This window comes from Rhinolophus sinicus, linkage group LG01 (assembly GCF_036562045.2).
Source record: "Rhinolophus sinicus isolate RSC01 linkage group LG01, ASM3656204v1, whole genome shotgun sequence".
NCBI classification, from domain to species: domain Eukaryota; kingdom Metazoa; phylum Chordata; class Mammalia; order Chiroptera; family Rhinolophidae; genus Rhinolophus; species Rhinolophus sinicus.
This window is the reverse complement of record NC_133751.1, coordinates 72,542,917-72,831,274: the sequence shown is the minus strand read 5'-3', so window position 1 is coordinate 72,831,274 and position 288,358 is coordinate 72,542,917. Positions and strand designations below refer to the sequence as shown.

Sequence of the window (288,358 nt, the reverse complement as noted above, 5' to 3'; positions counted from 1 at the left end):
ATTCAAGAGAATCTATAGACAAGCTCTTAAGGCAGCTCAGTAACTTTCGTATAAGAGATCCAAACTAAAGAAAAGTTCCTTACTGGTTGGAAGAATCAACATAGTTAAAATGGCCATATCACCCATAGCAATACACAGATTTAATGCAATCCCCATCAAAATCCCAATGGCATTTTTTTTTCAAGAAATAGAACAAAAATCATCAGATTTGTATGGAATCACAAAAAGACTTCCAATAGCCAAAGCAATCCTAAAGAAAAAAAAGTGATAGATATTAAGAAAGAGATTCAACAGAACTTAGTAATGGGCACCATGAAATGTTCTCTGGGGCACTGATGGCACCACAAAGATGTTCCACATTGGGGTGAGAAAGCTGGCCTTTATCCCCTGTCTCACTGGGTCACTGGCTGGTGACTAGCTCAGGCATCTCTGAGTGAGGTGGCTTCTGTTAGCCAAGGGTAGTTTCCTGGAGATGAATGTAGCTGTGAACACTGAGCGGCCAGTACTCCTACTGTTTCCCCGAAAATAAGACCTAGATGGACAGTCAGCTCTAATGCGTCTTTTGGAGCAAAAATTAATATAAGACCCGGTCTTATTTTAATGTAATATAAGACTGGGTCTTTATAATAATTATATAACATAATATAATATAATATAATATAATATAATATAATATAATATAATGTAATATAATACCAGGTCTTATATTAATTTTTGCTCCAAAAGATGCATTAGGGTTGATTGTCCGGCTAAGTCTTATTTTTGGGAAAACACAGGTAGCAACTTGGGAATTGGTGCATCAACCTGGGTAGGTACTGGCAGCTTTTGCTGCAATATTTAACATTAAAGTGCAACACTTTAAATTTCTCTATGTGAGATATGTTCTGAAGTGATGAAGATGGTCCAGTTAGCAATGTCTGGAGACCTTTTTGTTTGTTACAACTATGAATGGGTGCTACTGGTGTCTAGTGGGTAGAGGCCAGGGATGCTGTTAAACATCCTATAATACACAGAACAGCCCCTAACAACAAAAAATTATCCAACCAAAAATGTCAATAGTACTAAAGCCAAGAAACCTTCACCTACAAGAACACATCTAAAACCCTCCACCATGGCACAGAGGTCTTACAATGACTTATTACCTTTATGTATCCTGGAGACTAATCCATTGACATTATATGGGTCACAGATATCTTCTTTCTTCATTGTTTCTAGAATCCTCTTTTGTATCTAAATTCTTAATTTTGATGAGTTTCTCTTTTCTTTAAAGTTTGTTCTGTATTTCCTTCAAGAAACCCTTCTCTACATTGAGGTTCAGGATGGTCTATTTGTTTCCTTCTAAACATCCCACAAGTATTTCACATTTCTGTCTTCAATACATCTGAAATTTATCTACTGAAATTCAGAGATGTAATTTGGTTTTCATACGGATAACCCATAGTTTAAACAGCATTTATTGAATAGTTCTTTATATATTTTGGATATCAGCCCTTTATTGGAGGTGTTGTTTTCAAACATCTTCTCCCATTCAGTTGCTTGCCTCTTTGTTCTGCTAATGGTTCCTTTTGCTGTGCAGCAGCTTTTTTTTTTTTTTTTTTTTTTTTAGTTTGATATAGTCCTATTCATTTCGTTTTGCTTTTACTTCCCTTGTCTTTGAGGTAAAATTCATAAAATCCTCTGAACCCAAGGTCCATAAGTTTAGTACCTATGCTGTCTTCTATGTAATTTATTGTTTCAGGTCTCATATTTAGGTGTTTGATCCATTTTGAGTTAATTTTTGTATATGGTGACAGCAGTCTAATTTCATTTTTTTGCACTTGGCTTTCCAATTTTCCCAGCACCATTCATTCAAGAGATTTTCTTTTCTCCATTGTATTTTTGGGCTCCTTTGTCAAAAATTATCTGCCCACATACAGGTGGGTTTATTTCTGAGTTCTCAATTCCATTCCGTTGGTCTGTGTGTCTGTTTTTCTGCCGATACCATGCTGTTTTGATTATTATCGTTTCATAGTATAAATTGAAATCAGGGAGTATGATATCTCTGGCCTTGTTTTTATTTTTTAAGGGCTAGATTAAGAAGATTCAGTTTATTTTACAGTCTGGGATGGCAGTTTTCCACCAGGGAAAAATTAAATTCAAGACAAAGAGTAAACAATATATGCCACTAGAAAAAGTTTTCTTAATTGGGCTTCTAAGAGCCTAATAAAAGCAAAATCTGCTAGATGCTACACTTCCAAGCTACCACTCTGCATTTCAGTGCACAGTATGCCAAGCTTTCTGATGGCCTGTTTCGCAAATGGTTATTGGACCTTGTCTTGAGGCTTTGGAACCTGTTGCCCAAACTACTAGATGATAATAAAACATTAAATTCAAATGCCCCATTTTAATTCCTAGCTATTTAGTGAAGATGATTTCCTACCCCATACCTACATATTTCACTTCATGAATAGAATAAGTAATCCATTCTGCCTTTGCATCTAATGAGATTTTGAATGAGAACACTTTTTTTCTTTCTTTTTTCCTGAAGGTGTGAATGTGAAAGCCCAAACTGATAGATCCAGCGATCAGTGCTTTCCTTTTGACAACCACAGAGAGTATGTCCTGGATTTTTTTTTTTTGCACAGCAAATATTGAGTATATTTAATGTGATTGGGGATGGTGATACAAAGACTTAGTAGCCTGTGTCCGTGCTGAAATATCTCATACTCTAGTGCAAGATACACATGTAAACTGGCAAGTGCAACCTAGGGTACAGAGAAGTAGAGTGTTGTTTTGGAAGAAGACTCTCCAGACTTCTTCTATCCTACCCCTCCACAAGACAGTTGGTTGTGCCTCTTCTCTACTCCCATAGCCTATGATACTTTGTCTCTCTGGAGTCCCATTTTTCTCCTAAGCTCTGAAGGGTCGGGAAGAATTAGTAAGGGGAAATTAGTAGGAGAACCAATATGACTGAGAGAGACCTCTTGCCTAGAGAACAAACTTCAGGGCAAAGGTGTCTAATGTGGGGGCAGAGGCTCTTTAGCCTCTTGCTTAAGTGTGCAGGGGCATGAGCTAACTCACTTTGCCTGGGAATTTTAGCAAGGGGTTTGTCACATATAGTTAGTCAGGTATTTTCAGAATCTGGAGAAGATATGCATCTATGGCTCATCCACTAATAATTTGAATTAGAATGTGTTTAATTTCATTCTAAAGAACTCACCCCAAAAGTAGCCCAAAATCGAGCATAAACTAAAACCTCTTTTTATGACTTTCTAACAAATTATTATTTTTGATAAGTCTTTGTGCTTGATCCACAAGCCAAGTATAGATTTTTCTTTTTTTAATTATAGCTGCAGAATTCAGAGAAATACTCACATACTCTGTGTAAAACTTTTCTCCCTTCTCCGCAATACCCCCAGGCAGGGTGTGGATTTGTCATAGTAACTTTCAGAGGAAGAGTAGACAATTGATGTTAAATAATGTGGTTTAAACCCCCAGGAAGAAGGAAGACCTTTCCTGTTGTTCCTCCAGAGAGTAGGAATTAATGGCTGCCCTTTCACCTTATGGTGCTGTGATAAAATGACTAACCACATACCAGCTCATTTGTCCCTATCAATGTGAAATGTTTGCACTTATTTGGTCCATTTCCAGACTTCAGACTTTGAACAGATTTCTCTTGGCTAATTCTCATGCCTATAAAACTGTTTTTGTTTGTGCAGCTTTAACATAAGATTTACTCTCTGATAGAACAACCCGCCTCTCTAAGTCTCTCAGTCTTGATTATCATATGTTTGTTCTTGAAGATGAACTCTAAATTTATTTAATGTTAAAATATGTACTCTTAGAGTACTTTTTATACTATGGAGTTTACCATTCAGGGATATAGCATATACTCTACTTGAATCTCTTGTTGGTTTAAAAAGCTTTCTGAAAAAAACTGTTCTATTTTTGATTTTCAATCTGACAGTCAATTTTTAAAGAAATTCTTGCTATTTTTCCTATGCCAGTAAGTTAGCATTGTTGAGTATGAAAACTCCCTACTTCACTTTCTGAAGAAAAGGACAGATGGTTACATTGTAAAAGATTTGAATCTCCTGGGATTCTTGGAGGAAGAATAATATTTCTGAAATAGGAGGCAGGAAACTTTTATAAAAATTAAAAATGCCCCAGAAGATCTTGCTCTTTCAAAGGAAGCAGAAGTCCTTTTATGAAATAAAAAGAAACCGGTCTTTATTCTTGCTAGGAATACAATGACAGTTTCCTTCTAGTTTTCTCTGCAGATCTGGTCCTCTTTCATGCCATTGTCTTCATTGTTCCCAGAGTAATCTTTCTAAAATGCAAATATGGACATGTCACTGGCCTACCTGACATCGATACATAGATCCTACCTTTGGGAAAACTTCCAAATTTTTTATCCTGCTATACAAGCTAGAGACAGATTCAGACTTTATGGGACCCGAATATTATGCAATTGGGGATGGGGGTCCTTTTAAATAAAAAGAAATATAAAATTTTGAATTCAAAATCAGCTGCAGGGCCTTCAAAGGGCAACACAAGTGAGGCTTCCTGGAACATAAATTTCACTAATTTCTTGGTGAAGGGAATTGCCTCTACTAAGGGAATTGTTTTATCATTGCAAATGAGATGAGGTTCTTGGGTCAGTAAATAATGACCAAGGTAAAGTATCCTACCAGTTGAAGTTAAAAAGAAAAACCACTTTTTCCCTCTACCCTTCTAGATTGGCTCAGGCCCTGCAAATTAGACTGACAAAAGAGAGATTAACAAGAGAAAAACAAACAGAGTTTATTAACATGTGCAGCAAGATTATATGTGTGGAAAACTCAGTGATAAGTAGTAACTCAAAGGGGTGGTTAGAATTTGGGCTAATACAGCATGGCATCTTAACAAAGAAAAATAAATTTAGAGAGAGTGATAAGACAAAGGAAAAGGGTGTTAGGCTTCCAAAATAAATATATGGGAGAAACTCATGGAAGACAAGTGTTGTTTTGGTAAGGCATGTTATGTGGATTCCTCTCCGTGTTATGCCTGGGCTGATAAGAATCTCTGGTAACTAAGAGCCAATGTTTAATTGTAGGCAAATGTAGGGGAGGGCAGACATATTTGCGGGGAGAGGGGTGTTTGCTATTTCTCAGTTGTCTTCGGCTCAATATAATCCTTATGCTGCCAAAGTGGCATATTTTGGTGTGTTGTAGTCTGACCCCCTATACCTCGAGATCTCTGACTAAAACGCAAAAATCAATTGGCTACCTTATGGCCAGGATGGTTCTTCCTAACATGAGACAGATATGCTGAGCCTTTTTTGTAGTCACTACAATAAAGAGAATATTAAGCCCACAGTTGTCAGACTAGGTTGGTTTCAAATAGGTTCCAGTTTGACGCTTAAATTACTGAATTAAAGAAAGTTAGTTAAATTACTTCCCTGTGATTTGAGATTGCAACTCTACCTGGTAGTAACTAACTTCTTTCACTAAACTTTCACTACCTGGTTGAATTATTTAACAGTCTTCCTGTCTGGCTGAAACCGCAGTGGTTCTGGTTTCTCCTCAGTTGAGACTGGAGAGGGTGGGATGGTGAGAACTGCTACATATACGCTCTTATTTTTTCCATATAACCATCTTCTTCTCACTCTGTAAATTCAGTTCCTCCCTTTTGTTTCCTCTAGACCCTCTTTTTAAAGATGGTACTGACTTCCTTATTATTTAGGTGATTTTTCTCCAGAGGCCAAAATGGGATTAGACATGCAAGAATTTTATTAGGCTATATGCCTAAGATGGAAAATGGGAAGGCAGCTGGCAAAGGCTGGGTCAGCAATCAGAGCTTGGTGCAAAACTGACCCCAAGGGAAGAATAAAGAGAAGGAAGAGTTCATGCCACACTGCTGTGCAGTCTAAGCGTCCCACTCAAAGCTGGCAGCTTTCTGTATCACCCAGTATGTGGGTGGGATGAATATTCCCAGGTTTGTAGTACGCGGCCTCCAGATGCCGAAGAGGCTTTCCAAGTGCTTTGCTTTCCTTCTATGTATAGGGAATGCAAGATACAGTAATTTGTCTTTTACTTTGGAACATGTCCCAGGACGCTCTGATCAGTGAGTTCTCAAAACTTGGCTGAAGGGACTGGCACCAGAATTTTTGATCTCTCAACCTCTAGAGTAGCATGCATCTTACTGAAGCCTCCAGCACAGAAACCACCTCTTGCTTCTGCTCAGTCACCATTATGACATGGATGTAATGGATGATGTCGTGTTCTGTGGGATGTCCTGAAGGTGTAGATCTCTTTGGACTATGACAGAAGGCAGAAGCATTAACACAGCCCTGAGGAGAAAATGTAAATGGATATTGTTGTCCATCCAGGTGAATGCAAACTGTTTTTGATCTTTCCTGATTGAATAAAATGGTTGAATAAAATATGTTCACTGGATTAATGGCTGTATATTGTGTACCTGACGCTATATTAATTTGCTCTATCCACCATATCCTGCCTCGTATAGTCTACAATCTAGGATACATCTTGGCTGACATTTTAATAGTCTATTCTTCAGGATCTTCCTGGCTTTTGAAAGAGCCAGAGTATCAAATTAAATGGGGATATGGTAGGAGCCACCATTGCTGCCTCCTTCAGGTACTTAATGCTGGTACTCATCTTTGTCACACCCCTCCATGGGTTATGATACTGTTTTTGAGTTACTCTCTTGGTGGGGACAGTTTCAGAGATTCCCATTCGACTGTTCCCATTATAATACCTCTTACTCCAGAGGCCAGGGACATAATGTGGGGATGGCTCCACCTGCCAAGTGTATCCGTTTGAATCACGCACACAGATGCTATATTGTCATGACATATACTTGCCATGGTGGCAGAGTCCTTCCTCCTAGGGCCCCAACCCCTTCTTTAGTTAGTTGGTTACAGATGTGGAAATATGTTCTGGTCTGGGAACTAAGCAAATGATTGTGACTGTTGTTCAACCACTCTCAGCAGCTTGCTCCTCCATTCTTGTCTTTCTTTGGTTGCAAGGCGAAGCAGCACCCTTGTTAGCTGTCCATCTGTTTTGCCCCTAGAGACACCATTGTCTATTAACCATCTGTGACTATGGTTAATCTGTGAGTCAAGCAGCCTTAGCTGCCCTATGGCCTTGCCAGTCATTATGGTAAGTACAGCCTCCTGGCTTCTGACAGACAAGAGCTGCCATCTGGCCTCTATGACTCCAAGGCCCCATCATCTCCATGGGTATTAACCAACCTAGCTCTGTGACTGCTTCTAGTATCAACACCCCTGGCCCGTAGAGGAAAGCAATCACAGGATTTCTTAGTGGCGCTGGTGCCCTGCTCTCCAGTGCATTCCCTATAGCCTTGAGGAACAGTGCTTTCCAGGCCCTTCTGTGGCATGTCATCTGGTGGGGCTTCTGGCCGTGTGTTATACCGTGTTTCCCCGAAAATAAGACCTAGCCGGACAATCAGCTCTAATGCGTCTTTTGGAGCAAAAATTAATATAAGACCCAGCCTTATATTATATTATATTAGACCCAGTCTTATATAAGACCCAGTATTACATTATATTATATATTATGTTATATTATATTATACCCAGTCTTATATATTATATAAGACCCGGTCTTATAGTAAAATAAGACTGAATCTTATATTAATTTTTGCTCCAAAAGACGCATTAGAGCTGATTGTCCGGCTAGGTCTCATTTTTGGGGAAACAGAGTATGTCCATACCACATCCCACTTCCCTCAGCTATTTAATTACTTCCTCAACCTTCTGCGAGGGCAATTTGGATATTTCTGCCTGACTGAGAGTTAGCCAGGCTTCTAAGAGCTACACTAGCTGTGAGTTTACCTATCCTCTGTGGTCCTTGCTTAGGGTGTTAAATCCTGGGGCTCCATAAAGTGTCCCCAAGTCAATGAATTCTGGCTTATTCAGTTGTACATTCTGTCCCCATTGATCAAGCACTACTGGAAATGGCATTTCCTGACTCCTGCTGGTATATGTCAGCTCATTTGTATAATTCTTTGTGTATAGTCCCTTTCCTCCTTTTTGAGGCTCAGCACATCTCCAGCTGGGATAAACTGGGATTTAACCCTACTTATTGTCCTGGCAGTCAGGAGAGGTAGGAGGGGGGAAGCCTGTGTGGCTATCATGTGGTGACCTTGTCAAGGTGAAACTTCTGTTGTGCTGGGAGATGGTACAGAAATGCTACTTCTTATGGGGAGAGATTTGCTACTTCTGTGATCCCAGAGGGTCTGGAAGGTTATGATACCCTGAGGACATCCAGTCAGATGTCCCTATCCTGTTTTGGGGTCCAGGTTTTCCCCACCCACCAGGTCCGCACAAGTGACCTTCCATGGCTGAGAATTATTAAAATGTCTCTGGAGCTCTGGGACTTTGACAATCAAGTCATCTGCCTGCTGCTCAACTGTGTCTGGCCTCCTAGCTGATGGGCCTCTTTGTAAGCTACCACCTAGGCTCTCTGGTCTCATATTTAGCTTCTAATTGCTTGTTTCCAGCCCTCATCTCCCGTTACCCCTCTGCAGGGTGTTAATACAACTTCGCAGTAACCAGCCAACTCCCCTACCTTTGTAAGCATTGTTCCCCCCATAGTTTTGAAATGCTAGCATTCACCTCCACTGGAATGTTTTCCAGAAAGCACACCATTCACCAAGGCCACCAAGAACACACAGGTGGGAGGTTACTGAAATCTAATAATTTAGTTACTACCTTTTGCCAGAAACTTTGTGTGCTCCACCTACCAAGCAGGACAGTGCCCTCTGTCTGCCTGGTAGTGGGTGAGCCTGTACCAACCCCCCATCTTGCTGCCTGTGTTTTGGACCACTCCTGATACCACTGGTGTTTGTTTGGGTCCTATTGTAATAAGAAACCAAGACTGGGTTCCATATAAAAGGATTTTATTAGAGAAGATGCCTGTGTGAGAAAAAATGATGAGGTAGATGCAAAAAGCTGGCAGAGCTGACAGATCACGGGCAAGTCTGTCCTGGGTAAGGAAGAGATAGAAGAAAGGTCGAGTGGAAGCATGTCGTTACAATCTAGGGGAGGCTTAGCAAGGCTGCCAAGGAAGTCCTCAAACCAAGACCAACCATCCGAGGAGTCCCATGTCTCCATAGCACTCAGCCACCGCCTCTGCACTAACAGGGCGATGGTTTTTCATATGGCAGCAATGAGGGCCTCTGGTCTATTCTAGTCATTCTCGTGGCCAGCACAGCTTACTTAGTGTTCTAGTTACTATTAACGCATCACAACATGCACCCAAGCTTAGCAACTAGACACCATTCTATTACATTTGTGTTGTTAAAGAAAAAACAAATTAGAGACCACAGTTTGTATACACCCCAGACCAAACACTCATAGTCCTGTAACCAAAATTCAAACTGTCCTGATTTCCCTGAAATGCTGTTTATGATGTTAAACCAAACTTAAGCTTTCTTCATGTCACTGTGGCCTTACGGCCTCCTAGCCAACAGCTATAAATAAGTAAGCTTGTATAGTGTTACTACCCTAAAAGGATGCAAGTTTCTAGTAACCAATCACAATAGATGACAATGTACTTTCTCATTCAGGCTTTGTAAACTAAGCTCTTACTGCTGAGACCTGAGCTTCATACTGATTTTGGTTTTGAAATCACCCTGTTTGCAACAGTTTGTTTCTTGCTCAATAAAATATATCAAGTAAAGCTCGCTGAATTTTCTTTGGACAGTAGATTCCATGGGTCAAGAACTCAAATAGAGCATACAAGTATCAAGCATGGCTCGTCTTTGCTCTGTTGTGCTTAGGGCCTCAGCTAGGAAGACGAAGGCTGGATTGGGGCTGGACTCCTCTGAAGGGTTATTTATTCCTAAGAGGCACCTGGGCTGTGATGGGGTAAGGGTTAGGGCTTCCTACAGTGCCTGCACATGGCCTCTCCGTGTGGCCTGGCTTCCTCACAACATGACTGTCTCAAGGTAGTCAGACTTCTCATGGGGTGGAATTGGGCTCCAAGTGTAAGAGTTCTAGTGAACAAGGAACACCTTTTATGATCCAGCCACTACTGTACGGTATTGGTCAAAGCAGTCACAAGCCAGCCCAGTTTCATGGGGCGGGGGCAGCCCTCCACACATTTTGATGGGATGAGTGACATAATTTTGTATCCTTTTTTTTTTTTAAACCACCACAACAGGTTTCTGTAAGGAAGGCTGTAGAAAACCTGCAGTTTTTTATGTAGTTGCCACTGCAGGCTTCCATCATAACACTCTTCAAATTTAATTGTAATTGCCTGTTTACTTCTGTTTCAGTCTTCCTCGTGCCCTGCATATGGCACCCAGGTGCTTAACAGGCATTCAATGAACTGTTCCTTCCTGAAATCTGCTTTGGGAGCAAAACTAACATATACAATAGTGTACAATGTAGGCCAATAAAATTACAAGTTCATGTGGTTCAAGTTGTACCATGAAAGTTATGTTTTCTTTGATCCTTCATCTGAATTAAATCCAAGTTGATGAAAACCAGGAATTATCCAAATAGCAAACTATAGAGAGCTATTTCAGGAGTCTTTCTGTTTCTGAGGTGGTTGATAAGTATTTCAACTACAGTCTGACATATAATTCTGAAATAATGAAATCCTAACTTGCCTCCTGAAATGGCCTTTTGAAACTGGGAATTTGGGAGATGAGTTCTTATCCAAAGGCAATTAAATAACCTTAATAAGTAATTAATGACTTCTTAAGTGTGTCTTCAGTCTATTCAAGGGCCATGTGTTTACCACTATAAGAAAACTATAAAAGAACTGGGGAGAATGACAGCATTTTGTCCTGAAGGACATTCAGAACAATTCTTTAACCTTTCCCTACTCATATATCCTTTTAAAAATGTTACCAAAAAATAAATGAAAACTATTAATATTAGATAATAAAATGAATCAAAGTATTTAAACTCTATCCGCACAATGGTTAAAATGTACAACAGCAGAAAAGGCAGGAGGGAAATGAACGAGACCAAACTGAAATACAGCTATGGCTGTGTGTCAAATTACCCTTGAGTTTGTTAATCTCTATGTGATTTTATATATGAAGAGCCAGCTATTCTATGATATTGTTTGGAGAACTCAGAGGTGTCAGAGTGAAGGCAGTTTTTCCAGACTAAAATGAATTGGGAAGATAAGAAAATCTACCATTTAAAATAAATTGGCTCAGGGACTAAGTAAAACTCAGTATAAAGCTATATTACGAATGAAATCCTTATTGGAAACTTAGCTTTGACCTATCAGTAAATATAAAATTCCTATTTCAGTGTGGTGCAGCAATTAGATATCATTTATTTATAATTTTGATTTTGCCTGTGAAAATTTGCATAGCTTGATAACTTAAGAAATTTACAGAATTTTAAGGAGAAAACAAAAATCCATTGAAATTAGAAAAACAGTTTTTTTTAACAACCCATGCTTTTCATCATTGATCTGATAAAAGAGTAGGTTTACTTTGAATTCCATAGAATCTGATTATTGGACTTGGGTTTCTTTCTTGAAGATTGGTGGGATTACACCTTTATCTTTCTTGTATCCTCCTTGGTTTTTGTAGTCAGACAGGTGAGTATGATGTGGAGATGAGTGATAGCTCTTGAACTTCATTTTAGCATAAACTCTACTGAGTTGAAAGCTAAAAATAATAGTGAAAACTATAGAATGAGTCCAGAAAGATATGGTTGGGTAGGTATATCCTGATTAGAAACCAATTCTAGGAGTTAAGAAAAGAGGGCAAGTGAGGCACCTATATTGGACATCAATTAAGGCTACAAAACTAAAGAGAAGATTCTTTAGTTTGAGAAATTAATTGAACTTACTGGAGTCTTAAGAGAACATAATTATTCCATATACATCAATAATATACGTATTTTGTGATACTTACTTGTCATTGGTAGTTTCCACCTATAAAATCAAGGTAATTAACTGAGGATTAATCCTTTTAGATACCAAAACTAACATTTGATGGGAATCTTTTAAAATGTGTGATGTATGTGATCCTGATATACTAAAAACTAGTTCACTGAACAGCAGTTAGCAGTTATGCAGCTGCTCTGAAGATGCTGTCCCCCACCAACAAGGATGTTTGACTTACTGCAATTTGATGGAGTTTGTACACCTATTTGTTTGAAATCTCCACAGTTGAACCTGAAATGCAGAAAGTAGTTATGTCATCCTCCCAGGGAAGTTACTGCTTCTATTTTGCATCAGGTTGCTACAGATAAAAATTCAGAACTACCTTCTTTCTTTATCATGAAATACTGCTTCTCTGATTAACTACACTACCCTATGACATTTTGCAATGTGAATTTTCCTTCCTTAGTTATTACTTCACTCTATCCATCTTGGGCTTCAACTTCCTATTAATACTGTTCAACCTCACAGTAAAGATTTTTCTCCTTTATGAAGAAATAAAACCAAAATTAAGCAGTTTTGCATCCTTTCACTAGATGATATATATATATATATTTTTTACTCATATTCTTCAGGCTCTGAGGTCTATCCAGTCTTTATTGCTTTCTTCTTTTGCAAATCTAATTTCGACTTCTTGATGCAATCGTTACTGTTTTGGGTTATATGCCTGTCCCCTGAAACTATAATATGAGTTGTTGAATTTATGTACATCCTTCCCTTTTCTTTCCTCTCTTATCTCCCAAATGATTCAGAGTTTAGTTTGAGCCTCCCATCAGGCCTGAACTGTTATTCACAATAACTGTCTGGCATTTGAATGCTTCTAAATGCTTTGAAATAAACCTTTCTAATAATATCTGGCATGCCGTTCACCATGTGCTTGATGCCCTTTTCTTTGGTTGTAATAGATTCTGAGGTGTTTTCACTTTCTCCCAAAGTTTCTATTACTTTTACTTTGAAAAGCTTTAATTTATGTTGGTTAGAGTGAAATTAATTCAAGGGAAGCAAATACTTTCTTCCAGAAAAGCCCCTTCTTAAATATCCTGCTTTATCCTTTCAGAAGGATTTGTCAGGCAAATCAAGAATTTTAGAGTATATTTTTCTCAATACCCACTCTATAGGAGGCATTCCTATACCAATAGTATAGGACCTCAAAATTTTATGTAAATAGAATTTTTCTATTAGTTTCTACAATAGGGAAAAAAAGGAATCAACTAACATGTCTAGTGGTACATAGTTAATATTCCATTGTATATATGGGCTCTAATTTGGGCAACATAAAAAAAAAACATGTTCTAAGATATTTAATGACATGGAAAAATACTCATGCAATCAAAAAGTAGGTTTGCAAAATTGCATATAAACAGCACAATATCAGTATTCTAAAAATATATGCATATAAAAATAAGATTAACCATCATATTAACAAAAAATATTTTGTAATGATTTCATTATCTGTTCTGTTTTTAATTTTCCAAAGTCTCTGTAATGCTATACTACTGTAAAAATAAGGAAAAGTTATTGGACCATTTTTTATCATACATGTATGCTTGTTAATGGATGCCTGCCTTGTTGGGGTTTTCTATCACTTTCACATCTTGTTTTAGAATCTGTTTAATAATCACTTATCAAGTGCAATACAGGGACAGAGGACAGAGTTGTTTGATGAAGAAAGTTCTGATTTCTTTCTCCTTTATGATAGCTAGCATTTGAGTACTTACTGTGTGCTAGGCACAGTGCCAGGGGTGGGATGTACACAGTGTTTTATGTATCTAATTTAGGCACTACCTCACTTAAGCCTCACGAGAGATCTGGTGTTTTATATACGAGGACACTGAAGCTCCAACTGTCCAAGGTCACACAAGTGATAATCGGCACGCTATATTTGACTAAAACTAATAATCTTTCCATTATAAAGTAAACATTACCAGGCTTCCACATAATCTTTCCACAGTACTTGGATAATATAGCAGCCCCTAACAGAATTATTTATATATACAATAAAACTTCTCCATTACCCAGCTCCTCAGTTAGATGATTTTATTAAATTAAACTTTTTATTTTGAGATAATTGTGGATTCGCATGCAATTGTAAGAAATGATACAGAGAGGTCCTATGTACCCTTTACGTAGTATACCCCAATGGTAACATCTTGTAAAACTATGGGACAGTATCACCATCAGGATATTGACATTGATACAGTCAAGAAACATCACACAAGGATCCCTCATGTTGACCTTCTGTGGTCACACCCATCTTCCTCTCTACCCACTGAACCCCTGACAGCCACTGAACTGTTCTCTGTGTAAGCTGTCATTTCAAGAATACTATATAAATAGAATCAAACAGTATATAACCTTTTGGGATTGGCTTTGTACACTCAGCACAGTTCTCTGGAGAGTCATCCATGTCGTTGTATGGATGAATAGTTCCTTTTTATTGCTGAGTAGTATTCTATGGAATACGTATACCACAGGTTGTTTAACCATTTACCTTTTGAAACATATCTGGTTGTTTCCATTTTTTGACAATTACATATAAAGCTGCTGTAAACATTACTGTTCATGTTTTTTAAAATTAATTTTTTTTTTCAATTACAGTTGACATTTAATATTATATTAGTTTCAGGTGGACAGCATAGTGGTTAGACGATTACATAACTTACGAAGTGATCACTCCAATAAGTCTTGTAGCCACTTGACATTATACATAGTTATTACAATATTATTGACTGTATTCCCTATGCTGTATTTTACATCTCTGTGACTATTTTGTAACTGCCAATTTATGCTTCTTAATCCCTTTACCTTTTTCACTGTGCCCCTCAACCCACTCCCATCTGGCAACCATCAGTTTTTTCTCTGTATCTATGAGTTTGTTTCTGTTTTGTTTGTTTATTTTGGTTTTTAGATTCCATATATAAGTGAAATCACATGTCATTTGTCTTTCTCTGACTTATTTCACTTCGCATAATACCCTCTAGGTCCATCCATGTTGTAAATGGTAAGATTTCATTCTTTTTTACATTGAGTAATATTCCATTGTATATAAGTACCACCTCTTCTTTATCCATTTGTCTTTTGATTGGAACATTAGCTCAATTTACATTTAAAGTAATTATTGACAAGTATGTCATTATTGCTAGTTTATTAGTTGTTTTCTGATTGTTTTTGTACTTCTCTGTTCCTTTCTTACTCTCTTGCTCTCTTCTCTTATATGTTGATGGCTTTCTGTAGTGTTGTGTTTAGATTCCTTTCTCTTTATTTCTTGTATAGCTCTTGCAGATTTTTGATTTGTGGTTACCATGTGCTTCATATATACCAAGCTGTGTTTATAGCAGTCTATTATGAGTTGATGGTCGCTAAAGTTCAAACATATTCTAAAATCATTACCATTTTTACTCACCTCCTCCACATTTATGCTTTTGTCATTTGTTACTTCTTTTGTGTATGTGTTTCAGTGTATCCCTTAATTTACTGTTGTAATTACACATTACTTTCTTACTTTTGCCTTTTAACCTTTGTACTATTTATAGTGTTGGTTAATCCACAGCTTTTATTATGTGTTTGCCTTTGCAGTGAGAATTTTTTCTTTTTATTTTCCTCCTCCTCCTCCTCCTCCTCCTCCTCCTCCTCCTCCTCCTCCTCTTCTTCTTCCTCCTTTAACATTTTTGGTAATACTGGTTCAGTGGTGAGGGACTCTTTCAGCTTCATCTTGTCTGGGAACTACTGTTCAGGGTTTTGTGCAAACCTAAGTTTTCATTCTCTGGGATAAATGTGTGGGCATGCAATTGCTGAGTCATATGGTAGTTGCATGTTTAGTTTTTAAAGAAACTGCCAAACTAGTATTTTCCAAACTGGCTCTACCATTTCATGTCCCATTAGCAAATTATGAGTGACTCATTCCTCCACATGTTCACCAGTGTTTGGTATTCTCCTTATTTTTTTTACATTTTCGTTGTCATTATTTTTAAATTTTATTTATTTTATTTTAAATTTTCTTTATATTTTATTGTGATAGCTGGTAATGCTTATCTCATTGTAGTTTTAATTTGGCTTTCCCTAATGTCTAATCATGTTGAACATCTTTTCATGTACTTATTTGCTATCTATAGAAACTCTTGGATGCAATGTTTCTTCATGTTTTTTGTCTATTTTCTCATGAATTCTTTGCTTTTTTAAAAGATTTTATTGGGGAAGGGAACAGGACTTTTTTTTTTTTGTTGAGGAACAATGTGTACTTCCAGGACTTTTTTCCAAGTCAAGTTGTTGTCCTTTCAGTCTTAGTTGTGGAGGGTGCAGCTCAGCTCCAGGTCCAGTTGCAGTTGCCGTTGCTAGTTGCAGGGGGCACAGCCCACCATCCCTTGCGGGATTCGAGAAATTGAACTGGCAACCTTGTGGTTGAGAGCCCACTGACCTATGTGGGAATCAAACCAGCAGCCTTCCGAGTTAGGAGCACAGAGCTCCAACTGCCTGAGCCACCGGGCCAGTCCCTTCTTTGCTTTTTTATTGTTGAGCTTTGAAAGTGCTGTATGTATTCTAGATACAACTCCTTTGCCAGAGATGTGACTTACAAATATTTTCTCTCAGTCTGAGCTCGTCTTTTCATTCTCTTAAAAGGGTCTTTTGTAACACAGAAGTTTAACATTTTGATGAAGTCAAGTTTATAAATTTTTTCCTTTTATGAATTATACTTTTAGTGTCAAATCTCAGAACTTTTTGCCTAGCCCTAGTTCCTGAAAATTTTCTCTTATATATTTTTCTGAAAGTTTTACAGTTTTACATTTTATATATACATCTAGGCTCGTTTCCTGCTTCAATCCTGAAATCAACCATTCTAAGATATTTCCTGCCTCAGTCCTAGAATCAACCATTTCTCCAAAGAGCCCTGGTTCCTTTTATTGGAGAATGGTATTAGAAACCAAGATCTAGGTACTAGGTGTACTTGTTACTGGAATGTCATTGATTTTAGGTCCTTTCAGATTACAGAGCAAGGAAATATGTGTTACACTAATCCGTGTACTAAAATTTTCATGTACATATCTATAAGTGTTTTTATATGTAATCATCTGTATCTGTATTAAGCTAAACCTGAGTTCATGTTGATGTCTCCAACTCTAATCCATTCACATATGAGTTATTCTAGTATCCTTCCTTTGCTTATATCTGTAAATTCCCAACAGTGAGAACCTGGAATCCATTATCAGGCATCTATTTATTTAATTGTTCAGTTTCAGTATACATTCATAGTAATGTCAGAATTGTTCATCTGTACCCGAGTGGGAAACAACTTTAACAACTAGAGTACAATTCTTATGCACAGTTTCTCTTGCTTTAGTGTTAGAGACTCTCTACTCATTTCCAGAGTTACTTGAATCAGCACCCTTTTCCCACCCCTCTCTTCAGTGTAGTTGTTTAATAATACATTTGTAGTATGATTATATTGTTTTGTCACAGTTTGCATTCCAGCCTGGAATCCTTGGATCTTCTAAATTATTTTGTTTTTAATTTGCACAGATTAAGGTTCACTCTTTGTGCTATGAAGCTCTATGGGTTTTGACAGATGTTTGACTTTATGTATTCACAATTAGATTATAATACATAATGCGTGCCTTAAAAATATTCCCTGTACTTCACCTATTCTACCTTCCCTCTTCTCCGTCCTCTGTTGCAACCACTGATGTCTCTATGAACTCTATGTCTTTTCCAGAATGCCATGTGATTGGAATCACGTACTGGCTCCTTTCACTTTGTAATATGCATTTAAGATTAATCCATGTCCATTCAGCCATCCTTTGTCTTTTGACTAGAACATTTAATCCATTTACATTTAAAATAATTGTTGATAGATATGTAGTTATTGGATAAGAAAACAAGACCCTTACATATACTGCCTACAAGAGACTCACTTCAGATCAAAATATATACACAGACTGAAAGTAAAGGGATGGAAAAAGTTATCTTATGAAAATGGAAATACAAAGAAAAAAGCTGAGGTACTAATACTTATACCAGACAAAATGGACTTTAACACAAAGGCTATCACAAGAGACAAAGAAGGACCCAGTAATTCTACTTCTGGGTATATATCCAAAGAAACTCAAAACACTAATTAAAAAAGACATATGCATCTATATGTTCATTGCAGCTTTATTCACAATAACCAAGATATGGAAGTAACCTAATTGTCCACCGATAGATGAATGGATAAAGAAGTGGTACATATATGCAATGGAACATTACTCAGCAATAAAAAAGAGGTATTGCCGTCTGCAACAACATGAGTAGACCTAGAGGGTATTGTGCTGAGTGAAATAAGTCAGACATAAAAAGACAAATACCATATGATTTTACTCATATGTGGAATCTAAAAAATAATAGTAATAAATGAATGAACAAAACAGAAACAAACTCATAGATACGGAGAACATTTTTATAGTAGCCAGATGAGAAGGGAAGTTGGGGGCTAGGAGAAGAAGGGGAATAGATTAAGAAGTACAGTTGATAGTTACAAAATAGTCACAAGGCTGTAAAGTGCAGCATAAGTAATATAGTCAGTAATATTGTAATAACTATGTGTGGTGTCAGATAGGCACTAGATTTATCACTTTGTAGGTTATATAAATGTCTAACCACTAAGGTATGCACCTGAAACTAATATATTAGGTTGTATTATATTGTATGTCAACAGTAATTGAAAAATTAAAAACAAACAAACAAACAAACAAAATATATATATATATATTAAAAAAAGGATTAATCCATGTCTTTACTTGGTTTGATTGTTTCCTTTTTTTAAAGCTGAATAATATTGCACTGTATGGTTGTACCACAGCTTGTTTATCCATTCACTTATTTAGGGCCATCTTGGTTGTTTTCAGTTTATTTTTTGTTTTTGTTTTTATTTTTTTGTGACTGAATAAAACTGCAATATGCATTCATGTGCAGATTTTTGTGTGGACATACATTTTCAAATCAATCGAGTAAATATCTAGATGTATGCTGCTTGCTGGATTATATGGTAAGACTATGTTTAGCTTTGTAAGAACTTTCAAACTGTCTTCTAAACCTTTTTGCATTCCCATCAGCAATGAATGAGGGTTCCTGTTGCTCTGTATCTTCACCAGCAATTAGTAGTGTCAGTTTAAAAAAAAAAATTGTATCTATTATAATAGATGTGTAATAGTCAATTATATTTTTATTCTTAAAAAACATTCTGGAAAACAGGGCGTTTTGCAATACAGAAGAGTTAATTGAAAGCAGTGATATTGTTCACAGACACCAATAACCACTGGCTCTGCCTCCTCCTCACAAAATGAGGAGTGGCCTTATTGCTAAGGAATTTCCTTCAAGACGCAGGAGAGCCCCTGTTTGTAAACATTCCCTTAAATCCATGGTTCTTAACCCCATCAGACCCAATGAATTTTTGCAACAAATGTTTGCAATGCCTTCTTTTCTACTTAAAAATGAAATTGATCAGCAATATAACCTAACTACATAGTTTTTTTAAAAAAATAAATATAATGCCCTGTTACATAAAGGAGAAATTTTTAAACTTTAAAATAGATTATATATTACAGCATCTAAATGTTCAGTCATAAGTACATTAAAAGACAATGAAGTAGTAAGGTATTAGTACCTTCTTCTTGAATAAGTAAGTGAGAAGATCAGAAGCCTTTTCATGCAAGGCATGTAGGCAAATTAAAGCAGTGGTATGGGTGGATAGTAGAATACATTCTAGTATTACTCTTGTGTATAAGAGAAATAGAGCTTATTTGTATATATTAAGAGGGAACAACCCCAGTTGAAGCAGGAATAACCTGCCAAGATAAAGTACAGACTGTTGTGATTCTTACAAATGAGCTCAGCATTATAAGTATGGTATTAAAATTCCTTATATTACGACATAGGATGTCATAGTGACAAAGTGTCACATCTCCTCCTATTTTGAAATCCCATTACATGTTAGACCATATGTTCAGTCTCAGCTAAAAAGGCCTGTGAGGCTATATTCTCCAATAAGCAATGGGGACTGTAGGAAGGATTGCAAACTATAAAATGAGAGGCTACAGAGAAATTATGTGATGAACCATTAGGGACAATATTGTAGTAAGAGCTGAGAACAGGCAAACTCATTATGCTATTTTCACAATGTAAGTTTTTATCCTTGCACTATAAAAATAATATATGATGGTAAGAATGTGAAATTTTAAAAACATTTTTATAATGAAATGTAGTAAGGTTCCCATATGTTCTGCTAATATAATAATATTTGGCATCAAGTATCTTAAAAGGAGTCCCAAAGCTATTATATAGTTGCAATCTGCCTTGTTGTTTTTGCAGTACTGTAATTGCACTTCTGCACTGAAATCCTGTTTAACTAATATGCACTTGAAAATACTATACAACATTGATAGAAAGTAGAGAGAAAGTGATAGAAAGTAGAGAGAAAGTAAATCATTCACTGGTTTTAAAATAGTCTTTATCTACTTAAGCTTTTCTCTCTATAACATGCTTCTCTTAAATTATGTTGACTTTTTATATGAACATGTAAAATCTTTTCAGTATCTGGTCTACTCAAGTATCATTAATTTATACTCACAGTGGGTCTAGCATCCTGGGATATTAAAAAAAGTTGTTCAAGAAGATACTTTTTCAAGAAGATACTTTTTGTTCAAGAAGATACTTTTTGTGTGGGATTGTTTTATGTGTTTTAGAATGTTTAACATCTCTGGACATTAACCACTAAATGACTCAGACTCCATGTGTCTGTCCCCAGTCCTCAGACAAGCAAAAACGCTTCGGTGTTTCCAAGATGTACCCTTAGGCTATAGTACCGGCCTTGTTGAGAACCTCAGCTAAGTGGTTTCTGCCCTTTTATGAGGAGTATTATAAATTTCAGCTATTTGAGCCTGGAGAGTGAAGTATGAACAAACAGGTTCTGTAATGATTTCCTGGTGACCGGAGAGGCCATCATGTGTTTCCTGGAATGGGAGTTGTGAAGCTGAGCTGAAATGATGAATGTCAGATATTGCAAATATGGGTGTGAAATTGCCCTTGAGGAGAACGTCGACTATTAGCAAAGAAGAGAGCTAGGTCAGAAGCTGATTTTGCTCCCAGGTTGTTGTTGTTGTTGTTTATTAGCCCATACAACTGGGTTAGGGAACCAAGAAGGAAAGGAAACTAATATACCAGCATGTACCATGTGCGAAGACCACTATTGATACTTCCAAATCTAATCTTCTTAAAAACTCTGAGGAAGTTGTTCTGTTCTCATTTAATCCTCACTTAATTATAGAGGAAACTGAGAGTCTGAGAAATTATGTAACTTTCCCTACCTCTGTTTAAAAATAGAATCTGCCAAAAAGAGAAACAAGGAGGAAATCGGATGTTGGAAATAGAACGTATTGGAATAATCATGCTGTTGAACAGGCATGTAGGCTTATTAGGTGAAAGATGTCAATGGGAAGAAACAGAAAGCCTTTGTAAACCGGTAGGTCCAGGCACTCTGTACCTTCTAACCTGATATACCCTAGGGGTGGGAACAAAATGCACCACCCAAGGTTTAGGCTTTTTGATTCTGGTGTAGCTGTGGCCAAGACCCCATTAAATACTGGGGTCTGTGTTTGTGTGATATTTAAACATTTCAAACTCAAAGATGGTAGAAGTTCCCCTTGGCTCAGATTACAGATTCAATGAAATGAGTTACTTTTGAGAGATTACAGACAGAAAACTTTTAAGTGTTTCTTTTATGTACCACCCTTGCTTGGCACGATCTCTATTTAAAATCAGTGGGTCTTGTGCTTTAGTTCTGAAGTCTCCAAGGCAGGGCACTGGAACATGGCTCATTAGGACCAATTGTTACATTTTTCAGGAGTTTTGCCAACTGTTTATGAAATCCTTGATAGTTTGAAATGAGCCGCAATGGGGATATTTACATCACAGAAATCAGCAAACCCTGCAAGTCAAACTCCTACGCCCCCATCCTAGAATCAAGTGTTCAACATTGGTCAGTATACAGCATACAGCAGTTTAAAGGTTATAAAATTGTCCCGCTGTGGTCATTGGCACTTATTGGTGCTCCAGGGATTTTGAATTTCTCACGGTATCTTTTTAAGGCTTAAAATCATTGGTCCATTTGGCCACTACTGAAAAAATTATTTGCTCCTTTGCCATAACCCACTTTCAACTGGGATGAAGAAGTAACAAAGTTACTTATTTGGGGAAAGATCTTTAGTGCAGATGGTGATGTAAATCAGTTTGTGGCTCATTAAGGCTTTTATTATTTCCATTTATCCTCATCCTATATTGCCATTGCCCTCTGCTGACATTGGCATTCTAATCAATAAAATGTTTATACTTATGTGTATGTTCTTCTAAAATGCATGCTGTTCTGCATACATATATTAACTTTCAGAAATGGTTTATCTCACTCTATTCTATTCTGTTTCATACCTTTTATACCCAGAATTAGATTTATGGACTCTTAAGTTGACTATGTTGTAACCAGTTGTCCTCTGGAAAGACTTCATTAGTCACTTTCCATCAACCATACTTTTGGATTCCCATATTCTCACATTCCTACCAATACTTGATAATTAGCGCCAGCTTTCTACTTCCAGGCTAATAGGTGTAAAGTCATATCTTTCCTTAATATACCTTTCTTTGATTACTAAAGAGCATCTTGTTATATATACTTGTCAGCATTTTGGATTGTCTTTTCCATAAACAGCCTGTGGATACACGTTGCACAACTTTATCTCCATGAAGTTTCTGTCTCTTAGTATCTAAAACTAATATGTTGAATATCTCTGCCCCACCCACCCACCCCTGCTACAGTTGTAGCAATTTTGAAGATATGCTTCATATGATTTACCTTCTTGCCTGACCCTTTAGATATTATTTTTTTGTGAATTTCAAATCCTGCCAGTTTCTTTCGAGGAACAAATTTAAGTACTTAATATCCAGGCCCTAAAACTAGAGGCTCATAATTCCATATTTTTTGGTGATGGTGTGCCAAGAATAAAAGTGTGCTCGCCCATTACTTTGTTCTCCACTCGCCCTATTGTTTAAGATAGATTAGATTATGTTGCAGTCCTAAACACCCCCTATATCTTTGTGGCTTAAAAACAGGCAGCTTGCCTAAGTGAGAAATTAATGTCAACTGTGGATCAGCAGAGGGGTTCTGCTTGTCACAATCACTCAGGGACTTATTGATCAGCCACCACATTAAGTCCTGCCGGTTGCTAAGTGTGGGGGCGGAGGCCCAGAAAGAAGTTTCCAGGCTCTCGGCCTCACATAGAAAGGTGTTGGCTCAGGTAGTAAATGGCCAACTGTGATTGCATGGCCATCAGCTGTGGCTAGTTGGCCGTCAGCTGTAACCAGTGAGCCATTGGCCACAATATAACTGCTGTGGCTATGCTAGGAGAGAGAGAAGAAAGATGGCGGTTAGAGGAAGAGAAAGAGAAGAAGGATGGGGCTAGCAAGAAGATGGCGGCTGGGCTGGCAAGCGTGGATGGCGGTTTGCGGACAGTGTGTATCCAGCCTCCAGTGAGAGTATAGTGCCGCCAGCGAGAATAAAGTGGTATGACTCCCCTACCTATGGCTCCGTGGGTGTTCCTTTTTGGCCTCACCATATCCTGCGTTCTTGTATGGGGAGCGGAAGCAGAGACCCCGCAGGCCTCCCCGCACGACAAATGGCGCAGCGAGCAGGGTCCCCAGCATGACACATGGCGTAGTCGGCAGGATATGGTGCCGGCCAAAGCTCTCCAAAGGACGGTGGAGCAGTTTGTGTGTATGAACACTCAGTCTGAGGAAGACCAGGAGGAGCAGCTGCCGGAGAGCTGGACCCCCGTGGAGGGGTGGGAGGATGTGGACGTTTCTCCCACCAGCACAGGAAAAGCCATGCAGCTGCTGGAGAGATGGAGCCCCGTGGAGAGGTGGAAAGATGTGGACGGTTCCCCAACCAGCACAGGCCGGAGAAAGCGGTCGTTGCAGCCCTGTGGGCCGGGAAGTTCCTGCTCAGGCAGCCCGGATGCAGGACTTATAGTCCCAGGAGGTAACGCTTGCTGAGTCCTCCGTGGGAGATGAGGGTGAGGTCAAGGTCATCCTCACCCCAGGACAGCCCTGGTGAATGACTATGGACTATGGGGAATTGCCTTCCATCCCTAATTTAATGGACCGCTTGACTGTTTGTTTGGGAACTGTTGTTAGTGGAACTGGGGGATATTTGCTTTTGTCTCTTGACTGGCCGCCATTGAGAATATGTAAGCACCTTGATTGTGAGTCGCTGTTGCTCCAGCAGGGTACCCTGAGAACTGGCAGTGCGGTGAGTGGTCTGGCTGGGCCCTGAAGATACCCTGGCTGTGCCCAGGAAGTCGGGCTGTTCCCAGAGAGAGTAGTAGAGCCCTGAAGGTACCCTGGCTGTGCCCAGGAAGTCGGGCTGTTCCCAGAGAGTGGCAGTGCCCTGAGAGCCCTGGCTGAGTCCAGGAAGTTTGGCTGAGCCCTGAAGGTACCCTGGCTGTGCCCAGGAAGTCGGGCTATTCCCAGAGAGAGTGGCAGTGCCCTGAGAGCCCTGGCTGAGTCCAGGAAGTCTGGCTGTGCCCAGGAGTACTGGTGGTGCCCTGAGAAACCCTGGCTGTGTCCGGGAAGACAGATGGTACCCTAAGAAGTCCAGGAAGTCTGGCTGTGCCCAGGAGTACTGGTGGTGCCCTGAGAAACCCTGGCTGTGTCCGGGAAGACAGGTGGTACCCTAAGAAGTCCAGGAAGTCTGGCTGTGCCCAGGAGTACTGGTGGTGCCCTGAGAAACCCTGGCTGTGTCCGGGAAGACAGGTGGTACCCTAAGAAGTCCAGGAAGTCTGGCAGTGCCCAGGAGTACTGGTGGTGCCCTGAGAAACCCTGGCTGTGTCCGGGAAGACAGGTGGTACCCTGCAGAGTCCAGGAAGTCTGGCTGTGCCCAGGAGTACTGGTGGTGCCCTGAGAAACCCTGGCTGTGTCCGGGAAGACAGGTGGTACCCTAAGAAGTCCAGGAAGTCTGGCAGTGCCCAGGAGTACTGGTGGTGCCCTGAGAAACCCTGGCTGTGTCCGGGAAGACAGGTGGTACCCTAAGAAGTCCAGGAAGTCTGGCTGCCCAGGAGTACTGGTGGTGCCCTGAGAAACCCTGGCTGTGTCCGGGAAGACAGGTGGTACCCTAAGAAGTCCAGGAAGTCTGGCTGTGCCCAGGAGTACTGGTGGTGCCCTGAGAAACCCTGGCTGTGTCCGGGAAGACAGGTGGTACCCTAAGAAGTCCAGGAAGTCTGGCAGTGCCCAGGAGTACTGGTGGTGCCCTGAGAAACCCTGGCTGTGTCCGGGAAGACAGGTGGTACCCTAAGAAGTCCAGGAAGTCTGGCCGTGCCCAGAAGCACTGGTGGTGCCCTGAGAAACCCTGGCTGTGCCCAGAGAGCCTGGCTGTGTCCAGGATATTGCATTCACCCCCAGGCTCCTCGCACAGGTCCCCTCGCGGAAGACGCTTGTCGCGTAGATTGTGAGGCGAGAGCCTGTAGGGGTGGAGTGTGGGGGCGGAGCCCCAGAAAGAAGTTTCCAGGCTCTCGGCCTCACATAGAAAGGTGTTGGCTCAGGTAGTAAATGGCCAACTGTGATTGCATGGCCATCAGCTGTGGCTAGTTGGCCGTCAGCTGTAACCAGTGAGCCATTGGCCACAATATAACTGCTGTGGCTATGCTAGGAGAGAGAGAAGAAAGATGGCGGTTAGAGGAAGAGAAAGAGAAGAAGGATGGGGCTAGCAAGAAGATGGCGGCTGGGCTGGCAAGCGTGGATGGCGGTTTGCGGACAGTGTGTATCCAGCCTCCAGTGAGAGTATAGTGCCGCCAGCGAGAATAAAGTGGTATGACTCCCCTACCTATGGCTCCGTGGGTGTTCCTTTTTGGCCTCACCATATCCTGCGTTCTTGTATGGGGAGCGGAAGCAGAGACCCCGCAGGCCTCCCCGCACGACAAATGGCGCAGCGAGCAGGGTCCCCAGCATGACACTAAGACAAAAGGAAAGAGAGAATTCTGGAGGTCTAGCACGAGCAATTGAATGCTTGGGCGTGACCCTTGTTGTCCACAACTCATTGGTCAGGAGTGGTCATGTGACCGATCCATTTCCAAGAGGGGCAGGAAGTACAATCCTGTCATTTTACAAGAAAGATAGAGATGCAGACAGCAAAAATCATTGATAGATGCCCTTTTGGCCACCAAATATGCCGGTCGCCACTTACTCTCCTGCAGCCCAAACACTTGACTTTTCTTGAGAGATACAACCCAAAAGTCATTTCCAATAAATGCATCAAATTCTAACCCCAGCATCTCTCAGTGATACATAGAATTCTTTATGTCAGGTCCAGGTGTGATTCTTTATTATCTGATAACTAATGAATTAAGATGACAAGTCATTAACTTCTCACACACCTAATATACATTGGTCGAATAAGGAAAGGATAACTGAGACGAACAATGTCATTTAGACTGGGAAAGAGTGGGACACTTGGGAGTCAATAGAGATTTTAAAATCACCCTGGGCATGTGTTGTGAGGGTCCTTTATACTGTGGGTGGGGGATGTTTCTAATTAGGGCTCAATTCTGCTACCTGGGAGGGACTTCCAAGTCCATGTTTTCTGAGGTGCATAGCTTCAGCCTTGGGGTGCTTCTCCTTCCTCCACTGTCTTCCTTGGCTACATTTGAGGAGGGCTTTGGAGAATATATATCCTCCACAGAGCTTGAGATGCTTTCTCAGCTTGTTCTGTAGGGCTCCTGGGTCATTTTAAGTTTCAAATAGTCACCAAATTTTGGTCTTGTCTTGTGGTTCTTTGGACTATAATTACAAATATAATAACAAATATACATCTGTTTCATTCTAATCAGTAGCAAGTGTCAAAAGAATCCACCATTATTTTCAAGACTGAGCTAAGGCCAGTTAGGTGCCCAGCTTGAACCCGCAAGATCTGGTGGGAAAATCATAGCCTTTGTCTCTTTTCACTGAGCAATTTGGTTCTCTTAACATGATGTAGTGGGTAGTATAACCTTCACTAGATCTGTGCTCTGAGATAACTGAAACCATTCAGAAGTTTTAAGTTACAGCCATGCCTTTGATTTGTTTCTTGCCATAAGGCTGAATTCTAATAAGCCTTTTTTGCCCAAGAGCCTTCTCATTTTTATCTTTTACAAGTTGGGAATAAGAAGCAGAGCCTGCCCCAACCTTGTAAGTCTTAGATTTTCTGAACCCTTTCTGTTCTCTTTCACTCTTGCTTCTAAACCAGCCAATTCTTTCCTGAGTTAATCCAGATTTTGTTTGTTGATAAATATAGCCAATGGTAACTGAAATTCTCTTTTCCATGCTCCTACCGCAGAGATGCAAGTTTATTAAACATATACACATGCATACCTTCCAAAGTGTGACAGGTTACAATTTTACCAAGTGTTTAACCACTGTATAACATAAATTGTTGTTTTTCCAGCCCTCAGAATTTATTTTTCTTGCTACCTAGCCCCCAAGCCAAATAATTTGAGATTTTTGTTATGGTGACACCTACTTTTCTAAGTACTTATTTGTTATGGTGACACCTACTTTTCTAAGTAATGATCTAAATATTCTGCTCTCCAAGGTGTGTGATTAACGTAACAGGTAACTGTGAAGTCCTGCTGCTTACTGGACTATCTTCTCCTGTGTTACTGAGTTAAGACAAGACAATTAATTGGTTCATTTTCTTGTAAGGTCCAATATCGGAGGTGCGAAAAAAATGTATACAAGTGGACACTTTGGTCAGCGTTGCTCAAGCAGTAGCTCCCCGTAATCAGAAGTGTTTGGACGCTGATGGTAACCACTTTGAGCACCTCTTGTAATTGCAGAAGTCAAATATGACTTGTATTCATCTTTTGTTATCGGTATATATTGAGTATTACAATTTTAATACAGTTTTCCTTTCTTAGAATGTGTATACGTTTTTTTGGCACTCTCTGTATTTCTAAGTTGGTTACCAAATATAGCATGTTAAAGTACCATTAAATGAATACAAAATCTAAAGCATCAGTATCTAAAACTAATATATTGACTCTTTCCCCCCTTGCTACAATTATAACAATTTTGAAGCTTTGATTCATATGGTTTGCCTTCTTGCCTGACATTTTCACACTCGTATAAAGAATAAATGAGTTGGTAATACCTGCCTTTTGTCAAAAAATGTTTGCATGATCAGAAAGTTTCAAGGAATTGCATTGAGGCTACTCAATCTCCAGCTTTGTGGGTTTGTTCTTTCAAGGGATCCTTGAGTAATTTTAAACATTAATGTATTGGAGTACAGATTTGGGGAAGGTAAAAAAATGAATGATACTCCTCTACCCTGGGGGTTGGGGTGGGAACAGATTTTCCCATAAGGATTGAGGGAGCTGATGTCAGTTTCATATTTACAGTTTGTTCAGCAGTAGGTCTCAGATCCATCCATCATTTCCAGGCATCAGAGGTGGTTGGAGATGACAGTCATCTCGATAGGTTAGGGAGGGTCAAGATAACCCCATATTAACCACACCCACACCACCAAATTCAGCATCAGGAAGCATCAATCTCCCCATGAACCCAGGTGGTTAACAACTGATCACTGGGCACCAGAGTACCAACGCCAGAGGATTGGCAGGTGGGGGGAAGTGACAGCATCAAAGAGAAATGTAGGCCAACTCATGAAATCCGTATTAGAAGAGGTTGGTAAAAATTTCCTCTAAAGGGCCAGACAGTAAATATTTTTAGGCTTTGCAGACCAAATGTGATCTCTGTCACATGTTCTTTTTCACCTTTTCCTCGCCTCCACCTCCCTCCTCCTTCTTTTAGTTCTCCTTCTCTTCTTCCTCCTCCTTCTTCTACAGTTCTTTAAAAATGTAAAACCATTCTTACTTCCTGGATCATACAGTATCAAGCTGCAGACTGCATTTGGCCCAAGGACTGTAGTTTGCCAGTCCCTGGTGTAGAGGAATTTGGCCAAATTTCTGTAGGACCACAAGGATAGTGAGGGGACATCTGCAGGAAAAACTCATGCCATATGATGGAGTCCTTATTAGTCATTGTCTGTGGTAAAATACTAAATTCCTCAGCACCAGCAGTTATGCATGGAAAGATGTGGACATGCCCTTTCTCCCCACAGCTGAGTGGATATAACGCCTGAGCAAGGACGAAGAGGAAGCCCCAAAAGAATCTGTAAGCAGGAATGTAGCTAAATGATTTTGGAAATAATTAATTGAATTAGACCACTTTTCTACTGCTGAGCAGAAGTGGGGCTCCAGAGCTAAGATGAAATTTGTTATAGTGATAGAGTTTTAATTATGTTTTTTTCAATTTGACTTTTCAAGTCTATATCTAGTTTACAAAGATGTTGGAACAACCAGCAGTGAATATTAGAGGCAATCAACATACGTCTCTCTGCCATTGTCACTTTGAGCTGTCAGGTTTGCACACTGCACATTCTAGACCTCTTTAAGTCTGTGAATACAGCATTTATGCTCCTTTTTATGTATATCCAAACCTCTGATAACAGCTATAATTATTTATCTTGGAATCCTCAATTATTTTTAAACATTTTATTCAAAGGTGGTAAGATGCAATATTTTTTATTTTTGTGGTAAAATTGGTACAAAACATTTTATTAGTTTCAAGTGTACAACATAATAATTTGATATTTGTCTATAGTAAAAGTGATCACCATAATAAGTCTAGTTACTATCTGTCACCATACAATTGACTCCCTTCACCAGTTTCACGCCCCCAAACCCTTCTCCTATGATAACCACCAATCTTTTCTCTGTATCAGTGAGTTATGTTTTGTTTTTTAGATTCCACATGTAAGTGAAATCTTGTAGTATTTGTCTTTCTCTGTCTTATTTCACTCAGCATAATGCCCTCAAGCTCTATCATGTTGTCACAAATGGCAAGATTTCTTTATTTTTTATGGCTGAGTAGTCTTCCATTGTGTGTGTGTGTGTGTGTGTGACATCTTCTTTATCCATTCATCCATTGATGAATACTTACGTTGTTTCCATCTCTTGCCTATTATAAATAATGCTACAATGAACATAAGGGAGCACATATATTTTTAAATTAGTGTTTATGTCTTTCTCGAATGCATACCCAGAAGTAGAATAGCTGGAGTATATGGTAGTTCTATTTTTAAGTTTTTGAGGAACCTCCATACTGTTTTCCATAGTGGCTGCTTCAATTTACATTCTCACCAACAATGTACGAGGGTTCCCTTTTCTCTACATCCCCACCAATACTTGTTATTTTTTTTGTGTGTGTCTTTTTGATAATAGCCATTCTAACGGGTGTGAGGAAGATATAATTTTTAAATAGTTTATTTCTTAGAAAAATTTTCCAGACTTTGAAAATTGGGTACTTTTCAAACCAATTCTGACAATACCAAATCCACGGAAAGATGCAATCAAAATTTACTTGATTAGAAAAGAAAATCAACACTAGGCTATCAGAAAAATGGGAAAATTAGTTCTGATTATTGGAAAGATTCAGGTTTTAAAATATGTTAAAAGTTCAATTGTAAAAATAAATTTCAAAATGACCCTCATGCTTGCTCTTTGTGATTTCTGATTGGAAGATCATACAAAGAATTCCTCAAGTCTGGAGCCGATATTTAGAAAGGGCGTTTTGAATGCCTTGGATGTTTTGGCCTAAGAAATAGTAGTAATCATGTCCACCTGTGGGGCAGTTAAACACTTTTAATCACAGCTCTTGCGCAATAATTCTCCTTTGGTTTTCAGAAGTCCTGGTACATATGCCTTTGGTCTTTACATCTCTCATTTTGAAGGTCTTACTGAGGTTTTGCCTGGTACCTTTTCATTCTGCTTGAAGGAATGTGTCAGCAGGATTGGACAGGGTTTGAGCCAGTCTGGTACGTGGTGGTATAAACCTGGTTGACCCTCAGGACCCTTCGGGGCCAAGACACACAGGAACCTCAGGGCTGGTGTATGGCTGTAGAGACAGTGTGTTTACATGAATTTCCTGATGGTTGCTGCTGTCATTCATTCTGAGGCAGCCCAGGTCCTCTTGCCCCTGCCTTTGGAGTACCTTAAAAATTGGACATAAGGAGACTTAAAATTGGACTTGGATTTTATCTCTTGACCCAGTGTCCAGCAATACTATATTTTTGGGATGACCTGGGAGTCTTCAGAAAGACTTGAACCAGCCATTTCTCAGAGAAGAGTTATTGTCATAGCAATCTTCTCCCCATGGGATAGGCAAGAACTCTGTCAAGGGTCTGTCGTAGGTGCATCTGGAAACGATTCTGTCCTGGTAGGTCCCTAGTCTATCCAGTTATCCTTTGTTTGCCCTATCCCTGGGCAATGGAGAATATGGTAATTAATGCTTCTGAGTATCTCGTTTGGATGATTTAGGGCAGAAATGTCTACTCTACTCAGTTGTCTGCTTCCTCTGGGGGTCTTGAGTCAGCAGTTGACTTACAGTTGAATGCCATTTTAAGGTCTCTAATGGCTGTAACTTTCTAAATCTGTTAAGCATCTTTCCACTTTTCCAGAGGATGGGGAATTAATAGGACAGTGAAGTTTCTGAGTAAAGAACAAAGCCTTTCATTAAACATGAATGATCGTCCCAGTAAAATGTCTTTCCCTATCAATGAATAGGATAGGTATGTTAGGGTGGCCTAGGTGGAAATCATGGAGTCTTAGAGTCTCTCTTTTTTAAATTATGCCACTGTGATTGCTATGGTTTCAACCCATCCAGAAAACACATGTTCTATTACTACTCCATACCCACCTATGGAGGCAGACAGTTTTATAAAATTTATTTGGTAGTGCTTAACCAATCCTGTCATTGGTGGTTTTAGTCTGTTATATCCATTACGATTTTTTCAGCATTATTTTAATTACAGATGAGGCATGAACTGTTTATATCTTTTTTTTAATCTTGAAAAGTCCCATTAATATTTAATATCAGAGGCAATTTGTTCCAATTGTAATGAATCGTATCATGGTGGATTTCAAGGTCCATTGAAATTATCTGATGACACTTCTGGATTCAAGATATCTTATCTTCATGAATTTTAAACTTCATGATTTTCATTTTTGCCCAGTATTCAGGGTATAATTCTATGCTTCTATTATGGACTCCTTGAACTCCTCTGTGGATTTTTCCTTTTGGTTATGTAAGAACGTATTTGTATTAGAAATTTAGTCAAAGCAATACGTTTAATATCGTGATCTACTTTTGCTACCTCTTTTACTTTAGGCTTCTGTCTTGATGACAGAAACGTTTTTGGGTAAAAACCTTTGTGTTCTATAGCATTTCAAAGTCATGAACTATTGAACTACTCCGAAAACATATCAGTGATATGTGTGTATGTATCATTATTGGCAATTTACCATGTCCTTTGTGAGACTGTAAGTTCAACCACTTGAGCTGGTTTGGCTTCTGGTAAGGGATTGGGTTCTACAAGAGAATCTAGAGTGATTATTGCATGTCCATCCTGATATTATTACTTTTTGCTTTTAAGGTAAAACCCATCAGTAAGAAAAGTCAGAATCTGGTACGGGAATGCCCAAAATATCTGTTCTAGGATGGACACTCCTCAAAGTATAGAAAAAGAACCAGGAGATTCTCTTTCAATAGGTAAGAGTAATCATGTTGCTGGGTTAAGAATATTAAATCGGTGGGTAGGAATATGAAGAGGAGAAAATAACAATATCTCAAAGTATTTCAGACTCAACAGAAAAATGCTAAATATTTTCAGTTAGCAATAGGAACTGTACTAGATGTGATACCATCCAACATATGATGATCGTGTTAATTCAGGATCTCTGGAAAAACAAATGTCAAAAACAAGTTAGACTTGCAAGAGTTTTATTGGAAGCAACAATGTGCGAAATCTAAATGTGAGAGGGAAAGAGGAGTGGTCAGGTAAAGTCCTTGGACTGTGATGCAGGGCTGATACTTGTGAAAGAAGACAAGAAAGGAAAACTGAGAATGAAGCACCTCAAACTGAAGTAAATGTCAGAGAAAGTCATTTGGTCAACTCCTTAGAGAGCTCCAGAGCAAAGATTGTCTTTTAAAGAAGTTCCATGTTGGGACAAATGGCCAAGACTTTATACCAGAGTGACTGAGCGCAATCTGCTGGGGAGATTGTGTTCTTGGCTCAAACACTGTTACACATCTCAAAAGCACAGCCCTTGGAGCGTGTCAGCTAACTGCACTCCTTATGTCAGGTTTTCTCTTCATAGGAGATCCTAATGGAACATAACATTGCTGTCACAGTCCACTCTTGCACTATCCATTTACCCACACAAGCTCAGGAAGCAAATCCCATGGCTCCACTCTTCTTGAGTGGGGACTTAGAGTGGGAGGTTGGCAGGAATGACCATAGCTTTGCCATCGTAATTGGTCTTGGGGCTGTAACTGATATGATGAGTACAAGCTGACAGTCCAGATCTCTCTGGACGATATTATGACAGAGGACCAGAGAATTAACTGTCCACAAGGCAGAATTGTAAAGGATTTTTGCCTGTTCCCTGTGAATGCAAGTTTTCTGATTCTCATTCATGATTGGAACAGAAAACAAAACACTTGTTAAATCCATGGTTGCATACCATAGACCTGAGGCCTTATTAATCAGCTCTGACAATACTACTACATGCAGCACCGCACCTGTGACAGAGGCTGCCGGTTGGTTGAGGTTGCAGTGGTCTACAGTCATTCTCCAGGAATCTCCCAGTTTCTCTAGGGCCAGAGTGGCAAATTAAATGGCGATATGATAGGGACCACCACCCTTGTATCCTATTTGGAATGCGATATTGTTTTATATGCACTATCATATCTGGGATGGGGATATTTCAGAGACTTCCACTTGGCCTTCCTCACTCTGATAGCTCCCACTGATAACAGAAAGACCCAATGTGAGGGTTATGCCAACTGACAAGGATGTCAATTCTAATTATACATTTGAGGACTAGGGAAATAATGACTGAGTGATTCTGCAGACCAAGTGGATATACTGTAAATCAGTGGAATCCAGTTATTACCTGGTCTTTGCATGTCCCACTCTAACAGGGGCGCCTTGTTAGAGTGAGACATGCAAAGACCAGGTAATAACTGGATTCCACTGATTTATGGATTCCACTGATTATTCTGTTCCATGGGCATCCATGTCAATAAAGAACTTACGTCCAAAAGTCCTTGAACTGTCTGGGTATTCCCATTTCCACTATGTTTGAGTAAATAGCCATCCATTTCTTTGGGAAAAGACTAGTGAAATCATTACAGTAGATACCTCCCATGGTTTTGCATAGTACTCCCTCCTGAGCACCCAACCACCTCTTTGGTCATTGAGTTCCAGGTCTTAAAACTGCTCAAGTCCAGGGACTAAACAAAATATGTGACTCCTAAATGAAATGACCACCTTCGACCTCCTGCTCTTCCATTCTTGCCTTGTTTTGTATGTATTGAGCAGTACACTCATTAACTGTTTTGTCTCTAGAGATGAGGTTTGATAATTAAGTTCGCAAACTTGTTGCAACGATGTTGCTAACCTTTTTTGATATCAGAGGGATTATTCATTATGAATTCGTACCAACTGGACAAACAGTTAACCAAGTTTACTATTTGGAAGTGCTGAAAAGGCTGCGTGAAAAAGTTAGACAACCTAAACTTTTTGTCAACAATTCATGGCTCTTGCATCACGACAATGCACCAGCTCACACAGCACTGTCTGTGAGGGAGTTTTTAGGCAGCAAACAAATAACTGTATTGGAACACCCTCCCTACTCACCTGATCTGGCCCCCAATGACTTCTTTCTTTACCTGCAGATAAAGGAAACATTGAAAGGAAGACATTTGATGACATTCAGGACATCAAGGGTAATACGAGGACAGCTCTGATGGCCATTCCAGAAAAAGAATTCCAAAATTGCTTTGAAGGGTGGACTAGGAGCTGGCATTGGTGCATAGCTTCCCAAGGGGAGTACTTCGAAGGTGACCATAGTGATATTCAGCAATGAGGTATTTAGCATGTTTTCTAGGGTGAGTTTACGCACCTACTTGTCAACCTCGTACACTGCAACTCCCTGCAGGCTAAGCCCCCTTTGCTGCCCCTCCAACCTCGCTGGTTGTTAAGGTAGTTTTGGTTCTCTGGTTTGTTACATTTTAGCATTGCTACATGCCCCTATTATTCCCCATTAATCTCATTACTATTAATGGGCCAAACTCAGATACACCTTGTCTATTCTTAGCTCTGGTCTGAAGAGGAGAACAAATACTGAGAAACCTTCTCTCCAGCACATTCTTAATGGCTGTGTTGAATGGTGCATTTTCTGGGCCCTCTAGTAGATGCTAATCCTCTTCCAGGTATTCTAGCCTCACATAATGTATCCATTCCAGCAAGCCCACTTCTCTTTTAATCCCTTTCTCCACTGTCTGTCTCAGCAACTCAGGCATTTATTTTTACTTTGCACAGTGTAAGCCAGCATTTCCCTAGGGTTCTAAGAACCATTCTAGTAGCATATTCGCTTCAGCCCTAGGATCCTTGCCATCTCCCATTAAGTGCCCCCCGCTGAAGTCAATAACCTTCATTTATCCAGCCTGGCACACTTGCGCAAACACCCTCATCATCTATTATGATGGGTACTCCCCTTGTTCCTGCCAGGACGAGCTAGCTAATTCTTGCAGTTCCTTTGGGATCTAAACTCTATCCTCTCATAACAAGCCTGGCAAAACCCCAGCTGGCGTATGCTGAGATCTAATTCTAGTCAAATAAGCCTTAAAGCCAGGAGACAAAATGGAAGCATTTCTTGATGTGGGCATCTGATGCCTTGTGAAGAAGAGCCCTTCAAAGTGTTCTCCTGTCTGAGGTCAATGTTAGCCTTTAATGAGGAGGGTTCGGCCACCTTCCAAGGCTCTGGTTCAGGATGTCCACAGAGCCACAGTCTTCATGGACACCCATGCAGACACCCTCCTGCCATGTTTTTCCAAGCAAGACCCTGTCCTTGGCATAGCAGACCCTGTCTTGAACCTTCCCAACTGAAACTATCAGATTGGAGTTTGTTCCTTAGTTGTACCTCCTCTCCTTCCGCGGAACATAGGGCCTCTTTATAAGCTACTGAACAGACCCTCTGGTTCTCACACCTTGTTGTGAACTTTCAACTATCCTACAGTGTCTCATTTCCCCTCTGCAGTTCATTAATGAATTAGCAATAACCAGCTAATTCTACCTTCCTTGTAAGTATGATTTCCCTTATTATTTTTTAAATGCCTGAATTGTCTCACTGGCAAGAATATACCTCCATTAAAATGTTTTTCTTGCCCTAACAAGTGAAATTTTCAGCAATTGGGCCTTCACCTTTTACCAGGGAGTAGCTTTGCCTCACCTACCACTTAGGATGGAGTCTTTCTTACCACCCATCCGGTGACCGAACCAGTCCCTAAACCCTTCTTGCCACCTGCTTTCTTGGACCACTCCAGGTATCAATTGTGTTCAGTTGTGTCTTTCAGGAAACAGTCAGCAGGACAGAGATAGAAAAACACAAGTTTTATTGCTGGTCATGGCTGTGAAACATAAAGGGGAAAGTAAGCAGGAATAATGAAAGCCTTTCAGGCTGTGATGCAGGTCTGACACTTACGAAATAAGGCAGGTAAGGAAGGGCGGGTTGTATAGGAAAGAGCATGAGGCTGACGTGCAGCTTAGAGAGTCTTGGTGAGCCTGACAGAGAGCTCCAGAGCAAAGATTGCCTATTCCAGGAGGCTTGCATTGGCCAGAAATAACCACACCCTAGTATCGCTGTTTTCCTGTCATTGGCTGGGAGCAGTTTGGGGAGAGTTGTGCTTAGTTCAAACATAGCAACAGATCCTGAAGATGATATAACTAGAGGCTGTCAGAAGACTCTACTCCTCATTACAGGTTGTCCCTTGAAGGGGAGAACTTTTGTGCTTTTATGCTGCCAAATTAGGTATGGGCTGGAGGCTGGCATTATGTTTTCATTTCAGCCCTTTATCTGGGATCATTTCCTTTCTGTTTCAATAACATTCATTAGAATTTACTTAGTGAAGTTATTCCTGTTGTAAAAAATAATAATAATAAATAAAATCAATGCCCCTTCTTTTAAGAATGTCTCTAGGTCTAGAATGTTATCTTTTCCCCCACCTTAAATATATCATTTCACTGTCTTCTACCTTCCATGATACCCTTAAGAGTTCGACCCTCATTCTAATTGCTATCTTTCTTCAATATTTATAATGTGTCAATGTGTGGTTTTATTTTTACTTTTATTGCTTTGGATTTCCTGGGAGTCTTGGCTTTTTAATAATTATACAAAAATAATATCAGCCACTATCTGTCTCTTCCTTAGGCTCTCAAATCCTCCTGGAACTCCAGTTAGGCATATTTAGGCTTTTCATTCTACTCTCCATGTCTCTTGACTTCTTCTTTATTTATATAGCAATCCTTCTGGGATGCATTTTGGAAATTTTCTTCAAATTATACTTCCAGTGTAGACAGAGCAAAATAAAATTAATCAGTTTTTAAATTCATACTCTGAAGTTTACATTTTATGCACTGTATTCTTTTTGTCTACATCTTCTATTTGGTTATATTTTAAAGCTTTTTGTTCTTATTTTTAAAAATATCTTGTTCCCAGCTCATTCTCAAGGATCTCATTTCTTGAAAAATATTTGTTTTTTTCTTCTGATTGATCATTCTAATATTTGAAATGTTTGTGGATCTACTCCTACCAGTTCTTTCTCATATGTTTTCATTATTATTTTGTGATTTGTATTTTGGTATATGTATGGAGATGCTCAATTTCCTAGGAGTTTTATCTGTGGGAATTCTTAGCGTGCTGGGTTGTTGTTTTGTTTCTCAGAGAGGATTGATGTTTCTTTTCTCAGTATCCTGGAGGTATGATTAATCCAGGACAACTTGTAAATTAAATTCTGTGCTTGGGGTTTCTGTGGACCTCACAGGTAATTGAATGTAGACAGTAAACTTTAGGACTAGTTTATGTTTGTGTGTTTTCGGGGAATAATTTATTTTCTTTTCTCTTCATTTAGCACCAAGTTGGAGAAGGCATGTTTCATTGTCATATTTTTTGGCACTCTCCTTCTGCTTCTTCTCCTCCTCCTCTGTCTTCTTTTCCTCTCCCTCCCCCTCCGAGCCCCTTCCTTCTCCTCCTCATTCTTCTTCATCTTCTTCCTTTGCTTCTGCTTTTATTTGGAAGGAGTCAGAATTTTATGTAGCAATATCCTATTAGATTCCCTAACTGATAAGCCAAAGGATTTAATTTTCCTTCCTCATATTAGCTCACAAAGAAGCCGCTCAGGAATCTCCAGGGTTCAGCAGACACTGACAGGTCAGGAGACTGATTTGGTGCCTGCCTTATCATCCAGAATTCCTGGCTTTAAATAATTTGGGGAATTTTTCATATTCTTTAAGTTTGTACCAGCCTATTGACTCTTTATAAAAGATACTTTTATATTTCTATTCATTCTCTAAAATTCAGTTGGAAGGGGTTGTTTAGGATATTTAATCCACCATACTTCTGAAAATATAAATACTCATAGCTCTTTATGTGTTATGTTTTTCATGGAAAAACGTAATTTCCCCTCCCCCCCAACTGTTTCTTAGTGGAAAGTAAAATTGCATATTTTGGTAATTGCATATTTTAAATAAAACCAATTTTCAATAAAAATCTAACTTACCCAAAGATACTCCCTGCTGAGGAGAAGGAAAAAAGTTAACATAGTCCAAGAAGAAGAACCTGTTTTGTCACCAAAAGGTACTTTTTAAAGACAACTTGCTTACCTTTATCACCTAATACAATCTTGATGGTAACAAAATATTTTACCCCCTTCTGGTTTACTGAGACTTTCATTCTACTTGTAGAGCCTCCATCTTCTCTCCTCCGCTCCTTTCCATTCCACCTAGAGTTAAAATTCCAGGTTCTGTTTTTAATGCTCTTGTGTTTGGGCAGCATTCAATCCATTAGATAGTAGAACATGCATTTCTATATTTATATTCCTGTGAAAGATGCTGAACGACTACAGATTTTCCACTGATCCCTGCAAGACCTTAGTCCCAAATGTTCACCTCTCTCACTAAACCCAGTGGTCTACCAATCGCTGCCCAGTCAGGACCCCAATCTTGTTGTCCCTGCGTCTTGTCCTGTGATGAACACGACCGCAGTTTCCCCATACCTTTCAAGAATTTGAACAGTGAAATTTGATCTTCCTTAATATAGCCTATAAAATCTTTAAGTGTCTTACTCCCCCTAGAACATTCAACTTGACCACTCATCCTGTTGCAACCTTGAGCTAATGCTGGAGCTAACTCCTTTTGTTTGTTTGTTTTTCTCTTTTCATATCCTTTTCATTCAATAACTGCTTATTAGTTACCAGGAAATGAGTAGCCTGGGTGTTAGGGTGACAAAGGTGAACAAATATAAACCCTGTCTTCAAGGAGGCCGTTAGAGAAGTAAGTGGTTCTCTTATGATTTGAGACATTCTTCAGATTCCCTGGTAACTGAAAAAATATAATTTAAGTTTGGGTAAACTTGGCCTCTACAGATGAAGAGGAGAAAAGAATACAAGGATGCATTTGACTCATGTGGAGATGGCAACCTATGTTTTGGGGAATGAAAGTTCCTTCTATAACAGGTAGAGACAAAATACTTTCCCACAGAGGAAAATATCTGGTCTTCACATAAAATAGGCTGCTCTTAAGGAATCTTATCCTTTGACTCCCTTCCAAAATAGGAAAGGAGATTCTGGCAAATTTATATTTATGGAAGGATAAAGAAAAATGTGTATGCAGAAGTTAGATGGAATCATTTATTGTGTTTCAGGAAATTTAAATATTTGAAACAGACCACTGACATGGCAATCAAATCACCATATCGGAGGTTCCTCAAAACACATGAAAGAATCTTCACCTTCAGTTTACTTGACTTGTTAGAATATACCGGGGATGCCAAAAAAATGTATACACATGGCTTGTATTCATCTTTTGTGATCGGTATATATTGAGTATTACAATGCTAATACGGTTTTTTCCTTTCTTAAAATGTGTATACATTTTTTTGGCACCCTCTGTAGAAGCTGAACCAACTAACCTCAGAATCATTACTGTATACCTTATAATTGTCTCCATCTCTAAAACTTTGAACTATTTAATAACTTAAAGAATCTATCACTGGGGCGGCTGGATGGCTCAGTTAGTTAGAGCACAAGCTCTGAACAACAGGGTTGCCGGTTTGATTCCCACATGGGCCAGTGAGCTGTGCCCTCCACAACTAGATTGAAGGACAACGACTTGGAGCTGATGGGCCCTGGAGAAACACACTGTCCTCCAATATTCCCTAATGGAAAAAAAAAAAAAAAAAAAGAATATCATTATGTACTCTGTTGTTATAGAGGTCTAAAATTAATGAAAAGTTAGTGTTCTTCACCCAATAAGTTATATGCTTTTGGAATTTTAGTGTTTAGAGTTGCTCATGCATAGCTCTCACCCAAGAATTTAACATAGGAGAAATAAGACTCTGTATCTGTACATTATACTAATTATGTACCTATATTGCTATTTTATAGTAAAGTACAGCCAGATCTGTGACTACTGAAATGGAGTCCTGAGTTTTTCTCTGTTGGCAACTGTTTCCACCTCTGTTCCGCTGTCCTCACTATAATTCTCCTTCATTCTGCTATAAAACAATGGGAAACTGGGAATAAAGAGGGGTAAGACTGGTGGTGATGATGGTGGAATGGTATTGCGTTATTGCAGCAGTATGTCCCCTTTTTGTTGTTGTTAAAGGTGAGGGTATCATTCAAAAGATACCATTTACATATGTAACAACTTTGTTCCTATGAGCTAGATGTCAGGTTTCATCCCCATTTGTTACTGAGAAAATGGCCATGTTGCTGAGACATGTTGTCAAATCACAATAGCTTAGGAAGAACTTGCGTTTGAGTAGACATTTAAGTGTCTACTATGTGGTAGGGGCTTGTTAAAGAAATAACATTCCTAAATCACCAGTCAAGTCAAGTCAAGAATAGTTCTAATGGTATTGAGAGGATAGGAGGGTCCGGCAGAGGTTGAGCCTCCCTGGACCTAGACGAGTGACAGAAAGTCTTGTAATATGCAGTTGAAAGATCAGTTGATTGGTTACATAGTTTCATTTCAAACAGAAGCCATCTAATGTTTCCTTATCTCCAATGAGTGAAGCACCTTACATATGTACTTGTTTAATCTTCTATACCACCCTATGAGGTAGATGTTTTCCATATTTCACAGATAAAATCTGCTGTATAAAGATCAAATAGCTAAAGTGACAATGAAGGACTTCTTCCAGGAATACCAAGTAAAAGTACTTACCTCTTTTCCTCTGACTGTACAGTGAAAAACTTAGACATAACATATTAAATAAATGTAAGCCTCTGAAAGGTAGAGAGAAGAAAGCCAACAGACTCGGAACCCCAGGACCCAAGGAGTGATACTGTGGAAAGTTCCCTGTGTGTTCTTTTAGCTTCATATATCCCAGACTTGGAGATAAAGAGCCTGGCAACCTGAAAATGCCAACAGTCATAGACCAAAAAGGCCCCACCAAAAAGTTTTCCCTCCTTACTAGAGAGACCAGGAAGGGGGAACCTAGCAAGACAGTAACCTCTCTACTCATGCCAAACATCACAGAAAAACTATGGTGGCGAGGTTAGACGTCCATCTTCCATCTGGTAAGAAAGTGCCACCCCCTCCCACTGGGATGCTGTCACACAAGGCTACGTAGGAAACTGGGACTTTCATTCCTCCTAGGCCATGAGGAGAAACTTGACTCTCAGGGTGACAGTGAAGACTATGTGGGGAGCCTGGACTAGCACCCCCGTCTGTAGTGCTGTGATGGCACCTCTGCGTTCCTTGCTGGAGCTGAATCCGAAAGAGCCAACTCAAATGCAATGTAGAAATATAACCCATAGTGTCAGCAATTCAAAATTTTTGTTCTGTAAAAGTCTCTGTTAAGAGGATGAAAAGACAAACCATGGACTGAGAGAAAGCATTTCAAACCTCAGATCTGACAAAAGACTTGCATCTAGAATATATAAAGTACTCTCAAAACTCAAAAATCCAATTAGAAAGTAAACAAAAACATGAACAGACATTTCTCCCAAAATGACATACCTCCCAAAAAATGTATACGCATTTTAAGAAAACTGTATTAAAATCACCGCTTTGAGCATCTCTTGTAACTGCAGAAGTCAAACATGACTTGTATTTATCTTTTGCTATCGGTACATGCTGAGTATTACAATTTTAATACAGTTTTTTCCTTTCTTAAAATGTGTATATATTTTTTTGGTACCGTCTGTGTGTGTTTGTGTGTGTGTGTGTGTGTGTGTGTGTGTGTGTATTTGGTAAATAAGCACAAGAAAAAGATATTCAATGTTATTAGACATTAGGGAAATGCAAAGTCGAGAACCATATGACTTCTCTCATATGTGAGATACAAAACTGAAGGCAGCAAACAAACAAGACAAACAAAGAAACAAAAACTCATAGACACAGACAACAGTTTAGTGGTTACCAGAGGGTGGGGGGGAGAGGGGTAGAAGAGGGTCAAGGGTCAAATATATATTGAGGAAGAAGAACTGATTCTGGGTGGTGAACACACTGCAATATATAGATGTCGAACTATAGAACTATATGCTTGAAACCTATGTAATTTTACCAACCAATGTCACCCCAACAAATGTAATTAAATTAAATCACAAGATATCACTATACATGTATCAGAATGGCAAAATAGTGACAGCACCAAAATGCTGGTAAAATAATAGTTATAAGACCAAATACTGGTGAGGATTTAGAAAACCTGAATCACTCATATAGCTCTCATATAGTGAATGACTCATATTGCTGGAGGGACTATAAATGGCGCAGTTAGGCAACTTCTTAAAAAAAACGAAACGTCTAGCAATTGCACTCCTGGGTATTTATCTCAGAGCAATGAACACCTCTGTTCACTCAGAAACCTGCATGTAGATATTTATGGAGGCTTTATTCATCACAGCCAAAAACTGAAGCTAGCCCTGATGTCCTCCAACCACTAGATGCTGAAACAAATTGTAATATACCCATACCATGGCATAGTACTCAGCAATAAGAAGGAATGAACTATTGATATAAGCAACAATCTGGATGACTCTCAAGAGCATTATGCTGAGTTAAAAACGCTAAGCCCAATAGGTTATATACTGTCTGATACCACTTATAAGGCACTCTTAAAATGACAAAATTAGAGATGGAATAAAGGTTGGTGAAGGCAGGGGTTAATTGGGGTGAGAGGAGGAAGGTGAATGTGGCTATAAGAGGTCAATATCAGGGATCCTGATGGTGATGGAAATGTTTTATATCTTGACTGTCTCAATATTAATATTCTAGTTCTTATGGACTGAATTGTGCCCCCCACATACACCAATTCATATACATGTCTTAACTTCCAGGACCTCAGAATGTGACTATATTTGGAGATAGGGTCTTTAAAGTGGGAAGTAAGTGAAAATAGGACATTAGGGTGGGCCATAATCCAGCATGACTGGTTTCCTTATAAGAGAAAATTTAGACACAGACACATACAGAGGGAAGATGCTGTGAAGACACAGAAAGAAGATAACCATCTACTAACCAACAGAAACCAACCCTGCCAACACCTTGACGTGTTCATTTCCTCTGAACTTCAGCTTCTGAGGCCAAGAGGCCTCGAAAAAAAACAACCATAACAACACCTTGATATTAGAATTCCAGCCTCCAGAATTATGAGGAAATACATTTCTCTTCTTCAAGCCATGTAGCTTATGGTAGCCATGGCTGCCCTTGGTTATGGCTATACACTGGTTATAACATTGCACTACAGTTTTACGAGATGTTACCTTTCAAGGACACTGGGTGAAGGGTACATGAAATCTCCTTGTATTATTTCTTACAACTTCATGTGAATCCACAATTGTCTCAAAATTAAAAGTTTTAAAAAAAGTGATTCTGATGTTCAAATGAAGGTCTCTCTGTGCTAATGGTGAAAATTGACCCAAATTTTTGAATCAGTGCCATGTCAGAGGAGGTTGAGTCAAAATTCAGATTTATGTGATTGGCATGGGTGCTGATGTAGTGCCTTCGTAGTCACAGCTCAAAACGTAGCATTTTATTATGGGGTTTTCTGATTTTCTTTCTTGTGGATCAGTACTTTATTCCACATAGAAATAACCCTATCTCACAGACTCAGAGCCTAGAGTAAGGAGTCACCTCAAATGCAGTTGCAGTCTTACAGGTAATTGACACCACACAGTGTTATGTGACTTTCCAAAAGTCATACTGCGTAATTTTGCAAATCTCTCTTTTTTTTTTTAATTAAAGTTTATTGGGGTGACAATGGTTAGCAACATTACATAGATTTCAGGTGTACAATTCTGTAATACACCATCTATATATCACATTGTGTGCTCACCACCCAGAGTTGGTTCTCCTTACATCACCATATATGTGATCCCATTTACCCTCATCTACCACCTCCCTCCCTGCTTACCCTCTGGTAACCACTATACTATTATCTATGTCTATCAGTTTTTGTTTCTTTGTTTGTTTGTCTTAGTCCTTTGTTGCTTTCAGTTTTATATCCTACATATCAGTGAAATCATATACAACTATTATTTCATAGTGATTAAGAACATATTGCTTTTAAATAGATATTTTTGGTACCACATAGCCCCTATGCAAGCCAGCTATGTTGGGCTCTCAAATGAAAAGCAGTAATCTGAACTAAAGAAATAGTTGTCTGTTTCCATGCCTAAAAAACAAAAATGCAAAAGACACGAACTGATGAGCTTGGGATGCTTCTGTCTGTTTCTTATGTGGTAAGAGATTTTCATAAGGAATTTTCAGAGGTAATTTTGACTTTGTGAGTGTTTTGCTTTATATGCTGACTTTCGAAATTAACCTCCTCATAAAATCCAATCCCACTTTGCTATTTTGACACTTCTTTTGTCTGAAAGTATTCATTAACATTTCGCATAATTGCCCCATTTCCAGAGCAAGTATATAATTTCCTACAGAGTGAATATTTCATAATGCATAACCAATAAAGTCCATCCTGTCTGCTACTAGTTGATGCCTTAGTGTTCCCAAGGGCTTAAAAAAGATTTTTCTGCTGTTGGTCCTGTTGGATATTATTCAATCTTATTGCCCGCCTGCACCATTAAAAGGTGACAACCCATTGTGGCCATATCTGATGTCTAGTATTCTGCAGTCATTGTTATTTTTTATGAATTCCTGGCTCTTTTCTGAATATATCCTGCTAATATTTATTGCCATGTCAACATATAAGATTTTAAGCAGAATTAATTAGAATACTTTCATAACTTTGTTTTTACCGGTAGTCACGTAAATATGAATCTAATTTAGACAATAATATTGGGGAATAGGGAAACCTACAGTAATGTACCCACAAGAATTTATATTCTAGTGAAATAGAATATCAAATAATAGGCTTATTGAAACAAAGGTATTTCACTTCCTGACTAAAGAGTAAATCTCACAGAGCTTTAAGAAGAATTTTTTTAAATCAAGTATATGCATTTTTTTTCCTTGAGGAATTAAGAGCAATTATGGAAACAGATTTCACTTCATTATTTTTTCAACTGAAATGACCTATTATTATTATTTATCTTCAAACAAACTACAATTTAAATTTTCTTTGATAATTTTATTAAGTTATTAATCATATGGATAATTCTGGTGTTCGGACCTTAAAATAATAACTGATCAACTTTTTACAGGTGTCTCTACTTTATGCTTTCAGAGAAGTGGATTCCTTGGCCAATCTATATATGTTCCTTAGGAGAGGCATGGAAAAAACTCAATTGTTCCACGGTGATGGATGTTTCAACCAATAGGAGATCCAGAAGGTGGGTCTTAGTTTCTTTTCTTCATATTTATAACTTAACATACTGCATCTCAATCTTTAGTGACAGGAAATCACAGCAATGCTTATATTCAGACTGCTTGATTTCTGATCTCTGTCAAATATTATAAAATGATCTTTGTTGGCTCTTAAATCAGAAGCAGTGTGGCCAAGTCATCTGACAGTCTGCACAAGCTGAGTAGAATTGTTCTTTTTGTACTGTTATTTTTTGTACTTGGATTTGTTCTTTCTAAATCAAGAATAGTCTGACATTAGCAGTTGTTTTCTTAATCTTGTGCTTCTATGTGATGATGACAGAAGTATGGTACTTCATTCAAGACATTTCATTTATTTTTTGTACCAGAAACAAACAAATATGAATGGCCATATTCCACCTTTATAAAATTCATGAAAGGCAAACCTCCATTAATACATATATGTATGTATCATTACAATGGGTGAGTATTGATATTGTTGCTATTATAAAAACCTCAAAGCTATAAAGATATCATCCTGTTTTCTTCATTCAGTGAGACTGTTTAAAGAAAGCCATCAATACAGTATGTCTAAAATAAAAAGCCATAAAAATAAAAATTTTACTTTTTATTAGACAACATAGGATGAAAAGGATCCAGCCAGGAAGCTTTACAGATGTGGAGCCTTTATAGACTGATTCCAGAAGTGCTATTGAGTAAAGAGAGCTACTTCCAGCTCTCTGAAGTTGTTTGTAGAAGGGCAACTTATGTATTTTTCTTCATGTTTACATAGGCTTCATTCTTCTTAAGCAATCTCAACCTTAAAGGTAACCCAAATTTTCCACATTAAGCTCTGAATGTGTGCAAGGCTCCACAGAGCTTAAAGAGGTGATTATAAAGGGGTGGGGGGTGGGGTGGGAAGATGAGTATTGAATTTCAGGCCTGGTGACATATAGGGTAATAAGAATAAACCAGAAAATCGAAAGAATGTGTGTAACTTAGGTTCCTCCAAGAAGCAGAGCCTTAAGTAAGTCTTTTTTGCAAGTGGTTGATTTGGGGAAGTAAACTCAGGGAATAAGGAGGAGACCCTGAGGAGAATGAAACGGAGAAGGACGGAGAGCTAACACAAGGGTGTGTTGTTGAGTCGTCTATCCCTCTGGGTAATTGGGGCTTAGTCCTGGTGGGGATGCTTTAAGGAACCAGGTAGAAGATGCTTCAGAACTGTCAAACGGAGCTGCAGAAGAGAGGAGCAACCTGTACCCCAGAGACTAAAATTAACACTGGAGGGCATTAATTTTCTCTCCTTCCGGATTCTCACTAGAAAGAAGAGAAGCCCAGGAAGACAGACATACAATATAGCTGAGATGAGGCATCACCAAGAACACCTGTGCACAGCTTATGCTTGACTCAGCAATGGCCAGAGACAAAATGTGGGCTATTGGATATGCGAGGGGAATGGCAGATGTCTAATGTGATGCCTACCTTTGACACTTATTCATTAGTTGCATCACTGTTGACTCTTAGCACCTGTTTCCACATCTCAAAAGAGGCAGGTGGTAACCTACCCTGCCTGTTCCCCAGAGTGATTGTTACGGTTGTATAAAAGCACTTGGAAGCAATTTTAAGGATAACTCACTACAAAACTGAAAGTGGTTGAGAATATTCTAGACCTGAGACATATAGAAATACAGGGAAAATAGAAAACCAAGAGGAGGTCACAGAAAGAATCTAGAAGGCCATCATAAGCCCTTGCATATTATGTGACAGCTTTGTAGCGACAATGGACCAGGAAAGGAAGACATTCACAAATGAAGACAAATATCATATTTAGCATGTTCGAAAATAAATGTGTGAATTTCACAGATCAAAATATCTACCCGCTTGGAATTTAGGAGATTGTTTCTTGTTAGAAATAAACATTGAATTGATTTAGCAAATGCCTGTTATATGAAGACTGTCATGTCTGCTCTGCCTCTCAGACCCATTTAATCTCCACGTTAGTCCTGTCTACCCCTCAGTTTTAGAGCTCAAAGTCACTTTCTTTAGCAGTGTTTTGACACTTGAAAGACTTCAGTTGGATTATTAATTTCGGCCCTATTTCATCTCTGAGGATTCAGCCAGTAGCTACTCACTCTCTCATCCTCAAGCACATGACAGATACTTTTATTTCTTGAGAACTTTTGCAAATTTAGTAAGTGTTAAATGCCAACATTACTCTAGATTCTCCTCTGAGCCTTAGTGTAGGTGCATATGCATTATACATATAACCAAGGTTAACAATATTCCATATGCCATCTCTCCTCCCAGCAGCTTGAAGACACTGTGAAGGAGCTTTGTGGAGGAGAGCCCAAACTGGTCTTTGAAGTGCTAGCAGATCTCAAAGCCCAACAGCTGAACCTCTGCAAGCAGTGAAGGAAACACCCTATGGGCTTCCCTAACCTAGGGTCCTAATGGCTCATCCTACTTCCTTTCAGGTACCCCTTCTGGGAGAGGTCATGACAACATTGCAAGGAAAATGTCCATAACCTAAAACTGTTGCTCTAGCCTTTAATAGTGGTATAAATGTTGTAGTAACTTTCTCTGTGACATAAACTTCAGAGCATCCCTTATCTCTCAGCCATTGATATTTTTGAAAAGCTCAATTCTATTTTTACTTCAGCTTGAGCAATCTTTTTGTGTATATATGGCATTTCATCCTACAACATCAAAAAATATTCAAAGAAAATCTAGGTCTTCTATTTTGAGATTCCGTGAAAGTTTGTTCTCCCCATGGAGAACATGCGTTAAGACCTTAGCTATTTCCTTAAACTAACATTAGAGTGGCTGTGATGTACAAGGAACTACATGGCCCTAGGGATTCAGAAGTAAAAGCTGGGACTGCCTGCATATTTAAAGGAAGCCCCAGTTTTATCTTATTTCATAATGGATCTTATTCAATAATAATAAAAGTTGGCATGGGTGAGTTTGGGGATCCTGGGAGGGGGCAGGAACCTCAGTTTCCAGTGGGTGTAAAAGGTTCACCAAAGATTACTCCTGAGTAGGAGAAGGAGGGTAAGAAAGAGAGGGGAAAGAAGAGAGAGGAGTCCCCCAAAGGGACCCTGCCCCCTCTTCCAAGTGTCCGCACGTAGCAGGAGGAGAGAGTAATGCAGGAAGGCTAGAAAGCTAGGCAGAGCCGGATAATCAGGGGCTTTGTGTGCCCTGTTAAGGAGTTGGGGATATCATTTGATCCAGACTGAAGGGTCCCGTAGGAGTCCTGTTGAAGAGTCCGTTGTCCTCATGAAATATCTTTTTGTTTAACTTTTGTTTCTGTGCATTCAACAAGCAAATATTGACCACCTGCTTTGTGCTAATATGTAGTAGGTACAATGCTAGTTGTTGGGGATACAAGAGTGAGTACAGCATGGTTCCTAGTACCTACCTTACATGTGTACATGTGTGACACAGAGAGAGAGAGAGAGAGAGAGAGAGAAGAAACACCTAATAATTGTAATAACAGTGTGTAATATGATAACATAAAAGAGAGGTATTGCTACGCTCTTCCCCACGGAGTGCAGGGAAGTCTTTACAAAGAAGGCTTTTCTCTGAGGCTGAGTTTGTTAAGCTTGAGTATTCTAGCAACCAGAATTGCAATGGGAATTGTAGGTGTGGATAAACTCTGACTTTGTAAAAGGTTGTGGTCCTTTTTCACAGCCATCTCAGCTCCCACAGCATCTAGGAGCACACTTTTTTTTTTTTACTACTCTGCCGCAAACTAGAGAGGTTTGCTCTGGACATAAAGGTCATGGAGCAGTTCTGCCCCAGGAACTTGTATCTTTTCCCCTGAGCCTTAGTTTCCTAATCTGTAAAATGGAGTAGGTTTGTTGTGAAGATTAAATAAATGTATTAAAGTGCTTAGCAACATGCCTGGTATGTAGAAAGTGTTTAATAAATATTGATTATTATTATTTCAGAATACAGATGTAAAAGACAAATAATTTCCTACTTATATTATATTATGCTACCTATAATGATAATAATGACTGTCCTGAAAGTTGGTGGTTCTCAAAGGAAACAAAAGTTCGTGGATGAAGGATGTGCCCAGTTTCAGCATGTGGCCAGCCTAACAGCGTGCTCTGTCAGTCGGCCTGTGCAGGGGAAGGGACTGATCCTGGATTTAGCTTTCCTCCAGACACTTAGAGGAGATCACAGCTGTAGGAATATTTTTATCAATAACTGGGGGTCCTTGGCGGCTCCTCCTTGCTGTGGTCAGTGACCAGGTATACATTGTACAGTAAGGCGTTACAGGTGTTTTCCCTCTGGTGGCTGTCAATCAACTCGAAATTCCCAAAACCTACCAAGGAATGGAAACTGTTAGAACAGGACCTTCTTCTTTAAGACTTTGCATGAATTATCTGTAACTGACTTCTAACCGTAGACATGTAAACATTTCCCCCCACCTCGTGGGAATGAATATCTCTTCTCTCAGAGGCTCCCCAACAGCTGTCCAGGGGCTACCAAAGAACCCAGTTACTTCCTGATTTATTTTAAGCTCTGGGAAGATCAAATTGCCTACTCAGCAGTCTTTCTCAACTTCTTCCAGCTGAAAGCTGCCCTGGGTACACTCTCCAGGACTCTGACCTGTCTTCCAGAGATTACTGAGGTCCAAGTTCATTTCCACTTCATTGGAGCTAAAAACATATGTCATTCTAAAAATCATGCGATTCTGGTTTTGTTTAACTTTGGGTTCTCCTTTCCAACACAATACTCTCTTTCTGACCTAGGCACATCTTTCATTGGTATTCGGTTGTGGTATTTATGTATTAAAAATCCCTCTGATTTGGCCCAAATTGAAGCTCCCAATACATGTCGTAGGTCCTTTTACTCGACGATCTTTACAAATATGTGTATGTCTTTCTTTTGAGATAGACCTTACCCTTGAAGGCTTTCTTCACTCTGGATGTTCATTCCCCGCAGGTCTCTGTGGTAACTCACTCCATTGCATCCCTCTCCATTGAAGAGTAAGATGTGGCTGTCCGGTGTAGCTTCTTATCATCTCTTTCAGAATTTTTCTCTGTAAAAACTGTTAAATATCTCTTCAGAGGCTTACTTTTAAATTCTGAGTAATGGGGGGTTGTCTTCCTTTGCTCTTGATCTTAGAATCCAGTAGTATTTACTTGTACATCACTCCTTATCCGTCATTTAAACTGCTAATCCCCGACCAACAAGATATTAAGATACAAACTGAAGCTATGCAAATGTATGCTTATAGCTGTATTACTTTAATACTTTCTGCTCCATGTGGGATAGCTTTTCCAGGGCCACCCACGTTTTGTCCTACACTCTGTCTTTGACAAATGGGGTCCTTTCTTATCTAATTTAATCTAGATAGAGGCATTCAGAATGCCTTCTGCAGAGAATAAACCTTGTCTTTTCTTTCTGTCCCGTCCTCTAGCTCCCTTCGCTGTAATCACTAGAATGTCCCATCAACTATATAACATCGATGTTACTAAGACTGACTTTGGTAATGTTTCTATCTATAGGATAGCAAGATTTATGAATAACATCATTTCAAATCAGAGAACTAAGTATTCCTTTTCTTGGAAAATACCACTGTCTTATACAAAATCCAGTATTTTGTACATTCTATTCCTAGTTACACATTTAAAATTTTACTCATTGTTTTGGGACTACCTCAGGCATATTATTTCTTCTTTTAAATTGATTGGGGTTAAACTGGGCCTTCCCTTCCATGTAGCCCCAGTCCACCCAATCCCCACCTCAGTCTGCATTTAAGGTATTTTTATAAAAATTTCCCCATAGTTAAATAGTCTTCCTTCATTTATGTAGTCTTTGAACCGCTTCATTTAATTATCTGACTCTCTAAAGAATTGGTTATACCTTTTAATAGCTGTGCTATATTTTTTAAAAACCTAAAACATTTAACAATCATTTACTTATAATTATGTAAGCAACTTTTATTTAAACTTTAATATAATTGCAACCCCCCCCCACCCACTCCCTTAGGCTGTTTCTAAGGAACATAGGCAACAAGATAAAATATTTAGTAAAGCTGTCTCATTTGTTTAAAAAATTATAAAGGCAAATTAATACAAGATAAAGATGCCCCTTTTATTAGCAAAATATGTAAAATAATGCTGGTGATCCTGAGGGATGACAAGACTTCCAAATATGGCTAGTAGTAGTGTATATTTAAAAACCTTTTTTGAAAGCAAAATCTCAGTAAATATAGAACATGTGTAATTCTACAGTCAATTTCAAATTTGTAAAATGCTGAGACATAATATAGAAAGTACCCTATTTTTAGACTTACTAGGTTACTGGAAAGACTATCACCTGCTGGGTGTAATGCAATAAAGTCTTAAGGGCTAAGATGCTATTGGTTAAGTTTTTTCATCTGAGACACATTATTTGCCTGTGGGACCTGCAGACAATAAAAATATGAACTTTTTTTATTCCCAAGCCTTTTACCCCTTTTGGTTACAAGGCAAAAAGCTTCTGGCAACTTCTAAAACTCCATCTGGTAATTATTGGTAAGAGGGCCTCCTTTATTAGTAAGAGGTTCCAAAGCTTTTATAATAATTAAAATTTATTGTATATGTACTATATGCCAGACATTGTTCTACGTGTGAATTTGTTTAATCCTCCAAACCACCCAAAGGGTTTTATCCCCATTTCTTTCCAGAGCACAGACATAAGAGCCAGGATCTGTATCCCAATAGTCATTCTTTATTGGTCTTTCTCAACCAGATCAATTATGGTATGCTTATATTCCTTTCGGCCCAGATGTTGTCAAATATAGATAGCTATGGTCTATACTATACTCTCTTAGTTGCTGTAATTATTCATTTAAATGCTAGGATTAGCTTTCATCTACACAGTCATGGATTTAATATTTGTCCATGAGTGAAAGTATATTCAAAATAGTTATCAACTCGTAGGGCTGGGGCACTAGCCAGCCTTTGGAGACACCACTCAATCAGAATGCACCCAGCATTAAAAACCCAGTAAGATCACATGGATATAAAGTGACTGAGTATCAATCCACTCCATAACTAACTTATCCAGGGATGTCTGTGTGACTCGAGAAAATTAGCAGCTAAATTTATTGCTAGCAAGGTACATTATGTATAAAGGTTGACTATGGGAGTAACCTTGAGGAATTTGACAAGATCGCCATAATTATGATTACAAAGCAAGTTCTTTTTACACCTTGTATTATTTCATCTAGGCCCAGGAATTAAAAATCCTCACTCTACTTGGGCTTTCAGTTTACACTAAGACATTTTTGGTTCTATCACTTTCACCTTAAAGAACCATTTTTTAACAATAGGAAGATGCAAACAAAATAAGAATTCTACTGTCTGTTAACTGTTAAACAGATACTAAGCAGTAGAGCCCATCCTTCCTCCAGTACAAGCTCCAAATGTGGCTTTGCAGAGTCCTCTCTCATTCTTAACTCTTCTCACTAGCCTTACCTCAAAGTGGAATTTGTCTTTTCTGATATTTTAATTAAAGCCTGCGACTATTCTAATTTTGGATTCATCCTTGATAATACCTTTCTAACTTTGGCTATTCTCTTTTTAGAATCTGAGTTTAGGGAAACTTTTTCAGTCACAAAGTTTCCTTGGCTTTTCTATCCTTTGTTGGTGGGACAGAGGATTATTCGTGATACTATTATTTGTATTGAGTTTGAGTGACTTAAATCACTGTGTGATTTTTCACTTTAGGGAGTTTCATCATGAAATCATAGATAAATCTTTGGAAATGTTTAGAAGTCAGTTTTTTCTAAAGTCTACAACAGCAACTATCTGTGTTCAATAGGATGTCTTGCAAACAATGTGATTATCTTTTTTATAAGTCTCTCCAGTGAACAGGCCGTTTTGTTCTTTCTCTTTGCAGCAGAATGGTATTATACTGTGCAGTACGGTATTATACTGTGCTTAATTCAAAGACTGGTGGCATGTGTACTATGTGAAGTAGTATTTGAACATTAGTCTTACGCCTTGTCAAGCAAGGATTCTAACTTCTATCTGAACTTACAGGGCTTCTGTAGAGTAGGGCCTTTTACTGTTTGTGTCCATATTCTCTACACCATTTGTCATGAATAGTGTGAGGTACCTGGAATGGATAGCTCCCTTTTGATAGTAAACATTCAGAAATGTGTCTTTTCTAGAACTCGCTCTGGTTATAAATTTCTGGCAAAAAGACCGTTTAATTCTTTTGAATTATAAACCAAAGTGTTTGTAACTATATATATATGGCTTTTACATTTGACATGAGTAAAGATTTTGTACATCTTTGGGGATGGCTATCCCTTTTATTACATCTGTGTATCCTAAAATGTAATTCACACTTTGCATACTTACTGTTTTAGTTATCTATTATTGTGCAGCAAATTAACCCAAAATGCAGTACCTTAGAAAAAAAAAAGCAGTTTACTCATAATTTCTGTAGGTCAGGAACATGTATACAACTTAGCTGAGTGCCCGGGCTCAAGGCCTTTCAAGAGATTGCAGTGAGTGTATCAGCAAGGGTGCAGTCTCATCTGAAGGCATGATAGCAGCAGGATTTACTTCGAGTTCACACAGATGGGGTTTAGAAGGACTAGCTTCATTGTGGGCTGTTGGTCTTGAGCACCTAAGTTCATTGCTGGTATGGGCAAGAGGCCTCCCTCAGTTCTGTGCATGTGGACCTCTGCATAAGGCAGCTCAGAGCATGGCAGCTGGCTCCCTCAGAACACGAGAGCAAATGAGCATGTAAGATGGAAATCAATCTTTTTGTAACTTAAGCCTGGAAGAGGTATCTCACTTCTGCTCTATTCTATATTTGTTAGAAGTGAGCCACTAGGTCTGGCTTAGATTCAAGGGGGATGGAATTACATAAGGGTGTGAATTCTAGGAGGCAGATCACTGGAGTCATCTTACATGTTGCCTGTCACACCTACTAGGTGGAGCATGCATGAATGCATGTAAGTGTGTGTGTAAAGAAGAGACTCTCAGTTAGCTGTGGGCTTAATCTAATAACTTATAAGAAGCCAGGCATGATAAATGTCACAATAAAAGAGATGACATTGCTATGGGAGTATAAAGGAAAGTGGATTGGAGGAGGATCTCAGAAAACTTTATGGAAGACATGGAGCTTATGTGTGGAAAGATAGAAAGGGCTTTGACAGGCAGATGTTGACATAAAGGACATCCAGTTGAAGGAAGAAGCATGGGCTGAGCATGGGGCACGGTAAAGAGACAGGCATGTGACTATGACCAGAATCCTGGGTTGTATGAAGACTAGGGATGCACGGTACAACTTGTATGTATGTATGTATGCATGTATGTATGTATGTATTTATTTATTTTATTGGTTTTTTTTTACACTTTATTTATTTTGACATTCAATATTATTTTATACTAATTTCAGGTGTACAGCATAGCGGTTAGGCATTCATAGAATTTAAGAAGCGATCCCCCTGACTAGTCTAGTACTCAGCTGGCACTTTACATAGTTATGACCATATTATTAACTATATTTCCTATGCTTTAGTTTACATCCCCATGACTATTTTGTAACTACCAATGTGTACTTCTTTATTCCTTCATCTTTTTCACCCAGCACCCCCAACCCTTTCCCATCTATCACTCCAACAAATATAGTACCCATCTGACACCATGCATACTTATTACAATATTATTCACTATGTTCCTTATGTTATAGCCTACATCCCCATGATTACTCTGTAAAAACCAATTTGTATTTCTTAATCCCTTCCCATTTTTCACTCGCACCCAACCCTCCTCTCATCTGGCAACCGTTAAAATGTTCTCTATATCTATGAGTTTGTTTCTGTTTTGTTTGTTTGTTTTGTTCTTTAGATTCTACATATAAGCAAAATCACATTGCATCTGTCTTTTTGTGTTTGACATACTCCACTCTGGGGTAGCTCCACAAAAAGCTAGGACATTCTGAGGCCTGCTGCCACCTACTGGCTTCTGTAAGGTTCAGCTGCTGATAAAGCCTGTGGTTGGCAAGTTGGGTGAGGCAGGGTCTCAGTGAGTCAGCAGAGTGGACTGGCAGAGCTCACTGGGTCAATCAGATTCAGATTTGGCCTGTGGGGGCGGGCTCAACACAGGAAAGATGGTGTCCACCTGCCAGTTGCACAGGAAGAGAGCCCCACACAGGGGAAATGGGGACTATCCCTCCAGTCCTCACCCTGAAATTGCACAACTCAGTCTCTTCCTATATGTCTCCGATGACCCCAGAGTCACTGACCCTCCACCGGAACCCAGGTGAGTGCCTGCGCCGGCCATTTAAGAGGATGTCTGGGTTTTCTGGAGCCTTCCGTCCCACCTGGACAGTCAGAATCCCCGCTGTTTTTCACAGAAGTTGTGTGGGCTTGTCTTCTCAGCACCAGTACTCTGGGCTGGGGAGCCTGATATGGGGGTCTGGGGTGCCTCACTCCTTCGTGGGGAACCTCTGTGGTTGAGATATCTCTCCCAATTTTCAACTGCCACACATGGGTGTGGGACCAGACCGTTTTGTATCTCCACCCCTCCTACCAGTCTTGATTTGGCTTTTTCTTTTTATCCTTAGTTGTAAAACTCCTGTTCAACTAGACTTCCGATGGTTCTCCAGGTTGATTGTTCTGTAATTTAGTTGTAATTTTGATGTGTTCATGGGATGAGGCAATCACAGCGTTTATCTACTCCACCATCTTGGATCTCCTCTGAAACTACTTAAGTCATCTTGTGGGCAGCAAAAAAACGAGAGAGAGTTCTAAGATCGATTTTTGGTTGTTGACTTTATTTACTTTATACTCCTGGGTCTAGTGACCACTTTGAAGGCAAGACTATCTAGAAACCACATCTCACCTAAGATGTGTGACTGAAATGGTCACACCTGGACATGCCCAAAAGATAATTGGCTCCTCAGCCTCTTGATGCTGTACACAGTAGCATCAAATAGAAGTAGAAGGGGGATGGGCTTTGGAATGGGACTCAAGTCCACTGCTTAAGTATCTTTGTGACTTTGAGCAATTTACTTACTCTCTAAACCTCTATTTTCCCATTTGAATGGAGTTCAAACAGGAACTTAAGTAGAGACTATTATAGCTCATAATTAATTATCCAACCTTTTAACATTTTTCAAAGCACACCTCTGTAGAGAAGACTGTTTTAACTCCTCATTTTTTTGAGGCTCTCACTGTAGGTGTTTTAACTGAAATTTTTTTTTTTCCTTTTCTGTAGTTTATACCCCATTAGCCCTGCAAACTAAAGAGGAGAAAGGGATTTCTGGGATGGAGAAATTTTTCTTACTCTTCCATAGATTTTCCTAAAGAGAGAAAATGATGTGTAATTGATGAATTTATTATAATCATATTTTTGAATCCTGCCTACTTAGCATCTTATTTCTTCTTTCACTGTTCACCCTTTGGTCAATATAATGAAATAACCTTAACCTCTACCTTCCTCCCTAAACTGAGTTGGCAGTATTGTTTTAAATCCAAAACTACATGTTCCTCTGCACCTGTTCTTATCGTTTTATACCTAACCTCTTCATCTTAGGATGACTATCAGGATTGTATTTCTATTCCCTAGCCAATTTAAAATCAGTATCTGTGGAGGACAGCAACGACCTAGCATATGGTATATATAGAGCATATAAAATATTACACATTTCTCTAGAATAGGGGCCTGGTGGAAAAAATATGACAGTTTGGCTCAAGGAATAGATAAGAATTATGCCTCTGAAGATGTACATGGACGAATTGTCCAGTTTGCCGGGGAATAATGTGTTGTCCATGTACTAGGGCTTGTGGTACTGTTGAAGGCAGGGGACAGATCAATGGCTTCTACAGAATCAGTTCAAAGCAGTTGTCAAGAGCTTCTTGCTCCACACAGGTAGTTCTGAGAATTCTTGTTTCTTTCTTTTTGAACACAGAAATGCTTTCCTGGGAATTGCTATTAACCAGAAGTAATCCCTGCCTCACTCAATACTTTCCTCCAGCTTTTCTCAGTTTCCCTAGGAATTGTGGGTTCACACTCACTATGCAAATCTTTGAGCTCCTGGAAAGCCATTGAGAACTTTGACTAGTTTCCCAGCCTCAGAAAGGTACTTTAACTTTAACAAGTAATAGGTAGTTGTTTCCAGAACTGATTTTATGCCATGAATGTGTTGTGTGGTTTAGGAATGCTGACTATGGAAATGAGACCAGTCTGCTCTCTTTGACTTCAGGACTATGTAGCCCATTCAAACAAAAACATCCTAGAATTTCTTGGAGAAAGGACTGGACAGATGGTATCAATAGGAGCCCACTTGTTTCAGTTGCTCAAGTGTTTAAATGCCAGTGAGAACTGGATTGATCTTCAATTCCAAATGTACGGGAAAGAAAGTAAGTGGGTGTTGGGAGGGGGTGTGGGGAGCTTTCTTTCCTCCACTTTTTTAAAGAGGATATGAACTTAATGTTCTTAATTGAAAGGACTTCTTTTGAATCTCCTCATAGAATTTTAAATAATAAATACTAATGTTAATTGTAAGATAAATATTTTTAGGGATGTTGGTTTACCATTCATTTCATCTGTGGTTGTATTACGTGCTAATTGGGAATTGTGGGCCTTTCTACCACATTTTTATCTTTTGGGGAAAGAGAAAACCCAATGCCTTACTGAAATCAAAGAATAGTGTACCTAATGTTTTTTCTTGTCCTCATGACTGGTCTTACTGTGAGAATCTAAATTTCTTCTAAAGTAACCACATCAATTGCTAAACATTGCTCTTAGAGATTTGCAAATCGACAAATTATATTACTCATCTAATTATATGTAAGCTAAGCTAGCAGCTCTGTAGCTATCAAAATCAGCTTGACAACGTGGAAAAAAAAAACTATTTGTTTAGTCTTTTTTTTTTTTAAACAAGTTAAATTGTTGAATAAGTCTTAGGAAGTATATAATAACCTAAGTGAAAATGGGAACAATTGATGGAGTCAGGGCTTGGAAATTTTAAGACTTAATTTTGTGGGAAGGAAAAAGGAGGTGAGTGTTAGAATGATAGTTGTATCAGGGTAGGCTATTCTTTTTCAAATGATATAATCTTTTTAAATTAACATTTTTGTTTTTATTGAGTTATAAATTTACATATAACATCATGTTAGTTTCAGGTGTACAACACAATGATTCAATATTTGTATATATTGCAAATGATCACCTCAATGAGTCCTGTTAATATCCATCACCATACATAGTTACAAAAATTTTCTTCTTGTGATAATTTTAAGGGGTAGGATATTCTGAGTTTGAGATTTCAGGAATGAGACAGTTCTGGGCGATAAGGGCAGGGATCCATCCACAGAAGTGATAGGTTAAGTGGAGAAACGCCGAATTTTGGAGTTCTTAATTTTTTTTCCTCAAGAGTTTTGGGTTTATCAGCACATGGGCATCAAAATCACCAGAATATCGTTAACACTGGGGACAGAGAGGGAGACTGATGCTAGTTTTCAAAATCTATGGGACCTGATCAGGATTTGGTAGATAATAAATGAGGGAGGGGCATAGGACAGCCAAGACAGATGACACCACACCACAAGCATTCGTTCAAACATTTCATACCTATAAAAGATGTAAAGTATACTGTAACCTAACCATATATACCCCATCCAGCTTAAATAGAGTTAACACTCCCTCGGTACCCTCCTGTGTAGGGCCAAAGCACTTCCGAAGAAATTCAGATTCTCACAGTGAGATCAAGATGTCCTAAAGATATAGAAGTGATGGTTTGGAAAGGACGTTGTTGTGCAAGGAGATTGCCAGCTTTATTTCCAGATTCCAGTGTGAGAAAAGATAGGAAGATGAGTCACACTTTCTTAAGAAAAAGGAGAAGAAAGGGAAATAGACTGGCAAATGGCAGAAATGTAAGCAGATTATGGGTAAAGGGTAGTTTATCGTGGAATGATGTTTACAGAGGGCGCATAGAAGAGATGTGAGTTATAGAAGTAGGAGGCTGGGTCAGAAGAGAAGCAGCACAGACCTGGGAAAGGGGGTATGTGAGAAGATGAGTGTCTTGTTCACAGCGTGAAAAGCCAACCTTTGCAGAGATGTGAGGGTGGAAAGGAACAGCTCAGGGCTTTCAAGGATAACTCGCCAGGGGGTTTCAGTGCCTTCATTTGTGTCCCAGGGAAGATTCTACTACAAGCAGATGCTTAGCCAAAGATTTAGGTGCAAATGATTTATTAAAATCGTGCTCCCAGGAGAAACCAGTGAGGGAGTAGGCAAGCCAGTGTGATGGGTGAGATGAGAACATAACCCAGCTGAGCCACTAACATGCAAACAGTTGTTTGCTTGGGCTTCTGGGAAACAAACTTTTCATCAAAAGGCGCTGGCTTGAACTGCTTTTCATCGGGGTTTGGTGGTGTGAAGCTGTCAGGCCTAACACTTTCGCAGCCACTTTGTTACCGTAAGTGGAGCCAGATTGTATATCGAGCAGACACAGAGAAGCCGAAGCAGAGACATGGGACCTGGTAAGATGAGTCTTGGATCAAATTGGCTTGAGGCTCCCAGAATTTTCAGTTATGTTTCTCAGTAAATTTCCTTTGCCGTCTAAGCCAATTTGTTTCAGGATTTTGTTGATTTTGTTGTTACTGCTTGCAACAGAATTGGAAATTCTCAAACACTTTATTTTTAAGAATCGTATCATATTTACCTAAATGGGCTTTAATCTAGGGAGTGAGAGTAATCAAAAATGAGTAATGACATTAAATATTTCAGTTGAGCTGAATTTTTTTCACAGTATTATAATTAAATGAAAGCAAATGTCATTTCCCATTGGAAAAGAAAAAGGAGATTATACATTTATGAATTATCTCTTCTAATTTATGTCTTCTGGTCTTGGAGTTGGTCCTTTTAAAATTTGAGAGGGAAGAGACCTAGGCCCTCTAAACCCATCTTCCCCATTGAATTCAGCTTTTTATTTTATATGCAAAACAATTTTATATCCTACATGTGCTTCATAGATTACATTTCTAATTCTCGTACATTGTTGTTCTTTTAATGTTGCATGCTCTGATATAGTTTTGCAAGTTGTCTCTGAAGGGCTTTTTACCATCCTTTTGTCTTTCCCATGAATTCCAGAGATGTGACAGCTGAGGTAGATGATTAAATTCCAAGTCTACGGTTGCTCTATTTTCTCACTTTTATTCATTTCCTTTTTCTGAAGATTCCAAACACATCTGTTGTTTTCTGAGGCATTTGCTTTCTTCTACAGTTATCTTCTTGCAGTCTTTTTTTCTTAAGGTACTTCCTATTCAACTCAAAATTCTTTCCCCATATTTTTCTCCCACTACAACTGAGGTCAACTGTATTTCCCACCCTGTCCCCAGTTATCTCAAGTGAGCACACATTTGGTGACCAGAGTAGTAAAGAAGACACACAAGAGGTGAACTATAGGTTTTTAAAAAGCATATGTATGGTCATTGGCTTTCAGTAGTATCTCTTCTGTACTTAGCTAGCTAGCTCTATATTATTTGTTCTTTGTAGAAATTTTAATGTATGTTTTGTTTCCTTAGATCTGCAATCCCATTTTCATCTTATTCTTTTATTTATTTTGTTTTTATATATTATATTTTTTATTTTGGTTGTAATTACTTTTTTTTGTTATCTTGGAATAGAGTTCAGAACAGTTGCCAGAATATTACAGAGAGTTCCTGTTTACTTTTACCCAGCTTTCCTTATGTTAACATCTTACATAACCGTGGTTCATTTGTCAAAACTGAGAAATCAGCAATGGTAATATACTATTAACTAAATTGCAGATTTTATTTGCATTTCACCAGTTTATCCACTAATTTCTATTTTCTGTTTCACCCAACCCAGAATACCACATCACATTTAATAGTTATGTCTCCTTAGTCTTTTCTTATCTGCAACAATTTCTCAGTCTTTCCTTGGTTTTGGTGACTTTGACAGTTTTGAGGGGTAATTGTCAAATATTTTGTAGACCATCTCTCAAGTTGGCTTTGTTGTTTCTCTCCTGATGAGATTGGGGTGGTGGGTTTTGTTGAAAACACTACACAAGTGAAGTACTCTTCTCATCATATTGGGGGTACATGATAGCAACATGACTTATTGATTACGTTAACTGTGGTCACTTGGTTAAGGTAATTTCTGCCTGGTTTTTCTATTGTAACATTACTATTTTCCCACTTTTCACAGTCTATTTTCTGGAAGCGAGTGACAAAGTCCAGCTCACTCTCAGGGGAAGGGGGATTAAGCTCTGTCTCCTAGAGTGGGTGGTATGTATGATATACACATATATTCTTTGGTAAAGAAAATGTTGCTTATTCAACCGTTTATATCAGTATGGACTCATGGGTTTTTAAAAATTATTTGTGTTATAATTCAATATTATAATCAAATGTTGTCATTTATTTTGTTGATTAAAGTTTCCAGCTTTGGCCATTAGGCACTCTTTGAGGCTAATGCCTGCGTACTGTAGACGTCCCCAACTTTGTTTTTTAAATTGTCACTTTATTTCCCTCCTCGATCACTCCCCAAATTTGTATTCCCATACCACTCATATTTACCCAGACTAAAGCAAATATATTTTTCTAGAGAGAAATTCTAGGCTAAAATAATAACTATTATTTTCTCTCCAATTTTTTATATTTATTTATAGGAAAATAAGTCTTACATGGAAATAAAGCACTTACATATTTTATATATTGCTTTCAGGAGAAAAATTTCCGAAAAATACAAAATTCCTTAGAAATGTCAGTTAATACAGTTGTGTTATTCTCATCAGTCATATTCTGTTGGAGTTAATGGCATATTGTTCTCTTCTTAACAGTTGGGGGAAAAAATCAGCTGTCTTAATTGTTCCTTTTTTTAAAAAATTTCTTGGCAAGTCAGAGTAATTCATTTGAATTATCAAGAGAAATTTTATAGTATGATGGTCTGAATCCTGATCCTCAAAGTTGTTAATCACTGAAAATTAACTGCATCCCACATCCATATTGGCAGTTGGAATGAATTTGCTTGTGTGTTATGATTATGGATTTGATTTCTCATCTCAGCAAATATAGAACTGAATATCGTTCTGTGCTTCTCAAGACTGATTTGAAAGCTTGAGAGACCGTTTAAAATTCGGATTTAGTAAAGATGTGAATATTTGGTATATTATAAATATTTGACTATGTCATTTACCCCAGTATATAAGTTCTTTGAAGGCAGAAACTTTTTTTGAATTCAACATTTAGCAAGCATATTCAGTCATATTTTTTTCTTTTTAAGAAACGAAACATTGGCAACTGTGTACTAATATACCCACACATAAATACGATTTCTTGCATTAGATTTTTAGATTTTATCACTCACCAAAATGTACTATGGAGTTAGTAGAAGGTTATAACTCACAAGTCTTCTAAGTTGTTTTAAAGAAATATGGCATTGAGAACACTTATAGAATTCTATTATTTATTTTCCTCTGCTAACTAAATGGAAACCAGTCTGTATGTCTGCATGTAGTGTATATACTTGAAAAATTATTCCATTCCTAGCCAACCTGTTTTTTTTTTTTCCTTTCCAGCTTTTTGATTTGGAAGTGGTAGAGAACAGTACTTGGGAGGCCTGTCTCTCTGTGTTTCCTAATAAGCCTGTAATCACTTGTTAAGCCCCTCGGGGCAGCCATTGTATAAACTGTCTCTTAAGGAGTCCCAAGTACTGACATACATCAAATAATTAAAGACACATGAAAATGTGTCCACTAAATTTAGATCTATGGTTAATGCTTAATTACATTATTTAGTGAGTGGTGAAACATTTCAGGTGATGACTAACATTTTGAAAATATCAAATATTAAGTATTATTTACCCAGATATCTGAAGGAAAAAATGGAAATTCAAGCAAAGGGCAGGTCCCGCCAAGTCAGCCTGTGCCAAAATTATTAATAGAATGGAACTCAATTCTTTTTTTTTTAAATTAAAGGTTATTGGGGTGACAATTGTTAGTAAAGTTACATAGATTTTAGGTGTACAATTCTGCAATACATCATCTATATATCACATTGTGCGTTCACCACCCAGAGTAAGTTCTCCTTCCATCACCATATATTTGATCCCCCTTACCCTCATCTCCCACCCCTCTCCCCCACTAACCATCTGGAAACCACTAAACTATTGACCGTGTCTATGAGTTTTTGTTTCTTTGTTTGTCTTGTTCTTTTGTTGTTTTCAGTTTCATATACCACATATCAGTGAAATCATATGGTTCTCTGCTTTTTCTCTCTGACTTGTTTTCGCTTAGCATAATAATCTTAAGAAATAGAATTCAATTGTTAATGTTACCTTAAACATCCTCCACCTTTTTCTTATCTCTTTGCCTAGATTAAATTTGGGTTAGGGATGGCCACAAAGAGGAGTGTAGCTTCCACTGTTGGTCTCTACCACAGTTTGAAAACTAGGGACTGAGCATAAAAAACAACACATGGTATATATACATCTCATTGAGTTAACTAAGACCTGCCATAAATTTGATAACTTCTGTTTTAATCTAAAGAGTTACCTATGTCCCCCCACTCCCAGGTTTCCCCGAAAATAAGACCTAGCCGGACCATCAGCTCTAATGCATCTTTTGGAGCAAACATTAATATAATGTAATATCATATAATATAACACTATAATGTAATGTAATTATATTATACCCGGTCTTATATTATAGTAAAATAAGATCGGGTCTTATATTAATTTTTGCTCCAAAAGGCGCATTAGAGCTGATGGTCCGGCTAGGTCTTATTTTCGGGAAAACATAGTAACTTATTCTGTATAATGGAGAAAATGACACACAGCTGTTTTGGTAACCACAGCTCTCACCTAGTGTGAACACGAGAGTACAGATGTGCTATAGCGACTGTGTCAGTCACCTGCCTATTGGCTCTTGTACTTTTTCTGCCTTTTCCTTACTCTGCTGTGCATCACAAGGAGCTATATCTACCTGGTCCCATCCTTCTGGCTTCTATGTAGGTTTAGCCAATGGGAGGCACAGGCAGAAGGCTGGAGGGGAGAGGGCAGCCAGGTTATTTTTCCCTCCTTTCTTCCTGAGGTGTCTCATCTGCACGCACCCAGGGATTCTAGCTCCTTTTAGACAGCCCTGACTGCTACCACCACCTTCTTCCTGCCCTCCAGCCTGAGGAGCTATATAATAGCAACTTCTTGTTACTATTAATCACTGGCTTGCCTCACTCACCCCTGTTGCTTCCTATCACCCATGTAGCCAATTTCCCATAATTAGTTTATCTATAAAAGATCTATGGTTGTCGCTGTTTCCTGGCTGGACCTTACAGTCTACCAGCTGTGTGGATGGATACATGTCAGTATGAGCAGTAGCCTCTATTTATGTCCTGCCGAGATCCTGTTTGCTGGGCAGGTGCACCCAACCTCTAGGTGCTGAATGTTGGCGCTAATGGCTGAGTGTTCACATGCTAATGGCACTCTTCTCCAGAGAACTGTCCTTGCCCAGAGATGCTTGGGAGGCAGTGTGTCCTATCGGACTGGCTCATGGCTAACGACTGATTGACTTGAGGATAGAAAACTTAACCCCTTACCTCAAGGAAGAACAAGGCTAGAGTGCCATTCATGTTCCGGTGCTCTCTCTGTGCCATCAGTCAGAGACCAGATTTCAATCAAGCTCATCCTTGCTTCTTTTCCTTCTCTGTCCTACTTCCCTCACTTCCTTATGACTTTCTCTTGAAAGTGCAGCCTCAGAAAATCAGGTGTGTGAGAATCCCCATCCGCGGCTCTGCTTCTAGGGAACCTGACCTAAGAATGTATATTTTATAGAAGAAATGGAGAGAATTGGTTCCTCTGGTGATATGGTTAAATGGAAATTGTGAACAGAGCTTCAATTACAGATCCCAACAGTGAGGGTGGTAATGGTGAGAATGAAAAAAGCAACAGCTTAACATCTTTGAGAAATCGACAGTTTTTGGAGCACTCAACGTTTCACTATCTAGAAAAATAGCACCCTATAAAATGAAGACGTTTAGAAAGGCTAGATGTCATGGCAAAAAGATGGTATTGTGCTTCTTAACTGAGTCTGAAGCCCCCAACCTTTTCAAGAGTGAAATTACCTGGGGGTGATTAGAAATGCAAGTATGACCTAAGACTAGAATTATAAACTCTGTTAGACAATTATATAAGGCAGTTTTTCTTAGACTCGAATAATACATAATTCATTTTTAGAAAAAATATTATCTTGTATCCCCAGCATTGATGTAAATAATTTTTAGTACAAATGTACTTTTGGTTTTTTCTGAGCCACTGGTGTTGCCTTCCAGGTGGTATACCATTTGGCCTTCAGTTGATGAAAAATATTTTGTTTACATAAGTCTGCCCCTGTCCTTATTAACACGGAAAAAAATCGTACAACTTAATGCTAAACAAAGGCAACACTGAAATTGTGTGGCAGCTTTTTAAAGTGGTCATCCAGGAAACCCGGAATATGGGTCATTTTATCACAGAAATGAAAATGAAATTCCTAAGTGACTTATAGACCATGGAGAACACATCCTTATACCAGGAGGGGTGGGAGAATGATGTAGGCCAAACAAGGTGGAAGGACGAAATCTTGAGAGTGACTGTCTCAGGCTCTGCTTTCGGGGCAACAAAGGATAGTGCAGGAAGCAGGACCGTAGTTCAGGGGGAGTAAAACCAGGCACCAAAGAAGGTCAACCCAGTAGTGCATTACTGATTAGGTCACCACCTGCAATGATTGTGTTCAATCCTTTGGGACCTTCTGAGAAACATTAGGAAATGTGTTTGAGAACCAGTATCACTTACCCATCCTCTCCTGTCCTCCTGTGGACATTACTTATATGTCTAGATTGTGTGTGTGAGTGCAGAAACATAATGAGAGAAATCCTGTGATTCTCTCACGTCCCATTTCCAAATGTTTATGCAATGGTTAGGTCTCAAGGCAAGGTGCCCAGGCTACATGTGCAGTCAGCTGGTTGAAGCCTCTGCAGAACTGGTTGCTGCAACATGGCCAGAGTAAGAGGTTTACAAGTAGATTAAAGTGTCCATACAGGCTGCTACGTGTAGGATGAGGGACAGCCACAGAGCAGCGAAAAGACTTGATCTGGGGTAAGATCTGGCTCTTTGCCACCTGAAATTAATCTCTGTGACCGTGGTCAGGTCAGTCCTAATTTACTAGTGCAGAAATTGCAGCTGAGGGTGTTTAGAAAATGACCTCCCATCATACTCCTTGTAGGGTTAAAATGATTGCATGAGAGCCCTCCCTTTTCTCCCCAGCCCCCAACTAAATCCTCCTTAATTTGCAAGGCACAATCCAAATATTATCTTTGAGGGAATGTGAATGGCTTCACAGAGGAGCTATCATTACCTTCTCTTCTGAGTATCCATTGTTCCTAGCAGAGGAGCTTTCTCTGGCCCCAGATGCCCTAGGGACAGGCCTGCCTATACCCATAGCTCCTTTCTCCATGTCTCCTCTCAGAAGAAAAGAAGGGAAGACAATAGAAAGTAAGGAGTGGTTGGTGGAACATGAAAAAAAAAAAAAATGTTTGTGTACCTACTAAAGAGCTAGGCATTTTATTTCATCAAGTTTTGAGGGTTAAAGACCTATTTGTATTCACTCCTACTCTCAACCTCCATTTTACAGGGGAGGAAATAGCTTAAAGACTATCATATTATAAAGTCTTATAACTTGTAAATGCAGGAGCTGGAAGTAAAAAGCCAGCCTGATTCCGAGCCTGTGCTCTTGTCTGCCTCCTGCTAAAACACCTCCCGGTCTTGACAACAAGTCTCAGGTGTACCCACCATAAAAAGAGCCTTCCACTCTGAGTTGGGGCTTGTCCCCCCTACTCACCTGAATATAAGGGTTGCTATGCTTACCAAGATAGATGCCAGGCTCTGTGCCAAACCTTCTTTTCAGCTCGTCAAAAAGACAAATGCCCTTATTTCCCCAGATGGGTTGGAAATGGTGCTTTTATACTCACGTTAAGCTTTTCATTAGAGGCTCTCACCCTGTGGAATTAGATTAAACTCGAGGTGGCTCATGAAGTGTGTGCCAGGAGTACACTCTTTTGCCCTCCTGCCCTCAGGAGAGCCATGACTCCCAAACCAGGCCCTGGGTGTCCCCTAAAAGTGCTGTGCACACTGACTGAGTGTATTGTGTGGCTCTGGAGACAGGAACGCTGGCAGGTGGAGAATCCTCAGATACAGCAGCGAGAACATGGCCTCTGGTTACCGAATGGGGGTCAGAGTTTCTTGGAGCTTCAGCACGTGCCCAGGGTACACTTCAGTGGGCTTCCTTAGAGCTGTTAAGTTCTCCTGTGCCACTTCACTCCTTTAGGGGATCGCCCGAGTCAGCACTCCCTGCAGAGGCCGCAGGTGCACTGAGGCCTCACGGCTGCTCCGCCTCTGCATGGCCTTAGGCAAGTTGGTTAACTTCTGCCTCAGTTTGTTTCACATCATGTGAGAGGATGAGGACGGCTAATTCTAAGAGGCTCTCTACCTTGAGGATTCTAATCTGTTTCGGTTGGTGAGCTAGTAGATAAACTAAGATGATTTATCTTATGGCAGGAACTCCCTCTTCTGAAAACACATAGAGCTTTCCTCCGAGATAATAAATCCCTGCCAGACGCTCCAGGAGATATACAACTTAGATGAGTAATTAAGCCAATTAGGGATTATTAACCTATGTATATTTTGTGTTAAATCCTTTTTATTAAAAAATAATGCAGAATTAGAAGTTTAATTGATATTTGGCACCATTTTAAATACTGATTAGCAGACTAGAGATAGCTAGTCTGATCATTTTGAATGTTAAGAAAAGACCTATATAAGCTTGTTTTCATGGAAGAAGCTTGATGCTTCTTCAAAATCTTCAGAAAATATGTCAGCTGGCTGTTGGCTTTTCTTGATATTTTAAAAGGGCATATAATAAGCATAAATAGAAATATATGTGTGGCAGTGTTCTTAAGGTTGGTTGTTTTTAAACTAGAATGCTATGCCTTGTATTTTCTTTTCCTTTGATCTTCAAATATCTATCTGTCCCTTAGAACCTACCTCCATTCAACAGTCTGATCTATTTGTGTGGTTTGCATGTGGTTGATGTTTGGGTAATCTCAGGTAGCAGAAGAGGAATATATTTAATCATCTAACCTTTACAACAAGGCACATTTGAAATGTCAGCATTTTATTTCAGGAACAGATGAGTGAACACACTATAAGGCTTTTATTTACTTATTTACACCCTGCATCTTTCTGAAGAGGAATTTGAAACAGCTTAGAACAGCTTATAATAAAGGGTAAAATAATAAGAGAAATATGAAAGAGGAAACAGAGTCAATATTCCAGCCAGAAGAGTCAATATTATTGCTGTGATGGAATATAAACCTGTGTCTAAGATTCTTGGAAATGGAGCAAGGGCGAGAAACAAATTATATAATCTTTAACAGTCAGAGAAGAGAACAAATTCTTCTGGTTCAAAGTTCAGATCTCATAGAGCCACTATCTAAGGGATGCTGCTTTAATCCATTCAACAAATCCTTGAGGACTTACGTAGCCAGATCTGTGTCAGGTGCTAGAGGCAAAACCTACTAGTAGGTATGAGTGCTTTTCTCCTGAATTCAGCTCATAGTCTGTAGGCATGATAAATATTAAACCTATTGATATGCAACCCAGGATACTTTGGTATTACTTATTGAAACACTAACAATTCCAAAATTTTCTTTAATGTCTCTGGTTTAGAATCTGTCCCTGTCTCCCCAATCTGAAACTCGCAAAAGCAGGCAAAAACCAGATTAAGAGAGCAGAAGAAGTGACCAGCTGGGCTGGAGGACCTGAAGAGAGCCAGTGTGCGCAGAGGAGAGCAGTACAGAGGAGATGGGAAAGGCAGGCAGTGATGACTGGGCACCCCACACACTGATGAAGCGTTACGTTATCAAAGTAAAACTGAGGGTCTAAGTAGATAGCTCTTATTTGTTGAGAAATAGTGGCCTTTGATTTTAAAATTACTATGCTCAGTAAACAACACACTTTAAGTCATCTTATTATTTTCAAATAAAACATAGCAACTCTGTATCAACTTCCAAAAAAACCTTTGTGTTTTTTTGGTTTTTTAGTGGGGGCAGGGGAGGGAATTTAATTGGTCCGTGAAATTGAAAAAGCTGGAAAGTACTGGTTTACATAGGAACCTACACAAATAGAGCTGGAGAGACATGAGGATAATCAAGGTTTAGAGCTGAAGCATGACATAGTGACAGAATTTCCTCATAGGACTAAGGTCATATCCTGTAAACACATAAGCCATAGCTGCCCTGGACAATTATGCAATTTGAACAATGTACCAGGGCACCTGGATCATAAGGTGAGTGGAGATTGAAATCTGGTCCTCGTTCCTCTCATCAAACCATGTACCCTGGTGTATGGCAGGGTCTGCCTGGAAGAAAGGGAGCCTTTTTTATAGGAAGATACTGTAGCCAGCGACAACACACTTCATCTTCCAGTGATGTACTTAATCCGAGGATGGAACTTAACAAGCCAGTAGGACTGGATATATGGCATGCAGTTAGAATCTCCGACACTCTTTCAGCCTGGTGTATTTTAATGGATACAGCTGTTCTTCAATACCCTCTAATAGAGGTCTAAAGTGCTAGCTAATGCTAATTAATGACAGATCTGTGTGTTTTAAAAATTAAGCTGGCAAGTGGAAATGTTAATAGTAGCAGTAAAGAAAGAAGGGGATATCTTCATGTCCCGCTCATTAAGACAGGTACTTTATTATTTTACATAAGAGTTTACCAGTAGAATTCTGATGAGTCATGTCCTTGAAAGGGTGAAGGTAGCCTGTAATCTGGGGAGATTGCTGCTGCAGAAAAGTATTAGCTTTAACTGTAGTCAGTTTTGAATTTATTCCTTACTGGAGCAGTATTGTTCTTAACACCTCATTATAAAGCAAGGATGAGTCTGGGCAAAAGCTTTTCAGAGCGGGTATAGCCAGTTATCATCAACAAACATGGGGAAAAAACAAACTAAAAGGTCTACTTTGCCTAACATGGTCTACTAAATATACCTCCCAGGATGCATTAGCTGAAAAATGCATGCATGGGTTACAGGGTAAATTGACCTGTTCTATACAGTTTTTGTTGTTTGTTTGTTTTTTTAACTGACCAATTATGTTGGTGACTGTGTGGAAAATAGTGACTTTATTTAGCTAATGTGTAGCCTAATTCCTGGAAGTAAGCAATTACCCTAATTATTTCCTTTTTTATTTCAACATCTTTTTCTTTATCATTTACCAATTCATGTTCACTGTAGAAAAATTAAAAAATAGGGACAAGAAAAAACATCATTTAGAACACCATCCTCTAAAGAAACAATCTTAGCATTTTATTCGTGCTGTCAAATATTTTCTATTCACATATATTTTGTTTGCGTATATTTGTAACTAAGATGTCAGTTGCGGTGACCCTACCTCTTGCAAGGATCTACCTCAAATCAGCTTTTACTCCCCACTCTACCCCTCTCCCTGTACCCAAGTCATGTGGGAAGTTTAGTGCATGCCGTAAGATTTCTGGAATTGCTCAGGGAGTTTGTCAACGTGGCATATAGCTCCTTTTCCTCATTGTCCCCAAAACACTGTCATTCACAAGGCAGCATAAAGTCATTTGGCCTCAGAACACATTGTTCCTTTGCTCTTTCTGTGTTCCTTTGCTCTTCTTCATGTTTTCTCACACCCCAGATTCTCCCTTATTTCTTATTCACGGTACCTTAGGAAAAGGTCTCGATGAGATGGTTTCTTGGGGGATTTAGGACCTGAGGGCCTGTGAGTGGGAAGGAGGCAAAGGCCCTGAAAGGAATTCTAGTGGTAGCTAGGAAAATAATTTTTAAAAATACCACCCACTTTATTGAATAAAATTAATTTATTTAAAAAATAAATATAATGTAATTGACTTAAAAACAAAGAATGGGGCCATACCATCTTCACATCGAAACCCACATGAGCACACTTATATTGTTAAGAATAGATTCCAGCTAATGTGGCTGTTGTACAGCCATCAGATTCTTTTTTCCTACTTATCTGTTATTTCCAATGGTTAGATTATTGGTGAGAGCACTCAGAATCTCTCTACTAGATGGTTTGTCTCAGTCTGAATGCCACCACGCACACTGTGGCAGCCATGATGAAAACACTCAGGTCTCCTGCTGTGGGGAGCATCCCGGACTGGCAGAGCCAGCTGCTGCTGCTCCTGGACCTACCAACCCACTCACGCTGATGTCGTGCTTCCCATGGCTGAGCACAGTTGGGGGTATTCATGCAGGACCTTTGCTGCAACCTGCGTGACTGCTCTGGGTGGGTGACTTTGGCATAAGGACTCCCCATATGACTGGCTGAAACTTTCTAGGAACCCCACTGTAATCTGAAACTCTACCCATCCCCCTTGCTCCCTTCACATAGCAGACCTTCATCCGTCTAAAGGTCCTCCTTGCCTTCTGCAGCTTTCTCCTCTTTTCCTTCATGTGTATGTCCCCCAGTAAATCTGCAATAATCCTGTCTTGGTTTCTGCTTCTCTGAAGCACTGAAAATAGTACACACATTTTTAACAAGAGACCATAAAGAGTCCTAAAACCTATTCATGCGAGCTTGGCACAAGAACTCCCCTGCCTTGTACTTGAAGTTCCTTGCCTGACAAGTTTACTAGAGGCAGACACTGAAATATTCTAGTGCTGACCACTTTTATGGGTATACGAGTAGATTTCTGTTCATGCAAGAGCAGATGTGCTTGTGTTTTTTACCCAATGAATAAATAGTTTGAGCATCTCTTATGCATGTGAGAAAATCTCCCAGTACTAATGGAGTTAGTTGTTATGAAGCATTTGCAGTAGCTGTTTCTAAAGTACTGATGCCTGGAGTGTATGCACTGAACAGGGTTCTACAAATATTCACTAACCACCCCTGGGGAGTAGATTAAAACCAGTGAATACACAGATCGCATGGTCTATGCTTAAGTATTTAAAAGTAAATTACAGTGAAATGTGGACTTTGCCCATGTCAGTAAATGCACTGTATCTAATGATTGCATAGTGGTCAATTGTGTGAATAACCCACTTAACTTTAATCAATTCTACAAGAGCAGGTGGTTTGGGTTCCTAATTCTTAACTGTTAGTTTCTGATGTAGCAAAGCCTTTCTGTATACTTTGGGCATTGTCCAACTTTTCACAGAATATTTTTTTTAGAAGTAGGATTATCGGGTTGAAAAGCATGCCCAGTTTTAAGGTTTTTGATATTCATTGCCAAAAAGTCATTTGGGAAGTTTGTTCCAAGTTACAGTCCAACCATTACTGTATGAGTAGGCTTATTTCTTTTTCCTTTACTTTCTGCATGTGAAATTATGTGTAAAATATAAATGCTTAATCCAAAACACAATTTAAAGAAAATCTTTGTATCCTTCACCAAGGTTATGAAATAGAACTTCAGATCCTCTGTGTTTTCTGCTTCTCAGCATTCGTCTCCATGCCTGCCTCCACTCCCACAGGCTGTGAGGGATTCCAGGACAAAATAAACTCAGTAGTTTCTGGGTCTTAGGCTTCTACTTCCTGAGAGTTTTCAAGAGGACCTTCTGGGGTATTCAGTGGGAGACTCCATGCATGAGTTCTGGGAAATCTGAAGCTCACCACAGCCTATGAATTTGGAAGGGTTGTAGTATAAAACGGGTACTGAACACATGAACAGCAGGAGTGACGTGAACTGGTTTCTTGCTTCTAAGCTCACTAGGGCCCTGTTTCAGCTTGCAGAGCTAAATCAGAGCAAAAAACTTCGGTGGGATGAAATAAATGTCCACAGCCAATTTAGGCAGCAAGACCTGGTAGAAAGAGTAGGAAATTTATTGGCAAATTGTCAAGATCATCACATGTCTATCTGGGCAGGGCTCCCCAGGGCATTCAAGAGTTTTTTAATAAAAAAAAGAAAAAAAACGATACCACTCATATGTCCTGCAGCATGTTTGTCTGTCTAGATCAAGCGTGCCAAACTTTTTTCAACGTTTTTTACAAAGGGCCATATGTGGTAAAATACACAAACAGCCAGGCCACCACTCGAAGTGAAGTACGTATTGCCTCACCTGGTTTATTTAAGTAAACTAAATATATTTTTAGAATTTGCTGCGGGCCAATTAACAATGGATTGTGGACTGCAGTTGGCCCACGGGCTGCAGTTTTGATACTCCTGGTCTAGATGTGAACTGCTCCAATCTGGTCTAGTTTCCAGCCGGCATCTCATGATGTATGTTCACTATCTTCCTAGAAATCCCTTGTTCACCACTCTCCTATTTGGGACTCATGTTTCCTGTACCATGTCTTTTTTTAAATTAATTTCTTTTTTAATTATAGGTGACATACAATGTATTAGTTTCTCATATATAAGAGTGATTTGACATTTGTATATCTTATGAAATGATCATCATAAGCCTAGTAACCATCTATCACTGTACAAAGTTATATTATTGCCTATATTCCATATACTGTACAGTATATCCCTGTGATTTATTTTATAACTAGAAGTTTATACCTCTTACTCCCTTCACCTTTTTTTACCCATCCTTCTACTCTTTCCCCTCTGGCAACCATCAGTTTGTTCTCTGTATATATGAGTCTATTCTGTTGTATTTTGTTGGTTCATTTGTTTCATTTCTTAGAGTCAACATATAAGTGAAATCATATGGTATCTGTCTTTCTCCGTCTGACATATTTCACTTAGAATAATACCCTCTAGGTCCATCCATGTTGTCACAAATGGCAAGATTTCATTCTTTTGTGGCTGAGTAATATTCCATTGACTGTATATACTACATTTTTTTTTATCCATTTATTCATCTATCCATGGATACCTAGGTTGCTTCCATATCGTGGCTATTGTAAAAAACAAATGCTGCAATAAACATAGGTGTGCATATATCTTTTCAAATTAGTGCTTTTGTTTTCTTTGGATAAATACCCAGGAGTAGAATTGCTGAGTTATAAGGTAGTTCTATTTTTAATTTTCTGAGGAATTTTCATACTGTTTTCCATAGTGACTGCACCAATTTGCAATCTTACCAACAGTGCCCGAAGTTTCTCCTTTCTCCACATCCTCCCCAACAGTTTTTCTTTGTTGTCTTTTTGATAATAGCCTCTCTGACAGGTGTGAGGTGGTAGCTCATTGTGGTTTTGATTTGCATTTCCCTGATGATTAGTGATATTGAGCATCTTTTCATCTGTCTGTTGGCCATCTGTATGTCTTCAGAGAAAGATCCTCTATTAAGATCCTCTGCCTATTTGTGAATTTGATTGTTTTTGTTTGTTTGTTTGTTTTAATGTTGAGTTGCATGAGTTCTTTATAGGAGTATATTTTGCATATTAACGCCTTATCAGATGTATCATTTGCAAATATCTTCTCCCATTCAGTACATTGCCTTTATGTTTTATTGCTAGTTGCCTTTGCTATGCAAAATTTTTGTAGTTTGATGTATTCCTTTTTTGTAGTTTATGCTTCCATTTTGGTGGAACACATTTCCATTAGCTTCTTGAGAAAGAGAGGATGGGTAGTAAATTTATTTTTTTGAGACCATGAATGTCTGAAAATAATCATTCTACACTTACAAAGTTTGAGAAGTTGACTAATAATTGTAGGTTACAAGTAATTTTCCTTTAGAATTCTGGACCTTACTCCATTTTTTTCTTGCTTGTTGTGATGTTGCAGTCTAAAGCCATTATGATTCCTGATCCTTTCTGATCCAGCTTTTCTTCTTAGATGTTGGTAGAATCTTTTATTTCTGTAGTGTTCTGAAGGTGTAAATATCTCTGTATAGGTGTTTTCATCTACTTATATCTATTCAGTAAGCTTTTTTTCAGTAATAGCAGTTTACCTCCTATCATTCTGGGAAGTTTTCTTGAATAATTTTGTTTTCTGTTCTGTTTTCTCTCTCTTTTTTTCCCCTAGATTTTTTTGGAGTTGTTATCCAATTTTCTCATCTCCTTTTCTCCCATTTCCTGCCTCTTTCTCTTTATGTTCTACTTTCTAGATGTCCTCTACTTTATCTTCTATACCTCTAATGACTTCACTTCTACTGGTATGTTCTCAATTCCAAGACCTCTTTTCTGTTCTATTAACTTTTTATGGCATCCTGTTTTATTTTTTATTTCTCTGAGAATATAATAATACTTTTATTTCATTGGGTTTTGATGATTCTCCTCTCCCCTCTCAAGACCCAGTTTATCCCTTCCCCTCTGCCCCTTCTTTGGGCAAGTTGTTAAGAAAGCCAAGGCACTCACTCCTTTGGTACCAGAGAGTGGTTCAAACCATTCCAGGAGTGAATTCTTCTGTAATCTCACTCCCTAACCATGATAAAACCCAGAACAACTTTTTTTTTTTAATTAAAGTTTATTGGGGTGACAATTGTTAGTAAAGTTACATAGATTTCAGGTGTACAATTCTATATTACATCATCTATAAATCGCACTGTGTGTTCACTACCCAGAATCAGTTCTCCTTCCATCACCATATATTTGATCCCCCTTACCCTCACCTCCCACCCCCACCCCCCTTACCCTCTGGTAACCACCAAACTATTGTCTGTGTCTACGAGTTTTTGTTTCTCATTTGTTTGTCTTGTTCTTTTGTTGTTCTTGGTTCATATACCACATATCAGTGAAATCATATGGTTCTCTGTTTTTTCTGTCTGACTTATTTCTCTTAACATTATATTCTCAAGATCCATCCATGTTGTCACAAATGGTCCTATTTCATCTTTTCTTACCGCCGAATAGTATTCCATTGTGTATGTATACCACAACTTCTTTATCCATTCATCTATCGAAGGACATTTTGGTTGTTTCCATGTCTTGGCCACCGTAAATAAAGCTGCAATGAACATTGGAGCACACGTGTCTTTATGGATAAATATTTTCAGATTTTTTAGGTAGATACCTAGGAGTGGGATTGCTGAAACCCAGAACAACTTACTCTCACTCTTTCTTAAGACACTCAAGCCAATTTCAGACCAGCTTGGGTGCTGTCCTGTTCTGCCCAAAAAAGTTTCATGATGTGAGTAATACAATTCTTTTCTTTTCTCTCAGTGTGTACATGATGTCATCAGTCTGCACACCCCACCTTTCACTGGGAGGGTGTCTTACTACATTTGGGCAGCTATAAAAAATTACCATTGACTAGGTGGCTTAAATAACAAACATTTATTTCTTACAGTTTTGGAGGCTTGGAAGTCTAAGATCAAGGTGATGGCAAGTCCAATGTCTGGTGAGGGCACTCTTCCTGGTTTGCAGATGGCCATCTTCTCATTACATTCTTGCATGATGGACAGCAGAGAGAGAGAGAGAGAGAGAGAGAGAGAGAGAGAGAGAGAGAGAGAGAGAGAGAGGCACCTTCTCTTCTTAAAAGGGCACTAATCTAATCACAAGGGCCCCATTGCACTGGGTATTAGGATTTCAGCATATGAATTGGGAGGGGGCAGAGGGGCACAAACATGCAGTCTATAACACCAAGAGTCCAGACCATCCACATTGGATGGCTGTAACAAATAGCTTTCACAGAAGACTTTCTTATCTTGGTCTTCCTTTCACCACCTGTTCCAAAGATAATTCCTTTGCCTCAAGAACAGTATAAGTTAGTTGGCTCTCAGATTTCCCCAGTGCTAGCTAGAGATTAGTTTTCTTGGTCTGTATCAGTTAGTACTCGCCCATCTTTCTCTAGTTTCCAAAATTTTGCTGATTTTTCTTTCTTCTCCTGTTTTTCTGCTTTGTATTTTTCTCTTCCCTGAAAATGTTGTCCCTAAATTGTAATTGACTTGAGGTAAGACCCAAAATTAGAAAAATGCGTTCAAGCTGCTTTCTTAATCCAGAAGTCCTGGGTGGCTCATTTCTTCACACCTTATTAACAGTGGGTGTTAGTTTTTTATTTATTGCTGAATTCCTAAAATGTATACTGCATTTAGTTCTAATTGTTCTGAAAACTCAGATTATCCATGTTACTAGATTCTGATATGGTCTTCTGTATATATGACTAAGAGCCTAAAGTACAATTTCCTGTTTTATGGCAAATTCTTCAATTCAGCCATTCAGTTTATACTAAGATTTCTTTCTATTTTTAGTAGTACTCCATTGTAATGCAGATGGGAAGGCTTCTACCAATATTCCTGAAGCAAGTTGAAATGAAAATGAATTATCTATACCTATCTCTATTCCATTTGTGTGAGACAAATGGAAAGACAATAGATTCATGGGTGTCTGTTTAAAATAAAAACCACTTTTCTCTTCTTGGTTATGAAAAGTTGATCTATCTTTTGAGCAAATTTAGTAAGATTTAAAATTCTTGGTTATTACTGCCAGATTTAAATTGATTTCAAAATGCAGTTGTTAATTTGAAAATAGTGATTTCATCAAATGGTAGCCTTATTTTGTTTTCTAAGTTGATTTAGAGGTTGGTGAAGTTTCTTTTTTCTTTTTACTTTTTTGGTAGAACTTTATTTTAATGAAAATGTCTACTTTTTTAAGATAGCTCCTTTCCCCACGACTAGGAAGCAGCTTTATAGCCAAAAAAGCAAACTTTTTATTATTAAAAATATAATTCAAAATTGTTTTCACAGTACAAGCATGTAGATAAAATTATCCCCTCCTTTCCAGAAATACAAGTCCTAGTCTCCCCTGTTAGAGGTAGGGGTGCAGATTAAATTTATTATGTATGTCTTGAAAAATGATTTGTGTGGATACAAGGATGAGCTTTTTTAAATATAATACTAACAAGAGCATACTATTTTTGCTGTTCTCTACTTTATTTTATTTAATCATGTATTTATGAAGATTATACTATATCAGCTCATTTAGAGCTCCCTTATACTTTTATTTTATTTTATTTTATTGCGGAAATAGAATAAATACATGGACGTGCACAAAATACATACAGTTAAGTGAATCAGCACCAAACAAAAGCCCATCAGGTAACTACCTGGTTAGCCAACAAGCAGTGGAACATTCCTAACCCTCATGTCCCCTCTAAATTACTGCCGTCTCTTTCTCCCTCTAAGGAAACCTCTTCTGAGCTTTTATGATCATCCTTTTCCTACTTTTCTTTAATTTTACTACCTAAATATGCATCCATAAACCTTATGGTTTGGTCTTACCTGTTCAGATTTTTTTGCCTGTGTTAGAATTTCAGGCAATTGGAATCATGCAATATGAATGGTTTCATGTCTGGCTTACTCAATGTTTTCTATTTGTCCCATTTATTTTATGTATTTTTTCTTCCAAAATTTTTTTCTGTATGGCCGTTACTGGAAATTCATTATTCTATTTTTCTCCTCTACTACCTTGGAAGTTACACATTCTTTTCTAGTTCTTTTATTGGTTAATCATGAGATGATGACATACATTTTTTGTTCTTAAATCCTTATGTTAATTGGTATTTTGCTGTCTTTATGGACAAGGAAATGACCATAGATTCCTTTTAGTTGCTTCAACTCCTTTTAATCTCCTCTAAACTTTTAAGCTGTCATTGTTATGTCCTTTAATTCTGTTTTAAACATTATCATCATCATCATCATCATCATCGTCATCAGTTTGCTATTTAGATTTGCCCCATATTCACCTTTTCATTGCTTTTCATTCTTTCCTGAATCTGAGCTTCCACCTGGTATCATTTTCCTTTTGCCTGCAAAATATGCCTTTACTACTAGGTTAATGCAAAAGTAATTATGCTTTAAAAAGTTAAAAAAAAAAAAAAAAATTGCAAAAACCGCAATTACTTTTGCACCAACCTAATATTTCTTTTAGTGCATATCTATCAGATGCAAATTCTGTTCTGAGTGTCTTAAAATTGTTTGTTTAACTTTATTCTTGAAATATATTTTTGCTTGATTATAATTCTGGGTTGAGACTTATTTTAGCGCTTTGAAGATTTTTATTATTTATTTATTTTTTTGGCCTTCTGACTTCTATTAACTCTGTTGAAAAAGTCAGCTATCTACCTAAATTGTTGCTCTTGTGAAGGCAATCTGCCTGTTTTGTTATTTCCAATTGCTTTAAGATTTTCTTTGGTTTTTAACACTTTACTGAGCTACCAGGTGTTTTCTCTTTATTCTGTTTTGAGTTTATGGGCTTCTTTCAGTTTTGGAAAAATTTTCTCCTTTATTTCTATAAATAATTCTTCTACCCATTCTCTCTCTCTTTTTTCCCCTAGTGTTTTACTTATATTGAACCTTCTCACTGTATCTTCTGTTTCTTACCTTCCTTTCTAATTCTTTTATCTCTCTTTGCTTCGTTTTGGATAGTTCTTTCTGACCAATCAATATTCCAGGCTACTAATTCTGTTTATCTAAACAGCTGCTCAATCGATCTATTAAATTGTTGCTAATTTCAGTTATTATTTCCCAGTTCTTGTACTTTCTGTTTGCTACTTTATTATGGTTTTCAATTTTCTACCAAAATTCTCTATCTTATCTCCTAAGTATTATTTTAAAGTCTATGTCTAATAACACCAACATCTGAAGCGCTTGTGAGTTTTATTTTTGGTTATTTCTCTCTGTTTGATTGTTATCTTGACTCAGTTCCTGGTTATTTTTTTATTATGTGCCAGACATTGTTTTTACAAAAACTATTGTAGAAATTATTTTCAGCTTGGGGTAATGTCTTTTCACAAAGAGGATTTATGTTTTATTATCATTATTTTTTTAGTCATATGGGGAACTAATACACTGGGATCACCTTAATATAATTTCATCTACACAACATGTCAAAGGTACTAATGCTACACGAGATACGATGGTGATGCTTCTTTTGAGTGATGCTAAAGTATCTAGTATGGTAAGTGAGGAGAGATACAATCAGATTTCAGAATGATCTGTGATGGCTATTTATTTAATACTGTGCTCCTAGTAGTATTTTAAGTGATTTCCAAATATCATTAAGATAATTCTTATAGCAATTATTCTGGGATGGATATTGCTATTATCCCTGTGTTACAGATACAAAATTGAGGCAGACAATAGTTAAGTAATTTGGCCAATGGTACATGGCCTTACGTGAAGAAGCTGGGCTTTGAATCCAAGTAATCTAGTTCCTAACCTATGTGGTAGAATAAGAACATTCTTTACGGCGAAAAATGCAGGTTATTGTTTATACCAATTCCCCTGAGCTCCTATAGCTCAATTCCTAGCTGCTGAATGTATTGAACCAAGAGGGAAATGCCATTAATAGGATTATTTAGCTTCACTTTTTTTCCAGGGGCAAGTTTTATGAATGGTCATCAGACTTAAAGAAATTGATTCGGTAAGAGATAATGCTGCTGAGGTAAATTTAGACTTTTAGGACTATATGTTTCTGGGAAATGGTAAAATTTGGAATTATATGGGGAAAGGTAGTTAGGAGTGGCACTTTCAAATTTGTCTAATTATAAATTTACAAATACATTATTTGTCTGTCATTTTGACAGTGGGGCTGGGTGTGTAGGAGAAAAATCACAATAGAATTATTATATAGGGAATTATTATGTGGGGAAGAGATTCACTGACAGAGATCCCAATCTGTGTAAACTTACTCTTGTGGTTCAGAATTGAGAGGAAGCAGAATTGTGGGTTAAGTGTGTGGTCTCTACAGACTACTTTGCACTGAAAGCAGCAAGTATGGAGAAGCTGCGTGTTAGAACTGGGAATCTTTGCTTGATTCATGTGTGAGATTTGTTTTTGTGTTTCTTTTCACAACGACTGCTCAGACTGCTTCAGCATGAACAGTTGGCTTGGTACCCAGAAAGTGTTTGATTAGCTAAGTTAGGAAGCAAAATACCATATACCATACTGGAAATTTACCCTGGATAAATGTAGATCATTTAGTCAAATTGCTATACTCTCAGTTTGCTAAGGCTTCAGGCTTTTCTGGAGAAAATGCCATAAGAACATTCTTAGAAACACAAGTAAACAAAACTTCCAGGGAACCTGTAAAGCATGACCTGATATATGATTCAGGATCAGCCAACATGACCTTGAAGGGAAAGATGCAATAAAAAATGAAAATGACTGGAGTAAGGCATAAAATTAGTCATACAGGGGGCTTTTATGAGTCAGAACTCCTGGTTGCAAGTGACAGAAACCAGATTCAAATTAGCCTAATCACAGCCATCAAAAGAAGGGGGAGAGGAACAAATTACTTTCTTTGGCTGACTATATTGCATATCAGTATATATTTACACTTGCTGGCTAGAGAGAGGACCAAAATGGTTTTAGCAGGCCAAACTATACTTTGGAAGACTGAACTTAAAGAGGGGGAAAAAGGAATGTATTAGCTCATGATACTGGGAATAATAAGCATGGCACTGAATCACACTTGACTGGATCCAGAGGCTTAAAAAATACCACTGCTGCCCTTGTACCATCCAGCCTGCCTTAGTTCTCTGGTCCTTTCCTTGTGGGCTTATTAACTATTCCTGCATATGTGCTTCTCCTGTGTTATTAGGGAAGAGTCACACAGGTATCTTTCACTCTTCCTTGATGAGTCAGGTCTGGGAAAAGTATTGTATCAGCTATCTACTGCTGTATAACAAATCATCCCAATATCCAGCAGTTCAAAAACACAGTTATCATCTCACTTTCTGAGGGTCAGGAATCTGGAAGCAGTTTAGCTGGATGGTTCTGGCTCAGGGTCTTTCATGGGGTTGCAGGTAAGGTGTTATCTAAGGCTACAATCATCTAAAGGGGCTGGAGAAACTGCTCCCAGGCAGTTTCATGTGGTTTTTGGTTGCAAGGCTTTAGTTCCTTGGTATGTAAACCTCTCCAGAAGGCTGCTCATGCAGCATCAGAGCTGGTTCCCCCAGAGTCAGTGATCAGAGAGCAAAAGAAACCAAAATGGAAGCCACAGTACCCTTTAAAACCCAATCTCAGAAGTAACATATTATTTCTGCTGTAGTCTATTGGTTACACGGACAAACCCAGGTAGAGTGTGGGAGAGGGCTCTACAAGGATCTGAATACCAGGAAGTGGAGAGATCATTGAGGGCCATCTTTGAGGCTGGCTACTTACTGCAGGTACTGTAATAAATAAATCTCTAAGGTTGCCCCAGGATTCTTGCTTTCTGTTGTACACACTCTATATAATTCTCTCCCCTTGAATGTGGGCTGGGCCTGTGAATATGATTGAATAGTCATGGCCTTGATTATATTACATTATATGACAAAGGTGAATAAAATTTGCAGATGTCTTTAAAGTTCCATATCAGTTGATTTTGAGGTAATCAAAAGGGAGACTATTCTGGGTGGGCCTGACCAAAGCAGTGATTCCTTTAACAGAGGGTCAGAGATTTGAAGCAATGGAGACTCTCCCCTATTGGCCTTGAAGAAGCAAACTGCCATGCTGTTGAGAGGGCCATGTGCCAGGGAATGGTGGGTTGTGTCTAGTTGCTGAGGGCCTTAACACTACAGATTCTTCCAACAGTCAGTGAGCTTGGAAGGGGACTCCAGGCCTTGGATGTGGTAGCAGCCCTGATTGCCACCTTGATGGCAGCCTGGTGAAACCCTGAGCACAAGACGCAGTTAAGCTGTGCCTAGACACGTGATCTACAGAGATTATGAGATAATAAATGTGTGTTGTTTTTAGCTATTAAATTTGTGATAATTTGTTATTCATCAAATACAGGTGCCTACCTGTGAAAGGTAAGGGATAGGTGGATGTCATCTCTGTTCATCTCTCCTCATATTGTGAATTGGGAGGAAGATTCCCAAGGAAAGAAAGATGCTGTTATAGAAACGAGTGATGGAAAGACCAAACTAGCCTTCAGAGTTTTTTAAATAAAATTTCAAACCTGGGGACCCTAGTCATTTCAAGGATGAGAATCCACAAGCAAACAACGTTCTTTGCTAATGTCTAAAACATTGTTCTCAAAATGTGGTCTGTGTAAGTTCCTGTAATGGAATGCTCTAGAGTGTTAGTGAAAATACAGGCTCCTAGGCCTTGCTCCAGATGTGTTGATTCAATCTCTGTGGGGTAGACTTTAGGGCTATGCATTTTTTTATTTATCATTTCATTGAGTTTTTTATTTTGAAGATTTTCAAAATCAGAAAAAAGCTGAAGTGAACTACAATGAATATTTGTATGCCTTTCACCAAGATTCATTGATTGTTAATATTTTACTCAATCTTCTTTATTTTTCATACATATTTGTGTATATGATTTTACACATATCTCCTACAAATGAAGTTATCTCATATAATCACATGCGCTTATCACACTGAAGAAATGAAACATTGATGTATTAGCTAATATACAGTCATTGTTTCTTTCCAGTAGTCCTCCAAATGCCCTTTGGATTATTGCTTCTTAAAATTTGATCCATAAACCAGCAGCTTAAGCATCATGGTATTTTGACAAGAACCCAGTGATTTGTATGCACATGAGTTTAAGAAGTCCATAGCAACTTTTTGATTGACGATCTAATCAAAGATCACATTGCATTTTGGTTATCAATTTTTTTTTGCTCTCTAGCATCTTTAAACTAGAATAGTCTATGTTTTTCTATAGTTTTAAAAATTCTTTCCTTCTGCTTCCTTCCTCCTAACCTCCCTTCCTTCCATCTACCCAGGCAAAAACAATGTGATATTTAAACACTTCCATGCATTTGAAACTAACCACAGAAAACTGTAATTTTTCTTATATGAGTGATACAAGAAAAATGTACAGGAGTGTGGTGGCAAGTGACATCACTAGGAATTGACTGAAGTTTCTTGAAAGACATGGCACTACTGTGGATCCTGAAATCACAGATGCTAACTGTTAGGAAAATAACTTATAGGAATATGTGTGAGGCATTTGGGAAACCAAGTTAGTTGGTTTCTCTTGAGTAGCTAGTTCAAGAAACAAAGAACAGCCATTTTGAAAGGCACGTTGCAGGTTGATTCATAAGCAATCAGAAATCTTAATTAAAAATAAATTTCCAGACTCATTAGAAAAATGGAGGCTATTTAACTGTGGACAGCAAAAATGTCTCTGGATGGTGAGACTAGTGAGTTTTAATTTTTCTTGTATTTCTTGCCAGTCTTTTGCAAAAAGGAATCGTAAAATTCTGACATGCATTGTAAATTTCATATGAGAACTTCCCGTAACATTAAATATCAGTCCATCATTTAAACTCACCTCATAAATAATTGCAATTACATACCATATTTTATTCTCCTACATTGTTATTTTAATCTTCTCCCTATTGTTGGACATTCAAATTGCTTCCATTTCCTCACTGTAACAAACAGCTTTGTCTGTGCATCTATTACATCTGATTATTTCCTTATAATAGACTCCTAACAGGGTTGCTGGAGTAAAGCTTACAATAGTCTCCAACTGGGGTGTGTGCCCAACCCACATCGATTCCATCAGAGCCTCTGGCTGTGCCATCATTCTCAGTCCTTTCCCCCTAATCATTCTGATCCAGGAACAGAGCTCCTGGATTCATGCTGCACCCTCCCCTTTTCCCAAAAAGATTTGGAAACCTGACAGAAGCAGAAAAGATGGGGTCATCTCAAGTAGGGATCTAGTGCAGTGACCTCATGCTTCTGCAGCTGTGGTCTGGCATTGCCCTGTTCTTACTCCCATCCTTTCTGACACTGTTCTGGGCAGCCCTTGTTTGAGTCATGTGAACAACATTAGACTCCTTCCCAAAAATCCATGTTTTGCTTATTGTCCTTTTTTGCTTATTATTGCTTTTTGTTGCTACCGAAAAAGAAACCAATAACTGACACTGATGTTGATTACATGCAACAGACACCTAGAGAAAGGTAGTACTGGGAATTAGCCATTAGATCTTACTGGGGTGAAAGGCAGTCAGGCTCGCTTCTGTGTTCTGGACAAATGTAAAAGCTCATGGTAAGTGGTAGCCAGATATCTCATCAACTTTTCACCCTCAGGCAACTGAGTGTTACCTGGAGGTGAAGTCCTGGGTGTCTGGGTAGCTGTTGCCAAATGAAGAGAATGGAGGCCAATGAGGCACCTGGCTCACAGTCATTAAGTGGAGGGGATATGATTCAAACCTAGCAATCTCAGTCCACAGCCTTGGTTCTTAACTACTTTATACTCTTGCCAAATACAACTAGGGCTTCTTTATATGAAAAGAAGCGAATGCCTACTGTTCCCACCTATAGAATTGCCAGAGATAGCAAATAAACACACAAGACTCCCAATTTCAATCCCAGGTAACGGATGAAGGATTTTTGTTTGTTTGTTTTCTGTATAAGTATGTCCCAAATATTGCCCAGGACATACTTAAACTAAAATATTATTAGTTGTTTATCTCGGTTCAAATTTAACTAGATATCCTATATTTTATCTGGCCCAATCCAATATCTCTTCCATTTTTGCTCTCAGGAGCAAAAATTAATTTAAATTTATCACACGCATGGCTTAGAGGGCACAGTGAAGAAAACATTTTCAGAGGAAATTTCAGAAATTCAGATCTGATGAAGTCATTGGTATAGGACTCACTGAGTAGTGTGCATTCAATGAGCTCGCCTAGGCAGCCAGCCTTAATTTCAAGTTTGATGGCCTGGTGGGTGCAGACCATTGCTGAATGCTGTCCTACACTAGGTGACATTGAATTCCTTCCTCTTTATCATTGTGGGACTTTCCATACTCTCAGACTCTATAAGAACTAAAAACATAAGTTTGGATATATATGTATATGTATGGCGTACCTCCTTCTCATTCTGTTCTGCTCCTGGAGCTCAGAAGAATCTTCTTTCCCACAAGAAACAGAATGCTGAGCCAGGCTGCAGAATCCTTTAAAAAATGCACATTGCTAACTGTTTTTGTGGGCCAGGACTGCAGAGAAGTGAGATGCAATGAAAATGGGATCCCAAAACTCAGCAGTTAGAAATCAAGCTGAAGGCGAGTGATTACAGACTCCAAGTGGGTGTGGTCAGAGATCCAAAGGCAGAGCTGTAATCAGGGCTCAGGAAATAGACAAACAGAAATCTTTGGCTCAAATTAAACATGGAATCTTCAGCAACTATATTGATGAGCCAGCCTTTAAAGTCTATGTTTTGTGTTGGTTTGTTTTTTTACTTTTTTGATATAAAAAGCAAAAACTTTTCTTCAATTGTCATCAATGTTTGAAATTGCTAGACCGGATGGGAATAGGTATAAAACCCAACATGTATATCTTTCAAGTCTTTGAATATATCCTATGATGTGGTACTGCTTTTGATCAACTATTTTGAAGGTATGGGGTATGCAAATAGCTACCAGTTGGCTCTCTGACTCTAAGCAGCCTTTACAAAAGAGGTCAAAGAGCTAATTTGGGGATTCCAAAAGTTGTGAAGGATAAACATTCCTATTATATACTCAGAGAAAAATGCAGTTTCTTCTCAGGGTGCACTTCTGGCAGTACCGCCAGCTCTCTGCGTTCCACAAGAAACTCTGCCCCACCCAGCCTGATAAATCATGCTGGCTGGCATCCAAGGCCAAGCAAATTTACGTCATATATCAGATTTGTGTGTGCCATGGGGGCCGCAAATGCCCAGTTCCCAAGGGTGCAACCTATGGCTAGCCAGTCCATCAGGGTGTTAACCAGCTAAAGTTTGCTCGAAGCCTTCAGTGTTGCAGGGGGAGGGAGCTGGACACCACTGTGGGGCTCTGAGCATCCTGAATTCTTACTGGGTTGGTGAAGAGTCCACATACAAACAAATCCTTTTGAGGTTAACCTCATTGATCCATTCCGTAAAGCAATCAGACGGAATCCTAACACCCAGTTGGTCACCAAACCAGTCCACATGCACAGGGAGATGCAAAGCTGACATCTGCAGGCCGCAAGAGCTGTGGCTTTGGAAAGGGCCACAAGTTCCACCATTCTGTTAGTGGTTCTCACCATGCAGCTTGGAGAAGGTGCAGTACTCTCCAGCTCCACTGTTACCGCTAATATGAGTAATGTTTGTAAAATTCTTACCTAGTAAACAATTAAGGACAGTCATGTATGCTTAAAGGTGTTCTTTAATGTGACTGTTAAAACTAGTCTGCAGATTGTTTCATGAATGCATTGTCAAAATATGAAAGTTAAAGTGCAGTAATGTTTGAACTAAATGATGGTGTATCTTGTTTCTCATAAGATAAATACTTTTTTCTTTGCTTTATCTTACTAGGGAGTTGCTATGTCAGTGTTAAAAATGCTGTTTGGTATTACAGGTGTAAAATCTGTAAACAGAATGCAGAACTAGCCATGTAAATTTGTTATTGCCTGTGATGAAACCTACAACTTTATTGGGGTAATGCATGCTCTGCTGGTTTACTCTCAATGGGGCTGATTTTTGGAGTTTGGCAAGGACAAACATTTTAAATTGAATTTTGCTTAGAAATGTGAAGGATATCCTCATCCATTCTCAGGATCATGCAGAAAAATGAAAGTTGACTATGGGACTCACATTTTTAGATTTAAACCAATATTCTGTTTACATAACTGCTGGTTCTGAAAGAAGAAAAGTTTAAAAGAATGCCACTGTTATTAGGAAAATTGAACAATCCTGTGGCAAGGGGGTTCTCTTACAAATAAAACAAATCCCTGTTAACCTACACAAAGTTGTCTTGGTCTCCACAATACTAGTGAAGTTCACAAAAGGTGGAGGCTCCTGGTTCAATCCCATGACTCCACGGGATCTGTAGAATACTGAATTTCGTGCAAAGCAGTAATGGTAATTACACTGGTGGTAATTAACACTGAAGAAAATTGAACATAAAGTAAAAGAGAATTATTAGCCTTAAGGTTGTAATGTTAATTTGTGACCATTATGAACCCTCTAGCCACCGTAGGGAAAAAAATACGGTTGGCTCTATTTAAAAGCACTTCATTGGCTTAGTTCAGTCAGTCTTAAACGTCATCTTGGATCAACCTACTTTATTCATTATTCCCATAAGGCTACTGAGAAAAGTTACGTAGTTGGTGTCAATACAAGTTCATGGTTTCCAATCTAACCGCATCCATTGTCTAGTTATTTTTTTCATCCCTACTCAAACTACCCTCAAAATCCTTAACTGCCATAAAATTTCCAGGCTCTCCGCTATGCCCACCTTAATGTTAAAGCGTAGACTAGGTTTCTCTTTCCCAGAGTGAATTATAGTGTGTAGGAAATACAGAAGAGGAATTGCCCCAATTTCCAATTCTAGATTTGCTGACTTAAGAACAGGTAGTTTGATTCTAAAATTTAATTGCTGCTTTCCTTGAACCAATTTTTCTATTTTCTTCAGGGGTCTTAAAAGGCTCAGTTAAATGATTTCCAGAAAACATGTCGCAGACTCATAAAACCTCTTGAGACCTAACTTCCTTTCCACTCAAAAATCTTAAACCATCTGCTTTGTGTGTAGATGTTGTTCAACTAAAGGAATAAAGTCTACTAAACAAACAAACAAACAAAAATGTTAATTATAGTCCCACAGGGACTAGTAGTGTGAGTAAACTTAGTTGACCCACAGGTAGTCTATCTGGGAGAATAACATCCACTTCAAGTATTTACAATGGAGAGAATTTAATGCAGGAAACCAGGGGATAGAGAAGTAGGAAAATCAAATGGAAGCTAGTAAGGAACTCAGAAAACAGTAAGAAGTCACTTCTATGGTGGAAGGAATTAGTGCTTTGGGATCCCAGGGATGAGGTCACCTCGTAGAAGCCAGAACCCTGGCAGGGCCTATTGGGAGCCTGAGGCATGGAAAAGATGGAGCTGTTGCCAGAGAAGCTGCCCAACATATTATTCTTTAATCAGGTGGTGATTCTCATTGCAACTGCTATCCATATGTTGAATCCTCATTTGAGCAAATTAATACAGTGACTGATGCAGATCTGGACACTGAATGGTGCCTGTGGCAATTCCTAATAGAATTGCAATAAAAGCTCTTAGATTTTACAGAAAGGTTTTGCAGACTTTGAAAGCAAAAGGAAAGAAAGCCTGTTTCCTTGCTTGCTGTGACATGACGTAGAACAAAATGTGTTCTTTGCTATCCATATTTTATGTAGAGTGTGTTATTGTTGGTAAACTATTCCTTTCGGACCGTAGATTGAAGCAGAATTTGAGGTGGAATGGATATCATCTATAGCAGAGCTGCTCGAAGTGGGGGGTCTGCAGGCTGGTGCCAGTCTGGAGCTATTTATTATTGTTTCATGATGCAAAAAGTATAGAAATAGAGAATTTAAAATGACTCTGTCAAATTGGTATCAAAATTTCTATGCCTATTGTATATAATAATAAAATATTGAGCCTTGCTTTTTATGTTCTTTTTAATTTCATTTTTCTAGCAATTCATTTTTATTGCATTTTCCCAATGAATTAGTTTGTGACAGATTAGAAACAAAAATTTACTGTTTCTTTATTACAGAGCGTTGAGAATCACCGATCTTTATGAGCAATGGCTTTGTGAAATCTATTATTGTCCTTGGTTGCAGCAGCTGTGCGTAACTTCAGACAACTTCCCATTGTGAAGTGAGCAAGCTTGCCATTGTTTATAGAGTATTTGGGCAGTGGTAGGTGGAAGCATCTTGGACTACATGGGAACGTATGTGTGTTGGGCAGCCGAAGGTGCATGTATAGAAATATACCGATAAGCTGACTGTGTGTGTAGCTTGTATCCTGTTGTCCTTTCTTCCTTCTATGCCATGGCTGACTCTCCCAAGGGTAGAAGTTCATAACCAATACTTGGCTGCTCCAATTTAGACAGTAGAACAGTGACCTACTCAGGCAGAACGTGACTGGAACTGTCACTGTAAAACAGAACTCAGGAAGTCTCCAGGGTTCCTGCTGTTGACTTTCCTGAAATTGTCTGAACCTTGGCTCTTTTTGTAGCTTGGTTCTTCTTCATCCAGTTCTGGAGTTCCCCAATGTCCTTCTAATAAATTTTCTTCTTGTGCAAGTTTTAAATTTGTTGCTCGTCACTAAACTCACCTAAAATGACAAAAGTTCTTGCAGTTGTAAAGGCATTTTGATAAATATTGCCAAATTGCTTTTCAGAAAGTTGTATGTCATTGTATACTATTACCATGTTTCCAACTATCTTTTCCTGAACTGAATATTAAATGTTTATATGTATGTAGATATCTATGTATCTATGCGTCTGTCTGTCTATATCTTTGTCATCATGCTAGGCTGGAAATGGGGACTTATTTAGAATTTTCCCCACATTTTCAAATATTAGTGAAGGTGAATTTTGGGTGACATTAGGCGTCAGGACACTTATATGCAAATTATAGTAACCAAATTCAAATTACCTTAAGCAGAAAAAAGATTTTGTTGGCACACATAAAATGGAAAGTTTCTGGAGTAGTTTATAGAATTAAGAAGTGTGGGAACCAAGGCCACGAGGACATGCTTATTGGGGGCACTGATGTCCTCTCTGCTGTCCTCACCTGCTTGCCATCACACTCTTATCCTTTCTGTAGTCCTCACCATTGATTGATTTCTGCCCAACAGTTCTCTTCATGTGGCAGGAATTACTGCTGCCAGTAGTTCCAAATACATTCTCCCAGTCTACAAACCTAGCAGAAGAAGATCTCCTCATTTAATGTTCAATTGTGCTTTGTCCTTTCTTGGATCACGTGCCCATTCCTTGGATGGGTTGCCATGATTCACTATGCCTGCAGTATTAGCCTATCCTTGGTTGTGATGGCAGGACAGGACCTTGTGGCCAATGGTATTAACAGTCCTCCTAGAATGAAATGAAATGGGGAGGAAGTTTCCCCCAAAGGCCCAGTTGTTGGGCAGGCAGGGATGTCCCATCTAGCAGGAGCTTTCAAGTTTTGAGCAGATTGATTACATGTTGAATTCGATGTTTGAAGAAGACTAAGGTGGCAATGGTACATAGGTAGGGTGACCATATAATTTATCATCCAAACTAAGACACTTTTGAAAGTGAAAGAGGCTACTAATAATGGGGTGCCTGTTTACCTTGTTTAGAGAGCTGAGCAAGTGGAGACAGAGGGTCCTTGGGAATTATTGCACTAACCTCTTTTCTGATGTGATAAAGGTCCAACAGTAGCTTATAGTTGTAAAATCATACATGGTTTTACAATCATCATCAACTACTTGCTGCAAGAAAGTAACATCCAGGGCCAAAACTCATGAACAGGTCAATGTTTACAAAACAGCTAAATCTACATAGGAAGAAAGCATTTGCTCCTTGATAGTTGGTTTTCAGGAGAATAACCTTGGGTTGGTGAATCACTGATATCAATAGAATGGTTAACAGAAGGCCTCAAAGTGAAGAACCTGACATAGTTTAAAGTCTTGACTTTGCCATTTGACAACTGTGATTGAGCAAGTTACTTAACTTCTCTAAACCTCAGTGAAATGGAAATTATAGCATTTTACAGGATTGTGTTTAGATTTACAGTGTATATAACATTACTATATGCTTAGTAGCTCTGAAATGTTATCTGCCAATACTACCAAAAGGGGAATAAAATGCAGGAGAAAAGAGAAAACTATAGATTTTTTTTTTGTTCTACTGATAGGACCTCCTAGTAAACTTTGTTTATACCATAGGTTCTTTCATCCATCTTTATTTACTCACATAATCTGCTTTTCTGATCTGCCAATTCCTCCCCTATGACTCCCCACGAATATTAATACTCTGCATTTTGTGGCAAGGAAGGAGCAGCTGAATGTCTCCCATGGTTTAAGAATGTCTTTGGGTTTGTCACTTAGTTCACTAGGGCCTTTCAAAAATGATTTCAGAATTAGCAGATGGAAACGTCTGGTTCACAGGACTTCAGTCGGTATGTAGTGAAAAGGAATGGCAATAGATATAGTCCCGGATACAACTCGGAAAATAAAGGTAATTGGGAATTAGGGTCATAACTAGAGGGGACCACAGGGTCCAGGAATGTTATCAGTGTGTTTGTAGGCATGGGGAAGAGAGAGAAGGAGATGCAGGTGGGGGGCTGGGAGAAGGGCTAGAGTCTAGGGAAAGATTAGAGAGGACAGAATTGACAGAGGGAGGAATTACCAGAAGATGGGTTTTATCGAGTGGAGAGTAAATGATATTCGTATTTCTCAAAGAAGGTGGTAGCTAACCTATGGACATTAAGGATTGAAAGCCAATGCAGGGAGAAGCAGAATCATCATCCACCGTGAATCAGCTGGCCTTGAATCTCACTGCCTGAACAGTTGAGGACATGGGCAAAGATGCCTCACTTTCAAACAGTTGTCCCATCAGCATGGTTTGGTGTCCCTCTCTCTCTGTCTAAGTTTACCAGTGTCTTTACTGAACCCAGAAAACACCCTAGGATAATTTCTAGCTATAGAAACAAAGAGAACTGAGCAGAGGCTGTCCTAACAGGTGCATCTGGGCAGCTTGGTCTGTGAGTGGACTAATACACTCATGTGTCTGAATGAGCCAAACTCATGTACTCTGCATTTGAAAGGTCTACAGACCAACTTGAAGTTTTTGTAGTGTCCCTTCTTTGGTCTTAACTTTATAAATTCAACACTAAATTTATAACATTGAAGTACACACAATTATGTCGTGACATGTCAGATTCATTCTTTCTACAAATATTCAAGTCCTAGTTGCATACTCTGAAGTTACTTTACTACTTTATAGCCTTATGTTTAAAGGCCCTTTGAAAACAACTATTTATTCTTTTTTCTTTGAAAAAATAAGGAAGAACAGGGGCTCTGGAGAGTAAAATAGCTCTTTTCTAGTTATATAATGGAAAACTTCCACATTTGCAAGATAATGCTGCAGCTGAGAATCAGTATTTTCTTTTAATGCTGACACTAAAAAGAAATAGGAAATCTAAGGTTAATGTGGTTCTGCTGTTAGAAGTCTCTTGTTATAAAAAACATAAGGCACATTAAACTTACTACAAACTTGCAATGGCTCATAACTAACGTTGGTTTTAGCTTCAAGATTAAAAGTGGTTTTCTGTTATTAGCAAGCAAATGCATGTCTCTAACTTTATTCTGTTAAAAAAATGACATAACATCTTTTAATATTTTGTGTTGGGAGCAGAGATTTTTTTTCTTTGATTTATTTATATAGACAAAAATGGAACCTACTTCCTGTATCAGTAGCTATTCATCAGGTAAAAGAGTCATTTTTATTTTGTGTCACTTGGAATGTTTGGAGACATTTGAAAGTTCAACTCACAGCAGTTTGTATTACTTAATTAACAGGAAGTTTAAAGGTAGAGGATCCAAACAGGCAAGTACAGGGACTCAAAATGTCACTACAAACCCAGATTCTTTCCATCTTTCTAGCGTTGTGCTCTATCATTCTTGTTATGTTGAATTTTTAATCTTCATGCTTGTTTCCTCATACCTGTAGGATGGCTGCTGCTGCTCCAAGCATCAAATCAATGCTCAGAAAGTAGAGGGAAAGTATTTGCCATCAAATTCTGCTCTTGCCTCTGTCTCACTTTTAAAGACACAGAGGTTTCCACAGAAATCCTCCCAACAGGCTTCTGTTATGTCCCATTGTCCAAAACAGTCTCAGAATGTTTGGGGTTTTTTTGGTTTGTTTGTTTGTTTGTTTGTTTGTTTTTGTTTTAAGCTTAATTTTAGTGTAAGAATACCTTGGACGTATTGCGAATTTGGTTTCAGACCATCACGATAAAATGAGTCGTAATCTTTTTGCTGGTGGAAGGTCTTGCCTTTAATTTGAACAAACAAACAAACAAACAAAACCAACATCTATGAAGTGCAATAAAGCAAAGCCCAATAAAACAACGTATGCCTGTAATTCATTCTGGACACAAAGTAGTACAAGAGGCTGACCACGCTGTCCTACCTCCCTTGGGCTCAGAATTAGAAGGAAGAAAAGGCAGACATATGGACATTATAATTGGGGTTCAATACTCAAGAGTCATATAAACACAGTTAGTTGCTGGACTCGCAATTTCCAAGAACGTTGGAAAGTTCTGAGTGGCTTCCACTCCTCCCCAAACCCAACTCTTCACAATGGTCACCACCCCAGTTCCTTCTTTCCCAAATGGAGGGGATGCCCACTGCTATGCTGGACCAGATCACAGTCATCTCATCTCCCTTTTGTGGACCCTGCCTCAGTTCTCCTTTAAACTAGAGGGGGTCACGTCCTACACAGGGCTGAGCTGAGAAAGAGTCCTGTTAGTGAGGAAGGAGGAAGATGGTACCGGTGCCTGTCACAGTGTCCTTTTATATGTTATCCATTTCATACCATAAACGGTGCTTTTATATTGTTTCCTGCCACATTTACTTAGTTGGTGGTTACAGGCTAGCTCCTCTAATTCATCTGCTATCATCCCACCAGTTGGATTTTTCCAAAACACAAATCTCACTTTATCATTGATTTCCGATCTCCTTCGTGTGGCTTGCAAGAAACGTCATGATTTAGCCTTTGCACACCTTTCCAGCATTTTCTCCTCCACATGGCCTGCTTGGTATTTATTTTTTCTCTAGCAGCTGTGTAACTTCCTTTTATTGTCTGTCTAGAATTTCTTCCCTCCTCCACTTCCCTCTACTCTTCCTTACAGGCCAGTTTCCCTTGGTCTTTCAAAATTGATGCTTCAAGAAGCTTCCCTCAACACCCTGTACCCACGAAGCCTGAGTATTTGTCCTCTGTCCTTGAGTATTTGGTGGGATTCCTTATTGCTGCCTGCATCTCTGTATTATAATTTCTTTGTTTATTATAACCCATCTGTCTTTTGGTACCAGACTGAGATCTTTGAGGTTAAGGACTGTCTGTTTCATCCCTGTACAGTGTGAGACCCATACAAGATGTTCAAATTGCACATTTTTAATGGTAAGCTTGCTGGGTGACAGAGTGAGGTCCCCTACAAAAAAGGATCTAGTCCTGTTTCCTAGGAGGTCAGGATAAATTTGAGGTATTTCATTTTCTCTTGTTTCTCAGAAGTTTTTCTGACTCTAACTTAGGAACGTGAGTAGGAGAATGGGCTGAAGCAATGGTGCTGCACAAACAAAGGTTATTTGGCAAAACCAACTGAGCTGTACAGAAACTCACTGGTACAAAGCTAACCCGATAACTGCTGTACTTTGAAATGCCCCATTGAGCTATGTACACAGAACCAAGCCAGCAGTCTTTCTCTTTTTTTTTTTTTTTTGATTGTGTACCAGCTAGTCAGGTTAGCTATAGCTTTAACTTCTAAGAACTGAAAGCCACTAATTCGGTGTACATGGGCACAAGCACTTGCCAGAAAGCAATCTGTTATAAAGCATCACTTAATGAATGAAAGCTCTAAGCGGTATGCTGCTAGGAGCAAGTCTTGTCGAGATTGGGTGTTGCCTATTTTCACACCAAATCCTTGATTCTGATATTCTGTTATAGGTCACTCAACACCAATACCTTGATATGTAGATACAAAGAGGAGTTCTTTACTTCTGGATGTGAAAGAAAGACACAGGGATTGAGTTGGAATGGTTAATCTCCACACTGGGGCATGAGGAATACTGGATATATCAGTCACTATACAACAGGGTATGTACCTGTGGCAACTGTGACCATCATAGCTTGGGGTTCTGATATCAGAATTAGGTGACAAGCCTAAACCAACATGAGGAAGGAAGCCTTCCATGGCCAGTCCCCGTACTGCTGCTGTTCCTGTGTGTTACACACACTTTGTCTCCCATTATCTGTGGTGAAAATTCATCATATCATTTCAGAGCTTTCATTATTATAGTCAAAATCCTTACATCTGATACAGCCAGGCCCAGTAGTTGGTCTGGTTTAAAAGAATAGATATCCAAATTTAATTTTAAAAACATTCAAAATATATAAATATACAAATGTCTGCCCATTTTCTACTTTTTTGAGTGGAGGGCATATGGGGACCACTATTTGCTTTTCTGAATTATCGTTCTTACACAGACTAAATCAATAATGCATCATCCAGTATTTCTAATTTTTGTTTCTGGAAAGCACGCAGAGAACTTTACATTCAGATTGTTACAAAAGGGCCCATCTCCTCCTAGACCTTTACAATTTGCTTTCAGTCTTTTACTATTGGCTCTTCCACACCAAATCCAATAGCAGATTTTTCTTCCCTCCTTCTTTGTGACTTGCTTTTATTTAGCCTTTCCAAAGCATTCATCTTATTCAACTTAGCTGTTGGAGAAATACGTTTATCTTGTCTTCCCAGTTAATCAATTAACATAACATTTAGTTGAATTATTTAATGATGCTAATCCACTGAACTGATGGGACTAGAAGTACACTGACACAGCAGACTGGCTTTCCAGAGGCATTTGGTGTGCCGTGGGCATCTATTGGTGTGTTTTACGGAAGGAGAAGTGACTATTTCTAGAAGGCGTTGGCCTTACATTTGCACACATTCAGAACTCACTTCCCTTAATGGAGTTCTTGTTCAGTTGCTCACTGCCTTTATGTGCTTGGCAAAATGCCTGCTGTCTGCCTTGCTAATCCTGGTTTTCTTTTGTCTGTTTTCTTGGCTTTGTAACGAGCGTTCTTGCTAAAAACAAAAAAAGCCCGTTCTGTCCAGCTATATTCTTTCTTGTATGGAGCACTATTGAGGAGGATACTCTAATCTGCCCTTTTGGCAAGAAGAAACATTTTGTGATAGGAGTCTAAATTGGAAAATGGTCCTTGGCAGGACAGTAGTGCCATGGCCATTCCTTTGTACCGTGCTTTCCTATGTATGTGTTTCGTCTTGGGCTCTGTTTCTAGGGACCAACTCCACCAGACATGGGGATTTGTAAGCAAGTCATGACAGAGTGTTTTTTGGGAGAAACCTTTAAGGAAATGTGGGAAGCAGGATAGAGCAGAGATAGAAGGTAAGTGAGGATATAGCTTCAGGTGAAGTCTCAGCCTCATTCCCAGGGGCCTCGGGACCACAAAATGTCGCTTGTCTTTGAGGCACACAGTGTAGGGAAGGCATGGAACTCCCAGAACCACAGGTCCCATAACCAAAGGGCTGTCCTCTGAAGAAGGTTGCAGTTATGCGGCCAGGTACCAGTAGCAGAGCAATGTGTGCGTGATAATTGAACTGATGACAGTGATTGCAGGGGATTAATGGTCTGCTAATATACAAAATATCTGATATTACATGTGTAGCATTTTTGAAATAGCTACTTTGGATGGACCCAATTTATGACTCTCCCTAGATTTTCTTGGCCTCACCTGTTTCTTGACTCCTCTACTGGTTGGACAAAGACAGCATCTGCGCCAGTGCCATCGCCTCATTTCCGAATGTCAGCAGCTGAGCCTACCTCTCTTGGGGAGGCCAACTTCAGCACATCCTGTACTGTACCCACCACAGTGGGAGTCCAGACTGCAGAGTCCAGACGTGACCCAAGGAGACTCGCAGAGGAGGTGAGTTACCTGGGCCAGTATTTCTAGACTCAAAGTGCCATACTGTAAGGCATGACATCTGGCTTCCTTAGTGGCCATCCCGAGAGACCAGGTACACAACCAGGAAAAGCCTGGGAGTTAGAGCCCCATGGGGGAAACTTGGAGCAAGGAAGAAACACTAAATAAATTCCTCGTGCTCTCTGCCTCTGATGGTTGTTCTAAGGTGCGTAGTTCTGAGATGCTGTAGATGCTTGGAGATCATCCCCTGAGACTGAGCTGGTGGCTATTTTCTGTTCCAAAGCTCTGGCCAGCGAGGCAAACACCACCTAGCATCTGCTTTCATTCTTCCTTGTTTCACTTCTCTTTTTCCTTCACTCCTGCTGTCCTGCAACTTCACCTCTACACCTCCCCCCTTTTAACCTGGTTCCAAACACAGAACCCAGAAACGACTCCCCTTGCACCCTGCCAAAAAATAAACAATAAAATAAACAGAGCCTGGAGCCAATACAGTGTCCCTAGAATTTCAATGTTTCTACCCAATATGTAAATCCTCAAGTGGCAGATTTTCACTGTAAAACATCAGGGGAGTCTTTTTTTTTTTTTTTTTTTTTTAAGTAAAGCGAGGATGATCCTAAAATTGTTCTTTTGTTCTTTTTTCTGTCTACACAAAGGCAATCCTATTAAAACCTAAGTGGGTGCTAAGGAGAAATCCCTAGGATGCTACAAAGAGTTTTCCTTTTGTTGTGACTTCTCTCACAAGTGGGCTCAGTGCCAGGAGTGCTGTGGAGAGACACTGAATTGAAAAAACGGTGCAGGGAGAATGTAGTTCCCCAGAAGCTGCTTTTCCTGAAGGAATTCATAAGGGGAACTGGCATGATGTGAGTGATGTGAAACATTCTTGTTTTTCAAAAGGAGAAGTGACTTGTGATGTAGCCCTGGTCACATCTAGCCCAGCAGTTACGAGGCCCACACTAGTCACGAGTGTTACTGACATGCAGGCTGGAGAATGTGGCCTGAACACAGTGACGTTGTCCTCATTGCCAGTCAGCGTGATGGCTGCAGTCAGTTTGGTCTGTAGCTGTTACGATGGCTGCAGGGCAGCTGTTCTGTTCTCTTTGTTTTATGCTTGTAGAATGGCCTCAGTTTTCTCTTCTGTCTGATTGGTCTTTACATCCGGATTTCTGTTTGCTGCATTCCATGACCGAGGCTGCCTCTCTCTGCCTTTCTGCCCCACGTCTGGAATCCAGCCAAAGTGTACCAGAACAAGATGCTTCTAACGTTTGAGCCCCTTTGTAAGGGTGCTGATTGCAACTTGGGTAACTTCAGTTTAGTCCAAGGTGAAAGAGTTCTGCTGCTTTGGGGGAAGAACATCAATGTCTAAAAATAAAACTTAGGCATAAAAATAGGGCCAAATACTCATTAACTGCCTCATTTAGCTGAATGCTGAAATTATTTCAACAGTGCTAAATCAAGCATTTGTGTGGAAGAGGTTGAGTATTTTTTTATTCATAGTACTTTATCTTAGATGATAAATGGGTTACTGTAATTTGTCATTTTATTCAGAAGACATGAATTATATAGTTCTCCAGAACCTAATTTTCGGCTTATACTCATGCTGACCCTTGAATTGAAGTCCTTATGTCCACAAATCTTTTGGAATGCATGTTTGGGGCTGTTATGGGAGAGGCGAGAGGGAGCAGGCAGCACCAGGAGCCAAAGTACAAAAGGCTTGGTAGGTAAGAGTTAAGTGTTTGGATCTGAGTGTGGTAGGAAGCCGCTGGAGAGATTTAATTAGGAGGATGTCTTAGAATTATTTATGTTTTAAAAATATGACTCTTGGCTCCTGTGTTGACAGTAGATTGTGAGGAAGCAAGAGTAGAAAAAGGGTAACCAGCCAGATACCTATTTTAGATATTCAGGTAAGAGATGATAGTGGCTTTAGAATAGGATGTAAGTGTAGAGTTGGAGAGAAATGTACAAATAATGGAGCTTTATCTAATCCATTAGCAAAACAAACAAAAAACAAAAACAAACAAAAAAACAACTGGTAAATGGATTAGATATGGAACATGAGGAAAAGGAAGAGTCAAGGTTGATTTAGAAGTTTCTGGCCTAAACAACTGGCAGGATTTGGTAATGATGATTGAGTTGGAGACTGGAGGAGGAATAGAGCAGTTTTTGTTGTCTCATTTGGGTTGGGGCAGGGAACAATGTTAAAAGGAATGAGGTAGAAACAAGGACTCGTGTTAATTCTCTGATGCCTGTAAGGCATCTAAATGAACAGGTTCCATGGGCAGTTGAATATATGACCTTGACTCAGTAGATCAGTTTGAGACTCCTTGATATACAGATGACATTCAGAGCTATAGCCTAGAGGAGCTCACCTAAATATCAGAGGAGGAGATCCAATAAAGGACTAAGGAGGAGCAGCAGTGAGGAAGGAAAAACTAGGAGACTGTAGTGGTCCAGAAATGAAGAGAAGAATCTTCCATGAGGTAGGAAAGAGCTGATTGTGTTAACACCTGGCATGAGATTGAATAAGACGAGGACAAATCATATCCATTGGTTTTGGCAACATGGAACTTCTTGGTGACACTGACAAGGGCAGTTTATGACATGTCATGCAGACAGGGGCCCAGAGTGGACTGAGAGGAGATTGTAAAGGGGAAATGGGGGTAATTAGTTAGACAATTATTTCAAGAACTTAATAGAGCTGAGAAATAGGTGGATAGCTAATCAAGAGTCAGAGGAGACTATTGTATTTTCTCATGTTCTTAAGATGGGACATATTGGAATGTTTATGCTCATGCAATTGATCTAGTAGAGAGAGAGAACGTGACAATACAGTAGAAGGGGATATAATTCAGGGACACATTTCTTGAATGCAAAAAAGATGCCAAATAAAGTAAAAGATTTGGCTTTGGTTGAGCGGAGAAGAGGAGGCAGAAAAAGTGGACACAGCTGTTAATGAGGTGGATGAGGACATATCCATAATTAATTGTAACTAATTAATGAAGCAAGAGCATCAGCTTAAAGGGAAATGTGAAATGGGATAGGTAAGTTTTGAGAAAAGTTAGCAATTACTGGAGTCGTTATGGAGAATGAGAAGGTGACCCTATCGTAGGCAGTGAACATGGAATGCCCTAAAACCCAGGGGTGTCCAAATTTTTTCAACATTTTTTACCAATGGCCATATTCGGTAAAATACACAAACAGCCGGGCCACTCACTTGAGGTGAAGTACGTATTGCCTCACCTGGTTTATCTAAGTAAACTAAATATGTTTTTGGAATTTGCTCAGGGCCAATTAACAATGGATTGCGGGCCGCAGTTGGCCCACGGGCTGTAGTTTCGACACCCCTGCCCTAACCTTACATTAAACCAAGTGGATTTGAGTTAATTTTTGCTTGGAAAGAGATTGATTAAATCTTAAGTTGTTTTGTTTTAATAGTCTATAAAGGTAAAAAGTATTGTTACATATTTACATATATTCACAAATGAGTTTAATGATTACTTGTAATGTTACTATTCAGAGATAATCATTGTGATATATCTTTTCATACATTATACTTGCAAATACATCTATAGGAAGAAATATAAAGGTCGTATTTCCATAACATATTATTTTATAAGTTTTTACTTTGCCAAGCATTTTAGCTGTTGCTCTGAGAAAGATGAAACTATTGGAGTGATAACTTTGTCATATTACAAATGTTTTCCCTATGTATTTTTATTTTAATATATTTTTGTTTCTTTTCCAATTTTTCTATCTATAATAGAAAATGTACAGTCATGTTTAAAAGGTCCTCTTCCAAAGATGTATATTCATTTATTTTCTTCCAGTATTTAGAATGTAAAATGAAACTATAAATTATTAATCTACCAGGTTTTAATTTGATAAAATGTGATGAAGGAATCTAATTTCATTTTTTAGAATAGTTTTAATCATTCTTAAATCTCATATCCTGTAACATTTAAAACATAGCCTTGTAATGGTAGAGCTCCCAAATGATTTCTTTAAAATTTTCTTTCAGAGGTTTTTAAAACTACTATATGCTGTTCTTTAAACATACTATTTTTTAAAGAGTAAAAATTATCTATAATCCCATCACCAGAGAAAATCAGTTATACTTTACTTACTTGAAATTATGTTGTGTTGTGTGTATATATTCTGTCATCTACATTTTCTCAATTTTCTAAGGTTTTGAAACACTCTGTGAATCATGATTTTAATGTCTGCCCTATGAATTACGCTATCATTGGACATTTAAGAATAGGTTCCCAGGTTTTGTTTTAATTTTCTTTTACGTGTAATTATACCTAACACCATATTTAACATTATTGGTATTTAATATTTAATTGAATTTGTTTTTAGTATATTTACTATAAAAACAATATATGTCCATTGTAGAAAGCTTTAAAAATAACCGACAAAAACAATTATCCAAAGAACCACTTTTGAATGTATACCAAATCTATATTCATTCAACAGCCATTTTTCAGAACCTGCTGTATAGCAGGCGCTTCTTTCTATGTGAAAGCTCTTCAGAGTTAACATTCTAGTGTATATTTAGTGATACGTCATGTCAGTCTCTTATGTGCAGAAATGCAGACATGCTTTTAAAAAGGGGCTATGCTACTTAAAAGTTACATTGTAATCTGATTTTTTTCTTATAACATTAAGAACTGTCCTCCATGGTAGTGAAGTATCTTTTACAATATCACCTTTAGTTGATGCAGGAGAATTATTTGTGTGGATGTACCATAGTTTATTTAACTAATCTACTATAGTCAAACCACTTTAATTCTTTCTCTTCCAATTCCTGTTTGCACTTAAAATCCATAATATGCATATTTTGCTTCTCTTTGATAGTGTAACTGACATGACCTCCATAAGACATGAAGGCACCCACAGTGCTGTCTTTCCTCCTCATTCCTATAACATTTCTAAGCCAATCTCAGTGTAAGTTCCTTTATATTATACCCGAGTGTTACTTATTTGTATCACTAGATTTGAACATGAGCACACACAATGCAAGGTGGCTGTTTCCTCTGTAGCCTTAGCTTTGTGAACTTTCTGAAAGATCAGTTAACGAGAAATAGGGAACAGACTCGAAGTCTGCATGGAGATTAAAAATCATATTTTCTCCTGTCTACTCTGATTAAGGCTCTTTCTAATCTATTATCTGCTACCAGATATAAAATCACTAGAAAGGCAAGTTTGATTGATTGGTTGATTGATTTTTGGTTGTTTTTTTTAAGTATAAGCTTGATGCTTACTCAACACTTGACAGAAGGTATTATCAGCTTTGCTAGTTCCTGTGACAGGCATTTTTAATTAACTGATAATATATCGGAGGTGTTTAGTAGAGCAATTAGGGAGGTCAACAAAACCACTCCTTTTCTATCCCACCTTTTCATGTCTTTCTCTCGGCATAATAACACATCCCTCCAGCACTTTGTACAGAAATAAACAAAATCTCTCTGAGGGAGAGAAGAGGGATATGGCAGAGTTGAAGGAGCCTCAGAGTAGGAGGCAGAGAAAAACATACTTGGTGATAGCTCCACATAAGCACCCAATTCCCGTATCTTGGGTGGCCTTGGCCAAAGTCCAAAGGAGTTTACTACATTGTCTGTAAGATAAGCTCCTTTCCAGTTCTAATATCACCAAATTCATAGATAGGGTACACAATCTACCTAAAATGTTTTGTGAAATGGTCAAAGAAGCTGGATGATGGCTTCAATGATTATGAAATGGCTAAATATATTTCCTTTTCAAAAACCTTGATCATGATAAATCCATTTGCTTTTTAAAATCAACTTCTGGAGTAGACTGTTAATACATATATATATATATACAAGATGTGATCACAAAATATGGTGAATGTTTCAGTTTAAAAAAATTATTACAGTAAAAGACACATTGCCATTAATCCCCCTCAAGATACTCCCCCTTGCTTCAAACACACTTATCCCATAGTTTTTGCCACTTTCTGTAGCAGTTCTGGGAGTCCTCTTTCGTGAGTCTTTAACCTCCATCATGACAATGCTCCATGATACACATCGCTTCTTGTATGGCAATTTCTGTCAAATAAAAACATTATGGTGTGTCCTCATCCATATTATTCACAAAATCTGGCACCGTGCCACTTCTGGCTCTTCCCCAAAGTCAAAATGACCATGAAAGGTAAACGTTGTGAATCGATTCAGGACATTGAGCAGCCACAACAGCACAACTAAAGACACTCACAAAAGAGGACTTCCAGAACTGCTTCAGAAAGTGGCAAGAACAATGGGATAAGTGTGTTTGAAGCAAGGGGGAGTATCTTGAGGGGGATTAATGGCAATGTGTCTTTTGCTGTAATAACTTTTTTTTATATAAACATTCACTGTATGTTTTGATCTATACACACACACATATATATATATATAAGATTGGATTTTCATATTTATAGTGAGAATAATATTTCTTAACTAGTTTTGATTAACTCATAGGATATTCTGAGCATTATATCCTAAAGCCAAAATAAATGAGTCACCCTTGGGACTCCTCCTGCCCGTGTGCTAGCTGACTTGAGAGTAATGTCTGAATATTCCTAACACATTTCTGAACCCAGCATCATCTTCTACATGCTCCAAATATTTCTTAGCCCAACAAAGTTAAGTTTGTTTTATTCTTTTAGGGCCTGCTGGCTCTAGATAGCTGGATAAACTCATTTGTTATTGTTATAGTAGGTGTTAAAAATAAATGTGTTCAGGGAATAAAAATCAACAGGAGAGTTTTATTATATAATATACATAACTTCCAGTAACTGTAGCAGGCCAGGATCAGAGGAGAGATGACTATTGATCAAGTAGGGAATAAACTAGTGTTTCTATGCTTTAGGCTGTTGCCAATTCTCCTAGTTGCTAATGAATCAAACATATATTCAGTTAAAATTGCAGAAACTCAGAGTTTCATGGCTTGTATCTTATAATCTGACTAGCAAGTGTTCTTGATGATATAGTCTGTAATGACCAGGCTGCTAAGTATTCTTAATATAGCTCTTAATAAGCACCCATCACTAATTCTCTTCATAACTGCTCTTGATTTTATATACATCTTTCCAGCTTTCTTCAATCATATTAGTACAATGAGTGAGCAAATAATCATTGGAACACTTGATGAAGATGTAATTCTCCCTTGCTCATTTGAGAATGGGTCCAAAGTTGTAATTAACTGGAGAAACCGAGATAACAATGTTTATGTGTACCACAAAGACAGTGACCATTTGGAAAAGCAAATCCCTGATACACAAACAGGGCATCCCTCTTCCACAACAAAATTCACAGTGGGAATGCCTCCCTATCTTTCAGAAGACTAAGCCTTCTGAATGAAAGAACTTACATGTATTATGTGGGAACAACATTTAGAAAAATTACAAGTGGTACTAAATGTGGGAGGTAAGTATGCACGCAAGGTTTTATAAAACATAACAGCGGTACCATTCCATATTTTTCTGAAATCTCTTTTCTTAATTTGATGTGTTATGAGCTTCCTTCCAAGTCAATAAATATAAATCCACCTCATTTTTAATGAATAGTACCTTATAGACATAAAATAGTTGATACACCCATTATCCCACTGGTAGATATTCAAACATTTCTTGTGATTTATATTACAAAAAAAAAAAAAAAATGTTGTGAGGAACATCCTTACATTTACTACAGGGAAATGATCTGAAAGAAAAGTATCAGAAGTAAGATTTTAATACATGACTTTCACCAGCAATATAAGAGCATCCATTTTCCCCTTAGTTTAGCAGCACTTAATATTATCAATCTTAAAATTTTCTGCCAATATGATAGCTTAAAAAATATTGAATTATTGACTTAATTATATTTTTCTGTTTTCTAAATGAAGTTAATTGTAATACTTATATACATCTGACCCTTTAACAACTCAGGGGTTAGGAACGCAGACCGTGCATGTGGTTGAAAATCTGCCTAAAACTTAAGTCAGCCTTCTACATACATGGATTTCCAACAACCAATTGACCCTTGAGCAACATGAGTTTGAACTGCACAGGGCAACTGGAAAATAGCCTTACGTAAGTGGACCCTTGCAGTTGAAACCCACGTGGTTCAAGAGTCAAATGTACTGATCTCCTGCCAAATTAAGTTTATTTATCTATTCATTTATTTATTGGGGGAAGGTATTTTTGAATGGGCTGTTTTATCCAGCACTTGTTCCTCTCCCTCTTTCTCATTTAGCTGCTTCAGACTTTGACTCGGAAATCTAAGAATTATGTGTAAACAGAGTCAAAATGGCTCTGAGTCAGTACCTGAAGAGCATAGAGGGATGCCTGAGCTCTAGTTTATGCACTTCAACACACCCATGTTGGTTGCTCAGTGAGGCCATTAGATTTTTTTCTAGAATTCTTTCTAGAGAATTGAGATTGCTAGTTGCTATGTACCCATGAATGCTCTTTTTTCCCCTTGTAGGTAACCATATATATCTTAAGACTACGCAGAGTTTTTGTTTTGTTTTTCCTTTCAGTAACTGCCAGGTTTTGCTCTCAAAGCTTAGCTTTTCATTTCATGGGTATTAAAATATAAACGTTCTGCATAGATGGCCTAGAAAGAAGCTAATGATGACAGTTCCTCATGTGCCCTTCTTTCTCCCTCATAGCTTCTGTCACACCTGTGATGAAGTATGAAAAGAGGAACACAAACAGCTTCTTAACATGTTGCATGTTAAATGTTTACCCTCATCCAGGTATCACATGGCAAGTGGACAATGCACCTATTTCTAAAAGCAATATGGAAGAAATTTAGTCTTTTGGTCCTTTTTACATTCATAGTAGAGTAAATATTATAGGATCAAATTCATCTTATGAATGTACTATTAAAAATTCACTGCTGAGGCAAACATGGACAGTGAATGCTGGGCTGCATGGGGCTTTCTGTGTACATGTGCTATACCAGAGGGTGGGAGGGAATGGGGATTGATATACAGGAAAAGAAAGGAACACAAAAGAAAGGAAATGCATCTGCAGCAGTTAGAAGACCGGGACTGGCATTTCAGCTCTAATATTTATTGGCTCTATTACTTTAAGCAATCATTTTTGCTTCTGAGCATTAATTTCTCTTTGATAAAATGGAAGTCATTCTTACCTTGCTAAGAGTTTGAGTTGAAGGGAAACATATTGCTGTATTTCTCTATGGTTCATCCTCTAAAGAGGATTTTTCTACCTGCATTGCGCTTTAAAAGATCAGAGAAGGAAAGAATGCTTGTCTATGATCAGGTCACAACCTCTGATTCTTGCAATCTTTCAGCTAAACAAAAAATTACTAATTGGTGTTATTGCTTTTCTTTAGTCTCTTCATGTGGTATTAGCACATTAATCTTTATCAACACCTCTGGCATTGCATGAGCAGTTTTTAACACTCCTTCCTCTCATTTATTTGAACAAACCCAAACTCTGATCAATCTCTATATCAATAACCTACCGTTTAGAGAAGATTAAGGGGAAGGAAAATTTTTTTTGACACTGCTTATCCAATTTCTAGAAAAATTATTGTTTTATATTTCATTAGAAGCAAAGCAAAATTTTTCTGTGAATCTCCATTACGTAGGGAAAGTGGAGGTTAGCTATCCTTTTTGGCCTTTTCTTCTCCCTAGTTTCATATTCTAAAAATGCTCACTAACAAGACACTAAAAGTATAAGTGATTCACCACCTTTATATGATTTGAATGCTAAGATATGGGCACCACCTCTTCACTTTTCATCAGCCAGATAGCAATGGAAATAAGGGAAATGGCTGAAAATATTAATATTAAATTGTAAATATTTTCTATGGATAGTTGTACTTTCTCATGTTTATTTAGAATTGAGTATCCTGAAGCACCAACAGGTCCTTAGGCTCCGTGCCATTTTGTCTTGTTGAGGATCTATTGTGTGCCAAGTGTTGTTGCTCTCAGACTGTGAAATTCCAAATGTGAACTCTTTTTTCTGGATCCACAGCATCTAGTATAAACATATAAAAATAAAAATAAACCAGGAAGGTAGCATACAAAGGGAGCAACTAATTCAGTTCACTGTGATTGGGTATAAGTGGGGTTGTTACAGAGTACATGTGTAAGGATGTTGCATAATGGCAGAATCTTAAAGAGTAGTAGGAAATTCCAGGAGAACATAGGGATTCCAGGTAAAAAACACATATGCAAAAGCATAGAGGAGTAAATATTACTGGATTTATGGAAGTGGTTGACGGTAAAGCTAAAGTATCAAGACACAAGCCTGGCAAGGAATGCAAAACCAATGAAAGGCTTTTGACACCTTGCTAAGGAGCTTGAATGGGGTCCTGGAGGTAGTGAAGCCAAACAAGGATTGCAAACATCAGAGAGATCCTGGACTTGCATTAAGATGGCTTGCTTTGGCCTTGCTCTTTTGCAGGACGACTGGAAACTGAGTCTAGAGCCAGGGAGAACAATCCATGGTATTCCATAGAGGTCAACCTACAGAACTACAGAACAGGAAGGACGAGATGGAGCTGGGCCTGGAGGGGCAAGCCAACAATACCCAGCAGAGTCCCTGCTCTAAACGAGCTCAGTCCAGTGGGGGATTACCTGCACGGAGTTGGAAATGTACTTCTTATGTGCAGGAAAGAGACTTTATCCAAAAGGAGAAAGTAAGAAATTGTTGAGACAATGAAAGTCACAGAGACTACTAGGGTGTGGGTAGAGTAAGAAGAGGGGCATCCTGGGAAACACCAGCATTTGAGAAGTCAACAGACGAAGAACAGTGAGTTCAAAGGCTGGTAACTGGTAGCAATGTTAATATTGGGTGCCCACGCTTGAGTGCTCACTGTCAGCTTATAGGAGTTAAGACCCCAGTGTGTCACCTTCCTAACTGGCCCAAGCTTTGCCCTCAAGGCCTAAACTTAACCTTGGTAGAAGACTTTAAAATAGCGGTGATAAAGCTTTTCTTTTAAGAAACTCTACAGGACAAATATCTCATTGCTTTTCAAGAAAGTATTTTCAAAGGTATTTCTAAATGTGTTTCAGAGTGTAACTTTAAAAATTCATTTGAAAATTTTATTTTCAGTGATGTTTCCTTTTCCATCTATAAGGTAGATGGCCTTTGTAAAATGCAAAGTGTAAATGTTTCACTCTCATGCAAACTTACAAACTATTCTTTTCTACTTCATAGTCATGAAGCAGACAACTTCATTTGGTCCAGAATGGAAAGTGGAACTTTCCCCCATCTTGGCTTACTTTCTGAGCTTCTCACAAAATACAAGTATCAATAAACACTGACTTTCAAGTCATCAGAGTGACTTCTGTTTGACTCTGAGGGATCTTAATTCTTCAGACAGTGGGGAATAGTTATGCAATATTTCTTTAAGCAAATACACCTTTCTCACCTTCCAACCACTGCATGTAGTTAAGTTACAAGTAGGGTTGAATAATGGGTTTTGACTATAGCAGTAGAGATTATGAATGTCACACAAGGAAATCAGGTTGGCATTTAAAGAATACCTTTGATTAGTATTTTTGAAAATACTATCTATAAGGATACTTCTGGTCCAGATGATAGACAACCTCATTCCTTCAACCACACAGAAGTCCTGCATTGGAAAGAAAAAACAAAAAAAGAAATTTCTCCCATAAGATTTCCTTGTCAGGGTTTTAGGGCTTCAGAAATTAAGAGGGAACATGCATGTTTTGTGACTCTGTGGGCTGAGTATCTTCAATTCCTCTTTACCACTGTGACTAATATGTGCCTTAGGGTCTAGGGTTTGGGAGTTGAGGCTATAGGCACAGTAGGAAGTTAGAATTGGGGCTCTGCTGGATGCTGCGGAACAATGGTCTATGGACCTCGTGGAGAGAGTCACCAAAGGACATTTGAACCACTAAATACATACCTGATTCAGTTCATTTTTAAGAAATGTCTATTGATAGCTAAATATCAAAGCTAATGATTTGAAATATTTCTAGTCCACTATCCATAGAGTCCTAGAATGTGCACTCCTGAAGTTGATTTTCTAGGTGGGTTGGTTGATTCCCTTACCCTTAAACTATCAACTTGACATGATGGGAGACCATGGAACCTCTCTTTTTATTCTTCATTAAAGATATTTGAGTCACTGGAACATATGTTTTAGAAATATTTCTATCATTCGAGTTGTGCAAATTAGGAGGAATAACAGATTCGGAGATTTGGTGATTCTATGTAATGAGACTTGGAAATAAGCACACAGAGTTCTCCTTAGGTGAAGCAGTCTTCAAATACATAGATGCTTCTAGACACTGAATGATAACACTTCCTTTGTAGAGCTGCCACTTTGAGAGTATTGAAAACAGGGATGTATTTGAGGCTCATATTTTTCTCCAAAATAAGAGTGTCAGTTTCATGGAAAATATAGTTACACTTGCATCCTATTTTTAAAAAATGTTGCCTCATGTTGGATTCATTTTGGAATGTAGAAAAATATCAGGAAGAAACAGTTTGAAGACCACCTATGGCCCATCTTTTTAACCAGAGATCTAATTTTCAGGTTACCCAAAGTGAAGCATCAGGACCATTCCCTTTCAGACAAAAGAAGCTCCTCAGAACCTCTCATTCCTAAGCAAACCCTGGCCTGTTGAGACTGGAGGAAGGGCCGCTCAAACTTCCTTCAGGAAGAGGTCTGTAACAGGAGCTACCCCAGCAGCCACGAGAATAGGGCCAACAGTCCCAGGACCCTAGACATCACTCTTTCAAGGAAACTTCGTTTTTCATTCCGAATTGCAATATTATACTTGCTGCCTTGTCCTACAGAGGCTACAACATTTGAAACGGAGGCCCAAATAAGTGTGCTTATGATTCCTAGAGTCTAGATCTGCTTGATAAAGTTTGCACTGAATTGAATGGACTTAATAATTCTTGTTAAATTTTGCTGCTGAATCAATATGTGACCTTGGGCAAATCGCTTTACAGATGGGAGAACTGAAGGTCACAGATAAAGTAAGAAGAAGCTATATCTTGCAGGATTTTCTTCAGGAGGAAAAAGTATGCATATGGAAACACTTTAGAAAGTCAGTATTTCTACTTAATTGCTCCTTCTTTATATGGGTATAGAATTCAAAATGACACAAATATGTGGAGAGATTAATGTTTTATTGGTTGTGAAACATTATTAGGTAAGTGTATGTTCATATAAATTGAGCTGTTCATTTTAAAGAACAGCCATGAACATTTTTACCCTGAGTTCGGCTTTGTGCTCGAATGCTGGCCCCCTCTCCTTGGTAGAAGATACTCGTAGAGCACAAGATTAGCAGGTTCTGACTTTGATAACTCAAAGTCTCCAAGTTTCCGCCTTCTGCGGTCCCCACTTCTTTTAATGCTAATTACAATTCTAGTTCCAACCAAGAATCTGGGTAAAGTTTAGGCTTCTCCAGTTTTCCAGAGGAGCTCCCAGCCCTATTATCCTTGTGGTCACCTGTCACCTCTCACCCCAGACCATGGCTCCTAGTTCAGTCTTCTCATCACCTCGACACTCCTTATCACTATTTCTCTGGTACCCTGTCTTCTCTAAACCAAAGGGACCTGCACCTTCCCTTCACCTCCCAAGGAGAATGCTGGGCTGAGGCTGGTTTGTAGTCGTAATTATTCCATTGTAAAAGTGTGTTAATTTTCTTATTACAATATAAAACTATAGGACCTTAAAATGCATAATAGACTCATTGCCTCTCAAGTTTTCAAACTCCCTTTCTCTCCTGATTCCCACTCCCAGTGAGCCCCAAACGGTTCATAGTACAGCTTTCACATGTTTCCCACAATAGAGACATTGAGACTGGGAGGTAGTATTAATATTTATGCTCCTAAGAAACTATCTGGTCCAGACAGGGCTCTTTAATGGGTCTTTTCATTATGAAAAGTGTTTTCACTAATATGATATTTGCCTGCCACCCATAAGGTAGAAAACAACAACAAAAAACTAGTTTTAAAAATAGTAAACATACTCTACCGACGCACCCACACATTTTTTTTTTTTTTTTGGTAATTTTTTTTCCAGCTTATAGACTTTTTGTCTGTTTTATTTAGAACTGAGTGAAAGAATAGCTCTCTGGATAATTCTGCCTTCAGTGCTTTTGGTGCTTTTGGTGGTGGTGTTCAACAAAGTCTTCAAGTTAAGACGATGCATCCATTTCATCAGAGTTAGTATCATCTCATGGAAGACTTGCATTCTGTCCCAGGGTGTCAGGTAGAGGGATATCAAACATGACATGTAGCTACACATCTACCCTGCTTCTGGGCATGTAAATAGATCTGAATTTTCTGGAGAGTCACTCATAAAATTTATCAGAAAATCTTTCAAAATGCTCCCACATTTCTACCTAACTATTGTAATTCTAGGAATTTATTCTGTGTTAAATGGTCAGAGACACACCAAGCTGTATGAAGTATGATCCAAAAATACAGTGAATATTTAAATTTAAAAAAAAGTTATTACAGTAAAGGACACATTGCCATTAATCCCCCTCAAAATACTCCTCCTTTCTTTGAATACTCTTATCCCATGATTCTTGCCACTTTCCGAAGCAGCTCTGGAAGTCCTCTTCCACGAAGGTACTTTAATTGCACCGTCGTGGCTGCCTCAATGTCCTGAATTGATTCAAAACGTTTACCTTTCTTGGTCATTTTGACTTCGGGGAAGAGCCAGAAATCACATGGTGCCACATCCGGTGAATAACGTGGATAAGGACACACTGTAATGTTTTCATTTGACAGAAATTGCTGCATATCTGAAGCGATGTGTGTCATGGAGCTTCACACATCTGTCTTCTCCTTCTGGCTACTTTGCCTCCTTCATCCCAGTTTACTCTGCAACATGGGGCCCAGGGCTCTTCCAGAACCAGTCATGTCCTGGTGCAGTGGCCTTTGGTGACGCGTGTGCTTGCTCTTCTTTCCTCCATCACTCAGGAACTCACCTGCTTCCCATGCTTCCTTGCACCCCATCTCCGGCTTTGAGCCCAGGTGCAGTCTGCTGCCTGCCCTTCACTGAATCTGCTTGTCCCCTTGCCCGGTGGCTTCCCTAGCCTGACGCAGCACCCTCCTGCCAGGACCCAAGTGAGGAGCGGAACCTCTGGCCTCTAGTCCACCCCAGTCTACTCCTCCCCTTCTACTCCCATGCACTCTGCCCATGAGGTGAGAACTGGCATGAGGATTATGTTAGCATCTGTGGCCAGAGGGAAGGTATGGACTTTGGGAGACCTTGTGCTCCATATTGAAAGGAGGTGGGGTCATGTGAATTTCACATCCCCTCTTGACCAGAGATAGAGGCCAGGGACTCTTTTCCACATGGGAGTAGCATGGGAGTTCTAGGAAGCATGTAAACCGTCCATGCATTGGGGTGGAGGGGTGTGGTTCTACCTGGGACTTAGGACCCCTGTCCTAACCATTAGCTCTGACCCTGGGGATCCAGCTCTGGGGCCTCAATTTGGGCTCCCAAGGAATTGCTGTGCCTGGCACCTTGGGCCCTTCCTGGGAGCCCTTCCTGGAGGTCCTGGATGGGATGGGTCTGGAGCTAGCCTGTTCCCCTTGGAATGTAATAAAGGCAGCAACTGTGTTTGCTGATCACACTAAAAAAAAAATAAAAAAATACGGTGAATGCTGTTGCCAAGTGCCATGCAACGGAAAGGCAGGGATCTTCAATATGGGAAGCCGCATGTGGGACCTTACTAACAGTGTGTGACAAGTTTCAACTTGTTCAGTGCAGTCAGTCGGGTGTGAGCTACGGTTGAGAGAAGGTGTGTTTTAAAGTGTGCTGTAAATCATCTTTCATCATGACAACGCTCCATGTCACACACTGCTTCTGGTATATGGCAATTTCTGTCAAATTAAAACATTATGGTGCGTCCTTATCCACCTTGTTCACCAGATCTGGCACCGTGTGACTTCTGGCTCTTCTCCAAAGTCAAAATGATTCAGGACATCGAGGCAGCCATGACAGCCAACTAAAGACACTCATGAAAGAGGACTTCCAGGAGTGCTTCAGAAAGTGGCAAGAACAATGGTATAAGTGTTGGAAGCGAGAGGCAGTATTTTGAGGGGGATTCATGGCAATGTGTCTCTTAACATATTTTTTAATTTAAACATTCACCATATTGTTTGATCACACTTTGTATCTATGCACATTTATTGCAGCACACTGCCATTTCTTCCAATTTTCCTATTTCAATAAATAATAGAGAATTGATTAAATTAATGGGGCATCACATGTTATTTATCTGTTTTTACTAAAAAGAGAAAAAAAATTAAATCTGGCAGTAAAAGAATACCTAGGATGATCCCAATTATCTTGCATTGAAAAATAGCTGAAAAGAGTGGGCCTTTTCCTTGCCATTTGAGAAATGGCGGCTCTGCTGGGAGTTATATTCTCCAGGCACCACCCGCCCCACCCCACCCGCCACCCCCCTCCCCAGGACTCCCGGGCCAGGCTTCACTTCTTCAGGTGGCGCCAGGTGCTCCTAGATCTTCTCTGAGTACTTTGGTAGATGAATTGGAGTCATCTTTAGAGGCTTGCTTTGCTTCTCTAGTGAGACAGGACTATTTCAGTGGCATGGATCAGAAAGAAATATGAACTGGTGTTGATCTGTGTATCCAGAAATTTCTATATATTGTAAGACAGACAGAGTCTTTTTTATAGAAAAGATTGCAATTACCCGTATCTGTTCAGAAACCAGAGCAAGTTATGAAAGAGGATGTCGCGGAACTAAGGCATGAATTACAGCGGAAGGCTGCTCTGGTTCAGAAGCGCGTGACCAAGCTACCGCATTGGCAGCCGGTGCTGGGGGACATCAGCGTGCAGCATAAAAAGCCAGCTGATGTCCCCCAGGGCTCCTTAGCTTACTTGGAGCAGGTGTCTGCTAACATCCCTGCACCTATGAAGCAAACCTGACGAAGAGCCGGCCTGAAGAGGGGCTGCTGTATGAGGCAGCCTAAGCACAGGGTTTTTTGCCAAACATCACTTCTTGAAGACACTACATTTTATTTATTTATTTTTAGTTTTTATTTTTTTATTAGTTTCAGATGCACAAAACAATGTTATAGTTAGACATTTATCATTTATATCCCTCACACAGTGACAACCTTCCCCTCCATCCACTACCCCACTGACATCGCACACAGCCATTACATTTCCTGTCTCTATTCCTAATGCTGTGCTCCACTTCTTGTAACTATATATATATGCATATATATGTATACACACACACACACATATATGTATAAAATTGTAGTTGGCATTCATTATTGTTCAGCGTCAGCTTCAGGTGTACAGTGCAGTGATCAGGCATCTACATCATCCCTGAGGTGGTCCCCCTAATGAAACAAGATGAAGACACTACATTTTAGAAGAACTCTGTGCCAAAGAACGAGATGATTTTAGTATCATGTTCCCATCTAAAATTTTCCCCCTATTTTTGTAAGCTGTTATTTCTTTAGTACTTTATAAAATGCCTATAGCTTTGGTAAACCAAGTAAATATTGCTGTTTTTAGCAAAATTTAGACTTAGTGTGACGCCACTTACAGATTCCTTTTTGTTTCGTTTTCCTGCTTGTTTTTATTGTTTAAATTTTTGTATAACTTGATCTCTGTGTCTAGTTTTAGTTTGTCATCTGAGGGAAGAAGTTTGTATGATCTGATCTGTGAATCAGAGTGAGAATTTTGGTTGTAGGCCTTTTATGTTAATTAGCCCTCAGTGGTAGTATGTACAAATATGTAAATTTGTTGTTTCAAGACTTTGAACTACTTCAAGAAGAGAAATCTAATGCAACCAACATTTATAATCCCCTCAGAGCTCTCAGAATGAGGATATTTTGAAAATAGGATTGTAATACCCTAGGTTAGTGTAGCAATCTTACAGTAGGATCCTTAAGTTGATGTTGACTTTTATTTGGGCTAAGTTTAAATTTTGTGTGATGTTTGTTTACTTGTTTGGATTGGGATGTAGTAGGAGCAGTTATATGCTAAATTTTGTTACATTCTGAATTAACGAATCAGTTTAAGTAACTGGGCAGACCCTGTTCTCCATAGCACAGCTTGGGCAGAGGTGAAGTAATGAGAGTTAAAAGTCACTGTGATGTCTCTTTTTGTTCTGAGTTTTGTTTGCTAGTGTTGTTTTCATTTTGCTTTTTTGGAGCAGAAATTTTCCATTAAGGAAGCTTCTTATTGGTGGATAGTGTTGATTCCACAGGATGGAGCCTGGGTGGGCGGGGGGCGTGGAGTGGGCTGCAGGGTGACCCAGATATAGAGCCTCAGAGTTTGGGGTGATGTTTGAGCCTTTTCTTGGTGGTCACACAGGCCAACATGAGTTCTCTATTGATCTACTGCTGACAAATACAGACTGGCATTGTGTCTGGCTCTCCCTGGATGGGGCTTTCCCATCTCTGTTGTTTACAGTCTCTTACTAGATGACATCCCTTTACCCAAAACAAACACTCCACTGTCTCCTGAACAGAGTTTCTTGACTTATTTTGTTTTCTCCAGCCTAGAAGTCCTCTCCCCACATGCATGACATCCACTCACAGTGCTGTGTGGCCTGAATGCCACCTGGTCCCTGACACCCCCAAATGCCCTCTCTGCCACACCCCCAGGACGCAGGAGGACTTCATATCGCCTACCAACCTTGCTTGGTTCTCCCTGGAGGGTTAATAATTTATATCTGTCTCTCTGCCCCTCATGAGAATTAGGCATTATTTTCCTCTCAATATACAGGGACCGTGTATTATTTATCTTTTATACATGATACTTACTACTCATTGTTGTTTGTGTGTGTATGGTATGCAGGTTGAGGCCAAAAGGTCGCCTCAAGGAGAATGTATAGGTTAAACAAAGCTTTTAAATTATTTTTCTTATATTATGTGACTTCAAGGTTGTTAACTTGGTCATCTCATGCTGTTAGAAGCTCTGTCGGCAGTTTTAGATTTCTTGATTAAAAATCTAAATAAACTGATTAAGTTTTAGGCAGTCTTTCAGTAATAAAGAGGTTCTTGGTGAAAAAGTTTAGGAACTATTCCGTTTGGTGCTTAGTGAAAATATTTTGAATTAATGTATGTATCAGTTATTGTCATTTCTTTATTAAATTCAAAAGTGTTTTGTCAAAAAAGAAAAAAAAGAAAAGAAAGAAAGGAAGATAAATAGCTGAAAAGAAGTGAGCCAAAGCTTTAAAAATGGTTGCTTTTGGAGAGATGTTCGTCCCTCTGCACCACTCACTTGCCCAGGTCCTTCTATCATGCCTGGACTTCTTTCAGTGCCTGGGCTGTTTTCTCTTTCTTTGACCTTTGTTTATGGTTACTGCTGCTCAAAATCACATGTCTTTTATAGGCCATTTTATTTTAATCCTTTTTAACTTTTTAAAAATGTTTTCTAAAACTTTTGCAACAAACCTGTTACTTATAGTAATTTACCGTGTTTCCCCGAAAATAAGACTTAGCCAGACAATCAGCTCTAATGCATTTTTGGAGCCAAAATTAACATAAGACCTGGTCTTATTTTACTATAAGACTGGGTATAATATAATATAATAAATATAATATAATAAAATATAATATGATATGCTATGATGTGATATAATATAATATAATTAATATAATTAATATAATTAATATAATTAATATAATAATAATATAATATAATATAATATAATATAATATAATAATAATACTGGGTGTTATTTTACTACAAGACCGGATATTATATTAATTTTTGCTCCAAAAGATGCATTAGAGCTGATTGTCCGGCTGGGTCTTATTTTCAGGGAAACACGGTATGGATGCCACCTAAGATGACCCAGCTAACTAGTGGCAGAGAGAAAGCTACCCAAGAAGCTCGCCCTTGTTCCATAATCCCCCTGAAAAGCTCTGAGTGTCTTGGGAGGTTGAACTAGATCCCATGTCTCTTCTCATTGATGTCTGCTAATGTTCCTGCTGAAGTTAAAGGATTCGGTGATAGAAGAAACCGTTATTGAAGGTAAGATTTTAAGGGTGACAGTGAGTGTGAGTTTTACCAATTCTAGCTCTGTGACTGTAGTAACAGGCAGGTTAATCCCCTTACTTGGTACTCCTGTCACTTAGCCAGAAGTAGAAAAAGATGGGAGGTCATAGGCAGTCTAGTGACCAAAATGCACCCCTTGACTTAATACATTGATACTACTACTTGTAGTAGGTTTAAATTATAGGAGAGAGGGGCACTACATACTGCTCAAGAATGATGGTTTAGTTTCTGTATTGGAAGTGTGCATAGGTTAGGTCCTAACAGAAAATCCCCGCACACTCGAAAACTGTACCAAGGGGAACACGGAAGATGGTGCATTCCCCCAGAGCTGGAAGCAGCTGATTAACCGGCAAACCTAAACTTCAGGGGACAAGAAGGAAGGAGCAAATTCCAAAACCTGGGAGGAGAGGGTCACATAGAATCAGCTGCCTTGTAAGGAGAGTGACATTCACTTGAAGAACACAGCCAGACCAAGGTGACCTTACAGGGAAAGAGCTGGAAGAATAAGTAACTGATTTTGCTCTTCTCTCCCTCTGATCTCTGCCCCAGCTAGAAGCCAGAGGGAAGAGATGCCCTGCAAATGAAACCCAGCCAGGTCAGCTTCCCAAGACAGAGAACGGGATCGATTCTGATTCTGGAGGAGCAGTCAGGAGTTATCAGCAAAACAGTGTCAGGGTATTGACCACTTTTGAAAAAAAGAATATTCTCTAGTTCTGTAGTTAGATGGGCTTAGTAATCTTTTCCAACAAATATATCATCAAAATATACTTCAAGCTGCTGTACTAAAAGCCACAAACCTGACCTATCTCCAGGTCCCTGGTTGTGCTTTCACATGACTATAGTTCAACTGTATTTCTTTTAAATTTCCTTTTATATTATTATTCTGTTTTAAAATACCCTTATTCTGAGATAAGTATAAATTATCCTAGATTTTAGCAAGGCTCAGAAGGAAGGCCTTTCTTGAGAAATGACACTGTACCCCTTTTTCCTTAACTGTGACCTCCTTGGCTGTTATTTTCCATTAACAGTAGGTAGGAATCAGGCCAACAAGCCCAAAGAGCCAGGAATTCCTGACCTGGATGAATTGCCTGTATCGCCACCTGGAACACCTGAATCAGTCATAAGAAGTTACTGCTGTTTATTTCTGATGAGGTATTTCTACACTGAATGCATTTTTAATGCTGTTTATTAGAAGAAAGATATGAAAGGGGAATAACTAAAGTGATTCTAAAAACATAATTACAGGCGTACCTTGTTTTATTGTGCTTCACAGATACTGTTTTTTATAAATCAGTGGTTTGTGGTAACCCTGTGTCAAATCTGGCACTCAGTGCCATTTTTCCAACAACATTTGCTCACTTCAGTTCTCTGTCATATTTTGGTAATTCTTCCACTATTTCAAACTCTTTCTTTATTACTGCATGTGGTGTGGTGATCTGTGGTCAGTGATCTTTGATATTACTAGGGCAAGACCCTTCACCTGCAAAAAGATTATAACTCGCTTGAAGGCTAAGGTGATGATGAACATTTTTTAGCAATAAAGTATTTGTAAATTATGGTATGTACATTATTTTTTAGATATAATGCTATTGCACACTTAATAGACTACAGTATGGGAAATCCCAAAATTGACTCACTTTATTGCAATATTTGCTTTATTGTGGTGGTCTAGAACAGAGCTCGCCGTATCTCTGAGATATGCCTATATAATGAGGTAGGAATAAGGGAGAAACTGAGTGTTTGCAAAGAGATTTTTTTTTCAAGTTTGTTCTGTTTTCCTGTAGAAAGGAGTTCTGTCTCTACTGAGAGAGCTAGCAATGCTGATAATGAAGAAAACATGGTAACACATTTCTTTTATCAAACTATTTATAGTATAAAATGCTACTGTAAAAAGGGAATTGAAGTTTTGACTGATTCACATATTATCATTCAAGACTTTTATAGAGAAGAAAAGGCGGGAGAATTGCAGAATAATACAACAGGAAAAAAATACAATTAGGCTTTTCCAAATGTTTGTAAACAGGCTCTTCTTGCTTAAATAAGTGGCTGCTTTTCTCATTTTCCTATTGTTATTTGTAGAGATTGCAAATGGCACTATGCATTCAACGGTGCATCCATGTACTTATTCTTCTGATGGAAACATGAGATTGTATAGAAGTGGGAAGAAATAACAGAGACAAAAAGCAGACTACAGTTTCTGCCCAGACTCAGATTGCTCACCTTTCATACCTTTCCAGCCACTCCTAGATTCCTCAGGAACTGATAATTCACTTATGAATTGCAGTTTGCATACTTCCTTTTTGTTGTAGACTTTTAATTACATATGTACTTCCTTTTTGTTGTATACCTTTTATTATTTATGAGTTCCACTAATCAGAATATAAATAAGAGCCAAGAGTGGGGTAAACTTGTTTTTCCACTTGGTAAAAACTCAGGAACTTCTAGCAGGGAAACTAAAGGTGACTGGTAAGACCCAGACTTCACAACTGCTTATTTGATAATGGTGTCATGGATCTCTGATTATAGATGCAAACAATACAGGAATAGTACCTTGGTTTTTTAACGTCTCCGTTGATGAACATTTCAGTTTACGAACGCCACAACCCGGAAGTAAATGCTTCGGTTTTCGAACATGCCTTGGAAGTCAAACATGTCACACAGCTTCCGCTGAGTGCAAGATCCTGAGGCCTATCTGTTGGTTGATTTCAAACATTTCAGAACTCGAACGGTCTTCCAGAACGGATTACATTCAAAAACCGAGGTACCACTGTAAGCTTAAATCTCCCTGCTCTGAAAAGCCAAAACGCTACCATCATTAAATACTTAAGATAAAAATGGTTATTCTGACATGAGCAACAGCCATATAGAGTCCATTTCATTTTTCTTGGTACTAGGCTCTGTCACAACCACACACCAGTACAGAAAATGAAGACAGGACTGTGACAACCCATCACAAGCATCCCTTATATCCAGTGACTCCATCTCCCCTTTCTTCACTGGGATTCCAGCAATGGGCTGCCATGACCAGACAGTTCTACCATTGCAAAGACTCGTAAATGTTCTTTTTTTCAGTATCACATTCACTCTTCAAGATTATAAATTCCTGGATGCTAAAGATTCTAAATCAGAGAAGGACTGTCTCATTCATTTACATTCTTGTTGCTATCAGCCCAGGATGGTACAGTAAGGTTTACATCAAGAACTTTGAAGAAATGTATCACTAAGAACTGAATCAAAATCTGATCAACTAGTGATAGGTGAGAGAGTGGATGGGAGCAGAAGCCACCTTAGTGAAAAGCTGAAAAAGCAGAGCTTGGAAACCACGACAATTGATTTGCTAAGGGATTGCACTCTAGTTTTCTATGAATGGTTATATCAGTTTATTCAACTAGATTTGGTGTGCTGAGTCCTAGCACCCTAAAGAGCAAGAATGTCAGTTATCTCTAGGACTGCCTAGGACAAAGCACCCTATTAACTCAAGAATTGACATCTCTGGAGTTGGGTTATACCTTCCAACACCAGATTTGCATAACTGAGTGAACCTAGCTCTGAAGATAATTTGATTAATTCTTCTGGCAGAGTTGTCATATTGTTCATCAGTCTTCTAATAAATTTAGGTTTCCATATAAATTTTTATGCAAAGAGAGAATGGATAGCCCAGCTGATTTGATGATATATTTCCCTGAATTTTAATCACCAATTTGTAAGAAAGAAAAAGTCTAACCAGGATTTTTATGACTTAATCAAATTTTGACCCTACAGTTTATAGGAGAAAACCAACTCTGAATTGTGTGTTAATGCCACCTGATCCAGTTTTCTCTGTCAGCTGGCTTTAACTTCACAGTCTCATACCTTGTACATAGTTTTATTGACTCTTATTTGCTACAATGTTGTGACAAGTGTTCATAAGCTGTAAAATATTAAGGACACCACTGTAAAGAAAACCTTTAAAAAGGAACACAGGACACAGTGGGGAGAAAGTGCTCAGAACTGCTGTGGTCCTCTTACAATGATGAGGAGGACAAATTAAAGACCAAAGCCAACATGTTGAGGACATCAGACAAGAAAGAACTTGGGTCCTTCAACACTGTGGTGCCCCAAATTCATCTTATAGTCACCCATAGGAGTCGGGATTGGATCAGAGAGGCAGACAGATGGGAATGACAGAAAATAAGGATTTATTATAGGGAGTCAACCTTACACAATTGTGGGTACTGGTGAAGAAGTCTATGCCAGGCTGTCCTCTCTGTGTCTGGTGCTGGGCCTGAAGTTGCTTTAGGTCAGCTGTGCCAGCAGTCAGGAAGGAGGGCTGCCCAGGGAGTGTGGGTCAACTGGAATTCATGCCTGTCTCAGGGCGTCCAAAGTCCACACCGTGGGTGACCTGCAATGGAAGCTGGCGCCCGTTGCCATGGAGCCGCACACATGCCTGGCCAAGACTCTGAGGCTGAAGAGGGAAACTAACAGGAACTGGAAGAGCTAAGGGCCCAGGGAGCTGCTGCTGATCTCTCTGCCAGCTCACCTTTTTGACCTGGGCTAATATTTGCCAGCTATCACAGTGCCTGGGACTGTCCGCTGACCTTTTGAGAACAAAATAAACAGCTGCTCCTTCATTATTCTCCCTCAGATCTGGTACAAATTGCTCCTATGACCAACTCTAATCCAGAACCACACAGAGAAAGGAATTATGGGAAATGCACTTCTAGTTTAGGGAAACTGGCACAATTCCAAGCTCTTATACCACCTATCGTTACCTGAACATCTGTGTGAGAAGCTGCTTCAGTGTTTAAAGTCTGCACCAGCAGGTAGCCTACATGTGTTCCGATTAGGAAGATTTTACTTACAAGTTCAAAGTGCTTAACTGTGACACTATGTAAATCACAGTGTAAGAGAAAAGCTGATCAACTCTCACCATTAGTGGCTAAAATCATAGACTCATGGATGAGGGATAAGTCAAGCAAAGTCCATAACTTCAGTAATAACCATTTACCAACATGCTCTAGTCCTCACAGACTGTAACTGGATGTATTCTATGAATGTTACTCATTAAGAGGCAATACGACAAAGAACAAGTATTCATTTGTTAACTTCAGAATTTAAAAGGTCCTTGTATCTATTTAATCCTTCATGTGACATGTTGACTTGTATTTGAGGATCGAAAAATCCCCATTAACCTTAGAAGCAAGGATATTCTTTTTAGTTATTACATTTTTCTAATCGCCTTGTTTAAACTGCTTTTCACATCACATAAACATGGTTTTTGTTTGTTATCAGTGTTTGTTTCAAATGTAACTTAACTTTTTGGTCATAAAATGGAATCTTCCTTGTGCTTCTCCAGCCACTGTCTTTCATAAGCAAGGACTGCTTATTCTTCACGAGCCTGAAAAACAGAATATCAGTGTGTTCTGTGAGAGTCTGTGGCTTTCATCAGTGGAACACATGCCCAGAACCAAGTCCAGTCCTTTCCAGAGATAAGCAGACCTTAGCCAACTCTTCATTAGCTTGAAAGGGAGACAGAGAATTGGGAAAATGATCTGCATTACAGAAAACAGACATACACCAGTAATTCACCCCAAGGGCGTGCTCAGTCCCTCTCAGTTGTCCACCTGCCTTCTCTTGCCAGTGCAGGCGGCGCCCTCTACAGAAGACCCCATGAGGGAGAGTCTCTGTAGCCAAACCACCAATTTGTTCCACAGCCTCGACACATGTTTCTATCAGAAAACCGTTTTCTCTGCTTTATGGCAGTTGAGAAATTTTCAGGCTTTCCTTCTGTGAATGGGAAACAATTAGTCACTGCACTGCCAAGGACACTTTTCCTATTCATCTCTGGCCTCTCAGAAGCAATTTCTGCTTTGCTCATTTTATTCTTTGTTGGAAATAACTGTGACAAAGTCTAATACTTTACATCTGTTTTGGAGGCCCTTCAACCTCCTGCAGCTGAGTGCAATTGTAACACATATGAAGCATTTCCTTAAACAATCCATTATATGGGGTTGCTGGGCAGGCCGTGCACAGAAGACCCCAAATCCAATGCCATAACCTTCTCCAATTGAGGCCAGAGTTCAAACCGCTTAACTGGACCTCTCCATGTAGGCCTCATCCCTGAGACAGCTATGTAGGCATCAGGAAGAAGTCTCTGGAGTTTGCCGATGACTCATGCTTCTCATATTTAGATCTAAATATATTCGGCATACCAACTTTTAGTCTCTCCTTTAAAAGAGATCCTTTGGGCCTCCCTTAAGGTAGCATTTGCTATTGGCAACACTATCAGCTTATTTTGCAGGGTTATGAGTAACTCATTTATAATAAGAGGCCTAGGCATATACCAAATTTCAAAAAAATGAAATGATGGTGCGTATCAGTGCTAGGCAGTGTGCTAAGTCCTTTCCAGGCATTCTAGGAAGGGCATCCAATCTCCTTTAATTCCTAGCTTCCACTAAAGCCAGATCTCATTGAAAAACTATGTATTCCTGGGAAAATCTAGTGAGGAAGTTGAGGTTACCCTGACTACTATGGCGTTGAATATGTGTGTCCCCCAAATTCATATGTTAAAATCCTAACACCCACAGTGATGGTATTAGGTGGGGCCTTTAGGAGGTGATCAGGTCATGAGGTTGGGGATCTCATGAATGTTATTAGTACCCTGATTTAAAGAAAAAAAAAAAAAAAAGAGAGCTTCTTTCCCCCTTTCTACCATGTGAGGTTACAGTGAGAAGGCCGCCAATGAGGAAGTGGCCCTCACACCAGATATTCAACCTACCAGCACCATGTTCCTGGACTTCCCAGCCTCCAGAACTGTGAGAAACCGATGGTTGCTGTTTATAAGACACCCAGTCTCAGGTATTCTGTTACAGCAGCCAGAAGAGAATAAGACACTGAGCCTGCCAAGCCTACCGTTCGGTGTTCTTTGTCACTCTGTCCCTTTGCCAGCAAAATCAGGGTCGTGGCCTCTACTATTGGATTAGAACAGCAGTTTCGTGGACCACAGAAATGTAGAAAGTTCCTTTCTCTGTGTTTTAGGGCAGAAAACTAGAAAGCAGGACTCTTGCATTTATGGTTCTCCACTGCCTCAATTTTAAACTTGTGCTCCCAGGTTTCTATGTTGATGTGGTACAAAGTCACACACTTGTCTATCATAGAAACACTTCACTTAGAATTTCAAGCAGATCCATCTGTGCTTTTTAAAGCATCTTTACTCCCTGACCTCCTGACTATTCTATGCAAATGAATCTAGTCCCTGGAGCTCAAAGTCTGCAAGTTAATCTAGAATTAACCTAGCATTTGAGAAGTATAAATACAGTGTGCATCCCACTCAAATACCTAGGAGTTCCTACTGCCTGGACAGGGGGAATTTAGTAAATATGGGAAGATTTTATTACAGCCTGTTTTTTAAAATCCTTTAAAGAGAAAAACAAGAAATTTCTTGTTATACTGGTCCACGTGATGTCATGAGCCCTAATTACACAAGCTTTAAGTTAGAACAGAGTTGAATGTCTGACATACCTTTTTTTCCAGACTCTTTTGCTTTAATCTTGAGTTTATTGACGTGAGATTCTGCTATCTCTGCCCTTTCCTTAGCTTCGTTCAACTCATGTTGCTGCTTCTTATGCGTAGTAAGATATTGATTGGCTTGTGCTTCCTATAAAAGTAAAAAATGAAAAAAAAAAGAAATCCCTATACCTACATAGTCGTATTTTTTTTCTGCTCTGACATGAGAAAGTTGAAAAATGTGTGAAAGGAATCTAAACTTTGTGTATTGAGTGGAATATATTTCGGTATGACATATCGGGATTCAGACTTTCCAGCAGGCACGAGATCTATTTTTATAACTGTTGTGCCCTGGAAATTCAGAATATGGTTGGCACTTTCCACCAACTGGATATAGTCCAGCTTTCACAGATTTGGTATATGATACAATAACCACGGTTATTTTTTTCTAATCAGTTCAACATGTTATTCTACCTCTGGTTAGAGGAGGCTTGTCTTTACAAATATATGGCTCAACGGGTAATTATTAAGACATAAGTGGTTTAGCCCAAATCATTTAAATAATTCAAAACCCCTCAAGAGATATTATTAGGCATAAGCCAATATACATAGCAATTGTTAATTACATTGTACGTAGCTATGGATACTAACCCAAAATTGATAGATACATTTCAAGTGATGGTGTTTTTGTGCACAGTCTTGTCCAAGCTTACCATAAAAAAAAAGGACTGTGAATTGCATTTATGCTCACTCAAGGTTTTAGAGTGATGAAGGCCCTGGGGTGATTACCCAACCCCAAATTTGCCATCCCTACTTGATACCATGCTCTTAACTTGGCTCATTTCGTGCAGTGAACATGTTTAGGTGTAATCACAGGGTTGAAGGAGAGTGCTCTGGCTCCCTGAAGGGAAAAGTAGCACAAATTTTTACCGTGGGTGATAATTCTAGCTTGAGAGAAAAAACAGAGAATGAGCAGACTTTAAGCTGAGCTGGTTCTCTCTGACAAGCTGCTCACCTAGCTCAGGGCCACACATCTCCATTAATCAAAAACAACGGCTGGGAAATCCATGAGGCTGCAACTGCCGCAGGCACTTACCACTGCCTCAATTTGCTGCTTGTAACTTTGCACTTTTAGCTGAAGATTATCCATCAGAGTCTGCATCCTGGTCAGATTTTTCTTGTCTTCCTCTGCCTGAAATGCATAGTTATGGATGTGAAGGTGATTTGAAGGATCCAGCAGTCTACATTGAAGTAGCTTCATGTGAGGAAATGAATCAGGAAACTTTGTTAAACACCTTAGTACAGTTATGGTTTGAAAAATGGGTTTAACTCTACTCATCCCAAGTTCCAAAGAATTAATAAATACAGCTCTGAGCAATGAGAGTCATTTCTCCTGATTCACCACAGAACTCCCAGCCATTGCCAAAATGGAAGTTAAAGCTACTGGTTTCAGTTTGGTCTTCAGCCCTCCCATTGTAACGAAACTACATCTGCTTGTCCCCACTCCCCGCAATCAAACCATCTCTTCCTTTGAATTTTATTTTATTTTTTTTATTTTTGTTTTTATTTTTTTAATTAAATTTATTGGGGTGACAATGGTTAGTAAAATTACATAGATTTCAAGTGTACAATTCATAATATATCATCTATCTATTGCATTGTATGTTCACCATCCAGACTCAGTTCTCCTTCTATCACCATATATTTTGACCCTCTTTACCCGCTTCTACCATTCTCCCTAGACTCTGGTAACCACTGAACTATTAACTGTGTCTATGAGTTTTTATTTCTTCATTTGTTTGTCTTGTTCCTTTGTTACTTTCAGTTTTATATCCCCATATGAGTGAAATCATATGGTTCTCAATTATTCCTGTCTGACTTATTTCACTTAGCATAATAATCTCGAGATCCATCCATGTTGTCGCAAATGGTAGTATTTCATCTTTTCTTATGGCAGAGTAGTATTCCATTGTGTATTTATACCACATTTTCTTTATCTAATCATCCATCCAAGGACACTTTGGTTGTTTCCATTTCTTGGCTACCATAAATCAAGCAGCAATGAACACTGGAGTACATACATCTTTACAGATAAATGTTTTCATATTTTTTGGGTAGATACCCAGGAGAGGGATTGCTGTGTCATATGGTAATTCTATTCTTAACTTTTTGAGGAACCTCCACACTGCCTTCCGTAGTGGCTGCGTCAATTCACATTCCCACCAACAGTGCATGAGGGTTTGTTTTTCTCCACAGCCTCCCCAACACCTGTTATTATTTGTGAACCTTCTAATTGACACCTGGCTTTTGGTTAATGGAACAGGAAAGGTAAGTTTTCTAGAATTCTGCTGTGGGCATCAGCAGAGATAGTGAGGAAAATTCCATAAGCTGTAAGGTTCTTGTTGTGTGCATTCACATTGCTTCCATTGCAATCCAAGCTTGGGCTGGAGAAAGGAAATCTAGTGAGATAGTATTTCTTAACTGTGCTCTGTGACGCCTTCGGTATTCTAAGGAGAAAGGAGGGGAGAGGCAGGCAGGCAGGTAAAACTCTACATGTCCCTTCCTTTCCCACATCCTTTAAACTAGAGTATCTTCACAGTGGGGCTGTTGAACTTCTCAAAAGAAGAAAGTATCTCAACTGGCTGATGGTTGTGAAGAAAGTACTTGTCAAAGACCTGTCAATGTCCCAACGGAGAGGATCTCAGTCAGTACCTAGATGCAGGCTGATTGGAAGCTGGACCCTCAGGAGGGAGATTTCAAAATGTGCAAATATACCTCTTTCAGGGGAAGACTAGGAGATGGGAATTTCTTTCTGTTTCCTCTGCTCTGAACCTTGGGGTGATAGCAATTGAGAACCGTTTTTCTTGTTTGCTACCATCCTGTTGAAGCCATGAACACAAACCTTGCTGGCCACCAGTACCAGGCTATCAAGGGATGTGTCCTCTGCACAACAGCCGTAAAAGCCAGGGCACCAGACTTGTGCACAAGCTTCCTTCTCAGACACCAGTGACCTAAGTCAGGGCAGATAGAGAGCATGAAGATTGCACCCACCAGCCTCCCCATCTTTGGAGGACTGCAACCAGCCCCTTCAGGTGTGTTAAATTAGAAGCCTGCCCCTCAGGCCACAGCTACTCAACTTAGGAAATAGAAATCTTTTATGGAAAGAATGGGTGTTTCTGTCTGCTGACTCTGTGTTGTGTCTTAGGGGGATATTTGTTAAATTTACAGATACGGAAATAAGAAAGGGAGCTTTGGGAAAATAGGAGATGAAACTGGTTGGAGTGGAGGGGGTTTGTGGAGAGCAGTGGAAAGTAAGTGGAGAGACTATGAAAACGACCAAAGAAGTTGGAATAGGTAAGAGCCAGGAGAAAAAGATTTTGAGCAACAGGGGTAGGTCTTGATTAAATCAGCATCACAACTATCAGCCAGTTGAGATACTTTCTTCTTTCAAGTACTGGAGCCACTACTGTGTTTCCCCGAAAATAAGGCTGGATCTTATATTAATGTTTGTTCCAAAAGATGCATTAGGGTGTATTTTCAGGGGATGTCTTATTTTTTGATGTACAACAATATACATTTATCAAATAAAGTAATGTCATCTTCTTCTGGAACATCATCATAATGTACTAAATGCATCTGTGTGGCTGACGATCTTAACTGCAGCTTATTTTCAGGGAAACACAGTAAGAACAAAGAATACTGCTTGGACAATCACAAAGGTTTCGGAGAAAACCAAGACCTAGGGCAGAGTTGAACAATGATAGTCATCTACACAAGACCACTCATTGAAGACTGGGAGAAATAGCTGTTTTATTTAATGCATAGAATCCAACACAGTCAAGGAAAATGAAGAGATAAAGGAATATGTTCCAAATAACAGAACAAAATAAACCATATAAAAAGAGGAAGATAAATAATTTACCTGATAGAGTTCAAAATAATGGTGATAAAGATGCTCACCAACCTCAAGAAAAGAATGAATGTACAAAGTAAAAATTTCAACAAAGAGTTAGAAAATATAAGAATGTACTAGACAGGGCCCGGCCTGGTGGCTCAGGCAGTTGGAACACTGTTCTCCTAACTCCAAAGGCTGCCGGTTCAATTCCCACATGGGCCAGTGGGCTCTCAACCACAAAGTTGCCAGTTCAACTCCTGGAGTCCCGCAAGGGGTGGTGGGCTCTGCCCCCTGCAACTAAGATTGAACATGGCACTTTGAGCTGTGCTGCTATTGAGCTCCTGGATGGCTCAGCTGGTTGGAGCGCATCCTCTCAACCACAAGGTTGCCAGTTCGACTCCCTCAAGGGATGGTGGGCTGCGCCCCCTGCAACTAGCAATGGCAACTTGGACCTGGAGCTGAGCTGTGCCTTCCACAACTAAGACTGAAAGGACAACAACTTGAAGCTGAACAGCACCCTCCACAACTAAGATTGAAAGGACAATAACTTGACTTGGAAAAAAGTCCTGGAAGTATACACTGTTCCCCAATAAAGTCCTGTTCCCCTTCCCCAATAAAATATTTTAAAAAAAAAGAAAAAAAAAAAAAGAATGTACTAGACAGAAAGCAGAGATGAAGAATACAATAACTAAGCACACTGAGCTTTTGAACACTATTATTTAACCTAGGATGTCTTGTTTTTAAATTCAGAAGTTTAAAAATAGAATACTTTGCATTCTAAGTTACAAATAAAAATATACAATCACTGAACTGAAAAATACAATAGAGGGGTTCAATAGTAGACTAGATAAAGCAGAAGAAAGAATCTGTTGACTTGAAGACAAGGCATTGGAATTCACTTTATCAGAGCCGCAAAAAGAATAAAAAGAATGATGATAGCTTAAGGGACTTATGAGACAATATCAAGTAGACCAACATTTCCATTGTAGAGGTCCTAGCAGGAGAAGAGAAAGAGAAGGGGGCAGAAAACTAATTGAAGAAATAATAGGTGAAAACTTCCCTAACCTGGGTAAGGAAATAGACATCCAGATCCAGGAAGCTCAGAGAGTTTCCGTAGTGGCTGAATGGATTAAAAAAAAAAACGAAAAAATGTCTATCTGCTGCCTACAAGAGACTTACTTCTGATGTAATGATACACACAGAACAAAAGTGAAGGGATGGAAAAAGATATTCCATGTAAATGGAAACCAAAATAAAGGTGGGGTAACTCTACTTAGATCCGACAAAATAAATTTTAAGACAGACTGTAATAAGAGACAGAGAAGGTCATTATATAATGATAAAGGGATCAATTCAACAAGAGAATATAACATTTGTAAATATTTATACACCAGCATAGGAGCATCTAAATATATAAAGAACAGACAAATATTAACAGACCTAAAGGTAAAAATAAACAGCAATACAATAATAGTAGGGGACTTTAATACCCTACTTTCATCAATGGATAGCTCATACAGACAGAAAAGCATTAAAGAAACAATGACCTTAACTGATACATTAAACCAGGTAAGTTTAATAGACATATATAGAACATTCCATTAAAAGAAACAGAATACACATTCTTCTCAGGTATAAATGGAATATTCTACAGGATAGGTTACATGTTATGCCACAAAACAAGTCTTAATAAACTTAAAAGGATTGAAAATCATCAAATATCTTTTCCAACCACAATGGTATCAATTACAAGAAATCAATTACAAGAAAAACGCTGAAAAATTCACAAATATATAGTTAAACAACATGCTACTGAATAACCAATGGGTCAAAGGAGAACTCAAAATAAAAATAAAAAACATCTTGAGAAAATGAAAATGGAACTACAACATAGCAAAACTTCTGGGATGTAGCATAAGCAGTTCAAAAGAAAAGTTCATATTGATAAATGTCCACATTGAAAAAAAGAGATATCTCAAATAAACAACCTAACTTTATAACTCGAGGAACTGGATAAAAAAGAAAAAATAAAGCCCAGAGTCAGTAGAAGGAAAGAAATATCATAGAGAAAATAAATGAAATAGGGATTAAAAGACAATAGAAAAGATCAATGAAACTAAGAGATTGTTTTTTAAAAAGATAAACAAAGTTGAGAAAATTTTAACTTGACACAAGAAAAAAAGAGAAAGGACTTAAATAAATAAAACCAGAAATGAAAGAGGAGACATTACAACTGATACCACAGAAATACAAAAGATCATAAGAGACTACTATGAACAATTATAGCCAACAAATTGGACAACCTAGAAGAAAGTGATAAATTCCTAGAACATAGAAAACATATAACCTACCAACACTGAATCATGAAGAAATAGAAAATCTGAACAGACCAATTAGAGTAAGGAGATTGAAGAATGAGTCAGTAATCAAAAACCTCCCAACAAACAAAAGTCTAGAACCAGACATATAGATCAATGGAACAGAATAGAGAGCCCCAAAATAAAGCCATACATTTATGGTCAATTAATTTATGACAAAGGAGCCAAGAATATACAACTGAGAAAGGACAATCTCCTCAACAAATGGTGTTGGGAAAACTGGACAGCTGTATGCAAAAACAAACAAACAAACAAACAAAAAACCTGAACCACTATCTTATACCATACACAAAAATTAACTCCAAATGAATTAAAGACTTGAAACCATAAAACGCTTGGAGAAAAGATAGAGGATAAGCTCCTTGACATTGATCTTGGCAATTTTGTTGGATTTGACACAGAAGGCAAAGGCAACAGAAGCAAAACTAAATAAGTGGGCCTATATCAAACTAAAAAACTTCTATACAGCCAAGAAAACCATCAACAAAATGAAAAAGCAACCTATAGAATGGGAGAAAATATTTGCAAATTATATCTGATAAGAGGTAAATATCCAAAATACATAAAGAATTCATACAACTGAAGAAAAAAAAATCTGATTGAAAAATGGGCAGAAGATCCGAATAGACATTCTTCCAAAGAAGACATCCAAATGGCCAACAGGTACAGGAAAGGTGCTCAACATCACTAATCATCAGGGAAATGCAAATCAAAACCACAATGATATATTGCCTCACACATTTTTTTTTTTTAGAATGGCTTTTATCAAAAAGACAAGAAAGCAGTGTTGGTGAGGATGTGGAGAAAAGGGAATCCTTGTGCACTGTTGATGAAACTGCAAATTGGCACAGCTACTATGGAAAACTAGTATGGAGGGTCCTCAAAAAATTAAAAATAGAACTACCATATGATCCAGAAATTTACTTCTGGGTATTTATTTGAAGGAAACAAAATCACTAACTCCAAAAGATATCTGTACCCTCATGTCCATGGCAGTATTATTTACAATCGCCAAGACGTGGAAACAACCTGTGTCCATTGAAGGGTGAATAGATAAAGAAAATGTAGTTTGTATATACAACAGAATATATTCAGCCAAAAAAAAAAAAAGAAGGAAATCCTGAATTTGCAACAACATGGATAGAACTTGAGGGCATTATGCTAAGTAAAATAAGTCAGTCAGAGAGAGACAAATAATATGTGATCTCATCTATATGTGAAATCTAAAAAAAACTGAACTCATTCTAAGAGAAGAGAACAGATTGGTGGTTGCCAGAGGCAGGGGACAGCATGGGGGAGATGGGGTGAGGTTGGAAAAATGGGTGAAGATGGTCAAAAGACACAAACTTCCAGTTATGTGATGAATAAGTCTGGGAATATAATGTACAGCCTGGTGACTATAGTTAACAATACTGCATTGTATATTTGAAAGTTGCTAAGAGACTAAATCTTAAGAGTTCTCATTGCAAGAAAAAAAAATTTATAACTACTATGTGTGGTGATGGATGTTATTTGACTAAACTTCTGATAATCCTTTCAGTGTAAACATATCAAATCATTATGCTATATATTCAAAACTAATACAATGTTATATGTTGATTATATCTATAAACAAACAAATAAAGGCGGTTTCAACAACACTTTTTCTATTGCCTAGAACTCTCCATCCACCCCCACCTTAGAGTAAATCTGACAGTAGATAATTATTACTTTTAAGCTTACTAAGGCATGGACTAATATATAAGGAATAACCTGCTTAGGAAAATGAGACAAGCTTATTTTTTAAAATAAAATCTCTGTTTTCATCTGCCTGTCCCTCTGCCTCTCAGGTAGAAGATTCATAGACGTGTGTATAGGAAGTTCTAAAACCAACAGAGGATTAATTGCTTAAAAGCAATTTACTGAAGCGAGTAAATTTACTGTGTGGTAAAGGAGGCCACGCAGAAGAAAATGGAAAAGGCGGGAAGTGGTTGCTAATGTTAATGTTCCTCCCACCAGGATGGCAAGGCCTTGGTTAGGCCTCGGTTCACATCTCCAATCAGAGGCATTAAGTCACGTGGGAACACCTGCTCACATTTCCCTTTAAGAAACTTGCCATTCAGCTCTGATGAGAACAGCTTCCCGAAAACCTCCAACTGCAGTACCTTTGGGATCAGCTGTAGCATTTACAGGGAGATCACAAACTCCCCAGGCAGCCCCTGCCAGTGACTCGGCACAGCAGAGTTACTAAGGTCTGGCCGTTTCCGCCCTACATGGGACTCCCATAGGGGCAATCTCTGTGCCGGGACTTGCTGGGAATTGCACTGCCATCTGAGGCTTCTTTCTGACCCTTCTTCCTTCATCCTTGCCTTTCATGGGTGTCAGACTTGCCCTGTGGTCTGAAGGCTTTATCTGCCTGATCCTGCTTGCTCATCCCTTTCTTTTTCCCAGGAGTTACTTCCAATAAATCTCTTGTACTTCTAACTCCATCCTGACATCTGGTTCCTGGAGAACCCTTCCAAGACCAAGTTTTGTTTACCTATCCCTATAAATGAAGATACTACATCTGCAATTAGATTTGTAAGGATTAACTAACAAACATCTGCACACAGATCCCTGAATATAGGAAGTGGTCAAAGGCAAATAGAGCGGGTGGATGGTGAGTGGGCGCAGAAACACTTTCTTTACCTTCTGTAACAATTACAAGTTTCTAATCTTATGTTCTGCTTTATAGTACATTTTTCTAGCCACCAGAGAGAGAAAATAGGGTGTTTTCAAATGTTAGAGGAACATATGGGGGAAGATAAATGCTCCGTGGGGACTGGCTATAGAACTGTTCTGGATGGGGCCACACTTGATTCCCTTTCCAATGTAGTAGGATCTCCCCAGAAGATTTTTCCTAGGAAAGGAAAACTATATTGATGCCTGCTTCAAATATCACAAAACTCCCTGCCTTATAGTGCTGGTGGTTATTCTGATGTCGAAGGAGGAACAGACTCAACTGACTCAGCACCCACCCTGAATATTTTAAAAGCTGGTATTGATATTTAGGAATGTGAAGGGCTCTCTAATGCCTCTTTAAACCTACAGGGTCTAGACTATTATTTGCATAAAATAGGCATTCAATAGGTGTTATCTGATTCGATGGCAGAAAATCATTGCATAATTGAATAGATAAACTATAAGCATTGTGCAGACACTTGGAAGAAATTAAGAAATACACCTTCATCCTAGTACCTGGGAAACACAAGGATTATTGCTATGAAGAAACAAAGATCTAACATACTAGAACAAGAATACAGTCCTTGGGACAATGACAATCAAATAGCTTTGGTGGTTTGTTTTATAATGCAGCTGTTTACACAAGAAAACAACTTATTTTTACAGAAGTAAAAATAACCCATAGGAAAAAGAAAAGAAAAAGAAAAATCCAGACATTATTAACAAGTAGCATTTCACTACTTCCACCTGGGTGACATCCCCAACCCCCTCAAAAGGAGAGTAAAATAGCACATCTCTTATGTTCCCCAGGTGCATGCTTCCTGAGCCACACAACCACAGGCTGACTCCTCAGTGGCTCTGATATACCTAGCATGGTCTATAGAAGCATCACACTAACTCATCTTATTCAGTAAAGAAGAGCTGTGTGAACAGCTCGATTCATCTTAATTAGCTCAAGACGATGTGTCTGAAGTGCTCTGCTTTCTTATCAACACTCTCCTTCCTGCTGCAAGGGAAGAAGACTGAGGTTTCTAACAACAAGGCAGCCGCAGGAACCAGAATCAGGACCGGGGCCCAGAGTGCATTGGTACTGCTGGAGTCACTGCAGAAGTGAGATCCTAGAATGAGTCTGCCTTTTCACAGGAATAAGCTATATTGTGCAGCGGGAGAGGGCTAGAAAGTGACCTCTGGCATCTGTTTTCAGTAACTGAAATATGTGCACCTACTCTGTGCCAGAAAGACGGTAGGCCCCAGAGTGGCACACAATACAGCCTCTGCTGTAATGGACTCTCTGATCTACGCCATGTGAAGACAAGGGAAGAAAGGTTAGAAAATGAAAACAGAAGTGAAGGATTGGATTGTTACTTTAGCAATACCTTAATTAACGTTAAGAAGGCAGCCCACTTCTTTTCAATTATTTGCTTGAGACCAATGTTAGCCAACGGAAAAACAGTGAGAAAGCTTTGGAGGCCTTTTGTCAGCAATGCACTATGTTTCCACCTGCAACCAGCACCAAATAGAGTCCTTGGTGTCCTGGAGTGTTAGTGTGACCCGAAAATAGGAGTGCAACTGCCCCTGGCTCCAGTTTTAGTCAGTGTCCCATGTAACCTGCTGAGTAACCTAAGCCTCTGCCAGGCATTTCATTTACACATTGTTCTCACACAGCCTCTCACAGGAAGGAATATTTCTGAAAGTGCTGCAGACATTATGTGTGAAAAAATAAGGACAGTATAAATAGCTTTTTACTTCTAATTGCAACTTGCCGCTCACATTTGGCTTCCTGAGAGCTCTGAAAAAGGACCAACCCAAACCACTAATAGCACAGGAGCCCTGGAAGGGTGAGTCAATGTCTACCACTGAGGGAGAGAACAAACATGGAGACAGAAGTGCAGGAGACCTACAAGGCCTTTTCCAGCTTGAAGGAGCCCATTTTCTCAGGGCAGAGCCCTGACAAACAGGGAGTACTTTCCTGGAGTACCTGACAAGTCAGCTCTTTGAGGCATCACTCAAGTTGGCAGGCTCCCCTCTGAGCCTCTGCACTGCGACGGATTTCACTCTCCAGCTTCTCTTCCAGTTCCCTGTAAACAAACCATGATCTCAGACCACAGGCTGGCAGGGAACAAGCCAAGATGGCATCGCATTTGCCAGTTGGCATGAGCATTTGAAAGAGAGCAAAACCATCGAGGGAAGATGGTAACCGCTCTCTTTCTGGCCATGGTTAAACAGGGCAACCTCTCTGGGAAAACTGTCTCTCCAAAAGTGAGTTGGATGAACTCTGTGAGTTCATAAAAAACCTGTTTAGACAATGAAGGATGTGAAAGGCTAATCCATGCAGAGGTGACAAGCTTCCCTTCTTAGGTGATAAAATTACACACACACGTATGTGTGGGTATATTACGAATATAGAGAGAATAAGCTATATATAGCATACTTTGAGGATTCAGTCAATGTACTACCTAATTCTAAGCTTCGCTCTCCATGTTCAGCTCTGATTCTCTAAAACTCAGACCAAGTCTGTGTCACACACAGCCCCACAGCCCTGCTTTGTGGGAGAGCTATAGTACAGACCAATCATCTGCTTGTAGCCTGATAGAGTTATACAAACAAGATTAACATAGCATTCAGTCAACAAATATTCTGATGCCTACTATACCTACACACCAGGCCCCAGGGCTAGGGATACACCGGTGAACAAAACAAACAAAAATCTCTCCCCTGTATAATGAGGGGAAAAACAAACAAAACAAAGTAAAATATAGACTATTTTAGATGTCGGTAAATGATCTGGAGTAAAATAAGCCAGGAAATGAGGTAAGGGGCTGATGGGGGAAGGGTGCTGTGTGCTCCTTCTCTTCCCTTACATAGCCAGGGTTTTCTCCCGCCTTCTTGAAGCAAATGCTATATTCTCAACGCGGCCTTCCTGACCACCCTCTTTACACTGCACCCAATGCCCTGACACGAATGTGCCTGGAATATCTGACTCCATCTCTAACTCCCCTCACCTCCCTTTCTCCACTTCAGCCATACTGTCCCTTGTTCTTTCTCAGAGAGGTACAAATGGGGATGGGAGAGTCAACAGGTGTGCAAGTTCCTTGTGAATGAAGCCCATCACACAAAAAAATCTTCTGGATCCCGATCACACAGGAAACTGTAACACATAGTTCTGTCAGTTGAGACATGAGACTAACAAAACCTCTCCCCCTTTACTTTAAGTACTTGTTAAGCGTTTGTTGTGTTTCTTGAGTGATTAAAACACCTCAGGTAAAATTTACTGTATTAAAGCAAATCCTAGACATCATATAATTTCACCTGTAAATATTTCTTTATGTAATTCTAATAGATAATGATAGTATGATTTTTGTTTTTAAGAAAATTAGCCATAATTGCTTAACTTCATCTGGTATTTAGGAGCTCACTGCTACTGAGTTATAGTTGATTCTAGGCCTTCCTAGTGGACAAATAGCAATTGGAAATAAAATTAAATCTTGTAATCTTAAATTTGAGTTGGAAATACTAGTAGTATTCATGTATTTTTAGGGGTCAAAGGCATATTTTAAGTTATTTGTTTTTTTTTCTCTTATCCTAAAAAATCTTGGTTCTTATATATGTTGTTGTATAATTATGTTAGTTTTATTTCTAGCAGCAATATTATTTTCAAACTACAAATGCAGTTTGCTTTGTTTGCTTTTTTGCTTTGTCCTTTGATATATTTCATGAGAGACGTACAGACAAAACACTATGTTTAAAAGTCACTGGGAACAATTGCTCTTTGTGTTTTATGCCCCCGCCCCTCAGCTTGACATACAGTTAGCCTCACATGTTTCCATTTATGTTAAAATTGTAGGGATTACCTTGTTTTATTTTTCTCTTTGATTTAAACTTTTCTTTTTAACCAAGAACATATAAATGTTTTATATGATTTTGCAATCAAAACAACTAAACAAGGTGCATTCAGAAGGTCTAACTCTCATCTCTGTGTTTCCTTCCTAGCTACTTTTATTAGTCTTTGTTTTATCCTGTCACCATTTCTTTTTGAAAATATAAGCAAATGTGTACATGTCTTTATATTTCCCCTGCTTGTTTTGCACAGAAGATTGTATACTCTCCACACTGCCTGCACCTTTTATCATTGTACGGCTGGGCATGATCTCCAGAACATATTACAGAGTTCTTCCTCATTCCATTTTAATCAGCATGATTATATGGATGAGGTACCACAAATGCACATCGGTGTTCCATTGTATGGACATACCACAAATGAGCAAAGACAGTAATTTATTTTTCAGAGGCCCTCCTGAGCCATCAAATCCCAGTTGAATATTCTTTCCATCCTGTAGCATTTGTCACATGACCTGTACACAGTCACTGGAATTGATTCAATAACTTAAAAAAATCCTATTTTCAAGATCGGTCTTTCTATTTGTTTTTAAGCTCCCTGAAGGCAAGTACTACATCATTTCTGTCAGCTCTTACTATGTCCTCACTAAGTCTTTTTTGATCCTTGATTTAGTCATGTCCATTCTCTTTTCTCTGGCTGTTAGGAAAAGGGCAGAGGAAGTAACAGGAGCAAAGGCACAGAAGCAAGATTGTAAGGGAACGTGTGAAATAGCAGGTGACCTGACTGTGAAGACACCAGAGCTGGGGTGGTTGAGGGGGAGGAGATGCCTTCTCACACAGCAGGAAGGGGGAAGGCAGATTTCATCCAGTCCAAGAAAGGGAGCCCAAAGTCAAGCAAGAATGATTGAATCCATTGAGTCCTGACCCTCTCAAAGGTCTGAAAGTGCTACAAGCAAACGTGATGAGGGAGGTAGGGCTATGTGGTGTGATTTTTCAGGACAATACAGCCTTGAATTGGGAGCAGTCAAGACCCCATGATTATCCAGGCCAGCTCCTATCCTAGGTTCTAGTTTCTGGATTTGCTTTCTACTCTCCATCAGGGCTGTCTGTTCAGCTTCATCCAGCCTTTTCTGTAAGTCGTTAATTGCCTACGCCATATTCTTTCTCATCCTCTCCAAGTGGCCATTGGTATCTTGCTCTTTCTTTAGTTCTCTGACATGTTTGTTACCTAGAAAGGAAGGAGGGAGACTGAAAAGATCTGGCAGCCAATTGATCTTACCGTTTCTACCCACAGTCTTCAGTTCTTGGTCTCACTCAATGCCATGCTTTGCCTCTGTATATGTAATCTCTTCCCTCCATGCACTCCCTAACCTCTGTAGGCCTCAGGTTTGTTAAACAATAAGGCAATCAGGATCTCATGGATGGTGTCGATACCTGACCACTGCACTGTACACCTGAAGCTGAAGCTGAATAATATAGTATGTGAACTATAATTTAATATATATAATCATGGAATATGGAGTTCAGCATAGGGAATAGAGTCAATGGAATTGTAATCGATAGGTATGATGTCTGGGGGGCAGTAGATTGGAGAAGGAGGTTGTCACTTGGTGGGGGGTGATATGTCTGGCTATTGCATTGTTTTGTGTACCTGAAACTAAAAAAAGAGAAAGAAAAAGATAGCAGGGGCTCCTGAAGAGATTAGGGTGAGGGTTGGTGGAAAAAGACCAAAGAAGTACCATATGAATATGATTACACAACATCTGTACTGAAAGTAAGATGACCAACTGAAGCAACAATTTTTAGTTGAATAAAGCACCAGGACATATCCTGTAACATCATGCACCCGCAAGAGTGCGGAGGAGTGCCTATGAAAATCTTTCTCACATCTCACTTATATAATTCTGTGATTCACAACTACAAATAAGTTTAGGATCTAGGAATTTGGCAGCAACAGATGGTGTCAGTGCCAAAAATCTGGTACAAGGTAGGTTAATTCTTGCTTGTGAAGCTTGCTCTTGGCTTTGGCTATGCATCAAGGGCTTGGTGTCTGGATGCAATTATTAAGAACTGTTTCATGAATCTCTCAGTGCATCAAATGTAAGAACATTCCCCTTCAGCCAAAGTGTCTTTGTCTATCAAGTTACCAACCATCTGTATAATTTAAGTGTGAGACGCCTGTGCAGATGGTGAGGGCAAAGAATGAATTATGGAGGCAATTCTGGGCTCTGCTATGTGGGGTTGGGACTCAGAGCTGAACTGTTGGAGAATTTGAGGAGGGAGAAGAGATAGTGAATTTATTTTTCAACATAGTCAAGAAAACCTTATAAAGGCAAGGTTAAGCAGATAGAGTCTTCATAATGTGTGACTACATAAATTTACCAAGCAGACTTAGAAGCTATTTTTATTCCTTTCTATCTATGCGGATTTTCATAAATGTTAAGCATATTATTTTTCCCTTGGCCTAACATTTTCAAGCTTTCATACACCTCTTTGCCATCAGAGAGCAGAAGTGTCTGCCTTCATACAAAATGGCTGAGGGATAGGCATGCTTCTCCATTCTTCTGGATTCTACTGTGACCTAGTAACTAGGATTTGGTGCAAAAGTTTTGTTTAGCTCCCAAGTGCTAAATAACCCAGGGAAATACGGACACAAGCTCTTCCCTTCTTTTGAATTTCAAAATGACTAATGTGAAATTGAACTAAATATCTTGTCTCCCTCGTTCCCAAACCCTGTTTACGAAGAGGATTGATCAGCTTCCATTCACACAGCAAGGTCAGGGCTGCTGCTTATGGTTGTGCATTTGGACTACACATCACTTGATGGGGATGGGGGCTAAAATCAAACCCAAGCTCCCCTCAGCAAGGCTGGGACCTGCAAGCCTGGGTCCTCTGCACACACACCCGTCTCCCTGCACCTCACTCCCTTCACCTCTTTCCCTCCACAATGTTTTGTTTTTTTGCTGAGTATTGCCTTCTGCTTGCCATACCTTTTGAGCGAAGTGCTGTGTCTGCCCCCAGAGGGTGAACAGAAGATGGTCTTCTTCCAGTTCCTACAAAGGTACAGTCAAGGCTGGGGGCCAACCCTGAGCTTAGCATCATTTAGGAAAAATACTTCTATCAACAATTTTAAATGCACAAATAAAGAAGGTACACACCAGCCCTGAAGCCCTTCTTGACCAACTTTATTCCGCTACTCTGAGCAGTAGTATGGCTTAGAAAAAGTAAGTGAAATAAGCATTCTTTCCAGATCATCATCATCAAACCATTTACATACTCTAGGAAAATGGCTATTTTAAGGAAACACTGGAAGAATTGTTTCTAGACACGATATATTGATTCACAAGTGGAAAGTGGCTTAACTTTAAAACAAAAAATATCCTGCATCTATAAGGTTTTGCCTATAGAAATCTAAGTGCTCCTTTTCATTGCCTCAAGAGGTTAGAGGAGAGGAGCTAATTGGTCTAATTTTTCAAAATAGGAACAGAGAGCAGAGGGGTGAGCGAACCTCCTCCTGGCTGTATGGAGAATCAATGGAATCCTTTTTGGCTGCAGATTGGCCTCTGCCCCTTGGCTACTGCTCCAGTCAACTCTGGAGGTCAGGAGTGAGCAAGCAGTCAATGGACTCACCTCAGTGGCTGTCTTCTTGGCCTTCTCTTCTGCATTTCTACATCCCTGCACTGCATCTTCAACTTCCTTCTGCATCCTGACAACATCAGCCTCCAGTTTCTTCTTCTGGCTGAGCAGACTTGTATTCTAAGGGAAAGCAGCAGTCTTGTTATGCAAGTTGAGACCAGAAGTGCAAATGCGAGCTGGTCGTTTGGGACTTGCAATGGCCAGGAGTGAGTTTTATTCTATGCAATACTTCATTAGAAAAGCCCCTTTCCACCAAAGGCATATTTGAATGGAGGAGATTTCAACCATTCAGTATCAAAGAGATGGTAGCCTGAATCAGAAAAGAGAGATGAATGCAGATAACCTCCAAGCCCCAAACATACATTTGGTGTTCAATTCGTTGAGCAATAGATTTTTCTGCCCCGCCCCCTTTCTTTTTTGGATAGGGTAGAAGCAAATATTCCACAGTATAAGTTGGGGTCAACTGTAGACATTTGGGGAGCAGGGGGTTGGTGAATAAAAATCAGTTTCCAGCATGATGCTCGAGGAAAAATAAAAAACAAAACAACAAAAAGACCCCTTCCTTTTTATCTCTTTTCCACCCAACTTTGCATTGAGGGGGTAGGAAGAGTCTTTCAGAGGAGCCTCGCCCCCTAGCCCTTAGGAACCCCACCACGCTGGAGGATTCTTTGTTCTGTGGCTGGTGCTGCCCTAATTCTTTCCGTCCTGGGATGTGAAAGAGGCTGGAGCTCCTTTTACTGCTATTTGGTCCACGTTTGAAGCACAGCTTTTCTGAGGGTGTGAAACCTGAGCATAGAGAGTGTGTATAAAAGGCATGAGCTTTCTATTTTTTATTTCTCCTTATCGTCCTTTCAGTTTCCTGTAGCTAGTGCCTCCCTTGGTGACAGGACTGAGCGTTAGAAACAGAAAGATATTCCAGCCTCACAGGTTCTACCCTGCTTCCTTGATGGCATGAAGCATCTTCCTCAAGGCTGCCATCCTCTGCCCTGATGGAGAGCCAGGCTCTGTGCACCCCCAGGCTTTCCACTGCCATGGTATAGCCTGGGGGAGAGGGGTTAAGAGTATTTTCCTGGAGTGTTTTCTGGATGCTCACTGCACAAAACTCCTTAGAAACTCCTTCTTTGTAAAGGAAGGTACAGATACAAATGATTTGTTTGTACATAGAGTCATTTAAAATCTGTTAGAGAGATAATAGTTAAAACTTTTTTCAAGCTGAATGACTCTTTGTTTCTTTTGGGGAAGAAAGGGGTTAGGGGGTATTGTGTGGAAGGGTAATCTAGGTTGTCACAGCTCAGGTTTGAAAAAGGACACATGTCATTAGCCAAGATTAAGTTTGGCCTCATTTGTTTATTCTGGGCTAGAGGTCTGAGACTTCAGAAGGGCCTAAGAAGGTTCCATAAAAGTTTCATTATGTTACCAAAAGACTGATAAGTGTATTAGTAATTGCAAGGTGTCCCCGGATGGTGAAGGGGAGAGGTCCTTATGAGCAACATAATATCTCCTAGATACGCTGGTGGAAGGGTAGTTTCTGGACCCGCAGCTCCACCTCAGAGCTCACTTGATTCCTGGGTCCTACTAAAGAGGTTCTGATTCAGCAGGTCTGGGGCAAGACCTGAGAATGTGCATTTTTGTGTGAGTTAAGTTTCTCTTATATACCTAATGTTTCAGAAACTCTGCCCTAGAGACTAGGTCTCAACTGCTTATTTTTTCACCCAGATCCATCTCCTCTCTATCTCTGGTTGATGGCCTCATCTCTCACTCAGTTAGTGGTTGTTTCATCATATTGAGATCCATGGGTGCATTATCAGTTATGATACGGATAGCAAATGATTTTGTACCGATAGCTATTCAGTACTGCAGATAGTGAATGATTTGCTTTTTAAAAATTCAATATTCTACTTTCTAAGAATCCCACTAATTGTATTCAGATCAGCTTTCTTGAGAAAAAAAACGTTGATGTGAGTTAGCTCGCTGGGAATCGCACATAACCTACAGCCTATTTGTTCTACACCACATGGTATTCAAATAGGATTGTGTCATGCACATGGACACAAAAGTCAAACTAATTGCAATGCATTCCAGCTGGTACATCTCTGGTTTATACTTCCTTTTTTTTCTCAGTGGGAACACAATTGGCATTCAGGATGGGGCAATTCTTTGTGATGTAGGATTATCCCATCCCTTACAGGAGTATTAATATCTCTAGACCATGCCCAATAAATGTCAATGGCACATGCCAGTCACTATGGCAACGAAAATGACCCCAAAGACTTTTCTAAATATCCCAGAGTGTGGCAGTTCTGCCCCTGGTCCTTTAATCCATCCATAATAGTCATGAGAGTAAACTTCCTAAAATGTAAATCTCTTAAGTTCACCTTCAGAAAATTTTCAGTAGACCTCCCATTAGATGTAAGACAGAATTCGAACTCCATCAGTCCCAGACTCAAGATCCCTGGTGACCTGGCTCTTACTCAGCATCATTTCCGCTGATCTCTCCTACCCGCAACCTCATGCTCTAGCGAGTATATCGATTTCCCTTAAAGTTCCCAATTCCCTCTTCTCCTTATGTCCCTGTCCTTGACTCTTCTCTCTAGCTGGCTGACTTCTTACACGTCCTTCATGACTCAGAGTAAGTGTACGTGCATCTACCTAGTCTAGGATTGTCAGAGAAGGCTTTCCAAAAGCGTGTGCTTGTACTACCACGATACTCACTGCAGTTCTCCAATTTGTTTAGTTAGATCTTCACATTTTTAGGACAATGGAGACATGTTGTATCCATCCCATGTATAACTGTCCAGGTTATGGTGAGGACCCTAAAAATGTTTGTTGAATGACCTATTGACATATTTGTCCTAACCACCACGGTTTCTACTGAATAAGAATAGCAAAGATTCTAAGAATTCTTGCTTTGTGTCACTGACATAACCTTCCGTGAGAAGCCCGAGTGCTGACAACTGATCCTGCTGTCAGCAACAGCTCAGAATTATTAGATACCTTCTGGCTCTGAAGCATAAGCTTTTTTGTTTGTTTCTGTTTTTTGTTTTTAATCCTGGAATGCTCAGGGGACCATGTGGCTTACAGGGCACAGGAGAAGCAGACAAGTGGTTCTGGGACACTAGGGAATGTTCATCTCTTTCTCCCCAGCATCCTGCCTGTGAATGCTTTGACAGTCCATTCTTCTGGCAGAAGGGTTCGTCTTGAGTCAAATTGTGTCCCTCGCCCAAAAACATATGTTGAAGTCCTACCTTCCAAAACTTCAAAGTGTTACCTTTTTTGGAAATAGAGTCTTCATAGAGGTAATCAAGTCATACAAAGTTACTAGAGCAGGTGCTAATCCAATATGACGGGTGTCCTTATAAGAAGAAAAACGTTGGAGAGAGACATACTCACAGAGGGAAGATGGTGCGAAGACACACAGGGCGAACGCCATGAACAGGCCGAGGATTGGAGTGATGCTTCTGTAAACTAAGGAACACCAAAGATTGCCAGCACATCACCAGAAGCTAGGAAAAGGCAAGAAAGGATTTATCTAGGCAATTCAGAGCGAGTGTGGCCCTGCCGACACCTTGGTTTCAGACTTCTAGCTTTCAGAAATGTGAGAGAATAAGTTTGTTATTTGAAACCACCCAGCTCGTGGTACATTGTGACAGCAGTCCCCGGGAACAAATAAATTTGGGACTAAATGAGTGTGATCACAGCTCTGCTGCCAAGCGCTACCCCTATTGCCTCATATGCCACACCCAAGGCTCGACATGGCAACTATGCAAGGTCCCAGGCTGACCAATGTGTGGAAACCATTGCTTTCAACTAGCTGATGCATATGGGGAGAGTTATGGGCTCCACCTGGGTCTGGAAAAAATTGATTCTTTCTGTGACTTCAGAGCTCGTCCTCCACCAGTTTGCGCCCATGTGCTGCCTATTCTTGCAAGGACCTCAGTTCCTCTAGCTCCGGCTGGAGAAGAGAGTTGCGACGCTCAGCCATAGCCACCTGCTCCTTCAGCCCACTGTTCAGTTGTGTATGCTGTCATCTAGCTGCATCCGAAGGTCCTGCAAGAGAAAACATGGCCATGGGGCACAGAGCCCTCTGAGTTCAATGGGGTATGCCGCTGTTCACACATGCTCTGAACAAAGCTCCACCGGTTTAAATTTAAGCATGTTCCTGCTCTCTTGAAGGATTCGATTTGTTGTCCCCACTTTTGTTGCTTAGTATGATCCATCACTTGGTTTGCTTCCATAAGCAGAGGCATTCTCCACCCCCATGTTATAATTTTACCCTTGAACAACATACAACATAAAAAAATATGCTGTGAGTCAGCTATTTATGTTATCAGTAAGGCTTCCAGTCAGCCATAGGCTATTGGTAGTTTCATTTGGGGGAGTCAAAAGTTATTGGTAGAATTTTGACTATTTTTTTTTATGTTGTATGTATTATATACTATATTCTTACAATAAAGTTAGAGAATAGAAAGTGTTATTAAGAAAATAAGAAGATCAAATACACTTACAGTATTTATTGAAAAAAAAAAGTGTATAAGTGAACCTGCACAGTTCAAACCTCTGTTGTGCAAGAGTCAATTGTACCTTGATTTGTGTCTGAAGCTGACCCAGGGATTTGGTGACCTCTGACACCTGCCGGTTGGCAAGCTAAGCGGAGTTCCATCTCACTAAGGTCCCCTTCCATGTTCTTCTTCAGCTGGGTAGCCTCAATCCTGCTCCTAGTGTCAGAATCCAGATGACACTGCAGGGAGTCAATAGCACACTGCTGGTTCCTCCTAATTTTAGAATAACATTCAAGGGGGAAAATATCATGCACCCAAATTAAGAAAGGTTACCTGCTGTGTACATAACACTGTAGGAAACAGAAAAACATTAAAATTCTGGGTAATTAACAAAATGAGTCTAAAGGGTTTTCATTTTAGAAACACAGATGTTGAAGGGTTAGGTTAGTGAGCATATACCCATCATAACAGACTTAGATTCCCAGGACGATTTCCCGGAAGAATCAAAGAAAGCACCAGAATCTTTCTGAGGTTCCTGTGGGTCAGACTTAGCCTTATTTGAGACCTCTGATGGGAATGTCTAGGGCAAATATCTGGATTTTCTAGAGTGGCAAAGGCTGAAGGAGGGATGCTCTTTCAGACAAGCATAACATTTAAAACATTTTCAATGATGAAAAATGTCTGAACAAAGCAACAGCCACCCAGGTTAGAACAAGTCCTGAGCTCTAGCAATACACTCCAATGGCCTGCAGACACTTAACTCTCCTAGAGTAGCATGGTTATCCTTCTCCAGGAGACTGAGAGCACAACCAAAGGTTGGCTGAGGAAGCCACCTGCTGTGTGATATTGAACTACCTCAATATTCCTTCCTAACAATAACAGCTCTATGCTGAAATTACATTTGCAATGTGACAGAAGCTTGAACAATGTGTTCAGGAAGGCAATGAAAAAACTTGGGGAACCCACAGAAATCATTTCCCAGCCCTCGAGCAGTGAGTTTGGGAAGATGCGGCTGAATTCTGGCTGATAGACTATGGGCAGAAGAGTTTACAAGCCTTGCCAAAACAAATTGTTTACTTGTATGCTTCTGTACTCTCTCTTCCCCATCTGTGGCAAACTTGCTAGCCACATATGGAAGATTATGGCATCACAAGATGGGAGAAACCTGGGAATAATCTTGAAGAATAGTGGCCTGCTCTCCATCCCACCCCATACTGGACTCTGACATAGAGCAAACAACAACAACAACAACAACAAAAACAAAAACAACTTTGAAATCATCAAGATTTGGTGAATGTGAGTCAGGACAGTTTAAATGCTATAACTAATACGTGCCCTATTGAGCTCATGCTATGAAACAAGGCCTAGAGCTGGACAGATAAGACAGATTCTTAGTGCTAGAGAGATACTCTTCCTCACCAAGCCTGTCAAACAGTGAAAACATATTCGTCTAGGGTCAGAATTCGGTTCCACACTGAATTGTCTTTGAATCTTTGTCCTGAGCTCTGAGGCCAATCAGGAAAGCATACAGCCTGCCGGGGAGTAAGACGGTGGCCAGAGTTTCTGACTGGGTGACAGGTGGAAGCATCACTTTCCACGACCACTCTTCTTCTCTCCATTGTTGGGGGGAGGTCTCAGAAGAGTTATGGAAATGTACGGCAATAACTCCTTCGGGTTCCGGAGCCCAGAGCTAGTACTTCTCCTCTGCTGACCCCATGGCCCCGGCCCCGAAGTGCTAAGGTCAGCCTCTCACACCCATCCTTACGTGCTGGGCCTTTGTTCAGTTTCCAGACCAGAATCCCACAGGGATGCCAGTAAATAAAGTTAATAGAGACTGTTATGAGCTGAATGTGTCTGTCCCACTTCCCACACCCAAATTCATATATTGAAGCCCTAACCTCCAGTACCTCAGAACATGAGTGTATTTGGAGACAGAACCTTTTGAAGAGGTGATTAAGGTAAAAGGGGCCATTAGGGTAGGACCAAATCTAATCTGCCTGGTATTCTTATAAGAAGAGGACGTTTGGACACACACAGATACAGGGATATACACACATAGAAAGGACCCTGTGAAGACAGCAAGAGAGGGACCATCTGTAAGCCAATGAAAGAGGCCGTAGGAGAAAACTAATTTGCTTACACTTTGACCTTGGACTTGCAACTTCCAGAACTGTGAGGAAATAAATTCCTGTTGTTTAAGCCTCCCAGTCTATGTATTTTGTTACAGCGATCCTAGCCCATAATTCTTACAAGGACGTGCACACTCAACATCACTAAAAGCTTTAAGACATTTCTCTGTCTTCCATTAGGGAACACTCATTTTTGCCACGGCTGACTCTCCTTACACAGGAACACTAAAGCATGCCTAGTCTGGTGTCAAAATCCTCTACAGAGAAATACATTCTACTTAAGCAGACAAACTGAATGTTTCAAACTGTCTTTTCCCCACAGTTGTTTATGAAACTTCATGAGTGCCTCTAGACACGTAGAAAGTTCTGTGGTTTAAGAGGCTTGGATATGATACCGACCTAGAGAATGGCTGCTAGACAGTCAACACAATTCATGCACAGTCAAGATATCTTTAAAATGAAAACTCCCCCAAGTACATTTTTTAAGAAAAATGAAGCACTCAGGGCCAGAGTAATATAGTGAAACGTTCCTTTTTCCCCCCCTGAAATGTGAAATACAATTTGAGAAACCAAATGTGAAAAGGAAAAATATAAATAAAAACGTAAAACTTGAAAAAGCTATGGACTGTCAATTCAATAGGTTCTTTTTTCTCTTGCAGTACTGCTCATCTATGTCAGAGAAACGTAAGATTGCCTCTAATTCCCGTACACATGATTCAGCTTTAAAATGGTTAACAAGATATTTTACCAACTAAATACCATGTCTGAGTTTGAGATACTGCTTCTTGAAGACATGCTAAAATATTTTAGTTAGAAATGAGAAGAGATTTAAACGTTGTTCTGGCGGAGACTCGTACGTACAATAAAAACAATTAAGTCAGATGTGCATATAAATTAAGACCACGTGGCAAAGTTTGATATTACTGAGTTCAGAGGAGTGGACCGTACGGAAGGAAAAGATGATGGAACATTATTATATACCTGAGGCTATAGGCCAGGGGCAGGCACACTATGGGTTATGGACCAAATCTAGCTGTGCCCATTTGATCTCCAACGTCAATGACTGCTTTCAAGCTACAACTGCCTAGCTGAATAGTTGTGACAGAGCCCCTATGGCCTGCAAAGCCAGAAATATTTACTACCTGACCTGAGAGAGAGAAAGTTTGCCTAACCAATCTGGTGATCAAACCAAAGCAAACAAATGCATTTTGATAGAGTAAGGACATTCAGTGCCTCATTCCCCAAAGCTCCTTCTACAATATCTCTCTGTGTATGTCTGGGAAAGTAGAATATGTGCCAGGTGCACCCTGACCTACGCAGTGAGAAGACTCATACATTTCACCATTTCCTTGGATACTCTGAGTTAGAGGAATAGAGCTGGTGACCCCTGAAGATTCAGGATACACCTGACCAACTTGTTTTTTACCCCGTTTTGGGCCCTGTGGTAGGACTGGACTTACATGGCAATTACGGTCACCAGCTGGTGTTTCAGCTGGTCACTGATGTCAGTCCTCCTTTCCTGAGTCTAGGACGGAGAGGATCAAAGCCGGCCACCAAAGCTCCTCCTCTCCTTCCATCAATGACTACACTATGCTAATTATAACATTTGCAGCAATTAAAAGAAAAAAATGGCCCTATCAGCCACAAAAATTTAGAAAGCCTTGGCTAGAATATCAGGCCCAGTGTATGGCCAACATTATGTGCTCAAATATCTATTGAACAAGAGAAACATGACACACACACCAGCTGCTCATCCTTTTCACCAGCAAAAGGCCTCCAGGCCCGGCTCACTCAGGATTAGTCTTCACCAAGTGGAAGAGTGATCTCAGAGAACGAGTTGAGTGAGTTACCCAGTTTGCAACATGGAAAAGGTTTTGCCTTTGCCTCGAAGTCTCTCTCGTGTTGTTGTGGTCCCTTTGCTTTCCTACGTCCTATCTCACGGGCCTCCTCTAATTTCTGTAGAGTTTCCCAGGGTTTATGTGGACATAGGATCTTGAACCTTATCTTGTCCAATGTTTCCCTTGAGTTCCATGATTTACCTGGCTTATCCTTGATTGCTTGAAATCTTATGCTTTGCTTGAGTTTCCCCTTTGCATTCTATTCGGTTTCCTTAACATCCCTTCTTCTCGTAGCCCTGAAGTCAGATGAAACCATCAAAGTAAACCAAGGCGTTCTGATACAATCTGCACTCACACAGAGCACTTGCACAGGAAGGGCCTGGGATGCTATTCGTGATGTTTTGTAAGATATGCTCATCTTTCCTTTCCAGATAAACCTATTATAGTGATTATGAATCATTAACTATAAAACTCATGAATAGCTCACCCCTCCCTCCATCCAGCCCCTTCTTTTTTCAGCCCCTTCACAGCTCCCGCCTAGTCTTCCGTTCTTTCCTCTCCAGCCCGAGCTGTTTGGATCTCTAGTTTCCTTTGCACTAAGATTATTATAATTGGTGAGCAGCTCTATGACATTCAGATGTACCTGATGAGATGCAGACTCTCTGAGGATTCATTTTTCCTGAGCTAGGTTTATTAATAGGCACAAGTTTGACGTTACCTGAAATGAGCTTTTTTTCTTTTTTTTAAACTGCACAGGGAGACATTCATTTTTGTTCCTCGTGGAAGAAGTAGGGCAAATATCAAGGCCCAATGTTTTCACCCTTCATCAAAAAAATTCTTTTAGACATTGACTCAGAGCCTCTTAAGCAGACCAGAATGCATCACCACAGTCAGTCCTAGAGAGGAAAAGTGCCTGTGAGTGAGAGCAAAGATAACTCAAAGCACACAGAGGGCCAAATTTGGCTTGACATCCTCATTAAAAAAAATGACCCCCTGGGAGTTCTGTCTGAAATGGGCTATGGGAAAGAGGCCAGTTCAATTGTACAGGTTTTAAAATTTTTCTTAACAAACACATTGAAAGCAAGTTGCCAATTGAAACTCAGAGTTCGAGGATTTTCTTTGCTGACATATGGCATTGACTTAAGGGAACAGATCAGATAGATAATGTAATCATGGTTCATTCCATGTGTTTATAATTGTGCCTTTGATCCATAGGCTGGGAAAGCTTTGCCAACATCAGCTTACTGATCTCCCGTACCACCTTCTGTGACATGGATAGGGCTGCTTTTATCCCCTCACTTCACTGAGAAGCTAAGATGTAGGATGTCTAAAGTCATCAGCTCGTAATAATGAAGCTAAGAAAAGATCCTGCCACCCATGAGTCCTGTCTAATTCAGTTTCCTGACTATTAGGACTCAGCTGCTTCAACAGGGATTCAATAAGCAAGCTTAGCTCTTGGCTTGCCCCTCTCCAAACAAATGGCTACAGGTACAGGCAGGGGGTATGGGAAATTTTCACTCTGATCTGACATTAATTTGAATGCACAGCATCAAATGTTTAGCTCTTTTCCTCCACTGTTTAACATTATCAGTTTCTAGAATACCCAAGAAAGACTTTTTATACAACGACCATGACAGTATACACAGTAAATATACACTTAATTGTGCTTTTTGTGAGGTTTTTTTTCTTTAAGTTTTGTATAAGAGTAGAAGCTGCTCAAATATTAAAAAAAAAAGTCATAGAAGCTGAACGTAATTGTGTGGAGGTATTCCTAGATAATAACAGTGGTGAGTGTACCAGAAAGATTCTAATGTAGGGTTAGACTGATTAAGTTTGGAAATGTTCCAATAGGGGTCATAAAAATAGCCAAATACATCAAGTTCTGTTCAGTCAAGAGTTCCAAAATATGCAACTGTTTCTTATCAAAATAATCTTAAATACCTAAAAGTTTCTGTTTCTTCATCTTTCTGTGAAAGCTTTCTTTCAAGTTCCGCTTTAGTTTCCAAGAGTTCAAGCTGGAAATGAAGAATCTTGCTTTCATTACGTTCCAGAGCTCCCTGAAATACATAAATAAAAACCACTAAATTAAGTTCACTTTTAGACAAAAGTTTTTTTTTCTTCTTTTCAAAATGTATATCTCTAATGTAGCTTTCTTTAGATTTGCTGGGAGAGATCTAAGTTCAAATCAGTTTCCTGAAGATTGGAACAGAATGAGAAGATAAGTGATAGCTTTTTGTTTGTTATATCACTTATAGTTTTGACATGCTTAAGGTTTTCAGCTATAGTTCAAGAACTATAGTTTTAAAGCATTTTGGGGGGGAGGGGAAGAGGACTTTATTGGGGAACAGTGTGTACTTCCAGGCCTTTTTTCCAAGTCAAGTTGTTGTCCTTTCAGTCTTTGTTGTGTCGGGCGCAGCTCAGCTCCAGATCCAGTTGCCGTTTTCTAGTTGCAGGGGGCGCAGCCCACCATCCCTTGTGGGAGTCGAACCAGCAACCTTGTGGTTGAGAGGACACACTCCAACCAACTGAGCCATCCGGGAGCTCAGCGGCAGCTCAGCTCAAGGTGCCGTGTTCAATCTTAGTTGCAAGGGGCGGAGCCACGGTTTCTGATTGCATGAGTCCTTGCGGGACTCGAGGAGTTGAACCGGCAACCTTGTGGTTGAGAGCCCACTGGCCCATGTGGGAATCGAACCGGCAGCCTTCGGAGTTAGGAGCATGGAGCTCTAACTGCCTGAGCCACCGGGCCGGCCCAGTTTTAAAGCATTTTTGAAATAGCAAATTTCAATTTTGTCTGTGACTATATCTAAACTTTCAAATTTATTACTCTTGACTTTTTTCAATTAATTTATTTGGGATGAATCAATAAAAGTGTCAAAGCTAGAACAAGGAAGATGATAATTCCACCTGAAATCTTTTAATTCTGGATATCACAGAGAGATAGAGAAAAAGTTGAAAGCATTCAGAGCAAGAAACAGGACAAATACTGTCATATGAAAAACAATAAAGGAATTTAGGATGTACTCAACATGTAACATTGGTGTGAGCCATTATCACAATTATTACTACTACTTCAAATGGATTGCTTTGACAGGGAGGGTGATTTCTTGCTTCTTTGAATATTTAAAAATAAGCAAGGCAATTACTGCCAGGGTTGTTATAAAGGCCATTGAAGTCTAAAAGTGAAGGTTTGATTACATATTTAAAGCCTATTCCAAAGATAAAATTTATATGGAAGAAGAAATTAAATAAACAAACATTTGGAGACTACTGAAGAGGATGTTTATAAAGGGCACAAGAGGTGATGACAAGCTATTGGTCAGTTAACAGTTGGCAGACAGTCCTGAGGGCAGGAGTAATTTTTATAGTAGCCTCTTCTGAGAAGTGCTTAGCACGTACCACCAAAGGTAAAAAGTAAAACTGAGTAGCAATCTCAAAATAAAAATAAGAAAGATGTTGGAAATTTTAATATGGCTTAAGGCTTTGCTGCTGTTCTTTCAACACTACCTTCAATATAAACAACAATAAATCAAAACCAAAAGCTTGGATAGCAATTTCCTCCTAGGGACTTGTACCCTTCCTTCCCCTCCGGGGGAAACTGTCACCTCTCACCTTCCAGATTGCACTGAGAAAGTGAATCTTTGAAGAAGGTGACCTAGGATAATTTGAGTTCTGTGACTTCAAACATAATCTGATAAAGTTTCTCATAAAGGCTCACCCAGGAAAATAAATAACCCAATTTTACAAATACATGTCCAAGTTGATGAAGTATTTATGGATGTGGCTGAAGACAAAACTTGAGAAAATTCAAATAGAATAGAACGCCATCTAGTGGCACTAAATAGTATGAGCGCTATGGGTTTATTCTCACCTTTGATGTAAGTGCCTGTCAACTTAATATACAAAGATGCCTATGCAGAGGGTGCCAAAAAAATGTATCCACGCTTTAAGAAAGGAAAATTGTAATACTCAATACATACCGATAACAAAAGATGAATACAAGCTACATTTGACTCCTGCAATTCAAGAGGTGCTCAAAGTGGTTACCATGAGCGTCCAGACACGTCTGATTAGGGCAAACTGTTGCTTGAGCAACGTTGACCAAAGTGTCCACTTGTGTACATTTTTTGGCACCCAAGCTATGTTATACAGGTCTAAAATCACCCCTGGCCAATCATATCTCACATTGGATTGTCATGGTGCTTGAAATTTCTAACACAGCAGTTACTTCATTGGGTTAAAGTGGTAGCTTTAGAAAGTCCCAGCTAGGATGGCCAGAGACCGAAAGGAAACAAGTAAATGAAACAAGGTTTACCAACTCAAACAAGGTGGCAAGGCTTGCTAGGGGATACCATACTGTTAATTAAAAGGATTCTATATAAAATGTAGAAGACCATTGTCAACATAAGAAACATCCAGACCTGTAGAGAATTTTTATCAGTTTATTTGAGCCAAACTGACAACAATTACCAGGAAGCAAAATCTCAACGGATTGAGAAAATGCTTGGGAGAATGGCAGTTTTGCAGCTTATTTTTATATTAGAATCAAAGGAGATATAAGGAGGGTTATATGAAACCCATTGGTGGTAGATTAAGGGGGTGGGAGAAAGCAAAGGGGAAATCTCTGGGATTGGATAAAAAGTAAAACATAGACACATACTTCTTTTACATTGGTGAGTACAGCATAGTTAATAAACAACCTTTACAGCACATAGAGATGGTATGTAGGAAACAAGATAACAATGAGGGATTCTGTGGTCTCTTGCTCTGCTGGGGTGGTTGTGCCCTGAGGGGTCTGGAAATGAAGATCACTGTGACATTTCAAAGGTATGTTATCTTAGATGCTAAAGATAGTAGACAGGCTCACTTAAGGTAAAAACTGACCTTTGTCAAGGAAGCTACAGGCTCAGGACGTGACTACTCGCCATGACTTGCTTTTAGTAAGGAATTTTTATGTTCAGACAATCCTCTGTGGTTACTTTTGGTCTCTGAGTTTGTAGGGCCTGCTATGCAGGCCTCTCCTGAGTTTGTCAGGTTTAGTATGTGGCCCTTTTCTCCTCTACACCTTGGAAAACAATTATGCATAAAAAGGCAAGACTCGTGTCAAGAGCTATCCACTTGACAACTCTACATGCAGGGTAATATGGGCACAGCTAATGTCTGGCAGGCTTCTTACAGTAATGTAGCAGTGAGATAAATTTAACAGACACTGCTTGGTACAAAGTAGGCCTCTGGGCTCTAATTTTCCATTATCACACTTCCAAAAGGCCCCTGTCTACAACTGACTGCTGTGCCTCTTAAAAATCATTTTCTCTATTGGAAGGTGAGTGGGTGGGGCTGTCTTTTAATGTGACTGGGTACTCATTCAAAGGGTGGGTCAAGAAAATGAAACTCAGCTGTGAGAAAAGAGGCTTTAAAGGGCTTGTTAACTACTTAATGACTGTGACAGGATGAGGACATTTTAGCTCACCCTCTGGCAAAAGGTCTTTTCAGTAGTCCTGTCAACCACTAGCACACACCAATGGATAAAATCAGCGATTTTCCCTGAACTTTTAATCCATAACACTAAAAATACTCCTGTCAAACACCCACACAAAGATGAGCTTTCCGAAACAAATTACCTAAAATTTTTTTGGGAAAAAAAAAAAAGTGTTTTGACTGATTATTTAGTGAGGAAGAAGTTAGGAAAAGGCCTGAGAGTCTACATTTCTAACAAGCTCCCTGGTGATCCCATGCAGATGGCCCTTGGGCCACCTTTGGAGTTGTGAGTGTGTAGGTGCTGGGGATAAATAGGTGAACAATGTAGGCATGGTTCCTGCTTTCATTACAATCAGGAGATTTGCATCTAGTGTTGGTAGCCTGCTTTCTTAGCCTCAATTTCCTCATTTGTAAAATGAGACAGTAGTTTGCTAGGGTGGTTACATAAAATAATGCATATCAAGCACTGGGCATAGTGCCCAGCATGTAGGTAACACTTGAATAAGTATCACTGTGTCATTGTTGTTGTTATTATTGGAATGCAGATCTTCTTCTTTGTCACAATGATAGAAACCTTCCTCGCTCCCTGAAGGTATTACCTCTGCTTCTTCCAGTGCCACCTGGACTCCTCTTGTTCAATTCATTTCTTGACCTTTTCCATTTCAAAGTTCTTGTTTCCTTCTTTCACCTGATTTGTCAGATTAGAAATCTCTTCTGGAAAGGGAAGAAAAGCAAGGTTAGTGACAGGAATCAGTCTCAGACCCATGCTATCAGGCATAACAGACTATTCCTGGAAGCCCATTGGGACCGTGGTCATGCCATTCCTGGTAACTTGATGGCAAGGCCACTGCTGGCACTATGGGACCTTTGAATTAGAAAAAAGCATCTCTTCTTCAATATATGAATATTCTTCTGTCGTCTGCCAGAAAGTTGCCTACAGCAACTGGTGAGGATGATGTTTCTTAGAGTATTGTGCAATGAACAACCTGTACAACTGTACTTGGTTGTCCTGCTTATAAGAGCCAGGACAGATTTTGCCTGGGGGTACTCTACAAAACAGACCTGGAATCCTTACACTTTCAGTGTACATTCTTAGCTATGAACACCAGTGGCTGCTGTTTTCTCAGGGTCCATGCCACACTAGCATGGGAACTTAAAGCATAAGCTGCGTCATTGTCTGCCAGAGGGCAACACAACGCATCCAGATAGACCAAAGAATCGGAAGGAGCTCAAAGCACTTGAGGGTTTGTGGCTAGCTTCTCATGGGATGGGCACAAACCTTTGACAGAATAGGGCATCCAGAAGTGAGAAAACCTCCACTTCCTGACGTTGTTATTGTCAGTTATGCCTCTTCATGAAGGAAGACTCAGGTACCTAAAAGGTTGGATGAGGGCCGAGTAGCTCTGGGAAATACCCACAGCCCAGAGGCGGTAGAAGGAGCTCAAGAGCTTGCCTGCACCTCTGAGACCCTGGACTGTAGTGTGATGTGACAAGACTTTTTAAAAGTTACAGAAACAAACCCATTAGGTGGCAATTCTCATGTGAATAATAAATCCTTCTCTGATAAGCCCTCTCCAGAAGAGGGGTTCACCAGAAAAAACTTGGGACAATGGTTCTCTAATCTGACTATACCTTATAATCACTTGGAGAACTTTTGGGGGAACAAAAACCTCTGCCCACATCCCGTCCCAGGCCAAGCGTGGTCCCCACACTGGCAGCTCTGGCCTAACCTGCAGACCCAGAGCACAGGCCTGTGTGGGAACTTGTTAGCAATGCAAAGTCTCAGACCCCCCTCCTAAACCTACTGAATCAGAAACTCTGGGGGTAGGACCCAGCCAACTGCATGTTAGCCAGCCCTCCACTTGGTTCAGATGCAACTAAAGTTTTCTAACCACTGTTCCAGCACCTCTCACATGCCCAGTTAGGGACCTGATCACGGAGTATGTAGGTCAACATAGAAAGCAAGTTTTATTTATGCCTCCAATAGTAATGAACTTGCTCCCAGGGCCTCTCGGGGTTTTAATGCACATGACTGTTGGCGCTGGTGTAAGTTGGCAGCCTCTTTGAAGGGCTGCTTGGCTGTATCTCAAAATTTAAAAATGCATTCCTTTAACCCAGCAATTTCATTTCTAGAACTCTAACTGAATGAAATATTTTTTTACATGTCCACAAATACATGTACAGGGATGTATAATATAGATTTAAAATTGTGAAAAATCATATCTAAAATGAATAAGGTTTACTTAAATAAGTGTTAGTCATCCTTATTATAAAACGCTATGTAGCTATTAACACTAACGTGGAGTTCTCCATGGACAGCCATGAAAGAAGCGCATGGCACACGGGAAGGCAGCAAAGCCCGGTAGTTAAGTGTGTCCGGTGGAGTCAAGGTGGCTCGGATCAAATCTCAAATTTGCTACCTATTGACTGTGAATTCAGACAAGTTCTTAACCTTACATGACTCAATATAATCTGCATTTTACAGATAAAGAAACTAACACATAGGACTGTTCTGAGAATGAAACAATGAGTAGTTGTATATAAAACGGGCCTGGCACGCAGTATGGGCAATAGAAATATTTGTTGAATTAGAAAATACATTGAGAAATGAAAAGATAAAATCTGTAGAATAATGTACAATTTGACTGAAAAATACACGCGTGGGTCTATGCATAGCACATCTTGGTAAGGCTATGGATATAAAACAATTCTTAATAGTGGCTTCCTTTACAGCAGGGGTGTCCAAACTTTTTTCAATGTTTTCCACCAAGGGTCGTATGCAGTAAAATACACAAACAGCCAGGTCACTCACTCGAGGTGAAGTACGTATTGCCTCACCTGGTTTATTTAAGTAAACTAAATATATTTTTGGAATTTGCTGCAGGCCAATTAACAATGGATCATGGGCCGCAGTTGGCCCACGGGCCGCAGTTTGGACAACCCTGCTTTACAGAGTGGAATTGGGGCTAACGATAGAAAAGTAGTCTTATGTTTAGAATTAATTTAATAAAAGTAATACTTGTGAAAATTTTGTTTTAAGTATTAGAAATGGAAGAGTTAAAACCTGAGTGGGAGCATGCCCATGTTGAGGCATCTGCCATGGCAGCAGCTTTGCCCTTGAATCTGGGCTCTCCCTGAGCTCCTTGCTCCAGCTCTGGCTCCCAGCCTGGCTCAGAGTACCTTGGAGGTTCTTGTTCTCCCTCTGGAGGGTCTCCTGGCTCATGGTGCTCTCCTCATACGCATGCCTGAGCCTGAGGAGCTGGGTGCTGAGGGCCCGGGCCTCCTTCTGAGGCGTCCAGCATCGCCTGGGACTCCTCATGCCTCTGTCCCCAGTCATCCAGGCACTTATCAACGTGCCGCTGCTTCTGGTCCAGTGCGGCTGCCACAGAGCAGGCCTTTCCAAGGTCCAACAGGGCGTCCCCCAGCTCAAACTGCAGCCAGTGCCTGGCCCTCTCTGGGGAGGTATTTCTGGCATTGGCCACCCCCATGACTTCCGCAGCGTCCTGCAACCTAATTGCTAGGTTCTTCCTGAGAAGGGCAGACACAACGGGTGAGTAGAGCCACAGCCCTCTGGGAGTCCATCCAGTTTGTCCTTGATTAAAGATAGTGCTTGGGTACAAAATAGGGTGGCCCCTGAGGTTGGCTTAATAATATGCAGCAAAAGTACCGCGTGTCTGAAAATGACCTCCTTGTACCTGTAGAATCCAGATGTCTGACCGCCATACTCTAGCTCCCGTGTCCATGGGCTCTTTATTTTCTCCTACACTTTGCCAACCTGGGCTTAGAACTCAGGATCCCTGAATTCCTGTCAGTATTTGCTTACCTTAAATAAGCAATATAGAATTAATTGATGACTTCATAAGGAATGAGAGAAAGAGAAAGTTTGTACTGAACCCCCCAACAGTAAGCAACTGTTAAAAATCCTTAGGCGCATCTACTCTCTAAAGAGCTCCTTGGCTTCATGCTTCCAAGGAACATTCTTTGGCTCTCTCCTGCTGTTCTCTCTTCCTCTTATCATGTGGCACCCAAACATGCCAAAATTCTTTTTTTTCTCTGAATGTTTTTTCCACCTCAGCTCTTCTGCCCAAATATATATACCCCAATCCATGCTATCATTATACTCACGTCACAGGTCCCCTGGCTGTTAAGGGGGTGCTTTAGTGCCCATGTGCATCCCCTGAGATGAGTGGTTTATTAAAGTGCCTCTTCCCCCACCCCCACAATACAGGGCTTTGGAGCTTTCTAATGGATCAAATGTGTTCTCTTGCTCACATCTCTTGCAGGGACACTGGCAGTCCCCTTCTTACTCATTGTACTTCTTAGATGAAAGGCACTGTGTGTACCAAAGCTTATTCTGAGCCACTGTTATTAAACAGAAGGAGGTCCTCAGGAATTTACATGTGCCATACAACTAGCCCAACAGAGCAATGTGGTGACAAAGTCCCTTTTTGGTGGAATCCTGCCAAAACCAATCTGTGCTCAGCATCCAGGAAGGAAATGTGCCCTAACTGCTTTTCTTTGCTTCCTGGCTTTCTAAGCACGGTCACTTCACATCTTTGCTTCAATGTCCTTATCTGTTAAGAGGAGGTTCTAATGTACCACATGCTGGCCATAGTTAATAATACCGTGTTATATACTTGGAAGTTGCTATGAGAATAGAGCTTTAATATTGTCAGCATAACAACAATAACAACAACAAAAAAGGTCATTATGGGGGTAGAGGATGTGCTATCTAACCTTATTATAGCAAAGATTCTGCAATATGTACATGTGTCAAATCATCACATTGTATACCTTAAACTTACACAATGTTAGGTCAAGTACATTTCAATAAAGTTGGGGGGGAAAAAAGAAGAGAGTCTGATGTTGTATCCCACCTAAAAGAGGAGTCTTGTGAAATCATTACATGTATTTAAACTAATTTAGAAATGCTCCATTGATACCAGAAAGTAGGAATTTTACTTTGGGTAACCAACCAGGCTGGTTTGTCCAGAACTAAGGGGTTTCACCAGGGCATGGGACTATCAGTGCTAAAATCAGGCTAATCTGGGGCAAACTGGACAAGTTGGTCACCCTCATTTCACTGATAATGTTGTGCTGCATTTAATACCAACTATCAGTTTGCTCTTCAATTTACCAACTATAAGGAACTACTTAGTTGTATAAACTATGCAAGGGGATACAGGAGATTAAGAAACCAAATCTCTATCCTCAGGGCACTTAGAACTCAGAAGCAGTAAACTGGGTCTCAGGTGAGCTACATTCTGCTAAACTAACTCATCGTGGAAATCAAAGCCGCCAGTCCTCAACTTTCCAACAACAACAAATAGATAGAATCCTAGAATTTTTTGTGTGGCTCTGCCTCCTTGAGGTGATTTAGAGGGAAAGTATAATATAGACAATGCTTAATTTAATTGATGTTTAAGTTTAAAGCTAAAATAGTCTTCAGCTATTACCATGCTTAGCAATTATTTTTCTTTAGTTGCTATGTACAATAGAACTACAACAACAATTGGCTAGTTCCAAGAAATACTTGTGGTCATAAAGCAGTCTATATACTTTTGCACTTTTTCTACCCCTCAAAAAATACCATCAAACAGAATAACGGGTAGGCACTTTCCCCAAAATTATTTAATCATTAGAAGGACTAAAAATCCTTACTTTAGAATCAAATGCCATATTTTAGATATAAAGAGTCATTTCATTTGAAAGCCCCACTTTTCTGTGGTTCAGAGTTTGTAAAAAATCTACTACAGGTATTTTTAGTATCTGTCATCCCAAAGCCCTTTTTAAGTTACTTTGGCCACAGAGATGGATTACTTGGTACCTGTTCTGGGACAGAACACAGCAGCTGTTCAACAACTGCATAACAATGTATCTCAAAGATTTAAGTGAAGAACTGAGAAACAATATTTTTGGTTGAAGCTAAAAAGAAATGTATTCATCTGTCCTGGATTTTTGCCAGGCTACCAAGCCTGGGACACATTCTTTTGAGTAAACCTTTAATGATTACAAGCTGGGGTTGGCTTGACATTTTCTCTCCAACATACGCAGTCCTTCTATCTCTGAGCGAAACTCTCCAGTACTATAACCTGATACGAAGACTTGATTCGTTTGGGCTCCCAAACTCCTGTAGTTCCTGAGAAGAACTTGATAGTCTAACCCTAGAGGTGACCTGAGGATGATTTTTTTTCAAGAAACCTTTGCCCCATAAGGCATGACGACAGATCCTACCATGTTTCCAACTATCCCTGTCCATGTCCACAGACCACTTCATAGTCTACACATTGTATGCCAGAGACAAGTGGCTTCAATGCGTGGAGACACCTCCATGCATGGATTCAATTATTTTGGTGTTCCAAATGAAATATAGAATTTTAAGTGCTAGCCCATTCTTAAACCATAGCTCATAGTCACATCTTCTATGAAGACTTCCCTGTGTCCCTGGAAAGAGCCTCCTTTCTTTCCTCAGGACCTCTCTCGAGGCTTTATCATTTTGTATAATCACGTTTATTTGTTATCCACTCTAGAGCATGTGCTTCTTGCCAGTGGTGGCTGTTTTAGCTTTGGTCTCAGGCTCATTCATGCACTTGGCAAGGATTTGTTAGATGCACACATGACACTATTCTCATACTCCTCTGTGTAACTAACTCCAGGTCCAGGGTAGCCTGGCCCGACTCACTCACTTGGCATCCTCCACGTCTTCAGCTCTCTGGATGGCTGCACCATTTCGGCATTGCCTTTGGAGAGGGCCCAGGGCAGCTCAGCCTTAGCCTCTTGCTCTTCCTCATATTGCTCTCATATTGTAGAAGGTCACAGTCACACTTGGCTGACTGCAGGGCCTGGGCCAGGACACTCTGTGACGATATGGGGCACAACACACATTGGAAAAAAGGCTCCACCACCATTAACAACAAAAAGCTTGGAGGTGACATCATTTTTTTTTTCTTTTCTTTTTTTTAGATAAGGTTAATAACAACCTGCCACACATTTAAGCTGAACCTGAACCTAGTAAGATAATATCAGGAAGAGAATTTGGGACAAGAAGAGAAAGGACAGAGTATCTAATTGCTGCTGTTAAAACAAGAAAGAGAATTCTATTTAGGGAAATGCCAGCCTGACTATGTGGGCTTCAACAATAGACAGACATGGAGTTCTGGAAATAGTGGAGAGTGAAAAAGGAGCAAGGAGAATATTCCCTTCATTTAGGCAATAGGATTTATATTTAGCAATATATAAGACTCAGATCTTGTTTGGACCAGAAAGGACCACTGAGATTTAGTCTAGCCTTTTCATTCCATTGATGAGAAAAACAAAATCTTTTATTTCACAAGTAAATCTCAGAAAACTTTATTGCATCACTTTAAAACAGCATCATCTGATAGAACTTTCTATAGTTATGAGTATATGCTATACATAATGTACACTGTCTGATATGGTAACCATTAGCCACATGTACTTACTGAACACTGAAAATATCCCCAGTACAATGTGTGGGCAAAACTGAATTTTAATTTTATTAAATTTTAATTAGCATCAATTTAAATTTAAGTAGCTCCCTGTAGTATAGTAATGGCTACTGTATGTATTGGACAAGAGAGCTGAGTTTAGCAAACATTTGTATCACTAACATGGTAGTCTGGTTAAACTAGCATCCTAGTTCCCAGGAGATAACCTAGTCTAGTGGGAAGATCCGGGGTCTCCCCCAGTCCTCATGTGTCCCTTATGCACCTTAGAAAAAGGTGTATTCTTTGGTAGATGCAGCTCTGTGAGCCCAAGCTTAGTTAATAGCAGCCTCAGCCAGACACCCTTGGGTAGGGAATGAGGGCAAATTTACCTAGTAGCCTTGAGAGGGCGCAGGCTTTGGAACCTGATAAACTTGGCTTCAAATGGGGACCCTTCCTCTTATTTAATATATATTTATTGAGCACCTGTCTAGGCATTAATGTTTCAGAAATAAATGGGACAAAGTCTTTGCACGAAGGAGCCAAAAAGAAGTGAGAGGATACACAAAGGAAATATATAACCCAATTAATATCATATCATATAAACAAAATAGCTAACCATACTAAGGCAATACAACAGATTGACATGGTGTAGAATGCTTGGCTCCTTGTCATCTCCGAAGACCTTGGGGAAGGGCCTTCAAGCAGTGGGAACAGCAGCTATAAAAGTCCTAGGGCAGGAATGATGGTGGCTGTTTAAGAGGCAAAGAGGAGGCCAGGGCGACTGGAGGGGAGTAAATGAGGGAAGCAGATGTACGACCTAAGGTGCAGAAGGAGGCTGGAGCCAGAGCAAGGGGGCCTTGTAGGCCAATTGGAAGCCACTGGGAAGAAAGCCAGAACGCTGTTCTAAAATATAAATCAAATCACTTCACTACGTGCTGAAATTCTCTCATAGTCTACTACGGCCTGTACGACCTTGGGCAAGTTATCTGTCATCTCAGAGTTTGGTTTCTTCATATATAAAGATATAATCCTACCTGCTTTATAAGACTTATATGAAGATTGAGTTAACATGAGAGAAGTATCTAGCGTAATGCCGGATGCACAAACCAGAGTAGTCATTTCAAACTTTATATAGAATATAGAAAATAAGAAAACTAGGGGAAATAGAATAAAATATTTAAAAACAGAAGGGTGAAGACTTGATGACCTCACCCTCAGAGTAGATGCCTTTGCAGGGAGCTCATACACCAGTGAGGCACTGCGGGGTCTTAGTCACAAGATCCCTTGAATGTGAACTAAGAATTAGCTTGAAATACCAGGGTTCATAAAATTCATCTCTCACGATAGTCATTATGCTTTTCACTTTAAAGAACCACTTTCACTGGGGTCACCTACTAGAAACATTATATATTCACTTTGGAAATGACTAATATCTATAATTTATTGACAATTTAAAAGTGATCTTGAGCTAAGCCAGGCCCATTGATTTCATTCTGGTCTTTGATTTAATTCCACTTCTTGTTGCAATTCAAAATCAAAGATCCATAAAGAGCCTTGCTGAATTTCTGTTCAAGTAATAATGTAAAATGGAAACACATATTTTGCTTGCTCTAAATCTGACAAACTAAAGACGCAGTTTGAATCACTGAGGAAGCTCCTTCAGTGATCAGGGTCCTTCCCGATACATAGAAAGTCCAACAAGTTTTCCCATAACTTCTAGGGCACTTTCATTTCTTCTTTTATATGGGAAGATATTCAGGCTGAACCATCAAGGACTTTTTTTATCTTAACATATGGTCAAGCTACTGGTGAGAAAAAATAGATACATTACTTTGGTCTTCTCTTCCAGCTGCCCTTTCAGTTCTTCAGTTTGCTGAGTGCAAGTGCTCTTCTCCCTGGAAACCTGGTTTATCAGAGCCTCCTTTCCTTCCAGCCTCCTTAGGAACTTGCCTACAGAACAAGTTCACAAAGTAAATTGATCAGGGTCTCGCTCATATACTGCCTCCCCCATTTAACATGTTGACCTTAAGGGCAACAAAAATGACTCCTACCCACACGTTCTGATATTTAGAAAGGGTCTGAGAGTCCAGTTATCAGCAAAATCATGGCAATGATCCTTCCCAGGACTCAGAAGAGAGCCCTAATAAAGAACTGATTTTTAGTAGTAAGTATTAGTTAATAACAGATAATATTAGCTACCAATTATGAGACTGTTCTATGCAATAGGTATTTTATGCATATTATCTAGCTTAATTCTCATAACTCCTTGATAACATAGGTATTGTATTACCCATTTTGCAAAGGGAGAAACAGGGCAGCTTATTTAAATGTGATTGAGACATCAATATGCATAGCCAGTAATTGGTGAAGGTAGATTCAAATTAAGTTTTGAACCCTGCAGAACACATTCTTTCTTCTATGTCTGCCCCCTTGTTTATTATGTGTGGCACTACCAATTTCTGACCATATAATTTTTACATAATTACACTTCTTGGCTTCACTTGTAAAATGAAGATAACAATAAAAGATTGTTAACGAAAATTAAATGAGTGTGAATGTATTTTGTAGACTAATTGCTAAATAAATGTTAGAAGTAGTCATTAAATAGTAGAGAATGTGGCCATGAGAGGGGAAATTCTATTACACTCCAGTCTACCCTCTCTGATTAGCTTATTTCATTAATGATAGGACAGAAATGCCTTGGTTATTAGAAATGGTACTAAAAGCTGAGCCAATCCTGGGCAAAGGCCATTGCTTCTGTAGTACAATTAGTGTAACAGTGAAGCTCCAAATGTTTATGACCCCTACCCCTCTTATTACAAAAAAGTTCTAAAACTCTAACCATTATAAGGAAGCACCTGTGTGGGCTAAAGTAGCAATTCCCAAACTTTGGTCTAAGGAACACTTCGTATGCTTAAAAATGATTGAGGTACCCAAAGAGATTTTGTTTATGTGGGTTTTATATTAACAGATAATGTATTAGAATGTAAAAGAGGAATTTAAAATGTGTATTAGTTCATTTAAAAATGATAATAAAAATTTTAATGCTGTGTTAACATGCTAACATAAAAAACACTTTTTTTTAGGGAAAAAATACTATAGTCTCCAAAATAAAAAATTAGGGTGAAAAATAGCATTGTTTCACATTTAAAAAAAAATTTCTGGCTTAGTAAAATACAGCTGGATTCTCCTATTTGTTTCTGATTTCAATCTTTTGTTATATATCATTTTTTGTTGAAGTGTATGAAAAAAAATCCAGCCTGTCATTGATAGGTAGTTGAAAACAAACAAAAAAAAAGGATCTTTTCATAGTCTTTTCGGATAATTTGTGACCATTATTTGATACTACACCAAAATTCAAGATATAGAAGTTTCTTAAGGTTTAGTTGCAATATAGAATAAACCATATCAATGAACTTGTTTTTGTTACATTAAAATTCATGGGTTTATCTCAAACTTTGATTATATCTTCTACCCACACATGATTTTGTAACATCATACAATAGTGATTTGAAAAATATATGTTCACTGCCTTATGCAGAGCTTCCAAATGTTGACAGATTTCATTAGACAATATTAAAAAATCGTATTTGTTAATATCACCACTGGTCTCATCAGAAAATTCTTTAAGACTTGAGAGCTGTCAAGCTCATGATGGCACATAATGTGTTCCAAAATCTAAATTTTTGCCTAACAACTCCAATTTTATGATCGGCGATGAATATTGATAGTTATTTCCATAAAGTGCAGGCTAACTTTATTTTCTAAAAACTATCTGCCAAATACCTAAGTCTGAATAAGCATAGTGTGTTTTTCAATTGTTCAAGTAAATGTGATACTCTGAAAAAAGTCTTTAGTTCAGCTCAGAACTCAATTACATGTTGTACTTCAGTATGAGACAGAAGTGCTTTATTCATACTTCTGGTTGTGTCACACAGAATATTAAAAAGATATATACTCCGGGTCAAGATGTAATAAGAACTCCAATTAGATTATGTGAATGAAAAAGGGGCCACATTCTAAACCTGACAACCTCAGGGGAGACCTGCATGGTTGTCCTTAAAAACTCAGAGACTGAAAGTAACCACAGAGGATGGTATGAAAATTAAAATTCCTAACTGAAAGAAAGTCATGGCGGGTAGTCATGACAAAGCTTTCTTGACAAAGGTCAATCGTTACCTTAACTGAGCCTGTCTGTTGTCTTTTTGCATCTAAGATAACATACCCTCAGAATGTCGCAGTAATCTTCTTTTCCAGACCCGTCAAACACAACCACCAGAGCATGAGACCACAGAACCCCTTGCTATTATCTTGTTGCCCGCATACTATCTCTATGTGCTGTACAAGGTTAACTATCCTGTCCATACCAACGTAAAAGAAATGTCTCTCCATTTTGCTTTCTATCTAGTCCCAGAAATTTACCCACTTTGCTTTCTTCGACCCTCTTAATCTAGCACCAGTGGATTTCATGTAACCCTCCTTAGGTCTCCTCCTTTTATTGTAATACATAAAATAAGCTGCAAAACTGCCATTCTCTGGAGCATTTTCTCAATCTGTTGAGATTTTGCTTCCTAGCAATTGTCATCAGTTTGACTCAAATAAATTCATAAAATTATCTACAGGTTTCGATGTTTTTATGTTGACAATTGCCACAATGTAAAAGATTGGAAAAAATATTTTTTAAAAAAAATCAACCCCCAGAAACATAGAACTATCAATAGTGGTTGATAGTGGAGAGTAACCATGGAATATTTTTCTACTTTTAATTTATTTATCAAATGTTTGTGGAGCACCAACAAGGAGTAGATATTGTTCTAGATAATTGACATACATCAGTGAACAAAACAAAGAACCCCCACCTTCACAATGCTTTCATTCTGGCAGATGGAAAGAGACAAATTATCATATTTATTATGTCAAGTAAGTAGTTTGCTTTAAGGTATTAAATACTGTGAAAAAAAGAAGCACATGGAGAAAGCATGTTGAGAGTGCTCAAATATCCCCTTCCCAGTACAGCATATCCTAACTTCCCCCAGGTAACTGATTAACCCTCAGGTTCAAGTCTCTGCAGAATGAAGAGGGGATTCCAGACAGAGGAAATAGCTAGGGCAAGACTCTAGGGCGTGATTGTGCCTGGAGTGCTGAAAACAACAGCAAGGAGCTCAATGTGGCCAAGGGAGAATGAGAAAAGGGAAAGTAGTGGCAGAGGGCAGAGAGGTAATCAGGGGCCCAACAATATGGCCCTTGTAGGCCATTGTACACACTATGGCTTTTTCTGAGTGTAAAAAAAGAAAACCAAAAGAGATGTGCTCACTATTGAGAAAGAAGAAAAAAAATGCCTATTTTAATGAGGTAGACGTTATAAAATGTCATATCTTGTACACTGTGGGAACAGCCTCTACCATCTTTTGATCTTGAGTATTGTTTCAGCCAACTGCATATTGGTTTTCCCTTTCATGGAAGAGAGCTAGGCAGGGCCTCTCAACACGGCATAGAGGTAATCCTTTCCAGATAAGATTATGTTTGTAGACAAGGGTGTATCAGAGGCCTCATTCATCCCCTAGAATTTAAATGCCCACTCAGGTTCAGTGGTTCGTTCATTATCTCAGCTGTCCCCTCCACCAGTCTGCTGGGATTGAAATTCATTCATAAGTGAAAGAGAATATTTACTTATCATTCTCACTCCATAGCTTTGTCTTCTGTGCTGTCAGGTCATTTGCCAACTGAGTGACTTCATCCAGTTTTACATTTGCTTCATTCAAGTGCTCTTTATACAGAATACAGAGCTTCTCAGCATCAGCCTATGAATTGAGAAAAAAGGGCTGAATGTAACTCATAGAATCTATACTGAATTAGCTTCATAAGGAGGGAGGGTAGAGGAGGGATGTTTCCTGGGGCCCTTGTGCTCTCTTCTGTCCTGTAGACCACAGCCAGTATTGGGAAAGCACATCTTCTAATTTAAGCAAGCACAGTAAACTCAGAGTCTGGGTCCCTAAGAGGTCCAAACAACTTCTCAGGCTATAGGTGTCAATACAGAAACCCAACTATTTGGGTATTGGTATCCTCTTTAGAATTCTTTGTTCTTCTGAAGAAGGGGACATGTCAAACACTGATGAAGTACATAACCACTTCCTGAAATTATATATATTTAACCATCTTTCTGTACCACTAGAATAAAAAAACTAGCTGTTTTTCATGAGGGTAAAGATTCTGTTTGATCACAGATATACCTCCAGTGTCTATAATAGTGCCTAGCACATACTAGGGGCTCAATAAACAGGGGGTAGTTGCAAAAGGAGGGGAGGGAAAGACAGGAGGGGATAAGAGAAAAAGGAAGGATATCCAAAGGGCTGACCAACCAGGATGGGAGAAAGTAGATGGATCTGAGCAGCAATCACTTAATAACAGAAATTTGAACTGTCAAAGCAACATCATCCTCCTGATGACTAAGGTCTCAGGCTCAAGATAACTCTATTCGAAACTGCAACATCTCAGACTTGGTTTTTCATGGTTGGAAAAAAGGATATGCCATTCAGCCTTTGCACTTCTACCTGGTTTAGATAACCAATCCAATCAATAGATTCTTGCCACACTCTGAAAACTAATGCTAGTGACTTTGAAACCCAATATTCTCAGGACCAAGAGCTGCCAAGTGTAAGATGTTGGTGTCCTCTTTACCTGGCTTTAATTTATATTCTTGTCATTAACATGGTCAAACATGATATGATATTATTGGTTCTACAGATCCACAATTCTGTAGATTTTACATAGCTGTTTTTGCGTTTTGCTCTTTTTTTCTTAAAGGAAGTCAACTATTCTGCCATCTTTAAATCTCATGCATGTTTTCCTCTTTATATGTATTAAATATCAATCCATACAATAGCCTTGTGAGACTTGCCTCTACAAACAAACAGTGTCATGGAAATGGAAGGATAACAAGGCAAAGAAGGGATCATATTGATGGCAATTAAGAAAAAGGTGAAATCTGGTGGTAAAACTAATTGTCTCAATGTTATCCTAATTCTTATGATATAACAATGGCCAAGGACCAGGAACATTTAAAAGGTGATGCCAGGTTTGGTCCTCTGGGACACTTCTGAATCAGTAAGTCTTGGAGATCTCCATCTGGAGTCTACCCTGTGTTGAACATTGTTTTCCTTAAGCTTACACTAGTGACTATTCTAACCTCCTTATGAAAGACTACTAGATTTCATCTTCTTATATCCCCAAGGCCAAATACAATGCTTGACACAAAATAAACAATAAGTGTCTAAGACATTCAAATTATTCCAGTCTTTAGTGAGAGGCTGGCCATCATATCCAGTAAGTTTACTTAGAGGTCATAGTCAAGCTTTCCTTATAAACCCCAAACCCTATATTTGTTTTCTTTTTTTTTTTTAATTTGGTCAGCATATTATTCACAGATCAGCAAACAAGTGAAGAACCAAGTCAGGTATTTGGAGGCTAATGAGAAAAGTCATATGGTTCTAGCTCACAGATGTTCCATAAGACACCCAGGCTTGTTGGTGGTGAAACCAGACCTGGCAGAGATTCCGTTACCAGAACTCATTCAATGCCATCAGCGTCACGTAAGTTAGAGCACTGATGTTAAATGCCAAGCAGACTCATTTATCCATACTCTTTGATGCCACTAGAAGAAAGCTATATTAGAGATAAATCTAACAGTGTTTAGATAGTCTGAAATTTGTGATCATATTTTGAATGTTGAATATGTTAGTTCTCACTTTTGAAAGTTGGCACACTCATTGTTTTCCTCACGATAGCCCTCACAAGTTCAGATTGTTTTATAAATGAGAAAAGAGTTAGAGAGGCTAAATACCTTGCCCAAATTCACATACCTAGGAAGGGTTGGAATTAAATTTTGAACTGATAACTGCCTGTTCAGATGCAAAAAAAAAAAGATCAAATACTAGATTCTTAATATCCTAGTTGGCTCAAATTGTCATGAATCCTGGGTCACGGAGGAAACTGGATCAAAATATGATGACTATATGAACCATCTTTATTTTATGTTGTCTCTGATAATAAATGACCCATTAACTGTGCCAGGAGGAACACATCCAGGTGTGAGTAATGGCACTTCTGTTTATGGCCCTGAATATACTATGCTAGGCACCTGTTTGCTGAGAGTGACAGAACACAGGGCTCTATAAGACAACCTAGTCAGTGGTGTGTGGAAATGGCAAAAAACGGAGCCAGAGATTCCCCACTTTTTAAGAGAAGACTGTGTAGTAAAGCCCTGCTGGGCTGTTCATATCTGCAGACTAGGCAGCCACCTGGGCAGACAGAAAATGTACTTGCCCTTAGACATAGCTTTAAATGGTACGTATCCATGGGTACTGCTAACCACTGGTAAAGTGTTTTCAAGTTACAAAGTGTTTTCGTAAGCAGGATCTGTGAAGGGCCACGGGATAGTTTGTCTAAAGGTGGCCTGTATAGGAATATGACATTCAAAGAGGTTGTAGCTTTGAAAGAACTTCAAATGTAAATATAGACATGAACACCAGGAAAGAAGAGGTTAATGGAATAATGCACATTCATTTTAAAGCTGGTTCTTAAAATGATACATAAAAATGCTGCCTCCCAGAAATGCAGGAACCAATGAGAATTCAAAATAATCAAAATAATTGTGAGATTGCCTGTAAGTTCTAAATTTCCCTGGGCCTCTCTGTCAGCATAATATGCTTTTGAAAATGCTTCCGTTTCCAATGTACCATTGAGTATTGGCATTTCTGGCATCATAATTCGAGAAAAGATGAAGTAAACAATTCAAAAAAAAAGTTCAGCATAATGTATATGCCTATGAGAGTGAACAGAATCAATTTATTCCACCAACAAATATTTAAGACAGCAGCAGAATGTGGTTACCCACAGATACATACAGGATTTGGAGTTGAGTCCCATGTCTGCCATATAACTGTATGACCTTGGGCAAGTAACTGAACCTATGAGCCACAGAATTCCCAAGAGGCATGTGTAAAAAGTTAATGCTAACAACTGAATGCACACATTATGCACTGCTTGTGGTAAACATGAGTAAAATAAGACCTAGTTTCTGCCTTAGAGATGCTTTCTATTTAAGCAAAGTTAAAAGACTATATAATGCAGCAGTGCAAGAGGGAACCCAGAAGTGCTGCAGGAATTTAGAAACATAAATTTTAATATGGGAAGTTGAAATTGAGCATTCCATGGAGAAGATTTAGTTTGGAAAAGGCACATTTACCTTGGAAAAGGCAGAAGTTGAGAGTTCACTTTTAAGCCGGGACATGATTTAATAAAGCCGTGTCTAAGAATATTAATATGGATACTGTATAGGATGGATTGGAAAAAAGAAGACCAGAAGCAAAAAAGATAATTTAGGAAACCACTGTAATAGTCCATTTAAAAGGTAATGAAAAGGCTACATGTGAGTGGGAGTGGAATGGAAAGCTATAAACCAGTGCAGAATTGACCTGCTGTAATAATGGACTGAAAAGCAAAGAACAAGAGAGGAAACAAGTAATCAAGTATGGCCTTAGAGCCTGGGTAATGGGAAGAATCAGAGTGCCAGTTACAAAAATATCCAGAAGAAACACCAGCTTCAGGAGAAGGTGGTAAGTTTGGTTTCAGGCATACTGTTTTGAGAAAAAGAAATGATTACTTATCTTTGAAAGAATAATTTAAGGAAATACTATTAAGAGAAGTAGGGGAAATAAAAGGCTTTGCAGGGGTTAAAGGAGTGAGGAGGTAGAGGTAGATGCCTACTTGTGGGAGCTAGTCTACAAAGGTGGCCCCTCAATGAGCCACACTCCCTGGTATTCATACCCTTGTGTGTTCATACCCTGTGACTCATAACCAATGGGAGTCATACAGAGTCACTCACTGCATTGTAAATCTACCTCACAAGAGTCTTTGCAGATTCTATCTTGGTCTCTTGGAATACGTACTTGGTCTTAGTGCCTTGAATTGCCATGGAAGAACATGGAAACTTGAAGGAATCCCAAGCTAGCCACGTGGAGAGGTCACATGGAGAGAGAGGTTTCCAACCAGCCCCCAGCTGTTCTAGCTATCCCAGCCCAGGAGCCAGACATGTGGGTGAATAAACCTTCAGATGACTCCAGTCGCAAACACCATCTGAGCTAAGCCTGTCTATCCCCAGAACCAAGAGAGATAATCATAAATTGTTATCTTAAGCTACAAGGTTTGGGGGTGATTTGTTAACAGCAATAGATATGTAGAATACTATTCATTGGTCAAAGAGACATATTAAGGCAGATATGGAAAGACTTTGCTTTCCTTTCAAAATCTAATCACTGGTACCCAAAGAAAGGTTTTTATTTTTAGTTTTTGTTTATTTGTTTGTTTGTTTTGTTTTGGTGGGGAGGACGTTTGAATAATAGTTATGTGGAAGAATGTTTTCTTCTTTGGAACAAGAAGGAAAGAAATCGACAAGTGAAAAGAAAAACTAACTTATATGGTGAAGAAAGAAGTTTTACTAAATGATCTTGATGGTATCAGTTAGATCTTATCATTTATTGAAAAGAAGTGTTCAAAAAGGCAGGATTAGAATCTGAGGAAGGATTTTGTTTTAAAATAAAACAAAATAAATTTTAAGAATAAAAAACTTCCAAACAGCAATTAAATTTTAGAGGAAGTTGGAAAGTATAAAATTCATACCTAATGAGTATAGATTTATGGTGACCCTACCAATACTTTTATGATTGCATGTTCCTGTGCAGGAACAGAAGTGCTCCTGAAGATCAACAAGATGCACAGGCACAAGAGAATATGGTGAGAGTAAGGTCTTCTATGACCTCATTTGACCTGAGGAAGGTAAATAAAGCCTACAGGGCATAGAGAGAAAATGTTTTCATTGCTTAAGTAAAAGATAGAATCCATATAAAATGCAAAATACATGAGACAGAGGAGAAAGAGAGGATCCAAGTCCTCACTAGATTTATGTTCTAAGATTGTTGGGGTGGGATGGCAGGAATGGTGAAGAGAAAGAGAGATGGAGGGAAAGCAAAGTGACTGTTTCTTTCTACTCAGTGTGGTCTTTAAAGGGACTTAATGCTAAACATTTTAGGAGCCACTCAATATCTATGAAGAAATTCTTCTATGTTTTTCTGACCACGATCCATGAAGATCAAGACTTGCTGTTGGTTTGTCTCTTTCCCAGATGACTTCACAAATTCTGCTCACAAGGATTTGGCACTAGCTCTTTGCTCTGCTTGACCTAAAACAAGCCTCCTTTCAACTGCCAGAAAGTAGGGTGGTTGTGACCTGTGATCTGTCTGACACAAGTCATTTGAGATGACAGCTTGCAGTGTATAGATTAACAGGTTCAGTGAAGAAAGAACAGCTTGCTGGCTAGTTAAAGAGACACTAGAGGACATGAGAGAGAAAAAGTTCTGTCCTCTCAGCAAAGCTGTTTATGTCCACCACTAGAGCAGACAGACTCTAGAAATATCTGGGCCACCCTCAAGAGTGCTCCCAACACAAAGCAATTTTTCAAGAGAAACATACCACTTGAATGGCTAGTGGTTTCACTTTTCCAGCATACTCACTTATGGCATCACCAGAAACAACCACAGAGAACGTGAACAGGAATTTCAATCGAGCCAGAACCCACCGTCAGTCTACCTTTAGGTGACGGCCATATGACGTTAACAATGATAATGACCTCTGAAGTTAGGCCTGGTCTAGTCAATCTGAAGAACTATAGCCTCCATTAGCAAATACCGCAAGTCACTAATCTGGTTTATTTTTTTTTCCTTTCCCTCCTTTACCTAATTCTATGTTCTAAGTCGCAAGGAGGTCTGGGGAATGTTTATTACCTTAGCTCAGGTCATCTGCTCAACATGGCTCAGAAGGTCATCCACTTCTAGCTGCAAGTCACTCTTGTCTTTTCCCAATTTCTGCTTGACCTGTTGTAGATCTTCTACCTGGCCTTCAAGCTCAGCCAGGCTGTCTGCATGTCTCTTCTTCAAAGAGGCAGAAGTTGCCTCAAAGTGCAGTGTGGCCTCTTCCATATCTCAGCGAAGCTTCTGGAATTTTGTTTCCTGTTTCTTAGTTATCTCCAGTTTAGTCAAACTAGCCCCTCCTGCCTCCTCCAGCCTTTCATTCAAGTCTTCCAGTTCTTGGGTGAGGTCAGCTCTCTCCCTCTCCACCTTGGCTTGAGTGGTCCTTTCAGCTTCCAGTTCCTTTCAGCTTCCAGTTCCTTTCAGTTTCAAATACTGTATTTGAGTCTATAGCAATAAATAATGTTGACTTTTACTAACCACTTGTAGTATATTTTATATTCAAGAGCTTTACTGTACACATATAAATGTCTCACCCCTAAGAAAAGTAACATAACACCTTTGGTTCCCATTTAATAGTTAAAGAAGATAGACTACCCAGAAATTAAGTGTTTTGCTCCAAATCAGTAGCAAGACCAGAACTATGATCTGCAATTTCTTCAGCTCTCCCAGCCCTTGGTGATGAGCAACTTAAGTTATATACATAAAGGGGAATTCTTAGTAAAGAGTGTTTTCCAAAGGAATCAGAAACACTTTCCACCTAACAAGAAAAAAAATTTTAAGAGAGCTTATAAAAAATAACATGATGAATTTTATATATAATACCTCAGTCATCTGGAATTTCTTTACCTGACAATTTAAACTACTGGGAACTCAGACAAAAATCTAATCAATGGAATAAATATCTCTGAGTTCAAGCAACTTATAAGAAACAATATCAATTTAATTTTATACACAATTTTGGCAAACTTGGTTATTTGGTTTCTTACTCTGCAGGCAATTTTTTTTTTTTTTTAAGATTTTTTATTGGGGAAGGGGAACAGGACTTTATTGGGGAACAGCATGTACTTCCAGGCCTTTGTTCCAAGTCAAGTTGTTGTCCTTTCAATCTTAGTTGTGAAGGGTGCCGTTCAGCTTCAAGTTGTTGTTCTTTCAGTCTTAGCTGTGGAGGGCGCAGCTCAGCTCCAGGTCCAGTTGCTGTTGCTAGTTGCAGGGGACACAGCCCACCATCCCTTGTGAGAGTCGAACGGGCAACCTTGTGGTTGAGAGGACGCACTCCAACAAACTGAGCCATCCAGGAGCTCAGCGGCAGCTCAGTTCAAGGTGCCGTGTTCAATCTTAGTTGCAGGGGGCACTGCCCACCGTCCCTTGTGGGACTCGAGGAATTGAACAGGCAACCTTGTGGTTGAGAGCCCACTGGCCCATGTGGGAATCGAACTGGCAGCCTTCGGAGTTAGGAGCACAGGAGCTCTAATCACCTCAGCCACCCGGCTGGCCCCTCTGCAGGCAATTTTAAGTAGCAGTACATGTGAAGTAACAAATTAGAACTGGTGGAGGAATAGAGACTACTAAAGTGGATGATAATCTGATACCAATAAAGGCAGAATTATTAGACAAAGCAGTGATAAGGACACAGACAGCCCCAAATTCTTTTAGTGTAGGGGCAAATAGCTCTACAAATCTTGATAGCATCATTGTATTACATTGAACTCACTGATGTTCATTAACATCACTTTAAATAATTAGGCATAAATTAGAGTAGGGGAAAAAGTAGAATCTATTTTAAAACACATTTCCTTTCCATTAAATAAGAATGCCATGGCTTAAAGGAAGTTCATTTCTAGATCATACCAAATATGTAGGCTATCAGACCTGTACTGAGTTCTGACAGAGTAAGTACTAAAAAAATTTATAATTTCCACATCCAAGTAAACATGATCTTCTTCCAAGTAGTTATCTTGGGATCCAAAATCTTTATCCCAAACAATGCTGGTATTGGACCAAACATTTTTAAAACATTTCTTCAGAAATAATCTTCAGAGCATTTGTTTTTATCATCGAGGTAAGAAAATCAGTCTTTTGGATAAATTGAAATTTGGGGTTTTTTTTCTTTTTACTTTAGATAAAGTCAAGTGTCATTTGAAGACAAGCCTGCTGAATATGATACATAATTCCTTGGAGATAAGTATTGTATCTGAAAGCATGCCCATGCAGCGGTTTTCTTATTTGGTTCAAAATGTCTCAGAAGAAATTATCAGAACATGGTTGCAAAATTATTTTGAGTAATGGTTAATTACTGAGAAAAATATGTAGTTCCAAAGGAAAAACATCCATTTGTATGCATATGTGAGCATTGAAAAGTATACATATGTAGTACTTATATTATTTTATAACATGGTCATATAGTGTAAAACAGTCACATAGTCTAAAACTTATAAATGGCTGCCCATTATCAATGTTTGGAGGCTACACATATCTACAAAACAGATTTTCAGCATAACTGCCTTCTAAGTACAAAGATTAATCATCATAAAAAATTAAATAACTAACACTGAATGCTTACCATGGATCAGGCACCTTGCTTACCACTTATTTGTACTGTTATTACATTTAATAATATTAGCTCAAAGGTTGTCAAGAGGATTCACAAGTGAAAAACTGTATGTCCAGGGTTTTAGCACAATGCCTGGTTCATGGCAAACATTCAACAAATCAGCTATTTGTTTTTATTATCTTTATAATAAGAAAACTTAAGCTTAAAAAAAGTAATTTTCCACAGATTTACATATCTGTGGAATGCCAGTTCTACAACTTTTCAATCACTGCTCTTTTCTACCTCCGTCTGTAATTGGCTCAGGGTATGGACGCCTCAGCAGAGCATTTGTCACTAAAGCACCAATACAACCCATGCATGTAAATACAGCTACTCACAGGTGTTTGATGAATGATTATCTGAAGCTCTTTAACCATCTTCTGAAGCTGAGCCACCAGATCTTTCTCATTCTCCCCCTTGGAGTTCATCTGACTCGTTTCTATTTGGAAAAAGGTAACAAGTGGAATTTTTTTTTTTTTTTTTTTTTTTTTTTTTTTGCTGGGACAGGTATAATGTATACATTTGTACAACAGTTCTACAACTTTTCTTTTTTACTCAATAATACATTGGAGACTTTTCCCAAATTGCTTCATTTAAAAACTAACTGTGACATACAAGTCCATGATTTAGACATCTGGTGGTTTATTTATCCATTTCCCCTTTAATAAGCACTTAGGTTTTCCCAATATTTTGCTTTTACAAATAATGCTGTTCATACACATGGCCCATTGTGTACAAGTGAGTGTTTCTATAGAATGGATACTAAGCAGCGAATTGCTGGGTCAGGTAAAGGCAGTAGGTGCTTTAAAATATACAACCCTGCCCTTTGACCTCCAATAGCCGTATGAGATTAATTCTCTACATTTATGCTTAATATGAGCATACTTCTACATTTTCCTAATCTGAGAGACTAGATTAGTGTGCCGCTATTTGATTTGGAATGTCCTTGCTTATTAGTGATGACATCATCTTATCAACTATGGATTTAAAAATGTGCAATAAACCAAATGAGCATCCTGGTGCCTGTGTCCCTTGCCCATTTTTCTATTAGGTTGCTTATCTCACTATTGAATTATAGATTTCTTTTAACATTCTTGGTAATTTTTGATATCTGTTACAACTATTTCTCCCACTTATAATTTGTCACAATTTCATATACACTGGCTTTTGCCACATAAATGTATAAAATTTTGATGTAGTCAAATTTATTAAGATATTCCCTTTATGTCTTTTTTGTGACTTATTCAAGATTTGACCTGCCAATTTCCTGAGACTTATCACCTAGTATATTGTCTTTTAATAGTTTGTGTTATTATTGCAGTAAGAACAGTTAACATATCTATCTACCTTCTTAAATATTTAAGTCCACAATACAGCATTGTTAACTATAGGTACAACATTGTACAGCAGATCTCCAGAACTTACTCATCTTGCATAAATTAAATTCTATACCCATTGAACAGCAACTCCACTTTCCCTCTCCCTCCAGCCCCTGGCTACCCCCATTCTACTCTCTGTTTCTGTGAGTTTGACTACTCATATTTCAGATGCGTCATATAATTGGAATCATGTAGTATTTGTCCTTCTGTGACTGTCTTATTTTATTTAGCATAATGTCCTCCTGGTTCATCCATGTTGTCACATATGGCAGGATTTCCTTCTTTTCAAAGGCTAAATAATATTCCATTATACATAAACAATACATTTTCTTTATCTATTCATCCATCAATGGGCATTTAAGTTGTTTACAAATCTTGGCTATTGTGAATAATGCTATATCTTCTCATGGTTCTATAGCTTTGTTTTTTCTTTATGCAACTGGATTTTGTGTGTATGAATAGAGTGAGGTAGAAATTTAACTTTTACCTCAGAAAACGAATAGCTAATAATCTCAGCTCCATTTATTAAGTGTATGCTGTCTAGTCATCAATATTTTGAAATGCCATCTTCATCATGTCCTAAGTTTCCATATACACATAGGCCGATTTAGAGAAAAGGTTTTACAATAAAGTTATAACTTCCTGAAAATATGGATTTCTGAAACGCTAGCGCTCTTTGACCTGTGGCCTATAAGGATATGGAGTATCATTTTCACTTTGCTGCGCTTAAACATAATCTTCAAAATTAAAGGCTAAGGAAACTCTATCATCATTTTGCCTTTCACTGTTCCATTATGTTCATAAGGTTACTTATTTCATCTTTTCCAAACACCTGTCAAGTTCAGACACTTATTAGTAGAATATTAATCAAGTCTGACCACAAGCATGTATAATGGGAACTCATGTCCACAAACAGGAAAACCAGAAGCTCACTAGACTCTCCCCATTTTCACTGTGGGGCCAAACGACCAATATCCTCCCAACCTCAACTTTTCCTTATCTTATTCTTGGACCTCACTGTTTTCCCTCTTATTTGATATATTCCAAACAACTTGAAAATCCCTAATGGTTAGAAGGAATTCTAGCTAAACAGGGGAAGACAAAATGGACAAGGTGAGAAAATCCATTTCTCTGAGTTGTGAAACTAAACTGAGAGGGCCACCTTGCCCTGAGTTCCTTAGGCATCCATGTGAACTGAAGTTCCACTAATTTTGATTATGTTACATTTTGCTTTAGATTTTAAGATTTAATAGTTATATAGAAATTATTTGACAAAAATAGTTATATAAATGTGAATAAAGTTATACCTGGCAATCAAGTATTTTTTAAAGTGATCACAAGGTATATCGAACGTCATTCACATTAGGGTCAATATTTTATTTTGCCATTTTTACTTTTACACCATTGGTCTCATCATAAGTAAAAGAAGTGAGACATTTTTATTTTTTGACTTGTAGCCTCACATTCCAATAATTCACATCTCATATGCCTTACAGCTTTCATTCGCTAGTCAGATGCCTTCTCAGTTATATTCTTAGAATATGCATTCACTCTCTTTTCACAACTATATAACAAAGTCCAGCAAAAAAAAAAAAAAAAGAAAATTCCATTTGCTAGGGTTGGTATCCTCCCCTTCAGGTTTTGAGAGCTGGCCCTGGAATCATGGGGACAATTAACATGAGAAAGCTGTTCCTTCCAATATAAGGTCTCTGAGAATCTCCTTTCAACACAAAGGTGGCTTACTTTCTCAGCTTTTCAGCAAGCTGCAGCTGGCTGCTCTCCAGATATGCCAAACTCTCCTGGTTCAGCTTTAACTCGCCCTCCAGTTTGAGCTTTTCCCTTTCACAGTTCATTTTCGCTTTTCTCTCCTGCTCAAGGGCACCCTCCAGATGACAAAAGGAGATATTTAGATAAATAAATAGGTAAAGTTTATACTTCACTAGATATGTTTATTAACTACTTACCTTCTGGAAAAATAAAGAAAAATAGAAGCACAGATTCTGTAAATGATTCCCAGCTATGTAGGTATTTTAAAATAAATATTGTATGCACAAATAGGGTAACAAAAAAGAATCTAGAAATCACAGGGATGGAAGGAAACTTAGAGATTAAGGAATACACATTCTGTCCTAGGGAAGAAACCAATAACAAACGGCCAGTGAGGCCTTATTTGATTGCTTTCCAGTGATGGGGCGCTCACTTTTCACATGGCAGCTCATTTCATGGGTGGATAAATCCATTTACTTGGGAGTGCTTCTTCGTAAGAAGCTGAGATATTCTCTGGAAATTCTTCCCACAAGTCCAAGCTCTGTTCCCTGTAGCAACACGCAAATCTGTCTCCACAGCTGTCCTGAATCTCCCCACTCAGTACTGACCCTTTCCAACAAACACATCTCACAAAGCATGATTTGCATATCTTCTTCATCCCTTTGGTAACCTTTTCTAGTCTGTAACATCATGTCACACTCTAGTATCCTACCAAGGTGGTCAGAACATTCCAGTTTTGTCTGAATTAACTAAATAAAAATTAGAGATTTGTACATATGTAGACAGCTATAGCTAATCACCTACACATATCATTGTTGCCAACAATGATACCAAGGTTAGTTTAACAGGAGGCTTGATAGCAGTTACAATGTGGCTATTTCTTACATTGTTGTATTTACTTTTTAGCAATAGAAACTATTTCCTAGTAAAGAGCAAAATATATGAAATTTAAATGGGGGGAATAGGGAGAATTTCTAGAAGGTGTATGTAAAAAGCTAGAAGTAGATGAACTCCAAGAGAGAATGAGTATGTGTGTGTGCGCTCGTACACACACACACACACACACACACACACACACACACACCAATAAGTCCTCATATGGAGGCTTTGTGAGATATTTAATCAGTGGAAATAAGAAGAGAACTGAGACAAATAATAGGTAATAGGGGAAACTGATAGGCATGACCATTGTCAGCAATTTTATAAGGGCTTTTGGGATTAATAAGAGAATGAATGCATGTATTATGTCAGCTAGGGAGGGGAAAGGAAGAACAATGAAGCTATCCATTGAGGCTGTCTGAAATGTCTTTATTTCACAGGGCGTTTGGAGGCAGAACATCTTTAGACTCTTACAAGTATTCCCCAATAGTGTATGTAGAACACTGCATGCGACTTTCACATCTTTCAAGTATAAATGAACCTCAGCTCACCAGTGGAGACACAACAGGCCCCTAAACCAATCTTCCAACACCAGTGTCAGATAGAGTACCAACATTTCTGTGGGGCAAATACCAGGTTCTGTGGGGAAGAGTCAGCCACTTACAACGCTAACCCTTTATGATTCTTCCCAATGTTCTCCTCCCACTGCCCAGGGTTGTATGAACGTTGCATTTAAAAACTGACAGATTATGTGCTGAGGCTTCTCGATACTACAGTGGTTCAATGTGCATTGAAGGAAAAAAACTCTCTATTTCAAAGTAATGAGGGAAACAAACCATGTTTACTAAGTTTTCCTGAAACTGTCAAGATAAATTACCTAAATAAAAATTAGAGATTTGTACATGAGTAGACTGATAGCTAAGCACCTAGACATATTACTTACCACATCCACGTGCTATTCCTGTTTCAACTTGGCTTTGCTCAGGTGACTGAGTTTCTCCTCCTCTGTGCTCAGGTCATCTTGGGTCTGCCGATGGGCCTCCTGCAAAGCCCTGGCCGTTCTGTTCAGGTTGCTGATATCCTGACTTAGAGACTCTACTTCCTCAGTCAAGTTCTTGACCTGTGGGAAAAAGACAACAGTAGCTTCATTAGAGCTACCATTGGAAGATTGGGTGTAACACTAAGGGCCATCATCTCTCTTTTCTAGCACAAAAAAGATCGAATGAGTTGTCCAATTTGGTCACGAAGAACCAAATTTAGCCAAATTCTTGATATATTTTTAAAAACTCTGAAGTCACTTTTTCTTCCGCACACACAAAGTGATCTGTTATCTGTCATGGTCAGGGAATGGGGTATTTCAGTTAATCAAATATCATCAGCATAGCTCATTGGATGGCTAATTTTTAGAGTGTCATATTATCATATAACAAGAATACCACTGAAGGTAATTTAGCCTTCTTTTGAGTATTCAGAGGGCACGTGTTGTTAATCATGTGATGCCTCAGATCCCAAGAAAATTGAAGTTAAAGAGTTCCAGCTGATAAAATATGCAAAAATGAAAGCTGGTTATCTCAGGCCCCCTTGCTTTTTCTGAAAGGGAACCAATGGCACAATAGTGGCTATTGAATCATCTACCAAAATTACAAAATTAATTAGTGTTATTCTGGAGACTCGTTGTTTATCAGAAGTCTGATACAGACTCTTCAGCTAACGTCAATCCATACACAGAAGTGCAAGTTAACACCCCCAGCTGAAACGAGCAGAATGTCAAAGTCCTTAACTGGAATTAAAGTGACATCTTCAAGGTCAAACTCCACATCAATGACAGAACTGGAGATTCAGACACATCCCAAATTACCTTTCGGTAAACTGCATCATGCTCGCTCTCCTTCCAAAAAGAGGGACACTCAGAGGCCCAATGAAACCATTTTGCTCTATTAGATTTCCGATGCGATAAGATTAGAACAAATGAAAATGTTTCATTGGGGAGATTAAGTGGGGTTGCATAAATCGAGTTGGAAATTTGAATTGGGACAGCACAGTTCATCAGGCCCTTCATTTCATGCCATTTCTGACTCCCTAGTGCTGTCAAGTTTGCAGACCACTGTGTTAGTTAATTTAAAAAGAGCCAGTCTGGTACTGAAGCCTGACTGGGAGCAGCATTCAGGCATCTAGGCCTTCCTGACATTACAGAAGAAGTACCCTGTGCTCTGCAGCATGCTGCTCCTTCTCTGACTTCGCGAATATTGTTTCCAGGTCATCGATTTCTTTCTTCAACTCAGAACATTCATCTTCGAGTTTCCGCCCCCTGGCAGTCAGCTCAGAATTTATCTCCTCTTCTTCCTCCACCCACACAGACAGCGCCTTGACTTTGGCCTCCAGCTGGATCTTGGATTTAATCAGCGATTCGCACTGCTCTTCAACATTTGCCAGGGTCTCTTGCTCCTGCCATGATGAGGAGAAAATTGTTGCCAACAGCTGGAAGTAATTTATCAGCTAGGCGAAAATGCTGCTTAACACTAGCAAAGAGATAATTGTCTGCCCTTTGCCCAGCACTTTCACCTACCTTCTTTCCTAAGCAGTTGAAATAATATCCCCAGTTCCCTGATCCTATTGTTGATCAGTAGAGGAGGTACTTGTGTTTGGAGGAGCTTTCAATCTTTCAGGCCATTCAGTGGATTAGATTACCTCTTCTAAGGCACTTAATAGAATCCTGGGGGCCTGAAAGAGCTAACAACAGGTCTCCAAAAATCAGGGGTGCACTGCTTAAATCATAGCTTCTGGAAGCATCCACGTGGGCATAGTTTGAAATTTATACCTGCTCAGAATATGGTCTTTTAAGAAAGCAGTGTTCCCTCAGACAACAGAATACATTATAATCACCATGATGTATTTGGTTAATATATAGCTCTCTTCTAATAAAGAGAGCTGAACTGTAGATTTTTTATTCATAGGCTGAATTTGGAATTCATAAGTTTACTTGCAAGTCACTAACTAAATTTCACTATTATTTCCATCTAAAATCTTTTCCTCAGTGATTCTGCCAGCAGCGAATTCCACAAGTTATACACCAAGAGCATAAAATACTCTTTCCTTTTCTCCTTTCAAATGTACTATCTCCAACTCTCACTGAGTGCTCCTGTGTTATGGGTCAAGTAGAAAATGAAGGGGTCAATTTATTTTTTTGCTACAGAAGCATCTTTTATAACTTTGAACCCCTCTCACTTGTCTCCACTAGAAGCTACCGTGTTTCCCCAAAAATAAGACCTAGCCGGACCATCAGCTCTAATGTGTCTTTTGGAGCAAAAATTAATATAAGACTGGGTATTATATTATATTATATTGTATTATATTATAAAGACCCGGTCTTTTAGTAAAATAAGACTGGGTCTTATATTAATTTTTACTCCAAAAGACACATTAGAGCTAATGGTCTGGCTAGGTCTTATTTTTTGGGAAACATGGAAAATGAGACCTCTCATTTGTAAGCAAGTTCTTAATTACTATAGGTCTTGTCACAACACAACTTCACACACAGCTCCATCTTCCATCTCTAGACCTTATTCATCATCTGAAATATTCTAGTTTGGGCAATTTATTAACTATGTATCTATTTGCCTTGTTTAAGTTGTTTTAGCTACTTAGATTAAGAGCAGAAAAGGGCAAAAATTCAGGCTATTTGTTCATGGCTAACTCCTGGCAAAGAGAAGCCCAACAAATGGGGCTCAGAAAGGCACAGATAAGGGAGGTATAGTATAGTAAATCTCCAACATCACTGAGGACCAAAAGAGAAGGGGTAAATTAAAAACAAACAAAAATGTCAAAGCAGGAAGAGTCCACACAAATCAGAGAACCTTCCAATATTTGGGAAATAATGGGCACACCTGATCTTCATTTGCCGCAGGGTGATGAGCAGAACAGTTGTCTGCTCTATTCCATTCAGCACATGTACAGGACTTGTCCCCATCACTGAATGGATAGTCGAATTGACAATACTTGATCCCTTCCTTAAATGTGATGGCAGGACTTAGGGACCAATTGAGCAATGGTGTGGCAGTTGAAGAGTAGAAACATCCTGTCCCCAATGGTTGTTGTTCTCTCATGCACTCACCGTGTTAATTGGAATGGATTCTGAGTTCTGTTGGCATTTTAAGTGAATGATTTTAAAAGGATCCAGTTTCCTTGATCCCTACTGTGTTGTGCCCCTTAAAAATAAACGATAAAATATTTCATAGCTCTGTCAGTATTTTAAATCAGTGTTACATTTTGAACTCATCTCACCTTTCCTGGGTTTGCTCTGGGATTGGCTTCTGCATGTTTCTCATGCTCGGCGCATGAATCTTTGATCATGTATCCTAGGCTTTGACCCACCACCCTCTGCACAAGTTGGGTCCATTTCTGTCTCCCATGTCAGCCCAGGTAGCACTGGCCACTCTCTCTGTCAATAGGAAGAATGACGGAAACTAGGAGGCCAGGTCTCATCCAAAGCTATCTCTCCCCTAAGCCACATAACATATGACATTACAAACTGTGATTCTTACAGTATGGATCTTAAAGTAGGTTTGGAGGGGGGCCCAGGAATTTGTATTTCTAACAAGCATCCCAGAAAGCTGACATAGTCTAAACATTCTACATATTCTAAAGTTCTAGAATCACTGCTATGTTAAATATGTGTCAGAAATGTGTGTCTGGGTGTAAATTCTTATGTAAAATATGGCCTCCTGGAACACTGATGGACAGCACAACCCCAAAATAAAATAATTTGGGCCAGTCTGAAATTACTAAATTTTCTGTTTTCAATACATTCAGAAAGCAGGAAAAACTGTTTTATTTATATAATTATATTTGAGCCCAGTATTTTTTAACTTAGCAGTGTTCTAAGTTGTTGGAGAACAAAATAATGATGGATACAGTCCCATCCATGCTTTTAGGATGTTTGGGAATAACAGTACCCCTGGTGACTAGAGAGAAGGAATGTGGAAAGGAGTGAGAAATGGCACATTGGCATCAGATTGGAGATGGAGGTTCGAACACAAAAGCCAAGGGTTTGGAGCTTATAATGCACGCACTGCAGGATCTGAAGCTTGCTAGCAGGGAAGCAACATGATGTTTGTCTAAGACAATGGTTCTCGAAACGGGCTGGATGTCAGAATCAGCCATACAGGTTATTTGGACCCACATAGAGTCTGCTTAATCAACCAACATATCTGAGCAAAGGGTCTAGGAATCTTTCTTTTTATTTTAATGCTTCCCAAATAATTTTGATGCAAATCCAAAGTTGAGAACTACTGTTTTGAGAACTAAACTGATTAGGAATATTGATTTGGACAAGGGAAGGAGCAAGCAGGGAAACCAAAATCAGGTAAACCAACCAGGAGCATACTACAATAAACTTGAAGATCTCAGTAAAGCTTTTCTCAGGACTTATTAAAATCCTGTGCTCTGATTTGCTAATGCGTCATGGGCTAGGTACAGAATTTAAATTAAAATCCAGAGCTTCCTGGCACCCATGACAGATTATGGTGCTTTAATATAGTTAAAGCCATCTAAGAGTTTGTCTCTTTTTCAAAGACATCCTGTCAATGAAATCACTTCTCTGTGAAACAGGGTGTCCCTTTAACTGTTTCCATTGTCTATGCTTGATGAAATTCTGTAGTATTTGAAAAGCACAAGCTCTATTATTTTCAAGTCAACCCGGCCTGCAAAACAGGGAATCTAATTAAAAACTTGATTTGAAGAACAAATGGTGGGGCCACTCACAGCCTGCAGCTGAAGAAGCAGGTCATTCTTTTCCCAAATAAGGGAGACTTGCTTTGCTTTCAGGTCCTCCTTCTCAGATTCGGATTTCTCCAAGGCTTTTTGCAGTGGCACACATTCTTCCTTCAGCCCAACTACCTCCTTTCCCATCCTGGCAGATTTAACAAGAGGCTTGATCTTGAAGAAGAGCCTCATCCAGGGCCAGTCCTTCACAGCCATGAAAGCGCTTATATTCCACTGGATCAAAAGAAGTATGTCGCTACATCAAGAGAGAAAAACAGAAAAGCAAGTTAACCCAGACAATAAGGGAGTTATTTTCCAAATTAAGATTCTTAATAAGCACATCATTTTAGGAGTCTTTATGAATTCTCATTAGTCTTCAAAGCACTTCTACATCTGGGCTCTCATTTGAGTCTGACAAAAGCCCGATGTGGGACTTCTGAGGCTGGCAACATTGTAGATAAGATATCCTGAAAACGCTCTCATCACAAATAGCCTTTAAATGAGAGCTGAGCCTGAAAAGGAGTGAGAAATAACGAGTGAGCTAAAATTCTGAGCAATAAGTGAATGCATGTACAGCTTGGCCATCTTCATGGAAAAATAGAGGATAGTCTTGGTGTTGTAGGAGTTTGCAGTTTTAAATCCACATGGATAAAGAGACAGGATGAGATCGTCAAAGAATTTCACCCTTAATGAAAATAAAAATTAAAAAATTCACCCACTGGCACTGAGAAATGTCAAAGAGAAGTACATCTGATTTGTTCTGAGCTTAGGGTGAAGAAAAACATCCTACCGTAGGAATTTTTTTTTTTTTTAAACATGAACCAGCACCACTGTAATGCTTGAAGTTTATATTACCTGATTACTACAGAAACACACAAGAAATTAGCATGATCTTTTTTTATACCGGTAATAAATACCCTTAGGGCCCTTGGGGAGGGAAAACATAAAACTGCACTGAAGGAAACACCCTAATATCAAGCACCAGAGATTCTCTTAGATAAATCCCCTCTGATGATGAGCTTATAATTCAAAATTATAAAACATATTTTAAAAATCAACCATCAGTGAGGGTGAGCACCTACAATAAAAATGCAATTAAATTCCCAAGAATTTCAGATAATTGAACAATCTTGTGGAAACCATAAAATAATTGTTAAAAATTATTAAAGGCATAAAGGAAAAAATTGAAAAGCAAGAAAAAATGATTGATGATGATAAAAGGGCAGATAGATTTGAAAGAGGACCAAATAAAGTGTCTAAACTGAAAAGTATGGTCACTGAAATCAGACACTCAGTAGAAGAATTAAGCAGCTGATTAGATACACCAAAAAAAATTGTGAATTGAGAAAAGAATAAACCCAAAGAAAGTGGAAGAAAGGTAAGAATAACAATGAGATCAGAAATTAGCAAACTAGAAAAAAAAAAAAGAAAGAAAATGAAAAAAGTCGTTATTAAATATACTAAACATCTGATGTGAATGATGAATAAAAAGAAGAAAAGGCACAAATAAACAATACTAGGAATGATAATACTCTAGGATTATAATAATCTAGAATTGTGCTCTAGAAAAATATCATAGGTATATTAGAGGTTAAAAACCATAATCTAGCAAATTGGAAAGTTTAAAAAAAATGTAAAGTTCCTTTTTTTAAAAAAAATGAAAACTTATCTAAAATCATTCAAGAAGAAATAAATCTCAATACACGTAGAAATATTAAATAAATTGAATTAAAATTATAAAACATCACAAAAGAAACACCAGGTCTTGATTGTTTTATAGGAAAATTTTACCAAACATTCAAAGAATAATCACAATGAATTGTTTCATGTTTTGAAAAGATGAAACATTCCTCAACTCTTTTATTAAGTTAAGGTAATGTTGATCCAAAGTCAGATAACACAGCAAGAGAAAAGAAAATTACAAGTCAAACTTACTCATAAACACTGATGTAAACATCCTCATGATAATATTATCAGTGTATGAAAAAGATAATATTTCATAAACAAAGTAGGCATTTTGTTAAAAATCCATTAATATAATTCAATATATTTATAGGTTAATGGAGAAAACCACATGATTATTTCAGTTGATGCAGAAAAAGAATTCAACCATTTCCTGGTAAAAATAAGATGGAAGCAATGTCCTCCACACAATATATTGTATCTAGAAACAAACAAAGAACAAACTATAGAAAACATCATTTTAGGGAAATGATAGCTTCCCCCAAAGTCAGAAATATGACAAAGTTTGGCAAAAGATTTTGAAGTATGAAATACCACAAGTTGGTGGGAAACAGAGCAATGGGAAGAGTAAATTGGAAAGCATTTTGACAATATTTCATAATGTTGAAGGTGTGTATAGCCTAAAACTGCTATCCACAAAGTATCAGCATGGACCAGCATTTTGAGTAACAGTATCCTTAGGAAACTTACATATGTTCAGGGGGAGACATTTATAAAACTGTCACTGCAGAACTGTTTGTAATAGAAAAGAACTGCAAATTTACTTGAAATGGAAACTGGAGAAATTGTTATATACGCATGCAATGGAATAAAACACAACAGTTAAAATCAATAACCTAGCACTAGATTTATTAGCATTAATAAAATTCAAAGCTAATACTGAATGCAAAGAACAAATTTCAGGATAATACATAGAGAATATTATTTATGTGAAAACTAGAAACATGAAAAAGCAAGTCACCTTTTAAGGATATCTGCATAGTTATATATCTCCATATCTTTACAGAACATGGATCAAAGGAGAAATATGCAAGGGGCTTCACCTTTGTTAATTTATTTTTTTAAGTTGTGAGCAAGTACAGAAAAATTGTTCAGAATTAATATACTTTGATGATAGCTCTGTGAGTGCATATGACAATATTTTCTGTATTTTTGTGTTTGAAATATTTGATAATAATTTTTAGAAGTCATCATATGATTTAGAAAGAATGCATAGTTTAGAGATAAAGAATGTGAAGTATGGAGAAATTAAGGGTCTTACCCAAGTTATATAGCTTACCCAAGCTAGAAGCCATGTCCCCTGATCCCCAAATTCCCATAAACTCCCACCACACTGAGCTCTAGATGAGGGTCATAGAAGACTCAGAGATGTTGTTCTAATATCTCTGACATCATCACATAATGATCTTTTACTTCTTCAGATTAACAGAAGGAATTAACAGATTGTTTATTAAACAAATTATACTAAGTGCTCTGGACCTCTCTCCTGAAGGTAATGTATGCTACAGAAAAAGTACATATCACAACTGCAGAGTCTCTTGCTCACAGCCCCTTTGTTTGGAGATTTTACTAGCTTGCTTTGAATGAGTCTGTTAAAGAACAGACAAAACCTACACCTAAGTGTCCAAATGTGATGATAAATGTCCCTAGAGAACCTGCCAGAAATGAAGTGAGAGAATTATGGTTACATGTCACCAAGAACCACAGTTTCTGACCCAGGGGAAGGTGTGAACTGGTCAGAACACCTCCACACTTGGCAGCAAACTTTCCCACAGAGAGGTTGCTAGGGGATACATGCAGACCCTTCCAGGTCTGCTTCTCTTAGGTGTTGTGAGTCACGTCACCCTCAGAAATCCAGATTTCTTTGACTGTAAGGAATTCTTCCAAAGGGAAAGCTTAGAAACAATGCAAGAAATATATGAATTATGCTTATACTTGGTTGAGTAAGGCAATAAAAACCCATTGTGCTCTGGTTGGTGTTCCATGATTTCAACTTTTTTAAGTTATGTCTGAGCCTAAGCAGAGGGGGCAGCTCTTTACCTTGATAAGGCAATGAGGTAAGGTCACACTGACTGAGGCACACTGGTACCCTAGCGATGGGGATGCAGGAAAGGGGTACCATACCTCTCTGCCAGAATCCTCTGGAATTTGATTCGCATCAGTTTGCCCAGTCCTCTGGCTTGGAACAATGTGAAGACTTTAGATAGTCTTTCATCTTTTATTGCTTCCAGTTGGCCCAGAAAGCCAGCTTTTAAAAACATCTAAAAGAAATAAGTCAGATGTTAGTTCCAGTCACAATGGGTATTCAGTAAATGTGTGTTGAATGACCCTATGAGCAATTGATTTGTTTATCAGTTCTATTTCTTAAATTTTTTTGAATATTATGTGTAAGATGTACATTTTAGAAAGTTTGGTTCATAAGTTTTAAGATTACAAAATATTTTATTTAATTCTTTGGTTTTATTGGTTCCTTAAGAACTTAGATTGTCTGCTCCCTTATCTATTGATAATGTCTAGGTTGTCTTGGGAATTTGGTTTAAGTTTTAAGAGGCCCAGGCAAGGTTTCACAAACTTTTTCTGTAAATAACCAGATAGTAAATACTTTTAGGCCTTATGGGCCACATAGTCTTCGTAGACTCTTCTTCTTTTTCTTAAACAATGCTTTAAACATGGAAAACCATTTTCAGCAAGTGGGTCATATAAAAAAAAAATAGGCCATAGAGATGGCCCTTAGTACATAGTTTGCTGACCTCTGCTCTAAAGAAAGACATTTTTGGCTAGGCATTAAAGGATTTCATAATCATTATGAATGGCCAAGATTGAGGTGAGTGAAGTACCTAAGGCACAAATTTTAGGAAGGCCATCACTTTCGGGGCTGTTCAAGTCAGCACTTGCATAACCCTGAGTGCTTTCTTAAATTTTGTTACTTAGGAGACTCATTCACCTTGTGCTAACCCCGGTCTATATGACTAATATACACAACAACAACTAAACAAGGAAGCAAGGCACCAGTAGTGAAAATCAGCAGAACAACAAACAGTGGAAACAGAGTGTGTGGAAGAAAAATAACATGTTGTAATCACATCCTACAGAGTTCTTTTCCTATAAGCTCTTCATCCAAGGCCTTCCAATTCTCCAAGTCATTTAGTCCTTAAAGTGTTATTAGGAACAACCTGATAAAACCAAATCTATTAGTCAGAAGTTTCCCAAAATATGTGGTTCCTACCAAGATCATCAAAGAAGAAGCAGAATCCCATTTGAGGAAGTTAACTTTGGATTAATTTTTGGGTAGTGGGGTTGACCTTAAAGTTTTTAATTACTCAGATAAGTTTTCTAGAATTAATTTCCTAAAATAGTACTTGTGACTGAATCAGATCACATACAGACAAGTTCACTCCAGCAAATTGATTCACCTTTTTCTAGCTCTGGTATACATAAACATTTTTTAACACACTAACGTTGATTCAGTATTTTATATCTAGGCAGAAACTCGTGTAGATGAATATTTATAAAAATGTAAATGTAGTCAAGACTGAGGTTTAAGAAGCACTGAATTTTCTCTCTCAAATAGCATGGAAGTTTCTACCTTCAGTTGAGCTCTTTTGTATTATTTGTGGTCACAAGGGCTGTAACATGCCTTATAATTGAACTTTTCATAGGTATTTTAAGATACACATTTTTTCTTCCCACTCTTCTCTAAATGCGTTCTTTGTAGTGTTCTGGTTACCTTGGTGATTCCCAAGCAGTACTGGGTATGGTCTATTTCCAAGGAGCCAAGTAATTCTTCAGCTGCTTTTCTGCTGCTCGTAAACTTGCTCCTTGGACAGGCCTTCCGGTTCAGAATGCAGTACCTAATTTAAAACAGATAACGAATAAATTCTTGGGTCGGGGTCATATGATTCAAATAAAGAGTAATCTGGTCAAATAAGGTAAAAGGAGATACAGACTTCTATCTCCAACCAATATGTTCAATTTTCACAAAACTTTTGGCAATAATAATGAGGATATGTGCAATAATTTCTTAGTTTGGTGAAACAGTTTATACTTTTCATAGTATTTTAGCAACAACCTCATTTGACTCTCTGATCGTTTAGGGAGGGAGGGAGAGAATGGGAGCAGCAAGAGAAGGAGAGGAAGGCTTAAGTGTCTATTGTACAGGTAAGAAAATAAAAAGCAGAGACCATAAATTTCAAGATTCCTTCACCCAACGGTAAGCCGGTGGGAAACTAGAAACAATGCCTCTTAATTCTGGGACAGGTACTCTATTTACACTACCATAGTTTGCTCACATTTGCTTGATGACCTATAATTTATCCTTTTAGAATTCAGGAAGTAGAAAGCAAAGATGCCTCTCCTTTTTCCTGCCACAAACTCTGCTGGCTTCCTTCCTTTCACATATTTGCCAGTTAAACAAAAGCGTGCTTGGATGGCAGCTACAATTAAGTATACACATACACCATTTCAGAGATTCAATCCAGCCTCCATATCTTTCTTCTGTATATATTTCTTCTACATGTGGATCTATTATCCATTAGTAGAGATTTAAAGATATTACGGCTATATAGATGTTGAATTTAAGAGGAAATAATAATGGAACTCTGTCATCATATATCTCACCACCACCAAATCACATCAGTTTGTATTCTGGAGGACATCAACCAAACAATACATGCTTAAACACCCAGAAAGAGAGGAAAATAGAATGGAGTATCTCAGGCTTCTTGGATCCTGGGATGTGTGTTTACCTTTGTTTAACATCAGCATACAGCAGTTGGTTTGGAAAACCTTTACAGCATATTCTAATCCCTTCCAAGACACCATTACAGTGCAGTTCTACAGTGCAGTTGTTGTAGAACCAAGTAAGGGTCCATTACACCTGAAGAAAAAAGGTCGCTTTGAATCTGTGTCAGAAAAAATTATTACATTAAGTTTTTTTTGTTTGTTTGTTTTTGTCCTAATTGCTGCATCTTTTGATTCAAAGAGTTAGAATTTGTGTTTTCTACATGATAGGCACTAAATAGTCCACTCATTGCCAGCCTGGCGGCACTCACAGTACCCGTCATCTTACATGGGAGTCTTCAAATAGAATTTACTTGAAATTCCTTTAACAGGGAACAAACCTTTAGTTTGCTGTTAGTCAAGATTTTATAAGCAAATACTCCCAGAAGAAGAAAAAAAATACATTTTTGCTAGAATGCAAATGGCTGGTATCATATTTATTCACCAGCCAAACACCAGCTAGAGAGAAATAAGAATTCAAAAGGAAACTGCCACCTCTAAGTAGGGGAAAGGGATTATAAAAAGGAGGAATTAAAAGAAAGAATAAGATGGCACAACAACAAAATTCCATTTACTCTATTGCCTTAGGAAGGACTGGACAACATTCCAGCCTATATTCAGCACCTAAGTTTTATTCTATAGTATAAGCATCCTCTTATCACCTCCTCTTTCATCGAAAGAAGCACTACTATAGCAGTAATCTCTAATAGAAGCCTTTAAAAAACCATCGAAGGAGCCACTGAATCTGGCTCTCAGCAAGTCTTCTGGAAGAATTCAAGCAGCATTCTCCCTAACACAAAACCTTACTTTAGTGTTATAAGAAAAATGGAAATAAGATGACTCTGCGTGTGCCCAGAGTCACAGCAATAAACTCTAAGCCATACACGATATTCCTGTACTCCAATCCCTTTCATAAACAGAAACATGATACATAAGAAGTGACAAAAGTGAGGCCCTATGACACTTTAAAAATCGAGCACACTCATTCCCTTTAAGTACATGTGAAGACCTGTTTTGACTAGATCATGAAGCTTTTCTTATAATTTTGTCTTGTGACTTAAGGAAACAAAAAACAAAGTCCTGCTGAAATCAGAGCTGACTCCATGGGCGGCAACTCTAATAGGTACCAGAATTACTCCAAAATAGAGGCAGCTAATTAGATTCCTTGCTAGATGGAAGCAATGTCCCTAGATGCATTCAGAAACCCAGCTGATACGAAACAATGAGGCAAAAATATACAGCATGAATGAGCATGAAATGTTTGCTTTGCAAAACCTCAAACTGCAGCTTCATTGTTTAGCATCACACTTTCCTAAAATAGGTCACAGACTGTCAAGATCGGGGCCTTAATTATAGGAGGTTAATAAAAATGCAAGATACTACAGAACCTTGGAAATCAGAATCAGCAACATCTGGCTATATATTTCAAGGGTGATTAGTGCTCTGAAGACATAAGTGCTTGTCAAATACACAACTTTGAAGCTGACAGCCTCCAACCAAGCTCAATAGAAACTTGTAATTCCAGCCAGAAGGCTAGAAATTTCTAAACCCATGATATAGGCAAAGCAAGCCAAAAGCAAGCCAAGGTAATGTCAGTAAAAACTTTGTTTTGACAATTAAAGGCATAAATACAAATAATAATTCACCACCACCTTCCTATATCTCATCATTCCTCTACTCATCAAAAACAATGTACTCATCAAAAAGTATCCACTCACCAATAAGCCACAACATGTGAACAACCTAAGTGTCCATCAACAGATGAATGGGTAAAGAAGTTGTGTTATATATATATATTCAGTGGAATATTACTCAGCCATAAAAAGGAGGAAATCCTGCCATATATAACAAAATGGATGGGCATTGTGCTAAGTAAAATAAGTCAGAGAAAGACAAATATCGTATGACATCACTTATATGTGGAATCTTAAAAAGAGAAAAAATACACCACCAAACTCATAGAAAAAGAGACAAGATTTGTAGTTACCACTGGTGGGGATTGGGATGCTGAAAAACTGGAAGAAGGTGGCACAAAAGTACAAACTTTCAGCTATAAAATAGATAAATACTAGGGGTACATATACAACATAATGACTATAGCTAACACTCTTGTATGGTATATATGAAAATTATTAAGAGGGTAAATTCTAAGAGTTCTCATCCTAAGAAAATAACTTTTTTTTCCTTAATTTTCTTTTGTATCTATATGAGATGATGGATGTTAACTAAGCTTGTGGCAATCATTCCATGATATCTATAAGTCAAATCATTACGCTATACACATTAAACTTATACAGTGCTGCCTGTCAATTATATCTTAATAAAACTGGGGGGGAAAGAAACACAAAAAAACAAAAACGAAAAAAAAGTATCCGCTGCCCAGAAATACATACCTAAAGAGATGGGTACTATTAGGGAGAGGGAAGATATTAGCTCTGGGAAGGAAGACTAGAAGGAATTCTTAACAATTAGAAATGGATTTAGGAACTGTCTTTATGGTCAATTTAGATAATTCAGACCAAATAATTTTCTTAATGCTGATATATCTATCTTAATCCTCCAATTGACTACTCAAACCCTTTTTATTATATGTTGCCCTTGTAGACAATGGCAAGAAGCTCATCCACGTTTTAGCATGAAATTCAAGAAGAAATTTAAATGGTAATATCCAGCATTCTAATGTTATGCAATTGAGCCTGCTTTGTGAAATCCTTCTGTAAATCCACTTGAATCTCAATTCAAAGGCAATCTTGTGGAGTTTCTAAAGGCCTCACTTTTAACTTACTTTCATTTTTTTTTTTAATCTGAAAATCAACCCTTCTATAAAGGAACTGGTAAATGTTTCTTAAAAGGACGTTCCACAAATCAAATGTATACCCTTAGTATGGATTACAAAGAAGTCTAGTTCTTACCTGGCATTTTGTTTACATTAGGATTTATGTATCTCACAAAATGGGGTGCTGTTGATTTCAGGTTAGTCATAAATTTACTTAGATTTTCCTAAAATAGACACCGTAACAAACACAAAATCACTTTGTAAATCACTAACAAAATTAATGCACCTCACAAGTGTCTCCAATTCTATCAACTTAATCTTAAAGCCAAGATGCTTACCAACAATAAAACAATGAATTCAAGATTCTTCCCTGTTTACCAAACATACATGATTTCTTTCCTATGGCAAGTCAATATTTATCTGACAGACATGGTTCTGCTGTAAATCATATCTACCTGCTTTGAATTTGATAGCAATAATTTATGGCTGGGCAATAAAATGGTTTGAAGAAAGAAATTGTTTCTCAAGTTTTCTGTCTGAAAAATCTTTATCACATAGATTCTGCTTAGTCCCACTTTGAGGCAAGGGAGGGGCCAGAGTCTGTAGCTGAGGGTAGGGAGACAGCTTAGCTTTCCATTTGGCCAACAGCAATTTTGGCAACTGTGAGTTGTTATGAGCCAATATTCTCAAAAGCTAACAGTGTCCACTAAAGCCAATCAATATTAAAATAAACTTCAACTTTTGCAACATGACTAACTTCAGATACGTTATATTCTTATTTGAAGATGTGAAATTTCAAGTAAGTAATAACATGAAGATTGTGAGGCAGGTAATATATGAATAGATGCAATTAAAAATTACTTTATGCAGAGATGCAACCGTTCGGAATGAAGCTCCTTTCTTGCGTTTTTTTCTTCCCAAACTGTAGAGCTAAAAAAAGAAAAAAAAACATTTAGAAAGCTCTTTTTTGTCACATTACCATACCCTGCTGATGAAAGCATAAATTTGTCAAAGTTCTAGAAGCAATATGGCAATATCTACAAAAGCTTTAAAAATACTTATGTCTCAACACAAAAAGTCTATTTCTAGAGCTTTTCCTTAAGGAAATAATGAGGCAACTGTATAAAAACACTCAATGCAGCATTGTTTAGTCATTACAAAAGAAATATGCAAAAAATAAAATTATCAATAAATGTCCATCAATAGGAGATTGGTTAAATTATGAAAGAGTAGGCATACAATGAAACACTTCAACCTTTTAAATGATTATGTGGATCCATATAACTGCCATGGAAAGATTTCTAGGATTTACCTTAAGAGAAAAAGGAGGTTACCAAATAGTTTGTATATTATGATCCTGAGCGTTTACACATGTTTTCAAGAGTCGTTGTATTATGGGTGGCTATATACATAAAAAATGTTGGGAAGAGTATACATAAAAATGTTAGCAGTTTTTATCTATGTGAGATTATACATAATTTTTATGTTCCTCATTTTAGTTTTTCTGTATTGTCTGTGTTTTTGGTAGCACTCATATATTACTTTTATAATTTATAAAAAACAATCTATTTCCATTTTCTTGAAGCAAAAGAACTTAAGCTAAGCCAAATTGTTTTACAAACATCTGTATAGTAAGTACTAATTCACAAAGATGAACAACAACAAAATCCAAAGGCAATCTGGAGAAAATAGACCAGCTATCAGTATGGAAAACTAATAAAATATTCTTTCTGCCTGAGTAGCAACTGTGCTGAGGCAGATGTCACAAAGTTTAATTAGGATCGTCCTATTGACTTTCCCCAGGCCCTCCAAGTGAATCACTTGACTTCTTTGTACTTAAGTTTCTCCATACATGGAAAAGAAACACTACTACCTTCCATTACTTTTTTGCTTTAAATAATAACTGGTTTTAAGTACTTGGTTTCCTAGAAGCAAGTAAGGTTACAATAGGCAATTTGATGTTTGGGGTCAGAAACTTAGAGGCAAGTAGTTTCAGAGGGTGCTTAAAGGATTATGAAAAAGGACATTCTGGATAATGCTTTCCTATTTCCAAAGAACATAGCACACCCTGAAGAGTCAGAAGACGGTTTCCTCTCTAATTCTCTGCCCAAACCACTCTCTGATCTCTTCTGATCAGAAAATTACTCATCTGGGAGTCATAAGCAATGTGACCACTATCTCACAGACCCCTCTGAGGTACTTGAGAAGCTATTCGAATCAGTAAATGCGCTGCCTGAAGATGATCAGTGTCCACACACAATAGCTTCCATTTCTCAGCTTCCTCTCGAAGCAGGCCCACAGGATTTGGGTACTCTCCTGAATTATGTCACTAGGTACTGATGAAACCAGGGAAAGTAAATTATCTCTCCATTCCCTGACCACGTCGATCAGCTGATGGGGGTCGGGCGTTAACTTGAAGCTGGTGTAAGATAATAGGAGGGTGAGAATGTTAGGAGCTGAGAATACACACCCCACTTAAAGAACAGCTAGTATACTCTGTCCGGTTGCCATGAGGACATCTGAACCCAGGCTGGCCAGATTTTCTCATAATTTCAAAAAAAAATAAATTTTTTAAAAAGGAAATCCAAATATGTATGTGAAATCTTCTGATGTTTTTAACCTGTGTGGACCAAACAACCATGTTTGAAGGCCAGGTTCTGCTCAGGGGCTGCCAGTCTGTGATTTTTGATATGAATCATGGAGCTTCCCTCTGTAGCTAGCATTAAGTCCAATTGTGAAGCTGATGCTAGTAACTTGGGCTCAGTATCTGCAAATCCTTTGTATCGTGATGCAGAAGTCTGAATTGCATACTAAATATGAGTAGCCTGTCCATCTCTCTGTTTTGTTACCGGGAGACAGTGAGAGTGGAATAGGCACCTGACGAGGTAGCAGAGGTCCTGCTTTCTATATTTCAGAAATGGCTTTTCCATTTAGATTTGTGAAACTGGGACACTGCTTAATTTTTCTAGACATGTTCTTGTAAAATAGGGAGAGAGTTCCCTCTATATGTACCTGAAACGGTCATGGCAAGGATTGAGTAAAATAATGTATCAGAAGGGCTTTGTAAATCACTAACTACTAAACAAGAGTGGTTATTAGTTAGTCAATACATGTTTATGGAGTTCCTGCTAAACAGGCATTTCCTACATGTTGGAGGCTACAATTGAACAAATCAGACCTAATCCCCGCCTTCATGAAGCTTAGAATAGCCACCATGTTGTTATAATATAAAAGCACTGTGAAAGAGAATTCCAAGATGTTTGGGTAACATATATTAAAGGGACTTGTTATTTCCCCAAAATCATTTATCAAAATATGGTTTGCTGTTCTCTCTTTGCAGCTGGGTAGAGTAGACAATAAAAGCAGGCCAGAGCAGGCTCCTTGAAATATGTCTATGTTCGAGCACCATTTCCCTGGAGAACCACCAGCCTGAGGACAGAAAGGCTAATAAGAGGGGATGAGTCAGACCACAGGGAGCAGACACAGCTATCACAGGAAAGAAGCAAGGAGTGTTGTAAACGCTGAGGCAGCCATGGGTTCCATTCTGAGGCTGAAAAATGAGGGAAGGCTTTTTGACTCACCACTGTCAGTACTGATGTAATTTTCAAAAAGGTTTGCCAGGAGTCTGTTAGATGACTTCTGAAATACAGCCACCACTGTTTCATTAAGAAGGTCTTTGTTCTTTTCAAGCCAGCCACTGATGCTATAAGGCACCTTTGGAAAGACATGCAGTTTAGGTGGCAAAAGAAAGGAATACATAAATTAACATAGCAAATTGTGCATTCCTTTAAAAACAAAGTCACAAATTATATGAGTCCTTTAACTTTAAATCAGTTTGATATAACAATACTGAATAATACTCCAGAAGTCCATTGTTCAACTCAAAGAGATTCTCTGGCTTTATGTTTCAGAAAGAAAGAAAGAGAACGAGAACAGGAAGGGAGGAAAGGGGAAAAAAGGAGGAGGGAGGGGAGAGGGGAAGAAATGGATGGTATTTCCAATGGAAACAATTCACATCAGCACTCCTTTATAGGCAAGAACAGATGAAATAATCCAGTTGTCTCTGACACACAATAAGCACTGAGAAAGAAATATCAGCAATTATAATGGCATTTTACCGTAAATATCATAATTATTATTCAAGAATATCAAAGAAGAGGATTACAAGCATATCTGTACAGTTGGCAGTTCATTTTTCAGTTGAAGTATTATTTTACCTTTTATCAGTTCTCTTTCTGTTCCATCCAGAATCACTGACTAGAAACACAAAAGTAGGAGAAAAAAAAAAGGGACACACACACACACACACACACACACCTGTGGGGAAATGAGAAGAAGCAGTGAGGGTCATCAGAAACCTTCGTTGGCCGTAGGTTGGAGACCATTACTTCACAGTGACTACTTCTTTATGAGAGAATTAGGAAAAAAAAAAAAAAAAACTTCAATAAAAAGGTCAATGGAAATCACTCATTCATACAATGTTAAGTTAAAAGAAAGGATAAATAAGGAAAAACCCATGACTTTGACGGTTTCCATGACTTTCTGAATTTCTTACTTTGAGTTGGGTGACTGTCTATTTTGAGATTTTTGACCTCTGCGCACATGAAATACTATTATGATGTAGGTATTTCAGGGATAGTCCAGTGGCTTGAGTGGTTGGAGTGCCATGCTCCTAATGCCGAGGTCACTAGTTCAATTTCCACATGGGCCCAGTGACCTGCACCCTCTACAGCTAAGATTGTGAGCAATGGCTCTCTCTCCCTGGAGCTGGGCTGCCAGGACCAGTTGGTGGGGCCAGGAGTTGGGGGGGTGGGGGGGGAGGGGAAACGGAAGAAGGGGGGAATATATATATATATATGTATATTCATATATATTCATATATATATATATACACACACATATGTATTTCATTTCCTAAGTGCTAAAAGGCTACAACAACTTTTTTTCTGGAACTTAGATTTATTTTGTTCATCTCTTCAATTAATCTGAACTTTACTTATATAGTATCTAAGGACTTGGGCTGAGTGCTTTTGAAACAGTCAGGGCTGGAGGTCTAGAGGTAACTTAGCACTCCTGCATGACGGCCAGGTTCAAAGTGAGCTTCATAGTCCTTCTTATCAGGCTTAGGCTTCTGGAAATAAACTGACTTTTCAAAATGGTTGTCAAAGAGCTTGGTCTTAAAAGTCACATCTGTAGCCTGAGGAAACATACATTCCTCTTCAAGGATGGAAAAGATTCCCATTGGCTGTTGAAGATATACATGAACAGCAGATGAAAAAAACACCAGTACACAGTCCTTTCAGTAGAAGGTCAGTGTAAATTCTTTCCCAGGAATCTAATCAGTTGCCGAAGGGAAGAGATAGTCACTACATATAAATACCCATCATCCATTCAACAAATATTGATTAAATACCTGTTAGGGGCCAGGCACCAGTAGGAGCTGGCCATGTGGCCATGAGCCACATACACAAAGTTTCTGTCCTCAGGGTGCTCACATTCTACTGGAACAGACAGACAAGAGACAAGTACACAAGAAGATTAATGACTTAGTTTTACACAAGTGATCTGAAGAAATCATGCAAAGTAAAGAGATAGAGAATGACCAGGGGCAGGAGAGGGCTGAATAAGAGCTATTTTGGGCTAGTGAGGTAAAACCTTGTGAACTGAATGAGCAGAGCGAATCCTAAGATCTATATGAAAACTTTGGGCAGGGAGACGAAGAGTGCACAGTCCTCAGGCAGTGGCACACTTGGCAAGGTGGAGGTCTTGCCAGAGTCAAGAGTGGACAGAGCAAAGCTAATCGAATGAAGCACGTGACTACAAATCCGAGAGGATCGTATTGGATCCCAAAGGTCTTACAAGGCCATGGTAAGATATTTGGATTTTAAATGTAATTGGATACCTTTGGAGATTTTTAACATGAAATGACATGATTTGATTTATGTTTGAAAAGGATCGTTTACTTAGAACAGAGGTTGGTGAATGACATACAGCCTATGGGCCAAATTTGGTACGTGGCCTGTGTTGGAAAGCCAGCTAATAATGATTTTTGCATTTTTAAAGCACTATAAAAACAAAAATAGGATGTGTGATAGAAAACCTGATAATTCCTATCAGAAAAGTTTCTCTCTATAGGACCATATAGTAAATATTTTAGACTTTGTGGGCCATATAGTCTCTGTACACCTCTGCCATCAACTCAGCCCTTTCAGCCCTGAAAGCAGCAATTGACAATATGTAAATACAATGAGTGTGACAATTTCCCTTTAAAACTATTTACAAAAACAGGCTGCAGGCTGGATTTGGCCTACAAGGCTGTAATTTGCTGACTCCTGGTCTAGACTAGTGATCCTGTTGGAGGTTGTGATAAGTCATTGAAATGTGATATTAGTTGAAATTAGAGCTGGGTCACAACTTGCCAATGGATAGAATGTAGAGCATGATGGGAAGAAGGATGACCAGGTTTTTGGTTTGATCAAATGGGTAATGGATGCTTCTATTAACCAATATAGACTACATAACCATTGGGAAAACCAGGTTTGGGGACGGGGACGGGGGTGGGGTGGGGTGGGGGGAAATCAAGGATTCTTATGTTTGCATATGTTTTTGTATATTTGCTTATTCATTTGTCTACTCCATGAATATTTTTAAGTCCCTTCATGAACAAATCACTGTACGAAACACTCTGGGTTATTAAAGGAGGAATCAGACATGGGTTCTCGTTCCAGAGCATTTAGCCAAGAAGACAAGACATGCATGATATGTAGACTACAAAGTAGACAAAACAGAAGTACAGATAAAATGTCATGATAATTCCAAGACAAAACATGAGATCTTGACACAACAACATAAATTTCATGATTCTCTACCAACCCTTTGTACCTAAGAACCATAGGCTGTCAGGTTTGGGAGAGACACTAAAGATCTAGCCCAACCACCTAATAACAACTTGAATTCCCTTCTGAAAATAAGATTAGCTTATGCTTGAATATTTCCATAAAGAGAGAATACACCAACTTCAAGTCAAAGCTCTGGATGGGTGACATACTAAGATAAAACCTGCTTGCAATTCAGAATCTTTTGTTTGAAATTAATCCACTGGAGCTGATACAAATGGGTCTAATTCTTCTTCTAAGCAGTGGATCATCAGATATTTGAAGAACATATTTTTTATCTACCTGTCATTCTAATACATGGACTATGTTTCTCTATCTCTTGTTTATTCTCATAGATATAGAACCTACATTTTATAGAAAATGTACTGAACAACATTCCACCAATAACTCTTGTACTGAACAATCCTGGGACATCGTCCTTCATCTCAAGCACCTGCGTGGAGAATGATATAGCGAGTAAATATGTGAACTGTCCTAAGTGGGGACAAAATATTCTAAGTGAAACCTACACCTGTCTTGCTCCTGGCAGCACTGACCTTGTGGGTTCTTGGAAAAGTGAGAAATGAGAAAGAGGAAGATGAGGAAAACACAAGGGAGAATGATAACTTAAACAGTGGATTCACTGGTACAGTTCTTGGAGGCACGGACTCCATCTTGTACCATGTATTTTCCCCTCATGCCTATAGTCAATCCCCAGTGAAAACTGGAATTAGTCATTCAAAAATTTAAGCATCTCCTGGGATAGTGTCTCTTAACAAGAGGGTTGTGGCAAACTCACAAGAAGTGGCAGCCCCTATTTCAGGCAGAGTCACCTTCCATGCATGAGAACTGCCATTTCCCTGGGACTCCTCTGAAGCCAACTTCCATTTAGGGGTGAATGGAAGTTTTACATGAAACAAGTAGGTGTCATAACTCGTAAGAACTAAACCACTGAGGATGGAAAAACACTCTTCAGAGTCTTCTCCATTTCTCCAGAACTCAGGAGGTATAAAGCTTCTAATAAATGAGATCTTCCAGCAAAATAATTTCCAAATAGGTCAAAAGGTCTTCATGTTCCAACCCATAGCATCAGTTGTCCTATATTGCACAGTAAAGGGTTTGAGCCAGTAGCTCTAACTCAGAATCTTAGTGCTTAAACCTCTCCAACTTCAAATATAATCAATTCTGCCTTCCTCTCTTTTATGTCTGTCACTTTCTTACTGTTGCCATTTCAGGACCTGTCTATTACTCACCTGGACTACTATAACAGCTTCCTAAATGTCCTAACTGTAGCCTTTCCTTCCATTCCAAACACCATACACAAACCCACCCAGTTAAACACAAACAGCTCTATTGCCCAATGCAGAACCCTCCTTGGCTCCCCATTGCCTAAAAATAAAGCACAAATTCATTAAAATTCCTTACGCTCTAACCCTCCTTTTTAACTTCTAGCTACTCCTGTCTGTATATTCTAAGTTCTAATTAGACCACCTAATATTTTGAAACATAGAGACATCCTGTCTCTACACCTTTGCTTTCGCCAGTCCTTTCACCTCCTAACTTCCTCTTTACCTGCTGAAATTATACGCATCCCTTAAGAACCAGCTGAAATTGTACCCCCCTTCCCACCATGCTTTCCTAGATTTCTGCACATAGAGGTGACCCCTGCTCTTCTGAGCCCTGTGGATCTTTGTCAGTGCCTTTACTGCATTTATACTGACATGACACATATTTTTACATTTATTAGACTTACAAACCTCCTACTTGACTGCATACTTCCTAAGGGCAAGTGCTATTTATAACAAATGCTTAAGTTTTTTCTAGCATTTAATTCAGTCTTCTACACAGTAGCGTGGTATTAGGCCTAAAATTAAGGCCCAAAATTATGTGTGCCTTTACATTAGGGGAAAACCAGGAGGACCTCAGATGACCTAATCACAAGTTTCCCTCCCCAATGTGCTCCAGTGAATAAGGTCCCCATCCAAACAACCCTCCTCATCATGGGACCAGGCAGAGTGCCTGCTTGTCTTTGAGAAATGGGTTTCAGTTCCCTGACAGCCCAGGAAATTATTCAAATGAGCCAATCACATCCTCCAATAGGAATCAAGGGTCACATCACCCTGTTCTTACTATAAAGCCTGGCTTCCACAACCCCTGCTTATTCATTCTGTTCCCAGGTGCAACCATCATGTAGCCCTGCTTGGCACGCAAAGTCCTCCTCCCCATAACTCTAGGGCAGGAATCCCCTCACCAGTGGGGTGACAAGGAAGTGATCAAACAAGTTACTTACTAAATAAATTTACTTGTTTAATTAAAAACAAACAAACAAAAAACAGTAATAGTTTTGGTATTAAGACATCATTCTGATTACACCCTATGTTCTTGAGTGCTAGGATGACGCCTCTGGTTTGCATTTCTCAGAACCTTTAGCATAGTAAGTTCCAAGGTGACTAAAATATTAAGTCCTCAGCCAATTAAGTTGTTAATCAGCAGATGAACACGCAGACATACAGGTTTGAGCTTTGGGGGCTGGGCTGCTTTGCTGTGGATAATAGTCAGGCATAAACTGAGTTGCAAACAAAAAAGCATGACGCTATATGTTTAAAGAAATTATTCTTATGCATACAAAAGAAAATTAGAGTTAATGTGATTCCTCTTATAATAAAAACATGAGAATTTGCACACCCTAAAAACCCCCCTTGGGAGGCAACAACGCTATTGCCAAGATACTACCAGGATATAAAATATTTTAGAAATTTCTTTGGGATATCTGACACCATTAACTACTGGCACATGGAAATTTCTCGTTGTCTGATAGTGTATCATTTTATAAAAACAATAAAAAAATACAGGCCTAGTCAGGCAAATAAGGTGAATAATGTGATCAAGCTAAGTAATACAGTTTGGACTCAAGAACTGGTAAGATGATTAGTATTGAAGCTAATTTTCTCTCAAAGCTGGTAACATTCTAAAATGTTCTCCTAATCGCCATTTTGTGACAGACTTTTTCCAAAAGGGCTAATTATTGCAAGATGGAAGTACTCTCTCAAGGTGACTACAATGAATGGGCAACATGTTTTTAAATGTATAATTTTGGATTTATTTGTTTAAAAAATAATAGAAATAATCTCTTTACCAATACCTATGTAAAACCAGTATCTATGTAAAAGCAAATATGTAATTATATGTTAATACTTTAATATATGATAGATGTTCAAATTCTAAACTAGAATATTTCAAGTAATGAAATAAGTGTGAGCAAATCCTATAATAGATTTTTTTCACTGAATGTATATAGAAGGAGATCATTGGGTGTTTGAAAACCAAATTAACAATTAAAGCTGGTATTAAAATACATTTTTGTTAGTTTGACATAAACTTTTTAGTAAACATAAGCATTTTAAACTTTTATATATGAAAATCCATTTTCTTTATATACATACACAGATGCATACTATTAGACATTTTGCACATATTGATGTATTTTAGCTCTGAATTTTGAAAACTAGCCACCATTTATTCTATTTCAAGGAGCAAGTCTGATCATTAATATTTACTACAAATTTTCTTCACAGAACCTGAGCCAACACAATGAATCTTTTTAAAATATAGAATCATTTAAAAAAGGTTTCCTTATTCCTCATTTGCCTGAGCTGGATACCTTTGAAACTGTTTATAGGAAGCCAAAGACTTATCTTTTCCTTCTATCACCTGGTCAGTTTTCTTTTTCTCTGGTATCGTATCAGCAGAAAATGCAACAGGAAATTACATCCATGTTGCTAGTGTGTTATTTGAATAACTAAGACTGGCATCATGAGACAACAGGCTTCAGATCAACTAAAAATGAGACCTATCAGGATCTGAATCAGCTGTATGTCCCATTTTCCTACCTGAAAACAGCTCAATTCACATAATCAGAGTAAGGAGATGTTATAGGTGACAATTGCCAGAAGCTAAATGTATCCCTTTGAGAAGCTCCAGTTCTTTTGTGTCATTTCTAATCAGAAAACTACAGCTTTAATAATGCCAGCAAACATTTACCTGATCATGATTGGGTTATTTATTATTATTATTATTATTATTATTATTATCAATCAGCTCACAGGTTGGTCATTACCTTTTTTTTAATCAACCTATTCTCCCTCCAGGAAGTTCATGGGTTAGAAAAGAAATAAAATCAATGTCCACTCCTGTTAGAAATAATGGCCATTTTCAAGGACGATTTAGTTTCATCTAAAACCTAATAAATAAAATTGATGGGACACTGATTGATAAAGTCTGAGGCCCACAAAAACAGTGATAAGTCAGTCACCTTAGCCCCTTCCTGACAGGGTTGCTGAGAATCAAATGTGACAGCGTAGCTAAAGAGAACATTGAGAAAGTTAAAATCACTAGGCCTGCCCAGATCTGTCTCCAGAATTCACTGTGATCCACAGTTATAGCAAGACGTAAGGGGCAAGTAACTGCTAACATGCCACTTCCTCCCATGGACAAAGCCACAGAAAAAGGCCATCATGAATTCCTCGAGCAAACCCGGTTAATCTTTCCCAGAGCACGTGGAAAAAAGTCAGAGTCCAGGAACACCACTGAATTCAGAAACCATACACTGCCTCTAATTTACTAATAAGCCATGAAGTATTGTCATAAATTACTTAAACTAACTGGTACTTGTCCAATTAAATGAACAAACTACATCCTGCAAGGCAGTGGCCTTGAGGATTTATGGCAGTTGTTTGTTTGCATGCTAATTTGCCAAATTTCGTTTAGCTGCTCTGGGTCTCCTCCTTCACCTTATGTTAATCAGTCAGGCCCTACAGTGCACATATTTTCAGGTCTGCTTTTCCAGTCAAGAGCATGACCATTTTTAATCTCGACAAGTTTCCTCACGCATTAACAGTGGAGGCCATGAGTAAGCAGCAAATGCATAGTGACAGGACAGTCTGTGTTGCAGATGATGGAGGAGGGTAACCGATGTGAGAGTTTAGTTAGGATGTCATGGGTGCTGCACACAGAGACCATTAAGGGAAAATGTGCAGAGCTCTCCTGGCCCATTTCCCATCCCCTGACAGAGCCTGAGTCCTGATATGGATCAACATGGCAAGCAGGGACAATTCTCCTTAAATGAAAATGAACAAGGAGAAAAAACATGCATTACCTTCTCAACAAGATCTATGCAGGCTTGCAGACCCAGACCAAAGTCAAGGGACGTTCAGTCAATGCCTTCTTTCCTATATTCCTCTTGCTCCAAAACAAACGTGTGCTCATTGAAGAACTGTTGTAGTTTTTCATTGGTAAAGTTAATGCAAAGTTGCTCAAGGCTGTTATGCTTCAAAGATGTGATTAGGTAGGAAAGAGAGATAAAAATAAAATTGAGAAAAGTTATCTATTTGAAGTAATGAATATGTTGATTAACTTGACTGTGGTGATTATTTCACAACGTATATGTGTACCGAATCATCAAATTGTACACTTAAACATATACAGTTTTAATTGTCAAATATACCTCATTAAAAAAATAAAAATTGACATCCACTTGGAGAACTGTAGAGAAAACCATAACCACTATTACCGTGTTTCCTCGAAAATAAGACCTAGCCAGACAATCAGCTCTAATGCATCTTTTGGAGCAAAAATTAATATAAGACCCGGTCTTATTTTACTATAAGACCGGGTCTTATATAATACAATATAATATGATATGATATAATATGATATAATATAATATAATATAATATAATATAATATAATATAATATAATATAATACCGGGTCTTATATTAATTTTTGCTCTAAAAGACGCATTAGAGCTGATTGTCCGGCTAGGTCTTACTTTCAGGGAAACATGGTATATGGTGGCAAATGGACCCAGTAAATAACAAATGTTCAATTAAATTCTTACCTCGTTCAGATATACCCATAAACTAAAGATTACAACAATAATACTTAATGATATTTCAATTCAAGATCATAAAATACTCCTTTATCTCTATTTACCTTTACTTAAGTCTGACTTAATTTCTTAATCCTATTAATTATAATTATTTTTTAATATTAACAATGGCTCTTTTCCAACCAAAGTAGGTTTTAAGGTTTGCACAGAATGAATCTCATCATGCTTTGACTATGTTCAATTCTCTGATGTTCTATTCACATTTTCTAACCTCCTTGTAAATATGCATTGACTTCATTCTTACCAGATATACTTACATCAAGGATTTCAAAACCAGTGATGTCAAGAACGCCAATGAAGAATTGCCTTGACAGTTTGGCATCCAGGGCCCTGTTGATACGTGCCACCGGCCACTTAAACATCCTTTCATATATTGACTTGGACAGGGCACCGACAGCATAGGTCATCTAAGGATCACATTGAAAGCACTCCATCTGAGAGCAGTGTTCATTTTAATCCTGGGCATTCTCTATTAGTAACTGCCTTCTAGTAAAATCAGGATATATGTATTGACTTTCTAGCATGCTGCTAAGGTGATACATGAGAGGAAATACAATATAGTGGGAGAAAAGGAAGGGAGGAATGGGAAAAGGGAAGAAAGAAAGGGGAAAGAAGGTGAGTTACCCTGGTGCCTTTTTACCCAACACTCCTGTGAGAGAAATTATGGTCCTGTTACTGAAGAACCAAATATCCTGAGCTGAAGTGGCCATGAGTTCTAAAGCCTTGCTGTTCAAAGTGTGGTCCCAAGATTTGCAGCATCAGCACCACCTGGGAGCTTGTCAAAGATGCTAGCTCCAGTCCCAGACCTATGAATCAGAATTTGCGCTTTAATGCAATTCCCTGCTGATTCATACATTTGAAAAGTACTGGTCGAGTAGGTGAAGAATCTGGAATCCCTAGCCCTTGTCCTACAGCTGCTGTTGTAGCTGCTAATGAATTGTGTAACCTTTGGCAAGTGACCTAACCTCTCTGGGCTGCAGTATTTTCATCTGAGTAATGTTCTTGAAGGTTCTTTCTAGCCTCTGCTTCCACCTTCTTCATGATATTAGTTCCCGGGACTGCTCTCAACTCCCTGTAGGGAGAACGGCAATTTAGTGTATCATTCTGACTCAGATTCTCCTACTGTAAAACTCAGGCTGTGTTCCCCTCCCTTGTAGTGTGTGGCAAAGGCTCTCACATAACCTACTGGGGAGAGCTCCAGCCTCTGTGCCTGGAGGATGCTGTGCAAATGCAGCTCCTACGTCCCTGATGCAGAGGCACTGGTGCAGTAGCAGGTTTCTGACAGATTCCAAGGAGGAGTGAGTTTCAGCTGGATGTGTTCCAAGCCTGGAAGTAGAATGTGCTTCAACCACTTAACATTTAAAATAGGCCTATCACATCCATCCTTCAGCTGTACAGGAGAGAGCACGCAACAGGAGCCAGTTGGTGTCTGGTGGTGATTTAGTTCTGAGTCACCCACTCTCTGATCAGTTATCTTGAGTCATTTCCACAGTAATCCATACACCGGATGGCATCACAGCTTTTTTTATTACCAGCGTCAAGAGCACACCCTCACAGATAAAGAATGAAGAATAATTTTTATCCTCTGGAGCACTGAGGAAATCACTCTGTCTACAGCAGTCACTTTGAAACTTTAAAAAGAACATGACTAACTTGCTCACCTCCTTTTAATTCCATAAATACTTGAGGAGTGGGGGTAGGAGAAAAGCTGGACAGGTGTAAGGAGGAGTGAAGAATACTGGAAGAAAATCTGAAGGTGTTGGCAGAGGAAGAAATAGGTGGTATGATGTCTGCTGAATGAATTAATGAAACCAATAAACCAATGTGTGGAACATTAATTAATCATTTTCATCATTTTCTGTCCAATGACAGAGGAATTAGGCAGCTAAACCTACACTTCCACTTTTCAGGGATGAAATGGACGAAATTAGCTCTTTTTAAAATAACCTTGCAGAAGACTTTGATTACTGGGGGGCAATAATGCATGATAGCAAGAACAAAAACAAAAAAAGATGGAGTCGGCCATAGTTTTAATCACCTTGATCCCTATCTTTCTCATCTGTAAAATAAAAATATTAAAATATGCATATCTCAAGGTTGTTGGGAGAAATTCAATGTGACAGAGGATGTGAATATATACAGCACAATATTTGGCACTTAGTATCCAATAAGTGTTAGTTCCCCCTTTCCCCTCCCCTTTCCTCTTTTATCACTTCCTCATCCTCACTCCAGTATTTACTTGTTGTGTCACCTTGAGCAGCTAATCTTTCTAAGGTTCACTGTCTTTAACTACAAAATGGAAATATAAATAAGACCAATTTTGCGGGCTTGCTGTTCGATTGAACGAGCTATCCATACAAAGCACTTAGCACAGCACCCACAGTAAACACCCAGTGGCTACTGATTTTTATTTTATCATCATCAATCTTTGTTAAGTTAAAGTAAATTATTTCTAATAGGCATAGTTAGAACTCTCATAGAATAAAATATTAGTCCTGAGGAACCTTAGTTCTCGATAATCATGTATAGTGAGTGGCTCTCAGCTCAGGATGGTACCTCTTCCAAAGCAGTAGTGCTTTCGGGAACAGGGAGGGCGTTTTCTGATTGTCATGACTGAGTGTGCTACTGGCAATTAGCCCCTGGGAACAGGAGTGTAAAACCTCCTACAACTTGCTAAACACTCTCATTGTCCTATTTAGATGCCAATCACTCCTCCATTGAAACACACAACGGAATTCAATCTCTTCTTTCGGGTGCTCAGAGAGATGATGATATTTGATCAGTGCCCCCGAGTCCGTTAGCATAAGAGCTAAAACTAAATTTTGTAGTGTGCTGGAACTAAATTCTGTAGAATGTTAGCACTGCAAGAATTTTTGCCATCTTTTGCAATTGTCATCAACTGAGCATATACATACATCTCTATTCTTAGCAGTGGCCAATTGTCTCTATAAAGTCAGTAAAATTCCTAGGAAAAGACTTATAGTGTGCTTTCTTACTCTGTCTCCAGGAGAGGGAGGAAGAGACGGAGGGAGGGTGAAGGATGAGGGTTTTTTTTTCCTTTTTCTTTTAATGTTGAATAATAAATTAGCTTGCTTCACTGGTTCTATTATAGTAAAGGCTGGTATGGTAACTCAATCCCTGAGAGCACAATATTAAAGAGGCATAGGGTTGATTTCAGTCCTCCTATGGGCTTATTAGTTTTATACAGAGCGAGTACTTGTTCTGTAATCATAGCATGTCATGCAGGCATGTTGTCGTGAATGTCTTAAAAAGCAAGAAACTGCCAAGTGCCTCTAAACTCACTGCTAAAAAATAGTTCAACTACTTGTCCTGATGATCATGGTTCAAGTTCTGCTCAATATTTAGTTTAATATTTATGGAGCACCTACTGCTTGCAGGGACTGTGCTAAATGCTGAGGATATTAAGATGAATGAGACACAGTCCACGGCCTCAAGGAGCTCAGGTTACCAGGGCAGACAAAAATATAAGCCAATTGTTTCAGTATAGTTAGTATTATGGTAGAGGTAGAATTATTGACTTATAGACTAAGTAAAACTAGGAAATTAATTTTGACTAGTTGTTGAAATGTTTTAAATAACATAGTCATACCAGATACTTTAATATATCAAAAGAAATAGACTTTACTGCAGTCAAAATAATGGTCTTCTATCACAAATGTGTACATTTATCTCTCATTTTCAGATTGCATGGAGTAAAACAATTCAAGTGTCACCTGAATACTACCTGTGTGTCCTTTGGAATGTTACTTATGCTCCCTAATCCTTAGCTTTCTCTGCTGGAAAAACATTAAGTATTCCTGTCTTCCCTCCTTATCTCTGAGTATTGTAAGAATGGGAGGAAATAACACCTATGAATGCTTAATACATATTATATGTGATTATATCATTTCCTCTTTCCAGAAAGACTGCATTTCTCAGCCCTCCTTTAGCTAAGTGGATAATATGACTAATTCTCACAAATAGAATACTAGTGAAAGTGATATCACTTCTAGCCCCAAGCACTTAAGGTGGGGGTGCTTTCTCCACAAATTATCCTTTTCTTTTATGCAGCAACTTTGGACGCCATGTGTTCCAGATGGCCTAACTACAAAATGGAAGAAGGCTGTCCAATGTTTATTGGACTTGGTGAGAGTAAGAAATAAATGTTTATTGCATTGTCACTGAAATTGTAGGATGTGTTACTACAACATGCTTATCTCATCCTAACTAATACACATTAAATTACTATTTTGAAATGCACTAGCATAGTTAGATGGTCTTATTACCCAGAAGCCCTGGGAGTATCTACTGTATTCTGGTAAAGCCTCAGAGCACTTGTTATTCTATCATTAAAAACATTCTCCCAGATGCTGAACAAAACCTACATGACCTTTCATCTTTTATTTGTGTTCATAATCCTCCTGCCTTCACACACTAACTTCAGCATTGTTCTGAAATCCTTTCTTAACTGTGTCACCATGTGTCTGTTACTCTAAAAAGTCAATATTTCAAACAGATCAGGGATGCCAATTTGCAAATTTGATTCATGTCAGACATCAACAGCTTTGAAAGCTTCTTAGCTGGACAACAAAGATGTTGATCACAAAACGTAAAGGGCTTGCCTGCATCTGCAGAGATTTTTTTTTTTTTGCAGATGGAAAACTAACAAAATGGTATATTTCTGACTTGAAAGACTCTTAGCACAAGAGCATTCACTGTGGTGTGCATCGTAAGTGAAAACATTTGGAATATTCATCACAGTAGTCCTCCTCCCCCTTTTTTTTCACCTTTTTAAATAGAAGCTATTTTTGCAGACAACATAAACTGAAACATATACAAGTACAATGTGTATACAATTATCACAACTTCATAGAATCATAATGCTCTGAAAATATCACCTTACCTGTTCTACATTTTGAGCTCTAGTAACATATTCATTACCAACTTTGATTCTAGGATGGATCAAGCCCTTCACCAACTCAGAGGATTTAATGCCCAGGAGGAAAGCAGCTTTGTCAGCACTGTGTCAGAAGAAGGAAGGGAAAGGAGGAGGGAAGGAGGGAGAGGCAGGGGAAGAGGGGAAGAAAAAACACTGTTAAAATTTGTTCCTTTATAACCAAACAGACTACCCAAAGGATGGAAAGATGGTATGTTTGAACCAATGTAGCAAAGTAGATTGTAGTTTTGAAATAAATACCTCAATCCTAAATGTTTAAAGACTCTATTTCTTGGAAATGCAAAATCAAAACCACATGAAATGCCACTTCACACCTACTAGAATGGCTATAATCAAAAAGACAGAATAAGTGTTGGTGAAGAGGTGGAAAAATTGGAACACTCATACATTGCTGCTTAGAACGTACATAGCACAACTGCTGTGAAAAATAGTTTGGTAGCTACTCAAAAGTAAAGCAGAGTTACTCTAGTACCCAGAAATTCTACTCCAGGTATATACTCAATAGAAATGAAAACATATGTTCATACAAAAAACAAAACAAAACAAAAAACTGTACACAAATGTTCCTAGCAGCATTGCTCATAATAGTCAAAAAAATGGAAAAACCCAAATGTTCATCAACTGATGAAAAAACAAAATGTGGTATATAAATACAATGGAATATTTTTCAGCCATAAAAAGAAATGAAGTACTGATACATATTACAACATGGATAAAACTTATGCTACATGAAAAAGCCAGATACAAAAGGCCACTTATTATGATTCCATTTATATGAACTGTCAAGAATGGGCAAATCCAGAGACAAAAAGTAGATGTGGATTGCAGGGGCTAGGGAGAGACGGGAACGGGAAGTAACTACTGAAGGGTACAGGGTTACTTTTTGGAGTAATGAAATGTTCTGGAATTAGATAGTGGTGACGGTCATACAACCTATGAATACACTAAATCTCACTGAACTGTATACTTTTAAAGGATGAATTTTGTGGTGTGTGAATTATAGCTTAATTTTAAAAAGAATCTATTTCTTGATATTGGTTCTTTCTAAAAAGAAATATTTATTTGAAGGACATGGAATATCTCATTTTTATTATTTGCCTATTTTTCCTTTCTCTGTATACATTGTAGCTTCTTTCAATGAAACATGGATTTGTAATTTGTTAATTCAAGACAACCAGCAATCAACAGAAGCCCAGACACTTGCCCACTATCTATCAAAAACCTTGCCTTCTCCTGTGAAGTCTGTTTGTGCAATAGTGCCCTCTGCTGCTCCCGAAGAATACTTGCAACCCACACAATTGCACTCATAAAACAGTTCTTCCATTTTTTAAGGAAAGAAGTGGAAAAGAATAAGTGTTATCAGAAGAAAAGTAAATAGGCACGTACCACATTAGGTGTTAAAAAATAATGCAAAAGAATGCCACAGGAAAGAAGTTATAAGCACATTTCAAATTGTACATTTCTTCAGCTATCAAACAAAAGGAACATTTCACTCATTTGAAATCTCCTTGCTACATCTTCTATTTTAAATGAATCCTGAGATATACTTGTATATCTGGTGTAGTCACTCTGTAAAACACTGTCTTACAATAGAAGGAAACGCGGTCTTTCCTTAGTTTACTAAGAAGTACGAAATTTCATGAGGAATAACCACAAACGGGATAAAGTTAAAAACAAAAACAAACAAACAAAAAACAATTAGAGAACTATATGCCATTTGTATTAACAATATCCCTTTGCTTTTTGTGGGTCTTTAAATTTTTCACAAAGGCTTAAAAAGCTTGACATGTTTGATTTGCTTGTTAACTAAACTCAATATATATTATGCATACATTTCTGCAAGCTATATACCTACTCTATGTCAGTGATAATAGCCTAGGTACTCAGTTGCTATGAAACCTTTCAAAATGCAAAGACTGCTTGGAAAAATAAATGGAAAAATCAAAAGTAGAGCAGACATGCTTACCTATGCCGAGATATCGAGATATGCCTGCTAAAAGAGTGCCATGTTTGAAGATTAAAAAAAAAAAAGCCTGATTGTTTCAAGGTGAGACTCCAGTGGGTCAGAACCATAAGTTGTTTGGATTGGAAGAAACTTTAGAAACCATCTAACCCAACATGAAAATAGTTAAAAGAAAGGGGAAAATGCAACATGCCTGATGAATCTGAGAGGAGATGGCTAATAACTGACAAAGTGAAAAATGAATAATTCCAAATTATCTGTCCAGGAAATAAAGACAGGAGTTTGGTCTAAGCTTTGGGAGCATTCAGACGGACATTAAAAGTAATAATAGTCTCAAATTCATATATCCATTTTCCAGTGTTAAGAACAGTCCTTTGAGGGCCGACCTGGTGGTTGGAGCACCATGCTCCTAGCGCCAAGGTTGATGGTTTGATTCCCACATGGGCCAGTGAGCTGCACCCTCTACAGCTAAGATCATGAACAATGGCTCTCCCTGGAGCTGCGCTGCTGTAAGCAGCCGGAGGTCGTGAGCAGCTGTGAGCAGCCCACCTAGAGCCAGTGACTGACTGCCTCAGCCAGGAGGGAACTCAAGGACACAGTTCCCTGGGCCAGGGAGCTGCGTCCTAAACAACTAGACTGAGAAACAACAGCTTGAACTGGAGTGGGGGTGGGGGCGGTGGAAGAAGGGAAAAAAATAAAAAAATAAAAAAGAACAGTCCTTTGAGTCTATGTTATCCACCAACAAAGGAAGCCCCAATTTTCTGTACAGTATCCTACCTTAAACTTTAACAAATACCATCCAACAATTCAGGATTATTTCTCGCCCACTCCAGAGACAGTCAAGTATTAACAGAGGAATAGCATCCCTTGGATTTATCCCAGAGGTGTACATTATACATTACAAATGTACTTTTTTGACAGAAAAGAGTGGTTATCATTTTCCAAAAAATAAAGTACTTCACTCAAGGTTTACAGTTTTACAACCAAGATGAAAATAGTTTAAATCTGTGAAGAGATGTCCATCTGACATTCAGAAAATGCTATTGCAAACATAGCAATGTCTGTAAACACATTTTCATCATGTGACCTGATAGGGTCTCAAAAGAGGCTTAATAAAATTCCTGCCAATAAACATTCCCTCAGGACCTTATAAATAAACTCACAGATTTTAATTAGGTTGTATAATCTTACCTGGGAGGGATAACATATAATTAGCAGGGGTTCCCAAACACTGGTGTGAATCAGAATAACAGAGTTAATACAGAAACAAAGGACTGGCTCGCTGAAGGAGGTTAGGGTCTGGGCTTATTTGTATTACATTCTCCAAATTCATATACATGAAGACTGGAGAACAAAGTCCTTATCCCAGTGGCCCTCAACCTTCACTGCATATTGGTGTCATCTGGCAAGTTGTAAAAACAAACACTGATGACTGCACCCACCCCCAGGGGATCAGTTTTCTTTGGTCTGGGTGAGGCCTGAACTTCAAAAGTTTAAAAACTCCCCCAGCTAATTCAGATATAAATCCAAGTTTGGAAAATACTCTCTAGAGAATGGTACCTGGGTTAGATAGGTACATTTTGAAGTCAAGAAGATAGAGAGAACAAAGTCTGATTTCACCTAAAAATAGGTAAGAAGGTTGAGAAAAACAAAAGGCAATTCTTTCCAACTTCACAATTTTATCTCAGTTGAGTGTCATATGTAAATTACCAGATATGAAGAAAGAAACAAAACCTAGTTTTGTCAATCTACAACCTGGCTAATCTGAAAGAGGGGTCATGATAATGACATTGAATAGTCTAATGAGAGGTTGGAATATGATTTCCAAGCTGTTCATATTTCATTACTTTATAGAACAAAGTTTACTGAGCACTTGATATGTACTAGGCGTGGTGCTAGACACTATAGTAGGAAGAGAGATAAGGAAAAAGCTTCAGCATCAAGGAGTTTATAATCCAGGAGGGTAAATAGAACACAAGCAAAAATAGCAAGTAAGTCAGTAAGACAACTACAGAAGAAATAAAGAAATCAAGTATTATAAAAGTTTGAAATAAGAAGAGATCCCTCACAGTAGTGAAAAGTGGAAGTAACTCAAATGTCCATCAATGGATGAAATAAAATGTGGTATATACATATAATGGAATATTATTCACACTTAATAGGAAATAAAATTCTGACACACACAATATGGATGAATCTTAAAGACATTTCTCTAAGTGGAAAAAGTCAGATACAAAATAACAAATATTGTATGATTCCACTTACATGAGGTGCCTAGAATAGACACAGAAAGTAGGATAATGGTTGCCAGAGGCTGGGAAAGGGGAAAATGGGGATTTATTGTTTAATAGGTATAGAGTTTCAGATTAGAATGATGAAACATTTCTGGAGATGAATAGTGGTGACGGCTGCACAACAATATGAAGGTGCTTACCATCACTAAACTGTAAAATGGCATTAAACTTAAAATGGTTATAATGGCAAATTTTGTGTTATGTATATTTCACCACAATTTAAAATATAAAATAAAATAAAATATTTGTTGAAGGAGTTGAATGTTTTCTCTTTTTGCTTCAGTGGCCAGGAATTTTAATATTAAATAACTATAACAGCTATGCTTTCTTCTTCTCATAATTGTGACTTTCTATTTTAATGATTCTAGACAGATCATTCATTGTAAAATACCTCAAATCTTTTTGGTAATAAGGCAAGACTATAGATTTATAAAATGTGAATAAAAAACAAAGGGAAATGAAGTCATTGTGGTCTCAGTCCCGTGAAAACTTCATCTTTGGGATTCTAAAGATCTTTGTTCACACCTCCATTATGTCACTTAATACATTTTATCTGCTTCTTTCTTGGTTTTTCTCAATAGACTATATGTATGTGCTGAAGGCTGGCTATGTTCTAGTCAATCCTGCACCATCCCAGTTGAACAAATTCACTGGTACCCTCAATAATTAATTAAGAAATGCTTTTTATTCTGAGATAGAAGGATTCTACAACAGAATGGTGGTTCAAAGAATAATTTGAGGAATAGCAATTGAGGGAGATTCCTGATTAATTTCAATACTTTCGAAAAACCAAGAGGAGAGGTCAACTGCAAAGAAAAGGGGAGTCGGCCTGGGATCAGGGATTTGAAGAGAATATATGCTTTGTCATCAAAGTAATTCTTACTTTCTGTGCCATCTGCTTCCACTTGCTCTTCTCTGGGTGTCTGTTTAAATTTCATGTTTCCAAAGTGCATGATCACTGCAGTGAGTTTATAGGATCCATGCTTCTCTTCAGGAAAAAAGCCCAAGATGTCCGTGGCTTGCTATAAAAAGAGAAACAGATGGTAGTGTCTTCATTTGCCTAATGGCTGCAGTAAGCACCTCACCCCCACTATGTGTCACACCTCCCTACACTCTGTAGGCTCCAGAAGGGAATGAGACAGATCACCACAGCCAGGAGGTGTGACAGCTCTGTTCAAAGCAATGCAAATCAGCTCTGTTGGCACTTGGTCACCCACGTCTACTTATCCCTTTAAAAAAGATTTAGGAAGACATCAGATTGAGCTTATTTGATTCCAAGTCATTTCAGACATTTCCATGATGTCCTATGTCCCTCCTCTCCCTTCCAGCAATCAATCATCAACGGTCTATATGAGGTAAATTATTTTGCTTTTCATGGTTATGGCAAAAAAATAGCTCCATATCTGATGGGTTGCTTATTTCTGGGATTCCATATATTCTCCCAACTTTATTCCAGAGCAGATATATTTCGAAGGCGAGCAAAAGGAAGTGTTTAAGAAAAACCTTGTCATCAAAGAACTGCATCCTAAGAAGCCACTGCACACAATAAGATGTTAATAGAGTAGAAGATGGAAATTGGTACAATCTTTCTTGTGGTGAATTTAGAATATGTATGAACTATAAAAAATTTTATATTCCTTCCCTAGTCATTTCACTTTTAGGAAGCTAGCATTAGGTGAATCTGATATACAGAAAAAGCATTTACCTACAAAGGTATTCACCACACTAGAAAAATAAAACAACAAACAAACAAAAAGCCTTGAGTCTAACAATAGGAGAATAGCTAAATAAACTACAGGACAAACACCTGATAAAATATTAAGTATCAATGTAAATGTTTATGAAGAGTTTGTAATAATACTGAAAACGCTTATAACATTACATGAAAAGCAAACTGAATATATTAAATAGTATATGCAGTATGTTTTTACTAAAATCAAAAACAAAAACTATATAAGAGCAACATGAGAGAAAAAAATAAAGACTATAAAGCTATACATATATATGCCAAAAAATGTATACACATTTCAAGAAAGGAAAAACCTGTATTAAAATTGTAATACTCAATATATGCCGATAGCAAAAGATGAATACAAGTCATGTGTACACATTTTTTTTGCACCCCCAGTATATACCAAGGTAAACAGTGGTTGCCATTGAATTGAAACGTCTTCCTATTTTTCATATGTCCCAAAATTACTATACTGACAACATGCACTTTTAAAATCAATAAGTAAACTTCATATAGAAGCAGTCCTGGAGGGACAACTTCCACTCTTTTCCTTCCCCCGCACCCCTCCAGGAAAGAAGGTCATTTCTCCAGGACGCTTTGGTAGAATGAAAATCTAAGATGCTTTCTTTCCTTTCTCATTGTCATTACCAGACTTTGCTTTGATAACTAACAAGCCTCACATCTGTGGCCAGCAATTCTTCAGCACCATCCAAGCACTCCACAGCAACTACTCCATGAGAGCAAAAGTGCAAGTCAGAAGGATTTTCAGACACCAGGAGCATATCTGCAGTGGGAAACCCACCAGTTAAACAGCTTAAAGAAACCCATGAAGCCTTGGAAAATAATTGACCAATATTCACAGTTTACTCTTACAGCGGATAGCATATTTGTAAACAAGCCAAAATAAAATCCATATTCAATACCCAAACCTCTGCAATCAATTATTTCCCTCTATTAACTCGTCAGGCATGCATTATTGCCTCCCAAGAGAAGACCAGGCAGGCCAAATCTAAAAGCAAATTCAATTGTAGCAGCTTGAATTGGTGTGGAAGAAAACAGATAATGCGTGTTGGCAAAACTTTGAAAACAGGAATTTGGTCTAGATGCATGGTTGAGGATGGAAGAACAAAAAATGTTTTGTGAAATTATAAGTATAATAGGCCTGAGCTTCAAAGGCTAGGAAGCAGGCAGACCTCGGGGTCAGCGCTCAGGGAACATTAGCAGTAGCATCCTGTCACAGCACATCCTCCCCATTAGAAGGCTGAGTCCATATTCCAAGGGACCCATAATCAGCTACTGTGTACATCGCTGCACCTCTGATGTGTCTAAGACTCCTGACATGATTCACTTAGTCAGGAAACATGATGGGGGCCAAAGTCAAGGCAGGCTGTCAGGAGCGCATCAGCAACTGACTCAGCCACATCACGTTAACCTCTTAATTTCTAACACTCTCTGACAAGGAAGTTTTTTTGAGCTGATCTGATATTTCTGTTCATCATTCAATGAAATGAAGTTCTGTTATCCTGAACCTCTCATCTCAGAAACAAAGAAATTGGGCTACTATGCAAATGTTCATAGAGGCTCTATTTGGAAACAACCCAAATGTCCATCAATAGTTAAACTATTGTATATCCATATAATGGCTTATTACTCAAAATAGTTATGCTGAGTGAAATAAGCCAGACAAAAAAAAGAGTATGAAACCATCTTATAAAATTCTAGAAAAGAATTTTTTATTTTATTTTTGTGTAAGCTAAAGGAGATTTACTCACTGAAATCTCAAAAGATCTTGGGCATGCACATGAATCTTGTTAGAAGTTCTTCTTCATGTCTCTCTTTGTCCAGAGGAATTTCCCCATTTAAAACTCATAGTTTTTACTGTATATACAGCCTAAACCATAGCCATCTATGACTATGTCATTTTACTCTGTGTAAAATCATTTAAAAAATAGTGGTACAACAGAACAACAAAAAAACACTAACAAGTAAATTTAATTGTAAAACATTCATATAATTTGGTCCTTCTCCAAACCAAGTGGAGATATAAAAGAATCAATTAGCTATGAATCGAGAATACTGGAGAGAAGTTTGGACTCATAACCAACTTTGGAAGCCAACAGATAGATCATCTAGATTGATGGCATTAAAGATCATTTCTATCACCACGAATAGATTCAAGCATTGAGCCACAGGACACTCTAAAGTCATGGGCTAGATGAAAGAGAGGAACCCACCCACAAAGAAATGCCCAGAGATTTAGGAAAGAAACAAGGGAGGAAGGTCTACTGGAAGCTAAGGAGAAAGATTTTTAAGGAGGGACTACTCAGTGATGTCAAATACTGTCACACTCTAAAAGTCAAGACTATCTCTATATAGTCTTGTGCAAGCTTCACTCATCATGGCTTTACTGATGGCTCCCAAACATGTATTTATTTTCTGAGCTCCAGACCTAGAACTCCAACTTGCCATTGGACATGTCAGTGTAGAGCCATAAGTAGCTCAAATGGTTCCTTATGTCAGTGAATGTCCCCACCCTACCCAGGCCAGACACCTGGGTGCCATGATGTCCTGTCCTTTCACTTCTGTCATAGCTCAAATACAAACATTTCCATGTCTTTCAAATCAAAGCATTGATTTCATCTTTGCTATGGGAGGAGATAAGGATACAAAAATAATATAATCCCTTTCCCCAAGGTGGCTAGAGGAATCACACACATAAACAGTACAGGAAATGCTGCTGCGTGTTTTTAGGGTGGGGGCATCCATCAGTTGGCTGATTCATTAAAAAAAAATCTACTTTCCAAGATTACTTTGCCATGAATTACCTTTTAGATCATTCTAAATTGTGACCTTTAAATACTTTTCATTTTATGTTACTTTTGATCATTTTCATTCTGGTCCTAATGATCAAAGGTGCTATATTTGACATTTTCTCTATGTTAAATATAGGAAAATAGAAGACTAGAAAGACTCACTATTTGCCCAGAACCAGTTAATGATGAATTGAATTTAAAATGGTCTCTAGTATTTGTTAGACTATGCCACTCTCCTACTCAAACCTGTAACTATAATAGGATTCCATTTCCTCCTTTGTCATAGACAGGAGGGTCTTGCTTCTATCCAAACAGGCTCATTTGGATAACCACTGAGGGAGACAGAGCAGGTGAGGGGAACACCATGTGGCTGTGGTCTACAGGGCCGGGAAGAGGAAGGAGTCACAATTCAGGAGGGGGCTGGTAGTATTTGTTACCCAGCAAGGGTTCACTATCTGATGTACATAGAAGCCAATAATGTGGCCTCGGCTTTCAAGAAAAGAGAGCTTGGTTTGCAAATTGACTGGCAAGTATACAGGAGGTAAGATTCAAATCTGTCGTACTGATCCTAGGTTTGGTGCAGAACATTAAGGGGTAGAAGTTTAAGGGTTCACAAGTGTTACTTATGAGGGGTGCAAACTTTGGTTCCGGGTCTTGTTAAACCGGATAGGACCAGTTTGTACTGAACAACCTTTTTGGTTGTTCATTTCTCAGTCTTGGGGAATAGGGAATGACCACTCTAGTTACTTCCTGCTGATAAAGAGACAAAGTAAGGAAAATGCAAGGCAGCATTAGAAAGTAGAACACTAGAACGATACAAGCAAATATCACAAAGAGGAACAATAGCAACCCAAACAACAGCAACTATAGTAAGAATTTAGGTTTATACAGGCCAGGCAGTGTTACAAAAGAAAACCATTTTGCTAAATATTGACCAATTTTGAAGAATACATCCTAAAGGACTACAGTCAGGTATAATATTCCTCATGATATTACATGGTTATAAATCTGATTATAATGCAATTGACAAAGAAATTTGTTTTTCTGTAATATATATTACAATAATATTTAACATTTTAAGATAACTAAAATTATTTCTATTTGACAACCTCCCATGTAATTTTAATTTCCTAATTAAACTTTCTCTTATTATAAGGAGAGAAAGAACAAATCTTTGGGGCATTCCAGAGCCCACTGAAATAACCCAAACCCATGTCCGGGTTAACAAAAAGTGTCCTTTTAAAACCTAAACCCTGAGATGTTTGTCAAACACACTTGATCAAAAAGATCATATATCACTATGAATCGTTTACCCATAGTGACAATAAAAGATAGGTTACCTAATGTTAGCAAAACTTCAGTACTTAGGTTAAGATGATCAGGTTAATTATATCACATGTTTAAGCCAATTAATGTGTGGGGGGGTACGGTACTTTTGATTTAAAACAAAGCACACATAAAACAAGACCTACACACATATATAACACAGTAGATTGAGTACTCTTTCAGACAAAGAAATCCAAGACCCTAGGATTCTAACCCAAGATTCGAAACTCAAACCTGACCTGTAAGGACCTCAGCAGTTGTTACCTTTCCTCCAATTGTCTCCCTAAGGGGGGACTCAAACCCACCATCCTAGCCCTGGACCTCTAACCCAAGTCTCTGGGGGTAGGACTCGCATCCACAGTCCTCAAGAGATTTTTTCCGACAATTTAGGTACAAGTGCATTTTAACAAGGTCACTCACCCAAAAAGACAAGACACGTGGCCCAGGAGCTGTTTGTTTTCTCAGAAGTGAAAGCACGGAAGAGGCTGGAGCAACAAGGTGGTGTCTGGGGAGGCAGAAACTCAGCAGCAGCCTCTAGACAAACCGGTTTAGGTAGCCACTCAGCGTCATCTGCAAGGGCCCACATTCCATCAGGGGCTACAGTGACTCGGGCAGGAAATCCCTTTGTAGTTACCAAAATTGTTACCTAGCAAGGGCTTGCGACCCCACATGCACAGAAGCCTATGCTGTGCACCGGTTTTTGAGAAAAGAAAGATGCTTTATTTGCAAGCCCACTAGCAAGAAGCCAGGAGGCAAGGCTCAAATCTGTCCTACTGACCTAGGGTCGGGGGCGGGGTTTTAAGGGGGGTAGCAGTTCAAGGGTTTACAAGTGTTACTCATGACTTGTGTAAACTCTGGCTCCGGGTCTTGTTAAAGACCCTGGTGTTGGACCAGTTAGAGCTGGCCTACAGTTATAGTAGCAAGGCAGAATGATGGGCCCAAGTGCTGTTTATTACACACTTCTCCCTGAGCACCTCCCTGCCTCAGCTGTATCCTTTCTAGAAGTCATTAGGCACACCTAATGGACTTTTCTTCCATTTCCTTACCACCAGAACTATGGCTGCTGTCCCAGTCTAACCATTCGCTGGAGCAGCTGCGCTCAGTAGGCAGTGGTGGTTCTAAAGAATGTACAGACTAAATGCCTGAGTGTTTGAGAAACGCAGAAAGGCCTTTAGCTGAAACCATTGTCCCCACTGGGCCTTATAAAATTTTATTTTCAAGGAAAAATAAATTTTAATTGGATTGAGGACTGAGGTCATCTCAAAGGAGTATCGTGTAAACAGGAATTACTTTATTTAATTAATTTCCTTTCTACCAAGAGAAATGGCCCTGAGAGAATGAAAAACAAAGTGAATTCATTTTTATGAGACACCATGAGGGCCAGAGAGATTGTGTAGGCCAGTGAGAGCCCCCACAGAAGACTGTTGACCATGGAATTGACTATTGGCACATGGAATGAGGACTTTGTCAGGAGGGATAGAGGTGGATAGCATAGAGAAGAGGGATGATAGAACGCTAAAGGCAAAAGTTGATTGCTTCATAATTTCTAAAAGTGCAGACATCAACCTTTGTACAGGTTCATTTTGAGACGCCACTCTCCAGTAGGAGATGCAAAGAGTTCATTAAGAGTATTTTATCATTTGAGGTTTCGTTTTGTCATCCTGACATTAAATTTTCCCTAATACTTGGGTGAACATTCTCTGAGACTCAGCTGTGGTCACCATGAAAAGCAGCAAAGCCGATATTGGGCCCAAACAGTTTAGGATCATTAACAAATGAACATCTGGAGCTAGTGCCTCTATGCCATATCACCCCTCACTACCTGTTCCTTACATGTATGTGTACAGCTGAAGAGGTAGTGCACTGCTCACCTCCAGAGAGAGTCATTCCCATAGTCTGCAGTTCAAATAGCATTCTCTGGAGTTGGGCAGTGCACCATCTGCACAACCGTACATACATCTTGTGCCACCTAACGACCAGTGGGGAGAAAGGGAGTAAAGATAGACAAGTTAAAGAGAGACCTAATGGGTAAAGGGGGTGCAATTGAATATGCTCCAGAATAGGAGGTCAGATGCTGACAATTTCATTCTCCAGAGCATTCAGGCCATGAGTAGACAGACTCAGGGGGCACTATGCAAAGTGTCAAGGATTCCAAGAGGCAAGGACATGATTCCTGACCTCTCCTCCTGAAGAGTATATACTGGTTGAACAGCAAGAATGAGTACAATACATAAATAGAAAGAAAAAAGTCAAAGAAAGGAAAGAAGGAAGATATGTGCAGGACCAGGCTATACAGATGACGTTAAAAAGAAAAGGATTTTGAGAAGCCATATCTGAGGGGACTGAGGAAGTGGGTGTAGCCATGCCTAGAACAGAGATCAGCCTTAACTTAAAGGAAAGGAGAGAAGCGATGGTCCAAGCCATGTAGAGACGAGGTGGGGGCTGGCTCTGGGGTCACACCTGACCCCATTTCCTCTGCTCCTTCCATGGGTGCCCAGCTGTGATAATCCATACCTAACTCTTTCGTAGCACACAAATGCTACTCTTTTAGGAAATTTGGGCATAACGCTCATATTGCTAAGGTGTGCCCTCTTGTATCAGTCCTCAGGACCCTCTGAAGTTTTTCTTTTGGCATACATAAGTAGAAAGGGTTCTAAATTTAAAAATGTCCCACACGATGACAATTCGTGTTGAAAACAGGTGAATCGACAATCCTCAGTTTGGACCAGCAGATGTCAGTCTTTGTGCAGTAATCAATCTAGCAGCCCGCAAAGATTCAACAAGACAGATGAATGCAGGGTAGGTATGCATTTTCCACAGTAACCCAGAGTTTTCAGGGGTTGTATTAGTAAACAGGACAAGTTTAGTAAACACCAAAATATCTTGCAGGTACTCTGCCGGTACTCACATTGAACCTTATGTGTCAAACGTCCTGCACTACATAGAAATGTGTGTCAAGAATATCAGATTTGGCAGGGTTAATCAAAGGAAGGCCCAAAACAAATCTGTGCTGGGTTTAGGGGATAGGAAGGTGGGAAGGAGAATAGCTGCTGGTTTTATACCACTAATTATACCCGTGGTGAAAATAATTGTCCAGTTTGCAGAGCTTTTCCCACCTGGTAAGGGCACTTTGGAGTTCATGACCGTGCAGTCAAAATATTGCCAGATTTATGCCATACTTAATCTTAGCATAACGGGCTGGGGGAATTGTTCCTCATCAATTTGCTCACCCGGATTTTCTATCTCAACCCACATCCACTCCTGGGGGAACACTGTTGTCTACAATGCCTTACCTCATATGCAATACCTTTGAAATACAATCAGCTTGTCATTCTCCCCTTCCAATGACACCCCACATCACTTAAAATGTAAACTCTGCCATAGCCTGCAAGTATTGTGTGTTCTGGCCCTGCCTATTTCCCCCTATATCACCCTACCCACTCCACTCCCCACAATGGCCATTTTGCTATTGCAAGAATACAAGTAAACCAAATGCATTCTGCCTCAGGGCCTTTGCACTCACCATTCCCTCTTCCTTGAACTTTATTCCTGGAAATCTTTGTCTACTTGCTCCCTCACTCATTCAGGTATTTGCAAAAATATTGCCTTCTCAGAGAGATTGTGCCTAATCATTCTATCTAAAATATAACCACCACTATCCTACCAAACTCCAGTTCCCTCTGTCCCCTCACCCTACTTTTTCCTTTGTAGACCTACTATTCACTGAAATTATATATTTGTTTATTTGCTTGTTTGCTACCTGTCTTCCATACTAGAATGTAAGCTCACAAGAGCAGGGACCTGTTTGTCTTAGATACTTTTCTCTCCTCCATACTTAAAAAAGCAGTGCCTGGTATACTTATGTCAGTCTCACAATAAATATTTGTTGAATGAATACATGAAATTCATTCTTGCACCCCACAGGTTTCTTTTCTATTTCTGTTCATGGCACTACCTTTATTCTAGTCAAATTACAGAATTTGGGGGTATTTTTGACTCATCACTCTCTCATTCCTATATTCAGTCATTGACAAGACCTTTACAGTCTTCCATGAACCTACCCCCTCCCCTCCTCATTTCCACAGACACTGCCTTAGACAACTGTCTTGTCATCTCATACCAGGACTATTACAGTTACTTTCTTCTACTATTTCTGCCTCCCGTCCATCCTGCTCATCATACTAGCATAACAACCGCTGCCTTCAAGAAATCATGATCTCCTATTACCCCATCCCCACCTCTACAACACACACACACACACACCCTCCCAAACAACCTGAGTTCAGGAACTATCAGGGTAAAATTTCCACTATTCCTCTGTACAAATCCTTTCCCGAGTTAACCTGATTTTGCTGTTCCCTGCTGTTTGCCTTGCCTTATCCCTGACGTTGTGTACACTGCTCCTCCTACCAGAGACATGATGGACTCATTGCTCCGATTAATTTTCCTCCCTATTCTTCATATGCCAACCCAAATCTTCCCTTTTTTATAAAACTCCCCTTGACCACTATACATCATGGTAACGTGTCCCACCACACACACAAACACACACACACCACACACACACACACACACTCATTCATTTAACTCAGCTAGGCATCCTACTCACCTCCAAACACTACCAAATTGGGGGGAAAAAGTGTTATCATTTATTCTCTAACTATGCAAAATTACAGAACATCAGTTCTATAATTGGTTCAATTCCCTACATTTTAAGGTAAATAAACTGAGCTCTAAAGAAGCTAAGACTTATTAAATAGCATTTGCCAGGTCTGACAATCTGACTTCTGTCTCCTGTTTTAGAATGACCCTCAGCTCCAAAATAATTCATTTACCATGTTCTTTCTTTCCAGACAGAATTTGATAGAATATGTGGTATTTCCTCTCTCCAGGCTTCTGGAAAATCACCTGGGACTTTTCAAGCAAATCTGTTGAATGAGAAATGGATAAAGATACATACTTAGGTGTTCTTGCAAAACCTAGAAGAAAAGCGATCAGACAGTGAGTGCATTGACCACTTACAGATGTCAATGTCTGCAGATGACAGCTTGCCTCTGGCACAAAAGTGCATCCTGATGAGTTTGCTCTAAGGGGACACAGAACAGTCTGCTATTGAAACATCCCAAACAGTTGCAATGGTTTCACTATACACATTACTCACAAAGTGACTACTTTCCTAAAAGTTAAGGAAAAAATAGGCAACATGGGTCTGAGGTAACGCGAGTCAATGGCGAGACAGCCAGAATCATCATCAGGACTAGCAGGGGTCCTGGATTCTAGTCTCAGACTTGCTAATTGCTAGCTGTGCATCCCTGGGTGCACTACTGACTCTCTCTGCACCTCAGTGTTCTTATCTCAAAATGAGGAAAATAATATCTGCCTCGAGTATTCTTTCATTGAGTCAACAAACATTAATTGAGCATCTACTAGGATCCAGGAAACCTGCTAGGCATTAGAAATACCACATTAGGAAAACAGAGGTGGTCCCTACTCTTCCAGATTCTAGGTATAAGTGGCTAATGCAAGGGCTGTAACACAGGAACATACGGCATCTCTTTAAAGAAAAGGCAGTTGTGGCTGAGTTTAGCATGTAAGAGAAAAGGGGGCAGAAAAACAGAGCCTGAGAGGGAGACAGGCACCAGGCACTGTATTATGAAAGCCATGTAGACCCAGAAAGGAGGAGGGTTCTGTTATATGTGTGCTCAGGAAACACTGGGTGGTTTTAAACAGAGGAGTAATGTGATATGATTTATGTTTCGAAACACCACTTTGGCAAAAATAATAGATGGGGCTCCCTTCCTTCCTTCTCAATGAAAAGTCAAAGACAGGATCTAGTGGGACAGAAAGACTGCCCGGAGGTGAAAGAGCCTGCAGCAGAATGCCAGACACAGCCAAGAAGACAGGCCAGTGGCAGCTAGAGCCTATGGATGAGGATGTGGGTGCTGGGCAGGTCAGTCTGGTGGAGGCCTGCCCCTGCAAGGCAGGAATCAGAGCGGGACAGCAGCCTGGCAAGAAGGAGAGTGGCTGCACAGGGGGGATTGAGCCAGTAAGTTAAAAAATGCAGGATAATAGGACACACACACACACACAGAGTATTAAGTGAAAAAATTAAACCTGGATTTTTTCAACCCCCTTTTCTCTCTTGTACTTTCTTTCCACCCTTCCTTCTTGCAGTCATCTGTTTTTGTTTATTTTCCTTCTCTACTTCGTTATTTCCTTCCACCTTCCAACATTTTTCTTGTTCTTCTTTTCAATTGCTTTCTTTCCCTCTTATCTTTCTTTACCTCGATAGTCTTTTCTTTCTTCCATTTTCTTTTATTCTCTTTCCTTTCTTTTATTCTTCCCTCTCACCTTTTTCCCCCTCCCTCTCTTGCTTTCTTCCCTTTTCCCTCTATTGTTTTTCTTTCTTTTTTTTTTTTTTCCTGGCTTTCTTTCTTTCATATTTCAGCAGAAAAATCCCTTCACATTCTAACAAATCCCAAATCTAGCAGTTGTTTTTATGGTCCAACATTAGCACCTGCTATGCAGCCAGACATTGCAAGTACATCTAAAGCCTTAGAGGGAAACTAGCCAAATCGGCAGCAGGCTATTACTTAATTATGCCCAGAGATTCAAACAGGAAACCTTCTGTAAATTTCGTTATAAATGATACAGTGGCTCCCTGCCACTCATTCTTGGCATAAAATGGATTTGTGAAACTAGGGTTTGAAATCCAAATTCTTCCTCTATCATGGGATTGCTAACTATCAAAAGCTACTTTAAATTATACTTTCTCCCAATAAGAAAATATTCCCAGTTAAAATTATACAGGGGTAGAGAGGGCCATAGGCAGGAATAGAAACAATAATTGTAATAAGTGAATTAGGAAGTGCTTATTAAATTGAGGTGCTGTAAGGAGTGTAGAAAATTATAAAGGAGAAAGTACTTTCAAATATTTAAAATGTAATAAAATATAAAACATTATTAGTGGAAAGGAATTTGAAATTATTATGACCGATATGTTCTTCCTGAAATTGACAAAAAGGAGATTCTCAGGTACATATTTTTATGTATCTTTAATTGTATTAATGATGAAACTAGTTAAAAACTTTTTTGAGGAATCTAGTATTACATACTTTAATCAAAGACCTTCTTAGATGTGCTAGACACTTTTTTCATACCTATGTGTTCAGACATGAATTTTACCATTTGCTTAAAAATAAAGACTCTGATAGATTGCTCAACCATATCACTTACAAAACAAGAGTTGTCATTTCTCAGGGTTTTGGCATTTCCAAATACTTCCAGGATTAGACTGACTTGCTTGATTTGCTTTTCTAAAGTCCCCTGAGACACAGGTAAGAGAAGTACAGCTGATGAAGATTTTAGCAGAATTCTGTAATGTGGCAAGCCCTCCATCCCCAGGTCAAACCCATTCTTGCTTTGATAACCAGTAGCCAAAGCTGCTTCCAGATTTGGTGATAAAATGTTATTCTAGAAAGGGAACTCAGAAAAACAGATGGACGAGAAACTGACTTAATATATGACGCCGCTATAAATATATGTGAGAGCTCACTTATTTGCAATGTTTCTCTTTTGGTTGGTATTGGCCTGAGTAGGAAAAGCAAATGGATAGTTACCAAAATAAACAACAAATGTCACAGCCTATTTTTCAACTTCATTCCATATTATTTTCCCCCATTGTTAATCACCATCTCGTCTCATCTAATCCTCACACCTGAATTTTATCCTAAGATAACACAGCAGACTCTTGGCACTGTTAAATTGTATATTTGTTTGCTACCATTCCTAAGTAATCTAGAAATCCATATCAAGCAATGGCTTATAATGGTATTGGTCTTGAATTTGAATCATGTGTGCTCAGGTTGATGGACCACAGCAGGTCATCTGTGCAGCATGAGTCTGAAGGACTACTTAGCACCCAAATTGCAACATGGCTTTTTGTCTTCCAGTCAGCCTCAAAAACCCATTTTTATGGCAGAAAATTATATGGATTTAGAAATACTATATCCCTTGTAAGTATTATAGGTCTACTTTCCTTTAAATAAGTAAAAGGCTATATGAGCAAAGATTTTTATAGAAGTCTTATGTATTATGTATTATTATGCATTACCATGAGGCTCAATGGCTAGATTAAACAAACAAATGCACATCAGATATCTAAAGAAATCAATCAAATTCAGGAATATGATGATTGGAAAAGAAACTTTCCATGGTTTGAAAATCGGACCAGATTGCTTTTTACACTTCTTACTTTGCGAAAACAGCAGGAAATATCCAGGAATGAATTGAAAAAAGCAAAATATCAATGTCAGACATGGAAAGATGAGAGGCTCTAACAGCTCTAATAACGCACTGATTTTGAGTTCCATTCAGGATTATCTAATTTTATTTTGCATACAAACTCTCATGGTCTAGCTATCTTCAAATTATAAAACCCATTAACCTGTTAATGGAGCTAAGCAAAGTGAGCTAAATTTAATCACCAAGGATAAAAATAATTAAATAGAGAGAAGATACAGTTTTTCTAGAACCTGAAACGTGATTAAGGTTGAGGGTACATCCATCGGGCATTTGGAATTTGATCCAGACATTATTGGTAAAGGAAGCAGACTTCTATTGGTGCATATTTATGGGAGTCTCCCACCTCATGGTAGTCAAAGGGATTAGGAAATATTAAAAGTGGCCATTCAAAGCGCTGATGACCCTAGCCTTTAGGGAAGGTGGTTTGGACCTTAAGTGACTAATTCTCAGAGGACCCACCAATCATTTCACCAGGTAAATGAGCTTTTCTACCTTTGATAATCAGCTAACTTTGTAAAATGGGGACAGCACAGTGGTAAATTTATAGCCTCATCGCCCAAAGCAACATAGGATCAAGGCCTGCCTTAACCTGTATGAAACTCAAAAAAATAGTCTATCCCCTCTGCTAAGGGCTGAACTCTAACTAAGAGTTCTAAGCTCTAAGATTCTGAGGCCCTATTATTTTTCTTGGGATGTCTGAAGCCAATGGAGAGCTCAACACATGAGGTGGCATCACCATTGCATAGGAAGACCAGTGATTTGAGCACTTCACTGCCTCTTGAGTCTCAGCCTATCCACTCAGCCACCATGCTGACAGTTCACCTGGCCAGCCAATGCTTTTCCCATCAAAATTAACATACAAGATGGTATCATTGAAGTCTGTGGGGACAGAGCCCCAGAAAGCAGTTTCCAGGCTCTCGGCCTCACATAGGAAGGTGCTGGCTCAGGTAGTAAATGGCCATCAACTGTGACTGGATGGCCATCAGCTGTGGCTAGTTGGCCGTCAGCTGTAACCAGTGAGCCACTGGCCATTAATATAAGTGCTGTGGCTATGCTAGCAAAAAATGGGGGCTAGCAAGAAGATGGTGGCTGGTAAGCGCGGATTGCAGTTAGCACGGCAGAGTGCAGTCAGCAAGGAGTAGGTTGGTTGGCAGTGAAGTGGACATCAGATTGCGGATAGTGTGGCTCCTGCCTCCTGTGTCTCCAACCCAGCCACCAGTGAGAATATAGTGGTATGACTCCCCTATCTAGGGCTCTGTGGGTGTTCCTGTTTGGCCTCACCACATCCTGCGTTCTTATGTGGGGAGTGGGAGCTGAGACCACTCCCTGCATGACAAATGGTGCAGCAAGCAGGGTCTCCCACACGACAAAGTCCTTTCCTTCCTTCCTCTTCACCCGCTGTCCTGTCCCTCTAAGCCTTACCATCTTTTAGTTCCCACTACTTACTATACCTTAGCCTGCCCCAATCTGGCTGCCACAATAACATGTTTTCTGTTCCATGGTCATCCCCATTGGATTTTTAGTCTATCTGCCTAATTAACCAGTCCAGAGACCTTTGGAAATTATTATTAGGACAGGGAGCTCTCTCCATCAAGAAGGTAACTAAGACCAGCTTGTGCACTTGTGAGTTCTACAGTATCTCCTAAAATGGTGGAGGCAGCCTAGCTGGCACCATATTTGGAGTAACCACTTTATGTTATGAAAATTTCCGGAGTATCTTATTCTTTCCTAGAATGCATTCTATGTCTAAAGATCAAACAATTTATAGACAGAGAATTTGTCTTTTATTCCTAGTGAAATGTAGATGTCTGTTTCTACTGAAACTCTCACTGCTGGCCAAAAAGAAAAAGCAAAGCAAACACTTATGTGAAGAGTATAGACTGAGTCTCTCGATCTACAAAAAGAAAGGAAAATGTCAGATATTCTTCTGCCAAAGCTGCTACCTATTGGCATGAACTTATTCAAAATTTCTTTGGTTGCAATTTGAAGTCATACACAAGGACGGGATTTGCTCTGTATACAGTTAGAAAAAATTACCATTTAATGGAGTAAAATAGATTATTTTTACTGCCCCTATGTATGCCAGTCATAAGAACACACAAATTCTAGGCCTATTTCCTTGCTCCAAATACAAATGACAACCAGCTAATGGTTGACATTTTTTGCCATATTAAATCTTTCAAAAAGTATGGTGTAACAATAGCTACAGAAAGACTTCTTTATGTCAGAAAGTCTAGCAGGCACTTTATATAATAAAAGCTGCCATCTACAGGGGGCTTACTCTGGGCCAGCCACTGGGCTGAACACTTTCAATGCATTATCTCACTTAATTTGATGTACGAGCTAATAACCCTCATAACCCTAGGTGCAAGGCTCTATTTTGCCCACGTTTTATCCATAAGGAAAAGGAGGCTTCAAGTGATTAGGTAATTGTAAAGGCCAAGCTCTGCTCACAATACCTATGTGCCACTTAGTGACACAGAGCAAAAGTAGATCAGATATTTTTACCTTTCATTTTGTAGGGCAGCCACTTACTGTGAAGCATATCCTGAAAGGCGGTATTGGCAACAGCGAAAATGTGAGGGGGAGCCTCTGATCTCTCTTCCCTTTGTAGGCAGCCACGACTTCTTTCTGATACACTGGAAGCCGTTTGTAAGGGTTTATGCTCACACAAAAGAGACCTGAATATGCCTGAGGGAAGTTCCAAAAAGATTTCAGAAAACTGGTTAGAAATACTTCTAGGTGTGTCAGCTCTTTCACTGTCAGGTAACATTTGCTTGAATATTTACTTACAAAGGAACTGAAAGGAGAAGAGATTTGGGATTCTTGCAGAAAAAGGAGTTCTAACAAGAAAAGACAGAACCAGGTTAGAGGAACAACAGGACTTGGGATTACCTCTCCCCTGGGAGATCTGCTAACTACTAACATGTCTGACACCTACACCTTGCAGACAGAAAGGATGATAGCTGTAGGCCTGTAGATTTCAGGATCCAGCTATCGGGCATTTGAGTCCAGGAGGGAATCTGTGCCTCAGTAAGATTAGAAACCTGATGTTTAAGGCACTGAAGGGAAATAACTCACGTGGGCTCACTCAGTCACTGTAATGGTTGGTCACAAACGATATGTCTATGTCCTAATTCCCATATTCCCTGTGAATATGATCTTACTTGGAGAAAGGATCTTTTCAGGTGTAATTAAGTTAAGGATGTCAAGATGATATCTGGGTGGGCCTTAAATCCAATGGCTAGTGTCCTCATAAGAAACACACAGAGGAGAAGATGATGTGAAGATGGAGGCAGAGATTGGAGTGCTATAAACACAGGTAGTGTTAATAGCCACCAGAAACTGAAAGGGGCCAGAAAGAATTCTCCCCTAGTGGTTCCAGAGTGGGTGTGACTCTACTGATTTGACTTAAGACTCTGACCTTTAGAACTGTGACAGAATAAATTTCTATTGTTTTAAGCTTCCCAGTTTGTGGTAATTGTGTTACACCATCCCAGAGAAACTCCTACGGTCACACAGTAAATCAGTGAGCCAAGGAGCAAGCTGGCTACACGTCAAGGTTTCTATTGTCATGGGTCCCAAATACCATCGTCTTATCCTAATCTACTCAGTGCTGCTTCTGCTGAATATGTTCTGAATAAATCAAAGTCTCAGCGACCAACCATCACCAATTTAACGATGAAGGGGAAAAAACATTCCTTTTGTTGAGCACTAACTAGGTAATAGGCACTGAACTACGTGCTTTATCTAGATTCTTTTACTAAATCCTCCAAGCTACGCTGGAGAGATAGACATTATTATCCCACTTTACTGATAAAGTGACTTCAAGGAGACAAAAAACTTAGCTAGTAAGTGACAAGAGCTGATATATAGACGCTGGTCTATCAGGCTCCAAACTTCATGCCTTTACTTCAGTGTGACAACTTGTGGGAAGGGATGCTAATACTGACAAAATAAAATGGGGGAAATTGCTAAAATAAGGACACTTCCTAGGGGGCATTCCTCAAAGATTATCCCCATGTGACTATGCTTGTAGTCAATGATATCTTTTTCACCCACGAGAGAGCTGGGACATCGCCAACAGGAGTGCCAACATGGTATTTCAGCAGTACAGCACATATAGATACATAGATTATCCAGTGGTCATAGTGGCTCTTCAGGGTCTGCAGCACAGATGCTTCGCTGAGGTGGGTCAGTATTGCCACGTCCTCAATCAATTCAAACTTTGGAGGATTCCTCTGCTGGGAATCCTCCTCCTTGACACACAGACTCTGCAGAGAGAAAAACATAAGATCTATTGCCCTATTTTTCCTATGCTCATTTATTTTGCCATTGAAACGAAGAGTTGAGAGAAAGATGCCTCACTAGAGGATGGAGTCAGTAGAAGTTAAACCATCCTTAATGGAAGAAACAGGTGTTCATCCTGCCCATATTTTCTCACTGCCTGAAGATGACGTTTACAAAAGTGTATTTGTTGAATCAAAATTTTCTAAATTGCAGTGCACTAATCTTGTAGCTTCCCTTGGACTCTGATTGCCTTTGAGAGTATACACATTCTATTATGCATGATCTGGCCCCTCTCCAGATGTCTCAACACATCCTGGAGGTTTAGAAGAAGGAATCTGGAGTGAAGGATCAAGGAGGCAGACTCATCCTTGTAGACTTAGTTCAAACATAGCCTCTTTCCCAAATCTGCCCCAACTTTCCCAGCTCATTTTTAAAATTCTTTTACCATATATTCAACCTGTACTATCTTGACATTATTAGTTCTTGTGCATGTTTTAATAATTGACTATGTTACACTGTTTCCCAGCTAGATTATAAGCAGCTGAAAAAGGAATTTTGATGTTGTCTTCTTCTATCTTTATTAAAGCTCCTATCACAATGTTAGGATCATGGTGGGTATTCAATAAATATGATCTCTTAATTAATATGGATGCATTACTACTACCAAATAGTTTAGCTTAGGGTTCCTCTCAAAATTTCCTAACACCAATTCCTATAGCTCCTTTTCCTTAATTAATAAATATTGACATCAACTGATTGCTCCATTTAATCCTGGTGGGTGATGGCTTCTCCTTCCAAGGCTCTCACACTCTCTGTATTCTTGTTGTTCCAACAGTAATCCCTTTTCTTTTGAGTCCCTTCAATTTTCATATTTCAAGGACTCCTTCTCTTCTGTAGAACATCACCAATGTTCTTCCATAAATATTACTCTACATCCACTGGCTTTATTGCCTCCGTTAATGTTATAAGGACCAACAGTGATTGGAAGTACAGTCACTTCTAACATCAGGAGGAGGAAGCCTGGAACCAGGGAGATGCAGAGTGGAGCTGCTGGAATGGGACCTCCATTATATGATGGAAGGCCAAACAGGGCAAAACAAGCCACCTTTAGACTCCTCTATACATCATTAACTTATTGCTTTCATGCTCTTTGTCCTATGATTTCTTTTTAAAATCATAGTTGTAACCACATTATATTTACAAATCACCTTAAATAGTGTTGAGAAGATACTGTGTTTCCCTGAAAATAAAACCTAGCCGGACAATCAGCTCTAATGTGTCTTTTGGAGCAAAAATTAATGTAAGACCCGATCTTATTTTACTATAAGACCCGGTCTTATGTAACAAAATATCAGACCGGGTCTTATATTAATCTTTGCTCCAAAAGACGCATTAGTGCTGATTATCCAGCTAGGTCTTATTTTCAGGGAAACAGGGTAGCTGTTTTGGAGATGTGCTCAGAAGATCATGCCTCTCATCTGGAGGTCTAATAAAGTTGAGTTGGACACCATCAAGAAAGTGAAAAGACAACATTCAGACTGGGAGAAAATATTTGCAAATTATATATCTGATAAAGGAATTTGTATCCAAAATGTATAAAGAATTCTTACAACTCAATAACAAAAAAGTAATAAACCAATTAAAAATGGGGAAAGGGTTTGAATAGACATTTCTCTAAAGAAGACACCCAATGGCCCATAAGAATGTGAAAAGATGCAACATTATTTGTTATTAGTGAAATACAAATAAAATCACATTGAAATACTACTTCATACACACTAGAATGGCTATTAGAGAGATAAATAATAATGTGATGGTGAGGATGTAGAGAAATTGTAACTCTTAGACATTGCTGGGGGGGAATGTAAAATCATGCAGCTACTTTAGAAAATAGTTTGGCAGTTCCTCAAAATGCTAAACATATGAATTACTATATGACTCAGCAATTCCACTCCTAGGTATATATACCTAAGATCAATTAAAACACATGTCCACACAAAAACTTGCATATGAATATTCACGGCAGCATTGTTCATAATAGCTAAAACGTGTAAAAAACACAATGCCTATTAACTGATGAATGAATAAACAAATATAGTAGATCCATGCTATGGAATATTATTCAGCTGTGAAAAGAATGAAGCACTGATACATGCTACAACATGAATGAACCTCAAAACCATTATATATACTAAGTGAAAGAAGCCAGACACAAAAGATCATATGTTGTATGATCCCATTTATCTGAAATGCCAAAATAGGCAAATCTATGGAGAAAGAAAGTAGGTCAGTGGTGGCCTGGGGCTGCTGAGGGGAGGAGAGACAGCGGAGTGACGGCTAATGGGTGTAAGATTTATTCTTGGGATGATGAAAATATTCTAAAATTAGATTATGCTATTTGTACAATTCTTTGAATATACTAGAAACCATTAAATTGTATATTTTAAAGAGGTGATATATGGTATATAAAGTATATTTCAATAAAATTGTTCAAAAAGTTGGTATGAATAATGATGGAAAAGAGACAATCAAATCTATTTTGCCTTTTTTTTTTCTTTTCTTTTAGTAAGAGATTGTCCCAAAGCTAAATGGCTCAAATTAAGTCCTTCTCTTTCCTTACATAGAACATTCTGAATTTTCCCTTGCCTACCTACTTACGTTCCTATTGATAAGGCCCAAATTCCTCCCTTAATTTCATCAGTTAGTTATATAAAATCTACCTAATTTGGGATGTTTTTATGTCCAGATACTACCAGGAAGGCATATCAAATTATCCATCTCTTTGTTGATCCTACAAATAGTTTGCTCCTTAGGTCATTGTTCATTCCAGGGGAACCTTTCAATAAAAAACTTGAAACATTAATGAAAGCAGTGGAAAAAGTTGTGAGTTCTAGATTCAATGATCTTTACCAATGGCAATCATTTTACACTGATTTATTCAATGTTGGTCATTAAATCTTTGATAATAAGTGGAGGAGCTTCTTATAGATGAATGAGGTTTCCAGAGCATATCAGTGGCATCTCCTACCCCAGGTTTTTAATTAAACTATTAGTGAAAAAAACATTTAATTATTTGATTAAATTGAAACCTTAGTCATCCATCCCTGAGATGAAATAAAGATTCCTTTACCTGTCCATCTGTTGTCCATCAACAATTATTTTGCCATCATCGCCACTCCCTTTAACCTTGGCCTCAACATAAATGTTCTTGTCATCACGAATCCAGCATGTCTTCTTCTCTATAGAGAAAACACATGGAATATAACTATAATAGTTATACACAGTATATATTGGACACTTTCATACTGATAGATATGATCTCGTTTCTGCTAATTCTGCTTGTGTTGAACAAACCTTTACCTCTTGTCTAGTTGGAATCTGCACCCCTCTTAAGTTGTATAAAGAATTATACCACTGTTCAATACATTGATAAGCCCATATCTTATTCTGATATCTACAACTGGGGTCCCACTATCATCCAGAAAGACATGAGCATGTTCTCTATACAGGTTAGTACTGTAACTCCAGCTGATCAATGTGTTATTTTCCCCGGCTGCCCCAACCATTGTGTTGATCTTTCAACTGATGAAAGCCTTAACTGCAGCTCCATCACTGTTATAATTTATGCCAATGCACATGTTAAACTACCTGCTGGATAGTTTCTTCTCTGTGGGAAGATGGCTTACTCCTATGTTCCAGCTTATAGTACCAGGGGACCCTGCTCTCTTGGAAGGTTAACTGTCTTCGTACCCCAAAATTCTTGTCAGGTTAGACATCGCAGAGAACTCATTCTAGATCCCAGCTCCAACAACGATATACATTTATTTAGTCCAGTTGAATATATTTCTTTATCTCTCTTTGTAGTACCTTCTATGACCATAGCCTTAAATGCGGAACTAGCCACATTGCTTGTTCAATGGCATAGGCCCTGAATGCTACTTCACAGGCTATACACGCCGTGGGCCAAGAGTTAGGACAAGTCAGAGAAGCAGTTCTCAAGAACCGAACTGCCATAGACTACCTACTCCTCAAACACAATCAAGGATGTGAAAATTTTAAAGGATTATGCTGCTTCTATCTTTCTGATAATTCTCATTTAATAGAAGATAAGGTACAACAAATCCATAATATAGTTTCAAATATTAAACAACAGACAGAATTCTTTGGCTTAGATTTATCCTTCCTTACTTCCTGGCTTGCTAGCTTAGCAGGAGACTTTCTCATATTTCTCTTATTCATTATTATAGGAATTACCGCTTGCTGTTGCCTACGGTGCATCTCTGCTAGTGCACCACTCACTAGCTGGCTACAAGGGCCTCCAAAGCAACAAAAACCTTATCTGGATCTGCTCTTCTACTGGGGACCCTTAGATAGACCTCTGGACAAGCCCTAGCTGCCAGTCTCTTTCTACGTCCCTCCTCAGCCTGAAGTAGCCAGAGCGGTCATCACCCATATCCCCTAACAGCAGTTAGGGTTACGTTTTCAGAGGGGGGATTGAGAAAGGTTGTTAGCACGTTGTTAGGTAGACAGGGTGTGTGTGTGGGGGGGGTCCTAGTGGAATAAACAAAAAAGTGGCCATATCCTGAAACTCCAGGTTCTGGAATGTCTCCTTCACTCCAGGACAGAGATATGAGAATACGCCTTGAGGTTAATAAATTATCTCAAATCCCTTTTGGCAGAACAAAGGAGCAGATCTAGTAGATAGGAATAGGTTATTTCGTTATTCCCTTCAGCATCATGGGCAAACAGGACAAATCTAAAAGATGAATTCCATTAGAAAACCCCAGTTTCCTTCCCCAAGCAGGCAAGGGAAGGTATGAAAGTAAAAGCCTTTTGCCTTAGCGAGTGGGCTTCCCAGTTTCGGGTACCCCCTCCCGCTTGGGAGCTGCAACCTCTTCTTTTGCTTTTAATAAACTATCTTCTTTTACAACTCTTTGTCTCGCCTGAGTTAGTGTTTCCATTCTTCGGTCTCAAGAGACATGATGCCAGCCTACACCCAGAAATTGCTGGCAAATCCTACATCACTTGACTTGGGATCACCAACATAGGTAATTGTAAAATTAGATAACGTCACGCAAGGTCATCCTAAAGATGCACCCACACAATGACTCTGTAGGAACAAGAAATATTTCAGCAAGGAGAGGCTAGGAATATCATAGTTCATTTTACTACAAGAAAATTACCTGCCCAAACCTTCCCCACTCCCCCTAACCCCAACACGTAGCTCCTACTTACCCCAGGTCCTGGGTGGTTGTCCTGATGCTCTGAACCTTCCCAGCTACCTTCCAAAACACCTCACTCAGAAAGGTCTGGTTATAACTAAGTGAAAATTTAGGATAGTGGTCATGTCTGTACCTCAGGGTTTCTTTAGACCTTATTTTAAATTTTGGAATGAAACCTGCTCAGAGAATGACATAGTAGAATTGGACGAGGGTGGATTGAAGAGAGATATATGGGTTATTTTTGTCATGCGGCATAACTGGTTCATATTATTTTCCCCCATATGTTATTTTTTTCTCCTCAACCTCCTCATGCCCATGACCCATCCCTAAGCAAAGCAGTCTTCCCCAAAGCGATTAACCAATAGGAGGTTTCTGGTGAAATGAGCTAGAACTCATATGAACACCTGAGGCAGCTTCTCAGGCCTCACTCAGAGGCTTCTCAAGTTCTTCCCTGCCTGAGGCAACTAGCCAGGGAAGATGAATAAGAAACATACTTTTAAAGGAAAGTGAGCCTTACCAGAACCTCACAAAAGTCCCCCATCACCGCAACTCAAGTAGATAGGGGGAAGGGAAGAGGAGAGCATCAGCTAGAAGAGGAAGAATACAAACCCCTGGCTAGGGGATGCATAGGTGAAACCCCGCTGCAGCCACACCACTGGTGGTGATGCCAACTCCGTCACCACCACCGCCCCTAACACATGACTCACAAAAGCTAGAGAGGCCTCCTTGCTGCAGGACAGGGCCCTCACCAGATGCTCTCCTCAGAGGTGGAGAGGCAGACTTGGGGACAGAGTGTGTAGGAAGGGGGTGAATTTGGGCAACACTCACCCCTTCTTCCAACATGCTTTTCTCTGCAAAGAATTCTGGTGCTCACTACTTCCCTGTTGTCACCAACTACACGGTGTTGCCCCGTTTCCCTGATTACAATTTGCCACTAAAATTGCTGGGGAAGAGGATTTTTCCACTCCTATCTGACTGATTTTTCATTTGCTTCTACTCGTTTTTTGCGTTTTTAAATACTGGATTTACATTGTATTTCTTCTTTTGGTCTTTTTGCAAAACTGGATTTTGCTTTGTTATATATATGAAAATAAGTTTGTTACGAAAAGCACCCATTTCACATATACTTTGTATATTTAAGGCAAATACTCTGCATTTTAAACCAAATATTATCATTTGAAAAAACATGAATATCACCTGGCACAGATTTCCTCCCCCTAACTTTTTTTTTTAGAAAAACAACCTGAGAAAAGAGATTGAGTTGTCCACAGTCACATAACTAATTAGTGGCAGTCATTAGAATAATGACTAGAAATTAAATCACCTCCCTCTTAAATCAGAGCCCTTCAATTACAACATGCTTCCTCTATCTTATATGCTTAGCTTTTTCTCCCCCAATTTTTCTCTCAAGGCTTGGATTCATCACCAACTTCATGATAAGCAATTTCTTTTATTATCCCTGGAAATAGTGGGAGAGAAGAATTTTTGGAACCTTTCCCTATCTGAGGCCCATTCCCTGATGAGGATGTTTTTGAAGATGAAGTAAATGAAGTCAGTCAACTTGTAATTCTTTGAGTTCATGAATAATTGCAGAGATGGGAATGTAGACAGCAATGGATTTGAGTCAGGCCACCTGGAGTTTGGTCCTGGCTGTGCTAGTAATAAGATGTAAAGAATGGCCTCATCTTTGGGCTTTCGTTTTCTCATCTGTATACTCAGGAGGTTTGCCCAGATGATTACGTAGTTTTAGGTAATTACATATCTTTTCTAATATAAAGGAGAAAACTTAAAAAGTAGAGAAATGTATAAAGAATATTTTTTTAAATCACCCATGATGGGAATCAGACATGACCATTGTTATCTAACTGAAGCATCTCTTTCAAGTCTTTTTTCTATGATATTGATCAAAATTGGAGTAATAAATATTCAATTTTGTAGTTTTTTTAAGTAGACTGTTTACGGGTCCTTATATAAAAATCATTTACATTTGAATGGTGTGTTGTCTTTATCTCGAAAAGCGTTTTTCCTCCCTGACACCCAGCAATTCTAGTTTTCTTTCCCAAGTATCATAATAATATGTTGTGTTTATTTTCCACATTTATTGTCTCATTTGGTTCTCATGGAGGAAGATTAGGTAGAGGAAGAATTATTATCCCATTTGACAGATGAGGAAACCAAGACACAGTAAGAAGTGATTTGCTCTAATTACACAGATAGAGAGGGTCAAGGACAGAAAATTTGAAACAAAGACTACATGCCAAATACTCTAATCACACTGCTTTAAGTTGGACTGAGTTCAAAAAAACAAACTCCATTGTCTGCTAGCCCAGGGGGATGAAAAACTCTCTTCTTTTTGCTGCCAGTGTATTTCTATGAGGAAGAATTGTCTGGCCAAAAAAAAAAAAAAAAAAATTAATTAAAAATTATGAGGTTGTTATATTTTAAGTAATTATTCACAATGCTGAGTCTACTAAATGTATCATCCAATTATCTTTAATGCTTTGGCCCGATTTTTATTTTCTCCCTGGCACTACCATGGTTTTGTCCTTCGTTATCGAACTACCTGCGATAAGCTTCTGTATGACAAGTTTTGGCCTCAGGGATAGTTCTGTTATTGTATTTGATTTGATGGATTATAATTAGCTACTGTAAAATCCAATCATAGTAATGAAATCCAATGACTGGAAACTGGGAACTGATCCAGGACTGGTCTGTGACGGAAATATAATATCCTACATAACTGGCTGGAATTCTAATTGGTCATATTAAAGCCTAATGTTGACTAATTCTGAGAACTAGAACAACACTCACTCATTATTTATGTTGCGTTGCTTAATAATTTTGGAATTAAAAATGTAGGTGGCTTGATGCGAGATCACACAGCGACTCTGACTCCACATCTCCAACTGGCTGAAATTCAGAAGATGCCATGCAGCCCAGACACGTCAAGAGAGAAGGGAAAATATATCATTTATTTAGAGCTTTTTGTATAGCACTTAGCCATTATTTTAAGGCTAAATCCTCATTAACCTTTGTTTTTGCCTGTAACCACCAAGAAATGATTAATCAGGGTGAGCTAGTCTCCCAATTATCTTTTGTTTAGTGTTGGCTGAGTGACCCCGCTGACCTAGAAGACAGCCAGAGAGCAAAGTTCCAACATTAGTCAATTCTGAAGAGGCCCAGAGACAACTTCTATTTGTCCTGCCTTCTAGAGTCTTTTCCTTTCTCCGTCTTCACAGCATGCAGTCCACACCTGCGGTCTAAATCTCAGCCTACTCTCCCTGCTCTGGCATTCACTGACTACTAAGAGGCTTCTAAGAAAGCCTTTATCTGGGTTACTCCTGGGGGGTTCTGTGTGATAATAGTGCTTCCTAGAAGAGAAAACCTGTCTCAGTGCCAAGTAGGCAGGACCTGAGCCTGGCATGCCTCCCCACACGCCTCTTCTCTGCAAACCTCTATTCCTACCCTGGATACTCTGGTTCCTCAATCGCTCAGTGAAAGGTTCATAGAGGTGGGTTATACCCTAAGCAAATAAGTTAGGCTCCAGAACTGATGGCTCCTCTCAACCAATCAAATATCTCAGTTGCCACCTGGAAGCAGTAAAATAAAGTGAAGCCAGCAGCCTCTACAAGTCTTAGCATCAAGGGCAAAGCCTGGAGCAAAAGCAGCTCAGCCTCACTTGTTCTGAGGAAGGATGCAGCCTCTCCAAACTCTGATAGATCCATCCTTCTTAAAGTGATCCATCCAAATAGGCCTAGGCCTAGGAGTGAGCTGAAAGGATTCACTCTACAGAAGATAAGTTTAGGGACTAAAAATGGAAAGGAGGCAACAGGCACTAAAATGAGAAACCATTCGCTATAGAAGGTAGACTAAAAAAGGTTGTCTTCTTTTTAACTACCTCTATTCTTCCTCTCTCTCTGCCGTGTCTCAAATTTATGACAAAATTGGACTCCAGAACAGCTGACTCTGGAAGGGCCAACTTACCCACTCAGCACAGAATACACAGTGAGTAGGGCCCAGGAATATATTTTAATTTTAATGTCTTTTAAAATCAGAAGAAAAACATGAACATATAGAATAATGAATCAAGCCTGGGTAATACTAATTACTCTTTATACCAACACTGTTATAAAATGTGATCCTTAATATTTTTTGTGAAGGATGGGGACCACCAATATAAAAGTGCCTAGAAACCATGAAAGTCATAATGCAACCCCAAACCACAGAGTTCTGACCTTGGCGGGGAGGAGAATGGTCCAGATGGGGAAAGGTCAACTTGTGGGCACAATGTACCATGCTAGGAGTGGAGGAAGGGCTTGACGATAGCTAGGTGCCTCCAGGTAGATGGAACATCATAGACAGATGATGGTGACAGGGGGAGAAATTACTTAGACAGATGTTCAGTATTGGAGAGTCAAGGAATGAAAAGGTGAGTACCTCGGCAGAGGTACTGCTACTACTACTAATAATAATTATTATACTTGAATAGGTAGAATGGAGCAACAGAAAGGAAGGTTCTGAAATTCAGGCAGAGCAATTTAGAAACAGACTACAGAAAACATTGTAGACTCTGGGCAGCACCCCGAAGAAAGCAGTATTTTAGGAAAATGGCTCTGGCAGCAAATTCGGGGTGGATTGGAGCAGGGAGAAGCCGTAGTCAGGGAAACAAGCTGTGAGTCTGTATTTGGGGGAGAACAAAGCTGTATCCTCCTCCTTTCACTACATGTGGCTTCCTGGTGGCTTGCACTCAGTAGACAGAAGGGCTCAGGAAGTAGATTTTGGATATAGAAGATATTCATACACATCTGTGTGCGTGTACGTGTACAAATTTCCTGGAAGAATCCCTAAGAAACAGGGACCTGGGGAGTAGGAACGGGATGCGGGTGGAAGAAGGAGACAGTTACCTTTCGCTTCATACCATTCTGGTCTATTACAATGTGTGGCATGCACATGTGTTTTCATAGTTAACAGATTTTTAAAAGCAGTTCTTGTTATAACATTCAAGGATGAACGATCACATCAAAACCGAACACACAGCTGTGCAAATGTCTTTGCTAGTCTGGGCCACTTAGCATATTTAAAGGTATGCAGGAAATAGTATACGTAGAAAGCAGCACTGGATGGGAGAAAACTGCTTGTGCCAGGAGTACAGAGGACCTGGAAATTGTCTGGGGAGGTAACTGAGGCCAAGAGAATGAGCCACGTGACAGCAAAGGGAGGATCAGAGTTTTGCTTGCTCCTTGGCCTCCTAACTCAAGGCCCCTATCATCTTCTGGGTCCCTTTAATTTCAAGTTGCACACATGGCTTTAGAACTTTATAGAATAACATACTTTTTACAGCACAGTCATATCAACACCTTGAAATAGAAAATGAACGAGCCCAAACTCCCAGAAAAAGCAAACAAATTAACCTTGCCAGCAAAATAAACAGGAAGTATATTGTAATCATGATAGAGAAACATACATGAATACAGACCTAAAGGTAGTTCTTTCAGCAGGATAAATGAATCTAGATATTGAGAGGAAATTAAATTTGAGACTGGGATTTTGCCTTTTTCTTTTTTTTTTGTCAAAACATTCTGAGACTTACTGTAAACTTGTATCTGCTGGTAAATACTATATTGAAGAGGCAGAAATGAGAAGGGAGCAGGGTTAAAATGCTGGCAGAGGAGAGGAAGGAATAAGGACGAGGACTGATGGCATGTTGCTGTGAATACCTCACATCTGGGCCCAGTGATTCCTCTGAGCATTCAGGAGCTTGATTTGTCAACTTGTACTGGGATGATGACGCTCTGGGAGTCACGTAGCTCATAAATCTGATGACTGTATTATTTATTATCCAAACCTGGACATATTTATTTCATACCTAGACACTTTTGGGAGTGAAAGGGGGTGTTATTAACAATTAAACCTAGGCAACAGACATAATCTGATACTGCTCCCAAGCAAATAGGGACATGTGGACACCCACTCAGGAGAATTCATGACTTGGAATGATAATTCATACATTGGCAATAAAGGTAGACCTTTTCGGTAACTACAACATCCAGCTTACTTGCATCCATTATGCACAGGGCACTGAGAGAGCATCACCGTCAGAAAGTTGAACTCAGGAAAAGGCCTTAGATACTCATGTTTGTAGTACGGCCAAATAACTCCTCCTGTTCTGTTCTAGCATTCACTTTTTCAGGGATTGGGTGAATAAGTATTAATCTATAAACTACCACTCTTCCATTTGCATTGATATGATGCAATTTCCAGAAGTAAATGTAGCTTAGTTACCTTGTTAACAAGATAAAGACAAGAGGTGAGAAGTCCTGATGTGAGCTTTTCATCTTAGCCTGGAAAAGATCACATTCGTCCAAATCTAGCTGCCCTTGACAGGAAATAAATAAACGCCTGCCATGTGAGAAGGGACATCAGCTGGGGTGGCTGGGGACTGAAACATTTCCCAGGATTGGGACTGTTGGTTCTCAAACCAAGGAAGTCCCAGGCAGTCTGGGACAAGTTGGTCACCTTACCTTTAGTCTAGAGCATTGAGTTATTTTAAGAATAAAATTTCTATTTTGAAAATTAGCTATTTTTATGTTGATTATATTTTTGTGGTTCTCTCTCTGCCAGGTATGTTGTAAACAGCTTTTCGAAAATGTCCATTTATTTTCTTATTAGACATATATTTATTGCCTATCTATAATTACCCACATTAGTTTCAAGGGGTACAACGATGGGCAGATTAAACACACTCTTTGCCTTTTAGGGTAATAGACTTACACCGGGTTGGGTGTGGGGTGTGGTGGGAGAGGGAATTCTTTCTGTCTTGAAATATGGCTATATTTTAGGGAAATTTGTAGAGAAATATCTTTGCACCTTGGGGAGGGGTGGTGTTGGTCATGTAGCAGATATGAGATTGATGGGCCCCGGGGGAGCTAAGGAAGCCAGGGAATAGGTGAGCTTGTGCCCCTCATCCCGCAGCTAAAACCTTAGACAGGGTTATGTTCTTCTGGACACAGAAGCCTTTTTCTCCCAGTTCTTTCACAGGCTCCTTCATTCCCTTATCATCCTCCGCTTGCCACTTCAGCGGAAGGACTCCCATCTTTGACTCTTGATCACCCCTAACATAGAACCCTTGGAGTCTTCTCCAATTTCTCCTTCTCTCTCACGCCCACATTCAATTGATCACCAAGTTCTATTGATTCTATAATTATCAGGCCCTTATCCACTGACACAGTTTGGAGTGCCCACTAAGCCCACACACTTCTCTGAGAAGTACCTGGCATCATCCACAGGCATGAATCAGGAGTTGTCATGTCTGTAAGGTGCCACTGGTGTCCTGGCCCAGCTGATTACGCCAGGTGTGAGGACTTGATCCAATCAGGGACAATCAGGGTATCTTTCCCTGGAATATAGATTTGGGACGTAGGTGCCATTCTCAGTCTGGGCTTTTTGTTTTTCATGGAGTGACATGAACTTAGGGGTTGAGGTTGGCATTGTGCTGTGGTCACATGGTGTCTATGCATGGTGCTTAGTAGAAGCTCAATAGAGAGGGAGTCACAAGAATGAGGAGAAGCAGCAATGAGGGAAAGAGAGAAAGAGAATTTGCTTGCTTGTATTTCAAAAAGCTTTCCTGGTACCTCTTGAGACCTAGATTCAACTCCTGCTTTTGGTTTCCATAAGATCTTTCAGTAACCCTCCAATCAATCCCCATTTTCCCCTCAACTCTAAATTATCTTAAGTGAGTTTCTGTTTTTGCCATCAAAATATCCTTAACGAAGACATTATGTTCCAATCTTTGTCCTAATACCAGTTCTTATTTTCTCTGCTAGGATGATGTGAAGACCATACGTAAATAAAAGTCAGCACAGTGTCTGGTGCTTAGCAAAATTTCAACCATTATTAACTACTTATTACTATTCAACAAGCATTTGTTCAGTCTTCGAACACTGTGCTAAATATGCAGTAGGGTAGCTTTGCTTTCTAAATGAATCTGAGAAGTGCAAAACCGTGATCGAGGGCAGTACCTTTGGGAAGTAGGGAGGGAAATTTGCAAATTGATAACTGTAATTGGGTAACTGGAGGTTAGATGACAGTGTCGATTTCTTAGGCAGTTCTATCCTGCGAGGTCACATTGACTTGTCTTCTCACTGCTAGTCACAGTGACTTCACCATTAGGCAATCTTATCTCTTTCTCTCAGGGCCAGAAAATAAATTTCTAGATGGAGGGGACTGCCTCCTTTGAAATCCATACCACCTTGGCATTTTAGTGCTTTAACTGTAAGCAGAAACTCAACCAAGGCCTGTTAAGTAAATTGTCAAAAGAGTTAAATGATTTTCATCTTAGCAACCTGAACTGTTTTTCAAGTTGGTTTTATCATAATTGATTAGATTCACTTGAGTTCTTCATCAAGTTGGGTTATTATGCGTGTTTACTTTCAAATGCTTCCACTGCTGGGAAACCACGATGCAAATAATAAAAGGAAATATTAATATTCCTCTGAGTAAACAAACACTAAGAATCTCTTGACAGAGCCTCTTCCATTATTAAAATTGGAGACAAAGAATGCCTGAAAATGAGAATGGATTTATCCAGATGTCAACAGAGGAAGGGGAGAATTATCAAGCACTTAAATAATTCCCAACATGCTACAACATGTGTCGCAAGGCAGTAAGTGAAATACATCTAGTTACAAGGCCCAGTGAACACCACTGATCTGGGGAAATACTACAAGATACTCTTAATTAGGGGCGCTACTGGGTAGACAAATGATGGTGATGTCTCCTAATATTTATGCTGCGGGGATAATCTGCTACATGCCTCAACTCAGCAAGGTTTAATCAGAAGAAAATTGCTAATAGCTTAGGCTTTATGCATAAATCTACCACCTCTTAACCAGCTACAATAGCTGCATTTTATTTATTTATATGCTCTTCAGCTTTCTATAAGAGCAAGGCCTTTAAGCAGGTTTATCTCCTTAGAAGAGAAATGTTAAAATGTCGAATTGAATTGAACAGCAAATCAAGAGTGTTGCACAAATTATTGATTATTTGAAGCATTCACTTCAAAGAGTGATTTGGTGATGACTACAGTTCTTGAGGCAATCCAGTTCACACTCCTGGAATCTGCTCCCTCCTCCATGTCTCTCCCTCGGCCACTTTGATTTGGCTTTTCCTCCCATCACTCCACAGAAACTGTTCTTCTAATGATTTCCTAAAGACAAACCCTAATGGTACTTCTCAGTCTCTAATGGAACAGGACTTTATTGGGGAATAGTGTGTACTTCCAGGACTTTTTTCCAAATCAATTTGTTGTCCTTTCAATCTTAGTTGTGGAGGGCGCAGCTCAGCTCCAGGTCCAGTTGCTGTTGCTAGTTGCAGGGGGCGCAGCCCACCATCCCTTGCAGGACTCAAGGAATTGAACTGGCAACCTTGTGGTTGAGAGGATGTGCTCCAACCAACTGAGTCATATGGGAGGCAGCTCAGCTCAAGGTGCCATGTTCAATTTTAGTTACAGGGGTGCTGCCCACCATCCCTTGTGGGACTTGAGGAACTGAACTGGCAATTTTGTGGTTGAGAGCCCACTGACCCATGTGGGAATCGAACCAGAAGCCTTCAGAGTTAGGAGCATGGAGCTCTAACTGCCTGAGCCACCGGCCCGGCCCCTGGGATACCATCTTGTTTTTCCTCTTTCCCTTCATGTTCATGAACTTATCAAAGGTCCACCCATCAATCAACACAGTGGGTATCAGTGACACTTCTCTTCAATGACCTCCTTCCACTTGTTCCTCTCTCCTAGTTTCCACTGGCCTTTCTAGCCTGTCCAGGACTATCTTTCCTATTCCTTCCCCTCTTCCAGTCTCTGATCAAAACTCCAGTTCTCTGCACTCAGCTACTTGCTATTTATCCAGAGGAAAACTTCTAAATAAATTCTGTCATGCATTCACTTTTGAGTATGCCCTCTTAGGTTCTGTGGGTTAAAAAAGTAATAAGACTTTAAGAAGTTCCCGCTCTAATGGGGCGTGGGTTATAGGGATGTGTTTCAACTCTTATAATTGATATGGGAAATGCTGGGATAGAGCCATGTACAGGATGACACAGGTCATGGAGGCATGACCCGCTCACCTATAATTGCATTTTTTTAAAATAACCATTTGCAACTCAAATAAAGGAATCCCAAATGCCCCTGAGATGACACCTGTAGAGTCAATACCAACACTATTATATAAGAGCAAATAATAGTTGCCATTTCTGAGGGTTTATTGTGTACCAGGCACTGGGTTAAGTACTTTACATATAATAACTCTTTTAAGCTCCCAGCAGCTCTATGAGGGACATATATAGTAACCCACATTGTATAAAGACACTGAGACTTGGAGAAGTAGCAACTGATGACTCTGGTTTGGAAACCAGATACAAGAAAGTCATCCTTGATTCCTGTTTCTCCCTTCACCTTCATAGCCAATCAAGTGCCAAGCTCTGCTGACTCTTATCTCAGAACTATCCACATCTTTCCATTCTACTGTCAGAACCCTGTTCAAAGATATTATCATGTCTCTCCTGGCTTATTGCTTTACTCTCTTAATTGGTCTCTTGACAGCAGCCAACCCAGAGTGAGGCTGCATATATAGGAACACAGTCATATTACCATCTTTTTTAAAACTTTTTCACATTTTACTTAAGTCCAACATGTTACCAGAGCCTACAGAGCTCTTCACCCTATGGCCTATCTGATGTCCCCACCGTCTCCCTTATTCTCTCATCCCCAGACATGACCTGGCTGGTACACTACTAGTAGATGCAAAGGGCACTCTGCCCTCTGGCTGTTCACACATAATGTGACCTCAGCATGGAACATTCAGCCCTGTCCCTCCCCCTGGCTAATTCCTAATCATCCTTTGGGTCGCCATTCAGCAATATTTCTGTAATAAGGTGTTCTCTAGGTGGTGTGTCTCTTAGATGCATTCTTAGATCCCTTTATTACTTGTATCATGGTAGTCTTCATTCTATATTATTATTATGTAATTGTCACTCTTCCTAACTAAGCATAAGCAATCTTAGGGTAGGGACTAGGTCTGCTACATTCAGAGCGGACTCCAGTCCTTTGCACGGAGTAGGGAATAAACCAACAAATTAGATCCACGTTTCTGCCTCCTGAGTCCATGATCCCAAACATGATGCTATACTGCCTCCTGGCTCAGCACCAGTTTAGAAGGGATCATGTTGTTCGTTAGAAAGTCTTCTAATCAAGATGCAACATGTCCTTACAGATAACATGTCCTTGGTTAAGAAAGCATCACCTCCTCATTCTCTAAATTGGATGAGAAATGAAAATTAAGGTCTATGGTTCAAAAGGAGTATGATGACAAAAATCAACTTGTTGGTTATATTAAGAAAACTGAACTTGCAGGAAAATTTTTAAATGAGTAGTTTACTTTTTAATAAAAGTAGTTGTCAAGAAATCTGAATTGTATTATCCCATGATTTTTGAATCCATGGGATTGAAGAACTAAAAGTTCTTTAACTCAGCTATCTTAGTGCTCCATAATTTAGAGGTGAGCATAAAAAGGAAAATAAATGACTGGCCCAAGTTCACCAGCCAATGACAGTGGAGCCAGGATGAAAGTATGGGCAGTTTCGAGCAGAATATAGAAAAAAATACTCATGATAGATCTATGAAGAGAATTGAAGATAATGAAGAGTCGGATCTTTGTGCTTCAGAGTTTAAGGCAAATCAGTTCTCCCTAATATACAAGTTAACAGCACAGAGAATAAATATTAGATGGACTGGAACATTGCCATAAAATATGCCTTAGGGTCAGTGACCCATGATATGCATCATAGCTTAACATCTAGTTTAGAATTACTGGTGATATTACTGAGCACATATGATATGCATTAGACATATTTAATGATTCTAAAATGTGATGTATAATAAAAGACAAGGTATTATTTGTATTATTCTGATTGTTTTTGTATTTTTTGAATGCTATGACCCTAACCCAGGATAATTACATGAGTTTTAACTAATAATTAGAATCAAAATCTTCACATGATAGATATTCAAAGATATACTGATCTAAAATAAAGTTGGAGCATTATGTATTCTAATTCAATTAATTTCAACAGATACTTTTTGAACAACCAATAAGTGCCAAGAATTAGCAAAATATTAGGGTACCAGAATAATGAATACATAGTTTCTAGTCTCAAGATTTAAATCTAGTAGGAAATAAGACTTGAAAACAAATCGTTTTCAGTAAAAATGCAATAATGGACATACATTCTCCAAGAGATTATAAAATAAAAAAATTGTTAAAATTCTTACCTCAGAATGATTCCATTGTACAAATACATTGGGTTTTAAAAAAATATTTCATTTCATATAATGGAAAACCCCCAAGGAAAAAAATTAGTAAGAATAACAAATTGTCTTTTGTACCCATCATTTAACAAATTGGTGTAAAAGGGAGAGATTAAAAAACCTACCTTGGAGGGCGACCTAATGGCTCAGTTGGTTAGAGCATAAGCTCTCAACAACAAGGTTGCCAGTTCAATTCCCACATGGGATGGTGGGCTGCACCCCTCTGCAACTAAAGATCAAAAATGGCAACTGGACTTGGAGCTGAGCTGCACCCTCCACAAACAACTTGGAGCTGATGGGCCCTGGAGAAACATAACTGTTCCCCAATATTCCCCAACAAAAAAAAAATTAAAAAACAAAACAAAACAATACCTGCTTTGGAAAGAGCAAAAGAAATGAGCAGAGCAGTGCTGAATCAAGTCTTTATACACTTTTGTCAAGGTCAATGGTGACAACCTCAGTCAATTTTGCCACTGTTTCTAAATGTGTCTGCTGGTTTTTGAGACACTGAACCCTTGGATCTGGATTTGGCACCCAAAATGTCTCTGAGGCAAGGGCGTGAGATGCCAGAAAATTATTCCATTTCTATAACCCAAATCCACAGACTAATTTAACTAATTCTCTAAATGCTTGATGCACAATAGGATTAGACGATATTAATAAGAGAAGCAGCAACACCACCTCTGGTGGTATCAATTTTGGAGTCTTGGGCCCTAGAGCTATCTCTCCCAGTGCTTTTGAACAATTAAGTTAAGGGTCTTAACATTTTTCACATTGCCAAGAAAATACTTAATAATTATTATCTACTATTTATTTAGGCCATTCTGAGACTACTAAGAAAGAACACAAATTAAGGGTTTACTATGTTCTAAGCAGTGTTCTAAGCATTTTGTATATGTGAGTTCATATATGTCTCATAACAACCTTATAAGCCAGGACTTCTATTATTCCCATTTTACAAATGAGGAAACAGAGGCAGAGATGATAAGCTAGGAATTTTTGGAGACAAGATTTGAGCTTAGAATGTTCGGTCTCAAAATCTATTCTTCGGTGTTTCCCCGAAAATAAGACCTGGCTGGACAATCAACTCTAATGCATCTTTTGGAGCAAAAACTAATATAAAACCCAGTCTTATTATTTTACTATAAGACTGGGTCTTATATTAATTTTTGTAGTAAAAATCTTACAGTAAAATAAGACCGGGTCATATATAATATAATATAAGACCGGGTCTTATATTAATTTTTGCTCCAAAAGATGCATTAGAGCTGGTTGTCCGGCTAGGTCTTATTTTCGGGGAAACATGATTGTTAACCATTATGATGTACAATTATTAGCTCATAATTCTGATAACATTCTTTAATTTCTTCCGCCAGAAGTGTAATTTTAAAAAGTGTCCTTCCTATCCAAGGAGATTCATTGCTATTTGTTTCTTCCAACAGCCAGGAAATTTTCTTTCATTGCAGTCTAGGTGAAGCAAACAGCTAACCAATTACTAGGAAAGGGGAAATATACAGTCAAAGCCCTTGGCTTTGAATCACTTTTCCAGGACTTGAAAGCCTTTTGCAAAACCTGAAAATGTCTCCCTGAAGAAAAAGACTCTCTGAACTATTTTTAAAGTAACTTGGGAAGTGATATAAAAAGTCGAACTCTTTTGGGTGGTAGGAAACAGCTCATGCAATCAGTTTTCAGGACTGATGTTTCCCTCAAACCAATTAATTCACCACTTCCCATTGGGGAGAAAGAGAAGAGAGTAGAGAGACACCTATACTGAAGCCTGTTACAGAAGTGTTGTGGGCAGAAATGGGCTAGTAATGAATGCTGAAGCAAAGTGCTGCATAATTATGACTAATCAGTTACGTTAAAATGAGCCAATATGGCAGCCAATATGGCAGCCTAATTGAGATGAACCTTGTTACTTCTTACAGGAATGCAATTTAATTAGAATGGGTAAAGTGACAGTCAGCAGTAACCTCACAAAATCCTAGGCAACAGGAGATGAAGCAAGAGAAATATCACCCTGGTTGGCTTTCAGTTTGTTGGAAATAGATATTAAAGCTGTCCATTTGGCCTTTGGGAGACTGGAGGCCGTTTTTCATGTGTGCTTAGGGCTTGAGCAAAAGAATGTATTTTTGTGTTTGGACTTTTAAAAAAGAATCAATCCAGATAAAGCAGACACAATTGTTTAATTTGCATTTCAAGGAGCTCTGAGGATTCAAATGTCCAGATGCAGAGGAAACTAATCAGAGTGGGTTTTCAGAGGTCTAGTTTGGAATAATAAGAGACTGCTGTGAAAAGTAATAAACTTCTTTCCATTTTGAATGGTCAGGAGGACAGGTATGTGTGTACCGGTAGACTCTAAGGGCAGGTGGAGGTAGCATGAGGTGGGGAGGGGTACATGTTGTGGCTCTATTAATAAAACAAAACAAAACAACAAAACACAAGATACCACAGGATCAGGGTATTAGAGAATGGCTGATGAGGCTTAGTTGACAAAGCTACAGGGTAGATAGGTATGCCAGCCCTGGAGATTCAAATTTGGCCTATGATATCTTATTATAACACCAATATAGTGATTCCTCACTTAACGTCATGTGAATTTTAGCAAAACCAATTTTACCATAGGCTAACTGATACAGAGTTAACTTCCTACGATACCTCATCAATGTTATGGCAAAATGACTGTTTAACGAAAGGACGTTCTTCGAGGACCTGCAGTGCTGTGAAGCAGGGTTACCTGTTCTCTGAGTTGAATAGAGAATGGGGATCAAAACCCGGACTTTAATGTAAAGAAAATTGTATCTTAAGAAAAATAAAGTAGTTAAGAGCTAAACTCTGTCAACAGCTGCTATATTCAAATGATTAAATCCCTTAGATAACTGACTAGACAATAAAATTAAACATTCCCAACATAGAAACTCTTTTGAAGATGTGCTATACATTGATGATCATAAATCGTTCTACCTGAAATATAGTTCATCAAGTACTCTAACACACAGAACCAAAAGTTAAATCTTAAGTCTCACAATAACTGAAGATGAAATGTTTTGCAGCAATGACTACACAATTGTTACTAAACCATTTAAGAGCCAAACAATTCGCATGATGTTGCTTTGAAACACAATTTATAACAAGTTATTCTTTTCTGTTCCAACCTAGATAAAAGGGTCGAGATCATCAAAGATGTTAAGATATGTTAGCGGATGGAGGGAAGGAAAGAGAGAGAGTCTTCCACATGGGTTTGCCGCAGATGTACAAAAAAGGAAGAAACTTTAAATCCTCTCAGTTCCAGGGTGCCCATATTTTTCCTTTCCCAATTCTAACTTTGTGATTTGAAGATGAGAACATGTGTGAAAGAACTTGATGTGTGGATATAAAGTGATGGTTCCATGTTTGTTAGAAAATAAGCCAGAGAGTAAGGGGGGTCGAGGGTGAGAGATGAGGGTAAGGGGGATCAAATATATGGTGATGGAAGGAGAACTGACTCTGGGTGGTGAACACACAATGGGATTTATAGATGATGTAATACAGAATTGTACACCTGAAATCTATGTAATTTTACTAACAATTTACATTTAATACATTTAAATAAAAAAAGAAAGAAAATAAGATTATACACTTATGATACAAATAATTAATTTTTAAAGAAGTTATTGTGGTATTTAAATGAGAGTGAATTCTAAAAGAGTATCTCAGTATATTTTTAAATATATGCAGGTTAAAAATAGTCCCAAAGTGGACATCTCTGAGTAGTGGGATTATGGATTCTTTAAAAATTATTTTGCATCTCTATATTTTCTAATCTTCCTATAATAAACACGCATTTTTTAGTAATAAAAAATAAAATAAGATGTATTTCTGGGTATAAATTAGGATCAGAATTGGGTGTATGACATATAGTATAAAACTATACATATGTACATACACATATAATTAATTTAACCTATAAATAAGTCAAACATTTATAAAACTTTTTGGGGGGTTTCCTTTGTCCTTTTGTGTAACACATATCAGATCTTGCATTTTCTTATCCTTCTACTCACATCATCCCTCTTACTTTCACCTACCCCATACATGTGAGATTAACAATTTAGAATTAATCTTTCGATATTTTCCTCTATACTTATATGCTCATTTAAACATGCAAATAGATCACACATTTGTTATTTAACAAAATGGGATCAATATATATAGGTCCCCATGTCTTGCTTTTCTCACTTAATAATACATCATTGAACACCTGCCAAAACAACTGCTAGCACTCTAATTTATCATTTTAATGACTGTATGATATTCCAGAGTGTAGACATACCATAATTTATTCAGCAATCTCCCTATTACAGTTTCAATTTATTTTTTTATCATTATGAAAAATGTAATTGGCATCCTTGTACATGTGTCATTACTCAGTTTTATTTCTTTGGGAGTGTCCCAGGAGCAGTAATATTAAGTCAGAAAAAATGCATTTAGAATTTTAATAGATATTCCTAGATTGCTTTCCAAAAAGGCAGTAACACTTAACAATTTTACCAGCCATGTATAAAAGTATTCTTTTTTATGCATTACTGAAAGTAATTGACATTCTCATCCTTTTTAATTTTTAACAATCAAATAGGTAAAAAGTAATATCTCATTGTAACTTTGCTTTCCCTACTAAAAGAATTTGAGTATCTTTTCAAATGTTTATCAGTCATTTGAACTAATTCTTGCTGAGATATTTATTCTGCTTGTTTATTTTGCCTATTTGGGGGGGGAGGGTATTTGCTTTTACTTTTCAGTTTGTAATTTGAATTTTTTTAAGCTGACATGAGGATTTTATTTTTTTAGAAATGTAACATCCAAAGAACACCACAGACAGCCTTAGTATGTCTGAAGTACAATATATAAAAATGATAATTGCTCATAATGACAACACTGAAGCACTGAAAGATACTAATGTATAGACTGAATCCAAAACATCAAATTATACTCGGTATAACTTTAATGTCCTTATATATCTCAAAGTTCTAATACACTGACATTCACTAAACCAGATAACCAGATAATCATATAACTTCTGGTGATATAGTGATATATAACTTGGCAATGTCCAAGTCTTTGGCAATATATAAACTTACTTATACACATCTGGTGTATCTTCACGCAAATATTTTAAAATTCCGGTTTCTTGGTCAAGAGATATATTGCTTGAATTCATGAAATATATTTAGACTGCTCTATTACACAAAATTAAATGTACAACTAAATTAGTAAAAACAATTTGTACTAGGATGTGTGAACTAATCCTGTGTCTGTCATCCGTATTATTAATTACAATTCACTGTATCATTTTTTCCCCTAAATTTGTTTATAGTAACATTTGTCTCATAATTTAATATAGTTAAATATATCTATGCTTTAGTTTTATAGCTACTAATTTACTGTCTAGCTTTCGGGGATTATACATGGTTATATTTAGTCAGTATTTCTTGGTCCTCCCAGTGTTAGCTACCAAGGGGAACAACAACAATAACAAAAGTATTTTTTGCAAATGAACAAGTTAGGAACAGAAAACTCCAAAACAACAATGACTTAGATAAGATAGGAGTTTATTTCTGTCATGAAGTCTGGAAGGAGTTCATCCAGGGCCTGTATGGATGCCCCAGTGTAAGGGAGCAGGATTGCTCTTTCTTGATGATTTACTGTGCAAGGCTTTCATTCCCCAGGTCAGCGCATGATTCAAAATTCTGTTAGAGATCCAGCTATTTGTCCATTTCCAATTGAGAAGAGGAAGGAAAAAAGATGGGCCATGTCCTTTAAAGATTTTTCTCTAGAAATTGTCCACCATTTCCATTTATGTTGCATTAACATCACATTAACAAGAGCTTAATTATACTTAGTTGCAAAGGATGCTTAGATTTGGCTGGTGACTAGTGACGAGACTATGAAATGGTCTTTAATTCAGGTGGCCTTGTGCTCAGCTAAAAATTGGGGGTTCTGATACATAAGAAGATGGGGAAAAGCTCACAAGAGTTTCAAAAGAAGAATGATATATTATAGGATTGTACACTTGAAGCCTACATAATATTATTAACCAATGCCACCCCAACAAATTTAATAATTAAAAAAAAAACTCAAAAGAATTACCTGAGATACTTTGAGACTAATGATTTTGGAAAAATATATACCTTGTATGAAGACTTTATATTATTCTAAGTAAATAGACAATGAATGAATAAATGAATTCATGAGCTCATTTCTAATAATTTTTCAGAGCTTATTTACTATCCCTGACCTTGCTCTTCCAACATGGCCACTCTCTGATCATCATTTACTTCTCTAGCCAGATGGGCACAGATGTTTTGGCAGATGATGCCTACTTATTTGGAAAATGACTATCAACCAGAAGTGACCAAGCACCACAGCATAAAGAAGAGACTTCATTTTCCTATCCATTGATTGGGTTCATCAATTGCTCGTCCTCTATGCCCGATGCTCTTAACAATCTGGAAACTTCCTTTGTGAGTTTGGTAAAAGGATCAAAGAAAGAATCCACTGGGGGAAAAACATTTTTCAGCTAGAGAGTTAATGCTGCTGGGTGTTTTTTAGTGAGTGGCTAGATTCAAAGGAGTAACTTCTGTTTAGATGCTGTCGTTCTAGCCTATTTTTAATAAGAATGCACATTGCAGAAGAATGTAATAAATTTTATCTTTAAGAAGTAAAGATAGGTGCAAAGCAGACGCTATGATTCACAATGTGGGTTTGTTATCTGGCTGCCTTTTGAACTTAAGAGGTGAATCTCAAAATACATTTCACCAGTGCTTGCCATATATTAAAAGTAATGCAAACTTCCTGAGAAAATCAGATCTCTAGTTTTGAAATAAAATATCTGTCTTATTAAAGAAATGGTCAGAAATTAGAATTAGGGATACACGAAAGGCAGATATGTGTCTTTTGATTTTATTCTTTGATCGTGTCTAATAGAAATAAAAAGGAAGAGGAGGAAGAAGAGGAGAAAGAGGAGGAGGAAGAGGAAAGGAAGAAAAAAGGAATCTGAGCTGAGCTGCTCATTTACAATTCCACTATTTCTGAAAACTCTGGGGCCTGTCATTCAGCAGGATGACTTCTTCCCTCATGATTGACACTGAACTCAAATGCATAAAATGGGCCAATAAAGCTAGACTCTTACACAGTGATGCTTTGATAAACAAACTCTCCAGGCAGCACTTTATTAATCAATTCATGCCACCAACCAACACGTTAAAATTATAAATCATGCAAATCAGGGCAACATGATTTTGCAGCTGCGAGGCATAGACTTCCACGTGGAACTCCTGTTCGTCCTCACTAAACTGAAGATGTTAAAATTGTCAGGTCTGAAATGTATTTTCCCTGTTCTGCTTGCTTTTCCTATCTCTGTTCTCGCACTTGTGAGGTTAATGCTCTCTGACCTTTTCCAGTCAGCTCAGCTCATGATCTGTTTATTGGGCAGCTGGTCATCCTGCTCTGTGCCAGGCATGGGGTGAACACCAATGAATGAGGCAGGTGTCTGCCCTCCAGGAGCTCATGCTCTAGAGCAGCAATTCTCGGCCCTGTGTTGAAACCCACTACCAATTATTAGAAACAGAACCACAATAACTGTAATGCTTGTTTCCCAGTGATTTTTATTTAAGACTCTCTTTCCCTCCCTCCCTCCTCTCACATATTCTAACATCTATTTAGAATTAGAACAGATTTTTAAATATCCATACATTAATACATATTATTTGCACTCACATATGTTTGCACTAGTAAAAGGGTCTAGCAGACACCTGGTCATAAACTGCAGCCCACCTAATCCATGCCACAAGCCCTACACCTTGATTTTATGAACACTAGTGATGTATGTAACCGAGGAAAGAGGTGAGAACTGGACTTCTCTGGTGCACTTAGTCAAGAGGAATTTGAAAACAGATCACATGCAGTGAGTCAAAATTCATTTACGTTTATCTGTCACAAATTCATCTTCAAGAGCTCTCAACTATGTTCTCACATTTTAATACTCTTATTTCTAATAGTGGAATTCAAAAAGTGTCCTGCTAGTGCTGGCTCTTAAAATTTAGTGTCTATCAGAATGATCTAGAGGGTTTGTTAATGCATGGACTGCTGTGTGCCACCCCCAGAGTGTCTCATTCAGCAGGTCTGGGATGGGGCCTGAGAATTTGCATGTCTAACAAGCTCCCAGTTGCTATTGATGCTGCTGGTCTGGGGACCTCACTTTGAGAACCACTGTGTTAGACTAAAGGAATTCCCTACACTTAGTAACCAAAGTGGAAGGTTCTGTTAAGCCACTAGGGGCTACTGTATTCCCCTTAGACCTGTCTACCTCCGAAAGAGGAGCCTCAATTACCCTTTCTCTGGTGACTCAGACACTGGCACACGCTAGTACTTCTCGACACTCCAGGGAAGGCAAAGCTTCATCACTAAGTGTGCCTGCCCCAGTACAGGTCTACCTGGAAACATCCTTCACCACCTCTCACTACAAAGGACTCTCAGTTGTAGTGTCTATGTTTTATGAGACAGTTTATGTTATTCTAGATAGCTTTTAATTATTATTTTTTAAAAATCATCACCCATCCCATCCTCAGGTAATATCTGGAATGCATGTCCATCGCTCCTATTTTGTGTTGACCATGTCGCTGAACTTCTCAATATCTACACTAGTCAGACCAATTTGGGGTCAGACAAATATGTCACCATTGATGAAATCTTATCTTGGCTTACCAGAAGGGCACTGAGGGTAAGTGGTGAGCTCTGAAATCAGGCTGCCTGAATGTGAACTCTGACTCTGTTCTTACCTAACCAGGAGGAGACACTGAGCTAGTTCTTAATTCTTTCTACACCTTCGTTTTCTCATCCATATTATGCCTACAGCATAAGGTTTTAATTTCAAATAAAATAATACCTATACAGTACCTGGAAAAGAGAAGGTATTCAATAGATGGCAATTCTTATTATTATTATGAAAGAACTATAATTATATTAGAGCATACATGAGTAGAATTTAGTTTCTCACTAATGAAGAATGGCCATATCCGGGCAAGACTAATAGGCAAGCATAAAGAATAATGAATTTCATTGGATCTTAAACTTCTTACGATACTCTTCTTGCTGAAACAGGTTGAGCTCATGGACATACGAAAACCAGGGACAATGGCTATATCTTTGTCTTTCTGCACATAGTCACTGACATCGGTTTTGAACATATGGTAAGGAATTTTATCCCTAAAAAACAATGACCCAATTTAGGAGTATGAGCTATACCTCAATTCAGTTCACAAGCATCAGTCTTCTACTGAGTATGGCAAGAAGATCTAAGCTCCTCCAGGGCTCTGCACTGGGTACTGTCACCGTCTCTTGTTTATAGGTGAGGAGTTAAAGTTTGAGGAGGAGAAATGACTGCACAAGGTCACAGCGCTAATGCATTGCAGAGCAAGTACTTAAAGACAGGAAGTTTGACACCCGAGGCCACGCTCTTAACCATTCTGGCTCTTCTCTCTGGGTTGCTCCCATAGTCAACTACTCTCAGGAAATAATTAGGCTTCATGCAGGTTTGGTGTCAGTGAAAATAGAGAAGGACATACTGTCCCAGATACAGAGAAGAAACCTCGTGTAGTAGAAAATTTTAGCACCATGACCCATGCAGTCTAAGAAAAGAAAGGGCAATGAGAGGTTGGTGTTTTCAGATCGGACACAGCACATGGAATAAATCACACGGAACATTCTATCATCGGTCAAGATTTCTTAAAGGTAGGCTGATGACATTTATAATGTCCTATTATGATTACTCAGAAATTACATCATAGCCTGTTTTTATTCTGTCATATAGTAATTTGTGTGCTGCTGATTAAGACTAGCAAGAATAAAACTCTAGGCTCCTACTGTCAGGCTATTCAGCATTCCATTAGACAAATTACAAACATATGTTAAGTGCCCACTAACTGCCCAGTCTTTGTGCTAAGATTGTGGGGGGGAAAAAAAATCAGACATTGTTACTATCCTAAAAAAGCATATGCTCTTGTTGGTAAGATGAAGTAAACACAATTTAAATTATTACATGAGTAGGAATGACCAAAAATAGAGGATCAGACAAGAGGACAGTAGCCAGGAAGACATTGTTATGTTGACAGCATGGGAAACCTGTAGATAAAGAGGGGGAAACACGCAAGCTTTTGTAGTCATTCTGCAACAAGGCAATAAATTTGAAATGTATACTGAGGGCATATTGTGGAAGGCTTTGGGTGTCTAGCTCAGGAATCAGATGTTTAAAGTATTCTTTAGGACGGCAAATACATTTTTCAAACAAACTGCAATGTAAGTCTCTTGACTGAAATTCTGCTTCCACCTTGATGGAGAAACAGGGAGTAGATTTACTCCCTCACCTAAAACCTCCACAACAAAAAATTCACAGAATATGTGATATAATAGTTTTCTAGTCATCGGTCAATAAGCAATGAAGGGCAATAATCCTTTAGAGCGGAAACAAACGGTGAGTCCCATGATGGCCCCAGCCAGCTGCTTGGATCTCCAGCCTGGGGCCCAGGGAGTTTACAGACCAAGCTTCGCAACCTCCTAGAGTTGAAAAGAAGGAGTTGGGAATCCCAGGTAGAGCAGAGTACTGGAAAGGAGAGAGCTGCTCAGAAGGAGCGCTCTGGAGGTTTACAGAGATTTATCCCTCAAATCCTCACCTGTCTAGTAACTGGTGAATGTGTGTGAGGAAAGCACCATCCAGTAGAATTGCAGGAGAAATCCTCAGAGCTCATCGGAAATAGTTCCTGTTTCCCCAAGCCAGAGTGGAAAACCGCATACATACTTGATGGGAAATCAGGAAGAATATTCACAAGGATTTTATACCAATAATGGAGAAAATTAGCCCTAGACTAAACACTGAGCTGGTTCCTCCTAACAAAGCTTAAAAATCGGAATCAAAAGAATGAGTTTTCAAGTAACTTAATTGCATTCCAGAACAAAGCTCAAAATTATTTATAGGAAAACAAGTAGGTCCAGCACCCAACAAGCCGAAATTTACAATGTCTGCATCCATTTAAAAATGACCAGCAATTCACAGAAGCAAGAAAATATAGCTTAAAATGAGAAGAAAATCAATCAAAACTGATCTAGAAATGACATGGATGATAGAATTAGTAGATAAGAATATTATGACAATTATTATAACCATATTCCATATGTTCAAGAAACCAGAAAAAAGGATTGAACATAATAAGGAGAGCATAGAATTGCTGCTCTGGTTCAAGAAATGTTAACCTGAAGATGAGCAAAATCATGTGGTTCAGTGAAGCACAGTTTGAGAATTATTACTCTAGGCTATTTGGAGCTACTGAAGACTTTTCAGCAAAATGGGGTATGAAAACACTGGAATTTTAGGAAGACTGAGTGGGTTGTGGGATTCAAGATGGAATTGATGGGAAGGTCAAGAGCAAAGATTTCAGGCAGCAGGTAACTCATAATAGAACAGGGAAAAGAGAGTTTGGCCCAAAAGAATGGTAGTGGAAAGAGGGAAGGAATTTTTTTTTCTTTTTAATTTATATTTTGTTACCAAGAGCACCGAGTGGACCTGGCGGTGTGTCCATTTCACCGGAAGGATTAGTGGGGCTGTGTCTTAGGCTGGTAACTTTATAAGTCTGCAGGATAACATTCAAGTCCATTTTAATAAACTCTGACAGCTATCCTGGGTGTCCTAAAACAACGTAAAAGAAGGCATTATCTTTGAAATTTCATGAAAAGTAGGGCTTCTTTTTAGAGATAAGACACAGAATAATTCACATTTTGTGTGAAAGTATTGTAATGGTGCTCAGTTTTAAGTATAAGTTGATTAATTGAATGAGGTCAGACTTTGTGAAAAACGAAGTCATGAATGAAGAGACTTGGATTTAAGAAGAAGAAATTATATGACCAAAGACACCAAGAAGGAAACAAGCAACTGAGAAATGGAAGATGGTGAAGCAACATCTAAGAACAGTGTTGTCCAACATAAATAGAATGCAAGCCACAAATGTAGTTTTAAATTTTCTAGTAGCCACGTTAAAAAAGGTAAAGAGAAACAGGTAAACTTAATTTGATTAATTAAATAAACAGGTAATATATTTTATTTAAACCAATGTATCTGAAATATCTAATCAATCTAAAAGTTACTGAGAAATTTTATATATTTTTTTATACAAAGACACACACATTAATCTGGTGTGTATTTTACCCTCACAATCCATCTCAGTTTGGACTAGTCACATTTCAAGTGCTCAGTAGCCACACGTGGCTAGTGGCTATTGTATTCAGCAGTGGCGCCAATGAGCATTAGGCAACCAGCTTTTCTTTCTTCTCTGACTTTTTCCCCCATCTCTAATCCTTTTGAACATCTATTAAGTACAAGGTACTTCCCCTACCCAAAGCACCATGCACAGTTAGACACACTGAATAGGAGAACAGAGGTCTCTTCCCTCCATCACAAGTATTTTTGTGGAAGGGGTCTGTAGCTATTCCTGGTCAAAACAAAGGAGGGAATGGGTAGAGCCAGGCTCCAGCTGACTGTAATCCAGGGTCAAGATTATAATAAACGTGTGTAGAGGAAAAGAGCAAGAAAAAGAATGCAGACAATTTGGTTCCAGTTTCTACTCTAATTTTGTACCTTGGGATAATTACTTAAGTTCTTTAAATATCAAATTTCTAAGTGTAAAGTAACGTGCAAAAACACTTGTAAATGTAAAATGCAAAAAGAAAGTAATAATATTAATACTCTCAATTGTAGGGCATTTTAGTTACAAAAAGTTAAGTATGTCTCATTCGAAAGGAATATGAGGGAAGCAGCTATTATCTCCCTTTTATTGAAAAGAAGGTGCGATGTTTGAATCTGCTTCAGGGGAATACCAGCATGCTATCCAGCTGCCAGTACCCTTGGCCATTCCCACCCGCCCAGGGATGTTAGGTAATTTCCCTAATATAACAAGCTGGGGCCAGATTTTGTACTTAATACTCTGTTTCCTAGTGTCCATTCCTCTTCTTCCCAGTCTTCCACACTCTTTCCCCAAGGATGAACTTGAGATGTGGCCAAGGAAACAAGGACTGCATCACAGAGAAGGAATTCAGGATACCATAGAGGCAAAGCGATGAAAACTGAAAAATAACTGAGATTTAATAGGGGAGTTCCTCCCTTACCTTAGAATAAGTAATTATAGGGGAGCAGTCAAAAAGAACGCAATCTTATTTTTGAGATAAATTTATGTTTTGGGGAAATTGTTCTTCCTAGTGTCAAATTATGTATCGTTTGTGACTGCAATTCAATTCAGATATAGTGAGACAATAAAATATTTTCAAGAACTTTTTCTTTTTTTTTTCTTGTCATGAGTTCTCAGCAGGAGGCTAAGCAAAATAGATAAGACCAAGTTTGATCTAGAGAGCCAACTGCCCCAGAGAAGGTCCCAACCGCAAGCAGGTACAAGAAGTTGAGGCAGAAGCAAGTGTCAGAATTTCAGTGAAGCCCGTCACATAGGTAGGGCTAAGGGGAAAAGTACTGAATTTATTTACAGAAGACCTCATCTCTCTTCATTGATAATTATTTACTAGCTCGGGGACCCTGGGCAGTTTAACCCATCTGAGCAATAGATTGTCTGTAATTAAATTAAGATATTAAATTAAATGGAAGTACTACCACCATGCTCACCTGAGCATAGTTGATGATCAAAGAAGAGAATGTATAAAAAGATAAGAGGGTGGTTTATCAAAGGTAAAGTCCTACATGGATGCCTTTTATGACAATCATCCAGGTGGCAGAGGCACGGGATCCTCACAGCACAGGGATGGGAGTCAGACTATGGGAGAGAGGCAGGTTGTCTTTCTTGGAAGACCCGTGGACTAGGCAAGGTGTGGGGACAGAGCCCCAAAGAGCAGTTTCCAGGCTCTCGGCCTCACATAGGAAGGTGCTGGCTCAGGTAGTCAATGGCCATCAACTGTGATTGGATGGCCATCAGCTGTGGCTAGTTGGCCGTCAGCTGTAACCAGTGAGCCATTGGCCACTAATATAACTGCTGTGGCTACGCTAGCAGTAAATGGGGGCTAGGAAGAAGATGGTGGCTGAGCTAGCAAGGGCGGATTGCAGTTAGGATGGCGGGTTGCAGACAGTGTGGATCCAGCCTCCAGTGAGAATATAGTGGTATGACTCCCCGATCTATGGCTCCTTGGGTGTTCCTTTTTGGCCTCACCATGTCCTGCGGTCTTGTGTGGGGAGTGGGACCAGAGAACCTGCAGGCCGCCCTGCATGACACAAGGTCACAATCACGGAGGAACTGGGATTCTGTACAGGAAACCAGAACACATGTGACAGGTTGGGAATTCGCTGTCATGCGGGGCGGCCTGCGGGGTCTCAGCTCCTGCTCCCCACACAAGAACACAGGATATGGTAAGGCTAAAAAGGAACACCCACGGAGCCGTAGGTAGGGGAGTCATACGACTATAGTCTCACTGGCGGCTGGGTTAGAGACACAGGAAGCAGGAGCACACGATCTGCAACCTGCCGTCCTCTTCTCTCTGCCAACCAAACTCACTTGCTAGCTGCAATCCTCCATGCTAACTGCAATCCGCTCTTGCTAGCTCAGCTATCATCTTCTTGCTAGCCCCCATTTTCTGCTGGCGTAGCCACAGCAGTTATATTAGTGGCCAATGGCTCACTGGTTACAGCTGACAGCCAACTAGCCACAGCTGATGGCCATCCAGTCACAGTTGATGGCCATTTACTACCTGAGCCAGCACCTTCCTATGTGAGGCCGAGAGCCTGGAAACTGCTCTCTGGGGCTCTGTCCCCACGTCCACTTACTAGGACTTGGTTTTAAGTTAGGATTGAATTAAAAGGTAAATGCCTAGTGTAATGCAGGCACTCAGCTCCCACTTAGCTCCCGCTCCCCGCACAAGAATGCAGGACATGGTGAGGCCAAAAAGGAACAACAATGGAACCATAGATAGGGGAGTCATAGCACTATATTCTCGATGGCGACCTGGTTGAGACACAAAAGCAAATATCTGCCAGTACCCCAACGAGGGGTCTTCCTGCACTTTAGTCTTGCTGGGGGCCAGGTGAGACACAGGAAGTAGGATCAACAGGGTCCGCAATCCACAATCAACTTGCTAACCACACTTGCTAGCCACAATTTGCCGACCGCTTCTCTGCCAACCAACCAACCAACTAACCCCCATAGCATAGCCACGGCAGCTATATTCATGGCTAATGGCTAACTGGTAACAGCGGATGGCCATCTGATCACAGCTGATGACCATCTACTACCCCAGCCAGCACTTTTTCACGTGAGGTCGAGACCCTGGAAATTGCTCTCTGGGACTCCGTCCCTGCACCTAGGTAGTGGAATCTGAACATCTGATTAGAGCTGAAGGTTTTTTTTTTTGTTTGTTTGTTTTTGTTTTTAATGATGCCTGATCAAAGGTAGGGCTGAACTCTGATTGTTGGGTGAGGCTGAATGTATAGATTGAGACCATGCTTTTCTAGATTTGGTGGTAAAGAACCATACCAGATAGAGAGCCATGTAGATTTTTACTATGAGCATTAAAAAAAAGAAAAGAAAAGAAAGAAAAAGAAAACTTACTTCAAAAAATATAGGCTTGTCAATGTGAAGAGCTTTTTGAAACATTCCTGCTTTCTGTTCAACAAACTACCAGAGCATTTGTTGTCATTAATCCAAGGAGTCCTGTGAAATATATGATCCTTCTCCAGTTGCTGCACAAATGATCCCGTTGCTCAGTAACAGAATACTAATGAGAAGCTTAGGTCCTTTAAGAAAGCTGAATGATAGTAATCATCAAAGTGCACATCAGAAAATCCAATTGCATATGATGATAAAACATCTCAGTCATATTCATTTAACTTGCAAACAGAAGATTAGACCAGTCTATTTGATAATACATTATTTTCCAATAGGTTTATCCTTAGAAGGATGCCTGATAAAAGCTCTAGAAAACCAATGACATCCCAAACTAAATTGAAATGACTTGGTCTCCCAGAAATTTAAAAAAAAAAATTGAAGTGTTCAATTAATATTAAATTGTAAACTGGGTAAATTTTCTCTCTTAATTTTTATCAAAAAGTCATGTGGTAAGAAATACCGATTATTAATTATTCTCTTTACAAAGTGCTCCCAAAGTTTAAAGAGATTGATACAAAAAGTCATTAAATCAAGGTGAGAAGAAAAGTTCACCATTTCCTTTTTGAGAAGGCAAATTCTGATGATGTGCTTCTGGCATTTGAGTCTCTTAGGCATTCCTACATTATGAAAATTTAACATAATATGGCTCCTCACCTTCCACATCAACTGGGGTCTATTTTCTCAAGTGGAAGAAGACAATATAGTATTGATATTGTCAATCTGAATGTTTCAAAGCCTGTTCCCCAAATGAGTGCTGTTAGCATCCTCTGGGAACATGTTAGAAATGCAAATTCTTAGACCCATCACAGACCTATTGAAGCTGAAACTGGGTATGAGGTCTCCTAGGTTCCAGCAATCTGTGTTTTAACAAGCCCTCCAGGTGATTTTTGATGCACTCAAATTTCAAAACCACTCTGGAATGTACTAACAATGTGAGAGCCTAGTAAAAAGGTGCTGAATGTTGTTTTTTTGTAACTAAGGTAAGCAGGTTGAGGAAAAATATTAATGATTCAGAATTATTAGACAGTTTTATAGTTAGTAAGTCAGGCAGAAAGCATCCAAATGTGACATAAGTATCCACTAGCCAACACCCTCCCCCTCCTGATTCAAAATAGTTGCTGTTTTTTATATGCATGATGACATTCCCTTTGTTGTTTTTGTTGCCTCAACAAATTGCATTAGAGACAGTGTATGTGAAAGGCAGGAGAGGGAAGGAAAGGGTTGGTGATACCTGTCTATCCCTTTTTATTAGAAAAATTGAAGCTTTTCAAGAACAACACTGCACTTAGCAGATTTCTATGATTCACTGGCCAGAACCATGACTCAGAATAACCTTGAGCATCAAGGGGTGACGGGAAAGCAAGTATAGAATTTTGTTTTCCCACAATGTAGAATGTACAGTTCTTTCAGAAAGAACTCCTACAGGCAAGGAGGGGTTGACATGGGTGACAGGTCAGTCTCTAGAATTATAAACAGGAGATGTCAGTTTCGGTAGCCATAACTAAAAGTAAGTATTTACAAGAAGGATCTTTCAGTCTCAGCGACAGAAGGTGTCATGTGGGGTCTCTGGTCCCGCTCCCCTCATTAGAACGCAGGATATGGTGAGGCCAGAAAGGAACACCAACAGAGCCATAGATAGGGGAGTCATACCACTATATTCTCGCTGGCGCCTGGGTTGGAGACACAGGAAGCAGGAGCCGCTATCTGACGTCTGCTTCTCTGCCTGCCAATCAACCAACCAACACCCTAGCGCAGCCACAGGAGTAATATTAGTGGCTAATGGCTAACCGGTAACAGCTGATGGCCACCCAGCCACAGCGGATGGCCATGTAATAACCGAGCCAGCACCTTTCCACGTGAGGCCGAGAGCCTGGAAACTGCTCTCTGGGACCCTGTCCCCACAGAAGGGCAAATGAAGTCTGTTAAGGTGGAACCCTGAGTCCTATGCCCCAAGGGCACATTCTTGAGGTCCCTTAGCAATTGTCACTTGTCCCTCCTGGGAGTAGCTTACCTGCCTGGTGGAATTTGGGAGAGCCTGACACTCATGACTACATCATCCTGAAGGCAGGTTACTGTTTAAAAACATGGACAGCACAGGTCCATCTCTCTTTCTCTTAGACCTGTCTCTCCTAACTGAAGCATATTCCCCTCCTCAGTTACTTCTTCCTTGTGATAAGTACATTGGACAGCCCTCCTCAGACTGGTGATTGACAGCTTTCTCTCTGATGATTGAAAGGGAAAATTCAAATTGGAATAAGAAGGAGGCTGGCTTGCCATTTCTGAAGTTTAGTTTTTCCAGTACTAAGCTAAATCTGTATTTTGACTCCTGCTTGGCGTTTTCGTTTGTTCTTAATTGAATATAACCCAGAGAAAAGGGAGGGCATATAACAACACTTCTAAACCTCTAACAAAGAGAGTAAAACCACCGAGAGAGACCTTTCTCTGCAACCTGTAATCTATTGGGAATATATGAATAATAACTAATAAAATAAAACAAAAATGTTGGAGAAACCAGAAAAACAAATTTTGGAGGCAGAAAGGAGTATGAGTGGAACAGTGGAGGTTCCATCAGGAAAGCAGAGCCACTGTGAGTATCATGGAATGAGGGATTGATTGTAGGAATAAGCGGGACAATTGTGGAAGATGGGGAAACTGAAGGACCAGAGACAAGCTCCTAGCGAATCTCCTGAAGCCCTGAAGCAAGTTGGGAAATTGAAAGAGAAAATGGGCAGCCGCCCTAGGGAGACCGAAGGAAAGCTGGTAATGACTATAGGAAGCTGCTGCCTCCAGGTGAGCCTAGGTTGCGATGGGTCAGCAGAACCGGCAGGTGGGAAGAAGAGCTGCTCCCAGAGCAGGAGACAGTGAAGATAACCTGGAATCCCCTCGTCTCTTTGCATCTTTGTCTCACCACACCTAACCGTAGAAACCTTCAGAAAGTGATGACAGATGCTTTGCCTCTGCCTTCCAAATCTTATGCTGTTTCTCTTTTGACTAGCTCTCATCCTAAGCCTTAAAAAGGGGTCCTGGGAAATATAGTTTCAGCGATACTCAACTTCTAAATAAAGATGAGAGCAAAATTATGCTTGCACTTAAAATGATTTATCTATTTCTGTTCAACCAACGTACACTCACCCTCTTCCCACACAGGATGAACAGTTTGATATGTCACCTCAGCCACAGGTGACGTCCATTCCTCTTCGGGCTGAATCACACAAGCCCTTTGATACCCTGTAACCTAAATATTGGACTATAAGTTTAATTACTATTATCACATCTTATGTTAGATGACAAAGGAATGGAAGATGGGAGAAAAACAAAGAAAAAGAACTGAAAGTGAAATAAAAAAGAATACACGCATTCATTTCAAATTTTAGACGAAATACTCATCACTACTACAGTCTCTGCTTTTGTAACTAGATGTGTGGTCATTGCTGGGTTTTCCATTTTTTTTATTTTTTAGTTTCAAGTGTACAAAGCAACATAATAGACATTTACACCCCTCACAAAGTAAAAGCTCCCCTCCCTCAAACTATTACCCCTCTGATATCTTATATAACTGTTACAATACCATTGACTATCTTCCTTATGCTATACTTCACCTCCTGTGACTGTATATACATATAGTCACATTATTGTACTTCAGCTTCAGGTGTACAGCACACTGGTCAGGCAGCTACAGTCTATGAAGCGATCCCCTTGATAAGTCCAGTGCCCATCTGGCACCCTACACAATCTTTACAACATTGTTGATTATATTCCCCATTCTGCCTTCACATTGCTGGTATTTCTATCTTCCTTCTAGCACTATCCATTTTGGTAAGCACTTCAGTTGATCGCAATTTTTTGCCTACTAGGGTGCCGCAGGTTGTCATTCCTGAAAGATCTGGGTCGTTAGCAGTTAATGTAGTCTTCTATTAACTTTTATCACAGGCATAGAAGTACTGAGGCATCCAAGAGGCTCTCCTGTATTCTAGACATTCTCCTCCCTGCCTCCATTGTGTATTGTGCAGGACCACTCATCTCAGCCAGTATAGTAACCTCTCTTTTCCTGATGATTCATGAAGCATTCAAAGCTCAAAGCAGCTAGATGCCATCTCAACTTTCATTTTAATAGAACATTTGCTGTATCCCTTGGTGAAAGAATTTTACTCTGGGAACCAGAAACTCAATTCCAGCAGAGCCTAGGATTGCAGGAACGGGAAGCTCAAATTCTCCTGGATCCATGAAAATAGAAGAACCAATGCTACTTATATCCTTGAAGAGAAAACACTTGATAAAAAATGTAAATACTTCTAAACTAAAAACAGAAACTTATTTAATCTCATTAAGCATTTCTAAAAAAAAAAAAAAAACATGCATCGCTCATACTCATGAGGTGGACTTTCAACTTGGCTATTCGTTCACTAGTATTTTGCTTTACTACATATTATGGAGTAACATGCACTTTTCTACCTGTGTATACATCTCACAATAGAAATTTTGTTTAAAATAAAGTGAGAAATTATATGTGAATAAACAGAAAGATTAAAAAGTAATAAATGTATCCAAGAGCTGATTCTTTAAAATACATTAATAAACTTCTGGTTGATCTAAAGCAGAATAAAAAGTGAAAAGATCAAATACATAAAATCAGAAAAGATAATTGCGTGATGATTACAGATGTAGAGGAAATTAAAAGCGTATCAGGACACTTCTTGTTCAAATATATACAAAACAATGAAAGACCTGGAATTAAAATAAATGATACTTTTAAGGAAAATATAAATTACTATAAAAAACCCAGCATAAAGAGAAAAAAATCTGAACAAACCAATTAACATAGAAAAAATACAGAAAACCATTATGCTATTAACGCTTTCCCCTCCAAAAAAGCGCACCGCACCTGGAGGGTTTTACAGGTCAATTTTATTAAAACTTTGAGGAACATAAAAATCTTATTCTGCTTAAATTATATAGGAGCATAAAAAAATAGGTAAAACATTCTTAATTATTTTATTCAGCTAGAATAATGATACCAAACCCTGACAAAGAATGCACATATGAGCACACACGAAGTAAAACACATCACACTTATAATTGCTGTTGCAAAAATTCTAAATAAAATGTTACCAGACAGAAACCATTAATACATTTTAAAATTTCATGCCTAACTACTTTTTAGTAGAGAAATTTAAGGATTATTAAAATTAAGGAATATAGTAATCTATTAATATATTTTATCATACATTGACCAAACTTGTTCAGTTCTTTTCCAGGGCACATGGTAGGATTTCTCTTTCCCATGTCCTCAGAGTTCCATATGGTCATGTGATTTGCATTGGTCAATAAAGTGAGAGCCAAAGAGATGTGTGTCACTTCAGGTGGAAGGTTTAAAAGTCAGTGGCTGCCTTGTCATGCTCCCTGTCCCTCCACAGTAGCAACTTTCAATGTTCCAGATGATGGCTGCTCTATGAGCCTGAGTCTATGAAGACAGGCTGCATGAGCAAGAAATAACCCATGTTGTTTTAAGCTACTGAGAATTTGAGGTTATTGATTACTGCAGAATAAACTAGCTTATACTGACTGAGATATAGTAATAAATAAAAAGAAAGTCATATTATCTTTCACAGATGCCAAAAATATAAAATTGTATATCCATTTTGATACCATCCATTTCCAGTTTTAATAAAATTCTTAGTAGAAATGCTTAACTAATACATTAAAAAATATATATCTCAATTCATGCATGACAGGAAAACACTAGAAGTATTTCCATTAAAGCCAGAAATGAACAAGCAATTCCTTTATTATATTTTTAAAAATTGACCGGAATAAGAGAAAAAAATACATAATTTAAAAGTTGGAAATGAAGACAAAATGTTTCTTGTTTAAAGATGATACAAATGATTTATTATTATTTATAATAGTTTTTAGGTGCTTTTCTTGGATTCTTTCAGGTAAATTCAGTAATAATTTGGGTATAAAATATAAAACTGTTTATAGAAATAAATAGCTTTTCTCTATATATATAAATATACATATTTGTATATATGTCATTTTTAAGTCAGAAAATATAACAAGATAATAAAAAGTTAAAATTTAACAATATACAAAAACCATATATGAATAAAAAATCATCAAAGGTCATAAAAGACGAACCCTAAAAAGGCATATTATGTTTTAGAAAAGATGATTTAACATTATAGAGATGTCAATTATCTCTAAAGTAATCTAAACTCTAACATCCAAGCAAAAGTGTCAAACACTTTTCTTTTAAACTAGGTAAGATAATTTTAAAACACTACAGAAAAAATAAATGAATAAGTATATTCAGGAAAATTCTCAAAAAAATGATAGAGATCAGCTGTATAAAATATTAAAACATTAACAAGCTGCAATAATAAAAATTAGGAAAAATAAATTTAAAATGAAAAAAATTCTGCATAAAAAAGATAACAATGTCAAAATTCAGTCAACTAAATGGGAAAAATATTTGCAACTGTTATCATAGGTAATTGGAAAATTTACTTACTAAGGACAGCCTACGTCCCAATAATATAAATAACCCAAGACATATTGGAAAGGGATTAAACAGTTCACAGAAAACAGAAATATGTAATTTTTACACGTGTGGCAGCCATGAAACTTTTAAAACCACAGTGGTGGGTTAAGTCTGATTATAACAAAATGCTGAGGATGTGGGGAAACAAACATTGCTGGTGGGATAATTTAAAATGCACATACATTTGGACCAAGTAATTTTACTTCAAATGCTATCTGCATAAGGATATTATTTTCAGTTTTCATTATAGCAAAAGATGAAAAAGAATGTGTTCAGTAACATGCGTTGAAGAAACGATGGCATATCTATACCAGTGAAATATTATGAAACTATCAAAAATATCAAGATGCTCTGTGTATACTGATACCCTGGAATATTTTCTTAGATATTGTGTGGTAATAAAGGGAAGGAATAGAACCATATGTATAGAGTCCTTTCATTTCCGTAACCCACCAAAAACGGATGTACGACAATTTGGCAATTAAGTTCGCGAACTCATCCTAGCTACCTAACTCAACTGCATACCTCATTGATGAATATCATTACGCTCACCTTCGAAGTACTCCCCTTGGGATGCTATGCACAGACGCCAGTGCCTAGTCTACCCTTCAAAACAATTTTGGAACTCTTTTCTGGAATGGCCATCTGAGCTGTCATCATATTACACTTCATGTCCTGAATGTCATGAAAATGTCTTCCTTTCAATATTTCCTTTATATTCAGGTAAAGAAAGAAGTTATTGGGGGCCAGATCGGGTGAGTATGGAGGGTGTTCCAATACAATTATTTGTTTACTGGCTAAAAACTCCCTCACAGACAGTGCCGTGCGAGCTGGTACATTGTTATGATGCAAGAGCCATGAATTATTAGCAAAAAGTTCAGGTCATCTAACTTTTTCACGCAGCTTTTTCAGCACTTCCAAATAGTAGACTTGGTTAACTGCTTGTCCAGTTGGTAAAAATTCATAATGAATAATCCCTATGATATCAAAAAAGGTTAGTAACATCGTTGCAACAAGTTCTTGAACTTAATTTTCTGACCCTGTATGCATATACATCTTTGTATGTAATGCACATGTCTTTAAAGCTACATCAGGAAACTGGTAACAAGTCAACAATTCTATGGAGGGAACTAGATGGCTAAGAGAGAGGAGTAAAAAGGAATAATTATCAACATGTACTTTTTTCTTTTTTATATTTAAAAAATAATATATTTATTTTTTAAAGCAGTTTTATATTTAGAGCAAAATGAAGCAATTTCATATACCAACCCCACCCCCCTGGCACCTCTGTCCTTTACATATTGCATTTGTGTGGTATATTTACTATAGTTAATGCACCAATATTGATATGTTAAACATAGCCCACAATTTCCACTAAGGTTTATTCTTTATGTTGCATAGTCCATGGATTTTGACAAATGAATGTCATGTGACCACCATTACAGTGTTATACAAAATAGTTTCACTGCCCTAAAAATCCCGTGCTCCATCTATTTATCTGTCCTCCCTTCTATCCCCTCCCTAACCATCCAGCAAACAGTTTTTACTGTTGCTATAGTTTTGACTTTTCCAGAATATCATGTAATTGGAATCATACAGTATATAGGCTTTTCAGACTGGCTTCTTTCACTTAGCAATATGCATTTACATTTCCCAATGTCTTTTGATGGCTTGATAGCTCATTTCTTTCTATTGCTGAATAATATTCCATTGTCTGTAAGTAACAGTTTATCTATTAAATCACACTTGGTTGTAGTTTATAATTGTTATTCATTGTTGGATTTAATTTGCTAATTTTTGTTGAGGATTTTCATATCTGTTCATGAGATAATTGTCTGTAGCTTTCCTTTCTTGTAATGACTGTCTGGTTTTGGTATTAAGGTAATGGTGGCCTCATAGAATGAGTGATAAACTGCTTCCATTTACTGGAAGAGATTGTGGAGAGTTTACATAATTTCTCTTAAATATTTGATAAAATTCACCAATGAAACCATTTTGGCCTGATGCTTTGTTTTGGATAGTGGTTATTTCTTTGATATAGTCCTCTTCAGATTACCCATTTATCCTTATGTGAATTTTAGTAGCTTGTATCTTTCAAGAAATTAGTCCATTTCATCTAAATTATCAAATTCATGGGCATAGAGATGTTTATATTCCTTTATTATCCTTTTCTCCTCATGGGATCAGTAGTGACACCCACTCTTATTTAATGGGCTGGTGATCTGTTTGTTTTTCCCTTTCTTAGGTGAGACGTGAATGCTAGAAGGCTAGAAGGGATTGGAGTTAGGTAATTTCCCTTCTAAATATAAGGCTCCAGTTTTTTCCCTCGTTGGGTGGGCCTTTGTTATGGAGAATGTTCTGGACTTATTTCAAAAGGGTGACTTTCCTTCCCCCCTCACAAATGTGAAGGGTTTGCTCTGATCTTCACTAGGGGATCCCAGGAGTAAAATTCAAAGTGTGAAAGTATGAGGGCTCCCAGGAGTTCATGACTCTCAAGCCAGTTCACAGTTCAAAAAGCCTTTAGCAATTTGTCAACATGTCTATTTTAAGTGTCCCTACCATGCTTGTGCTTCAGGTAAATTCATCTATATTATTTTCTTTCTTTTTTTTCTTCTCTGAAGAAATCTTTACTTTTTATTAATTTAAGGGGGAAAATATGACATTAGGAAAGTTTTGAGGGAATACATACTAGATTTTAATACAATTGAAACATGTATTAACCTTTATACATTTTATAATAAACTTAGAATAGTTTTTATAAAATTTTGCAATGTTAATATGAATCTTAAAAGCTTCTGTTAGTAAATTGAATAAGGTATTGAAATATTACAGGTGCATAAACTTAGTATTATATGGTTATACGTTTATGGTTATATACCTATGAACACCTATTGCTGTTAAAGATTTATGAAAATATTCATGTGTATGGTTACATAGCCATATTTATGTACACATATTCTATAACTTCCAGATAAAGTATATGAAAAATGAAATTTTAAGTGTATTTCATACCCATATAATTGCTTGCTCAAGTATTTACTAACAAAACTAAGTTTTGGATGATAAAATATCATGCAGTCTTTTTCATAATAATGTTGGACCTAGTAGAGATTGTTTTAATGATGGCTTCTATTATTAAGATCTGGCCATGGTTAATGTTAGTAGAAAGTTTTGAGCAACAAAATGACAAGGATAAAGAATTTCGATAGGGATGAGATGAATGGTTCTTCTTTTCTTGTAATAGTTGAAATTCCAGAAAATTTTAAACTTTACTTTTACTGTTTCATTTGATTTTAAAAGTAACACAAACTCATGATTTTGTTTTGTTCACTGCCATATCCCTGGCACCCAGAAAATTACTTGGCACACGGTGGGTACTTAGTAAATATTGGTTGAATGCATGAACTATAAATAGTCAAACAATATGGAGAACTCCTTATTTAATCCCATAATCACTGTTGACAATTTGCTGTATATTCCTCTTAATTTTTAACACATACATTTAAATACTATTTTTTTAAAGAGACTAAACTTCATCTACTTTGTGCAGCTTTATCTTCCACTTAACAATATATTTGTGCCAGTAAATAGGCACATACCTTATTCTTTTTAATGGATATACAGTATTTAATTATATGAGTAAGTCCATCATTCACTTAGTCAGTATTCTACTGGGAACTTTGGTTTGTTACCAATGTTTTTTGCAAATATAGAATATGGTGTAACATTTGTGTATGTATATATATGTATACAAACATCTGTGTGCACGCACATATGTATGCAATTTTTAAACTAGAGGATATATTCATGGAATTGCTGACTCCGAAGGAAAGACCACTGAAATGACCAATATTGCTAAGCTTCCCTCCATAATTAGTTAACAATATGGGAATTCCTTCCCCCCAACAGTTTTGCCAATAATGAGTAGAAATTTAACTGAAATAAGTAGAATAATTATTACTTAATCTGATGAATGACATCCCCATTGTGATTAGTCCATGTTAAGAAAAAAATTCTGATGGTAAGATGCTTGGCCTCCTTTATGAGTTTATGAAATTATTGATAGTCTCATAGTGGACTAACTTTTAAATTTATATTGTAATTAAAGTTCCACCTTATCAAATAGTTTTTGATTGTTCAAAGTTTAACTAATATAAGTTTGAAAGCTCCAAAATATAAAATAATTCACAGAGCTCACATTGTGTCAAAGAATAAAGTAATTAATTTTGTAAATCAATTTTGCAAACTCAAACCTCTCAGCATTGTTATTTTGCAAATTACATTTACTTAATCCTTAAACAGACTGTAATTTCTTAGAGGAAAAATTTGCATTTTATAATAAGATTAATTATTGAGAAGACATCAGTCCTACTTTGCAATCTTACTAAAAATCAGTAATAACATTAGCAACATTTGTACTTATTATTCCTATTGCCTGTTTTCTAAAACATTGGATAAATGATATTCAATTGTAAGAAAGTACAGACAAAACAAGACATTTTGGGTGCGTTTAGTTTTTTGGTCTTCCAGTTTGGTGAGAAGGGTGACTGGAACATTTACATCTTGTACTGCATAATGAGACCAATGCAAAATGATTGCAGCTCATATCAAAGACAGGGTGGCATGTTTTCAGTTTTAATGGGGACATTCAGAAAAGTTCCAATTCTTCTTGACATTTCTTACAGCCAAATAAACGTGGTCTGGTTTGGAGTGTAGAGGATCTCAACTTAGCTTCACAGTGGAATCACCCTGGGCTCCCGCAGAGGGATGGTGAATTGAGAGGCACCAGAGACATCCAGGACATCCAGGTAAAGACTGAGTTGTGTGGCTTCAGAGCGAAGGCTAGACAGACAGCTGTCATTATCCCTGTGTGGAGCCCGCCTCAGGCATAAGCTATAGGAAGGCACAAACTTTCTACATTCTCCTTATTCATTTGTCTCTGAAATTTTTGAGGTGGTGGTTAGCCCTGTGACCTTAGTTCTTTGATGGAGCTAAGAAAAGTCACCGATTTTGTTTAACTTTTCTCGTCATGAGGGTGGGAGACAACTCCATGCTTTTATCATGTCAGAGTGGAGACTGGAAGTCCATTCTTTTCTTTAATTTTGAATCTTGCACCACGTGCTTATATAATCTATCCCTTACTGCCACCCCTTCCCCAAATAGAGAATCTCACTCATAGTTGTTAAAATTAAGGTGATGCTATTGCCCACGGAATGGGACAGATCCAAGAAAACATAAATACATTTGATTAGTACATAATCATCACTGAACTAACCTTACAAAGAAACACAGCCCCCAGAAAAATTAGCAGAATGACCAAAAGTTAAATTCTCATCCAAGCATTATAGCAAATGAGACATTTTATTACTCGGATCAATCCACAACATCAGTAACTTGAGTATCTTATTCAGATTAGTACCTCAAAGATAGCAGCAAATTGAGTCATGGCTTCAATTTGTCTAATCTCAAGGGTATTTGCACGAAATGCCACTCTGACTAAATGGTTCCGGGTGACCTTGCTTGTTCTCCTAAAGTGTTTTTACACAGCCAGCCTCTAACAGTTATTACCATGTTCTCTCTCCGCTTGATTCTATATAAATTTCCAATATTTTGTAACCCTTCCTTGATATTACAACTAAAAGCTTTTATTTTATCTCTGTAAACACAATGCTTAGATCTTTATCATGGGATACACGGTCCTACACATTTTTGAACTTTTAGAAAGAGGTTAATATGAAAATGACATTTCTAATTAGAAATATAAACACAGGTTAGGAAAACTCTAATTTATATTAAAATCAGTATGGATAATGGAAAATCAGTAAGGCTATTACAAATATGTGGCTTAAGTAGCCAAGTATCTTTTTAAAGCTCTTTGTTCTTAGTGTCCATAAATCTATCAAAAGAGCTAGGAATATAACAGGATTAATTTGTTATTAAAATTTGGCAAACTTTTCTCAACTATGCCTGTTCCTCAGGAAATTAAGGAAATAACAATGTACAACTTCAAAATGAATTTTGTAGGTATATTCATCAGCTGGAAAAGGCTACAACAACCAAGAGAAGGACGATTTAAAGTATGAAAAATGCTTCTTTCAAAGAAAAAATTTTTACTTAACACTGCTCAGAAGAGCTACTTAATAGAAGTAAATTAAGTAGAGCACCATAGACTAGCTTTATTCAATAAAATCGTTACCCTAGGTGTAGACACAAATACTTTGAAGATTTAACTCTTAGTACCAACCCCACCACCATACACTACTCTTGGAAATGCAGAAACTTACTGTTAATTTTACTTTTTACAATAGGCTACGGGTTTGATGAGTAGAAATAAGAAACCAAGGACAAAGGACTAAAGATTTCTATTCCATTTCCCACTTCCAAAAGAGATAAACACTTACTGAGAAACTACTAAAAGCCATGAGCTTTATTTTATCTTAAAAAATATATTAACTACTATGAAGTATGTATTATGCTCATTTTACAGGTGACACTTTCCTTAGATAGAACCAGAATTTAGATGTTATAAAACTCACGTTTTAAAACACGGTTTTAACAAGTTAAAGTAACATTTATTTTAAAATTTTAGAATGCAAACAAACAACAAAATCAAACATACCACGTTTTCCTGAAAATAAGACCTAACCAGAAAATAAGCCCTAGCATGACTTCTCAGGATGACACCCCCTGAACATAAGCCCTAATGTGTCTTTTGGAGCAAAAATTAATATAAGACCTGGTCTTATTTTCGGGGAAACACGGTAACTTCATTACTCAGAGGCAACTACTTGTGGACCAAAAAAGGGTTCTAAATTGACCTAATCATAAATTCCTAACTGGGGGGTCCCAGTGGTAGTCATGCCATAAGCAAGCCCTGTAAAAGGTTTGTCTTTGCCTTAAGCAAGCCCTGTCCATTGTTTTCATGCATCTAGGTTAATACACCTTTTAAATGTCTCTTTTTCAAACCCCTCAGAAGCCTAACCACTCTCAAGACAGCACTCTTAACTATCCTGTGATCCAATCCCCACCTTGCTTCCTCTCACCTTCATGTAATCTTTATGTTCCCTCCTTAATTTCAAATGTGTAAAAGAAATTGGAAAACTGTCATTCTCTAGAGTATTTGAAATCTAGCTTCCTGGCAATTGCATTTGGGCTCAAAAAATTTCTCTACAGCTTTGGACATTTCTTACATTAACATACGGATTATTATATATGTATGCATACGTATTTATACAAACCTATGTATCTTAAAATATACAGATATATGAATCATTGATTACAAATAGGTTGGTTTCCTACTGTTTCAACTTATCAGGAATCTCTCCATGTAATTACATATTTCACTGTCTTTTTTAGAAAAGCTGCATGCTATTGTTAAATGACTATACTTTACACCGATTACCCAATCTTCTCTTACTGTATACACAGTGTCCAATTTTGTGCCACAGTAAACAGCGTTGTAATGAATATCACTACACCTAAATCTTAGTGCAGGTCCTTATTTCCTTAAGATAAACTCCTAGAAGTGATATTGCCTATATCACATTTATTTTTAAATTACCTGCCAGTTTGTATTTGAATCATGGGGCCTCTTTTCTGAAAATGCAGTATAAAGTTTAAATATCTTTTCGAAACAAAGGGCCCGAGTCGCTGTTCGTTAGACTACATTCAGCTCTAACATGCTCTGATTAACTGTGGGTTTTATACAAATATAGTAGTTAATGCTAGCCTATTTTGTGGGTACATGAAAACCCTGCCTAATTGAGCATGAACAGTGTTGTCTTTTTCTAGGGCTAATCATAAGTCTTTTTATTTGAAATTTGAGAAAAGCATAGGTTACTGTAATACATTGTATCTTTTGGCTCTCTGAGATAAATGAGATGAAATATAACTTAGAATAACAGAGTAGATGATGTAGCAGAGAGACAGAGTCATGTTCACTACTAAATCCCTGCCAAATGCTCAGCTACTTAGTAGAAAATTGTTTTTTAATAACATAATGAAACTGTAACCCAACCTACTCTATTGACTTTGAAAATGTCATTCTCTTAGGCAGCACTCTGGACCTTATATAAAAAGCCCTTTGCTATGCATCCTAGGATTGACTATACACCTTTTTCTGAGATACCCAGAGCATATAAATACTGGGTCCTTAGGGACTTGAATAACTAAAAAAGTGCATTTACTTGGCAGGAAAGATTACTTCTCACATTTAACGACCTTTATGAAGGGCTATATTGTAGCTCAATGTGCAAAACAAAACAAAAAACCTAAAAACAAAATTTAAAAAACTGGGTTCTGAAAATTATGGCACCTCTTCTTTATGGTGATAATTAAGTTTTCCCTAGGGTATTTCTGAAACGTTTAGATGAACACAAGCATAAACAAAACAGGCCTTACAGAGTCTTTGGATGACAGGAATAAAGTCAATTAGCTACAAAATACTGAACAGAGTACGTACGATTGTGTAAGATTTCAAGGCAATTTGCAGACTCAAAGGAACCCATGATTTTGTTTCCTCTCAATTTATGGATTATAGAAGCATACAATTTCAAATACTTATCAGGCTCATTATGCACATTATAAAAATTAAATAAATCAACTACTTTAAAAAGGTATAGGTCATTATTTTTCTTTGTTTTTATTTTTTAAATTAATTATCTTGAAACTAAGTTCAGTGAATGCTGAAAATACACAATTAGTTTCTTAATTCAAAAGACTTATTTATCATTATGGGTAATATGCATTTAATATTTATTGATGATCACTGAGAGACCAAGGCAAGTGACCAAAACAAACAGAATCTCATGATCTAAATGAGCAATTCTCAAACTAGCGGGTCTGGAAAGGAAAATAATATCCAAAGGGCCCTGTGGATTGAAAAAAAAATATTCACTATGTTTAACATATCTATTACTTTTCTTAAACTACAGAAAGCAAATCTCAAATTCTTGGCTTATGAAAATATACACATAAAAAAGTAGTCTATTAATTATAAAACTGTAAGTACTATATTTTAATTTGGTCAATGATATAATAAATACTACAATTTAGAATGCTATTCACAGTGTATCATAATATTACCAAAATGTTTAATTTTCTCCCATTAAAAATAACCATTTGGCAACAATGAGAGTAATAACTGATTCAAGCAAGAATTAGCAATGAATGCTAAAACTAGTGGGTGAGAGTTGAAACAGGTTATTTGCAGTATCTTCCCACAAGTTACTTATTTCCAAAGGGGAAAATAGTAATGTTACATTGAAGACACTGTGTATTGTTGGTGTGTATTGTTTCCTGCAAATAGGTAAATATATTATGATGTTGTGAACCAGGGTATTTGAATACACTTATTTAAGCAAAAATTATAACATTGTCTTGGAGGTTAGCAATGTATATAGATATATGTGGCAACTATAGCATAAAGGATGAGGAGAAGATAAATGGACGGACATAATTGCAAGGTTTCTACATTTTATATTAAGTAGTACATTATTAACTCCAAGTGGACTGTGAAAGTTAAGGACTTGCCAAAATAGATACAAAAAACAAGACCCAACTATGTATTTTCTACAAGTTCATGCAATTTATATATAAAGACACAAATTAAAAGTAAATTGACAGAAAATGATATACCAGGCCAACAGAAAACATAAAGGCTGGAGTGGCTATAGTAATATCAAGACAAAGATTATCAAAGATAGAGACATACTTCTTAATGATAAAAGGGTCAATTAGACAGAAAGAGATAAAGTCCAATGGCAAAGTTCCAACTGTTTTTATAAATAAAGCTTGTATTGGAAAGGCTATGATACTGGACAGCCATGCCCATTTACGTACGGATTGTCTATGGCTGCTTTCATGGTATGATGGCAGAGCTGAGTAGCTGTGAGAAAGACCGTACATCTCACAAAGCCTAAAATATTTATTACCCAGACCTTTACAGAAAATGCTTATGACTCTTGCAAAGGAATTAAGTTACAAACATGACATGTGTTTGGTTCAATAGTAGGTAAGTCAAAAATAAAGTTTTATACATAATGCATAGCTATTTAAAAAGAGAAAAATAATCAAATTAAAATAAGGTTATGAGTGTTAGGGAATATACCTTGATTAGAGGTACCTGTAACATATGTGAATGAGCTTTAAGTAGAAGTTGAAATTCAAACATATTTTCATTTAACTAACAGTCCCAACTCAAGACAGAATCTCATTGTATCCTTAACATAACATATCCTTTACAACATATAATAAAAGGGCATTAATCTCACAATTTCCCTCAAAAACGGCATTAAGTTTTAATGATTTTTTTTTTTTTGCCGACATTAAATGGGCAGTTTAATTTCCAATTAACCAAATTTTAAGAGAAGTCTATATTCTATATTTGTTCAAGTGGGAAATATAAAAGGAATTGTGTTAATTAATGTACACTTTACTATAAATTTTTCACAGCAAAAGTTTTAGAGAATTTCAACAATTCTAATATAATCATGCATTTATTTCATTTTGTTTTACCCTTTGGAAATGGGCATACACACACACACACACACACAAACACAGAAATCATTTTTAAACTTCTGACTATGGTGGTGGCTCAAGTTTGCTTGAAATATATACATATATATATATATTTTTAAAGAAAGAATACACACTTTGTTTTTTTTTAAATCTGGGGTTCACAGATTTTGTGGAGCAAAAAAAAAAGGTACCCAACAAACACACTAAGGTTAAGAAAAAACAGTAGGAATAAAATGAAAGATGCTTTAAAAAAAACCAGCAATAGTGAAGGATGATGATTGGTTACTCACCTTTAAAACTGAAGTACAGCTTTCCTCATTAGACAGAACAGATAAGGAACAACAGGTTAAAACTGTTGTATCAATAAAAGGCTGTGAAAAAATATATGCAGTCTCTGCCCATATAGGTTTTTAAGAATAGGCAAATTGAGTGGTTTAAATAAATGCATATTTGCAAGAATGGTCTAGATATGCACTGTCCTGTGGGATGGCAATTAAAATTAATTAAAATTAAATTAAAAATTCAATTCTTCGGTTGCAGTAGCCACATTTTATGTGCTCAGTATGATATTAAG

The 288,358-nt window shown here is 38.7% G+C and overlaps 2 protein-coding genes, 1 long non-coding RNA gene and 2 pseudogenes across 3 annotated transcripts; 4 read left to right on the top strand and 1 right to left on the bottom strand.

Moving 5' to 3' along the window:
- Positions 1-59,740: 59,740 nt before the first annotated feature.
- Positions 59,741-111,293, top strand: LOC141571572 (uncharacterized). Its single transcript, XR_012496410.1, has 3 exons — positions 59,741-60,358; positions 97,958-98,165; positions 110,687-111,293. It is a non-coding gene; the product is annotated as an uncharacterized LOC141571572 (long non-coding RNA).
- LOC109453316 (large ribosomal subunit protein eL15) lies at positions 87,220-87,783 on the top strand (annotated as a pseudogene).
- On the top strand, positions 101,239-109,607 carry HHLA2 (HHLA2 member of B7 family). Its single transcript, XM_074316798.1, is given in 8 exon segments — positions 101,239-101,264; positions 103,017-103,106; positions 105,500-105,565; positions 105,567-105,586; positions 106,815-107,062; positions 107,762-107,776; positions 109,259-109,387; positions 109,389-109,607. Coding segments are annotated over 8 exon segments (813 nt in total).
- A 2,221-nt stretch (positions 111,294-113,514) lies between the features above and the next one.
- LOC109453300 (mediator of RNA polymerase II transcription subunit 28) lies at positions 113,515-115,487 on the top strand (annotated as a pseudogene).
- Positions 115,488-117,923: 2,436 nt separating this feature from the next.
- MYH15 (myosin heavy chain 15) lies at positions 117,924-246,415 on the bottom strand. Its single transcript, XM_074319470.1, is given in 53 exon segments — positions 117,924-123,545; positions 125,669-125,804; positions 126,750-126,845; positions 136,605-136,707; positions 139,520-139,737; positions 142,094-142,219; positions 145,943-145,979; positions 145,981-146,111; positions 146,114-146,146; positions 146,681-146,741; positions 146,743-146,871; positions 152,507-152,622; positions 156,640-156,668; positions 156,671-156,754; positions 159,221-159,330; positions 159,332-159,568; positions 162,727-162,760; positions 162,763-162,841; positions 162,844-162,897; positions 165,320-165,439; positions 169,164-169,289; positions 175,326-175,691; positions 178,221-178,321; positions 180,280-180,323; positions 181,005-181,152; positions 182,853-183,027; positions 184,110-184,352; positions 187,668-187,923; positions 191,535-191,671; positions 193,138-193,261; positions 194,156-194,253; positions 194,255-194,286; positions 197,102-197,189; positions 197,827-197,887; positions 200,543-200,679; positions 201,220-201,222; positions 202,037-202,210; positions 208,996-209,166; positions 210,047-210,196; positions 214,693-214,812; positions 219,888-220,025; positions 221,416-221,519; positions 223,185-223,190; positions 229,710-229,802; positions 229,897-229,960; positions 232,111-232,226; positions 235,714-235,779; positions 235,782-235,869; positions 237,309-237,452; positions 240,599-240,613; positions 240,616-240,705; positions 241,074-241,080; positions 246,339-246,415. Coding segments are annotated over 53 exon segments (5,703 nt in total). The 3' UTR covers positions 117,924-123,537.
- Between the last annotated feature and the right edge of the window lie 41,943 nt (positions 246,416-288,358).